Source organism: Leucopleurus acutus, assembly GCF_964270905.1.
Source record: "Leucopleurus acutus genome assembly, chromosome: 13".
Taxonomy (NCBI): Eukaryota; Metazoa; Chordata; class Mammalia; order Artiodactyla; family Delphinidae; genus Leucopleurus; species Leucopleurus acutus.
The window spans coordinates 65,478,560-65,762,516 of NC_139155.1; the positions used below are offsets into that span (position 1 = coordinate 65,478,560).

Genomic DNA, 283,957 nt, shown 5'->3' on the forward strand with positions numbered 1-283,957 from the left:
GCCACGGGCCAAGTGTGAACTGGAAGAGATTCCAGTTGACTTGAGGAGGGGGACGGAAAGAAGTCGGTGTGCGGACTGAGCCCTTGGTGACCTGGCTGAACTGGCCAGAGGCCCTGAGAAGGCCTGTCTTGGGACGTGTGGCCTGTGAGGTCCAGCCGGGCACTTGGTGCATCTCATCTGGGGACACGCAGAGGAGCAGCCTCGGTCCCCCAGAATGTCCTCATCCATGAGGTTCACCGGTGTGGCCTGGACAAGGAGGGTGATAGCCCCCTGCCCTCGGTGTGATCAGTCAACAACCCTGGGGCCCTTTAAGAGGGTTGTTAACCCGGAGCAGCATGGGGAGGACTCGAGTTCCACGCTTGGGTCCACATCCAGGGGTCAGAATAGCCCAAGGCCACTGTATTAGTGGACTCAGGCCGCCATAACAATAAATCACAGACCAGGGGCTTAAACAGACATTAATTTTTCTCAAGGTCAATGTGCCATCACATTGGTTGGTTCCTCCTGAGGCCTCTACTGCAGCTGAGCCCCTTCTCTCCGTGTCCTCATACGGCCTTTCCTCTGTGAGAAGTGGAGCGAGATCACTGGTGCTCTTCCTTTTTTTTTTTTTTTTCAGCCAGCCGTGCTGCGTGGCTTGTGGGATCTTAGTTCCCCGACCCAGGGCCCTCGGCAGTGAAAGCACAGAGTCCTAACCACTGGACCACCAGGGAAGTCCCTCTCTTCCCCTTCTTATAAGGCCACCAGTCATATCAGATTAGGGCTCCACCCTTATGACCTCATTTAACCTTAATTACCTTCCTAAAAGGTAATCTCTGAACACGGTCACACTGGGTGTTAGGGCTTCAACATGTGAATTTTAGGGACACAATTCAGTTCATAACTACCATGGAGCAGTGGAGTCTAGAAAACTCTGGGGGCCAGAAAGGAGCACAAGGAGGGTGTGGACAATGCCAGCTGGTGGAGGAGGAATTTACTACCCTCTAGTACCCCAGCATGGCAACACCTGGAGGCAGGGTTAGCATGAGATGGCTTGGGTGGGCCGAGACGCAGGGGCTAGAGGCCAGCCTGCTGGGGTGGACAGGCTCCTGCAGATGCTGCCCACTGAGCAGGAGTCCCAGGAGTCTCTTCCTGGCCGTCGCCAGATGAAAGGGCCCTGCTTGGGAAATGCAGATCAGGAGTGCTTATCTAATGAAGAACACAGACAAAAGTCACAGATGCCGTAGCCTGTTCCAACTAACTTCCGATCGCCACCCCAACACTGGAAACGTTATTTTCAGAAAATAGAAGAAACAGCAGCCATTGCCCTCTCCCCATTGCTTCTCCCTCCTTCTGGCCCAGTGGCAGTGGGGAGGCTGGGCTTATGGGGGCTGGGGAGCCCCAGAGGGAACCAGGGCAGTGCCACCCAGCAAGGCAGTTTTTAAGTGGTGGTTTTATTTAAACAAGCAGCTGCAGCATCTGTTCCCCTCTGCATGAGTCCCGGTTTCCCACGCTGGCCCTGGGGCCGGGCCTCGGGCTTGGGAGGCCCACCCCCAGGGGTCATTCAAGCCCTCGAGCCCCGGGGAAGCCCCACGTCTGTGGCAGCCACCATCCTAGTGCCCCCTCTTCCCGGGGCTGCTCAGCTGGCAGTGGCTCAGGACCTGAGCCCACGTAGACCGTGCTCCTCAGGGCCCTTTCTCGGCCAGAATCCCATTCGAACCTCCCCGTCCCCAGCTGCTGGGCTCATTTCCACCAAGTGACTGAAAACCCCAAGGGAGAGTTTCTGGTCAGGTCTGCCAGGTTCCACCTACAGGAGGGGAAGGGAAAGGAGCCGGTGTGTGGACTGAGCCCTTGGTGAGTTGGCGGAACTGGCCAGAGAGGCCCTGAGAAGGCCTGTCTTGGGACACGTGGCCTATGAGGTCCGGCCAGGCACTTGGTGCATCTCATCTGGTGACATGCAGAGGAGCGGCCTCAGTCCCCCAAGCAGCTGGTTTCCTTCCCAACCCAGACACACCTGAGAGACGCAGCAGGGCTCCATCTTCCAGGAAACCGTTTACGTGGCTACCTGTCTGTCATGCTGTCTGGCTTCCCACCCTGGGAGAGCTGGGGTGACGCGGGGCTCTCTCCCCTGGTCTGACAGCTCTCTCACCCAGAGGTGACTCTCAGGACCGATCCTGCCCATTGACCCACGGCAGCTGCTCTGGGAGGCCATTTGGGCCTCTTCAGGAGCTGGTGTGTCTGTCGCCCCCTCGCTTTTTCTGTTTATTTTTCCGGAGCTGTTTCTGACAGCTCATCATTAGCTTCATCATAGAAATGCTCCCGTTTAAGGCAACTGGGGCATCCTTTTTTGTGGGGGCAGGTATACAAGCTCCTCTGGGATTTCTACACAAAATCCTGCCCTCCTTCATCTGCCCAGGGTATGTGTGTGACGCTGGGCCTCGGCGCAGGGCCTGCTCAGCTGGCCATGTCCAGTCCAGCAGAAAGGGAGCCAGCCTATAGGGATCAAGACACCAAGATCCCAGCCTCTGTTCTTCAACCAACTCTGGGACACCGGGTGTGTGGGGAGGCCTTTGCGCACCTGTTTACCCACCTACCAAGTAAAGGGATTGGGTTAAGAGGCCTCTGAGGGTCTTTGAGGTGTAAGACCTCAAATTCCACAGCAGTGAACGGTCTTGCTCCCTGGGCCATGCCACTGGCCTGGGCTTGGCTGGACACAGCCCCTGCTCTCAGGAACATGGGGACAGTCAGCTTGCCCCCCAAATCAACTCCTAGTAAGAGATGCAATGGGGCTTTTGCTTTTTTTGGAACAGATTTTCCAACAGGAAGGTAGGGATAGAGAGAGCTAAGTAGCCTTTTAGGGGCCAAATACTTGGAGGAGGGCCAGTGGCAGCCCTTTCCTTATCAGCAGGTGTCAGGTGGGCAGATGGCATGGTGTACATGAAGACCCTGGGGGAGCCTCGGGGTGATGGCCGACAGGCACCGAGCATGGCAATTGGGGTCCGAGTGGGTGTGGCCCTAGCTCGTCCCAAGCTGCATCAGCAGAGCCCACCTTGCACACCCCTCTCCACCCGGGCGTGGCTTCCCTGTAAGCTGGGTGGCTTTTTCTGTGGGCAAGGCTGGTGACGGCTAAGAGTGACCCATGTCCCGTCTGCTGGCAACAGAAAGGCCGCACCTGGCAGCACCACCGGAAACCACAGAGGCTGAGGGGCTCGTGCAGGGCTAGGCTCTGTGGGGCTGGAGCCCTCCCTGCCCCCGGGCTTGGCACGGCTGGTGTCCCCTCTGCCGTTCGTCCCAAACCAGACGGCCCCATGCTCAGCGGGGCGACTGCCTGTGGGCAAGTGGGCGGCCTGGGCTGTCCCCAGCAGTGCCCACTACCCTCAGGGAGGCCTCCTGGACACCCACCTCTCCACACCACCTGCTGCTTCTTCCAGCTCCAATGCCCACCCTCAGTCCCAACCCAGTGGCTCCGGGGATGCTCCCAGAGGCTCTGATCACGGTGTTTCTTTCTACTGCAGCCATCACCACTGACACAAGTCGTCTCGGGGAACTTTAATGAAAGTGGCAGCTGTCCTTTCCCCTGTGGTGGTACAGACATGGCCGAGCTCAAACTCAGACATGTGGCTGCGGAGAGACTGCCTGCCACCTGCAGCCCGAGGCTGGGCTGCCCTCTGCTCAGGCTCCAGACCCAGACCTAGGGCCCAGACGGCAAGGCATCACTTCTCGTTGCCAAGTCCAGCGGCTGAGCCTTGTGGAAGGTCACGTCTGGCCTCCAGGTAATCACCTGCCCACCGGCTTTGCCGACCCTCAGGCCTGAGTGTCAGACGGACGACAGGGGCGCCCAGCGACCCAAAGCGACCACCACCACTGAGGCTCGGCAAAGGAGTGCTTTGACAGCTGAACAAGAAAGAGTGGTCGTTCCATCACTAAACACCACGTATCCTACATAAATAAAAAGCAAACAGACGAAGGAGATGGGGGGAGGGAACGAAAATTGGCACAGACACCGAGAGATTGCTTTCCAGTTTCAATGCGACAGACGCAAATCATGAGACTCCAGGGAAAAAGAAACCGGGGCCAGGTCTAGCTTTTCTAAGTAAAGTGTGTTCCCCCTGCAGGGCCAGACGGGGATGGGAAGCCAGGCCAGAAGAGGCCAGGGACTGGAGGCCCGGGAAACCCATGGATCCCAGAGACGTGCAAAGCACAGAGGACCCTGCTCCCCGCCCTCATCCCCCAGGAGAGCAGCACTGCTTTAAAACTGTGGGTCTGCTCTCCTCACAAGAAAAAAGTACAACTAAATAAATACAGTATGCAGACTTAAGACCTTCGAGTGACTTCTTTTTCTGTCCCTGCCTCCGCAGGTCCGTGAGCAGAGGGTAGAGTTGGGGGGGCACGTGGCCCCCTGTGTGCCGTGACCTCGGGCAGGAGCAGCCCGCTGACACACCAGCTGAGCCTTCCCACCCCGCCAGGGACATGGGAAGGGTCTTGGACAGTGCTACCTGTTACTGGTCTAATCGCGTGACAAGCAAACGCCTTTTCCTGAGTGATGCCACCGCTTCCCTCCTCCGGTTCAGCTACATCCTCTCTTCCTGCAAGTCCAGCATGGAAGTTTCTTCTCTCCTCGCCCTCATCCCTTTTTTGAAAAAAGTGATGCAATTCTTCACAGACTTGTTTCTTCAAAATACTTAGTGGTTTCCCCAGTTCTCTTTCCTCTAAGTCAGATGGTCAGGAGGGTTACCAGGCGCATGCTGGCTTCCGCACAGGTGTGTGGAGCGTGGGGGGCTCTGTCCTTCCACCTGCTTCGGGATGGGAGCCCCTACCCTCGGCCCAGCCTGTTCCTAATTCCCCCCCCAACCCCAATTCCAGATGCTCAGGAGACTTCAGAAGTGGCTCCTGATGGAAACAGAGCTGGCGCTTAGAGGAAGACGAGATGCCGCTGGGACATAGATTGTCCACAGAGTACATTCTAATATCTTATTAGGAATCTGAATCTGTTAGGAAAAAAATTAGAAACTATGTATAAAACTTAAAAATATTCAAGTATCAAAAGGCTATTCAGATCAAAGTTTAAAACAAGCTGTCGGTAAGCTGCCGCCGCCCAGAGGAAAACTTTACAAAAGTTTGCTGAGTGTGTGTAGCAAAGAGTGAGGAATGAAGCGATCTGGGGGGGGGGGGGGGGGGGCGGGACACGATTAGGGGAAGGGAGATTTGGGGGTAGATGGGCCACAGGCCGGAGGAGGCCAGAGATCAAGGCCTTTCTGAGCTGATGAGGAGAGTGCGTGCCCGGTGGGGTAGTCGGGATGGTGAACAGGATCACTCTCCCTAGACAACCAGCCATAAAGTGCGCAGCCTGGGCCTCCCTCCCCTGGTGTCCGGTCCTGGACGTTACGCAGCTCCGCAGGGAGCTGCCTTCCGAGGGGCACGTGATCAGCAAAAACAAAGCAACAGGATAGAACAGGAAGAAGACCCATTTCTGCACAAATCCTTCTAGAAAGAAAGAAGAAAGGAGGTGAAAGGGGTCAAGCGCTACACAGTGTAGATTTAGCTTTTCAAACCTGTTACAAACAGGAGTCGAATTTCTAAGTCTGGGAAATCGAAACGCCCCCACCCACGCTGGACAGGGCCTGGCCCCTGGGCACGAAGCAGCAGCAGTATTTATTCAAGACACGATACCAAGGGAATCTGCTCCTGTTCCCTTCTCCCTGGAGAGGGTGCATCTCGACAGGTGATCCAGTAGAAATCTTTAAACTCTCATAAGTTAAATGCGTAAATACCACTCCCTTTGCCTGGTCCCGCCCAGGCCCGTGACCGGAGACACGAGGGCTGGCTTGGGGCGCCCTCTGGTGGCGGCGTAGAAAACCACAGTCTGAGGCCAGCCCAGAGTTCCCAGGCCCCACCGAAGGTGGGCCTGGAACTGCCCAGGCCACTTGGCCTTTTGCCTTGGGTAGTTGTCTCTTGGCAGCAACCTGGCCCTGGGGGGTGGCCTAATGACTCCTCTAGAAGGTTGGGTTCCTGCTCTGTGGATAGCCCGTTTCCCTAGGAGGTTCCCAGGCCGTTCTGCCGCCATTTTGGAGGTGGAGTTGGGCCTTTAGACTTCGGTGGAGAAGAGGATGCTCTGTCTCTTGCTGTCTGGGGCAGGAATGGCCTCCAGCTGCAGGAAGTACAGCAGCACCTGGACCTGCCGGGCAGAGCAGGAGGGGACAGCGGCTCAGAGAAGAGGCCTTTCCAGCAGAGCCCCGAGGGCCCTGCTGGTGACACAAGCCTCTCACAGCAAGAGATCTGGTTGCCCCTGGAGGACGGCCAGGTGGGGCGGGCCCTGAGAAACCCCACGAAGGTACAGAGGAGAAAGCGGTGGCCTGGGTCCTCCCCACTCCTCCCTGCCTCGCGGCCCTGGACAAGTCCCTCTCTAAACCTTGGACACCCACCCTGCACAACTCGGTGGGAACCACCGGCAGGACGCAGGGAGGGGCAGACAGAGGCCACCTGCGTAAGGCCGGGTGGCAAGGGCCATCGTACCTGGGACATGACCTCCAGGGACCAGCTGTCGGTCATGGAGAGGGGTTGGCTGGGGTTGGGGGGAAGCTTGCTCTCCTTGTCCGAGGGCCGGAGCAGCGTGGGGCCGAACACCGTGGCGAGGTTGTGCAGGGACATCTTGTTCACTGTCTCCTTTTCTGCCACCCTGCGGAGGGCCGAGGCAGAAGAGCGGGTGCTGCTGTGACACCACCTTGAGGATGGACGTGGGCAGGGACCCAGGCCACCCTGGGAGGAAGGGCTCAGCCCCAGCTGTGCAGAAAGCAGACCCCACCCTGGCTCTTCTGGGTCAGAGGGGCCCGGGACGAAGAGTGCTCAAGGCCACCAGGTAGAGGGGCCGGTTCTGGGATGGACGGGGGGCGGTGGTGGTGGTGATCTGAGCACACCACTCGCCGTGGCAGAGCGGGATGGGGGTGGCAGTGGCTCTGGTACCCAGAGGGGACAACCACAGACCGGGGCAGGTGTAGAGAGAAGGCCCTGGGTGCCGGGGAGTCTGACACCGGGGAGACAGTGGAGCACGGAGGACCCCCCCCATTGCTGCCTTTGGGGGTCCCGGAGCCCTGAGCCTCCACATAGGAGCTGGGGTTACCTTTTCAGGTGGTCCAGAAGGAAGAGGAATGTCAGGAGGTTGGCCTCCGGGAGTGACAGCAGCAGGTTAAGCATGCAGCTCTCCTTTGCCACGGGGTCTGAGAGAGCTGCGGGGGGCGCGGAGCGGTTACTTCTCAGGGTCACAGGCATGGGCTGGAGGCCTCTCCCAGGGCCCGTGTTGGAGGACACAGGACAGCCCAGGGCCGTCACCGTCCTGCCTCACAGCACTGGCCCCCACTGAGGATGCTGTAGTGGGAGCTGGGGTGGGGAGCTAGCCACCCTGGACGCCTTTTCTGAATCTCAAAGGGGTCAACAGCACCAAAGGGACCAGCGGCAGGAGGCGCCGGGCACAGCTGCTCTCCTGGCACACTCGGCCGTTCCCGCCTCCTGTTCGGAAGAGCCCAAGGCAGGGGAAGCCGGGCTTGGAATAAAGCAGGAAGAGTGACAAGCAGGAGGGCCGCGAGGCCCCCAGGCCCCCTCATCACATCACCCTGTGCACCCAGGGGGCCAGGTCCTCTGTTGAACGGCCCTGGAGGGGGCCCATGCACCAGCGCCCCCCACCCTCCAGGTGGACTGGGGGTCAGGTCGGGCTTGAAGCCCTGCTTGACGGGGCCAGGACCTGGGGTAGATGAGAAGAGTGGCCTCCAGGACCCCGCACCCAGGCGTGTCCACAGCAGTGCCAGCTGCTGCAGCCTCTCGGGCGACTTGGAGGGACCGGGACAGCGGGCAGTCCACTGAGGATGGGCAGAGGCCTCTCGGGACCGGCTTGGTTCTTGGTCCCCCGCCACACGCAGGGTTTGGGCTGAAACTCGGGCTCCCTCACCCCGCCCCTGACCCCCCCCCCCCTCACTCACCGATGCCCTCGGCGAAGTTGGGGTAGAACTCGTCGGTAAAGAGGGGCTCGGGCAGCTCTCGGAAGTAGAGCTTCAGCGTCCCGGCAATGGCGTTCACGTCCATCTCGCTCATCATCACCGACACGTCCTTGTTGTCTGCAGAGAGCACAGACTTAGAACAAGGCCCACAGTGGACCCCGAGTCGCTTCTACCCTCTGAGCCACAGGCCGGGCCCATGCTGGCCACCCAAAGGGAGCTGTAACTGTGGCTGGGCCCACACGTCCAGGGCTCCAGGCCAGGCCGAAGTCCCGGCTCTGCCCCCTTCCACTTCCAGGACCCTCTGGGGTCTCGTGTCCTTATCTGGCAATTGGGGCAGTCCCACCGGCTTCTCTGCAGCCAGATGCACTGACCCCTGGGCTTCGGTTGGCACCTCTTTTCCACTCCCGGCCGGGGGCAAGCAGGCGGAGCCCTGGTGCAAGATGGGGCCGCCCCCACGGAAGCCCCTGGTCCAGCTCCACAAGAGCCATGCCCGTGTGGTCAGGACGGGTTAAGAACTGGCTTGTGCAGAACCTCCTCCCACAGTGCCATTTCCTTCTCGTTGTAACATAAACGGGCACGCCGGGATCTCGGCTTGGGCACTGTGCCCACACCCCCATCCCGCACTGCCCTGCCCGACACTTACTGACGTCAAAAGCCGCCTTCAGTGCCTGGATGTCGGTGGCCACTCCGGACACGCGGTAGATGCCCACTTCCTCCATGCCCCGGCGTTCGATCTCCTCCACGCACTGGCGCACGATGTAGGGCACCTTGGAACGCTCCCTCCTGCAGGGGAGGGGATGCCCTCAGTGCCTGGCAGCCCTGGCTCGGGCTGCAGTGGGGCTGATCCCCGCACCTCTCTGCACACCTGCGGCACCCAGGTTTGGGCACACCCAGAGCCTTCTGTGTGTGCTCTCTCTGTTCTGAGATCTCACGATTATCACTGCTTATATCTTATCGGGGCCTTTCCAACAGCCCCAGATGGCTGGACACCCTACAAGTCACACACGACCTTTGAGGGACAGTCAGGAGGCTTTTCTAACTGAGGTCAGCCACTGGAAGTCAGTTAAAAGATCCCAGGCCCTGGGTTAACAGGTGACTGCAAGGGTCCTGGAAAGCGGTCTGGTCTCCGAGTCGGGTCAGGGGACCCGGTCTCAGCCCTGCCCCCTACCTGCTGTGCGAGAGGAAAATCCTGACCCCTTCAGGCCTGGGGCAGAGGTGAGCCCTAAGCCCAGCAGGCAGCCGGGCCAGAGGACCAGCTCCATGGGGCTGCCTCACGCCAGTGCTCAGACTCCTGTGATTCTAACACTTTTCTCTTCCACGTCTTAACAGCGGACAATTCCAGTAGCTCCAGGCAGGACACCGGGGTAAGAGCACTTCAAACACAGGAGACTTGCCGTCTGGAGGGTCAGCTTCAGTCTAGTTTAGTGACTGCATATGCGGAAGCCCGGCAAAGCTCTGTCCCTAGACACTCTGACAAGCAGTGCTTCTCTGGGGCACCTGCTGACAGTGCTCTCTGCTCCCGCCCTGAGCCACCCGGAGGTGCTGGGGGGGACGACTGGGGTGCAGCCGGGAGCAGGGAGCAGTGTTTGGACACAAAAGGTGTCCAGGGAGCGTCTGACGCAGGTCCCTGCCTGACGACCAGCGAGGTCAGGGCCCGGCCAGATTCCAAATCGGGGAAGCGAATGGCTTCTGGCAGGAGGCGGCCTGTGTCCCTGAGAACTGCCCTCAAACCTACACACAAGCTTCTCCTGGCAACGGACCCGTGACAAAGGGGCAGCGTTTCCATCACTGAGCAGGAGGCCTGATCGTGACAAATTCTGAGGGAGGGAAGAAAACCCTGCCGAGCGCAGCTCCGCGGGCAGCACAGGAAGGGGGTGGGGCGCCCCTGAGCTTGCGGGGACACCTTTCGTGGTAAACATGGGAGGCAGCTGAGCACAGTGCTCCGAGGGCCTGGGAGGCGGCCCCGTGCAGCGACTGTGCACAGAGTGGAGACCCACACCTGCTCTTTCCTCCAGAAACACCTGGGGAGGGGGTGCCCTTGGTCCTTAGGGACCAGAGACGCATGAGCCCCAACCCCTCACCACTCACTTGGTGACCACGGCGATCTTGACTCCGAAGACGCCCGTCTGTTTTCGGGAAGGCATCCTTTTCAAGCTGAACTCTCTGCTGGTGAACTTGACTGACAGCTTCACTTCAATCTGCAGGTGGAGGGGGCATGACCCTCTCACCCTCCTGGTCCTCACAGCCTGTGTTTCCAGGGGCCCCGGGATCTCAGCAATTCTATCCACCCCCGCCCCCGGGGTGAGCAGGGTAAGGTCCAGGTGTGGGGTGGCCCCTAGTCCAACTCAGCAAGAGCCAGGAATGGTCAGGGTGATCTAAGGACCAGCTTCTGCAGAACCTCCCCCAACGACCCCATTGCTTCTCTTTCTTATATAATTCTAACAACAATAACAAAACACTAGAGAAAAAGTATAGAGAGTAATATAACAAAAAGATGAATTATCTATCAAATGGTAACATTTTGTCCTACATGCCCAGACTTTTTTTGGTGTGTGGTAGTAGTTTTTCTTTTTAAGGTCTAAATCCTTCTGGGGCAGAGTGGCGTGGACATATATACACTACCAAACGTAAAACAGATAGCTAGTGGGAAGCAGCCGCATAGCACAGGGAGATCAGCTCGGTGCTTTGTGACCACCTAGAGGGGTGGGACAGGGAGGGTGGGAGGGAGGGAGACGCAAGAGGGAAGAGATATGGGGACATATGTATATGTATAACTGATTCACTTTGTTATAAAGCAGAAACTAACACACCATTGTAAAGCAATTATACTCCAATAAAGATGTTAAAAAAAAAATCCTTCTGGGGAACTGAAGGCTAATCAGGGGTCTTAGTTTCTACGGGCAGACCCCAGGGTCAAGGCCCTGTCTGTCCCCATGATGCCACTGGATTGCCATTTGAGGAGGGATGCTCAGTGCCTGGCGGGTGACTGCACTCCAGCCACCAGGCGGACTCCTGCCTGCACACAGCGATTCTGCCCCACAGTGCCTCTGCCTCCTCCAGCCACATTCCCCCTGAGACACCGGCTCAGGCTCAGCCTCCTTCTGACTGTTTTGGAAGAGACCGGGACCACCCCAGCCTTCGGCAAGAAGCGGGTGCCAACGCAGCCCCATGGGTACATACCCCATTCATGGCGATGATGGTCCGCTGCCAGTCTCTGTCCTGCAGGGCCTGGGGGTCCAGCTGAAAGCAAGGGGCCATGATTATCAGATGCCCTGGGGTCTGTGCAGAGGCCTGGCCGGGCAGCGGCCCAAGCCTGCTACTTCTCCATGTCTAAGTCGAATCGGAGCCAGACCTTGGCCAGCACCGCTATCCAGAGACCAAGAGGGGTCCTGAGAGAGGAGAGGACCTGCTAGAAGCCCCCGGCACCTCAGAGCCCTCTTGCCCCCAGACCTTTGCTGCCTGTAGCCCAGGCTTGCCCCCGGGATGAGTCAGCAACAGCTCGGGGACTGTACCCTGCTCCTCCGGTGCCTTCCCAATGGGAGCTACCATCAGTGCTGGCAGCCCTGCCGTCCTGCTCCCTGCCCCCACCTCCGGCATCAGAGGTGCTTCCTGCGGCTCGGAAGAGGCTGAACAGTTGATTTAGACACACTTTGGGAAGCCCGATTTCAAAAGCATCTTCCTGGGGGTGTGTCATCCAAGAGCTGGGGACACTGCCCCGAGCTCTGGCTGTGGGAGCCTGTGCAGGCGGGGTCTCCAGTCCAGGCCGGGCCCATGGCTCAGAGTCAGGCCCAGAAGGACCCGGAGCCCAGCTCCAAATCATGCCACTGGCGAGGGGGCTGGACAAAGGCTCCCTGCAGCCCCTCTCGCTTCTATCCCATAGAGCGCTGTCTGAGCGCCGGTCCTCGGCACCCTGCTGTTTAGTGTCACCTGACTGTGCTGCTGTAAGATGCCCTGACCTTCCTGGTCAGGCTGCGTGTCCCCTGTCCACAAGGGCTCCATTTCCCCTGTTCTGGGGAGCGCATGTTCTATACCAGCGGGTTGGGCTGGACGAATAAGCACCTGGGAGCTCTTGTTAAAGAAATACCTCCCCAGTCTCCGCAGAACTGACAGCAGCACAACCAAAACCTGCCCAGGTGATTCTGGTATGAAGCGAGGTCAGGGAGCCACCACATAACCTGGCACTCCTTGCACGGTGCCCCGGGATTTCATCGCTTGCTTTGGGTGATGGTTCATTTCTGCTACTAGAAAGTTGCTTAAGAGCAGGACCACACTTCATGAGTGCTGCACACGCGTGCACCCCACCCCAACACATGGCGGTACTGCGCACAGCGTGCCCAGGACAGCCATCGCCTGTTTATCCACTACAAGGGACCCGAGAGGAGACAGCCACCTGGGCCGTGTGCAGGAGACGCAGCTGGAAAGCGAGGCCCCGAAGCCCTACCTCTCAGGTGTGTGCACCCAGGCCCTCCCCCTGCCCCCGCTCGGCACAGAGGTCATCACAGGTACTCCTGGGGGTGAGCCTTCCTCACCTCCCCTCTAGATCCTACTGGGTACCATTCGCAAGGATCTGAAATGCATGGACAGACTGACACAGACAAACAGAGGGAGGCAGAGCATCTCCCTCCTGGGCCGTGTGGTGACAGGTTCTCCTCCTCTTCCAGGAGGGTCTCGGGGGCCACACTCCTGGGCTGTGGGGACCCCACCCTGAGGGGCAGGTCTGTGAGCAGAGAGCAGTCACAGAACACTCCCACATGGTGCTTCCCGACACCCAGCTGGGGTCACACCTCCTCTGGGGGAGGGTGCGTGCAGGGGGGTGACACCAGGGCCCTCACAGCTCTGGGGCCAGTGGAGCTCCCAGCTCTCAACCAGACCAGGTGTGGCGGGAGGGAAGGACGCGCACTGCTGGTCCCTCACCCCCAGCTCCCATGTCCTGGCCACCCAGGAAGGAAGGGGGCAGGCATGGTTCTTCCTACTCCCAAGGAAAGGGACGGTTTCCCTCCACATCTGGCAGTTGTAAATAGGGAGACACGGCAGCAGAAAGATACCTTTCCTTTCCCTCCAAAGAACGGTAATCACTAAGCCCCTCTCCCCTCTCCTCTTCCCAGGACAGAGACCGGCACACACAGCCCAGCCCCAGCCGACCAGGAGAGGGACAGGGAGGGGAACAGAGCCCGACACCGGGCGGCAGGGACCCTGCCTGGCACCACCCACCCCGGAATCCCCGGCCCACCCGCAGGCCCACCTTGCTCTTGCACACGAGGCTTCGGATGTGTGTCCACAGGGCGGTGCCGCAAGCACATAGGTGCTTTTCGACAGAGGCCACCCGTCTCCGGCCTGCCCGGCTGGGGTGGAGGTACCGCAGGAAGCCCTGCAGGGCGGCTGCACATGGTGTCTCTCGCATCCTCAGCTCTGCTGCTCGAGGGGCTGGCAGCAGGGCGGGGGTGTGATGGACAGAAGCGCAATGGACAGGAGCGTGGCAGGGCAGGAGCGCGATGGGCAGCAGTGTGGCGAGCTCCCGGCCTCCTCTGCCTTTTGACCAGGCTTCTCGGGAAGCCCCGCCCCTGCAGTCTAGCCAAGGTAAAAGTTTCCCATCACCCCTGAGTTCTACTTTTTGTTTGTATGGGAAAAACACCCCCTCCAGCAGCCTATTGGTTTTGGGAATTCCGATGCGTCACTATTTTCTCCAAAGCCCAGAAAAGCCAAGCTTCCTTCTCAAGTGGCTGGTTTCCTGTCGGTGACTTTGGAGGCGCTGAGTAACCCGTGTCTGCCCGGCTAGTCTGCCTCAGGGCAGATGTGCTCAGGGGACACCCCCCCCACCTCCCCGCAGCCAGTGACCCCATCACGGCAGGCACTGCCGGGGCTGGACTCAGGTGGGAGAACATCCCACAGCCCCCAGAGCACAGCCGGTTGGCCCAGTGACAAGGGGGTTTGGTGCCACCATCCACCCCCAGCACCGACGTCCAGCCCTACCTCCACCAGGCCCCAGAGGCCGGGGCGCGCACTAGCCCCCAGAGTGCAGACCTGGGCCACGGCGCTGCCCGGGCGGCTCCAGTGGGAAGACGGTCCCGAGGCTGGCTCGGCTCCAACAAACACAGTGTGCTGAGCAAAGTGGAAGCAGCATGAGAATAACACAACGGTGAGGCCGTGCCTCGGTTCCGTCCAGCCCCAAACAACACTCAAGGCTGGCGCGCTCTGTCCTGGGCTACTGAAAGCACAGGAAAGTAAACAAGTGGGGACCAAGGAGGGGAGAGGGCCGGAAAACGGCAGTCGAGGGAAAACCCAGGGCCGCTGTCGGGATCTCAGCACGGAATGCGCCAACTGCTCAGAGACAGGGCCTGGGTGGGCACAGGGCCTGCTCACGCCTGTCTTCCCAGGAGGAAGGTCCAGGTCCCTGTTTCTCTCTCCTAGGGCTGGGCAAGGGGGGCCTCCGAGAAACAAATGTGGGCGGTAAGCCTGGTGGACGGTTGTCCCAAGGTCTGCCTGGAAGACGGTCCTGTGCGACCAGCCAGGGAGGCGGTGAGGATGGGGCAGGTGCTGAGGACCAGGCACTGCCCTGCCTGCTCTGCAGCAGACACGGCCAAACGGGTCACCGACGGACAACCCCGGGGCATCTTCTCACCCACCCCAGCTTGGGCGGTGGCAGGACCGAACTGTCCAAACTGGAAATGCTGCTCCCTCCTCACCAGCCTCATTGGAGACTGTAGTTTCCTCCGGGAAACTGTCAACACCCAGGACGGTCCAGCGGGGCCTCCCCAGCCCTCCCGACTGAGCCCCACGTGTCTGCACTGTAACCCACTCCCTGGAGTGGTCCCTAAGAGGGGACCAGAGACTCCCCCCAGGAGGGGAATCTGCTCTCCTGCTTCTCCTCTCACTCGTCTGTTCTTGGGAGCTCTATCCTCTCCATCTTTAACTCCTTCCTGCCCTTCCCTAACCCCAACCAGGCCACAGCATCACCCAAAAAGACAAAGGACAGCGCCAATCAAAAAGACAGATGGTAACAAGGGTCAGGGAGGATGTGGAGAAACAGGAGACCTCGGACACCACCACGGGGACGTGAGCTGCTGTGGCCTTTCTGGAAAAGCAGGGCAGCTCCTCACAAAGTTAACCTTGGCTGCCTGACCTGGCAATTCCCCTCATGGGTCTCCACACAGGAAGGAGGAAAACATCTGTTAACACACAGACCGCGCACACATTCGTGGAGCATTAACCGTCGCAATCCCAAGCTGGAGACGACCCAAGTATCCAGCAACTGGCGACCTGATGGATAAACAAAACGTGGTGAGCGGATACACGGATGAGATGCGGTCCAGCCAAAAAAGGAATAAAGTAAACGCTCTATGACGCGGGTGACCCTCAAAAACATTTTGCTAAGTGGAGGAAGCCAGTCAGGAAGACCACGTCATGGAGTATGGTTCTGTTTATAGGAAACACGCAGAATGAGCAAATCTATAGACAAAAAGCGGGTCAGCCCGGGCATGGGGGTGGGAACAGGGCAAGGGTTTTGGGTGGATGGAAACATTCTCGAACAGGATTGTTGGTGACGGTTGTACAATGCTGTAAGTTACTGAAGATCATTGACTTACCTACTTTAAAGGGATGCATTGCATGGTATGTCAGTTAACGAAGAAAAGATACTGGGCCCCAAACTGGACCACAAGAGAGCCAAGGAGGGACTGGGTCCCAGCACCACTCTCCCCACGGTGGCAGAGATATGCTTCTCCAGGACAAATCCCAGGGAACCCGTACAAGGACGTGCTCTTGTGGCTTTACATGTTCACAACTTTTACAGTTGAACATCTAAAATCCTCCTCAAATGTTCGTAAAAAACAATCACCACCCATTTTACAACACAGTCTCACCCCATTCATCTCCGACCCCCCACCGCACCTCCATCCCCATGTGCACAAGTGGCCCTGGCACGGTGAACGGCCATGTGGACGGAACGTGGAAGGTCCTGAGATGATCCTGATGGCAGGTGCGACTCGGGGACTTTGTGACAGGATCAGCTGCCCCCTCCCCATCTCCCTCCTGCCCGACGGGTCTCCAGGGCTCTTATCCACACTTTGGCTGGTGTGTATCTCTCCTGCTAGAATGCAAGCGCCCTGAGGACAGGGCCTTCTGTTTCATTCACTGTGGTATCTCTGTGCCCCCACATACATGCATATGATACGTAATGTAAACGTGTACATATACAGTGTTGTGCAACCATCCCCAATGTCCATCTCCAGAACCTGCTCATCTTCCCAAACAGAAACGGCCTCATTAAGCAATAACTCTGCCCACCTCACCCCCACCCCCACAGTGGCCTCTATTCTACTTTCTGCCTCCATGAATGTGACTACCCTGGGTACCTCACTCAAGTGGAATAAGACAGTATTTGTCCTTCTGTGACTGGCTTATTTCCCTGAGCAGAAGGTCCTCAAGGTTCATCCACGTTGTAGTGTGTCAGAACATCCTTCCCTTTGTATGGCTGCATACCATTCCACAGTATGGTCGCGCCACAGTTTGTTTATCTACTCACCAGCAGCTGGTAGATGCTTGGCTTCTTTCCAGTTTGAGGCTGTCATGGGCTGTGCTGCTGAGAGCATGTGTGTACAAGTCTTGGTGGTACCTCCACATCTGGTGATGTTGCCAGGCACTCCCCTGGGCTCCCGGGGCACAATGGCCCAGAACTGGTGGTCGAATGGGGAGACTGACTGAGAGTGGGTATACCTCACAGCTTGGTGATGGCTGGAGTGTGGGTGCCAGGATGCCCCAAAAGGGGCACAGTTGGACCCCCTGGCCCATACCCAGTCCGGGTACAAGCTTCCCGGCTGAAGGAGAAGTCTGGGAAACCGTGTCCCACCCTGAGCCGGCCCAGAGCTGTAGTCTCAAATAAAGTGAGGGTCAAACCAGACACCCGAGGCCCCAGTCTCACCCGTGAGGCTCACATGAGACATAAAACATTAAAAAAAAAAATCACTTCTGATGCTCCCATCAGAAGCTGAGCTGTGAGCTGAGCAAGACACACACACAAGAGCAATGCAAATGGGAGCAGACAAAATTCCAGGATGTGACAGAAAGTTACCCTCTGCGCAGAAGAGACAGGACATCGCACAGGGGAGTGAGGGAAGGGAGACTGAAGGGAGACATTCACGGTAGCGTGAGGCTCCACTTCCCCTGGGCTTTGCTGACCCTGGCGATGCCCCCCGCTCCCTACCCAGGACATGCTGGGGCACACAGAGCGACTGCTCAGACCACGGCGCCCCGCACATCCCCCAGAATCTGGCTGCTCTTGGAGCTTAGGATGTGCTCATCTCCACCCAGGGAACCAGCCCCTGAAGCCCCAGACGCAATGACCCTCAGTGAAGGCGTCTGTCCTGACTCCTCCCTCCTCTGACATAACTGCACCATCGAGGCCACTGGCTGCCCCAGGCAGGGCCTGCTCCGCCTCGAGGCCCATCTGCAGCATCCTCCTTTCTGAGCTCTGGACCGTGAAGCCTGGGGGCAGCTGTCTTCTTGTCCTCGGGCTCCCCGGGGCCTGGCGCACGGAGGCCATCGATCACTAGGGTGGCACAGCGGGCTCCTGGGGTCTGAGGACGGACAGCTCGCTGAGCCTCCGATCTGGCTTGAAGAGGGAGCTCACAGGACCCTCTACACCTGCCCGCAACGACCCCGGGGCCACGTCCCCACTGGACAGCCTGTCCCTCTTCCTTCCTGGTCCCTGGCTGGTGCTCTGAGCTAACCAGCTCACCCACCCTGGGTTCTGGAGGGAGAGTCCCCCACCCTCCTCTCGCGGGGGCTCCATCTCTCGGGGAGGGAAGCGGGACCTGGCAACTCACCCAGGACAGTCACCTGAAGAGCAGGAGCCGAAACCTGAGAGTCCAGCCAGTGGTTCCTGAACCCACCACTCACCGACACCAACAGGGGGGTAAAAACACATGGATCCGGAACCCTAACCTGGGGGACTGGGACCTAGCTCCCCAGATGATACTGACACCTCTGGCCCAGGCAGGTGGGCCCGCTGGGGCCCGCTGACCCCCGGCTGGCTTCCACTTCTACATGGCGCCCCTCGGACACTCTGGGGTGCTGCACCTTCCCCCCCCATGGGAAGGGCTCTCCACTCAGCTTCCGAGTTAAGGTGTGTACCTGGGGCAGGGAGCACCTGGGGGATGTAGGCATGCGTCGCTCCCCCAACCCCGCAGCAGGACACGCAGGGCCACACACCCCTCGCACATGGCCCGGCTCGGAAGGCACCTGGATTTACTGGGAAAAGCCCCAACGCAGGAAGACTGGGCCCCGGGAGTCATGGACGCCCTCCCCGAGGTGGACCCTCCACAGAAAAAAGGCATCCGTGGGGGAGGGGGAGGGAGAAAGAGGCCTGGCTGGGGTGCCAGGGTATCTGTTGCTGACATGACCACCCTCCCCTGACTTCCTTCCTTCTTCCTCCTGAGGATCCCGATTCATAAACAAGGTCCCCCCCGGCCGCCTACAGCCTGAGTCACCAACGTCCCTCCTGCCCCTCTGCGATCCCCCCCCCCGGGGTGATGATGGCTCAAGAGTGGGGTTTCCCACCGTGTCTCCCAGGGAAGCAGAGATGAGGGGGCGGAGCCAAAGCCAGCCTCGTCTACTAACAACAGTGACGACAAATAGTAATAGTAATAGCAGCAGCTGACACTGAAGGCCCCCACGCACAGCTCCATGCCCCCCACCCATTTACAGGTGAGGAAACGAGTTTGGGCGGACACAGCTATGACTCACCCCAGGTCCCAGGAGGTGCAGTGGGGGTGGGGGACTTGACAGTCTCTCCTTGACTCAAATCTACAGGCTTCTCAGAGCTGCCTTCCAACTGCAAGCATCCCTCATTTTTCTGTGCTCTGCAGATACTGTGTTTTTACAAACTGAAGGTTTGTGGCAACCCTGCATTGTTAGATGCTGCTTGGCATATTTCAGCAATAAAGTATTTTTTAATTAAGGTACGTACGTTGTTTTTTCAGACATAATGCTATTGCACACTTAGACTTCAGTACAGTGTAAACATAACCTTTATACACACTGGGAGACCAGAAAATTCCCATGACTCGCTTTACTGCAGTATGTCTGAGGTATGCCTGTAGGTCTTATCCCTGGGGCATGTCCTCAAGAGGCCAATTTTAGCAAGAATCCTGCGAAGTCAGCTTAGCAAGAATCCCCCATCCTCGCTCGATATCTAAGCAACCTCGACATCTGACCAAGCTACTCATTCCCCACTGTCCCCTGGTGATGTCTGATCACCTGGGCCTGTCTTTAGCAAGAATCCCATTAGGTCAGCTTAGCCAGAAACCCCCTTGGCCCTGGTGTTACCTTACTACCACCATTATTGATGTTCTCAGTCATTTTCCATCTGCTCCCTGTCCCCCGGGCGGTAAATTCCCACCTTTCCGTGTTTTCAGAGCTGAGCCCCATCTCTCTCCTATTTCGACAGCCCCCGGGAATGAAGTCCGCATTGCTGCTTTAACAAGGCCATGAACGTATTTTTTAACAGAGTCCACCCCTCCCCCGCTCCCATCTCACGTCTGGGTCCGACTGGAAGGAGGACTGTCTGAGGAGCTCAAAGCACCATGGATGGGGAAGCGCAGGCTGGGATCAGACATTGGGAGCAGCAGGGACTCGGGGAGACGCCCCTCACCAGTCCCCTAACCTCACCGCTCACGTCTTCCCCAGATGGGGCAGGCACTCACCTGGTACCCCCGGCTGTCGGAGAACACAAGTGTGAGCATAAGGAAATGTTCTGTTTACATCAAGATGTATCAAGGCAGAGGGTTTCCAAAGACGGCTTGACTCAGTAAAGGAGGAAAATGAGTATCAGTTCTTTCCTCTTTTCCTTCCTGAGACCCTCGGTTACCCAGCGGCAGAGCTTAGAGGCCACAGTTCAAAGTCCACCACCCCTGGGACCCCAGCCGTGGAGGGTGCAGGTGACTGGCGTCCAAGGTTGGAGGAACCGGAGCCAAGAAAAGGAGCCGGGCACCAGCCTGTCAGCTCATCGTAGGCTCTGCAAGGTGCGTGTGGGTGAGGGACGCCGGGGCTGGGGACGGGTGCAGACACGGAGGGGAGCGGGAGGGAGCAAAGTGAGCCAGCCATCCTCGAGCAGCAGAGGTGACGACTAAGGACCAGAGCGACGACCGGCATGAGGCAGGTGCCTAAACACGGCGGCACTCAAAGGCATCCAGCTCAGGACACTCACGGAACAGCACCGTTTGGGGACTGCCCTCACATCCATCGAGAACAAAACGGCCCAGCAGTGAGGTTGGAATCCATGGGATTCCACGTAAAGCCAGGAGGGTGGACAAGATCTACGTGGAGACACAAGGCTGGGTCTCAAGATCACTGCGGGGAGTCAATGCACATGAGCCGCAAGGCAGTAACTATCGGGCAGCACCCACAGGAGCCACCCACGCAGCACCCTGTCTGCCAAGCTCACGCAGGGTGGCCCTGGCGGAGGGAGGGACCTGGCTGGCCACGGGTCCCTGGTTGGGACGCCAGAGGTGGGACGACGGATGAATCCTGGCCTGCCTTTCTGCTTTTCCCCCCAGAAGCTCAGCTCTAAACCAAGACCCTAAGACTGGCCCAACTGAACCCTGGGCTGACGGGGAGCAAGGAGGGACCATCCCCTTCTCACCCAGGATCGAAGCCACAGGCAGGTCTCAGGTCCAGGACAGCCGCCAAGTGACCCTGGACCAGGAGCCGGCCTTCGTGGACCATCGCCGCCCAAGAGGGGCCACGAGTCCTGCCGCCCTGCTCCCCAACACACACCCCAACCTCAGTGGGCTCACTAGAGTGTCGTCCCGGACTGGTGTCCCCTCACACCCTGGGCCGTCTCCACCTTAGGAGAGCCCAGCCCCAGCTGTCATTGGCTTCCTCTCCCTGTGTCTTTGTCTTGCCGCTGTGGCGCCAGCTGGTGGGTGGGTGAGGGGAGCAGAACAGGGTGATCAGGGGGGCGTTTTTGCTTTCAGACCTGCTCTCAACGTACAGGGGTCCCTGGAGACGCCGAGACATCAAATTCCCTAACAAGCTTCCAAGGTGGGGAAGCCAGCCAGCTGGAGTGGTGACTCCCAGACTTGCCAACAGAGATGACGAACTACCCAGGGATGAGTCACCCTTTCTCCTGTCATTCCTGCCGTGAGGATCTTCACTTCCTGCCCCAGGGAAGGGAGGCGGGGCTTCCTGTCCTCTGACGGGCACCTGGAATGTCCAACCACTCCCCCGCCAGGAGGCCTCATCCAGGGGTCCCGGGGCACCAGGGGGAGTGGGGAACAGTCAGGGTCCACCTCCAGGGCAGAGCAGGGAGGAACCCGCTTAGCTGGGTCCAGTAAGATGCCCCGTAAAGAAAGAGCGTACCAGGGCTTTCTCCACGGGGGGCAGGAGCGTGCAGTGAGGCTGCAAGAAGCGCCAGGCAGGTGATGCAGCTCCTGTCTGCCAAGCGGTGCGAGAGCTGGGGGTGGGGGGTGCTTCCGGGGCCCGGGTAAACTGGGACTGCGGGCCCGAGTGGCTTGGACCTGGGACCCCTCTCCGGTCCTGTACAGACACTCCTGGCCCACCAGGGGCTCCTATGACAACTCCAGCGGGGGACCTGTGCCCCAGGAGGGATGCAGCTGCACCCCCTGGAATCTGAGTCTAGAAGCCAGAGAGGGGATGTCAGGCAGGTAGACTCAGACTCATGCTTTTCCAAGAAGAGGAAGCTCCTAATTGCCAATTGCAACCCAGGGCACCAACTCAGCGGCCTGCCTGGGGGTCTTCTGGAGGCCATAGAGGCACGGCAGCCCCACTGGAAAAACAGGTGGATCTGAAATTCCTTTGGGGACAAGACGGGGCATGACAGACGGACAGACAGAGGGGCAGAAACGGACCCGCGAAGGTGCCAGCCCAGGTCCCCCACGGCGGATGACTCAGAGCCAGGCCTGCCTCACCCCCATCTCAGTGTCCCTGAGTGTCAAGTGGGGAAGAACACAGAGCTTCTGGAGCTGGGGTGAGTGCGTCCGGGGCCGGGGGACGACTACATGGCGGTGGGGGGGGGGGGCAGACAGGACCCTGCAGGGAGCAGAGGGCAGCAGCCTCACCTGCACCTGGCCCTTCCCCATGATCCTGTCTGCACTCTCGCCGTCCTCCTTGGTGATCTTGCTTTTGTTGTAACACTTCTCGTAGCACAGTATCCTCAAGGTCTGTGAGCCTTCCAGCTCGATCTCAAACTCCTGTGGCCCCGAGAGAGAAGGAAAGCCCTGAGTTAGTTGGGGGGGCCCGGCGAGTGGGGGTCAGTGCTGCCAGCGGAAGGGGCCTCTGAACCGTGGCTCCTGCACAGATAGCTCCCGAGCTGCCCCGGGAGGCCCCGCGTCGAGACTCTCCTCACTTCCGTCCCACGATGCAGACCCTCGGAAGCCACCCCTGTGAGCATCACACCGTGGCCCCGTCTGGATGCTTGTGGAAGCTCTGAGCGCCCCTCAAACGTAAGCCAAGCTCCTTAAGCCAGCATCTCACAGCGCGGTTCCCGCACCACCTACACCAGGAGCTCTGGGGTGCTGGTTACAAACGCAGACACTCTGTGGGCTTTGGGGCATGCGTCCTCGGAGGTTCACCAATTACAAGTGCCCCACTCTGCTGTGTCAATAGTGGGGGCGGGGGGGACAGGGACAGGGGAACATGGAAAATCTCTGTCCTTTCTGCTCACTTTTGCTGTGGACCTAAAACTGCTCTACAAATAAAGCCTATTTGAAAGGGGGAAAAAAAAAATCGACCCAGGGAGGCGACCTCGGCGAGAGAGGGACCTGGGAGGAAAGAATTCTCCCGCAGACCCTCCAAGGTGCCTACTTTCTCCTCCGCCACGCCTGTGAAACCTTCAGTAACTGCTGCATTTCACACCAGGGCTTTTGCAGGCATGGGTTCTCGCTGGCGGAGCAGCGGGGAGGGGAGAGCAAATACTTCTGAGCCTGAACGGGGGTAGGGAGGGTGTGTATGCCCAGAATCTGTGCGGCCCTGGATAATCCATGCACACACAGCCAGGGTGGCCGCCGGGTGGCCTGATGCTCTGAAGCTCCCCCGACCCTATGCTCGGTCCCTCGAGCCCCCAGGGCTGCCTCACACCAGAACCCTCTGCATAGTATCCAGAGCCCTGCCCTCGTCACCTCTGCTGGGTCACGGCCCTCTTGCTCTCCTCAAAGCCTTCTTCGATGGATCCACCTGGCTGTGATCCCCCCTTGTCACAGCAGGCGCCAGCCCTTTCCGTACGGGCACCCAGAGCTATAGAGCTACAAGGACCAGGTAGTCCGTTGGCTCCCTGTGCCCCAGTCCTATGGAGGAGGCACAGCTAATAATCACAGGAGTGATGCTGAGAAAAGAGACTGGGGTTCCCTCCAGCCCAGCGAGGCCCCACACACAAGCAGAGCCCCAGCTTCCGGACACTGAGAGGGTCACAGAGCCGAACGCTCATCCCAATTTCTGAGGAAAAATGCCATGGAAACCTCCCAGGGAAACGCTGATCAATTACCAAAGGCCTTAGCAACCAGAAGCCCTTCTAAGTTCTTTTCCAGATGCTTTGTCAGCAAAAAAAGTTTCTTTGTAACTGGGGGGACGGGACTGGAGAATTCTCAGGAACATGGAGATAAAATCTCTGAGGGAGTGGAGAATTCTCAGGAACATGGAGATAAAATCTCTGAGGGAGTGGAGAATTCTCAGGAACATGGAGATAAAATCTCTGAGGGAGTGGAGAATTCTCAGGAACATGGAGATAAAATCTCTGACGGGACTGGAGAATTCTCAGGAACATGGAGATAAAATCTCTGACGGGACTGGAGAATTCTCAGGAACATGGAGATAAAATCTCTGAGGGAGTGGAGAATTCTCAGGAACATGGAGATAAAATCTCCATCTCTTGGCATGCCCGGTCCTCCAGGAGATTCCGGGAATGCTGGCACTGTTGCCTGCGGGGAAGCCCCTGGGGTCACACTCTCTCCCTGGAAGATGTTCCTCCCGATCACCCAGAAGTCGGGCCTCACCTCATTCCAGTTGGGCTCAGCCGTGTCCCTGTAGACACGTGTCTTGGCTTTATTTACAAAGTAGCCAAAGGAATCCACCTCCAGGGTGCAGTACAGACCTGCAGGAGAGCGACACAGAGAGGATGACCGTGCTTTCCCTTATTACCAATGTTTTTTATAAAAGCAGGTGTTATTTTCTAAATCATAAAAAACAGTCTTGGTTTTATTTTTGTCTTGTTTTTTTTTGGCCGCACAGCGTGGCATGCGGGATCTTAGTTCCCCGACCAGGGATCGAACCTGTGCCCCCTGCAGTGGAAGTGCGGACTCTCACCCACTGGACTGCCAGGGAAGTCCTTGGTTTTTTGGTTTTCTTTTTAAAACAAGACACCAAATCGGTGGCCGGCAAGGTTAGCAGCACCTCACAACAGTGCGCAGAGAACCGGCACCTTTTAGAACATTCGCTCCCCTGCTCACTGACAGCAGCTCGGTGCTGGGAGAAAAGTGGGTGCAGGGCGTGGCGTCCATCAGTGTACTAATAAAGTCAGTACAGGGTAAAATGGAAAAGTATTTGTATTCAGACTTATTCACCTCTAGTTAGTGAGACAATTTATTCAATAGATATTGCGTTCCATTCTTTTTTATTAAAAAATGTCTTTACTGAGGTATGAATTGTACACCTTAAAGTTTATCCACTTTAAGTGACCGATTCAATGCTTTTGGTACGTTTACAGAGTGGTGCCATCACTACCACTATCCAATTGTAGCACGTTTCCATCACCCCTGAAAGATCTCTAATGCCCATTTCTCCCATTCAGCCACAAATCTGTAAATGTGTTTATGTCTATCTGAAGTCTTGCTCATTTTTTAAAAACTGGGTTGTCTCAAGCATTGCGTTGTAAGAGTTCTCTATATGTTCTGGATACAAGGCCCTGATCATATATACACATTTTGTAAATATCTTCTATCCTGTGGCTCGTCAGGGATTTCTTGTTTGGTTTTGTAGCAACAGTGGGAAGGTCAGCAGAACGGTGCCTGCCCTGTGTCCTCCTCTGAGGGACCCTGAGAACTTGGTGCCAGGCTGACAGGTGAGCGTCTGCTGTACCTGGGCTGAAATGCGACCAGCCCTCACCACTCTGACAGCTCAAGTGGCTGGGAGAGGTGCCCCCAGGGGGAAGTATTAAAAGGGTATCCCTCTGGCTCATCAGAACGGCAGAATCTCCTCTGCTGACCAGGGTCAGGGTGCCGGCCCTCAGCCTCCTGGCTTCCTGGCAACCTAGGCAGCGTTTTCGGTCTATAGCAAACTGCAGCCCCTGCAATTGCAGGACTCGCCTGCAGGGGGCAGCTCCCCAGCTCGCAGGGTCTGAGCCAGGCGCTGGCAACAGCAGGGTCCACCCCAGGGAAAGCAACTCCACACCCAGTGGGCGTCAGCCAGCACCGCACCTCCCGGCGGTCAGCTGCTTCTCTGGTCCCCGCACCCTTCGGCTCAGTGTCCGGCCGCCTTCCTCCCCAACCCAGCCGCTTACTAGAACTCTGCTTAAAGCCAGTGGCGGAGTGGACGATGACATTCAGGAACCCGTAGAGCCCGGGAGATTCATCATCTGTGCGAGAGACCAGAGAGGTGAGCGTCCGTCCTCCTGGGAGAAGCAGGCAGGTGACAGGTTCTGCTTCAAGGTGACCCTCATGAGGGCCCCACGTGACTGTCACTTGCTTAGCAGGGGACAAGGCAATGTCAGGAGCAGAAACACACCCATCGTGGCCTCTGTCTCGGGGACCTTAGGATCTAGTTGGGTTCACAACATGGGCAAACCAGGGACCGAGAAGAGACGCGACAGGTTCTCGGGACAGGACAGGGTCGGGGAGCATGCCGCGTGGATGGGGTGTGTGTGCCTGAGTGTGCAAAGCATACCCCTGTGTGTGGCTGCATGTGCACGAGTGTAACAGTGAACGCAAGATGCAGCACAACCACAGGTGGGGGTGGGCGGCACCAGGCTGAGGGGCGGGCGGGGGATGGGGAGCGGGGCCCAGAGCACAGAGGGTCTGAGGAGTGGCTCGGGACTTGGGGCCAAGTCATCGGTCTTCTCAACCACCCGGTGGCCGCCGCCTGGGAGCTACCACCCCTAACCCGTCCCGTCCACATCCCGGAGAGGCCGACAGGCCCTCAGCAGCACACCCAGCCTTGACATGGACGTCTCTGGTCCCAGGATGGCACTAACAGCAGAAAGGGACGGCGGCCTGGGGGGCACAGCCCACCTTCTTTGTTGATGGTCAGTGGGATGCTGTGGACGGTCTGAAGCTTGACGCACGAGTTGGTCAGCATCTGCAGCTCCACGGACGTGAGGGAGAAACTCTTGAAACCTAAAATGGGGGCACAGGCGCACCAACTGGTGAGTCTGCCCAGCTCTCGGACTCCCCAGGACCCCCATGGGGTGTTCTCAGACGTACCCCCATTGGGTCCTCAGCACACCCTGGTTAGGAGGACCGCAGGGGCCACCTGTTCCCAGGGAGGAGCCGGTAAGGGGCAGGTGAGGCATGGCCCCGGGGGGCCCAGGCTGGGCTCAGAGGGCTGCAGGAATCTTTGCGCAACGCTCACAAACAGGGCCGCCCACCACCTTGGCACGGCCTCAAGGCAGCCGGTTGCAAGGGGGTGGTCTGGGGCACCTTCCTGTGGGGCTCTGTCCCCTGCTCCCCCTTCTCTCCACCAGGTGGGCAAAGGGGATTATTTCTGAGCAGACAACACATGCTGGTTGTTGGGTCTGGGCCCCTGGTTACAACAGGACACCTGGGTCAGGAACTCTGGCAGGGCCCCAGGCACTGGCCGTCAGAGTCACCAGGAGCGCCCGCCTGCCCCCGGAGACAGTGGCACTGGGCTCTCAGCACAGGCACGAATGACAACCCTGGGGGAACAGGCGCTCAGGACAGGGCAGAGGCGTGCGGAGCCCCCAACCTACCTTGGGGGGCACACAGGGCACACGCAGAAACCTTTTAGCAAGGATGGCTCGGGAATCCCAAACCGTATGGCTGGGGGCAGAGGAGGGAACCAGGCAGCTGCAGCCCCAGGACCTGGGGCAGGGTCTGCCGTCCCACCCTGAAGGCTGCCAGGCAGGACGGGGCAGCTCTGAGCTGAGCAGAAGGAAAGAACTGCTAACGGAGGGAAGCGTCCAAAGAAGGGGCCATCCAGAGGGGAGTGGGCGCCCTGTCCTGACAGCGGTCAAGCACAGGGGAGCAGGGCCAGCACAGCGTGGCTGCCCAGGTGGGCCCAGGGCATCAGCACCTGCTGGGGTGTGTGGCAGGCCTGGGGGGAGGCAAGGCGGGTGGGCCACGTGCATGGCAGCCTCGGAAAGGCAGCAGGGGTGCAGGCGGGCCCCCGGGGGCAGGCAGGGAAATCAGAGAAGGTCAGAGGAGGGGAAGGGGGTTCATGGAGGAGGTCAGAGGGCAGGCGGGGGGGCACAGAGGGCAGGGGGCCCTATCAGGACAGCCCCTCCCCCATTATCTCCCATATTAGGGCTCCACGGCACACTTCACTTGGGTAAGAGTTCCACTGTCCCTTGGGGAAAACAAGGTTTGAGACCATGGGAGGCGACCATCCAGCCCTGACGCTCCCGAGCCCACTCACACTTCTTCTGCTGCTCCCGGATGTTCTCCCTCCACTCGGCCCGCTCATAGTCGGATGAGATCAGGAACGTGTAACTCTGGGGGTGGGGGAGAGCACACCCGTTATCTCCACCCCGGCTGAGCGGGCACCCAGTGGATCCAGGGCTCCGTCCTGGTCACCGCGTGGAGCCTGCAGCACGCCCACAGGAGGCACGAGCATCTCCGCGCTGCAGGCCGGCGGAGCTGGGGCGGCTGTGCTCACAGCACTGCTCGTCCCTCCCTGCACCCTCCGCCCCTCCTGCTGCGCCTGGGTCAGGGCGTGACGAATCAGAGCGTAGGGCCACCGGGGTCACCAGGTGGGACCTGCAGAGGGGAGGGCTGATGCCCACAGGCCGGGCCCATGACGCAGAGGCAAGGCTCCCGCAAAGCCCACCGGCTGCCCCCCACCGGCTGCCCCCTGACAAGTGCATGATGCCCGTGGAGGGAAAGGCCCCGGCTACAGAGGCAGCAGAAGCCACTCAGGAGAGAAGCTGTCTCTCTGGCCCAAGAGGTCCCGGACAGCATTTCTGCACCGAGGGCTGGGTCTGCACAGCCCTGCAAGCCCCCTGCCCTATTGAGACGCCCTGGAGACCCCACCACCTCCCAGCCACGGGGGCTCCAGCCCAAAGCCCCAGAGAGCGGCCTGTGTGCCACGCTGGGCACTCACCTTGCCGTTGCGGCTGTGCACGCGGAAGGCCATGCTGGGGGACATGAGCAAGAGCAGCGACTCCTGCTCCGAGAGCTTCTTCCGCAGCCTCTCGATGGCCTTGCTGCCCTTGTTCGCTCTCTGTGGGCAGAGGGCACGGTCACGTTTCCAGCCCTGGCCCAGCGCGGCCCGCTCCCACTCTGCCTGCCCCACCACCCCTGATGCTCGGTCCGTGGAGGACGGGAGACCGTCTGGCGGCCCAGCGTGGACAGGGTCTCGGCCACAGCGTCCAGGCCCGGCATAGACTGCCGGATGTGCTCAGCCCATCCTTCTTAAGGGATTAAGTTCTTCCTCTCACAAACCTCCCTTTTTTCACTTGCCCCGGACTTGGACAATGTGAAGGGGCCTGTCGTGACCCCAAAGGCCCCTCCCTGCTCCCGGATCTGCCACATTTCAGCATCAGGTCCCCCGGGAGTGACTGCGAGGGTCCTGATGGAGGGTGACATGCACCCCCAGGACCTGGCTACGAAAACTCTCCCTGCCGCGTGTCATGTTCCTCCCTCCTGAAGCCCTCTGTGCCCGGGGGAGGCTGTGCTGCCTGCCACTAGGCAGAGGGTATGGCTCGGATGGGTGAGTGGTGGCAGAGAGCTTGACAGCCCCGCGGATGCAGCCCTGGCTCCCCTCTGCCTCGGGACACTCTGCCATGGGGGCCACGGGTCCGTCGGGACGAATAAACAACCCAGAGTTCATGCCGGTCCTGGGGCTCCTGTGCTTTCCCCATCCTGTGCGGTTTGCGGTACAGAAGGTTGGGTAGGGTGAGGGCTGAGAAGGACCCCTGTCCTGCTGCACCCACCTCAGCAGGGTGTCCCTGGACATCAACCTTCTGGGGACCCACCTTGTCTTTGGCCACTGTGAGGCACCAGCTCTGGCCTGGGCTGACCCTACAGGCGAGGGGTTCATCCTCACTGTTCCTCCAGAACACTGTTCCTCTCCAGAAACAACCAGGGGCCTGCTGGGTGCAGACCAGACCCCGTGGAGGGGCCGTGTTTCCGCCCAGCCTGGGATTTGCTCCGGATCAGGGCAGTTATAAGAGGGACAGAGGGGCACCTCCCCCCACCCCATCCTGGATGGCTCCATGCCTGACGGGAGGCCTGGCACTGCGAGGGCTCACAGGGGTCCCAGCAGGTCCCAGAGACCAGAAGTGGGGTCAGATGCCCTGCAGAACTCGCCCGCCTGCCAGCGTGAGGGGCTGCTGCCCACTCGAGCTGCAGAGCCCGGCCTGGCACCACCCCCCAGCCCCACCTTCTCTCTCTGGATGTCGCTCTTGATCTGGGAGATCTTGATCTTCATGGCATCCAGCTCCTCATCCAGCACCAGGGGGATGTTGGGTGTGGCCTCTGAGTCATCTACTGTCTGGAAGCTGAGATCCGTGAGCGGGATGTACCATTTGCAGTCATATTGCTGGGTTTTGCTGGGTGGGGGGAGGGGCAGGTTAACAGGCTGACCACCTTCCTTTGCTTAAGTCACTGCTTTCGACTCTGGGGAACCCTAAGCTCATGGCCACGAAGTTTACCTGACCTTCAAACTCTGCTCATGGTCCCTGAGACAGGCTGGGATAAGGCCACAGGCAGACACTGGCGATCCAGCCTCGGTGACCCCTGGGGAGGGTCATCGTGCGCGTGTGACCCAGGCCCCACGGGTCTGACAAGCCCTCATCCACCGTACTCTGTGCTGACGGTGGTGGCTCACAGGCTCCCTGACGCGGGAGACCACCTAGGCCGCCAATGACAGTCAGGAGAGGACTGCAGACACGTCCAGAGCTGTAGAGTTTGAGGGGCTGCAAATCTACCCAGTGTAATCCCTCCCTCGACAGATGGGGAAACCAAGGCTCTCTTCTGATTAAACCCACTCAGCGTGGCGATGGCAGGATGGGGTGAAGAGCCCAGTTCTGGTTCTTCCCAGACCTTCTTTCCTCCATTCCAGCCACTGCTTCCCACCCCCCGGCCCCCCACTGCTGCAACCTGTGTGGTTTGATCCCTGGGGGTTTGGGTGGGGTCTGCAGGCCAATCCTGAGAATCACTTAGAAGCCACCATGATCTCGGGAAGACAAAATGTAGGGATCACCTAGTGATGCCCTCCAAGGACAGGAGAGGGGCAGCCAGTGTCCATCCCCCACCTGCACCAGACCCTGCAGCCCCCCGACCTGTCTGGGTCACGACATGACAGCCCCTCAATTGCACCTGAAGTCACAGTCAACAGCCTGGTCACCCACCCAGACCCTGAATGTCCCCAGATTCCTAATGATGAACTTTGACCTTGAGCCTGGCATCACGTCCAGTTGGAAACAGAATGTAGCTTAACAAGAGCAGCCTGGCAACAGGTTACGACCTCTCAAGGCTCACTGGAAAGAACACCAGGTCTCCTCCTGTAGAAACCACCCCATACCCCGGGGACCCCCCTCTCGGCCGGGGCCGCACCGCCACTCACCCTCCGCTCTGCTTCTTGAGCTTGGTGCACAGGAGCAGGTCAGTGAAGAGGAAGACGTGCCGCAGCTTGCGGGCCCCCTCCACCAGCTCCACCATGAAGCTGTCCTTCAGCAGCTGCCGGTGCTGCAGGGGGCGGGGGGCTGGTCAGGGCAGGGGCGGCCAGGGCCTCCACTCCCCCCACCTCCAACCCTCACACCCACTTCCCAGCGCTCCTTCCACCTCATCCGCCCGCAAGCACACACGCCAAACGCCTTGCTCTTTGTTCATCAAAGTTCCCAAGCCCCAGACAGAGTCACAACCACTGGCCTGGAGGCCGGAGGAGACATTGCAGCCAAGGCGACGGGAGAGCCCTTCTGAGCAGGGAGGCCCACGCATCCCCAGGACAGGCCTGGAGACCCAGGCAAGAGGCCGGCCACGTGGAGCGGGGACGCTCTCGTACGGGGACCGTCAAGGCTCAGGTAACAAGGGCTTGGGGCTCGGCCTAGAGGGGACTGCCTGGTAAGGGGGGAGGAGACGGGCCGGGAGAACTCCGAGAGGGGGCAGTCACGCTAAGGGCTGGGCCTGGATCTGAGGGAATCAGGAGGCTGGGCAGGGGTCCCCCAGCTGGGACCCCACATTCTAGTCCTTCTGAGGTCAGTGCCCACTGATGGTAGGGGCCCACATAGGGGCTTTACACCTCTGATGCCCACCCCTGACCCTGAGGCATCCTCGAAGGAGCAGGGAGACTAGAGGCGCCAGTTCCCAGCAAGCCCTGTGCCTCTCTGCCCCTGGGGGCTTCATCTGAAAGACAAGGGATGGTCCCATGGCTCACAAGTTTCCAGGGCACATGGAGATAAGTCGGTAATTCAGTGGACAAACAGTGCCTGCCACCTCATCCGGGCTGGCGCTGTGCCGTGCCGAGGACACAGAGACAGGATGAGAGGCTGCCCCGCGCGCGCCCCGGGTGTGCTGTGCCAGCACGTGGCCTGTCATTGGATGTGACCCTCCTGCTGCGGGTGAGTCCTCGTGCCCACTTCGAAGATGAGAAGCCTGAGCCTCAGGGAGCTCCACCGTCCACCCCAGGCAGCACAGGGAGCGAGCGGGGACACGCGGGGGTCTGTGCTCAGGAGGAAGGAGACCAGGTGCTCAATGGGGACCCTGCCCGCCTGGCCTCAGAGAAGGCCCCCCAGAAAGGGCAACTTCCCACCCCTCTCTGTGATGGCCTGGGAAGGGTCTGGAGGGTCAGGCACACACACCACAGGGGGCAAAGACTCACAGCATCTGCCTACCCCTGTCACCCCCCCAACAACCCCACCCCACCCCCGCCAGCAGGTCTGGGCACCTGGCTCCACTGCCACCTGCCGCCTGAGGTTCTTCTCAGGGAACCTGTGCCTCCCTGAACTCCCCCCACACTCTCAGCAGGAGCCCCCGAGAAGCAAATGCAGCCTGGGCCAGGCCCCCCAACACCCCCACGTCACCGTCATGCGCAGCTCGGCTCACAGCAGCCGGCCAGGCCCTGGCACGGAGACCGGATGATTTACATGGGAGCCGCCAGTGCCAACCAGACCATAAGTGGGAGGGCAGGAGGGCTGCCCAGGCGCCCAGGCCGTGACCCATCGTCACTGCCCTCCCCCGCCTGCTGTGGGCATAGGCAAGCCCCGCGTCCGCACCCATGGGAAGCACAGAAGCATGTGCACCTGGGGACACGGCCATGCAGCACTGGAGACCTGGGCAGCCTGACTGCGGGGTCTGTGCCGGGGGGCAGGTCCTGGGACACTGAGGTCCTCGAGGAATGCCCCCTCGGCAGGGACACGCAGATGGTCTTCCAGCCCAGGAGGCAGGACCAAGGGACATTCTGTGAGGAGGGGGGGACTGCAGTCCTTTCTCCACACAAAGGAGCTGAGCTGCTGGCCACTGCCAGCAGAGGGCCCCCGACGTCCAGCTCAGAGGTGGATTCGCCCCCTCTGTCAGCAGGTCAGAATCGTCCAGGGTCCCAGCCCTGATGGAGCCCCCTGCAGGCCCTTCCCCTCCTCCCCGCCGGGTCCTGCCACTCACAGGTTCATCCAAAGTCCCACCCCAGCCACCAACTTCATCCTCCAGAGGCCACCGGCATCACCCTGGCACTTGTGGCAGCCCCGTACATCCACCCATCCGTGGTAGTAGACACGGGCTCAGATGGCAGCCCTGCGGGGCTCTGATGGGTGGACTCAGTTGCCAGGCCCCTCCCCATGCACCCCTGCCTGTGCAAATCCTCATCTTTCCAGGAGAAGCCCCCCACCCCATGACGTCCTGGCCTGAGCCTTGCTCTGTGCTGCACCCCGTCTCCGAGGGCCACACGAGGTGCACAGTGAGGGGAGTGGACGGTGTGGCTGTCCTCTGAGTGCAGTAGGATTTTCTCACCACGAGCTTCCCCATCGTGGCAGATGTCCTCCCTCCCAAGGAGGCCCCAGGCCTCACTTCTGAACCCCAGCCCACCCTGGGGTCCTGCAGTGGCTCAAACAGAAAATGCGCAGATGGCCAGGAAGGGTCTGCCAGCGCCAGGAAAGCAGGGCCCCCACCCACGATACTGGCAAATCCACGAAGGGAGCCTGGCCCCTGGCCCAGTGGTCAGGCCTCATTCTGTCTCTATCTGTGGACCCCAGACCCCAGCTCTCGAGGTCGTCCCAGGCAGTGGTGTAGGTGTGGATCTGCCTGAATCCTGGTCTAGCCGCCACCTATCTCCCTTACTGTGCTCCTGACGGACAACCCTGAATGAAGGCGCGTGCGACTCAGACTCCTGACCTTTCAGTGTCACCGGCCTTTCTCCCCGATTCGTGGCTGAGGCACCCAAGCGATTCCCCTCAAGGAGCAGACACCACAGGTCAACAGGACCAGATGCTGGTGGGGATGGGGTGGGCGCAGGTAGAAGCCCTGCCCCCATGAAGCACCGGCCCCTACACACTTCCCACTCAGGCGCCCCGGGACCCCGACCATGGGTCCACGGGGAAGGGGGCCTGGGATACAGATGCGGGCTCAAGGGCCTGGCTGACAACTGCCAGGCGACATCTGATTTTCCTCAATTCCTGAAGGCAGCTGCTTCCAATGACCCGAAGAGCAAGGAGGCGCTTCTCCCCGGGGAACCTAAGTGCAGCAAGAGACACAGGCGCAGACCCAGCACCCACAGGACTTGCACAGCTGCTTCCCAGGAGGGCGGTGCCCTTATAAAGGAACTGCCTGCGAGACAGCATGGTGTCCCAGGAGGGGAGACCAGGCAGCACGAACCCGACAGGGACAGGAGTCTTGGCGGAAGCAAATCCCGAGTCTGGTGAGGCCGTGTGAACTGCAGACAAGGGAGGCCGAGCACTCAGGTACCACTTCCCACACAGGTGTGGGAGCACAGGACTGAGAGCAGCCTGCCCGCCAGCCCCAAGTCCTGGAGGGTCAGCCTCGGCGCCGCCGAGCACCTGGCACGCTAACGGGAAGAGGAGTGGTTCCGAGCGGCAGTTACAGTAAGGTTTGCTGCCAGCCCACGTGTTGCTGGGCCATACGGCTCCTGTCCGTGCACGAGACCCCAGAGGCCGCGGGTCCGCCCCCCCGCCCCGCGCCGCGGTGCCGTTTCCAACGAAAGATGCTCACACTAGACGCCGCCCCTGACTGGCACACCTCTGCCATCTCGCTGCGAGCTGCCTGGCACCGGGCTGGGCCCCTCCCGGGAAGGAGCGGAGGTGGCAGGGGTGGCGTCTGAGCCCCTCTGTTCCATACCCTGTCATCTACGATGTGCAGAGAGATGGAGACTGGGATGGGCTGTCAGAGAGGGAGGGAGGAGGGGAAGGAGAGCCCTCCTGGCCGAAGAAGTCAACCACGTTCGTTCTCCAGCCGTTCTCTGGCCGCAAACACAAACCACACGCCCCTCCCCTTCATCCGCTTTCAAGTCCTTAAACCCACTGTTAACTGTATGTTAATGAAAGAACACTCAAGAGGAACCGAGCGGTCCCCCAGGCACACAAATGCCATCCTCCTTCTCACCGCTCTCCTTAGCTGGGGACCCTGATCCGGCAGGGTGTGCGGTGCCCGGGACATAACCCCCCAAGTGAGGCCTGCACCCCTGAAACCACACCCCGATGCCCTGCACAATGGCCTGGGTTCACCCTGCCAGGGTCAAGGGCCCCCAAGTCCAGGCGTTTCTGTGTTGGGCTGAGCTGTGTGGATACAGTGGGCCCCACGCCCGCCTCTGCTCGGCCGCCATGCTCACCTCTCCCTTCTTCACGGTCATGGACTGCCGGCGGGGCGTGATCTCCTCGTTAATGCTGGACAGGAAGTTCTGCGAGATGCGGAGGGCGTCTTGCAGCAGCAGGTGGTCGGGGTGGCCAGGGGGGGTGTGTTTCAGCAAGTCCTGCATTGGACGAAGGACGGAGTCAGAGCAGCCCCGGCATCTCTGCTGTGAGAGCCGCAGACGCGCTGGGTGTGACCTGGGGCCGCCTCTCACCATGGCTTGGGCCGCGCGGCAGCACTTGTGCGAGCACTGTGCCGGGAGCAGGCCCCTAACGGCGCCCCACAAGCCTATGCTGTTTGCACGTTGCAGAGAGGGGCTCCACGCTACAGGTCTGGGGCAGGTTTCTCTACCCGGGCCCTGGTGACATGCAGGGCTGGTTTTGGTGGGGGCTGTCCGGGCACTGGAGGATGCTGGCACCGTCCCTGGCCTCTGCCCATTCGATGGCAGTGGCGCCCCCTCACGTGTGGTTGTGACAAGCAAAAATTTCCCTGGACATTGTCACAGGTCCCCTGGGGCAGAACCCATCCTGGTCCGCCGGTCCATGTGAGGTCAGGAGAAAGCCCCTGACCTTCCCAGCTCCTCCTCTTTTATTTATTTTATTATTTTTTTGTGGTACGCGGGCCTCTCACTGTTGTGGCTTCTCCCGTTGCGGAGCACAGGCTCCGGACGTGCAGGCTCAGCGGCCATGGCTCACGGGCCCAGCCGCTCTGCGGCATGTGGGATCTTCCCGGACTGGGGCATGAACCCGTGTCCCCTGCATTGACAGGCGGACTCTCAACCACTGCGCCACCAGGGAAGCCCCCGGCTCCTCCTCTTTTAGATCAGAGCCTGAGAATCCTTCTCTACTGCAAATGAACATAATTTGTGCTCAAAGTCTACGGCTTCCTGGTTCAGAGAAACAAAACCCTCTTAGCTCCCAAATCCTAGAGCAAAGAGAACCTGGGGAGATGAAGTAAGCTCAGGGGAGGCTCTGGTGTTGGGGATCCCAGTCCCCCCTCACCGCTCCTGGTGGTTCTGGCTTCCCCCTGCCAGGCCTGGGCTCATCGTGGTGAGGGAACCAAATAAAGGATCTCCAGGACTCTGATGGGCCACCGGCCAGAGCCTCCCAAACCGCAAATCTCAGCTTATCTCCCTCCATCCAGGAACTCTTAGTCAGAGGATGGTAAGAAGTTCTGAAACGTGCACTGGATGGAAAACCACGCAGCTTAAAAATGAACAAGGCAGAGCTGTTTGGGCCAAAGTGGGACAACTGCCACAATATAACATTAAGGGGTAAAAAGCCACATGTGGAATGGTATGCACAGCACAACACCACCTGAGTGATTTAGAAAGATGCCACGTGTGTCGGCATAAAGATCCTTGTGGTGGTGGCTCCTTTGTGCGGAGGAAGCAAGACAGGAAACGGACACTTCAAACACTTCTGTGACTTGGTTGTACATTTTTTAAAAAATGTGCATGTCGGGCTTCCCTGGTGGCGCAGTGGTTAAGAATCCGCCTGCCAGTGCAGGGGACCCAGGTTCGAGCTCTAGTCTGGGAAGATCCCACATGTCACAGAGCAACTAAGCCCGTGTGCCACAACTACTGAGCCTGTGCTCTAGAGTCCGCAAGCCACAACTACTGAACCCACATGCCACAACTACTGAAGCCCACGTGCCTAGAGCCCGTGCTCCGCAACAAGAGAAGCCACAATAAGTCCGTGCACCGCAACGAAGAGTAGCCCCTGCTCGCCGCAACTAGAGAAAGCCCACGCAACAACGAAGACCCAACACAGCCAAAATAAATAAATAAATTTATTTAAAAAAAAAATGTCCATGTAAGACTTACTCTAAATACAGACAAATAGGATCACCTGGCAGGATCGGGGGCCTTTTTTTCCCTGCTTTTGTTTCTCAGTATTAAGACGACCACTTAATAATGTGCAAGTGACTCCCCACTGCCTTTAGGAGCAGCCCCGCCAGGTGGGCCTCCCTGCACACCCTCTCCGCACACGTTCTCCTGGCTGGAGAACGTGGTCTGACCACAGCCGCGGGATGCACCTGCCATTGGTGCTCCAACCTGTGCTATGTGTCCCCGCCCTCTCCCCCGGGGAAGCTTCTCCACCCACAAGCCTCTGTCCATGTGGGACGGGATGCTCCCTACCTGTACCCGCTCTGATGAGGCATCTGGAACACCTGGCGAGCCTGCTGCGTTCCCCCCTCCCACCCCCAGGAGCCCAGGGATGGCAGAGGTGCCTCGCTTCTGCATCCTCAGTACAGGTGTGTGGCAGAAAAGGGGGCAGGTGGGCAAAATTGACAGATATCAGTGTCAGCCCCAGGACAGAAGCCAAGAACCCCAGGGCAAGGAGGCCCCGGGCCCGAGGGACTCACATGCAGGACCAGTGTGCTCCTCGTGACCCGGTCCACAGGCTTGTAGAGCAGGGCTGCGGAGAGACGAAGGGTGAGAGAAGGCTGACCGCCCGCCTGCCCACCCACCCTCACTGCAAGGGTGGAGGTGGGGGCAGCCTCAGCCTCCACATTCCCTGGGAACCCCACCTCCCCTCCGCTCAGTGACAAGGTTGAACCCGACGCATTGGAAGGTCGGGAACATGGCTGTGAGCCTTCAGTCTGTGACACCAGTGCCAGGTCCAGGGCTGAGCAGAACCCGACCTGCGTGGCTGACTGAGCAGCAAGCATTCAAAGGCCTCCGTGTTGACGGCCCCCCGGCCTGGGTCAGGGAGCTGGCCAGCACTCTGCGGAGGAAGCGCCGGCGCAGATCCCAGGCCGGGGGGTGCGGACCAGCACGCTACTCCGTGCGTATCCAAGCCTGAGGCTGAGATGCGGCTCTTGGTTTTATAAGCGTTTTTGGACCCCTGGACACCGGCAGCATGGAGCCCCAACCGGCCAGGGCCATCCCCGCTTTTCCATGGTGGGCACAGCCCATCACGGGCACAGTTCTCACATGTAGGGTGGAGCTCCGCCCATAACCCCCACAACTAGTGCAGGGCATGCACTGTTATCCCCATTTTACAGAAATGGGGGAAACCGGCTCAGAGGGCGGTGTAGCTGTGGCACCGGCCCACGTCTGCTGTTCTCTGTGAGCGTTAACTCCTCCCAAGACCCTAACAGCCAGAAACGAGAAGTACCTTGTTGCTCCTGAGCTCACTCTGCCCAGAGGGATGAGGGCAAACACAGGCCCGGGAGCCCGACTACTTGGCCCTGACCCCTGCCCAGCCACTCTGAATCTGCGTTCTACACGGTCCTTTCCACCCTAAACCTGTTTTATCATCTGAAACAAGGGAAGACAAGAGCCTCCTGCAGGGCCGTTGGGACAACAAGATGACACTGTAAATGCCCGGCAGTGCCTGCTTTGTGGGCTTCCGATAACTCCCACCTCTTCCTGGTTCCCTGCCCCACCCCCACCCCCCATTGGTGGCAACAGGTCCTGACCCTGTCCCTCCGCACCCACCATGGCCAGTGCTGCTCCCTCCCCATCCCTCCACCCCCCACTACTGGAAATCTGGAGCAGTAGAGGGGCCGGAGTGTGACCCAGCTGGGCACCCTGGCCGCTCCTGTCTGCTGGCAGCGGCCGCCACCACAGGGGCATGCAGGGGCTTCGGCACGGAGAACTCACTTTCCAGAGAGTTCTTGGTCGTTTGGTCCTTGGCATCCTTGTTGCTTCTGGCTCTCAGGTTCTGCAAAGAGAAAAGCACGTTTTCCACAGGGCAGATGAAGCAGCTCTGATGTGTCAGCGAGTTCACGGTCAGGAACCTTCAGCAGAACTCTCACCCTCCTCTCACCGCTGAGAAGCCCAGATGTGGCAAACCTCAGGGCTGTGTCTGGGCCACAGCCTGCAGAACGGGGCCAACTGAGCACACGCTCGCCCTGGATGACGCTGCTGACATCAGGATCAGAAATTCTCTATTCTAAGGGGCTGTTCTATGCACCCTGGGATGTTGAATAGCATCCTATGGGTGCAGCAGCACCCTCTCCTCCTGCTGTGACAATCTAAAACGTCCCCCGGCATTGCTAAGTGTCTCCAGGGGACAAAATCAGCGCTGGTTGAGAACCTCTGACGCAGAGGATCCTGCAAACCAAGGCAACTGGCAATGCCCCTCCTGGGTGCACAGATCAGCTTTCCTGGAGCAGTTAAACAACGCGCAAGGGGCTGGTGGGTCAGAAAGAAGAGCACTCAGCTTCGGGGAGGCCAGGGCAGGCCGCTGGCATGCACTCTGCCTCCACCCCAGCCTCCCCTCCCCTGACTTTGCAAACGTCCTTGCCCAGGAAGTAAGCAGAGCTTTTTAGTGGGTGGGTCATTTTTCAACACAACCGTGTCAAAGGCACTGCTGATTTGGTCCAAGGTACCAAGAGAAATGTGAATAAAAGGTCCCTGTGTGCCTGAAATAGTCTCTGGAAAGAAGCTGTGGCTAATCCCAGTACGAGACTTCTGAGTGAACAGAAGACACAGCACAGGAATGGGAAGGGGCCTGGAGATGACCGTCCCAACCTCTCAGGCTGTGGGAAACCTCTTGGGACTAGAAAACATAGTGTATTTTAAGCTCACGGGGGCCAAACTCACAATGCACCTTGGTGCCTCTCCTGAGAATTTAGCTCCCCTCAATAACTCCTCCATCCATCTGCCTCAGCAGCTCCCAGAGGGTGGGCGGGGGGATGAGGGGGCGTGAGAGCTCAAAACTGCAAAAATTAGGTGCCGCTCACATGAGCCAGGGCAGCAGCCCACGCGCCAAGGGCCCCTGGAAGGTGCGATGAGCGTGGGCACCTTGAGCATCTCGGGGCTCTGGGAGGCCTGCCTTGAGAAAACTTACAAGTTCGGTTTAACCCCACATTTCCCAAACTGACTAGACTCCGGAAGCCCTTTTCACATGATTCCTGTTACCTACTTTTTATCTGGGGAGCTCGAGCTTGCAGAACCCATCTCAGGTAACTCCAGTCTGACTGGACACTGCAGCACACCCATTTCTCAGGCCAGTCCTGGGAGACGTGAAGGACCACTGCTCCACCCTGCCTGTCCTTGGAGATGGACATCCAGTCCCCATGGCCGAGCTCTGACCCCCCAGAATGCAACTCCCCACACCTCTAAATGGCCTGCTTCTTCTGCGTCCTTTTGGTTCATTTCACTGTCTGTGTGGCTCTAATTCCTCTGGGTCTTTTTTGAAACATGGATGGAAAACCAAAGTGGATACCACCTGATGGTAAAAGTTTCACAGAAGCGGCATTTGGCCGCCCCGAACCCCGTCCTGCTGCCTGTGCCTGTGCCTGGTTGGTGGGACCACGTGACTCCCGCTTGGTATCCCACCGTCGCTTCCTCCCTCCTCTGTAGACACCTGTCCTGGTGGACGTGAACTTGGCTCCATTTAACCATAGCCTGCTCTTAAAAGATTATGACTCTAATTTGTCAAAGTCGCCTGGGACTTGGCGCCAGCATTCCAGCTGTTAGGAGTACGCGGGCTGCTAGTTTAATGAACTAAAGAGAGGAACAGACCCAATGCTGCAGGCAAACGAGGGCAGCTTCAGAGGGAAGTGTGGAGCCAGCCTGCAGCCCTGGGTGCATGTAGCCCGTTACCAGAGGCACCAGGTGGGGAGCAGGGCACCCACGGGCTCTGGGGAACGGTGTGGCACGTTATCACCATGGGAGACGCCGGTGCTGGGACCCACAGGGCCCAGCCCCCGTGATAAATTATAAAACAGCACAAATCCCCTGGAACAAAGCCCAGGCGTGACAGTCGGGGTACGATCGTATCCCAGCAAGAGACCCTCCCCTGCCTATTTCTAGTTTCCGTTTCTCTTCCTAAAGCTGGGGTTTCACTTGGAGGTCTTCCCACCCAGAATCCTTGTTTGGCGGGGAAGGCAGGTCAGGGCTCTGAGGACTACAGGCCTGGGAAGAAGAAAGTATCATTCAACTGCCACGGGCAGAAGCAGGATGGAGCGGGGCAGGGAGGACCTGGCATGGCCACCAGCCCCCGATGGCCACCCGTCTTCTGCATCCAGGGGGCTCTTCCGAGGCCCCTTGTGCTAACACTCCAGGGCTTGAGGTTTCAGAGCCCCCGGGCCGGTGCAGTGCCCAGCCTGCAGCTTCCTCCCACGCGGGTCGACAGAACGCACACCAGCCCCATCCCCCGGGCCGGATGCAGACCCCAGAGGAGCAGAGCATGACACCTCCCCACCTGCTCTCCATCCGCAAGGTGCAAAGTCGGCCTCAGGACTCAAGTGTCGAGACCTCTGTTAATGGGGCAGAACTATGGACACCCCGAACTACACACAGACAGTGCAAGTCTGTCTGGGGTACCCCAGAGCTGGGCCCTGGCCGCTGGGGAGGCAGGGTGCTCCTCGGGCTGCTCTGTCTGTCTGCTCAGGACAACCCACAGGCATCCAGAAACAGAGCTGAGGTTCACAACCAGACCTTAGTTTGCTGTGCCTTCTTCTCCCGGGTCACGGTGTGCCAACGACCAGCCCACAGCCCACCCTCAGGAGGTGGAGGGGCGCACCTGTCTGAACAGCGTCACGCGTACCTCAGAGATTTCTGCAAACTGAGCGTTGGCCTGACAGCACTTCTCAGCCGTTTCCATGGCAACTCCGTAGTTGTCCACAAAGGCCCGGTACACACCCAGCTGGCTGGCCTGCAGGGAGGAAGGAAGAGAGTGTGGGACAGGTGTAGGGCAGGTGTGGGACAGGTGCGGGACAGGAGGTCTCCATCCCTCTGGGTAACGGGCTTCTGTGCACAGCTCTGGAGGAAGCCCAGGTGCAGCAGACAGTGCAGGGCTGTGGGAACTCAGCTCCTCCACGCTGTCACTGCCTCCCACCTGCTTCCCCTCCCCACGCGCTAAGCATGCTTCCTTCTTCCAAAGCGACACATTGAGAAGTGACTCACAGCCCCGGGCGGGTAGCAGTTCTCTTCATCCTCCCACCCCACTCATTTAAATGAGGCCACCAGCAGCAGCTGAAGTTCCAGGATATCAGTGAATGTGGATGAGCGTCTCCAGCAGGTGGGGTGGAGCGCCCCCTTCGCATCCTGGCAGCGGGAGACCTCAGTGGACCCATCCCTGGCCTGAGGGGCCACTGCTCTGCTCCTATCTGATCTCTTCAGACACGCAAGAAACACTCAGTTGAGCTGCCCTTGGAGAAGAGGGGCTCACGCTGCCCAGACATGAGCCCAGCCCAGACCTGGCAACGGGGCCCAGGTGTCATGCTACACTCCTGGCAGGTGGGAGACCTCTGCTGCCGGGTGCAAGGCGAGAGGTGTTTGTTTGTCCTGTTCTCAACCAAAGGCATTAATAGAGTGTCTCCTCACTCGGCCTCCTGCTCCAACACTCAGTTGAGTAAAGACTTCCATGGTTGGGGGGAGGTGTCCTGTGTGCAGCCACCACCATTGCTGGGCCCCAGGTCACCTCCAGAGGCAGCAGGGAAACCCCGGCCTGGGGTGTAAGGGCAGATGCCATGACCTGCTGGCCGGGCCTCCCACTGCAGCTGACCCGGAGCGGGAGGACCAAGGCTTTTGCTGATCCTGGTGTTTGGTCTGCATCGAACCTAAATTTTATTTCTACATGCATTTGCATTTATACTGAATTTTGTGTTTCTTCAGATGGCAATCCCAGATGCCCTTGGCGCTGTCTGGTCTTCTGGACTCGCTCCTTGAGGGGGCTGCGTGTGGGCCTGGGGGCGCGAGAGAAAAAGCAGCAGCTGGAGGAGGCCCTGCCTGGCCCCACTGAGTACCTGGACGAGTCGCTGCATTCCAGATGCCAGGTTCCCTGCTATCCGGTCGGACCCAGAGCCCTGCCTTCTCCCCCTCTCCCTCACTCACTGAGCGTCCCCCACAAAAACAAAGGCCCTGCTTGAGGCACTGTCACCTCGAATCATTCAGACACAGCGCAGCCGGCTAGCAGGAGACACACGATGAATAAGTAAAGCAACAAGTAACATGGCAGATGGCTGAAGGCAGAGCAGGTGAGGAGAACAGCGGGGCTGCTTGACATGCTGTGGTCAGGGCGGTCTCTCTAAAGAGGCAACGTCTCAGCCGAGTCCTGAGGGGATATCACTGTTGAACTGTGTCCCCTCAAAATGCATATGCTGAAGCCCTAGCCCTGAGCACCTCAGAATGTGACTGTATTTGGAGATGGACCTAAAGAGCTGATTGGGCAAAAATGAAGCCATTCAAGTGGGCCCTGATCCAATCTGACTAGGGGCTTTATGAGAAGCAAAGATTAGGACACAGACACAGAGGGACGACCACGTGAGGACACAGAGATGACGGCCTCTACGCGCCGAGGAGAGAGGTCTCGGGAGAAACCAGCCCTGCTCACACCTGGATCTCAGACTTCCAGCCTCCAGAAATGGAAGGAGATAGATCTCTGTTGTTTGAGCCACCTGGTCTGTAGCAGCCTTAGTAAACTAACACAGGGTCTTTGGGAGGAGAACCCCTTTCATTACCTCTCCTGCCCCCTCTTCCAGGAGCTCACATCTTCCACGTGATTTTTGAGAGGTTCCAAGCAATTCATGCACTAATCAGAACCCGAGCTGCACCGATAAACCAATGGAGATCACGTGCCCCCCGATGTGAGGCACCGACAGGACACAGCATCACTGCAGTGTTTTGTTGTGTTTTTTTCCCTGCCAGAAGCGCAGAAGCTGAATCTTTTCCTGAAGAAACATCAGACCCACACTAGAATGCACCCTTCAGAAAAATGTCAAGGTTGTGGAAGACCAGCAGAGGCTGAGAAACTGGTACAGATGGAAAGAAACTAAGGAGACCTGACAACCACGTACATCTCGTGACCTGGACTGCATCCCGACTCAGAAGGAAAATGGCTACAAAGAACACGATGGCTAACTTGGGAGAGATCTGTAGGAGCATTGCATATTAAATAATAGTATCACTCAACTGTGAACCGTCCTCCGATGGAGGACCGTCCTGTGGGTTGTGGAAGAGCACGTCCTTAGCAAATACACGATGAAGTATTTAGGGGTAAAAGGGCAGAGGGATCTGCATTTTATACTCAAACTATTCAGCATGTGTGCGTGTGTGGGGGTGGGGGCGGGGTGGGGGGTGGGGGGTGTGTATACAAAGGAGAGAGAAAGAGATAAAGATTAAAGATTAAGCAAATGTGGCAAAGTGTTACAATCAGTGCAAAATGTTACAATTGGTATATCCGGCGCACACCCAGTTCTTTGTGCTATTCTTGCAACAATTCAGGAAGTCTGAAATGATTAGAAACAAAAAACCCGAGCTAATAAAAATTCAGCCAGAAACAAAGCCCCCGGATGGGTAGCAATAACCCACAGCCCCACAGGAAGGGGAGTTAAGGCGCCGTCAGGACAGGGCTTCCTAGCTACCAGGTGTGGCTCATGAGTTCCCGGGTAGCAGAGGTACCAGGGCTGGGGCATCACAGGCTCCTCGGGTCCTAAGACTCTCCTAGCTGGGGAGCCTGACCCCGCTGTGCTGATCTGAAAGGGACGGGGACAGTGTCTGTCTGTCCTTGGGGAGACCCAGCACCCCGCCCTGGCGGCACACACGTGAACATGCAGCACGTGGTTCCTGGGGCTCCACTTCCCACCGCGGCCCCACCTCTCTCCCCACGTCTTTGCGCTGCAACATCTGATACGTGAAGGTAGTTCAAGGACACCAGGGAAACCAGAGGAAACTTTCCAAATTCTGGTGTTCATCAGACTATTAAATTTTTTTTTTTCAGTTTCCGAGTGACTTCAGAGTGTTATTTGGGGAAGAGCGTGGTTGCAGTTTCTGCCCACAACACAATTCTTCAAAGATGTGGGCTTCAACGATGGGGAGCACCTGCGTCAAAACACAGCCTTCCGCTCTCTGGCCACGGGAAAGGGGTCCCGGGCGGGAGAGTCTGCAGCCCAGGGCGGTGGCCAACAGGAAAGCCACACCCGGGCGGAATGCCGGAGCCCAGCATGAGCCAAGACGGGCCGGCGGTGGGCCAGCTGGGCGTCTGGGCAGCCCAGGAGGGCTGGGGGCTGGCGTGGCGGTGGGCCAGCTGGGCGTCTGGGTGGCCCAGGAGGGCTGGGGGCTGGCGTGGCGGTGGGCCAGCTGGGCGTCTGGGCGGCCCAGGAGGGCTGGGGGCTGGCGTTCTTTCACCGCGTGCTCTGGGCACTTAGAGAGGGCCCGGTGACCTTGGCCACCCCACCCCCAGAGGACCGGCTTCCCTCGGGAGGGAGAACACTCCAGGGAAAGAGCACAGGAGGCCTGGACTACCCTTTAATCAGGATTAGGGGTCCTCAGAGGTGGAATCCCGGTCACCCAGGCCTACCCAGCACCCGCCTTCGAGGGCATCCCAGGATGGGGGCTCGCGGTGCTGGGAGGTGGCCTCTTTGCTGCCCCTTATATAGAGACATGCCCCACCAGCCTCCACCTAAAGAGACTGGCTCCCCCTTTAGACCCAGAGGTGGGGGCCTCCTCACACATGAACCTCACGCTTTGGAAGACAAACATCGCTCCGGCAGCTCCATCTGAGAGTTTTCTCCATCATCCTCATTACCCACGTCTCAGTTCAGTGTTCACCCAAGCCTGGTCCCTTCCGGGGGTGGCTGGGCTAGTGCCAAGGGGTCCACCAACCCGCTTCATCTGATTACTAGATTTTCCCAATCCTGTTGACTTTTTAAAAGCCGAATCCTTCGCTCCTCGTGGGCCCCAAGGTCAGCAAATGGCCAGAGAAGGTCCCTGACCTGCCCCCACGGCCGCCTCTCCCTCCCTGTAACCAGGGATCCAGAGCTACGTCTGCCAAATGGACTCCCAGCCAGTTTGGGCCCACTGAGCCCTTGCAGAAACCCTTGTTCTGTCATCCAGCACCACCCACCCTCCAGTATTATGCCCCTGAAGGCAGGGGCAAAGCACTCTTCCTGGAGGCACACAGACCAGGGGTACCGTCTGGGCAGGTGACCTCCTGCCCCTCGGCCTCCTCACTTGCACGGGGTGGAGATGGGACCTGCCTGGTGGGGCTGCCTCAGCTCAGCTGAGACAGGGCACCCGCAGGCCCCCTTGAGCCCCCTGATGAGAGCTGAACCCACTACCTGGGGACCAGAGGGCCTCACGGTCCCTCGGTTCACAGCCCGGCATGGCCATCCCCAGGTACAAACCAGCCCTCCTGCCTTCCTCCAGCCTGTCCACAGGGCACGTCCTGATTCCTGCAAGGATCCAGGGAGCTGCTGTCACAGTCGCTAGCATTAAACGTGCCTCCAGGTCCCCAAAATGGCTGCGGCGGGAGCTGGGGCCACACGGAAGGCCTGTTCTCACCACTTCCTCAGCTAGGGACCCCCTGGGGACCCAAGGGCTCCTCTCGTATGACCCTTTCATTGAACAGCCTTCCCTCCCCAAACTACTTTTTTTTTTTTTTAATTCTTGATTAATTCAAGAGCCTTTAATTCATAGAACTGCAAAAATGATATTAAGTACAACAAACCCCCGCTGTCCCCACCTGTGCTTGCCCCTCCAGGCTCTGCCTGCCCCAGCACCCCTGCCCAGAGTCTGAGTCCTGTTCCCAGGGCAGCGGCTTCTTTGTGGTCCGAGGGGACCAGTCTGGAGACTGGGAACCTTGAGTAAAACTGAGCAGACCCAGAAAGGACCAGAGATGTCATTGGGGCCGGCAGAGGGAGGGAAGCCTCGCTTTCACGCGGTCCAGCAGTGGTGCTGTGGCGGCACCCCCTCCCCACAGCCCCCCTTCGGCATCCCAGGCAGTAAGATGTGTCCAGGACTCTCCCTCCCCATCGTGCCCTCAGCAGCCTCGCCCGCAGGTGGCACCAGGCTCAGGGAGAGGCCTGGCCCCCGCCCGTCACCCCGTCACCCCCAGGAGGCTGCCGGGTCTCTGCTCCGGGTCACTCACCAGCTTCTGGAAGAGGTCGCCAACGCGCTGCTGGCGGCTCCACTGCTGCAGGCGGGGGAGGAGCCCATCGTAGAACTCCTTGTGGATCTCATAGAGCTCAGGCACTTTGAAGAAGATGGTCTCGATCTGCTGGCTCGTCAGCACCGGCTGAGAGGTGGTGGCAGCAGCCTTCAAAGGTTTCATGGGCTGGAAGAGGGCACAGGTGACTGGCGGGGCAGCACAGGTGTCAGGGCTCGCCACTTGTCAAGTACATTGTGGTCACGTGACACACATGCTTTTACTTTTTAAATTCCATTAACAATAAAAATTTAAAGCCAGCTTGGTTTGGTACCCGAGTCTTTCACTGGCAGCCACTGCCCCTTGGGGAGGCCCAACCTCCACAGAGGTGGCATGTCCTGCCTGCCCACAGGTGTGTCGAGGATCCTGGGAGGGTGGGCTGCTCCCAGGCTGACCTGGGACCTGGGACGCGTGAGCAGAGCTCTCCAGGGCCCATCCTGCCCGCTCAGCCCCTGCACCCTCCTCACCAGCAGCAGCGCCTCCAGGTGGCTCAGGTAAGTCTCCTCGCTAGCCAGGATTCCAGACAGGACCCATTTCCTCATCTCTGAGCCCTTTTCCAAGTCCAGCTCACTCTGCAGGAGAAACGGACAAAAGTCAGACCTGGGGGAGGGTGCTCGAGGCGGCCCCTCTCAGAGAGGAAGCCAGCTTGTCGACCTGAGGACAAGCTTCCCGAGAAGGTTCCAGGTGGGATTAAATTAGGAAGGCATGGGGGTCCCGGCACGTCAGCTCGACTGTGGTCGCTGCAAATTCTGGATGGTCATCCAGCTAAGCCAAAGGCCACCCGTGGTCTTGACACCAGGAAACGGGCAGTTTGGAGCTGAGCAGGGCGGGCAAGGCCTCTCTCCACACCTTCTACCCGTGACCGAGGACTGGCTGTCCTGGAAGAGGCTGAGCCCAGGGGGCGTCGGGCTCCCCACACGGCCACCCCGACTCCTTCCGCAGTTCCCCTCTCCTCTCCCGGTACCTGCCTCGCCGGCCTCTGTGCCACTGCCACCAGACCCTTGGACCGATCAGGCCCGGGCAGCACCGACTCCCTCCCAGCCACAGTGGTGGGGCTGGGGGCTGTGGCCACCTGCCCAAGGGAAACCCCATCCCCTGGGTTCAGGGCCTTTGTCCCTTGAACCTGCTCTTCTGAGCCTGCTTTCTAGACTCTGGACCCGCATACATGTGGGCTACGGCAAGGTCCCCCCTTCCCTACTACTAAACGCCCCTACTATATGTGGGGTGATGCTCTGCTGCCTTTGCCTCAGAAGCACAGGCTGACGTGTCCTTGGATGCAGGGGGGAGGGTCCAAGATGGCTGGAAGACCACGTTCCATCCCTACTTGTGATGGTGTTACGGGGCAATGTGTCCCTGGTGCCCGAGAATGTGACTGTGTTCAGAGAAAGGGTCTTTAGAGAAGTAATCAAGTTAAAATGAGGTCATCAGGGTGGGCCCTAGTCCAAAATGACTGGTATCCTTCTAAGAAGAGACTAGGCGATCAAAAGGTACAAACTTCCAGTTAGAAAATAAATAAGCCCTGGGGATGTAATGAACAGCACGGTGACTACAGTTAACGATACTGTATCGTATACGTGAAAGTTGCTGAAAGAATAGATCTTAAGAGTTCTCATCACAAGAAAGAAAATTTGTAATCGTGTGGTGATGGACGTTGCCTTACGGTTAGCGATCATTTTACTATATATATATCTATCAAGTCGCTACGTTGTACACCTACAACGGATGTGTTATATGCCAATGCCTGGATATAAACAAGAACAAGAGAAGGAGATTAGGACACAGACACACAGAGTGGGAGGACACAGCGAGAAGATGGGCATCTCTAGGCCAAGGAGAGAGGCCCTGGGAAAAACCAACCCTGCTGCCTTCCAGCCCCAGAACTGGGATAAACCAACCTCTGTTGTTGAAGCCACACGGTCTGTGGCACTTTATTACAGATGCCCAGGAAACTCATACAGATGATGATTCCAAAGGCAATGAAACTGCTGTTTTCATCGACTTCCTGGCCACACCCCTCACTTGCTCCTGGACCACCAACAAGGCAATCTGGTGTCAGGCTGGCCGTGCCCATGGCCTGTGCTCCACCAGGCTGAGGCTGCCCTCCCTCTGCCCGGCCTGTGCTGACTGGCCTCACTGTAGTCTGAGGGAGGCGCCGGACGTCTGGGGCCCTGTGTCCAGAGGAGGGGACGTAACAGCCCTGTGCTTTCCGCCACTGGTTTCCCAGCCTGTGGGTGAACGGGAGGCAGCTGTGTGTGCACACGTGGGGGGCAGCCAGCAGAGTTTTGGCTAAGCGCCACTCCGGGGAAAGGACACCCACGTCCCACACCAGACCCCACGTCCAGACCACGCTGGGCAGCGGCTCCAAGGGTGGGAGCCTCTGGGGCACAGTGCCCGGAACACACAGGTGCTCCACGGAGACTCACAGAATAAACCAACCAATGAGAGGATCCAGAACCGCTGGCTGGGCCCTGGCTTGGCCGCATCTTTACAAAGCTCCAAGGGCCCCTCCAGGGAACCCCTGTCCGTGAGACAAGCGGGTCCTGGGGTCTAGGACCATCCATGCAGGCTGCTCTGGGCCCCCAGTGCCACCACTATCAGCACAGATGTGCAGGGTGAAGGGATCCCATCATCTCCTCTCACCTCAGATCACAGAGGCCACGTCGCGAGCGGAGGCGCCTCGGGGAAGCAAGCTCCCAGCGGACACTGCACGGACCCTGCACGTGCCTCCCAGCAGGTCCAGGGTGAAGGCTCGTGCGCCCGGGAACAACCCCACTACTGTGAGCACAGCCAGTGGGGCTGCTCCCACCGCCGCGGCCTGGAGAGCCGGGCGGAAAAGGCACGTAGGCAGGGCAGCGCCCCGTCCAGCTCTCCGTTCCAGAGGGCGCAGCCAGCTCAAGGGAACGTCTGGGCGGGGGCGAGGGCACCTCTCCTCAGACTACAACCTTCTCCTGAGCCTCAAACGGGCCAGTGGCAGCAGACAGGGACGGCTCGGCTCGGCCTGGACACTGGCCCACCCCACCCGGAGGAGAGAGGGTGGAGGGGAAGTGCAGAAGAGAGAGCAAAGGCCAGGGCGGGGACCAGCGATGTTTACAACCCCACCTCAGCACGTGCCAGCGCGGGGAAGGGCGCGTGAATGCACCCAGTCCAGACGGGAGAGCGCGGGAGGAGGCTGGAGGAAAAGGGCGAGTGGAAGAAGGAAGGAAGGAGGCCTCCTCTCACTGCTGCCCGGGAGGGGAGAGGGCAAGGCAACACAACCCTGAGGCTAAAAGAACAAATAAAAAATGAACTGGGCGTGGCAAAACAAGGTAGGGAAGCTGAGGGAGGGACCCAGGGGCAGAACTGCCACCCACCAGCCAGAGCTGCCAGGCCCACCTCCACCCGGGGCCTGGGGTGACTGGGGCGCAGAACCTGGGCTGTGAGGGCTGGCTGCTCCCGGCTGGGACGTGGTGGTCAGCACAGCTGCAGAACAAAGGACACCACCTCCCCACAGGACAGCAGCCGGGGGTGATGCCCAGACCCTCATCTTTGTCCTGACACTCGCTGGCTGGCACTGCATAGTCATGGGTTCAGGGGAAACACAGGCAACACTGGCAGGCAGGCACCTCTGAGAACGACCAGGGATGGAGAATGTCACTGACGCTCAGCGCTGGGACAGCCTCGGTCACCAGGATCCACCCTACATGGCCACCAGCATCCTTTCCACAGTGCCCCAGGCGAGGGGGGGGCCTGGCCTCTGCTGACCCCCTACCCACCCCTGGGGACGGGTATGCACGGAGCTGACCTGCACCCCAGGAGGCCACCGAGGCCCCAAGTTGCCATGGAGTCCCCAGGAAGGTCCTCCTGACAGCTCACCACTCAAAGGGCCCAAGCTCGGCAGCCGGGGATGAGCCCCGCCCGGGAAGGTAGGGACGGAGAGGGATGAGCGGGGACCCCTCCCCTGGCTGAGGGGATGAGGCAGCTTTGACCTCAAGACCACCATGCTTTCTGTGGGTGCTAGAAAGTGACAGCTGCATCGTCTTCAAACCCATAATCAAAGATGAAAGAAGGAAGTCTCACTGCAGAGCTGACGGGGGACCCGGAAAGTCAGGGCTGTGCCTGTCTCCCGGGGAGGGAAGGGTGCCCACCCTGGGGCTCCAAGCACCTAAGCACGGGGCTTCTGGAACAAAACAGTGCAGCCCTCCTCTGATCGAGTCCCCATCTCACTCAGGTGCTTCCTGACACCTCTCTGAGCCAGGTGGCCTGCTGGGGACTGGAGCCCCCAGGCCTGGCAAGCAGGTGCAGTCTCTAGCCTCGTGTGTAATGTGAGAGATGCCTGTGGGCTCTGCGAGGCAGGAGGGGGTGAGCAACTGGATCTGGACAGGCTCCACAGCAGATAAGCCCCTCAACTGGGGGCTAAAAGGTGGGGGCAGAACCCCAAGTCAGTGTGGCAGGGGTCTGAGGGCAGGAGCCCAGGGAGAGGTAGGTGGGCATCCAGCCGCACAGGGCCTGGGGCACAGGGAGGGCAGAGCAGCCTCCTCAAGGGGCCTGAAGTAGAGCGAGGTGGTGCGGGGGGAAGACAACCCTCAGGGACCACAGACGGACAGGGAAGACTGTCCAAGTTCAGGGCTCAGCCGTAAGGAGGCTTGTCTGTACCAACTGACACCCACAACGCAGGAAGAAAGGGGATGCATCAAAAAAAGGCAAGGCAGGGCTTCCCTGGTGGCGCAGTGGTTGAGAGTCCGCCTGCCGATGCAGGGGACGCGGGTTCGTGCCCCAGTCCGGGAAGATCCCACATGCTGCGGAGCAGCTGGGCCTGTGAGCCATGGCCGCTGAGCCTGTGCGTCCGGAGCCTGTGCTCCGCAACGGGGGAGGCCACAACAGTGAGAGGCCCGCGTACCGCAAAAAAAAAAAAAAAAAGGCAAGGCAGTTGAGGGAAAGACTGTCAGCTGAGGGGTTGGAAAGGCTTCAGATCTGGTAGCTGTATGGTCTCAAGCAAGTCACTTTGCCTCTCTGAACCTCAGTCCCCTCGTCTGTAAAATGGTGAAACTGGCTGTTTGGTAAGAAGCTGCACGAGGGAGGTACGCATTACACATGGGCTCCCCTCCCACTCCCGTTTCAGGACGAGAAGCCTGCCCAGCACGGTGGTCTTCAGAAATCACAAAAGCTAAAGAAAGAAGTAGTTTTGCAGCTAAGGCGCCAGCCCAGCGGAGAGGCCACTGCAGTGAAAAGATATGCTTCCAGCCACATGGAAAAGCAGAGTCCTCTCACTCTCTCTCTTTTTTTTTTTGCTGCGCTATGTGGCATGCAGGATCTTAGTTTCCCGACTGGGGATCAAACCCGTGCCCCCTGCAGTGGAAGCACAGAGTCTTAACCACTGGACCACCAGGGAAGTCCCTCTCTCAGTTTTAAACTCAGAGTGGAGATTACCCAGAAACAAGCTAAGCAGAAGGGGGAAGGTGTGTGTCCTCAGGGACAGTGGGACCAGAAAGACAGAGGTGCCCCAAGGACAGCACCCTCTCAGACCAAAAGGAAAGACCCCGACAGGTCAAAGGGGTGCCCGGCTGGGCCCTAATGCACCTCAGAAGTGCCCGCTTGAGCTGTGGGACCGCTGGGAGCGTGAGGACACTGAGCCAGGCTGGGCTGGCTCACCAGCTCCGCCACCACCCCAGCCGTGTGCCCACGAGACAGGCACCTGCAGGATGCGCCGGCCTGCACTCGCCATGGACCTCGGGGCCTCAGTTCTCCATCTGTAGAGTGGAGGTGACGGCGGGATCATTAATGACAATGAGACCCAGGAGAAAGACCCTGGAAAGTGGGTGAGTCACGTCAGCATCTCCTCTGGCAAAAAGGGGCCAGTGCTCTGGGTGTGGACACCACCCTGCTCGGCACCCTGCTGGGGCCACCACCCCAGTTTCCGCTGCTTTAGACGGCAGCCGAGTTCTGGGCCTCAGCACGGTTGCCTGCCTCGTCCATGCCCCACCGACAGAGCCCCATGACCCCCCAGCTCATGCTCCCGGCAGGCGGTCCCCACGCACCAGATGGGGGAATAAGGGCTTTAGTGACTGACTTCCGACTGTTGGCTGTCCCATCACCCACTTGCTACTGCTGGCACCCGCCCTCCCACCCCGGGACTCACCACTTTGGTGGACTCCGGTGCATCCCGGCTGCCCCTGCCCTTGCTGCCGAGGTGGGGCGAGGAGGAGGGTGAGTCATCCATGTAGGGCAGCCCGTCCTGGTGCCGGCGCTGCTCCTCGGCCCGGTCCGTGGCACAGCCGTACCCCGGCGGCGTCCCGAATGGTGCATCTATGTTGCAGAGAAGCAGCCTGTGTTAGAGCCAGGAGAGGGGCTCCACGCCCCACCAGTCACCTACAGGCGTGGAACAGGGGCCTCAGGTAGGCTGACCTCACCTTCACAACTGACGGCACCCAAAGACGGCAGCGCGAGGAGGGGACGAAGCAGCAGCCCCCTGGTCAGGCGACACGAGGCTGGGCTTTCGACAGCTGTGGGGCAGCGGGAGGGGGCCCTGAAAGGTGGACCCCAAACGCTAGTGTCTTGCCGTCAGGGACATTCTTTTCCCTTTGTGGGATCTGACCTGATCCTGCTGACCTAGGTGCAGGGCCAGGAAACAGGATGCAGGCCTCTCCCAGCCGAGTGTCCCTGTGAGCACAGAGAGTGGCTTACGCTACAGCAGGCTCCCTATTCGGGGGTACCTAGTTATAGAGCTAACACCTTCCTACAGGCACCTGACGGCAGTCAGCCCCATCCCAGGCCAAACCACAAAGCCCACACGTGCTTCCAAGCCCTTGGCCCTTTGGTAGCTCTGTTCCCAGAACTGTTCTAATTCAGGGGAGCCCCTCACTGGGACATCAACTCACAATGGCCCAGCCTGTTCCAAATCTCACATGAGGGCCACTTCTCGACCCCTTCCAAAGAGCACCCGGGATTTCCAAGAGGTCATCCCAACTGGGTTAAGTCACGTCACCATGACTCACCTGCAAGCAGATCAAGGCTACAGCACAGGTGGCCTCCGGGGCGGTCAGTCACCAGTTTACAACAACTGACACCACCAAACACTGCCCAGGCCAGGTGGGCACAGGGCCCAGCACAGGGCCACTCTCGGGCTTCCAGAGCCTGAAACGGGACTGTTCTCACTTCCTTCCGTGTGGGCAGCCTGGAGGAGCTCATGGCAGGCTAAGACCGGCCACCGAGCTGCGGGCGCCCACACGGCCAAAGTCCCAGCTCCCTCCCACGCCTCTGCCTCACCCCATTCCTCCACCTCCAGTCCCAGCTGGTCACATGCCTTCTAACAGGTGTCCTTAGCCCTGGCTACAGGGCAGCGTCACCTGGGGAGCTTTGAAAACAGACCGAGTCAGATGCCCGGGGTGGCCTGGGCCCTGGTGGCTGTAAAGGATTCCCATCAGACCCCAGCAGACAGCCAGGGCAGAGATCCTGCACTACCCCCACCCGGCCTGGCACTGTGCTGGTTGCCATGCCGATTCGCCCGTGTCCCTGGTGTCTGCACTCAGGTGCCAGCCGCAGAGGCCAGGCTGGGTTCTGCCTGTGTGTGTGTCCACAGGAGGGTCCCAGCAGAGGCTAGTTCTGGGGTGAGTGTAGCAGGAGGACCCCAAGAGCCGCACGGAGGCACCCTGGTACCTCTTAATCCCATGGACCCTTAATCCACGGACCATCATAGGGGCTTTAGTTACCAAGATCGTTGTGTTATCACCCACAGACCCCCTGGACTTTGGGTTTTGTATTGTCCTTGCAGGATAGTCCGAGGCCATGGTCAAGTTCTGCCTCCTCCTCCTGAGAATTTGCAAAGGTACTTAACTAGCTTTCACTCAGGATCCCCAAGGACAGCTGGGGAGGGGTCAACTGTATTAAAAACCAGAAAACCCTGTTAATGCAGAATCCTAATTCCATACCCCACCCTCCAAAACAGGTCTGACTCCAGCTTCCACTTCCTTCTGGGAATCACAGGTTTGTTTGCTTGTTTAAATAAAATAAACACGAGGCCTTCTTTTCCTAAATTACAGCAACCCCTACTCGAAACGTGCCAACCACGGGAGCTGCTTCCGACAGCAGCTGGGCACGGGCGGAAGGCTTCAGTTGCCAAGGCCTCACTCCCCGCGAACCTGAATGGTCCCCCTGGGCCACGGGGCTCTCTGCTCTGGCCCTGCAACCTGGGACTCACCCTCCAGGTGGGGCAGGTGGGCAGCTCTAAGCCCTGGTAGGAATGTCTCAGAAGCGAGAGGCTCTGGTCTTGTCCAGGGGGCTGCACACCTGAGATGGTGCGGTTCACTTAAGCAGTCCATGTCTCAGTTTTGCTGACTTAAAATTGGGCCCGTGAACTCGACAATGGATAGAGGCCCCCTCAGCTCTAAAACATCACTGTCACTCTTTAGGGCGGCCAGCCATGCCCTTCCCACCTCCTTCAACAGGTCCCATCCTCTGCCCCCAACTCCTCCTCTGGGCCCGGCTTTTCCATTAGCTCAGAATTACCAGCGTCCACATATCCTAAGAACCTTTGAACAGTTTTTTAAAAAATAACAATCTTGGGCTTCCCTGATGGCACAGTGGTTGAGAGTCCGCCTGCCGATGCAGGGGACACGGGATCGTGCCCCGATCCGAGAAGATCCCACATGCCGCGAAGCGGCTGGGCCTGTGAGCCATGGCTGCTGAGCCTGTGCTCCGCAATGGGAGAGGCCACAACAGTGAGAGGCCCGTGTACCGCAAAAAAACAAATAAATAAAATAAAATAAAAAAAAACAATCTTAAAAAGTCAACATATTCTTTATCGCCTGGTAGAACACTGAGCACGCCACCTGATTTCCAGGCCCGTGACTGCGCTGAGCTCATGACCAAGGTCAAATCAACACTGAGTCTCCAGTAAGAACTTCAGGGTCAGGCTCAGGGCCCCAAGGCTCACCCCAAGAACTGCAAGAATTCATGTTTGTGAAATCACGTGCTGGTTCCACGATACCCCGGCTACAACCTGGTGCAAAACCAAGTCATCCCCCCACCCCGTGAGGGTCTGCTGGCCCGTGTCCAGGGGGACCATAGGCTCTGACGTGGATGCTTCACCCCCACCAGGTGAGACTGAGGGGCCAGATTTGCAGCCAGATGCCATGGCGTAGTGAGGAGGCTCCCTGGCAACTAAAAACCCAGCCATCTTCCCTCTGCACACACCTCCCCAAACCGACGTCTGAGGAACTGATGCTTTTAAGCCTGAGTTCTGGATGGCTGGCCACCCCTCCTGCATCCCACCTGAGGGCTCAGTCTACTGTCCAGCTCATCTGGACTCAGCACCCCTCATTTCACTGACCCCCCAAGACTGCTCCGATGCAAGTGCGATGGGCGGGAAGAAAGCCCTCAGTTGCCTCTTCCCGCTTCTAACCAGCACACAGGGACCTGCCTTCCTCTCACCTTGTGGGAGGGTTTTCATACCTGAGGTCCCCACACCACAGGGGTCCCCCTCCTCTTGAGCACAAGGTGCATTCTTTGGGGATTTGGAAAGCCACTGTCTCCCCAGAACCAGAGCAAAGTGAGAGAGAGGCCTTGCTCTCCCCTCCTCTGCCAGCAACACCCAGCGGGAAAACCTCTCTGGGCCTGGCCACCTGGTGACACGGTGGCCGCTGAGGCCAGGCACTTCCTGCAAAGCTCTACCCAAGGCTGAAGCCAAACACAGGAAAGAAGCGGGCATGGGCCTGGGATCCCATGGGTTCTAGAGGCTCAACCCAACTCAGAGCCAGAGGGGAAGGGGGAAAGGGAGGGAGGGGGGAGGGGAGGGGAGGGAGGGGAGGGAGGGGGAGGGAGGGGGAGGGGAGGGGAGGGCGGGGAGGGAGGGGAGGGAGGGGAGGGAGGGGGGAGGGGAGGGAGGGGGGAGGGGAGGGGGGAGGGGAGGGAGGGGAGGGGAGGGGGAGGGGAGGGAGGGAGGGGAAGGGGAGGGAGGGAGGGAGGAGGGGGAGGGAGGGGAGGGAGGGGGAGGGGAGGGAGGGGAGGGAGGGGGAGGGGAGGGAGGGAGGGGGAGGGGAGGGAGGGAGGGAGGGAGAGGGAGGGGAGGGAGGGGGAGGGGAGGGAGGGGAGGGGAGGGAGGGGAGGGAGGGGAGGGAGGGGAGGGAGGGGAGGGAGGGGAGGGGCAGCGAGGCTGAGTCACAGCTCCCGGCTTAGTGTGGAAAAAGGTTTGCACAGTGAAATCTGAAACCTCCTCTCCAGGCAAGTTGGCTCAGCAGCCTCCAGCCAAGCACTCTGCAAATCTAAAATCCGTCCTCCAATGCAAGGAAAAAAGGCAGCCCCCACCCCCCCTCCAAAAAAGCAGAAGGAAAAGGTCAGTTTGGCCGGGGCGGGGGGGTCCCAGTCGGTGCCCAGGTCCCATCCCCTTCTTACACCTCAAGGACGACACTGGTTTAAAAAAATCCTTCAAAAAATTAAACATAGAATTCCTATACGATCTAGCAATCCCACTTCTGGGTATGTACTCAAAGGAATTGAAAGCAGGGACACGAACAGATATTTGCACACCCCAGTTCACAGCAGCACTATTCACAAGAGCCATCGATGGGTGACAGATAAACAAAATGTGGTCGATCCATATATCCATACAATGGAATAGCACTCGTCCTTAGAAAGGAAGGACATTCCAATACCTGCTTGCAACGTGGATGAACCCTGAGGATGCCATGTTAAGTGAAATGGGCCGGTCACAGAAAGACAAATTTACTCTATGACTGCACTTATATGAGGTCCCTAAACAGTCAAATTCATAGACACAGAACGTGGAATGGTGGTTACCAGGGGCTGGGGGTAGAAGAGAATGGAGTTACTTTTTAATGGGGACAGAGTTTGGTTCAGGAAGATGAAAAGAGTCCTGGAGACGGATGGTGGGGATGGCTGCACAACAACGTGAGTGTACTTAATGCCACTGAACGGCACACTTATAATGATTAAAGTGGTCCACTTTATGTTACGTACATGACACGTTCCTAAGCCCTTCCCGCCAGTGGCAATGGTGAGGTGGCAGTACCGGGGGAGCAAACGAGGGCAGCTTCCCTTAATCTCTAGCAGCCCCTCGGCAATCACACCTAAAATAAGCACAAAATAAGCATAGAACTGAAACTTCCAAGGGTGTGCTCCCTGAGAGAGGTCTGGGTGATGGCCATAGGCTCCAGGACACCCTCCCCACCTGTGTACGGTTGAGCAATAAAGACGATAGGGAAGCCTGGGCTTTCTCTGTAAATGCAGCCTCAAGGGCAGCCCCTGCCATCACGCTGCCCACCCGTCAACCTGGCAGCGCCGCACGCCACGCCGGGTCCGAGCCACCCTTCTCCTCTGAGTTCACACACCCCTTCCCAGGCCTCTTCCCTGTCCACCTGCATTCTCCCCAGCCAGGATGGATGAGATCCCTGCCAGCCGGGCTCCTGAGGTCAGAGGAGGACCTGGCCCATCGCAGATCCGTGCCTGCAGCCCCCCGACGCTGTCCTCCCTGCCCTGGCAGAGCCACGCCACACCAGCCCGGAAAGCGCCACCTGCCCCCGGACCAGCCTCAGTCCCTCAGCCCCTCACAGGGCCCCCAGGAGCCTCGACACGCCCCTCCTCATTTCTGCTTTTGCACCTCAGGGAGCAAGGCCCCCTCCGAGGCCTCTGCCGGGCCCTGCGGGACCCCCGCTGCAGGACTCCCATGAAACGTGTGCCCGGACCTCTGGCTGCTCACCTCCTGGGGGCAGCCGAGCAGGGGGGCCCTCCCGGACCGGAGGTGCCTGGAGGGTCCCCAGTTCCCACCTCGGCTACCTTGCTGCTGCGAGATCCCAGCCCCGTCCCACCCCTCAGGTCAACGTGCCCTCCCCACCCCATGAGTCTGGAGCAGGTCCTCAGGAGGAGCAAAGGTTACAGCTCTCAGCCCTCCCTGCCCAAAACAGACAAGGGACGAAGGAGAGAGGCCTGGGGAGCAGGGAGTGGCTCGCTGATAAATACACACGGGGTCAAGAGGACACAACAGGCGACTTCCCTGTCGGTCCAGCGCTTAAGACTCCGTGCTTCCACTGCAGGGGGCACGGGTTCGATCTGGGAACTAAGATCCTACAAGCTGCGTGGCGCGGCCAAAGAAAAAAATAGAAGACAGAACAGGAAAAGGGGCACCGGGAACTCGGGCGGGGCGACAGGAAGACCCTGGCAGCGGGTGGTCTCCATCCCCGTTGACACTGCCAGCAGAGGGCTGGGCTGTATTTATTTACAGAGTTAAAAGCAGATCAAATACTGGCTTCCTTCCTGTGTCTCGGTCAGCTGCAGCGTGAGGCAGCCCTGGAGCCCTCACCACATCGCATGGTGTCTGCAGAAGCCCCCTTCCCAGCTCCTGCCCTCCTCTCCCGGTCCCACACCCCTTCCTGGTCCCAGGGCAGCAGCACAGTGGTGCTGGTGGTGCAGTGCTGGGTACCTTCATAGATAGCAGCTCACATCCTTGCGGGGGGTCCTGCCAGGTAGGCATCGCCCCTCTGGGAGAGGCTCAGAAAACTGGGCGGGGAGGGAGATCCAGGTCTCACCAAAGGGCCCACAGGCTCCACGAGACACAGCTGACTCTGGACCCCACACTCATCCTGAGCTTTGAGCCCTCCTCCTCCTGCTGCCCTGTGTGCTGAGAGCAGATTCCATCTGACGGGCCACTGGTCCTGGGGCTCCGTGTCCAAGGCTGGCTCATTGATTTGTAGCAGAACTTGGGTACAGTCAGAGGATGTCTGTGGTGCTACAGGGAAGTAAGTTCCCCAAACAGTGAAAACCCCTCAAATCTTTGATGTAGCAAGTGGGTATTTTTGCCAAATACCTGCTGACCTTTGCCCGGCACAGCCTCTGGGCCAGGCACAGGGCTGGCCACCCACCCACATCATCTTGAATCCCCCCCCCATCCCCTTAGGGGGCAGGAACTTCCAGATGCCCATTTTTCAGACAGGAAAACTGAGTCTCCGAGAGAAAAACTACACCCAGGTCCGCCGTGTGACCTGCCCAGTTCGGTCACCTTCCAAACACATTTCAAAGCGAAGACATTTTTAAAAAGCCGAACTGATAACCGTATGACTCAGCAATTACCCTCCTGAGGTATGTAACTCAAAGAGATGAAAACAGGTATTCAAACCAAAACTTGTACCAGAATGTTCAAAGAGCACTCTCTTTTGCAATATTTCAAAACAGTCAAAAGGTAAAACAATGCAACTATCCCTCAACTGACGAATGGATCGGGAGGGATAAATCAGAAGCCTAAGGGTGAACACACACACCACTATATATAAGACAGATAACCGACAAGGACCTACTGTATAACACAGGGAACTCTACTCAATAGTCTGTGATAATCTATATGAGAAAATAATTTAAAAAAGAATATACGTACATGTATAACTGAATCATTTTGCTATACACCTGAAGCTAACACAACATTGTAAGTCAACTATACTCCAATAAAATAAAACAAAAAAAACTGATGAATGGATAAGCACATCGATATACCAAAGTGGTCTATCCATACAAGGGAATATTATTCAGCCTCAGAAAGGAAGGAAGTATTTACACAGGCTACAGCATGGATGAATCTCCCAAACATTATGCCAAGAAGGCAGCCCCCAGAGACCCCCACTTACTGCCTGATCCCATTGATATGAAATGGCCAGAAGACGCACATCCAGAGAGACAGAAGGCAGGTACCTAATGAGTATGGGGCTTCCTTCTGGGATGGTGAAAAGGTCTGGGGGGACTTCCCTGCTGGTCCAGTGGGTAAGGCTCTGCACTCCCAATGCAGGGGGCCCAGGTTTGATCCCTGGTTGGGGAACTAGATCCTGCATGCCGCAACTAAGAGTCCGCATGCCGAAACTAAGACCTGGCGCAGCCAAAAAATAAATAAATAAATATTAAAAAAAAAAAAGAGAAAATGTTTGCGAACTAGATAGAGGCGGTGGTCGCACAACATTGTGAATAAACTAAGTGCCAGTGAGTGGTTCACTTGAAAATGTTTAGTTTTCTGTTGTATAATTTCATCTCAACAATATAAAACAGAACAAAATGGACCTGATTTTCTCTCTTAAACAGGGACCTCAGAACATAATCCAGCCATTTCCTGAAGACCCGGAGCATCGTTCCCGACAGAGGTCAGTACGGCCTGGCACCGTAACCCCAGGCCACCCACGGGCAGTGAGAGGCTGCCGCGCTTTCTGAGATATCTGGGTGGTTCTTCTGTTTTCTCCTCCACCGTCAGGCTGGCAGCTGTCCCTTCCTGCAACTACACCACGTGGGTCAAAATCCTTTCCATCGAGACATCCCCCATCCAGTCAGCCGCTGCATCCTGGCGAGAGCCGGCCGTCAGAGCCCGTGGTTCTGTGGGAGAAGGAGGGGCAGAGAGGGCACCCCAGGAACCAGGACCTCTCAGCCTTCATGCTGCCACCCCAACAATGACATCACCAGGCCAGTGTGGCAAGTCCCAGCTGCCCGGGCAGGGGGAGCTCACAATTCAGACTAGCGTGTGCCACACAGAAGGCCCTGAGGCTGGTTAAGTCCCCACAACAGGCCGGAAAATGCAGTCGGGAGGGGCCTGAGCTCCTCTCCAGGCAGCCCCAGGTGCCCAGGCTGAGCTCTTGGGGTGATGGGCCGACAGCTCCCACGGCCCCTCCCACCCAGGGTTTGGGTTCCAGCTGGGTGGAGCTTGAATTGCCTGAAGGTCAACTCTGCCCAGGACTTTCAGCACTAAAGCCCGAGTGCCCCCAGTGTGGGCAGACGAGGACCCTCCCCAGTCAGCATCTAGAACATTATCAAAGGACTCTCTTCTGTCTCCAAGGACCCACCTGAGCCTTTTGCTCCCAGATCCTCGGGAAGGGAAAGATCACTTATGCTCTGGGCCTGGGCTGGAGCCAGCTGGTGCTGGGAGGGGCGGGCGGAGGCTGCAGCACCAGCTGCGGGGAGCTGCAGCCCTCAGGCCAAGATGATGTGACTGTTACTCTGCACAGCCTGACTCTGTGACCACGGCGGCAGTCTGGCCTCAGACAATCAAACTAATGTATGTACTGAGCACCCAATACTCAACCAAGACGTAGGGCACCCCTGACTCATGCTGGGCACGGTGCCAGGCATGCAGTGGCGGGCACCACAGACCCAGCCCCTGCCCCCGGGGGCTGCAGAACCCCAGGAGTCACGTGACACATGCATCATGGCAAGGCCACCGATGAGGGGCAGCTGGACCCTCAGGCGGGCAGCAGAGACCTTCTCCCCGAGGAAGTGACCATGGAGTGAGGGGGCAGACGCTAGTTCCCCCAGAACGCGAGGCAGGAAGGACAGAAGAGGAGGCCGTGTGAGGATGGGGGCAGAGGCTGGAATGATGCGGCCACAAGCCAAGGAGTCCGCGGGGCCACCAGAGCTGCACACGGCCCGGCCCCAGCTTCACTTAGTAAAGTGAAGCTTACTTCACCAAGTAAGTTGGACTTACTTCTGCCTCCAGAACCAGAGAGCACACACATTTGTTGTTTAAGCCACAGTGTGTGATAATTTGTTATGGCAGCCACAGGACACTGACACAGACATAGCCCATGGCCTGGAAGAGACGGCCGACCCGAGGGATCCAGAAGGGCTTTACGGAGGTGAGGTCCGTATGAGACAGAAGGACTGGGCCTTCAGCCAGCAGAGACGCTGGAGGGGGTCGGGGCCTCCAGGGTCCCGCATGCGGGAGGCTGGGAAGGTGATGTGCGGGAACTAGGGGAGAGGCGGCAGCAGTCCTCCTGGGGAAGCTGTGAGCTGCGGGCCGAGGACTCGGGCTTCATTTAGGAGGAATCAGGGGCCTCGAAGGTCTGCAGCAAGAGTGGGGCCCAGGGGCCGGCGACACTGGCAGGATGTCTGGGTGTGGCGCTGGAGGAGGGACCGGCCGCAGGCTTCTGTGACGGTCACTCCAGGTGAACCGGTAGAGGGCCCAGCTTCAGTGGGATCAGACAGCAAGACATGGACACACAACAGACAGGGCCAGACCGAGGGGCTTGGACGGAGGGGAGGAACAGACCTCAGGGAAGGAGGTGGGAGGAGCGCACTGGTGAAGGCAGCAGGATGGCACCTGCAAGAGGGCAGCGCCAGGCACAGGACCGTGGTCTAGGAGTGGAGGGGAAGCCATCAGCATGGTCCCTCCTTGCTGGCCCAGGTGCCCGGCCAGGAGCCAGGTCACAGTCACTGCATGGCTATGCCCTCCTCCCCCAGCCCATTCCCACTCCAAAGAGGAAACACGGAGGGTAGGAAAGAAAAGATGGCAGGAGGGAAGGGCTCCCTACCTGGTGGACACCACACGGAGCCCAGCCCAGGGCCCAGCCACCGGCAGGAGGACCCACCTTCCCCACTTCCACCTCAGCACTGCCCCTCCTGCAGGAAGCCTGGGGAGGGTCCAGAAAGGAGGTACGTGTACACCGTGTTCACAGCAGCATCATTCGCAACGGCTGAAAGGTGGGGTCAACCCACGTGTCCACTGGCAGAGGAATGGATGAGCCAAATGCGGTCCAGCGACAAAATGGAACATCACTCAGCCTTAAAAAGGAAGGAAGTTCTGCTCTACGTGATGGGCACGGATGAGCCTTGAGGACACTATGTAAGTGAAATAAGCCAGTCACAAAGGACAGATGCTATAGGGTCCACTGGTCTGGAGACATTGGTTTGCTCAGGCTGCCATAACAAGATCCCACAGACTGAGTGGCTGAAACAACAAAAACTTATTTTCTCCCAGTTCTGGGAGCTGAAGTGTGAGATGGGGCGCCAGCTGGGTTGGTTCTAGGGCGAGCTCTCTTCCTGGTGTGCAGATGGATGGGCTCTGGCTGAGTCCTTATCCGGCCCTGTCTGGTTGCATGTTCGTGGACACAGTGAATGTAGCTACCATTGGGGGTTAGGGCTTCAACAGATGAACTTTAGGGGGACATCAGTCCATGACAATCAGTCCACGACCTGTGAGGTACCCAGGTCAGGTAAATTCACAGAGCCACAAAGTAGAATGGTGGTGCCGGGGGGCTGGGGGAAGGGGGAGTGGGGAGTGACTATTTAATAAGGACAGAATTTCTGTTTGGGAAGGTGAAAAAGTTCTGGAGATGGATGGTGGTGACGGTTGTACAACAATGTGAATGTACTTAACCCACTGAACTATACACTAAAGGATGGTTAAGGTGGTAAATTTTACGTCGTGTATATTTTAACACACACACACAGACACACACACACACACACAAATGATCTGCCAGGTTTGGAGATTTAAGAAACAAACAAACAAAAGAACGGCAGTGTTACGGGTTGCACTGTGTCCCTCAGATTCATATGCTTAAGTCCTAACCCCATTACATCACAGTGTGACCTTCTCCGGAGACAGGGCCTTTACCAAGTTGAAACGAGGTCATTAAGGTTGGGCACAATCACAACATAATCGTGTCCTTGCAAAAAGGGGAAATTTGGAGACAGACTGGCACACAGAGAGAACGCCCCGTGAACAGGAGGGCAGCTGCCTACAAACCAAGCAGGGCTCGGCACACCTCCACCCTCCCAGCGCACAGGGGGCTGCGGCCCTGGCCTTGAGATTCCGCATTTTGTTTCTAGGCCCTGACTCTGCACCTGTTCCACCCACCTCCCCAGACAGAGAGGACCGGGCACTCTGGCCCTCTCCTCCTGCAGCACGAGCCCTGGGCTCACCCCCTCTTCCTCCCCTGTCCGCCAAGCGAGGCCTGGCCCTGCCTTTCCCACAGGCAGAGGCCCTGGCGCCCAGCCCCACGAGCAGCTCAGGGGGAGTGACCAGACTGCCCTTATCTCGGCCACCGGCCCGGAGGGCCCGTTTATCTCTCCTTTCCACGCGGTTCAAAGGAAGCTGGTGCTGAAGTGGTGCATGCAGGCACCGACTCCACAACAGGAAGATGGCGTGGGCGCGGGTCCCTCGGCACCAGCCGCCCCACGTGGTCACTCTTGCTGCCCAGGGACACACCTCTGGCCCCAGGGCGCTCCTGTCCGGAGGGCTGCCTCAGAGGTGGCATTTGTGCTGTTGACTTGATTAACTGTTCTTAGAGCTCTCAGTAGACTGGATAAGGAGACATTCAGGGTGACCTGCCTGCAGCACCAGGGTCCAGGTGGGGCCGGCTGCTGGCAGCGCCCGGGGTAGACACCGTTTCTTACAGAGCTCAGCTTCCACCTCTGCCTCCGGGAGGGTCAGAGGTCCCGAACTCTGAGACACCTGTGAGCAGGGGAAGGCAGAGGCCGAGAGGGGAGCCCACTCCCCACCTGCCGCCTGCTGTGGTGCCGTGTCTGCCCGGAGCCCCTTCGCTCATCAGGGCAGGAGGGACTCCCTCCCGGACCTGGGCAGAGCAGCCCCCAATGAGCCCAGAGCGGGAGTGTGGGGGGAGGTGGGGAGGAGCCTGGAGCCAAGTGCTCTCTGGTCCTCTTGGCACCACGATGCGGGAACAGTCTCGGAGACCTCACTGCAGAGCCAGCACTGGGGCAGCTGGCCCAGCTGCTGCGGGGAGGATGTGCCCGAGTGTGTCTGGAGTGCAACTGAGGTCAGCTCCCCCGAGACGTGTGTGAAGCGGTGAAAGAAGCAGTTTGGGGTTGTGCCTTGGCTGCCCCCTTCCACGTACATACAGGGGACTACGGCCATGGGGGACCTGGACCAAAGGCATTACCGGAGCCCAGAGCAGCTCAGGTGGTGATTATTGGGGAGCTTCCTCTCTGTGCAGCTCCAGGACCACTCACTCGGTGGACCCCACCCTGCTTCTCTGACCCCACCGACGGCAGGCTGGCCAGGTGCAGGGCGTGGGCTCTGCCAAAGCAAAGACGGCCGGCCGGAGACTAGAATGCGGGGCCCCTGCTTGGGGTTCTCACACCCGGGGACTCGGAGGGTGTGGGCTGAGTGCCCTCCTGCCCAGTCTGTGCTGGAGGCTGATCAGGGCTTTGATTTGGGGGAAATCCCTGTGGGTCTGGAGGAGGCCAGGGTGACCCAGGGCTTGGCCCTCATTTTCAACCTCTGGCATCACCTGCTCCAGCAGATAAGGGGGTGGGGGAGAACCGTAGGCCTAAGGAGTCCACAGTGAGTGACTGCTGGCCCCCAGTCTTCCTGAGCTCCAGCTCCCCTCTCTGAGGGCAGCCATTACCCAAGGCTCATCTACCTTTCTGGCCTCTGCCATCAGGAAGCTTGGGGGCCAGTTGGCACAGTTCATGCACCCCAGGGACCTCAAACACTCTTTGGACCTTCACTTTTGTTTTCTTCCCATGGTCTTATTTCACAGTTTAATTTCTGAGAGCTGCCTCAGTCCTTCTGAAAACAGGCAAAAAAAACCTACAAAAACACACGCTCCACCCAGCCTGGCAAGCTCCCTGGCCCACATCCTGCTCTCCTTCCTTGGGACCTGGAGGCCCTGGTGCAGTGGGAGCCCCTCCTCTGGGAGGGGCAGGGTGGGGCGTCTCCCGAGAAACCCTGCAAACCTCCTCCTTAGGCTCCATAAGTGATTCATTTCCTACAAGTGTCCCGCGCTGTTTTCCAGCACAATCTCTGTTCTATATGAATCAAGATTCTGGCTCACACTTTCTGCCATGACTGATGTGAGTTTTCCCTTTAGAAATATTCTTCCCACAGGGCCCAAAGTCATTCTTCTATAAGAGTGAGTGTGAGTGGTGTGCGTGTGTGTGTTTCACCTCTGCTGTATGTGAAGGGAGCTAATACATTCTTTTTGTCTTACGGTGTGTCACCTGTGCTGATGGGTTCTTGCCAGAGCTGAAGGAAGAGTCTCCCAAGCTGCATAACAAATTTCTAGGTCTATGGTGATGGCAAGAAACAGCCAGGTCATGAAACTGAGGAGAGGAAGGTGGTGGGGACTTCTCCCGGTCACTAGGGCCGGGGTCAGCAAACTATGGCTCAATCCAGCCCACGGCTCGCTTTCGTAAATAAAGTTTTACTGGAACACAGCACGCTCATTGGTCTCTGCAAGACATACAGCTGCGTTCACGCTGTGATGACGAGGTTGAGTAGCTGTGACAGATACCACATGGCTTGCAAAGCTGAAAATGTTTACTAGCTGGCTCTTTGCAGAAACAAGGTAGCTGACCCCTGGTTTAGGATAAAAAGCAGAGGTGGAGAGGCCCCAGAATAATGGCTCTATGTAAAGACAGTCTCTTCTCAGAAGTTTTATCTTTTAAAATAGGTTTAATATGGAAATGCCAGCCCCCTCATTTCCACCTGAAAGGGGCCAGAAAAACTGGGTCATGAGATCTAGGTCTGGGTGGAACTGATGTTAAACTTGTCTTGGGGACCAGGCCCAGGATCGGCCGCCGGTGGTAATCTGGAGGCGGCTGTGTATATGCTTCCGTGACAGGGAGCTGCCTGCTGTGAACACGGCTTCACCTTGAGCTTGAAAAAGTCCCCTCAAAGCCAAAACCACGCAAACCCTGAGCTGCCCGAACACACTGAGTAGTTGCAAGAGTATAAAGCAGAGCCTTGAAGAAAGCAGGTGAAGATGTGGCTTTGGACGGCCTGCAGCCTTGGACTAAACGTGCCGCTTGCTGTCGGCATTCTCCACTCTGCACCGTGTGCCCGGTGGCAGGAGGCGCTGTCACTGTGCTCAGCCTCAGCAAGGCCCAGCCGTGTAGCTCCCCTGACCACAGAGGTGAGGAGGGAGCCGCCGGGGCGTGTTGCCCTGTGGTCCAGCCTCACGGAGAGAAAGGGGAATAGCCGGCGTTTGAGCTGCTGGGGGACAGAAGGAAGAGCATCTTGACTGCAAGCATGGTTAAACACGGAAAAGCTGTCAGGGGACTGTGAGAAATTCCCATCTGGGGAGGGCTCTGGGGAGGATGAACCATATGCCTGGTGACCGGCATTGGCCTCATTGGCCCCCGGAAGAAAACCTTTCCCCCTCTCTGATTCAGCAGCTCTCTCCCCCGAGAACCCCCTGCCACAAATCGTTGGCTGATCAGATCCCAGCAGCACAGAGCCCCTGAGAACGTCCAAGGCCCTGAGTTACTAGAGGTTTCTTTTCTGGGATGGTTCTTGAACTGAAGAAATCTCCGGGGAGGCAGGACCATCTCACGAGGTCCTGGTGGCTGCTGTGCTGAGCCTCTGTCAGGCCAGCCCCAGGGTGGCCTTGTCAGCCCTGGAGTGGTTATGGGCATGGGTGTGGGGGTGGGGGTCCCAGCAGGTTCCACTGAGAGGAACCCAGACTCTGGTCATCAATGGTAACAAATGTCCCACTCTGGTGGGGGGAGGGGGTGTTGATATGGTGGCGGCTGTGCCTGAGTGGGGGCAGGGGGCCTATGGGAAATCTCTGGACCTTCCTTTCAAAGTGCAGTGAACCTAAAACTGCTCTAAAAGAAATAAAGTTTTGGGCTTCCCTGGTGGCGCAGTGGTTGAGAATCTGCCTGCCAATGCAGGGGACACGGGTTCGAGCCCTGGTCTGGGAGGATCCCACATGCCGCGGAGCAACTAGGCCCGTGAGCCACAACTACTGAGCCTGCGCGTCTGGAGCCTGTGCTCCGCAACTAGAGAGGCCGCGATAGTGAGAGGCCCGCGCACCGCGATGAAGAGGGGCCCCCACTTGCTGCAACTAGAGAAAGCCCTCGCATAGAAACGAAGACCCAACACAGCCATAAATAAATAAATACAATTTAAAAAAAGAAAAAAAAGAAAGTTTTTAAAAAAGCAAACAACAACTACAAAGAAGTCACTGCAGGACGTCCCTCAAGTCCTGAGATTCCTACCCCGTCCTCCTGCCCCCACCTGCCTTTCAGGGCCCCGGACAGCTATTTCATGTGACTCGTCCACACATTTTAGCTGGGGCGAGCGGGAAGGCTGGTGCGCTTTCTCCACCTGCCCTGGAACTGGGAGTTCACACTTCTGCCTTTGACTCTCCTCCTTTGCGTGTGGAGGTACTCCCTGGATGGAGCTCCCGGGAGCTCTCCTGCAGCCCCTCCTGAAACCCCTGAGCCTGGCCCAGCTGACACTTGCACTGCAGATTCAGGCCGGCCCTTGGGGGAGCCCCGTGTCCCTAACAACCAGGATGGTGTCCAGCTTGTGATGCTGGGAGCCCCTCTCTGCCTCCCTGGTTTCCTCGGCCGCATGCCCTGGTTGGGCCCGTCCCTGCCCTGCCGCAGGACCCTCTGTGGATTTCCGAGGCCTGACTCAGAGGTCCTCACAGGGTGGCCACAGCTGCACGTTAAAGTTCCTGCCCACATTTCCAGGGGGAGAAAGGCTTCAGGCCACCTGTGCATGGAGACCTTTGCCAGTATGGGGATTCCTGGGGCCAAGGGATGCCAGAAGTTGTCCTACGAGCCAGCCCTGCCTTCCCAGCAGCCCCACGGCCAGCTGTCACCCACCCCTGCAGTTGTCCCGGACGCATAGCGGTCCTCTGTGGCATGTGACCCCCGTGGTATGGGGTTCCTGCTTCTCTGTGGTGGGGGCCATGGGTGGAGCAGGGAGCACAGTGTCCGGGACCATCTGGAGGGGCAGAGGGTGTCAGGTGGTGATCGTTCCTCTCTGTATCTGTTTTCCCATCGTCAGATGGGAGTGATTTGAGGAATCTGTAGGGCTATGCCGGGATTTGCAGTAAGGTCTGTAACAGCCTGGCACGTGGTAGGTGCCTTGGGAAGGAGGGGCTTTGCATCCGACACGATTTCCCTAGAGGGCCAGGCAGTGCACTTGGAGGGAGGCTGAGGTGGCTGTGCTCTCCCCGCCACCGCCCGCTGCCGTAAAGAGCAGGCCTGGAATCCAGTAGGAACGCGCCATGCGTTCTTCCCCGGATACTCTAGCCACCTGCCCCATCTGGCCGGGCCCGTGCAGCACGTGGGCCCTTGAGCTATGCCCCCACCCATGCCCATTCCCACATTTTTGCCCCGTTTTCAGAAGGAGGATGGGACACCAGGCTAGAACGGCAGGTGGGGGAGGGAAGTCCCAGAAGAGTAAGTCTTTGGGGTCTGCCACCCTCTCCCTCAGCCCTTTCCGGTTCCCCCTGTGGCCCTGCCTTGCCCGCCTGCTCCCTGGGGCGCCCTCAGCCGGTCCGAAGGCCGTTCATCCCCTGCACGCCACCTTGTCCATCTTCTCCAGCCTCCCCTCCCAGGGACTTGCTCTCCACCTATTAACTCAGACCTCAGTGCGAGCCCCTAAATTTTATGTTGCTCTCCAGCACTTGGAAGCCTTGAGACCCAGTGCTCGGGCAAGGACACTCTGCTGATCTTGAGTCCTGGCCCGGCTGGGCTGAGCACCCAGGCCCCAAAAGCCCCTGGGCAGGCACCTTCCAGGATGCTGCCTTGCCAAGAGCACTGCCCAGCACCTCTCCCTCAGGACGGGAGGCCGGCGGACCAGCTGAATCCTCTTTTTATTGATGAGAAGCCAGGGGCCCAGAGAGACACAGTAAATTGCCAAGGTCACCCAGCTGGGCAGTAGTGGGGCTGGGCCGGAGCCAAGCTCTGCTCTCCTCTGCACGTTGAGTTCTGCCCGGAGCCAACCAGCATGGAGGTGGCCACCCTGCCACCTGGAAAGGTTGGTGCCTTGGGGCAAACAGGGCCTGACCAGGTTGGAGGTCGCTCATCAGTTGTGTCCCTGTGGCCAGTCAGCGAGCCCACATGATGTGCCTGTGGGCACATGTGGCCCCTCAGCCTTGAGGTGAGATGGCCAAGGAGGGGGACACAATTGCTACTATGCTGTAAGGATGTGGGGAGGCTTCCTTAACGAGGTCCCACGTCGGGGGCCAGACCAAGGGGCTTCTGTCCTGCGTCAGTTTGGTGACCACAGTGGGAGCTGCCGGTCTGAGAAGCTGGGTTAGGCTCCCTTTGGTGGGAGCACGTGCCTCACACATGTGCACACATATGAACGCACACAGATGCACATGCACACACTCAGGCACACAGACACTTCTTTGCAAGGAAGGAGAGAACGTGGAGGGACAGAGATCCGCTCAGAGGGTTTCAGCCTGGACTTGGTCCAGAGCCTCAGAGAGAAGAATCTTTCCGGACTCTCAGGATCTGGTGGGAAATCTCCCGTGGGGCTCCTCTGCACCTGTCGTGGTCTCCCAGGCTCCTGACGTCCTCGAGCAGTGTCTGCGTTGGAGGATCCCGAGGGCCCGCGTGCACCCCAGCTCCCGCTTGGATGCTTGATTCTTGAAATGCACACGGAGCAGCCCGTGCAGGTGTTTCCACGCCGCCCCCACTGGCCCCCTCCTGGCACTGGCAGTTCCTGCCCGGTGCTGACAGGCTGTTCTTGTTTGGAAACAGAGAAGACACCATCGCTGCTTTTCTTCCCCTTTCCCAACACATGAGGCTGCATTGGGTGCTGCGTGTCAGGTGCTGGCTCTGCGTGTGCAAGTGGTGGGCGGTACACCCCCTCCCCGTCAGCGCTTCCCCTCTGGGTCCCCAGGAAGCACGGTGACCTCGCCTGCTGTGCAAGGTGTGCCAGCCTGGACCATGGACACGTGGGGTCCCCGGGCAGATGCTGGAGGCTCTCCCTTTGTCACTAACCCAAAAAATCACTTCCAGTTTTTGTGATTCAGAAGTGAGCCCAGCCCCTCACCCCTCAGATGTCCTGAAACCCAGCCGGGTCCTCTGGTGGCCATCAACTGGGGAGGGGTGGTGGTGGGGGGATCTGTGCGAGCACGTCTGCGGAGACTAGCACATAGCCAGGCTCTTGCACAAGGTGGATGGCAGTTGTACCCCGTTGTCTTATCAGCCTGTTGCCTTGTGGGTCCAGCACCCCCGTGGGCTGGTGGTTACGTGTGGGTGTGGTTTGTTTCTTTTGATCTGGCCCTGGGCTGGTGAGTGAGTGGGGTGGGGGATAGCGCCTCCACAAATAGCCCCTGTGTCCCGATGGTCAGTGGTCTGAGGAGGGACAGGAGTCGGATGAGTGTGTAAGGAGGGTTCTAGTATCTGGACACAGGTTGTGAAGCAGGTAGAGTGTCGAAGGGGCTCATGCACGGTGGGTGGGAGAAAGAACCTGGGGGAGTGACCCTTGGTGGGTGAGGGGGTCAGAGTTTTCAGGAGGGCATCTCAGAGTGCCTTCCCCCCTGAAGGCCAAGGGGCTGCACCCGTGGGGGCTGACTCCCCAGGGCTGAAGGGCATAGTGGCTAGAGGCTGGCTTGTCACCCCCGCTCTCAGGCCTCTCATGTGACACTTCGCTGGGCACTGGCCAGCCCAGGTGCCTGCCAGGTTTTAATGCCCCCAGAGAAAGACTGGTCCCACCACACAGGTTCCTTGAGCTCCGCCATTCGGTTCCATATGGCTTGGGGCGCGGCTGTCTCCTCCCCAGGATGCACCGTGGCTGAGTAGCTAGCAGGCCAGGGAGGCTTGTCTGCACTGCCGCTGCAGTGCTAATGCAAGCGGCCTCTCTGGAAGGGGTGGGAGGGAGCTGCTGGCTCGAGTCCAGCCGTCCAGATAGACCAGCTCCACCATCTGATTGCCCTGGGTGACATTCCCCAGCCCCCAGCCAAGAGCAGAGCGTCTCAGGCTGGAGTAAGGCGAGACCTGGAGACATACACCTGCAATGGCTGGGACTAATTCTGAGTCTCAGAAACGCTTTAGAAAGCGTGTTATGTGGGGAGGGTCCTTGTGGGCAGAGCCCTGGGAATAAGCAGTCAGGCTCCTTCATGGTGACTGACCCCTGTCGGGTGCCTGCTGTGTGCCATGCGCTGCATGGGCGTGTGACCTGATTGGTCTCCGCTGTGTTCCTGTGCAGGGGGATGGCGGTGCCCGGTCTGGAAGGACAGAGACATCAGGTCAGTGACCTGAGGCAGTGGACTGGGGCCCAGGGGTCGGGCTTGTTTTCTTCAGGCCTGCTCGGGAAGCCCGAGCTCAGATTCTGCGCCCTTAACGGTACCCGCAGGAATTGCTGGCCTGCGGTGTGCGTGCCGGGCGGGGTGATCTGGCTGAGCCGAGCTGGCGTTCTACCACATGGGTATTTCTGGGAGAAGCGCCAGGCTCAGAGCTGGTGTCAGGTAGCCCTGGGAGCCCTTCCGGATGCCTCGTCCTCCCTGGATCACACAATTCTTGAGGGAAGGGCCTCTTCCTAGTGGATCTATACCTGACGGGCCCAGGGCCTCCAGCTGCGTGGTGGTCCCTGCTGCCCTGTCTGCGGATTGAGTCTCTCTGGAGGACTCGTCTTCCCCAGGAGGTGTTCAGAACCAATACCCCAGGCCCCACGGGAACCTGCTCTCCTGGTGGCCTGTGGATGGCCAGTTGGAGCCCTAAGTGGGTGTCTGGCAGCTGTGCCCACTGGGGGCAGCATGACCAGTCCCATTTCCTGCCACGGGCCAGGGCAGCAGGACAGGAGCCTGGCTGACTGCGGACTGAGCCATGGGGCTTGAGCAGGCTGTCACACCACAATGACAACTGGGATTATCACTGGAGGTGGTAATTCCCACATAACAGTTTCAAGTTTCAGGTCAAGAGCTGAGGCTAGTCCTCCATCTCCTCTCACATCTGCACAGAGATCCTCGCCAGCTGACTCCCCTCCTGGTTCCTCAGCTGTTTTTGAGACCCTGAGCCCCAAGGGGTGGGGAAGCACCTCGCGTCCAGGACACTGGGGGGCCGCACCTTCCTGGTGGGTGGCTCTGAGATGGTGGCTTTCAGAGTGGACCAGAGGGACAGGATCACCGTGCCAGGGTCACCCCGACCCACGGTGGCCTGACAGGTGCCACGGGCCCTGCTGACACATGACTCCCAGCCCCGGGAAGAACCTTCCCAGCAGCCCCATGAGAGTGGGCCCCGTCCCATTTCCCAGAGTGGAGCCCTCAGCCTGGCGTGGACGTAGAGGGCAGCACTGAGGGTGCAGTCGGGCAGGAGAACGTGGTGTAGTTTTCTGGGACATAGTGCCAGCAGCCGTCGCGGGCTGGACCACGTGAACAGCCGAGGCTTCCAATAATTACGATGTTTGTGCTTCTCGACGCGTCCCCCTCTGGCAGGGGCCTGCTTGTCACCGCAGGGGTGCGTGGGTGGGCTGTCATTATCTCCACTTCACTGGTGGGAACGTGAAGAGATGAAACAAGTCCTCTGGCCTGCAGTGAGCCCGGCTTGTCTGTTGTCTCTCTTTTCCGAAGGGATGATTAGAGGTCAGGTTGGGGGAGGCTGGGAACAGCTGGCGTTATGTTCCCTTTTCCAGATGTGTGAGTCCAGGATGCGCGAGTTCCTGGCACTCCCAGGACTCCTGGGCAGAGAAGGTTTACCAGAGGGAAAATGAGACTTTGAGACCCTGCACCTCCGGGTCTGGTCCTTAGCCTCTGACATCTGCTCACATCCGATACATCTCAAATTCTGGTGTAAAATACCAGATTAGCACTGCCTTGTCCCAGCCCGCTCTGGGTTCAGTCTCAGGGTGTCTGAAACTGGGGATCCAGCTCAGGGTGTGGCTGGACCCATGAGGCTCGAGGAGGTAGCCTTGGCCGGGGAGACCTGCCTGCGTGGACCCCGCTTTGCAACTCAACTTGCCAGGTCTGGGGCTCAGGACCCGTGGCTTCCACTTGTAAACCTTCAGCTTTTCTCTGAAAACAAGGTGCCAATGGCTCTCTTGCGAAGATGCTAGGATGCTCACTGGTTTGAGGCAGTGCACCTGGCCAGCACCCGTTGCCACTGCTGGGTGTTGCCTTCCACGGGTCTCAGCCCTTGCGGATGCACCGCCACGTGCAGGATTACGCACATGCTCTCAGAGACATGTGAGGGAGTGGGCGTCCTCATCTACGACATGAGGCTCAGAGACGCCTGTGTGGACGGGCCAGAGCCCAGCCCCGAGCCACTGCTCCTCTCCCCCATGGGCTGCATGGGCACAGATACATGTACGCACACACACGCTTACGCACGCACATGCGCTCACAGATGTGTGCACACCCACACCCTCGTGCACACATTCAGACTCCCTTGGTTGATCCCTCGTCCCACTGCTAGATGATGCCCCTTCCCCTGCTCTATTCAGAAATGCGGTCCAGAGACTCAGAGGGACTAAGGTGAGGGCAGGAGTTCCGCCCAGGTACCCACCCCACCTCTGCCCGAGTGGGAGGCTCAGGCTCTTGAACCCAGCATCCCAGGCCCTGATGACCCGGCTTCGGCCTCTCTGTTCTGCCGGAGAGGAAGGCTCAGGCTCTTGAAACCAGTGCCCCAGGCACCGATGACCCGGCTTCGGCCTCTCAGTTCTGCTCGGGGCCTGTAGCTGCCCCCTTCCACCCAGGCACGTCTTCCTGAGCCCTTTGCCCTTTGCCAAATCCCACCCACCCTTACCCTGCTCCACGAGATCTCCACCCTTCAGCCCATGCTGGAACAATCCCCCTGCCCTGAACTTTCACAGCACTTAGCATCTGTGCAATTTACTGACGGTCACAGAACCTTTCCGACCATCTGCTGTGAACTATCACTTTACTTCTCATTTTAATTCTCAAATATTTGTGTTCCACCTCCCACTTAGGCTGGAAACTGCCCATGTCAGACTTGTCTGTGCCTCACTGTGCCTTGGAGGGGGCCCAAGACGAGACAGGCAGGTCTCCCTTCCCTCTGCAAACATTAACTGAGCCCCTAGTACGTGCTCCGCGTTGCCCCGGGCCATGGGGATGCGGGAGTGAACACAGCAGGCTGTGACCGCAGGCCTCGGGAAGCTTGCTCTGGAGGGAGACCAACAGGAGGGACAGGTGTGGGAACCCTGGACAAGTGTCAGTTTTCATAATAAAGATGACTCCCCCATCCCCAAAGCTGCCTGTCGAAGGCAGAGAAACCAGTGAACCCAACCGGGAAAACAAAAGCTACATTCGCCAATAGTGGGGGATCTGTCCTGAGTCTTAAGAAATAAAGTTTCCTTCACCCTGGAAGTGAGATCCCTAAAGAGCTGAGGGAGCTGGGACCTTCCTTAAGAGGCACTGAGCAACGTGGGTGCCCTTATCTGGCCTCTGCCTTTGGCAGGCACGTGGGTAAAAGGGGGCTACCTGTTCCCCTCCCACCAGGTCCTACAGGATCCCCCAGCCCCTTGCTCTGAACCCATCATCTGGGATCCCTTCTGTGAAGACATCTCCCATCCACCCTGGGGTGAGGTGTGTGTGCAGAAGCAGGAGACCCACCATGTACATCACTGCCAGAAGGAACTGGGGTGAAGATGAGAAGGTGGGAAGCAGAGTGAGGACCGGGCAGGGGGAGCTGGAAATGGCCCACCCAGGGCTCCTCTGTGAAGCAAAGGTAACTCCGCTCTCCCTGGGGAGGGTGAGCCTTAGGGAAGAGCATCAGAAACCTGCCATCTCCACCTGGGGTGTGAGCAGGTCATTTTACATCCATGTCTTGATTCTCCAATTTTTAAGAAAGGGAGTAAATTATGGATATGAAATCCTCGTACCCTGGGAAGAATGAAATATTGCAGCCAAAGCAATTCTGGTTCACTGTCAAGGCAGCTGGTACCAGGAGACAATAAGGTGACGTGAGCCCATTAGAGTGAGATGCTCAACCCAAGGAGGCCTGGTCTGTGCAGACCCTGCCCCACCGCCAACGGATAGGCCCCACCGTCAATGGGCAGTGACGGTGGTAACAGGAGGCCTCCACGCTCCAGGTGGCAAGGCGGTGCACATATGAGCACTGGAGAGCCTGGACAGGCATGAGAAGGCATGAGTGAGGGGCCGGGACAGGGCAGAGGAGGGAGTGCGGTCCAGGGGCAGAGAGGGACGTGGGGTGGGATAAAGGCTTGTGAAGAAAGTAGCATCAGAGCTGGGCCCTGGAGGACAGATGGATATGGGCAGGTGGAGACATGGCGGAGCATGGAATTCCAGGCCAAGAGATGGGGTTTGGGAGGCATGCAAGGGAGTAGGATCTCAGCGCTGGTGGGGAGGAGGGAGTTCTGCTCTGAAGGCAGCTCCCACGAGGCTGGGGAAGCGGAGTGCAGGTGTCCTGCAGGCCTGCCTGCCTGGGAAGCGCAGAGGCTGAGGCTCTGGGAAGACAATCTGGCGTGTACACAGGCTGGAAGGACAGGTCACAGGCACGGTGGGGGTCAGGCCTGCCCGCTGGGCTCTGTGTGGGGCTGGTCTGGAGCACAGTGGGGAGCAGCCGGGTAGGAGCCTTGCTGCTAAGATAGCATCTAATGTCAGGGACAGACCTGGAAGACGCCCTCCGCCCACTGAGCATCTTCGACTTTTTGCTGACGCGCTGGATCTCCAGCCTTGAGAAAACCCTGGCCGCTGGAAGATGCTCCCCTCCGCCCCGCCTGCTGCTGGTTTACACTCTCTGCTCCTCCACTTTCTCCCCTCCCCCCAGATTATTTTTAAAAGATTAGATTTCCTGTTTTCACTGTGGAGCTGGCCTGGCCCTCTGTCCATCCATGGCCGTCACTACCGGCGGGGCAGGGGCAGGGCAGGAGCAGGCATGCGGCAGGCCCTTCCCAAGAGCCAGCTCCTCGCCCTGCACCCGCTGGGCCCTGTAAACACCATGTCCTCCCAAGCAGGGCCGGCGGCGATCTCTCCCACGGGCCAGGGGCCTCTTAATGGAACAAGTAAATAGGTGATTCATCCTAGCTGCTGACGGCCACTCACCCTCGGAGCTGGCTCACTCCAGCGTGGATAAAACAGCCCTCTCCACCTCTTCTCCCTTCCCCTCCCCTCCCCCAGCGCTGGGGCCTGGGCCACCACCTGGATGTCCTGGGCTGAAAGCAAAGGATCCCCCCTATGAGAACCAGGGTCCACCACGCCTGTCCAGTCCCTTGTGGCTTGAATTGCCGTCAGGCTGGTCCTCAGCCACCGCTGCCCCAGACAAGTTTCAGGGCTCACAACCAGGTCCACTGTGCTGCAGAGAGGACCAGACCCCTGCTTGTGGTCACCCCTGAGACCAGGAGGGCCTGAGGCAGTGCCTTCCCAGCTGTCCGGACCCTATGGCGGCCCCCAAGGTGGGAGCCAAGCTGGGACGATGTAGGGGAGGGGGGAGTGTCAACCGGGTTCATCTGCCTTATATCCTGGGGGTCTCACAAGTTCTGGCTAAGGATTCTGCAGCTGTTAAAGAAAAAGTTGAAAAACACTGGGTCAGGGAAAAGAACTCAGTTTCTGGGTGATTCCTCCCAGCTGGGCACCAGGCAGCGTTCTGGGTCACCTCCCGGAATCCTTACAGGGTTCCTGGGGGACGGGGTGGGGGTGGGGAGGAGACAAGCTCCAAGGCTGGCCACCTGCAGCAGCAGGAGCAGACCTGAATGCTCACCCAGCTCTGAGGGCTCCCCCCTGCCCCCGACCCGCCGGGGGAGCCAGGGCACCGGCAGGGCCTGCAGATCAGGCCAGAGGGGGTGGCCAATGGGGTCCTGAGGGCCTGGGTGCCCAGGAGGAAGAGAACAGTGAGCACAGGAATGCCAAGAAGGGGGCAGGTCCCCATGCAGCAGGGGAGAATTTCTCTGATCGGAGGAGGGTTAGTCAACAGCCTGAGTTTCCCCTGGAGCGAAGCCCATGAGCTCCGGGCAGGTCCAGACTGCTTCCCTGCTCCCGGGGCACAGTTGTGCAAGATCCAACTGTTCTCCATGAGGCGGAGAGGCAGGAACCTGGGCCACGGCTCTCTCTCCAGCAGGATCTCCCACCCACTGACCGGCCACGGCCCAGAGCCCAGGCTGCGTGGGAACGCCCTTCCTCCCTCCAGTCCTCAGGACCGTCCCACGTGTAGGCCGAGTGCGGTTTCCCGTGTATTTATTTGATTAACTTATTATTTTGAAACACTTTCAAACTCACACAAAACTTGAAAGCAAAGTACAAAGAACCATTTGTTTAGGACAGCAATGACCTAAAAAGGGAAGCCGGGACGATAGACAAATACACCTCCTGCCCGCACCGTCCTCAGACAACAGGGGCCCCACGATGCCCCCTCATCCTATGAGGATGCTCAGCTGGTGCTGGCTGGGGCCACGCCTGCCTCTCGGAGGTGGTCAACCCACACCTCCAATGGCCTGGGTCCCTTCATGCCGCCCAAGGCCCATCCGCCCTCTGTCCAGGTGACAAGGCACAATGGAGCTGGAAGGCGCCCACTTACTATCTTCTTCCCAGAGTTCAGGCCCCAGTGTCCTGCACCAGCCAAGACTGCACATCTAGGGGACCTAACAGCTGGGCCCCCCACGCCATCATTCTCAAGCTAGGCACCCAATGGCTGGCGTGCAGAGAATTTTATTTCAAGCCTGTTACATAAACATGGCAGAAGGCAGCATAACCAGGGCACCAGGAATCACACCCGTGTCCACGCACTGTGGCCATGGGATGCTGCTACCCCTCCTGTCAAGAGGCAGAGTCAAGTCCTAGTTCTCCACCACCCTGGACCAGGGCTGGCCCTGGGACCTGCTTTGACCAATATGACAGAGGTGATGGGGTTTGAGTTCCACAGCCCAGACCTCAAGAGGCCTTGCAGCTTCTGCCTTTGTCTTTGGAACCCAGGCTCCATGTGAAGGCGCTCAGGCTGGAATGAGGGCTGATCATAGGGAGAGAGAGGTCCCAGCCTTCCACTGTCCCCACCAGGTGACCACCCACCAATATACACACAGAGTCACAAGAGATTAAATCATGCTCTTTTAAGCCACTCAGTGTGGGGATGGTTTGTTACACAGCAAGAGATGACAGATACAAATCCTAACACATACAGCTCTGTGTGTCACTCTTTCTACTTAGGAGCTTGAACCATGTGGCTACATAATTTTCACTGTTACCATGTGCCGATTACATCATAGTCCACCCAGCTAATGTAACCCCTTTCCTATCGCGGGACTAGTTTTAGTTTATTTCCAGCTTTCCACTGTTATGAATACAATGAATCAGCTCGTATAATAATACCAAAAGGAAAAGGGAAAAAAAGTCCTATTTCCTTAGGAAAATCTAGGGTGGGATTCCTGGGTCTCTGCTTATAAACATGTGACCACAATGACTCCTAAACAATGTAGACACTGAGAATTCAGAGAAAGGGGCTGGGAATAAACTTGGCTTTGCAGAAACCAGGCATCTGTATTCTGAAGCTAGGCCAGCTCAGCCAGATTTCCTGAACCTGGCTAAATTCAAGGGAATCTGGTTATTCTAGAAAATGACCCAGGTTTCCAGGAAAGGGCCAATGCCTGGAATCTCAGTCACTGCCCGATTCCTTGACTCCTTGGCCCCGTAGCTTCCTTACACATCCCCATCTCCTGAAGGCAGGCTCCCCGCCTCCAATTCCTGAACTGCTGACTGCAGGGCAGGACCACAGTCCACCTCAGGGCTGAGCCCACACTGTTGGTGCTGCTGGGAGGAAGGCACCTGCCCACCCCATTCCACTCAGGAAGCAAAGTGTCAAAACCAAACAGGGACAGGTGTCCCTGTCCCACCACTACACTGGCTTTGTCACTGACTGGCTTGGGGGAGCCGGATCACCCAGAAAACCACTCCACCATCTCCCTGGAACCTGATCGGAGGTTTGCCACATCCCAGGAGCGGCTGGCTCAAGTTTCCTTGGCAGAGAAAGTGGCTGGAAACGGCGGCGGGACTCGCCACCAGAAACACCCCTTTCCAAGAACTCCTGCCCTGTCCATCAGCCACCTGCTACATCCCAGAGGGCTGTGCTCAGGAAAACGGTGCCCTCTCCCATCCCCCATCAACAGCAGCTGAGTGGTGCCCTGGGTGCTCCTGCAGGCGGGTCCTGGTTGCAAGGAATCAAGAGTGAAAGCATTACAGCCACGTTCACAGCAGCCAAAGGAAGACACAACCCAAGGGTCCACCGATGGATGAATAGATAAGCATAACGTGGTCCCTCCACACAAAGGAACGTTATTCAGCCTTAAAAAGGAAGGACATTCTGACACCTGCTACAATGTGGACGAACGTTGAAGACCTCATGCTGAGTGAAATAAGCCAGACACAAAAGGACAAGTACTGTAGGATTCTACTTCTGTGAGGTGCATGGAGCAGTCAAATCCATAGAGACAGAAAGTAGAAGGGGGGTGCCAGGGGTGGGAGGGGAGGAGGGAGTTAGTGTTTAATGGGGACAGAGTTTCAGGAGGAAGGTGAAAAGTTCTGGAGTTGGACAGTGGTGATGGTTGCATGACAATGCAAACGTACTTCATGCCACTAAGGGGTCACTTAAATTTTTTATTTTTTTTTCTTTGCGGTACATGGGCCTCTCACTGTTGTGGCCTCTCCCGTTGCGGAGCACAGGCTCCGGACACGCAGGCTCAGTGGCCATGGCTCACGGGCCCAGCCGCTCCGCGGCACGTGGGATCGTCCCGGACCAAGGCACGAACCCGTGTCCCCTGCATCGGCAGGTGGACTCTCAACCACTGCGCCACCAGGGAAGCCCCATCGCTTAAATTTTTTATCACAATTTTAAATGAAGAAGAACAAAAGCAAAGTTCTGTGACAGACAGAAGTCTTGTCTTTAACCCCCTCCAAATGCAGGTTTGGACAACACAGGCTCACACCCAGGCTCTGAGCCAGAGTGCCCCCTCACCTCAGCCCGCATCTGCTGACGAAACAAGCTGGTCATTCCGGGGACCGAGTCTGTGTCTCTGCTCCAAGAAGGAAGTTGTGCCAGGCTCCCTGCCTTGCCAACTCCACCTTGGAGAAGACACAGGACACCGACCTCCAGGAAGAACCTGCCCCCAGACCCTCGGCCGCCACCCCCGGGACAGCACACACTTGGGTCCTCAGAGCCACGTGGAGACCGCCAGGCCAGGAGGGGTGGGAGGCCGAGCGGGGCTGGGCTCAGCTAGCGGGGACCCTTTTCATCTGTTTCATGTACTGAGGTGTCATCTAAAATGTCATTTGAAAAGAAGGGCTGTGCTCCTAGAACGAAACTGAAGCATTTGAAAAATCACTGCTTGGAAATGGACTCTGGGCGTTTCCAACTCTGATGGAAAAAGGCAGCTTCTCATCTTCCACGGCGGTCTCTTAAAGAAAAAAAAAACCCACACGTCCAGCCAGCTGATGAAGCAGCCAACATCCTCCCCACTCTCTGTCATAACAACAATAACACGAGAATAACTAATGTTATACAGCACCGAGGCGCGCCGGCAGCCGGGCTAAGTGCTTTTCTCGCGTGCACCATCTCGCTGGACCTTCACACAAGCCCCCGCGCGCATGACTGCTCTGACTTCTAGTTTACAGATGAGGAAACGTAACCATCCTTCTTGGATTCTCAGATACGGATTTTCCGAAAATAAATATTTTTTTTGGCCACACCACGCAGCCAGGGATCAAACCCGTGCCCCCTGTAGTGGAAGCGTGAAGCCCTAACCACTGGACCGCCAGGGAAGTCCCCCGAAGATTTCAACGTGACAAAGCGGGATCTCTTGCCCCTCCCTGCCTCTCAGGATGCTAACTGGCAGCGTGGTCTTCCTTCTCAGCGGCCACCGAATGCAATGACCAGTGATGTCCCCAGCTCTGTGTCCCTTGAGGGAGGGGCTCTCCACACCCCTCAGCCCAGCCCCTGCCTCACCCAGACCCCAGGGCTTGGGAGCTGGGTCAGCAGTGCTGCCACCTACGGCCTGGCCAGTGCCCACCTGGGCCTGGGACCTTCCCACTGAGCCCAGGGCCGTGAGGGTCCTGAGGGCTGCAGGGGTCAGTGCATCTCCTCCAGGATGGCTGCCCTGCTACAGCCAGGCCCCACCCAGACTAGCAAGGGGACCGCGGGCAGATGAGCCCACACGTGGGAGGCTCTCGCAGGGCCTCCCCAGGATGCCGCTCCGGGGGTGGGGGAGCCTGGAAGTCTCCAGAGAGAGCACTGTCCTTTCTCGTGCCTTCTGTAGCCCCCACCCTCCCAGCGATGGAGAGAAAGCCCGCCGGCCCTCACATCTCTGGGTCCTCTGTAGACGCGACACTGATTTATGAGCAAATAATTCATCCCTCGGTCTGAGTAAGACTCGGCGCTAGGCGTGCGGCTTGCAGCTGCCACTGCTCTTGGCCCGAGAGCAGATGCATCCAGCTTGCTCTTCAAACAAGGGGATAAACCAAAGCACAGTCATAGACGCCTGTGTCGGTCAGAATCAGAGCCCGTGGAGGTCGTGGGGTGGGGGTGGGGGGATGCTCACGGGAGGGCCCGGTCCACGGACACATGTCTACGCCGCCGCCCGGTGCCAGAAGCCGCTGCGTTCCCAGACGCTGGGCTCCTGTGGGAGAGCCCAGCCCCCAGGGGCTTATTCTAGGCTGGTGCACCTGCGGCAACAGCTCTGAGAAGTTTCCAGAAGCCCGCGTGCTCCCTGCTGAGGCCCGGGGCCCTGGACAATGGGCGTCCCTGTAGGTACCAAATACCACAGCGGTTCCCAGGGACACGTGTCAGCAGTCACAGGCAAGGACAATGGGCAGCAAAGGGATCCAACTGTGATCACAGCCCACCCTGCAGGTCTTTCTCCTGCAGAGCTGGCGTGTCTGCCAAACTCAGCAGCGGTCCTCCAGCCACTGGCCGGCAGCTTTCCTCCTGCCTCAGCCCCCTCCCAGGGGCCGGGACAATCCGGCAGCAAAAACAACAAAGGGGACTCAGCAGCTGGATTCACGGGGAAGAGAGAGGCACCCAGGAAGCTGCAGGCCCCTCTCAGAGGCTGAAGGGTCAGACCTCCCATCCACCTGCACATTCTGGGATCCAAACCCTTGCGGGAGGCCAAGGACGGGAGAGCAGGGACCCCAGTTATGGGGAAGGGGAGCCAGGAGAAGAAGGGGATTGTTCCCTGGTACCCTGCGGGGAGCAGCCCCAAACCCAGAGAGAAAGGCCTGTGCTTGGGGAGGAGCTGGGGACATATTCTGAGGAGCAGCTCCTCACCCTCCATCTGCCCTCCCAGGATGCGGGGTGACCTGGAAGACAGGTCTTCCAAAAGAAACCATAAAAAAGGGCGGTGCCCACCAAAAGCCACATATCGTAGAACGCTTTTGTATGAAATGTCCAGAAAAGGAAAATCCACACAGAGAGAAAGCAGTGTCAGGGCTAAGGGGAGGAGTGGGGAGAGACCACTGATGGCTGTGGGGTTCCTTTGGGGGTGATGACAAGGTTCTGGGACTCGAGAGTGATGGTGGCTGCGTCACTCAATCTGTGGATCTATAAAGGCCACTGGACGGTACACGTGCAGCAGGGGAACTAGACGGGATGTAAGTTACATCTCAGTAAAGCTGTTAGAACAGAACAGAAAGGAAAAGGAACAGTCCACACATCAGCTGATGAAAAACCATCTCAGTAACAAGAGGAAACAAGGTATCACACACAACCACCTGGATGAGTCACAAGTGCCCTCCCGAAGTGAAAGGAGCTGGATCCAAAAGGCTCCGCACTGTAGGATTCCATTGATTCCACGTTCAAGAAACGGCAAAACCAGAGGGAGAGAAAGTACATCAGTGGTTGCCAGGGGCTGCAGGTGGGGTGGGAGAGCTGTGTATACAAGAGACACGGTGATGGGGCTTTTGGGGGTGATAGCAATTTCTGCGGTGACGGACCTCTTATGTACCTTGATTGTGGTTACACCACTCTGCCATCACTCACAGAACAGTACACCTAAAAGAGTGACTTCTACTGTCTGTGAATTACATTTCAAGGCACATATACCTCTACCGACATCATAGTATCTTTTGAATCTTTGGCATTTTTTAAAAAGAACAGTAACTTATATGTATTTTTTTTTTTTTAACCCTCAGCTCAAGATTTCGTTTTCCTAACATGGACAAAATTTTCTGTAATTGGAAATCTGTCAAAAGAGAAAAGGGAATTGATTGAAAAACAAATAGGTGAAAAGAAAAATTTGTAACTATGTGTGGTGACAGGTGTTAACTAAACTTACTGCGATAATCATTTTGCAACATATACGTATGTTCAAGTCGTTACACTGTACAGCTAAAACAAATACAATGTGAAATGCCAAATATATCTCAATAAAAATGAATAAACAAACCAAACAGCTGAAGGGGGAGGCAAACAAATGTAAAATTCTGATGCTAAAAAAAAAAAAAAAAAAAAAAGACTACTGAATTTGGAGACTCGTGTTCACGGCAGCATGATTTCACAACAGCCAAAAAGTGGAGGCAACCCAAGTATCCATCCACAGATAAATGGATAAACAAAATGTGCTCCATCCATACAATGGAATATATAAAATTCAGCCTTCAAAAGGAAGGAAATTCTGACACATGCAACAACATAGATGAGCCTCAAGGACATTATGCTCAGGACAAAATGACAAACACTGTAGGATTCCACTCACAGGAGGTCTCTCGAGGAGTCAGATGCCTGGAAACTGAAAGGGGCCGGGGGAGGGAGTTTGGGGGGCAGGAGGCATTAGTGTTAATGGGAACAGAGCTTCAGTTCGGGAAGATGAAAAGTTCTGGAGGCGGATGGTGGAGACGGTTGCACGCATTAAGCATGAATATACTTAATGCCACTGAGCTGTGCACTTAGAAATGGTTAACACGGTCAGTTTTATGTTATGTGTATTTTACCACAATTAAACCAACAAACAAACCCCAACGACTGTTTCCCACCGTCCTAAGTGACCGCGAGGTCCTGGCATCGCAGCCCCAGCCATGGCCTTCATGCAGCCACAGACCCGCCACGCCACGCAGACACACGCCAGGTGGGGAGGGGGGGCCCTGGAGCAGAAAGGGCTGCTTGTCTCTGCCCTTCCAGCCGCAGGTGTGCAGTGCAGACAGCCGCCCCACCCCGGCCCGGAGGAGCCAAGTAAAGCGCAAAGGTCCACCAACACTGAGGCTCCAGCGCGTCTGCTCTGCAGGCAGACACAAAACTCCACAATGTCTGGACCGCTGCTCCCCAACAGGAGTCCGTGAGCCAAGAAGTCAAAGCAAAGGTGAGTGCGGGTAAGCCACACCTGCTCAGCCCAAGTGAGGCTGGCAGCCGCCCAGCTGACGAGGAGTTCTGTCCAGAAGGGGCCCCGGAACCCACAGTGGCCCGGGCGGGGCACCGAGCAAGGCCCGTGGCTGCAGGGTGGCTCTCCCACCCCATACTCACCCCATCTTTCATGCAGGCGTCACTGGGGGGTTTCTCTGGCCCAGGGTGGGAGGCACACCAGATCTCCCCACCTCATCGCCAGCCAGTCCCTCATCCCAAAGCCATGCTCCAGCTGTCCCAAGCCTTGCAGAACCCTGCTGTCCCACTCCTCCAGGCCTCTGTGCACAGGCTGCCTCCGTCTGAAATGCCCCCTCTCCCCATCCCCCACAATGGCCTAACACTCTCCTTTTCAGTGGGGTCCATTCAAGATCCAAACAATTGGCCGCTCCCTCCGTGACGCCCTCTGTGAGCTAACCCAGCAGAGACACCCCTTCTTGGTGCCCACCTGGTACTGACCTCCATTGCAGCCCCCATTTATCAATGTCTATGAGCTCCCTGGGGTCATGGACTGTGTCGAGGCCTAAGCATGGAGTCTGGACCCCAGCAGGTGCTACACAAACTTCAGATGAACAAATAGGTGGATGGTTGGACGACAGATGGATGGAGGATGAGTAAATGGATGGATGGATATTTGAATGGTAGAAGGATGATGGATGACGGATGGAGCTATGGAATAAATGTTTGTGTCCCCCTAAAATCTGTATGTCAGAACCTAATCCCCCGTGCGATGGTGTTAGGAGAGGGTGCCTTTGGAGGTGATTCAGTCATGAGGGTGGAACCTTCATGAATGGGATTAGTGTCCTTATAAAAGAGACCCCAGAGAAATCCACCACTTTTTCTGCCATGTGAGGACACAGTGAGAAGACAGCCATCTATGAACTGGGAAGTAGTGGACCTTCACCAGACGTTGAATCTCCTGGCACCCTCGTCTTGGACTTTCAGCCTCCAAGAAATACATTTCTGTTGTTTATAAACCACCCAGTCTATGGTACTCTGGTATAGCAGCCCGAATGGACTAAGGCAGATGGTTGGATGGATGGAGAGATGGATGACGGATGGAGGGTCGGATGGTGGATGGAGGGATGGATGATGGATGGAGGGATGGATGATGGATGGAGGGATGGATGATGGATGGAGGGATGGATGATGGATGGAGGGATGGATGGATGGAGGGATGGATGATAGATGGAGTGGCTCAAGTACAGCCTGGCTTTCCCGGAACATCTGCTACTAGGGAGCAGATGAGTTAGATTCGACTCACACATATTTGGAGCTTGAGAAAGATTCAGGATTCCAACACCCTGTTCTCTCAAGGTGGAGGGTTCTCTTTTGTAACTTTGATCAATAAATGACTATTTTCTTAACTTTTTATTACAGGAAATTTCCAGCACATACAAAATCGAGAGCACAGTATCACGAATACCATCCCATCACCCAGCTTCAACCCTCATGAACCCACGGGCAGCCTGGTTTTGGGGGATAAACATTCGGAAGCAGCAGGATGCAGGGGAGAGACAGGGAGCTGTTGGTGACCGCTCCCCACCCCTGCTTCCCACCCCCGCAACTTCCTGCAGGAAGGAGGCTTCACAGGGACAGGAGGACGGACCCTACCTGCCTCACAAGGGCTCCCGAGCACAGAGGAGAGACACCCACACGCGGCTCCCTCATCTCATTTCACAATCACCAGGAATCAGGAGACAGCGCACTGCAGGACAGCGGTCAGCAAGCTACGGGCCAAAGCCAGCCTGTCACTACCCGTTTGTGTGACCCAGGATCTGAGAACGGATCTTATAACGATTTTTAAGCAATTACATTTTAAGTGGTTATATAAGTACCGTCCTAATAGTCTCAATTTCACCTCTCAGCCACAAAGCCTATATTAGCTATTATCTGGCCCTTTAAGGAAAGGTTGGCCACCCCAATACCGCAGTGAAGAGCAGAGGCTCACGTAACCACGCTTGGTTCGAATCCAGGCTCTGCCATGGAACCTTCTGACCGGTCTAAGCTTCTGCCAATGGCGGGTACCACCCAGCTCTGTGCAGGGTGGAGTGGGGCTCAGATCCCGGAAGGCACACGGGATTCTATTACAAAGCGTAAAGCCAAACCCAAGTGCAAAGTTCCAGTAAAAGGAGGGGTCCTCTCTCCTGCAAGACCGCCAGAGAGGGAATGCCAGCCGCTCTGGGGGTCCCTGGGAGTCCCAGTCGAGCTCACCAAACAAGAAGTCCTGAAGGAAAGCACGGACTTCTGCTGAGGCATCTGAGCCCCACGGCAGTGCAGACGGTCAGCGCAGTCTCCTTCTCCTCCTCGTGTCCTCCAGACTGACCAACCCATCCCCGGGGCTGGCCAGCCCGGGCACAAGACAGTCCTTGCTCTGGCAGACACTGAGGATGCTCAGAAAGTAACAGGGACTAGACAGAGAGCTTCCCCTCAGACTCGGATCCCGGGTGGGGCCCGGGAGGCAGCAGGCTGCTTGAGCACTGGCCATCTGTGATGCATGAAAACAATGGCCCCAAGGTACCAAAAGTCCCCCAACCCCACGGCACAGAGATGCTGCAGGTAGAGCCTTGCACGCAAGCCCCGCTGCCTCAGGGCTGGCCTCAGCACAAACGTTCCTGACCACGCAGGGCTGTGCTCTGGCTGGCAAGACACCAGTTGGCACCTCCAGGCTTCCCGCTGCCAACCACCTGCCTGGATACTACCACCTCTGCCCCGGCAGACGCCCTCCACGCTGCCCGCACCCTCTCTCACGTTGAGGCTGGGGCCCCCCCAGCTGTCCACGCTATGCCTTTCAGCACGCTACGCAGGTGACACCTGCACAGCCTGAGCATCTGTGCCCGCCCTGGGGGCCGACCCTAGGACTGGCCAGTGGGCAGTAAGGGAGATAAATCAACCAGCAAAGAAGCATCCTGGTTCCCATTAAATGTACATACACACAGAGCCAAATCCACCCCCTGGCCCACCACGGGCTCCCTGGACGCATCACCGCAGGCAGCCAGGCCCACCGCGGGCTCCCTGGACCCATCACCGCAGGCAGCCAGGCCCACCGCGGGCTCCCTGGACCCATCACCACAGGCAGCCAGGCCCACCGCGGGCTCCCTGGACCCATCACCGCAGGCAGCCAGGCCCAACTGGGGTCTTACGGGAAGACTGCTTCGGGACACCTGCCAGTAAGGTTTTCCAAGCGACTTGTTGGCAACTCAGAGCAACATGACTTCATTTTATTTGGAATCACAAAACTAAAGAGATCTTAAAGATGCTACCGCGCAGCTTCCTCATTTATGGGGTGGGGGGAAGTCAGGGGCCCACAGGGTTTAAGTGATTTACTCAGAATCAGAACAGCAGCTGACGGCACAGCCAAGACAGGCAACAGAGAGAAGAGGGAGCAAGTGAGAGCCCCAGCTCTGCAGCTCACAAGCTGTGATGGTTAAGACTCCAGAAGTGCTGGCCCCCAGCTGCAGTGAGCACTTGAATATAAGACAGATCATCTGCGGTGTAAGACAACTCACCAGCATGGAAGAGTCCATCCCTCCCCTTTCCTCCCCAAGGCCATCATACCACATTGCCCACCCTCCATATATGACCTTCCTGTATGTACCTGCCCCGCCTACAGCCTACACAACCACACAGCCTACACAACCACACAACCACACAGCCTACACAACCACACAGCCTACACAACCACACAACCCTCCATATATGACCTTCCTGTATGTACCTGCCCCGCCTACAGCCTACACAACCACACAACCTACACAACCACACAACCCTCCATATATGACCTTCCTGTATGTACCTGCCCCGCCTACAGCCTACACAACCACACAGCCTACACAACCACACAGCCTACACAACCACACAGCCCACACAACCACACAGCCTACACAACTACACAGCCTACAGGCTCCAAGTCCTCAGGCACAGGGAGGTGTTTGACCTGACAAGCCCAACAGCGTCCTGCTGCCCTGGCCCAGCTTCTGCCAGCTTCTGCAGCCTGAGTGCAACCACGTACTACCTTCTGTAAAATCCCTTTTCATCACAGTATTTGGCTTCTTTGGAGTTTCCCTTAAGGCAGGTAGGAACTCCAGGGGCCAGAACTAACTGGACAATGCTGTCTAGCTGACTCAATCCACGGCCAGGACACATGCAAAGGAGGCTGAAGTGCTTTTCGGTTTCGATTACAAGCAGCCCAGAGCAGCAATAAGATAGCAGCTTCTATGCTAAACAAGGAGACAGTGAGTTCCTTCCCTGCCAAGGACTACTGAGCTGACAAAGGACTGTCACATAGCTGGTAGCCTCAGGGATCTTCCCAAATGAGAGACGGACTGGTGTGGCCCCAGCTCTGAGCCTCTCTTGATCCAGAGTGCTTAGGGAGCACCAAGGTATCAGGAGTTATGGTGAGACCCAGCTTGGCAAGAAAGAAGTCAGAGGACAGCAGAGGATGCATTGCAAAACCACAGGTAAACTGGAACAGCGTTTCTGGAAGGTAATTTGGTGGCAGATATCAAGTGTCTTAAAACCACCCACACCCCGACTAAATCCACTGACAGATGCTCACCCTCAAGGAGGGAGCGGAAATGCAAATGGAAGCACATGTAAAAAGACGAGATGCTCACTGACTAATGAATGTCACTGAATTGTACTTAAAACAAAACGTGGTTTAAGTACAAAACAACGGGATAAGTATTTAGCCTTAAAAAAGGAGGAAACTCTGACACATGCTACAACGTGGATGAACCCCGAAGACATTATGCTCGATGAAATGAGACGTTTATAGTAATACTGTATGAGTCCACTTCTGTGAGGTCCCTGTAGCAGTCAAATTCAGAGACAGAAAGTGGATGGTGGTGCCAGGGGCCGGGGGAGGGAGGGGGCGTTATTGCTTAAAGGACACAGATTTCAGTTTTGCAAGATGAAAAGAATTCTGGAGATGATGGTGGTGATGGCTGCCCAACAAGGTAATGTGCTTACTATCACTGACCTATGGACTAAAAAATGCTTAAAATGGTAAGTTTTATTCTTATATATACATACATACACAAAAATATAATTTTAAAAAGTTAATAATGCAATATACCAAAACCCATCAAATTGTACATTCTAAATGGGCAAATTGTATGGTATGTGAATTGTATCTCAATAAAGCTTCATTTTAAAAAAAAAGATGCTCGCTGAAACATTATAATAACGAGCTACATTTAATAAACGTTAAGTGTCCAACAAAATTCATTAGAATTAGATCAGTTAAGCTATAACTCTATTACAAAGTAATAATGTAGACTTTAAAAATAATGTTTACAAAATATTGAGTAAAACAAGAAAATGCTCACGCTAATTGACAAAAGCAGGACCCCCAGTGCAGCTAGATCTCAGCTACGTAAAATAATCAGAGATATGATTTTATGTAAAGTTGGGAAGAAAAGAAAACCTCCCTTAACACTGAGCAGAAATGTGTTTCCCTGAAGCTTCTAACCATTAGTAACAGACCAGCCTCCCAGGTATGACCCTAAAGAAATCTACTCCCTCTTCCACATGACAACTGTTCAAGACACATAGCTAGTGCTCATGGACTCTGGAGGTAGACAAATTCTCAAGCCTGGCTGCAGAGGAGATCACCCAGGGAGATCCAGAAATCCAGGTTGGCTCGGAAGAGGAAATCAGATATCCGTGTAGAAAGTGCTTATGAAGAGTGGAGGCCTCTGGGAGCTGGGAGCCACCAACAGGCAGCAAGAAAACAGGGACCTCAGTCCTACAACCACCAGGAACTGATTCTGCCAACAACCTGGGCTGGTGAGGGGATGTGGAGCTCCAGATGGGAATGCGGCCCCTGCCGACACTGCAGACTTTGGAGACCCTGAGCAGAAGACCCAGCTAAGCCATGCTGGACTGTTGACCCAGGGAAACTGATATTGATAAACAAAAACAAGAAGAACCTCACAAATGAGACTTGCCAGGAGTGACCAGCTGTGGGGATGTGTGTGATTTTTCTAACCACAGCAGAGGTGGTCCATGTGGGCAACCAGGACAGAGACACTGCCTTCAATCTCCACCAGCTCAAATGCCCCCCCAGTTCCTGCTGAGTCTTTGGGCTCAGTGGCACCGAGCAGAGTAAAGCTACAGCCCGGACACGTCCAAGGACACCGGGAAGGACCTGGGCCCCTAGATGTCACATGCTGTCCCGCTGACCCATAGGAGGCCCCAGTCAAATGAACCCCCCAGACCCTTCCCAAGTGAACCACAGCCCAGCCCAGCCTTTAAAAAGCCCCCTGAAAATAGCTGTGAAAGGGAAAAGCCAAGGGACAGCACAAGGGTCCTGACCTGCTGCTCCTGCCTGGTCTGCACGTCCCCGAGCCCTGTGGGGCCGGCATGGATGTCCCCGATGACAGAGGGAGCTCCCCCAAGAAAGCCTCGCCTTGCCCTTTGATGTCCAAGGTCTTATTTACTGTCATGCCCCATCATGCCTGCCTTGGAATTCAATAAACATAAAGTGACTCTCCTCCCTTAGGAACGGCTCTGATCCACTCACATACTTGAGGGGGCCCAGTGCTTTGGGGCCAGAGAGAAAGTGGGGAGAGAGAGCGAGAGAAGGAGGGAGAGACAGAGAGAGACAGACACGTTCTGTTCTCCTCCCAGATGTCCCCCCTACTCTTGGAGTGCCCAGCAGGGCACTCATGCCCCTGCCTGCCGCACCGCATGAGCCGACTGGGATGGTTTCCCACCTGCCACCTACGGAATCAGTGTCCCAGCCCAGCGGTTAGAATAAAGGGCCTCTCCCAGGCAGCCAGCAGCTGGGTCTCAGCCCTCTAACTTTCCCTGCTACCCTGCTGGGGTTTCTGCACCCCAAGACTGCAGACATAGCAGGGATTAACAGCACAGGGCCCACGGGGCAGGGGAAGCTGGGAGGTGACAAGCAGTGTGGGGACCGGGTCTCCAATACTTCCCTACCCCGCCTTCTGGAGTCTCGCTGACCCCTCCGCACAGTCTGCTCTAGAGCGACTTGCACCATCTGGGTGCTGACAAAATACCGCAGGAGGGGTACCCAGACTGATGTTCATCATCACACCCTGGAGTTTTAGAGCCGAATTCTGACAGCGGCTGCCCAGGTGCCTGGTGGGGGGGGCAAGGGGGCCCATTCCACTGCCCCCAGCAAGATGCTATCCCACAGGGCCTCCCAGCGGGCGCCCACAGGCATGGCGGTCTCGGATCCAGACCATCCCCATCACCCCACGGGGCCCCAAAGCAGACACTTCCACCCGTGTTCCTAGGGGAGAAAGTGGAAAGCTTTCAGAAGTCAACAGTCATAAGTGAGTTACATTTTTTGGTCTAAGATTTGAGCAGATACGAATCCTGCTTTTGCACGTGCCGGCTTGCACACACACCCAGAGGCTGAGCCGCCAGGCCGAGCATCACCTAAGAGTTCACAGGTCACATCGCAGGGCCTTCCAGTCAATTGGACAACGGCTCTGAGCCCAGCACGGGGACCCCTGCGCCCCGGAGAGGACAGGAGAGGGGGGCACCGGCGTGGCTGGCCCAGTCTGCACGTCCCCGCTCACAGCACAGCCACTCCACGAGATTGGGCAGGGCCAGGGATGAAGACTGCCCCATCTATTCAACCACGAGCCTGCAGGTTCCCCCAGCTCCTCACCTAAAGCCTCAGACAGCTCAGCTATGGGGATCCCTGCTGCTCCTCCTCAGGGGCCCCTGTGAGGGACGGTGCTATGCAAGACGCAGCCCGCTCCGCAGGCACCACGTGCCTCCCCACTGAGCAGAGGCCTCGGTCAGCTCAGCCTGGTCGTGGTCCTGCTGTCCAACCACCACCGAGGTCTGAGGGAGAAACGGTGAAGACATCACGCTGAGTGAGACAAGCCAGACGCAAGAGGACAAGGGCCATGTGAGTCCGCTTCCGAGAGGCCCCACAGCAGATCCACAGACGGCGGGTCACTGGGGGTGCCAGGGGCTAGGGAGGGGGAGGGGCGAGTTACTGCTTGATGGGGACAGAGTCTCGTTTTGGGAAAAGGTTCTGGAGATGGTGGTGGTGATGGTGGCACGACAATGTGAATGTATTGGGTTGGCCAAAAAGTTCGTTTGGGTTTCTCCTTACGATGGTATGGAAAACCCAAATGAACTTTCTGGCCAACCCAATACTTGATGCAGCTGAGCTGGACACTGAAAATGGTTCAGATGCCACATGGGGCCCAGCTGTCCTGTGTCCCCTCCACACGACCCAGGGCAGCACCCTCTGCTTGGCGGAGCCCTGGGCAGCCCGCACAGCAGCCTGAGTGCACCGAGCATGAGCCACTCTCGTGGCTTCCTGTCTTCCTCCTCTGTTGCTCACTGAAGTAAGAAAGTCTGTGGTTCTTACTTTCTCTCTTTCGGCCTCACAATCACTAAAAACGAGAACCAAGTGGTTCTAAGCTTTCCCTCTACAAACTTGGGGGTGGGGGGGCCCTATGAGAAAAATCGAGCCGTCTCGCTCTCCCTGCAGCTCCTAGCTTCCCAGGCCCCCAGGAACACTGCAAGAGACGCCATTCCACCCTCAGGGGCGCGCGGCCCCAGGGACCCCGGGACGACAGAACAGCCCACTAGGTGAAGCAGCTGGCTCTCCTTTGGGGCCACGATGCAGAAAAATACACACATACTGTACCTTTAAGACCACTCAGCCCAGGAGGACACATTAGGAGAGGGAACAGAGGGGGATGAAGGGCCCGGCAGACCCCGGGGTCCTCCTGGAGCTGAGCCCAGTGGGTGAAAAGGCCTGCACCTACTGAATTATGCATTTCTCCTTTAAAATCGCTTGCTAAGTGGTGTTCAATCAACTGACATTAGATGCCTGAGGGGGTGACTCTGCGAGACCAGAGAGGGGGCCAGATCCCAGGGGCCACCATCCTGGGCACTCAGGCTCCCACCAAGCCCCCAAGGAGGGGGCGTCCTCTCCAGCTGACAGAACCAAGTCCCTGCACAAAAGCCACATGCTGGATCTCAGGCATGTCCAGGTCTCGTACCTTCAAGGTCTGCATTCTTTCCCCAGACTATGCGGACATCTGTTCCAGAAGGCTACCCTTGGTATGTGTACATGTGTTACCCGCAGACAATCTCTTCCTGCTCCCCTGGCAGACCAACTAACCCTGGCAGCATTCTGTGTGTGTGTGTGTGTGTGTGTGTGTGTGAGTTGGGTCTCTATTGCTGCACGTGGGCTTTCTCTAGTTGCAGCGAGTGGGGGCTGCTCTTCGTTGCGGTGCGCGGGCTTCTCATTGCGGTGGCTTCTCTTGTTGCGGAGCACGGGCTCTAGGCATGCGGGCTTCAGTAGTTGTGGCACGCAGGCTCTAGAGCACAGGCTCAGTAGTTGTGGCACACGGGCTTAGCTGCTCCGCGGCATGTGGGATCTTCCCGGACCAGGGATCACACCCGTGTCCCCTGCATTGGCAGGTGGATTCTTAACCACTGCACCACCAGGGAAGCCCCCCGGCAGCATTTTTTAAAGGGAGCAGGTCAGGCCTGTAAAAGGAAGCAAATCTTCAAAGCCCTTCTTATGCCGACAGAGGCACCTGGGAGGATGCCCTGGGACTGCTCGCCCCCGGCTCTGCCGGCCCGGCTCCGCCGGCCCGGCTCCCCAGGCAGCTGGGGCAGCAGGGCCCTCCTGCTCTCTCCAGTGTCTCCACACGGTCTCCCAGCCACTGACAGCTCCTTCCTAGTGCTCCCTGGGCCATGCGCTGACCCCTCTGTGCACACGGCCGGCCACCTCTGTCACCTTTTCCCAGACAGCCCCTGCCCCTCTGCACCTCCCAGGACTGCCCACAGCAGAGCCTGTCAGCACCATGACCCTGCCCCAGTGCCCTGACTGCTGAAGGGAAAAGGCAGATGGACAGGCAGCATCCTTCCAACACGGCTGTCCTCTTGGGCGCTTTGCCACCTGACCTGCCGCAGGAATCTGAGCCAGGTGCCCCAGGTGGATGTACAGGGTTAAAACACTTTCCGGGAGGTTTTTTTTGTTTGCCAAACAACTGATCAGGTCCCCTCCACCTCTGGGGAGGTCACTCGGTGCCCACTCTCATGCGACAGGCATCACCCCCCAGCCTAGGAGAGAGGACAGCACCAGCCCCTCCACCAACGGCCTGACCTCGGGCGGGTGTGTGTGTCTCACACCCCCTCAGACACAACCTGACGATAGCGTATAATCTCACTCCAGCCACTTCACAAGAATGTTCCGAGGGCACGAGAAACAGCCTCCACCCAAGTCGTGTTTACTTCCCAGGTCAGGCATCGGCAGTCCCCGCCCGCCCCACCCCCTGCCCCACCTTGGCAGGCGCGTCTCCCCGGGGCACTGCCACCGCCAAGTCCCCATTTTGCAAGGTGGCAGTGGCCAGGGGGCACCAGAATCCAAGACAGATGATTAGCAGGCCCCAGGCCAGGGATTCAGGAAGCTCTTGGGATTGACTGAGAGGAGTCCAAACCTCAGCAAAGAAGGAAAAATAACCTCCAGGACATCTCCACAGCTAACAAGCTTCCTTTCTGGGGCGCCTGTGTCGTCAGGCCCCCCAAAATCAATACCGATTATTAGATGGGGGAAAGCGGAGTGGGGCTCGAACAAGGAGGGGCCGGACCAAACAGAAACCTCAGAGATGGGGGTCTCATTCCATCCGTGACCCACAAACACCACAGCACCCAAGACACAGACACCAAGGTAGGTCTCTGTCTTGAGGATCAAACCACCCTGAAGAAGGAAGCCGGACAGACACAGAATTCACAGGAAATAGCTGCAGACACACAGCTAAAGAAAGATACACACTCAGGGAAGACGCAAGGACATTACGAAGGTTTTGTTTGTCTGCGCTGGTTTTTTAAAGGCAAGGCGCATGGAAAGAAGCCTTTCCACAAACCCGTGAATAAAGGCAAGAGAGAATTTCCAGGAGACAGTGCCTGGCACTTAGTAGATGCTCAATAAATACGTCTGAGTGCCTGAACGGGGGACAGGTGGTTACCTTAGTAAAGGAAACATAGGTACAAACCAGAGTAAAGAAGAAAGACGTGGAAAAATTGTGTTAATAAATTTTAAAGAAAAAAAGTTAAAGGGACTTCCTTGGCGGTCCAGTGGTTAGGACTCAGCACTTTCACTACCGTGGCCCCAGGTTCAATCCCTGGTCCAGGAATTAAGGTTCCACAAGCCGCGAGGCCAAAAAAAAAAAAAAAGAAAGAAAGAAAAGAAAAGAAAAAATAAAGAATGGAAGGAAAGGATCTTAGCAACAACAGGGTCCAACCCCTGACGTTTTAGATGAGGAGAGAGGTGTGGCCACGTGAAGTGTTGGGACGCAGCTCTCCTGACACCCGGCCGGGTGGTCTTGGCCCACCAGGCTGCCCAGTGCCGCATGATGCTCCACCTGAACTCCTCCCAAAACCCGGCTGGTGAGCACAACACACACACCATCTCCTGCTGCCCAATCAGGGACTCATTGAGTCCCGGGGGCCAAACTGGTGTCCCCCCGAAATTCACCCGTCGAGGTCATAGCCTCCAGCACCTCAGAACGTGACTGTATTTGAAGATGAGTTTCTCAAGAGGTGATTAAGTTACAATGGGGTCATCAGGGTGGGGTCTACCCAATCTGAATCGTGTCCTTATAAGAAGAGGAGATTTTAGACACACACAGAGCCACCAGGGGTCCACGGGCACAGAGGGAACACCATGTGAAGGGGAGGACCGTCTACAAGCCAAGGAGAGGCCTCCGAGGAAACCAATCCTGCCAGCAGCTTGACCTTGGACTCCCAGCCTCCAGAATTGCAGGGAAAATCGATTTCTGTTGTTGAAGCCCCCAGTCTGTGGCATTTTGCCCCAGATCACTAACATACTGGGCTGCTTCAAACACCTGGGTGTGAAAGCCAAGGAAACATCGCCATGGCTAACAGGTGTTCTCCTGAAGAGAAGACACCTATGAAGGACCAGAGATGGGGCGTCAAGGATGAATGCTACCCGGCAACTTCAAAACCCTAACTTAGTGAAACAGGCCAGACGCAGAAGGACAAATATTACATGATTCCACTCACATGAGGTACGTGAAACAAGTAAATTCACAGAAAACAGACCGAAAGTACAGCAGTGGTTGCCAGGGGCTGGGGGTGGAGGAAAGGTGAGTTATTGCGTAACGGATACAGTTTCTGGTAGGAATGATGGAGAGTTCTAGAGACAGTTATGGTTACACAACAGCATGAATATACAGAATGCCACTGAACACGGAAAAAAGGTGAAAATGCCACGTTTTGCTACATTTATTTTACCACAATAAAGAAAAACCTATCACATGTTACATAAATAAGTTATTTTAATTAAAGTTATTACATTTTTTCAAAAATAAGGAAAAAAATCCTACATGAGCCACAGGGATTATAATTCCAGTCGGGGTCAAGACCCCTGTGGGGTTCAGAGTTAATTAAATCCACCACCACCTTCTCCTGAGCCTTGATCTGAAACGCAGCCTCAGTCAAAATTCAGGCCTGTTGTCTGGCAACCAGAGAAGATGCCCATCCGTTCACCGTGAATGTGGAACCACAGGGCAGGCTGGACCACGGGATTCCCAGCCAGGGAGGGGAGGCGGCTATTGAAGCCAGAAGCAACAGGGAGGAATGGGGGGGTCACCTACCCCTGGACCCACATGAATCTACACTCCCAGCTCCTCCTTCAGTGAAAGGTCCAGAATGCTTCCTTCTGTTCCCGAAACACGAAGGTCATCCTTCCCGAGCTGGAGAATCCTTGTAAAATTGGATGTACATTCCGTTGCCGCCCTGGTGATGATTTAAATGGTCTCGGACTCTGCCTCTGTCCCCCGGGAGGAGCCTGCACTCAACTTGGAGGTGGAGGCAGGCTCTGGGCTAAAGATGCCGGTGGAGCCCAGGCCAGGCCTGGGTGACCTTTTCCTGCCCCACAGTTACTCACGCTCGTCGCCGGCCGGTCCATTCAACCACCCAAGGGAAAAACAAAGCTGCGATCATTCTGATAACATGTCACCAGAATCCAAAGAGCAAATTAAGCTGCTTAACAGAAATGTGAAACAACAGGGCAGCCACTTGCAGGAGCGCCCAGGAAGAAACACAAGATCTAGGGTCCCATCTCACAAGGGACACTCAGGGCTGGGGGTGCCTCAGACCTAAAAGAGGAAAGGCCCTTGGTTGTGTGGCCTCTCTCAGGAAAGGGTGGCCAAAGTCCTCGAAAGGAGTTTAAGGGACAGGGGTGGACACAGCTAAGACGCTTCCCAATGACCAGCCACCTTCCCACCTTCCCGACCTGGCCCCCCGGCTGTGGAAAGGAGGACAGGATCTTGGGGATGTGCTGTGTGTATGGCTCTGAACTGGGCTCCACGGGAGGCCCAGGAATGAACCAGGGATCCCTGCCTTCAAGACGCACACGTGGATGTGACACCACATGGATGACACTTGGGGACATGATGCACAGTGAAATTAGCCAGACACGGAGGGACACGTAATGTGTGTGAGTCCACTCCTGTGACGAGGTGCCAAGAGTCATGGAATCATAGAGACGGAAAGTAGAGGAGAGGGTCCCAGGGGCTGGGGGAGGGGGCACTGCTGCTTGATGGGGACAGAGTCGCAGCTCGGGAAGATGAAAAGTCCCGGAGACGGACAGTGGCGATGGTCGCACAACTACGTGAACGTATTTGATACCACTGATCTGTACACTTAAAAACGGCTAATGTGGGTGAAGGTAGTAAATTTTATGTCATATAATACCACGAAATAAATAAATAAAGGACAAAGCACAGTCCAGAGTCACAGAAGCCTCTGCTCCACTGCTCCTCAGGGGCAGACGGCAGCCCCTACCCTCTGCCCTAGACAAGGCCCCTCTCCAATGCGGCTATTTCCGGAAGCTTCCCTGATGGCTCGCCCTCTGAACACATAAGTGATGTGTGTGTTCCTGTCTCCCATTAACTTTTAAGCTCCCGGAGGGCAAGGACCACACTCTCTCCTTCTCTGCAGCCCGTACTGTAGGAGGGACAGGCTTGCACACAGCAGAGCTCGCAGCCAGTGGGCCCTGGGTGTGCAGAGCTCGAAGGACCCCTGGACTCCCCCACTCGCATTTTTCAGGCATGTGTGGGGCAGTGGGAAGAACACGGGCTCTGCCTTCCCATGGGGCCTGGAGGCCCAGCTCTGCCACTTCCTGGTTGCATCCTTACCTGCAGATGTGGAGCAGGTGGGGTGATGGAGAGCTCACAGGGGGCCCTGCCTGAAGCATGCTGTCACCATGCCCGGCGCACAGCGGCTGGTGGTCATTTCAGCTCCTTCCCTCAACTCGGAAATACCAGAGTAAAGAGGCTCCGAAGCTACTAGGGCCGGGCCCCATGTAGGTGGCTGCTGTTGCGTCAGAGAATTAGGTGACTTCCACTCCCTCCCCACAGCGATTTTCCTCATTGTCACATTTCAGAGGCGCAGCCCTGGCCAGCAGGCATCTAAGGAACATGGGTAAACAATCAGGACAGAGACAGATGGCCGCGCCCATGGGTCTCTCCTTCCCCTCCAGCCACGACGCTCAGAGGAGCGTGCTGGGTACTGAGTTTACAGGCTCCCGGAGCTAAAACCACCAAGAGTTTCAAAACCTAACAGGAGAGAGAACCTTGGGACCTTGAGGACTTTCGGAGAAGGACCCAGAGAGTGCTAAGAGTGGGGTCCAAGCTGTCAGATTAACTCCTTGGCTGGAACCTACCCAGCGTCACCCACGGAGCCGGGTTCTCCTGCGTGCAGGGGCTGAGAGGCAGGCGAGGAGCTGTGAGCTCGGGGAGACGGCCCACAGGGAGGGTCCCGAAACACACCCCCTCCAACAGGGCCCTGGTCCCTGGAGACTCTGAATTCCCCCAGCAAGACATCATGGTTTCAGGTTGTAGGTCTCCACAAAAACGTCTCATTTTCTGCTTCATTAACGACGTTCTCCCACACCCTGGCGGGCGCCGAGGACCAGTTCAAGCTGGCTCGCTCGGCCGACAGCTGGCCAGACGGGGTTGGTGCCCAGCGACCACAGGGCAATCCTCCAGACCCCGGAGGAGCTGACGTGCCTGCAAAGCAGGCTTCTAAATACTACGGCCTCCCACCAACCCGTCCCACGAGGGACTCAGGGGATGCGGCTGGGCCAGGCCGCAGATCCCGGCGACACACCACAGCCCACCCCAGCAGCAGATGAAGTCAGCAACTAGATGTGCCTAAAACAAACAGGACGGGGCACCGATCGCAAAGAGGCCACTCCACAGAGCCAAAAATAGCCTCACTTGTTTCAAGAGGATGCTGACCAACGAAGCACATACAACTCCATCAGCAGGGAAAGAAAAATCAATGGAGCAGAAAACCGGATCAGCCCGACAGGGACCAGGGCTCTGAGAGACTGCCGACTGCCTCACCCGCCACCCCCCCAAATCCCTCTCCTTACTCCAATCACGAACTGTGCCTGGATCTCAAAACCCAGTCCCGTCACCCCTGCGCCTCACGGTATTTGTACTCAGATGTGCACACGTATTATATACACAAATCCCATAGGTTTAATCTCAGGGCCAGGAGTCAGACGGTGGACTAGGAGCCCAAAATGAGCACCGGTGGGCAGGGAAGACGAGGAGGCGAGAGCACACTGATGGATCAGAAAATGGAGCTAGGGTAAGACGCACAGAGGTGAGTAATGCGGGTTGATGTCTCTCATCAAAACTGGGCAGATCAGAACAGGCGTGGCCCTGCTTCAGCCCTGGCTAAAATCTTCACCCTGGGGATCTTCAGTGGCCCACTGAGTCAGAACTGTCGGTCACCTCACTTCCTCTTCATTCGTATTTTCACCTGCTCTGACTAGCAAGCGAACCTGACACTCCCATGGCCTGGGAGCAGCTGGCATCTCTTGGGTTCCCCAAACGTGTCATATAACTCTTGAGGACAGGTGGCGGGGATTGCCCAAGACACGGATCAATCCCGGCTAAAAGCCTCCATCCAAGCAGCAGAGATGACCCACTCTTTATACCATCCCTACTGCTCGGGTGCGGGGGATCAGAAGGCAAGGAGATGACTGCCCAGGGCATCCTGGTCCCAACTCACAGAGAGTACTCTCGCGAGAAGCACAGGGCTCTAGACCCAAAGGAAGGAGCCACCGACCATCCCACACACCACCCCTCCCACCCCAATCCCATTCCAAACACTGGGAATCTGCCTTCGGGAGGAAGGTGGGATGCAGTTTGTTCAGGCTCAGAATCAGTAAGAATCCTTCCAGTCCACAACAGTATTTGAAAATCACTCCAAAAACTATCTACCTTTTCCTCCCCGCATTCCCTACTGCTCAGTGGTTTCCAGCCAGGGGCAGGTGTGCCCACCAGGGTGGTAGAGGTACCCACCTGCGTCTCCATGGAAGGCGCCGTCTTGAAGCAGCCTGCTGGACAAGCTGTCCCCATCGCTGGGCCAAATCTGCCCCGTCTTGCGGACGCCCACGATGGTGGCCTCGGACACGACCACCGGGCCCTGCCGGTGCCGCTTCTGACACTGGGGCGTGGGGGGGCTGCTGCTGTCGAAGGATTGCTGGGAGTTCTGCGAGGGTGAGCGGCTCTTGTCCCGGAACGTGCGGTAGGTAGTGGGGCTCGGGGACACGCGGCTGGACTGGCCCGAGGAGAAGTCCTCTTCGCTGGACGTGAGGTTCTCATTGGAGCTGCAGTCTGGGGTGTAGCCGCCTCCGCTGTCCTCAAAGCTCCGAGGGGAGTAGGACCTCCGGGGCCAGGTAAGGCGCTTCTCCTGCTCCGAGGTGCTCTGGCTGCGCTGGAGCGAACCCTTGCCCTCCCCTTCCACCATCATGCCCCCGACATAGATGCTCTGGTAGGGCTGGTACTCCAGGGGCGGCCAGGGGGGCCTGCTGCCGCCATTGGCGTTGATCAGGTTGTCCTTCAGGAAGCGCGGGTTCAGCTCCGCGTCCTCAAAGTCGCCGTCGAGGCCGCAGCTGCTCTCGGAGAGGCGCCCTCGGTAGGAGGGCCTGGGCGGGTCCCCAGGGCCGGGTCCCGCGCCCTGCTGGGACTTCTTGCGCTCCATCTGCATGGCCTGGCTGCCCAGGGAGCTTATGCGGTCCGACACGTCTTTGTCGTTGACCTTCACCAGGCCGCGCTCGTGGTGGAACTCGACGTTCACGTAGAAGGGCTTCTCAGCGTCCGTTGCCGCCGGCTGGACAGGCCCCTTGCGGATCCTCTCGAAATTGGAACGCAGGGCCGCCACGCTGGTGGGGGGCCCGCGGTCGTCGTGGTCCGCGGGAGCGGCGGCCCCGGGCCTGCGAGTGGCCGCGGGTCTGGCCTTGCCCGGGGAGCCCTCCCCGTCGAGCCGGGCCTCGGGCTCGTCGGCGGGCGGCGGGTCGGCACAGTCGGCTGGCGCGGGCTGGGGGCGCGGCGCGCGGGGCTCGGCGGCGCCGTCGGGGGGCTGCGCCGCGCGCCGGAAGCCCCAGCGCTGTCGGTCGTAGCTCTTCTTCTCCTTGGCCAGCAGTGTCTGCAGGTAGATCATGCGGAAGCGCTCCTGGTTCACCTCCTGTTCCAGGCGCCGGATGGAGGCCTTGCAGCGCTCCAGCTCCTGCTCGATATCGCCCACCGAGCGCAGCTCCATCCGCGGCGGCTCCGAGTCCGGGAACTGCGCCTTCCACGCCTCGGCGAAGCCCACCGGGTCCACCATGGCGCGGCCGGCCTCACCTGCGCCGCCCGGCTGCCGCGGGGCCCGGCTCAGCGGCGGCGCGGCGGCCTCGCCAGGCCCGGCCCGGGGCGCCGGGCGGCCCCCATGCCCCCGGCGGGGCAGCGGTGACGGCAGCTGGCGAACAATACCCGCCCCCTCCCGGGCTGCAGGTGAGGCTGCAGCCAGGCTCCCCGCGCGCGGGGCGGGGCGGGGCGAGGGGCGGGCGCGCGCGCGGGAAGGGCGCGGGGCTGCGCGCGCCGCTATTGTGTGCGGGGCTCCCGGCGCGCGCGGGGCGGGCGCTATCTCCGCTAGGCTGGGCCCGCTAGCCCATGGCCGCCGCCGGCGCGCTGCTCTCCTCGGGCTCCAGCGCCCGCGCCCAGCCGCCGCCGACTCCCCGCGCTGCGCTTGGCCAGCCCGCTCCCGCCGCACTCGCGCCCGGCCCGCACTCGGCGCCGCAGGAAGGGGAGGGCCGGGGGGCGGTGGCCGCGGCGCGGCGGACCGAGCGTGAGGGCCTCTTAAAGGGGCCGCTCCCCCGCCCAGCCGTGGCCCTGCCAGCGTCCCCGCGCCTGGGAAAACCGAGGCCCGGACGGCGAGTTCTGCACTCCTGGGACAGGAACCCCTGGGTCCGCATTGCCCCCCAGCCCGGCAGCCCCTCACCGGCGTCACGGCTGAGCGCGCCCCTAGCGGGCAGGTCACCCAGCGGTGCCAACGGGCCTGCTGCGCTGGGGTCCCGGGGTGGGTGATGAAGCAACATCTGCCACACGGGACTTTCACAGAGATAATCAATAGGAATTTCTCCCCAGGTCACTCAGCACCCACGTCTCCCTTCCTGCGGTCCTGGGCCAGGTGTTTGCCTGACTCAAAACTTATCTCTGTAATCTGCCTCTGAAGGGGTCGCCAGCCTCCACTGGGACGCGCAGGGCTGGGCGGAAGACAGCATAGCCCAGGCGGGCAGGGAAACAAAATCTGTTCTCGTCCCCCGGGGAAGCCCAGAGATCTTAGACACACAGCACCCTGGAGGGAGTCAAAGGGGCGCCAAGTGAAAATACCCCCACCAGCCTGCTGGGTGAGGGGATACGGAAACAGGATTTGTCGACCAGAGAACCCGGCTTGAGTCCTGACCGCCTCTGCCCCTCTGTGCCTGCTTCCTGGGCGTTGAAATGAGAACGAGAATACCTCCCCACCCCCCGCCCCCGCCCCCGCGGCTGTTGTCCCCGCACGGATGTGAGGGGTTGTCTTGCCTTCCCCGCAGTTCCAGTGCCACCCAGAGCGGATGCCCTGACATCTAATCTAGAGGAACAGAGCCCAGGGCCGGCCTGGCTGGGATTCAGGTCTCTCCCACTCTGGGCTTTGTGACCTTGGCAATTCCCTTCCCCTCTCTGAGCCCAAGTTTTGTCCTCTTATGTCAGATGTTGTGAGCACCATGTGTAAGGCAACCAGATGGGGCAAATATAAAGCATGTGCTGTTCCTTCCATGATTACCTTTAATGTTGGTTCCCTGGGAGACTGGCAGGAAAACCCTGGGGAGCAGGACTGGCAGACACTTCCAGGCACAGCTCACTGCCGCCCCCTGCAGGCTCTCCACCCTCCTGCTGTCACCCCTCCCAGGCCCCATGTCCCCTCCCACTCCTCTGCAAGGCCAACAGGGCCCTTGTAAAGCCTGTTTTGCAGGTGAGGAAACAGAGGTTGATGCCCTGACTTTGTGGCCAGCAATGCGAGGCGGGAATCCCAGCAGTGCTCACATCCTGATGACCTCTTCTTCAAAACGGGTATAATAAATCCTGACCTCCCAGGGCATGGCACACAGCAGCTCAGCATCGGTATCAGTTGCCTTCCTTGGATGACCTGCTCCCGTCACCCAGCGAGTGGGTCCGACAGGACTAGAACCCAGGCCTCCAGAACCCCATTCCCTGGCTGTCAGCAAGGAGACTCCCAAAAGCACAAACATTTTTTTCCCCTTGCTGACAGGGTCTCTGAGTTTCCAGGGGGAATTGTGGGCTCATCAGGGACATTATCATTAAACACCTGGGAAAGAAAAGGATACTTTGTGGGGGGGTGGCTTCATCCATCAGTGAGGTGTCCCTTTCCCTGGTGTGCAGGCCCCAACTCAGCCCCACCTTAAATATTGTACACATAAGCAAGCTCATATCAGAACTCTGATGCTGTTTGGTTTGGGTTTGCAAGCTCTGCTCTCTTGGTAGAGCAAGTGGCTCGCTGGGCACAAGGACACTGCAAGATAGTGGCTATCTTCCCATGGGACAGCTTGTTCTGGCCCCAAGGACACTCCTCCCATCCTCTGAGCCTTCCCTGAAAGCACTCCCACCCTGGGTCTCTGGTCCTTCCCCGAAGAGCTTTCTTATCATTCCTCCCTCCTGAGGAAGGGAAGAATGAGGAGGAAAGGGGGGTCCATATATATGACACTCTGTAGTCCCCCATTTGGTGTCTGTCCCCAGCTAGATCTAAACTTCCAAGAACAGAGATCTGTCTGTCTTGTTCCCCAGTGAACCCCCAATGCTTACGACATAGTAAGTGCTCAGCCAGTGCTGACCCGGGTGGGAGCGCAGAGCCCAGGGAGGAAAGGGTGAGGCGGGCAGAGCCAGGCCACAGCAGAGGTGTGTGGGCCTTGAGGGCGGGCATTCAGGAGGAGGCAGAGGTCAGGGGAAGGCTGGCCAGCGAGCTGGTCCTAAAGATGGGGACAGACAGGCAAAGATGGGGAGAGTTCAGAGTTCTGGGTGTGTCTGAGGAACAGCTGGGTTATGGGGTGAGGCTGGTGTGGGCTGCAGGAGGTCACATCAGGTGTTTCACACCTGTGAAAACCATCACTACAATCACCACCACTCCCAATAGATGTTTTTTTTTTCATCTAAAAACTAAAATGGAACAGGAAAGTGGGATTGTTGGTGATGCCCCCTCCTCAACTTCCTTCATTTTCTGGGATATGGTTTTGTGGCTCTATAATTCATTTCACAATCTCTCTCTCTCTCTCTCTCCCTCCCCCTCTCGCCCCCCCCCCCCCACCATCCGGTCCCTTCACTGGAAGGAGAGGCTGGGACTCAACGGCCCCCTCTGCTGGACAGAACGCAGAACTTCCGATGCCTCAGAACCCTGGGGATGGAAACAACCCCAACGTCTGTCATGGGAATATCACAGTGGAATATTATATGACCATGAAAGAAAATGTAGTACCAATACATGCTAAACATCGATGAACCTTGAAAACATTTATGCCAAGTGAAAGAAAACAGTCATAAAGGGCCACATATTGTATGACTCCATTTACATGAAATGTCCAGAATAGACAGTCTATAGAAACAGAAAGTAGGTTGGCAGTCACCTGGGGATCGGGGATGGGAGGAATGGGGAGTGACTGCTAATGGTCTCACACAACAATAAGTGGGGACCATATTTTGCTCCTTCCCTGCCTTGTCTGTACCCTCCTCTTCGCCCGCTTTGGGGGCAGAGGCTAGAGGAGGGCTCCCTCCAAACGGGATGTGGCCACATGACCCCCATCTGTCATCCGTCAGCCTCAGGGAGCTTCGGGCAAGATCAGAAAATGGGGGTGATCGATACAGCTGTTCTCTGGCCCTGCTCGTTGCTCTGTGCTGGATGGTGCCTGGTGGGGTGCCTCTTCCAGGTTACCAACCCCGGCCCAGCGTGGGTAGCCGGGGTCTCTGAGGGACTTCCCTGGCCAAGGGCTCTGAACAAGTGAGCTGTGGGCCTTTCCTCCCAGGCCCCCTTGTCTGTAACTCCACCACCTCTGCAGAATCAGTTCTGCCGGCCGAGTGTCCAGGCTGCCATTTCCAGCTTCACAGAGAAGAAGGGGCTGGGACAAGATGAGTTGGTTCCTGAAGCCACGGCCAGTGACATGGTGCAGGCTGTGGCTTCCAGTGGCCAGAGGCCCAGAGCATCCTCAGGCCAGGGGTGCCATCCACCTGTTGGGGATCAGGGAGCAGAAGGAAGGGTCTGCAAACAGCAGCCTGGGGACAGGCCGCACTACCCTGCTCCCTCCTAGGGCACAGGCTCAGACAGGTGGCTGGTGGCCCTGAATTCTGGGAGGCGTCTGGATGAGGGGGTGGAGCCTGGAAGGAGGCCGTGGGACAGCCACGCTCCCTGTCTGCCCGACATATGGGAGGTGACAGGGGAGGCCACAGCAGATGGCAGAGGAGTCCGGGGTCTGCTGGGAGGGTGTCTCGTCTCAGGGCCTCCTTGGGTGACGTGCGCCCAGGGCCCCCTGCCCCTGTCTCTGGGAGCCCCGAAGGCTCAGAAGATGAGGGCCCTCTCTGAGCTGTTGCTGCTTCTGAAAGCTCCTCCACCCCACACCCCACCTCTCATCCCCACCCTGGGCCTCCTGGGTCCCTGAGTCCCCTCTATAGTCCCCAGGCCAGGAACGCCTGTCACCCTGGCCTCTCCCAGGCTCTTATCTGTGTGAGGGTGTGAGTGGAGCAGGTCCCCTGCCCGTCAGCATGCTCCATTACCTACATCTCAGGCGACCTCAGGTATCCAGCTTAGGCTGCCTGGGTCCCTCAGGAGAGCGCAGTCCCTCTGGGAGTGGCTCCCATCCCATCATCAGGCCGAAGTGGGCATTGGGTGGATCCGAGGCCCCCCGTTCCCTCCAGAGGCCACAGCAGGGGCGGGGAAGGGGGAGGCTCCTGCTTGCCAGGAGGCCGAGACCCCCACCGTGCTCTGGGTCACTGCGGAGACTGGTCCCGTGGTTGTGGGGCTGGGGAAGGACCGACTAAAATCACGGGGCTCAGGAAGCAGGGCGTGATGGGGAGCGACTGATTAGCTCATTAGCTCTGCTGTGGACCCTGAGGAGGAGCAGGTGTGGGACCTGGAGTGGGATTCCCGCTGGGATCAGACTGCAAGCTGGCGTGGGAGGCGGAGAGAGAGGAGGGACAAGGAATGCGGAGGAGAAGCGCTCAGCTGCATCCTGTCACCTGGGCTCTGTGCTCAGGCTCCTCTCCAGTTAGGTGGGGACAGGAGGTCCTGATACCCAGCCCCCAGGGTTGCTGGGATGAAAGGGACTTCTTCCCCCTCCACTGAGTGCTCAGTAAATGGGGGTTCTGGTTACTCCCCCAAGAGGCTGGATGGCCCCATTCCTGGGTGGCCCCTGCTTTGGGCCAGAATTCCCACCTCCAACGGGCTGGAGGCAGTGGTGGTGCCTGCATGCGACTCCCTCCCCAGGCCTGCACAGCTTTCCCTGGAATCTTCTGTCTGCCTCTCACCAAGCTCCTCCCAGGAACAGACCTTACGCTTGAGCCCCTGCAGCCCTCACTGGCTGCTGCCTGACTTCAGGAGCCTCTGAGCGAGCAGCGGGCACATCCGCCTCCGGCCACTGAGGAGGGCCAAGCACAGGACTGTCCCCAGGAGGTTCACGAAGAGGCATCTTGGTGAGAGTGAATGTGTCTGCCGGAGACTCAGCGGGATTCCTGTCTCCCTGCTACATCTAGGTGAGCACCTGCCGGGGGCCTTTTGTCTAGGAGATGCTGGGGAGATGAGGTCACAGGGTCGCTGCCCTGGCTCTTAGGGTCCCACAAGGCGGTGGGGGGGGGGACGGGGGAGAAGCCCAAACATGGACACCACACCCAGAAGTAACAAGTGCTGTGGGAGCCGTGGGGGCTCCAGGAAGTCCTCCCAGAGAAGGAGCGCCCGAGCCGCCGGGCACAGAAGAGGCCTGGCACCTGCAAAGACTAGTGACCACGGGTGAAGGCTGGAGCACAGGGACCTGCAGGGTGGGCTGGGGCAGCCACTGAGGGGCCTTGAGTGACAGGGTGAGAAAAGCGAAGGAGGGGAAGGGCCCCGGGATGGCTCTGAAGCTCTCGCATGCGGCCCTGGGTCTCCACCCCAGAAATTTAAGTGCGTGTAGAGGATGTCTTTGTGGACTCATGGTATCAGTGGAACCACAGCAAAGTGGTTCTGCCACTTCAGAAGAAACATTGAACAGTTGGGCACACACGGGGCAACAGGAGGAGAGTTTCACAAAGGGCCATTTGGAGGGGTGGGCGCACATGAGACAGTGGTCCTGGCTCGGGGGCTAGTGACAGCAGGGAGCATTACCGCCCCCCAGTCCTGGGGCCTAGAGGGGTGGGGGACGGAGCCGGGAAGGTGCCAGCCCACCTGACCAGGGTCTGCCATCCTGACGCTGTCTGTGGTGTGCCCCAAACCCGGTCGTGGTGCACCCTGAGATAGCCTGCCCCTCAAAACTGGGTCTGGTGGGCCAGCCCACTGAAGGTCCAGCAAGGCCTCTGTGGGGAAACCCGAGTGTGCAGAGCTATAACTATGAGGATGGTCACTTCAGTTAAAAAAAAGCTAAAAGCTGGACACAAGCCAACTGTCCCACGGCCGGGCAGGGTGGATGGACTCTGGCCCATCTGCATGAAGGGACACGCAGGCGCGCTCTGGCGGCTCCTCGGAATGCGGCCTGCCCTGTGGGCGTGGGGAGAAGTCACTCTGGTTTAACGGCAAACAAGGCGCCCAGGTCGTGGCCGTGCTGTGTAGGAACAGGAGTCCTACCCGCTGCAGATGAGGCTTACGTCCGGGACCGCAGGGACTGTCACTCTGCATGCAGAGCTCTGTGCTGTCTCGTTTCACAATAAGCACATATGCCATTCCTTTAGGAGTGATTTATATAACGAAGTATCTCCTATCTATAAAAAAGGAGAGCTAAAAATGTGGTGAAGGGGGAATGAACAGAAGCCGCCTAGTCTCCCGGCGGCTAACCACCTGGCTGCCCGAAATGCTCACCATCTACGAGAAACAGGCGGGAGCCAGACGTGCCACCTGCCTATGGCCACGGAGGGCAGGACTGGGGGCCACACACCCAGGGTTGGGGAGAGTGGGGTGGGCGGGGGCTCAGTAGCCCCTGAGGAGGAGCAACACGAGGGCATGGAGAGGGTTGGGCGCTCTGGGCGGGAGCTGGGGAGGGGAGACCTGGGTGCTCTTGCCCGATCCGGGTTGCAGCAGACAGGGAGCCTTGACTTCAGCAAGTGCCGCTCGTCTGGGCCACCGAGATGAGGAGGATTCCGAGGCCGACCCAGGGAAGTGGGGAAGAGGCCCGAGGGGATGCTGACTGCGCCCAGGGCGAGCGCCGTGGGCCTGGGGGCACGTGTCCGTGCCTGTGGTCCTGAGCCTCCCGGGGCCGGGGGGCTGTCGAGTGACTGTAAGTGCAACTGGCCTTCCAGATGACAGCCTCAGTGCCCCCACCAGCTGGGCAGCATGGGGCCCTGGGCAGCCACTGGGGGCCGTCCCTGGCTCCCGACCCGCTAAAGAGAAGAGGCGGAGCCCTGGGGCTCAGCACGGTGGGTGTTCCATGTCACCCTCCAGGTCACGGGAGGCACTGCCCACACGCATGCAGGCAGTGGAGGCCTCTGACGCAGGCTCAGCTAACAGCAACCTGGGCTGGAGGGCCTCTTGGTGTCCTGGGTCTCGGGTGGATGTCCCTCCATCCCTGTAATGAGGGGAGAAGTCACCTGGCATCAACCAGGCACCTGCAGCTGATGGGGGTGGGCGTCTGAGCTGGCAGGTGGGCAGGGAGGCTGCAGGCTGGAGGTCAGAGGGACGGGGGAAGGGGCAGCCAGGAGCCAAGAGCAGAGGGCGACGAGCCAAGGGAATGGTTGAGTCTTGGGCCGGAGGGTGGTGGACGCGGATTTCAGGCCGCAAGCCTCTCCCCAGCCCGGCCCATCACCTGCACGTACGGATGATGTCCCCGTCGCCGACCTGTGGCCGGGCACTGCTCCTCCGCTCCAGGTCCTGCAGCACTGAGCGCTCGAAGGCCAGGGCAGCCACACGGCTGAAAAACGCCTTCACGTTCTCCCCTGTGGGCACAGGACAGCCATGACCCCGGCCACCTCTGCCCCTGCCCATGGATGCACTGGGGGGTGGAGGAGCCAGCAGTGCGGGAGCCAGGACAGCCCCCCCGCTGTGCAGGGGATGGGCTCCCCACCCTGGCCACCTGCCCTGGCCGCTCCTGAAAATCTCTGAGCCTTGGTTTCCCGGCATCTACTCTTCCAATCAATTGCTACTGAGCACCCGTGGGCCAGGCACCGAGCAGTGTGGGCCTGCTTTCCTGTAACCTTTGAGCACCTCTCCAGTGGGCAGCCATGATGATTAGAACCACCGGCCCCCATGTCCTCCGCCAGGAGGACAAGACCACCCATCTGGGCACAGGGCCGGGCCCAGCCCCCGACACACATGCTGCCCTTGTGCAGTTAACAACCTATACCACTGCACAGGGCAGTCCTTCTTGGCCCATAGGGAGCTCTCAGGGAACATGCTGTTACACCAATAAGAAGGCAGGTTCTCACAGCCTCAGGGACACCGTCAGGAAGGAGAAGAGGGAACTGGACATGGGGGCTGCCAATTTTTGTGTTGGGCTGGAGGTGGTACTTCCACTCGCACTCCTGCTGCCTCACCCAACCCCTGGGCAGGTGTCCACGGTGGCCCCTCGCCTGGGGTAAGGGCTCCCAGGTGTCATTCCCGAGTCCCCACGGCCTTGGGGCCTCCTGTACCCCCGGCAGTTATTTCATTTCATCCCCTCAACAACCTGTTTTCAAAATCTGTTCCTTGCTTCTCTGCATTTTCTCATTTTTCCTCAGTGAATCATATGGTTTTTATCATTTGAAACACATTTTTCCGTTAAAAATAAAACGAGATTGACAGCAACACCCCACTTCCCAGATGAGGATGCTGAGGCTCAGAGGCGTCGGGGGCCGGGGTAAGCAGTGCCCGTGGGCGAGGGGGCCGGGGACCCAGTGAGGCTGGGGCAGACTGGGTGGGGTGTGGGGGAGGGCTGGAGGGCCGTGAGGGATGTTTGAGTGCCTTCTATGATGACAGCTGGGAAAGGGAGGGACAGCCGGTCACGGGCCCCTCCCACCTGTACCAGGTCAGGGGCAGGAGGATGGTGTGGTTACAGGTGAGGCTGCATTCCAACCCCAGCCCCACCACTGCCTCCCTGAGACTCTGGTCGTGACCTCACAGGGACGGGATGGATGTGCCCCACAGGGGCCGTGGGGGTCTCACTAGAGAACACAGGTGTGCCACTCCTCCCATCCAGGGCAGGGCCCCCACCCCCGATCACCACGGCGGCAGCCCTGCACCCACTCACCGGTCTTGGCCGACACCGACCAGTACTCGGCCTGCATCTCGTTGGCTAGGCGCACGGCCTCTGCCTCCGCCTGCTCGCACGCGGCCCCTGACTGGGAGAAGCGGCCCTGCTGACCCAGCTCCCCGGGCCTTGGCACCTGCCCACAGGTGAGCCCGGCGGTCCCAGGCGAGTCTGAGCGCCAGCGTCCCTCCCTGATGGGACAAGCCCCGAGCACCAGGAACCCAGTGGCCCTGCTTTCAGACCCCCGCCTGCAAGTTCCCACGTAGGCACATACGAGTCACCCTCTGCTCCGCAAGCCCAGGCTGAAGGGGCCACGTTTCCCGAGGCCGCCCCTGGCCCTGACCCGCTCCGCTCACCAAAAGGTCCTTCTTGGTCCCCACAAGGAACAGGAAGCAGGCGCCTGGTTCATTCTCCCTCAGCGCGTCCTCCAGCCACTGCCTGGAACATGGGGGACAGGCAGAGACGGCACCCACCCCCCAGGGGCTGAGGAAGCTGGGATGGGGTACAGCCCGGGTCCTCCCAGGGCCGAGGGTTGCAAGGAGGGTAGCTTGACCCGAGCTGGCCTCGGGGGCCTCGGGTGGGTGGGGACGCAGGGGCGCTGTAGGGGGAGCTGAAGGCCCCGTCCCGGCCACGGCTCTACCCTCGCCCTGGGTGAGACCTGCACTGTCACCAACTGGAGTGACCAGCCTGGCCTCCCTCACAGGGCTGGAGATGCGGCTGTGGACACCCCAAACAAAAGCAAGGTGAAGGGGCTCTGGTCTATCAGCTGATGAACCCTGGCTCTTTTTTTTTTTAATTAAAAAAAGTTTTTGGGTTTTTTTTGGCCGTGCTGTGCGGCTTTCGGGATCTTAGTTCCCTGACCAGGGATTGAACCTGCACTATGGCAGTGAAAGCATGGAGTCCTAACCATTAGGCTACCAGGGAATTCCCAACCCCCGGCTCTTGCCCAGATCTCTGCCTGAGACAGCAAGTGCCCAGTTGTGTCCCCAGAGACAGGGCCCAGGCGAGGTGAATATGCCAGGCCCCTCGCCACAAATTAGTCAGGCTTTCAAGATGACAACAGCAGAGCACTGAAGCCAGCGTGCGCCATTCTGCGCTGGCCACAGGCCCAGCTGGCCCTGCCTTCTGCTGTAGCTGCAGATCTTGAAGGATAAAAAGGTAGCCAACAGTCATCGGCCCGTGGGTGGCGGGTGCTGACCAGCAAGCTTGGTCACCTGTACCCACTGTCAGGGGCCCAGCTCATGGCCCAGGTTTGGGGAGCCCTCCAGGCAGTTTTCTGGGCCCAAGGGTCCCACGGGGGCTGCAGAGCCCCAGACTTGCCTGGTGTGCTCCAGGGTCTGCATGTCAGTGAGGTCAAAGGCCGTGATGATCACTGCATGGGGTGGAGGGGGGAGCCAGGAGCCGGTCAGTGACGGGGGAGGCAAACACGGCGTGACAAGGGGGCTCCCGCGGAACTGATGGGGGCAACGGACGCTGGGAGGGAGACACCCATGGCCGCCCTGGGGACCCAGCCCCCCGCTCTGATCCACACCCAGCGGCCCAGCCACAGGGAGCTCCAGGGAGGCAAGGTGAGCCCCTGCGTTCAAATCTCCCCTCTGTCTCTTACGGCTGAGGGAGTGCAGGTGAGGCCTTGACGCTGAGAGCCTCAGCCTTCGTCTGTGACATGGTGAGGACCACAGCTACCTCTAGCTCTCAGGGTAGCTCTGAGGACTAAGTTGGAGCAGCTGTTTTAAAGCTCTTGGCCTAGGGCCTGACGTGGGGCAGACTTTCCCCCACTGGCAGCTATGGTCGTGCGGGCGATTAGCAACAACCAGCTTCAGGGGAACAATTTCTGAGGAGCAGGGTGGGCAGGAACTTGGGAGATGCAGCCCCCTACCCCCAGCTCCTCTCATCACTGCCCTGTCTGGTCCCCTGTGCCCTGGGTGGCTCCATGTGGAGAGCATTCCTGGCCTGCTCTCTTCTGGCCCCAGGGGTGTGATCAGGGCTGGACGTGGGTCTCCCTCTGCACCTCGGCTGAAGGCTGCAGGAGGCCCACCCATGTGCCCCGCCCTGGCAGAGGGGCTGAGAAGTGGAGGAAGCTGATGGTGGTGGTGACCGTGGCCGGGCTGCTGTCTGCAGGGCTGTGCCAGGCGCCACGCCTTATTCCCAGGGGGTGTCATCCCCCTGAGAAGAGAGGCCACAGCAGATGTGGCAGAGCTGTTATTCCAATCCACAGCCGAGGTGCTCGTGGTTTCCTGTTTTTGCTTTTTTCAAACCTTAGTGAAAATGTGACTTTTAACACCAGTACTGAGTGGACCTAACTGTACCTCATCATCTGAGTCCGGTTTGGATGCCTCGGACCGCTTGCTCTTACCTCTCACTGAAACCCTTTCTCTTCTTCCTGGTCAGAGGAGGGGGCTTATGCTGCTACTGCCTGCTGACCGGGAGGCCTGCCCAGGGCTGGGGCGCCCTCAACAAGGATGTGGTGGGCGAGGAGCCCCGCTGGCCCCCACCTGGGGGCCCACCTCCACCCCTCCCCTCCAGCCAAGCCCCGCCCCCCTGCTCCTGAGTTGACTCTGCTCTTCTTTCTGGGGTCTCTGCACAAGTACACCCCACTCTGAGCACCCTTCTGAGCTGAAACTGGGGCTGAGACTTTCAGGTAGCACCCACCACCATGGGTCCCTAAAGCGCGTGGCTGCCGAGGCTGGCCTGGGCCCGGCTGGAAGACGAGGACCGGCCCCGTGTTTCCTCAGCGGCTCTCAGAGGACAGATTTGGTGCCTGCACGGAATACCTGGGCATCTTGCTGTGCGCCCAGCAGGGAATTCACAGGGAGCCCCTGCTGCACATGGTTGAGGCCCCACTGTTGCCGTCACCCGGCTACTCACCCTGGGCACCCCGGTAGTAGGCAGACGCGATGCACTTGAACTTCTCCTGTCCTGCTGTGTCCCAGCTGCGCCGTGACCGAGAGGGAGGGGGAGAGAGAGAGGGAGAGAGAGAGAAAAGGGGAAACGGAGGGGTGGCAGGTTAAGCCATTGATCACAGTGTCCACAGCCAGCAGGCTTGTGGGGCCCTGGGCTGGAGACCCACGTGCCCGCACCAGCTGCATGGGTGCCACAAAGTGGCTGCTGCCAGCCAGCCAGCCCCACCCCCAGCTCCTTACGATTCCTTCCTTGGGCGCCCATGGGGAACCCCCTCTCTGGATGCACTGTGCTCATCGGGGAGGGGCGCGGCCTTAGCACTTCCACTGCCCAGATGGATGGAGCTGTAGCTCAGTCCCTTCCAACTGCGCCATAAAAAAGAGAACGTGCTCCCTGATGTGGCTGCTCTCAAGATGTGAAAGTCCACCTGTAGAGGCGACCCGGGAATGGGACTGGGGCTTTGCCACTTGCTCATGTGTGACTGGGGTGTGGCTCCACCTTCCCCATGGCAGTGGAGGGGACGCTCAGCTCTCTGGGTGGGGTGCGTTGCCTGACAAGGACATGGTTTGCTTCTCTGATCAGTTAGCTCTGGCTCTCTGGAGGAGCTGAGCCCTGGCTCCATGGGAAAAAAATGCAACAATTGATTAATGATGTCTGCCATGGGCACAGTAAAGATAGAGGAAGTTACCTGCTGAGATCTACTTGCCCTGGTTTAGAACAAGGCTGTAGGTCAAAATGCAGGGCTGAGTCTGAAAATCCACCCTTTTTAAAAATCAACACATCAAAATTTAAGTTTTCTCAGTAAACTAACGAGTAGACAAGCCATGAACAAGACACCAATAATCTGAAATTTTTCCAAGTGATCCAGCATGATGCAGAACTGTTTGGCTCTTTCATTAATTCATTCACATTTCCACTTCTGAAGAATACTCTGGGTGGGAGCTGGGAGGGTGGCCTGGCAGTGGGGCCACTTGATTGGCTGGCAATGGCCTCCGTGTAGGACAAGGAGAGGCGGAGCCCGGAGAGCCCCCTGCTTCCTCCTGGGCCCTCTAATTAGACACAGCTGCTCTCCGCAGCTCCAGCTAGGCTGCCCCCAGCAGCTCGTGCTGCTTCACTCTCCTGCCTCCTCATCCCCCCGGTCCTGCAGGCCTGTGTCTTCACAGCCTCTTCTGCTCTGGTCTGACCCTGTACACCCCCTTGGGCGAGGTTTGGTGGTACCATCTGCTCCAGGACTGCACTGGGACTGGTCTCAGAGGAGCGGGCACTGTCTCGACACATTAGGAGCTGAATGAAGTCCACAAGGGGGTGAGCTCCACCGTGATCACCGCGATCCCAGGCCCAGCCCGGGGCATGGAGGCCCGAGGAGTGAATCCAGGGAGCAGGGGTGAGCACCAGGGAGAGCGCAGGAGGAGGGGACCAGACAGAGGCCCAGGGAATGCCAGCAGGGTCGGCTACGCAGGAGAGGGCCAGGCTGGAGACCAGCAGGTGCCGGAGGAGAGGGGCTCTGGTGGGAAAGCATGAGGCTGGGGGGAGACCCTGGGCTATTCTGAGGGAAACTAGAGGAGAGGGGCCGAAGCCAGGGGTGTGTGTGTGTGTGTGTCCCTGAGAGGCCAAGGCGTGAGGTCTGGCAGGGAGGAGACAGACACACAGACAGAGGGAGAGAGACGGGGCAGCATCAGGCCCCAGCAAGGTCTGTGGACCATGTGGCCTCTGCTAGAGCCCAGAACGCAGGAAACGGTTTTGGCCCCGTTTTCCAAGTGGGAACAGAGGCTGGAGGGCTGAAGTGACTTGCCGGAGGCCGCGCTGCTGGCCTGGCAAATGGGATCACAGAGGGCCCACGGGGAGCACCAGGGGAGGCTGGGGGCGGGGGCGGGCACATCAGGCTGCAGGGACTGGGGCAGCAGAGAGCCCAGCTTCACAAAACCGCCCGGGGCTTCCTGCCCGCTCGCCGAGGCCTTCCCCGGGGTCTCCCCCGGCATCTCCGCGAAGCCCTCCACAACCATATGATGGGAAACAAGCGAGGCACGGTGACTTACATCTGGAGGCTGAAGGGGATCCCGGCGACCTCAAAGCGCTCCATCTCAAAGTCCACCCCGATGGTGGCCTTGTAGTCGCGGTCGAAAACATTCTTGCAGAACCTGTGGGGGCCGAGGAAGCCATCAGAGCCCGCCCTCAGGGAAGACCAGGCGGTGACGGCCATGGAGACGGGCCGCAGAGACAGGCCACGGGCGACGGAGCTGCCAGCGGGAACTCCGTGTGGAGAGAGGCTGCGGCAGCAGGAGACCAACAAGTGGGTCAAGGCAGTGAAAAGTACCGCGTCTGCCGGCAGGGAGGGCAGGGAGGGGAGCCTGTGGCCCCGGGGATGGTGTGACCAATGCCAGGCTCCCAGGACGCCGCACTCCCCGCAGACCCACCATCTCCCAGATTTCTTGCACCCCCTCCCAGCAGCCACATGGTCTCCACTGCGACATGTGATGGAGCCTCCCGGGCCGGTGGCGCACCTGTGGATGAGGCTGGTCTTGCCCACGTAGAGGTCGCCGACCACAACCACCTTGGAGAGCTTGAGCCTGTGAGGAGTACGGCGCGGTGCTCTCAGGCGCGATCACGGGAGCATCTTCGCACACACGGGCCCCTCCTTCCCTGCATTCCCCACTCGTGATGCGGACAGGTCACCTGTGACACACTCTGGGAGGTCCGTCCCCCTCACTGGCCCTCAGAGGGGAGGGCAGGAGGACCTGCATTTGTTCTGGGGACTCTGTACCCCTGATCCCACTGGGTCCATGTCCCTCCGTGAGAATCACAAATGGGCACCATGGGAGGCTGAGTCTTGGGCTGAGGGAGCAGCGGGAAGAGCCCCAGGTGGGGCTGTGTCCAAACTGGGTCATCTGCTCCAGAACTAGCTGCTGCCTGGGAGCAGAGTAGACACGGCCCCTCCCTCGAAGACGTGGCCAGGTGAGCTGCACCAAGTCACCAGGTGACACAGAGATGCCCTGTTGCTGTCTGCAGGTGGAGGAGACTGGTGGTTTGAGCGTGACCCACAGTCCCAGGAATGCTGCTGTGCGAGTGCAGGACACACACAGAGGGAGGGGTAGCTGCTCTAGGTGAGCAGGGTCCCCCCTCCCCAGGGAGCCTGAGAACCTTAGAGCCATGGCCCAGGCATGCAGACCTGAGTCCACAACATGCCCCCAGCCTGCCTGGCCCTGGAATGCCCTCCAGGGTGATGGTGGTGTCCTGGCAGGCACACAGCCCCAGGCCCTGTACCTCTGCCTGCGTCCCTTACCTCGGCGCTGCATCTGCACTGCTAGTTCTATGTGTGCGTGTGTGTGTGTGTATGTGTGTGTGTGCGTATGTGTGTGCGCTGCATCTGCACTGCTAGTTCTATGTGTGTGTGTGTGTGTGTGTGTGTGTGCGCTGCATCTGCACTGCTAGTTCTATGTGTGTGTGTGTGTGTGTGTGTGCGCCGCATCTGCACTGCTAGTTCTATGTGCGTGTGTGTGTGTGCGCGTCTGCACTGCTAGTTCTGTGTGTGTGTGTGTGCGTGTGCGTGCGCGTCTGCACTGCTAGTTCTATGTGTGTGTGTGTGTGCGTGCGTGTGTGTGTGTGTGTGTGCGCGCGCGGGTGCGCACGCGTCTGGTGTTTTGTTTTGTTTTTGGCTGCACCATGAGGCTTGCGGGATCTTAGTTCCCTGACCAGGGATCGAACCCAGGCCCCGGCAGTGAAAGCACCGAGTCCTAACCACTGGACCGCCAGGGAATTCCCTGCGCTGCTAGTTCTGGAGCAGGTGGCCCTGACTCTGCTTCTCAGGAGGAGCAAAGGTGCTGCCGCAGGGCCACTGGGTTCCCCTGTGCCCCAGTTTCCTGGCCTTCCAGCACTGAGTGTGGGGAAGGGTTGGGAGCTCCTTGGTGGGAAGCCCCTGGTGTGGAACCAGCACTCCCCCAGCAGCCGCCGCCATGCTCAGCCTGTGACCATGGCCACCTCGGCCATCCTGGCCTCACTGTCCCCATGTGACTTGTGAGCTCAGCCTTCTCCCTGAACAGACCATGAGCCCCTCAGGATGCATGGCGGAAGCAGGACCCCGCACCTGTTTGTTAAGAAGATGTGACCATGGCAGGACACCTGTGCCGCAGTGCCAGGCGCCCTGAGGCAGTGACGGGGCGCACACGTGCCTCTCCTTCCTGCGTGTGGCCTGGCGAGGAACCCAGCATGGAGTTCAGGAGCATGGTGCAGGGGGCACCCGCTCCGTCTGGGCGAGGGGGCAGGTGTGGTGGGGACTCAGAGGAGACCGCAGGGACCCAACACTAAGTCTGAGGCCTGAAGGGCAGGAAATGCTTCTGGAGGGAACAGCCGTGCTCAGACCTCGCTGCTGGCCTCACTGAGGGGGGGAGCTGTTCCTACAGCAGGTGCGGCAGGTAAAGCCAGATAAACGGCTGATGCTCCTCAGACCTGTATGGGGTGGCGGCGCCCGCATCCACACACTCACACGTGCGCTCGACCCTCCCCACCCTCCCCTGGCCAAGCCAGCACTCACCCGACGGTCCCCGTATTCCTGTGTTGGCAGGCGGCGCTGACCTGCCCGTGAAAGTGCTCCCGGAGCTGCAGGCAGGCGGCGGGCGTGTACCACTGGAAACAAGACAGACAGACAGACAAGTGGGCACATCACCCTGCAAAGCTCGCCAAGCGGGCAGCAGGCTCCTTCCTGAGCCTCTGTCACCTCCGTCCTCTACCTTGTCAGCGACTCCCAAGGCTCCAGGGTCTTGTGAGCCCCGAGGAGGAGCAGTGGGACCAGGACACACCAGGGAGCCCAGGCGGGGATCCAGAGAGCTGTGTCCCGCTGGGGGCAGCTGTGCCCTTGCTGCGGGCGTATCAACCCTCTGTCCCCTCTGGGCCTCTTCCAATGAGAGGAGGGGTGGGCTGTAAGGGCCCTTTTAGTGCCAAGATCCTCCTACCCCTTCTATGGATCTCTGATGCCATTTTTGTTTTAAAAATATGCATATCTGTGCATGGAAAATGTCCTGGAAGGCACTTTCATCTTCCATATTGTTCAGAAGGCAGAACTGGGTAGTGGTCTAAGAGCAGGGCCCCTGTGTCCACCCTCAGCTGCTGTGTGACCCTGGGTAGTTGCCTCATGTCTCCGAACTTCAATTTCTGCATCTGGAAAATCTCAGGGACTTGGGGGCATAAAACGAGGTTACATTTGTGAAGCCACCAGCGCAGAGCTGGTCTGGCACATACATACTAAGTGATCAGCTAAGACGCCATGCCACATCGAATGCAGGTTTGTTCTATAATTAGAAAAAATGATGTTAAACAAATGAAAGGTGACCATTACGTTTTGCAGTCAGATTGGCCAAGGCTAAGTGTGGGGCATGGCCAGGATGTGGGAGGAGGCCGAGCTGGAGACGGCTGCTGTGCTCTGCTGTGGTCCCTGGGCCACCCCTCTGTCCTTCAGGGCCCCTGCGGCTCTGCCCTGGTCCACCTGCCCTCTCGGCTCTGTGTGACCGAGGCAGCAGGGACGGTGAAGGAGCTCGGCCAAGGGTGAGGGCGGGACCTCACAGCGCCCATGTCGTCATCTGTAAGGTGGGGACACCCCTCACGGCACCTCTTGGTCTGCTCACTGGAGGAGCAAGTGGGCAGTGCAGACGAGCGCTCAGCCCAGGGCCCCCGGCCATGCGAAGGTGTGTGGCCACCTCTCGGGAAAGCTGGCTGCTTTTCCGTCCACTTCCGTGTCAGTGTCAAGCTGGGGGCTGGCCAAGACACGGCGGTCAGTAGAGGGCTTCCAGGACTTGGGACAGATAGGAGAAGTGTGCTAGGGAAGGCTGGCAGGAAGTGCACAGAGGAAAACGGAGGCACATGGGGTGAAGGAAGGACTGGCCCCATCTGACCACGAATTGCTTGGGTCTGAAGTGCTGTGGACCTGGAGTGTGGGATGAACTTGGCCACAGGCAGTTGGCAGAGAATCTTACCTTCTGTGGAAGCAGGGATACCCTAGCCTGCCTCCCAAGGTGGGGAAACGTCAGAGCTCTGGAGTCAGCCACGGTTGGGTCAAGTCTGGGCTCCCCCACGCCCAGCTGTGTGACCTCAGGCAGTCCTCCCTACCTCTCTGAGCCTCATCCCACTTTGTAATTGGGGTCCTTCATCCCATGAGACCTGGACTGTTTTGTGCCGATCACGCTTCCCTTCCTTTGGCTTTTTAACCCCAGTCCCCGTCATCCCCAGTCACCACTGTCAAGTTCAGTAGAGAAGCAGCTGCCTGGGCCTCTGATGAGATGGAAAGTCCTGGGGGCACTGTCCACGGGTCTAAGGCACCGAGGCTTTATCTGTGCATGTTGGAGACAGAACTCGGGGTTGGGGGGAAGGCAGGAGAGGGGGAGGAGGAATGACTGCGGACCCCAAATACCCAGAGCCTACCCTCCTTCCCCCACCGGCCTGGGCACAGATTTCAAGACTCAAAAGAGAGGATTTCTCCCCACACACACAGCACCAACCACTGATGGCAGGATCTTAAGCATCCTTCCAGATACCCTGCACGTAGAAGCAAACACATGCATTTCTGCTCCTTTTCTCACACGTGGTGCTCAACAACTTACTTTGGCTCTCATTGTGCATCAGCCCCTGAGAGGCGCTCATGCCTCCCCGAGTCTGTGTCAAGAAGCAGCATTTTGCTGTCTACGTGGCCCCCTCTCGAGGACATTATGTTGTGTCTGACCTTCTACTTTACAGATTGCTGCAGTGCCTGGCCCTGAGCATCTGCAGTGCTGGGAGACATTATCCCGCTGCTCCCTTGGGAGGCTGTGCAGATTTGCATCCCCTGCTGTGATTAATAATGGATTTTAATATAGATGGAAGAGAGCTGTGAGTTTCCAGCAAGGACAGAAGGCAGAATGGTAAGGGGTGAGAACTTTGGATTTGGTGTCAGGAAACTGGAGTGCTGTTTGATAATGTCATAATTAAAATGAGAAAAACAGTGACCACACTTGGGCAAGGGAGCTCCCTTTTACCATGAGCCAGACACCCAATATGAGAGGAATTATCCTTCTGTACCAGTGGCTCTGAGAGGTTGAGTAACTTGCCCGCGGTCACACAGCTTAATGACATGCAGGACTCACACCCAGGACAGTCTGACTGCAAAGTCTGTGCCCTTAACATCCATGCCACACTGCCTCCTGGTGTCACCTTTCACTTGCTGGCCCACCTTGGGCAAGTCAACGCCAAGCTTCTCAAGAAGTCTGCTGAGTCCCTGGGGTCTGTCAGTGAGGCACTGACCTCCCCGATTCACCTGCTTTGTTTCCAGTGGTGAGTGAGGAGGGGAAAGCTGGGTGAGGGCATGGTGTCCGGAGAGCAGTGCACATATCAAGGGCTGGCCTAACGCCTCCTTACCTTAGGGAAGCTGGTGATGACGCGGTCCCGGCTCACCGTGGGCCCCAAAGGCATCAAAGAGGACCTCATTCTTCCTGGGAGTCCTGTGGCCCCAAAAGGGGGAAGAGAGTTAGGGAACTGTGCAAATCCCTGGGGACTCCCCCAAAGTTGATACCTAACGTTGCAGTAGCTTTGAAAACAGGTCCAAGCCTCCTTCTCTGTCAGGAATGTCAGGATGCCAGGGGTCATCTCTCCAATCTGCAGGCAGTGTGTGTTGGGGCACGGGGGCGGGTACCAGGCCTGCCACCAGGCCTTGGAGTCGAGGAGACCTGAGTCTCCTGACCGATGTCCACCAGGAGTGGCGCCTCCCTGAGCTCAGCTCTGCGCTGAGTGAAGGAGCACAGTCGCCAGGCTGTGCACACAGCCCGGGCGGAGGAAGTAGAGTGGGGAGGGGTCCCCCGCTCCTGTCCCTTAAGGGATGAAGGCTCTGGGTATGCAGGGCCCTCAGGGTTCAGCCCACAGGCCTTTCCCAAAACCACCACAGCCGGCACCGGGCCCCTCAGCCTATTCCACAGCCCCGGCTCCTTCTCCCTCCCGCCCCCTCCGCACTGGGTGGCCTTGACCGAGAGAGAGGCCTGTGGTCCTCCGCATCGGACCATCTCTCCCCAGACCAGCACTGGGGGCCCGGGGTGTGCGGTCAGGAAACTAGGAGGCCCCGGGCCCAGGCCGCTTTCAGGTTATGCAGTGGGAGGTGGGCGGGGGATCACGCGGGCGGGAGAGGGTGTGTCCGAAGGGGCGGCTGACTCACCTGCGGGGGCTGCAGAGGCTCCTGACGCTGCCTAGTCCGGAGGGTCCAGTGGCCGCGATCACCATGGCAACGAGCACCACACGGGACAGGCGGGAGTCTGACGAATCCGGGACGTCGGGGATGGGGCTCACAGCCAAAAGTGTTCCGTCAGCGTCTCGCGCCGCGATCACCATAGCAACCAGAGCCTCGCGGGAGACTCCGGGACGCGGCCAGAGCGCCGGTGATCACCATGGCAACAAGGGCGGGGCCTGGTGGGCGGGCCAGGTCGGCCATGGGTGGGGCCTGGGCTCCAGGGGCGGGCCTGGGCGGGGCTGACTGTGGAGAGACTTGCGCACCTGGCCTCCCTGATGTCACCATGGCTGGGGAGGGTTGGTGGTTCAAACGTGGAGGGAATTATGTGCAGTGTTTAAGTACTTATTTTCATAATATAGCAAATGTGATCTTTTTCTTGTTATGTAAATATTTCGTGTTTTTCTTGTTATCTGGTAGGGAGGGATCTCCAAGATCCCTTGACTTCTTTCCATCACATCCAGTGTCTGATCTATCAGTAAATCCTGTAGGTTCTACCCTGAAAATTTGTCCAGTATCTTCTCTCTCCCTCCTACTTCCTCTGATCTCACCATGGTCCCAACCATCATCATCTTCTCTCCCCTTAACTGGTCTCCCTGCTTCCACCCTTGCTTCTATCCTATTCCCAGTTCAGCAGCCCCCAGGGATCCCTTGTTAAAACACAGATCAGATCATGTCAGTCCTCAGCTCCAAACCCTCCAATGCCTCCTCATCGCTCTTAGATGAATAAAATCTTTACAATAGCCCAAGAGGCCCCATGTGATTTGCCCCATTTATTCTCTTAGCTCATCTCCTACTGCTTCCCCCTCCCCCCCATCCCACACATGCTCCACTGGCCTCCTTGCTGTTCCTCCACACGCCAGGCACGGGGGTGCTTGCATCAGCTGTCTCCTAGGCCTGGAAGGCTCTGTCCCCAGAGGGCCACATTGCTCAGATGTCACCACTAGATGAGGCATCCTATTTACAACTGCCGCATCCTTCCAACCCCTTATTCTGCTCTATTTCTCCCAGGCACTTAGCATTTTCTAACACATTATATAACTTGCTGTTTATGTTGATTGTCTGTCTCCCTCCACTGAGCGCAATGAGAGCAGGGGTTCTTGTGTATAGTCCACCTGACTTATTGCATCAGCCAAACAGTGCCTGCACATAAGCAGGCATGGAGTGAAGGTTAAATGAGTGAACAAATATTGCATTTACAAAAGCAAGGTGAACACTGTTTGAAGTATACTGCCATTACATTAAAAGGTAAATGAATTGTATTTACTCGTATAAATTTAGTGTATCAATGGAAAGATTCCAGTGGTTGCCATAGGTAAGGACGATCTGTTGGCTGGGGACCAAGGAGGGAGGGAGACATTATACTTTCATACTTTTTGGATTTTCTTCTATGTACATATATCACCTATTTGGTAAATAATTCAAATGAAAATAAACATTTTGGAACAGCGGGAATACAATAATATCGCCCGTCTCGGCCCTTCTGGGGGCCCTGATGCATTTCGGTGTGCTTCGTACCTTTCCCACAGACACCTCCTCCTCTCTGCAATCATGGCATAAGAAGAGGCTCTTGCTGTAGCACTGGCATTTGATCGCCCTGCAGTGACAAGGAATGGACACGCCTTCCATTTCCTGACCTTCATCTGCATAGTTCTGAACCTAATGATGCCTGAATATCATATGCCTTGGCTTCTAGAGCTCACGCTGCAACATTAATTTCCATAATTAATGGCTGTTTAAAGGCTGACCTGAGTCACTGAGCTTCTGTGAGCTAGTTTCTGTTTGCAGAGAGAGGGATGTGGGGCTAGATGGCTTCCAGAGGCATTTATGAGATGGTAACCACAGAAATGAGATGGTAGCTTTGGAGAGGAGGACCGTGTATGGGACAAGGGAAGGGGATGCAGACACTGATAATGTTCTAATGGTGAATTCACAGGTGCTTATTATATTTTTATGTCTCACAAATTAACATATATGCTACATAGAATGTTATGTGTGTGTTTGCAAAAATAATAAAAAGGAGATTGAAAAACAGAAAATTGAAGGACGATTTTACAAAAAGACTCTCTGTAACCAAATCCTGAGAGATCTGGAATTCCCAGCTTTGAGAATCTACTTGATTCAGCTCCCTGATTTCACAAGCAAGGAAATGAAGGCTCACACTTTCCAAAGGATTTGCTTCATGAGTTAGAACTAGATTTGGAACCCAGCTTTCCTAAATCCCAGCCCAATGCTCTCCACACCACCTTTGTAAAAAAGCTAGGATGCTCTAGGTTAGACAGACCCTTCACGACCTGGTCCTTTGAGGGACAGCGGTAGGGGCAGACATCCACATCACAAAGTGGGGTCCATGGCACACAGAGCGAAGTCAGTTGCCTTCGTTTCAGAGTTAAATGTGCTGGAGGCCGACGCTGGGTGTCTTTGTTAGTGAGTTTCACTGCTAAGGGCTCAGGCCTCAGGGTGAGCTTCCCTGAGTTGCTCAACTTCCTCCTCCGTTTACTCTGGTATAAAATGGACCTGACTATGTACTTCAAGGGTTTGTTGTGAGGATCACACAAGATGGTGAAAGTGCTTTGATTATGAAGCTTGACTCAAATCCATTAACCATTCACTTCTTCTACACTTACCGAAAGGCCTCCTGGTATATTCCTGGCACTGGGGAGGCAAGGAACCAGGACCGAAGTGGCCTCCACCCTCAGGGAAGTCTGTTGGGGGAAACAGACAAGCAAGTAGAAAATAAGAAGAGGGAAGTGTGCCAGTGGGGTAATTAAGCTATAGGATCACTCGCTAATTTGGAGTTGGGCAGAAGGTCGGCTTCCTGGTGGACGAGTACACCAAGCTGTGTCCTGAAGAACAAAGAAGTGGATAGTGTTACAAGCAGCCCAGCTGCAGGAAAGAGTTAGCCATTTGGGGGATTAAGAAAGAATCCAGCATGTGTGGAGGAAGCCTTCACCCAGGGCCTCGAGCGGTAGGCTAGGAGTCTGGACTCTGTCCTGAGACCAGTGGGGAGCCCTGGGAGGGTTTGGTGTATGTGGTGGCTGGCTCTGGCTTGCTTTCAAGAACAACTGCTCTGGCCAGCAGTGCTTTGAGTCCACTGCAGGGGCCAACCTGTGTTGTCACCAGCCAGTCAGCCTGCCGAGGAAGGAGCCTGGACCAGGGCTAAGCAGTCCTGGAATCAGGCCTCAGTGATTCAGCAGAAGCTACTGAACCTCTTTGAGGTTCCTGTCCGTAAAATGGAGAAAGTTATCACCTCACAGGTTTACTCTGAGGATTAACAGTGTGCCAAGTGCCCAGTACAGAGAACGGCGCACACAGACACTTCCCTTCTGCACTATGAACAAAGCTGAGCCGCCTTTGTTCCCCACAGTAACCCTGTAAAATATCACCACCCCCACTTTACTGTCGGCCCTGGCCTGGGATGTTCGCGCCTGCGCGGTGGGCGCCGAGTGTGCAAGAGCTGCTTGGCTGACGCTGCTCAGGGTCGCCTGGCAACCGGGTCGCCTGGCAACGGGCAAGCGCTACAGACCCTTGCGCGCTGAAGCAGGTGAGTCTGCGGCGGCCGACAGGGGCCAGGGGCCAGGGGTCCCCAGACCCACCCGGTCCTGATCAACAGGCCCCACGCCCTCCCACCCCAAGGCAGCCCATACCCCTTAGATGAGGGTAGGCCCCTGTCCCTGGCGCCCACCGTTTTCTGAGAGGGGAGCCCCGATCCCAAATGGCTGGGCCCCCTCTTCTCTTCCAGCCCGGCCCCTTCTCCTCCTTCCCTAGTCACCAGTTGCCCGGAATCAGAGTCCGGCTCACCTCTCTTAGTGGAGTCGGTTCCCACAGGCAGGGGTTTGTCACTGCCACTAAACGCGGTCACAACCCCCATCAGCTTAATAATAACTCAGCCCAAAGTATCTGGAGCCCTGGTGAGCCAGGCTCAAGAGTCTCAGCGAATATGGCAGCTTGGCGGGGGTCGGGGGTTGGGGTGGGGGTGGGTGCTATTATCATCTCCCTTGTGCCACAAGACACAGAGGAAATAACTTGTTAAGGGCCACGCACTGGCTTGGGTCTGGAGCCCATTCTTAACTACTAAGCCACACTGCCTACAGTTGCTCAAAGTGTGTGTGTAATAAAAATAAATCGCACTTTAACCTTATTTCCTTCTCTATGGATGTGCCGGGAGCATCCGACTGTGGGTCCCTGATGGGTGAATGTGCTAGACCCAGATTTGAACATTGGTTCCTAGTTCGTGACCTCCACGGCTCGTTGCCCCTAAACCTCAGTTTCCTCCTTCACCCCTCCCGCTGGGGTAGCCGAGTTGGATATCAGGTATTGCTGGCACAAGATAAGCACTGAATGGAGCTGATACAGTGTTTGCTCATTTGGCTTAGTTTGTGTTTTCAATGCCTTTGTCCCAAGGCCCAGCCTATAAAGTATCGGGAGAACTCTGAAGTTTGCAGGTTGGGTCGCCACTTCACTGTGAAGTTTGGGCTTCACTGTGACCTTGAACAAATCCCTTTATTGCTCTCACTCTCAGTTTGCTCATCTGTAAAATGGAAGTAAAAATACCAAATCACAGCAGCAATGTTGACAACTTTTGGGTTCTTTTAATCAGTGGTTTCTACAGAGCTTCACTTTGAAAGCGACAGAGCCGCCCTGTGCAGGAGCGGGAGGCGTGGGAAGATGGCCCACACCCAGATCTCCAAGTACCTGCCCCCTGACATCAACCCCACCCAGGCTGCCATCGCCTACGGCTGCCGGGCGCTGCCCAAGCTGAACGAGGAGCTGCAGTCGGAGGACCTGTTGACAAGGCAGAAAGCCCTCATGGCTCTGTATGACCTCATGCACGACCCCGAGCACGTCTACACAGCCATCCGCATAGGTGAGCGTGGCACAGCCCAAGTGACCACGACTGTGGTCTGGATGGACAGACACAGAGCAGCTTGAGGTGGCCCCTTCACAGCATCCCTCCCAGCTGGTCAGCCCATCCTCAACTGGACACCACCAGTGGTCAGCCCCCTCTGCTATGACTCAACCCGGTGGCCACACATCCACCCAATAGGCCTTTATCTGTCTCACCCGCAAGGCTGTCACAGAAGATAGGCACTGGCCCTACTGAAACCACACATACACGGGGACCTGTGTCCACTGTGTCCCACTCTCTTAATTACCCACATAAGAGTTGAACTGATTTTAGTGGCACGGTCACACCTGTCCCAGATCAGGCCCACGATGAGTGAACTGCCGCCTCCCCCACCAGCCTTATCTGAAGGGCTAGTTTAATCCCAGAGATGGTGGCAGCGGTCCCTACGCCGGGTGGAGCTTCAATAAAAAATGTTGCTATTTAACGAGCCCGACTCTGGGCCAGCGCTGCCATACGTGCAGTGCCCGTGTTACCTTAGTCCTCGTAGCACTGGCCCTGGGAGGGAAGGAACCGCCTCAACCCACAGAAGAAAATGGAGGCTCAGAGAGAAGCAGTGTGAGGCTAGGGCTGCCCCATAAGTAAATAAGGCAAGATTTTTAGGTGCTCAGTCTGGCTTCCCGAGGTGTAACCCTTTCAAGGGTACACGACCAGTGGTTGACAAGGCTGGAATTTGACTTCCGGTCTCTCCAAACGCAAAGGGCATTTTCTGAACCCTGTGGAGGACTGGGAGGAGGTGTGCAGAGATTCACGAGGGGGTTTGGATGACAGGGTCCTGGGGGATGAGCCTTTCTAGCACCCAGAGTCCCTGCCAGTGACTCTGAAACACTCCATCACCCACACGATGCCCTCACACCCCCAAACAGTAGAGCCCTGGTGCTCTCGTTCTGGACATCAGCTCACTTGTCGACTTCTAGGTTAGCTGGTTTCTGAGCGTGGTGAATGTTCAGAGGTTTTTCTGCCCGTAGGCTGCCTGGAGAGCCTGAAAGATTTGCTGATGGACACCAACGACCTGGTGCGCATCAAGACCACTGAGGTGCTCTATATCATGGCCACCCACAACGTGGGCAGGTGAGCAGCTGCCTCTGGGTATCAATGTCACGCTTTGGAGCCGCACCCCTCCCCTGGGTGGCACATGCTTGAACGACCTTGAATGAGCTGCTCGCGGGGCAGGGAGTTAAATGAGTTCATGCACGTGAAGTGTCAGCCCCGTGGTGGCTTGGTTGGCCGCGGGCGCTCTCTCTCTGGTTCCCCCTTCCCACAGATGGGTGGTCTTTGGGAACTCACACACCCGCTTGCTCAGGGCCACCTCCAGATGGCCGCCTCAGCCCCTTGGTCCCCTCGACCCCTCAGCTCCCCGTCTCTTCTCTGGGTTCTGATGTCAGGTCCCTGGGAGGGGGGTGGCCAGCCCAATCCCTGCGCAGCCCTGGCCCAACAGGTCGCTATGAACTGGGTGCGTGTGGGGAGGTGGTGACACAGTGAGCGCCCCAGTTCACAGGTGTTGCACCAAACAGGGCAGACGGGTGCCGGGGAGAACGGGGGAGTGGGCTCGAACCTGGCATCTGCAGCGCCGCCCTTTCCTGCTCTGACCTGGCAAGGCTCTTGGTCGAGTCTCACTGTTCTCATCTGAGACAGATCCAGAAAAGTGCTTTCTCTCATTCTTCCTGCTCCTTTTTCCTCTTTCCGGACCCGATTTGGACATTAGCAGTAACCCCAGGGAGGGTGACAGAGGCTGAGAGGAGGGATGCTTGAAGTTTGGGGATTACAGGAAACTATGAGCCCAGTGACAGTGACCATAGGTCTGTTTATCCTCATAGGAGGTGTGGGGAGTGGTTCCCGGCTGTAACCACTTTAGCAGGGCGACTCGGTGCAGAAACTGTCACCGACTGAGGACCCGATGTGACTGGCACACTGTTCTCCAGTGTCCCTCGCAGCACCACCGCAAGGGGCGGGGAGGAGCCCGGAGCAGGCAGCTGGTGTGCCCAGGGTCCAGGATTCCAAGACCCAGCTCACTCTAGCACACCACGCTGGACAAAGGGCAGAAGTGACCGGGGCCGACTTCTGAAGTCCGCCGGGCTCAATGGTCATCTCACCCCTCAAACCCTGAGTAACTGCCCATGTTGAAACCTCCTGCCTTCCTGGATCCACACGAGGAGTGACGGGGAGCGGATGAGTGTGGAAGCCAGGGGCCTGGCCTCTTGTCACCTTGGGGAGTTACAGCTTACAGAGCTGACTTACCAGCAGGGTGACTCGGCGTGGGCACCTGGGCGCAGGGTGAAGAGGCCCGGACACCTCACACCGGGGGTCAGGGAAGGCCCCTGCAACTTGGGGGTCCCACTGTGATTTCCTTCTCCCAGAACGACTCATACAGACCTCACGGCAGAGCACAGTCAGGCACTTCCTGTGTGCTGGGCACTGGACCAGGCCCCGCTCTGAGTTCTCATTTAGTTCTGACCTCAGCCTCGAGAGATGCAGCCTTGAAACCCTCACCAGACGTAACTGGGCCCAGCAGTTAGTTGGTTAATCAGAAGGAATGGTTAAAAAGCTAGGATTGGAAGAAATTGTATCTTCCCTTCAAACAGTTCACCTTAACCCCAAACCCCTAAACGATCAGGCAGTCAGCAATCCCTGCGTGCCTCTTCTTGGCTATGGGCCCACTGCATGGAGCTTCCCATCATCTTTTTTGCTTAAACCAGCACCTGTACCATCATGGAGCTTTGATTCTTTAAAGTAGAGCAAGCACTCAGACATTAATGAAGTAATCTGCATGCAAAACCCTTCTAGAATCTTCACAATCACCTCACTATTTTTAAAATAAATTTATTGATTTATTTCTGGCTGCACTGGGTCCTTGTTGCTGCGTGTGGGCTTTCTCTGGTTGTGGCGAGCGGGGGCTACTCTTCGTTACAGTGCGCGGGCTTCTCATCGTGGTGGCTTCTCTTGTTGCGGAGCACGGTCTCTAGGTGTGCAGGCTTCAGTAGTTGTGGCACGTGGGCTTCGGTAGTTGTGGCTCACGGGCTCTAGAGCGCAGGCTCAGTAGTTGTGGCGCACAGGCTTAGTTGTTCCACGGCATGTTGGATCTTCCCAGACCAGGGCTTGAACCCGCGTGCTCTGCATTGGCAGGTGGATTCTTAACCACTGCGCCACCAGGGAAGCCCTATTTATTTATCTTTTTAGACACTGACCTTGGAGTTTCCCAAAACATTCACCTTTGTTTTCATAAGGAAATCAAAACAAAAACAAAAACCACCAACTCTTCTCCCATCGAACTGGCTTACCTGATATTCAGTGAATCTATATCATTATAACAAGAAGCATAACAGGCCTGCGTGGGTTTGGAGGCACGTGGCTGCCCTGGACAGTCCGCAGGTGTGTGCCCGGCAGGTGGAGGGAAGCGGTCAGCTCAGCCCGGCTGCTCAGGGGAGGTTGGTCATGCACTTCTGTTGCCTGGAGTCGTCCTCCACCACGCAGGCCGCACTGCTCTCACCTGACGTGAGGGCCACCCCCAGCCTGTGCCTTCTCTCCGGAGGCCGCAGGAATGCGGTCCCGTCCAGCCGGCACGGGCTTAGGCTCCAGGGGCCAGGAGGGCAGGCAACCGCCTCTAGGTTCTTATTGGATCCTCTCGTGGCACGTTCGTTGTGTCTAAATCCCACTTCTCTTCCCCAGAGATGGCTTTTTAGAGCATGACGTCATCTACGCCCTGTCTTTCCTGCTGAGCGACCCCCAATCAGCCTGCCGGGAGAACCTGCACCTGGCCTTCAAGCACCTGGCGCAGCTGCCTGCAGGTAGGCTCACCGTGGGCGCTTGGGTGGCCCTCGGTCTCCTCTCCTAGTCAGGCGCCTGCCGTGCCGATCACAGTTTAGAGCATATTTTTTAAAAAGCTATGCTTTTATTAAGGTACCATATACATGTTAAAAAGGCACACGTCATACGTGAACGCTTGACTAACTTGTACTAAGTGAACCTGCCACTTCCGGGCACCGCTACCCAGATGAAGAAGTGTGCGGAGTATGGCCGGCACCTGCCCCTACCAGTCACCACCCCTCACCCAAACGTAAACCGGCTGATTTGTCTTCAGGTTATAAGACCACGGGTTAGTCTGTGCCTCTTTAAACTTGACATAAGTGGAAACATACAGTCTGTAGTATTTTGTTTCTAGCTTCTTCGTCTCTGTTGTGCGTTGTGTATTTGCCCATTTGCTCTGCAGTGTGGTATGCACACTATATGAGGGCGCTACGGTCTGTTTATCCCCTCTGTTGCTGATGGCCATTTGAACTGTTTCTAGTGTGTGGCAGCCGAGAATACAGTGGTCGCTAACATTCTTACAAATGTCTTTCGATGGACATGTGTATGCATTTCTTTTGAGATACGCCTTGGAGACAATTGCTGGGCACAGGGCAACTTTATGTCCAGCTTTAGAAGGTACTACAAATGGCTTCCTAAAGGAGTTTTGCCAATTTACGCTCCCACCACTAGCGTATGAGGGTCCCAGGCGTTCTGTATCCGCACCCACGCTTGATTCTTTGGCTCTGATGGTGGGTGTGTGCTTGCGTCTCGCTTTGGTTTTCATTTGTATTTCCCTGGTGACAAAAGCCCTGTAAATGTCCTCTTGTGAGAAGCACCAGGGCACGTTTTTAAGGATGAAAGACCCCACCCCGGGCTCACCGTCCCCTTCGGCTGACTGCTCCTGCTAATCTGATGCTGAGTCCAGGGTAACCGCCACCCGCTGACCGACCGCAGCTGGAGGGTTGAGATTCGTGTCAGGTTGATACCCATCCTGTCACAAGACACAATGAGCAATTTTAAATGAGGGGCTCCTTCCAAGAGGCAGGATATCAGGCCTTAAAGGGGGTGCCTTAAGGCCGACATGGGCCTTAAGATGTCCCGGGCCAGCAGTTGGACAGACCAGGTCCCTCTGCCATCCCCTCGTTCCCCGTGTGCCCCTAGACAGGCTGCTTCCCCATCTGGGACGTTGAGGCTGATGGGACCCTCTGCTCCAGAGGCCTGAAGTGAGGACCAGGCGGGAACACTCCCCGAATCAGGGCCCAGAGAGAAGTGACTAAGGGAACAGGTGCAGAGAGGCAGGCTGAGCAGAGCCCTGGGAGCTGGGGTTGCTGCCCGCCCAGCCGGCACCATACCCTCCTCTAGCTTGCCTGGGCTGGGTGTGCCAGGCCGGACAGCAGCACCCCGGGTGGTCTTTTTAAAAGACCACCCCATCCCTGGCCCTATCCCACGTCACCTGGTGGGCCCTGCCCACATCTTCCTTGAACGCACCTTGGCTGGTTCTCCTGGGCGACCACGGTTGAGGGCCCCTGGGAATATCGGGGCGTCTCCATAAAGGACCAGTTCTGGGGCTGAGCTCCATGGACGCCTCTGCTCACCACTCAGGAACATTCCTTCCCAGGGTGTGGAGAGAGGGGACTTGCCGTTCTCACTCAAGGCTTTTAAAATCATTGTGACCTGTGTAAGCGTCCAGGGGAAGAGAGATGATGGTAACGAACATCAGGAACCATCACCAGATTTGCTAAATCTTAACATTCAACCATATTTCATAGTTGCTTGAGATTTTTGCTTAAAAAAATATAGCCCCCTGGGCTTCCCTGGTGGCGCAGTGGTTGAGAGTCCGCCTGCTGATGCAGGGGACATGGGTTCGTGCCCCGGTCCGGGAAGATCCCACATGCCGCGGAGCGGCCGGGCCCGTGAGCCATGGCCACTGAGCCTGCGCGTCCGGAGCCTGCGCTCCGCAACAGGAGAGGCCGCAACAGTGAGAGGCCCGCGTACTGCAAACGAAACAAAATACAGCCCGCTGTGAACCTCCCCCACCCAGCACCCTTTCTCCTGCCCTCCCTGGAGCCACCAATAGTGGGTGACTTCATCCCCAACATATGTCTTTGTATTATTCCCTGGCGGTCCAGTGGTTAGGATTCTGCGCTTCCACGGAAGGCGGCATAGGTGTAATTGTATATAGATCTTGCCTTCCATGTTTTAAAACTCTCTAAATGGATTTTGCTGTACGTATCCCTTTGGTACTTGAAAAACCTAATGCTATCATTGGGAATGTACCCATGTGTGTCACGGGCTCCATTTCCTGATTATAACCGCAGCCTGCCCATCCCTCGTTTGAACGTGTGTACTTACATTCAGTGAACTTACTCCAGTCCGGCGGACCTGCATGAGCTGGTTTTCCCCAGGGCTTCCCCAGAGAAGGGCGTCATGGGGCCAGAGAGCACAATTGCTTCCCAGCTGGAGAGCCCGTCGTGCTCCCTCCCAGCAGCCCGGCCGAGTGCTAAGCCGTGTAGCTGTCGCTGTCCTATGGCTCTGCCATCCCCCAAGGCTGGGAAGGGGCGTCTTCTCTCTGCCTAGCACCGCCTCCATCTCCTCTCCTGCCCGGGGCCTCCCAGGAGCCTGAGCCCATTCTGCTGAGTTGTTTTTTCCATTTCTCATTGATTTGAGGGAGTGCTTCGTTTATCCGAGATTCTAACACTTTGCTGGTCACACATATTGCAAATATCACTTCCCAGGCTATCTGCGTGGCTTTTCTCTGTTTGTTTATTCATTGGTCCAGCAGTTTTTCATTTGAATAGTAGTGAGTTTCATCAATCTTTTCCTTTGTGACTTTTTTCTTTTCTTTGGTGTTGTTTAAGAGAATTTGGTGCTAATAGCTCATGGAGATATCCTGCCATATTTTCTTCTGAAAGTGAAAGAATTTTGCTTTTCACACTCAGTCCAAGAACGTACCTGGGCCAGCCCAACACTGTCTTAATTACAAAAGCTCTAGGTATTCTGGGTTCTGGTGGACAGGCCGGAATCCGCAAGCACTAGGCTCACCATGGGGAGCAGGGGGTGTAGTTTGCACTTTATCGTAGGATTTATCACAGGATTTATCACAGGAGTCCGTGCCCAGAGGGAGGCCTGGGACACTCTGGGGAGGGGTGGGTAGCTAGAGGGAGGGAGGGGGACATGCAGTGTGGTAGGCGACCCAGGAGGACCATCTGAGTGGCCCCTGAGCACAGCAGCTCCTGGGTTGGCCCGTGTAGCCGTGTCCTGGGGGTGTCCTCGCTGGGCCTGTGGGTGGGGGTCTGGGTGGGTGAGGGCATCTACTTCTGGGGCTGTGCTCTTACCAGCGTGGGGCCTCGGGCGCTAGCGAAGCCCATTGGGAGCAACAGGTCACAGGGGTCCAGCGGCTCTTCCGGGACGGTCTGCATGCAGGGCGCAGCGGCTCTCGTGCTGGTGGTCATGGGTCTGGGTTCTCTGTCCACGGCCACGACCAGAAGGACCCTCTGCACCTGGCGGAGTGCTGGGCACGTGTCTGGCACTCAACAAATACTGGTGGTTTAGCAGTTTCTATGCAGGATTTTAAAGGACTATTTGTCGGCTGTTTTCCTGCTGCACTTCACGCCCATGTGTTGGGGTATCTGTGGGGACGAGGCCTTTTCTGGGCCCTGGCGCCCGGCCAGGTCCAGCTGGCTGCGTGGTTTCCCAGAGTGGCCAGCAGGGGGCACCGCAGGACCGGTCGCCGCCCAGCAGGGCTGCTCTGGCTCTCAGGCCTGGACCTGCTTGTCAGGAGAGGAGAAACCGGGATCATGGGGCAAATGCCAGGCGCCCCGTCTTCCAGGCCCTGAGTGACCGGCCGCCAGGGATGCTGGAGGAACCCGTCTCCTCCTTGTGTGGACACAGCATCCTGTAGGAGAGGGCTCCAGGCTGACACCCAGGATTCCTCTGTAACTGGATTTGGGGGCCCCCTGGAAGTGTCCCCAACCCCTCGGGCCCTCTGATGGTGGTCTCAGGCCCTGCCTGGCACACATAGTGCTGGGCGCTGAGAGCCGCCGGCCCACCTTTAGGGCAGCTCCACTGTCCCGCTGTCCCGACCCATTCATGTGCAGCTGGGCTGTGGGCAGAGGCAGGTGCCCTCCCTGCCCAGAGGAGAGAGCCAGGGCTGGGTGGGGAGACGGTGGGGGCATCCCTGGCATCCCGCCATCACCACTGGGGGCTGGAGAGAGATGGGGGTACTGCGTCCATGGGAGCACAGGGTGAGGGGTGGACATCCTCAGCCTGACAGCCCTTGGCAGACAGTAGAACCCCCTCCCCACCCAGACTTAGCAAAGCACGAGGGCCCCCCAGTGGTGACCCTGCCCCTCTGGCAAGGGGACCCTCTCCCCTCAGGGCCATCCTCCACCAACTCTGGCCCCCTCTCCCCGCCCCCTCTGCTGAGCCTGGGCTTGCCGCTAACACCGCGTCTGTGGACCTCTCTGGATGCAGCTTAGCACGTGCCTCCCCCGTGCCAGGCACTCAGGCAGCAGCAGGGGAAGGAGGCGGGTCAGACGGTGCAACACCCCTTCCCGCCTCGACCTGGCCTGGGCGCTCTTTCATGGCCTGGGGTGCTGGGCCCTGAGGGGATGATGGGTCTTGGGCCGTGAGGATGGGGACGGTCCTGTCAGCAGAGGGATCAGCTGGTGAGAGGAAGAACTGGAGCAGATAAAGACTGTGGGGGATGCGGCGAGGGGACCACTGTCCCAGGGAAGCCTCCTCCCCTCCTTGAACACATCTGGGCAGGAGGCAGAATCCTTCCATTTCCCTCTCACTGTGTATTTTTAGTTAAAGACGCTCACGCTGAGATTACTGCTCTTTTCACAGTTGGCATTAAAGTGCAAAATAAGTCTCAAAGATCTTAAGTCACAGGTTATTTCTTATACAAAAGCCCCCTTGGGTTTTCGCCGTTTGGTGATGTGGGAAGGCGTGAAGGGGACCCCCACGTGGGCTCAGGGGTGGGGGGAACAAGAGCCAGGTCCGTGTGCCTGAGTGCTGTGTACCTGCACACGTGTGTGTCTATCTGTATCCCTCCCTTGGGGCTTCATGTCCGGTCCTGGGTTTGAGGAGGCGACATGGGGTAGCTCTGTGCCCCCGTGGGCTCCTGCCCCGGCCGTCCAGGTGCAGAGCTGGGCGAGGACCCAGGTCTTGGACCCAGGTGTTGGGAGGCACCGGCCCCCTCTGCTCCTCCCGGGGAGGATGGCTCCGCTGCTCCCTGACCTTGACCTTGGGCATCTTGCCTCATCTGTAAAATGGGTCACCGCTGACACCCCGCCGCAGGGATGAGTGTGGAATAAGATAGTCTGCAAGGAGCCCGGTGCAGTGTGAACAAACTTCCTTGACTAGTGTTTTCCATCCCTTGGCCCCCTAACCACACTGGCAAGTCAGCCAACAGTGGGCCGGCGGGGCCCCTCCTCCAAACACCCTGCAGGCTCGCCGTTCATGCCGGGGGCTGTCAGCACCCTCCAGGCCCACTGGGCATCTCCTCCGCTCTGTGGGGATGATTCTGACCCTAGTGGAGGTGTCTTTAGGGTGGGGGGGAGCCCAGGTGATGGTGCAGCCTGGGCTGGTACCATCATTACCCCCAAACCTCAGCCCCTTGGGACACACAGGCCTGGCAGGTCTCCCTCTTTTGCAGCGTCTTTCTACTCTTGGGGTTGTTTGTTCTTGACATTCATTTCAAAATGGTTTTTCCTAAACATGTGGAGGGAGCGGGGAGAGAAAAAGGAACCTCAGCACGGACGGTGTCCCCGCCACCCTCCTGCATGCCGTCCACGCACACAGCACTCGGGACGAGGCTCGGCTCATTCAGGATATTTTATTTTCGTAAAGTAGACAATCTCGGACTTTCGTGCGATCACCAGCTCCTCTTTCCCTCTCGACATCCCTTAAAGTCCTTGGCTGTAACTCCTCACACCAACCTCGGGCTCAGGGTACCAAAGGCCGAGAGGAGGTTTGGCAAGGGCTCTGGCAGCGCCTTCGTGTTTGCACACGGCCCTCAGCCAAGGTAATCCACGTGGCGGTGGCGGTGGCAGTGCCCCGGGCCCTGGGCAGGAAGGGCCTCCCTCAGGCTGCGAGGCGGCCGAGCCTTCACAGGAGTCGAGGCTGCCCGCTGGCCTCCCTTTCCTCCACTTGCAGAAAAGCCACAGGTAATTTACTCTTTAAATACCAAGACATTTAGCTATTGTTCGTTCGCTCCTGGGTGAAGGACCTTCTTTAAATACATCACATTTATTTTCTGAAAGAAAAACGAAGCGGAAACCGCACCAGTAACAAGAGGACGCTGCACGGGCTTATGTACAACTCGGCGCCGAGGCTGCTGCCAGGCGCAGAGGGACAGACTTGTCCAGGTAACAATTTTACACTCAGCGAAGCCAGACACAAAAAGGACCACCCGAAAAAAAAAATAGGTTTTGAAAATCTGCATTTAAAAAAGAATACTCAACTGCATTGGAAATTTTCTGTATTTCTGCGAAACACCACGAGATTTGGCCAAAAAAAAAAAAAAAAAGAAAAAGGATGTCAGAGGAGAAAAACCAGGTTTCGGTTTATAAAACGTCCGACTCGTAGAAGAAAAGCTGGCGCCCAGCTCGCCTGGTCTGAGACAAGTTGCGCCACGCATGTCACCATGTGGAGTTTTGCTGCATATTCTGAAGCGGTTTAAAAAGAGCTGTGAGTGGCCGGAGGGCTGGTCAGTGCTGTCGCAGGCCTGGTGCCCGGTCCCAGCGCGCACGTGGGGCGGCGTGGCCCCTGCTCTGGGTCTCCTCCCAGGGAGCCGGCCGCCCCTCCCTGTGGTCCCTCAGACCCCCATGCAGAGTGGGGCCACGTCGGGAAGGCAGGGTTATGTGGCAGGAGGGGCTCGGGGTGGACTTGGTGACAGCTCCTCAAGTCTTCACAGGACCTCAGCTACGCGGGGAGCCTGCTGTCTGCAGAGCGTGCGCGTGTGTGTGTGCGTGTGTGTGCGCAAGTGTGTCTACTTACCTAGCGATCTATCCGTACATATTCATGTTTGCGGAAACGTGGGGGCCGAGGAGGCGGGGCGGGGGACACGCTCCGGGCCCCCGTTTTCTGCCCCCGTGTTGGTCACCAGCGCGGGTCGGGGTGTGATGCCCCAGTCTCGCCACAGCCGACGCTGGCTCCTCAGCAGAGGCCGATGTACTTGAGGTTGTTCTGGATGATGACGTCGGTCACGGCGTCAAACACGAACTGGATGTTACTGGTGTCGGTGGCACAGGTGAAGTGGGAGTAGATCTCCTTGGTTTCCTTGTTGCGGTTCAGGTCCTCGAACTGCCGCTGGATGTAGACGGCGGCCTCCTCGTAGGTGTTCTGGCCGCTGTACTCGGGGAAGCACACGGTGAGTGGGATGCGCCGGATCTTCTGCGCCAGCAGGTCCTTCTTGTTGAGGAAGAGGATGAGGGAGGTGCTGACGAACCAGTTGTTGTTGCAGATGGAGTCAAAGAGGCGCAGGCTCTCCGCCATCCGGCTCTGGGGGGGGGAGGGGGGGCGGTCAGCACGGCCTGGCCCTGCGAGGCCCAAGAGCACCCTCCCCGCCAGGCCCCAGCTGGCCCTGGGCTCTCCGACTCCGTTGGCCCCCTCTGGCCCCCGTGGTCGCTGACAGCACCTGGCTTCGGGGCTGCCGGCTGGGGCCCCGCGCCTGCACGGGCAAGCCCCGCCTCCCACGGGGGCACTGTCGCTGCATCCCCCGCAGGCAGCACGTGGGCAGCCTCCCCGGCAGTCAGCTCCGCCTGCTGGGGTTTGGCTGGCCCCGTGCCTCCATCCTGCCAGGCAGGGCATCAGTCCTCACTGGAGTCCGCGAGGGGGAGGCCTGTGTTCACGAAAGCAAGGGTGCAGGGCAGAGCTGGGCAGGCCTGGCCCCTGCCGGCGGTGTGCTCACTCAAGGCCACGTGGAGGATCCCGTGGCCGCCCCGCCCCCACCAGCACAGAGGACGCGAGGACGGCGGCCAGGAGGCACCGTGACCACAGAGCGTGGCCCTGGCCCTCTCTACCTCCCCTTGAGGACCGTGACCCTGCCGTGGAGCCTCTGGGTTTTCAAGGAACCCAGGGCCCTCGTCTGACTCCCACGCACAACTGACCGTCCTACTTCTAAAGGGACTCCTGCTGCTGGTGAAAGCTGCCCAGTGTTTGAAAGTAAAATGAATGAGATGAGCGTCCCAAGTGTGGGGCCGGTGTAGATCGGAGGTATCGGATTTAAGGACTTTTCTGACGATGTGGTAACAACAGGGAAGCTGCAGCTGGTGCTGATGGGTGGACACAGGCACCGGCCTGCTCCACCCTCACACCGTCCTATCCCCATTCTGCAGATAAAGAAACTGAGGCCTGGAGAGGCAGGAAATGCGCTCTAAGTCCCACGGCCAGGAGCTCTAGGCTTGCTGCTCCTCCAAGGTGGACGGGCAGTGCTGCTGGCCCCAGGGTGGCAGTGCCCGGGGGAGGCCCCACGAAGCCCTGCTCTCCCACAGAACCTGCCTTCTCTCAGATACATGGTCTGACAGCATCAGTGCTGAGAAGGAACCACCGCCCCCACCACAACGTAGACATTGCCTCAAGGTCCTGCACTCCACCGGGGAGGGCCCGTTTCCAAAACCCACCCTGTGCCTTCTTTAGAACAAGCTCAGGAATAACAGACGCCCTGAAAGTGAGCAGCCTCAGGTCTTGGGTGTGTGTGGGGTGGGGTAAGCCTTCTGCAGAGAGAAACAGGATGCAGGACCCCCAGGTGTGCCTGGAGGAGCGGACGACGTTCCACACGCAGTTAAGTGGTGGTCCAGGAATGTTACATTCTACTGGGTAGTAATTAGCGCTAACGGATTCCCGGAAGCTGCGTGGTAGGGACCAGCAGAGCTGTCATATCTCATGGGAATGACGTCATAATCAGACGCTGTGCTTCTGACCCCAGATTTCACATCAGATAAATAATAGATGTGGCCATTAGCATGTATTCATTAATCCACTGAGCAGACACTTGCTGAGCAGGCTCTGAGGGCCGCCAGCAGGTCCCAGATCTCGTGCCGGTGACGGGGCCCCAGAGACGAGAGGCCAGTGGCCAGGCCAGGCCAAGCCGTGGGTGTGGAGTGGCGTTCAAGGATGGGTGGGCAAGCGTGGAGTGGGGCCAGGCAGGGGTGTTGGGATGAGCATCTGCACAGGGCCTGGGCCTGCCTCCATGTACCCTGCTAGGTCACTGGGGGTGAGAGCCAGGTGCCTCCCGCATCCAGGCCAGCTGCTCCTGCTGAAACAGTGCACGTGTGCCGAGAGGGGTCGGTCCTCCAGGGCATGTGTGCGTGGGAAGAGCTCAGCTGCCATGTCCTGCGTGGAGCAGGCCCCAGGGCCCCGACAGGCTGCGTCTGCCCTTCCTGCTCAGCACACCCCAGGCTGACTTCAGACCCCAGGGGCCGGCCCCTCTACCCCACAGATGTCCCTCCGAGCCTCGCCAGGCAACAGAGGGCAGACGAGGCCGGCAGGACGGGCATTGCTGTGCGGCCTGAGCAGGACAGACAGACGCCCCTCGAGTCCGGCCCTTGCCCACACCTGGGGCTCCTCTTGCTCTCCAGGCAGGTGGGGCTCAGGTTTCCCTGTTCCCTCCCTCTCCCTTGGGACAAACCGTGGGGACCCACACGGGCCATCCTTTAGGCAGGCAGCGCTCAGGGAGCCCGTGGGAGGCACTGACTGGCCAGGCTGGACAAACACAGGAGCCTGGGAGCTCCACCTGCTCTCCCCCAAAGCCGCTGCGTGAGCACGGTGGAGGGGGCACTGTGTCCCGGGACCCACCACACAGAGGTCCCTCAGCCAGGAGAGGAGCCGTCCCAGAAGGCACTAGGCGGGCATGGGGAGCTGGAGCCCCTTGGTGCTACCACCACTGCTGTGCAGGCTCCTGGAGCCAGAGCAGGAGCCCGAGCATGGGCGCGCGGGCCGAGCAGCACGCTGACACCTGAGTCACAGATCACTGAGAAAGGAACGTGCTGTTTTGAGCCGTAACTCTGGAAACCGTGAGAAGCACGCACAAGAGTGTGCGTACGGGAGGAAGGCGCAACGGGCAGGGCCTCCCCCAGGGCCGCCTCCCCCACGACTCCTCTTCCCAGCCCCGCACCCCGGCGCCCCCTCCTGCCGCACACGGCTGGGGTGCTCTGGCACCAGGATGGAACCCCAGTCCCTCGGTCTGCGTTCAGGGCCTCCCTGGTCCTGAGGGTGTGCTCAGCCTGGGGGCCAGCTGTGGCCCCGTTCTCCCCGACGCCTCCCTGGCACCCGGTTCTGACTCTACCCACTTGGTGCTGTGGGTCACAGGGTTGGGCCCCGTCCTCGTGTGGTCCACTGGGCCCTGGGGTGAAGGAAGCTGGGGCAGCTTTGGAGTCACCGGACTCTACCCCTCATGCCTTGTCTTGCCATGACTTCCACCAGCCTGATGCAGACATCCTCTCGCTGCAAGCCGGGGAGGCCACCCACCTCACACAGGGGATGGGGCCCTGGACAGGCGACTCCCAGGGCTGGGTGAGGACCCCGTGTCTGCACCAACCCCAGCGCTCCCCCAGCAGGAGGCCCTCCACGCCCGCAGCTCTGCAGCTGCTCCTCCCAGGAGAAAATACCCCACGACTGCTTGCCTGCGATGCCACCCAGGGCTCTGGTGCCCACCCAGCTCTCTCCAGGAGCTGCTCACAGTGAGAAACATCGTGTACAGAGATGACACAGAGCAGACGATTCCCACCAGAGGCCTGGGCAGTGGTGGCGATCCCATGCTCGGGAAGGGGCAGGAACCAGTGATTTGTAACAGCACACGTCAGACCCTGGGAGGCAGCTGGACAGTCCCCAGGGTGGCGCACAAGTCATTTCTCAGCCATTTGCAGAGAAAGCTCCTGCTTGGACACGTCCGAATACACTCAACCTCACCGAACAGACTGGACTTTACCCAGGGGCTGCAGCTGGTGACCCCCCTCTGAGGGGCTTCCAGCTTGCTGCTCGGAGACTGGAATCTTTGCTAAGTGTCGAGCTCAGTGGCGGAGGCCTTTACCCTGAGCACAACCGCCACGTGACAGCACCCGTGGTGGCCTGGACCAGACCGGCTCCTGGAACATCCTGAGGAGGCCGGGGCTGGGGCGCGAAGGGGCGCCTCGGCCCTGGTCCCCCATGAAGGCTCCCCTGAGTCACGAAAGGGCAGGTGTCCCTGTTATGGGTACAGATTTGCGGCCTGGGGTTCGCTCTCACCACCAGGGCTCGCTGAACCTTGGACAAGTCCTTTCTCCTCTCCCGGCCTCAGTGTCCTCATCTGTAAAATGGGGATGATCACGGCACCCAGCACCAGGACTGCTGCAGGAGCAACACAGTGTTGGTTTGAGAGGAACCAGGTTTGCTGGGCCTCGGCCTGTGGCTGCCTTCCCAGCAGACAGTCTGCATGCCACTCACTGCCGGCGCCCTGGCACTGGGGTGACCTCATCTCCTCTTGTCCAAGACCTGCCCCCCTCCCCACCGGCACAGAGCCTCTGTGGGAGGTGGGATGGAGAGGGAGGGGGCTGGACTCTGCAGACCCGGCTCAGCTGCCATCCTGAGCCCCAGGGCCACCAGCACCTCCCTCCAGGCTGCTGGCTCCCAGCTCTGCCTGGTTCCTCTGCTCTGGGGGCTCCATAACTGCTCAGCCTGGAGACCCTCTGCCTCTGCTCTGGGGGCTCCATAACTGCTCAGCCTGGAGACCCAACGGCTGCCCAGAACCTGTGACACCCACTCAGCCCCTCGCTCACTGCTGCAGGGGCACAGGACAGCACCGATTGCCAGGCGAGCACCCATTTCCTTGATTTAATAGGCCAAGAGGGCTGCCTTTGGCTTCCTCGCGGGCTGGCTGGCGGGCACTGGCCCCAAATGTGGACGCCCAAGTCCAGCCCTGCGCTCTACAAAAGGGGAGCACGGGATCCCCCACAGGCAAGGGAGCCACCCGAACGCTGACTGCTCGGCTCGCCCTGGGCACAGCAGAGGCTCCAGTCCCAGACCTCATAAAGTGCTGGTGATGTCAAGGTTTCAGCCCTTCCCAGAACCGGCCCAAACCCCAGGGCCCGGGAGACCCGGAAACCCCAGCCCGCCGGCACGCCAACAACCTTCACCGCTAGGCCCGCATCCCCCGCCCCTCCTCAGCCTCCGTGGGCAGAGGCGCTCCAGGCGCCCTGCTGGGTGTGAGGAGGACGGAGGAGAGGTGAGCTTGTGGAGTGGCCAACGAGGGCCAGAACCCCTGCTCTGCCAGCCGCCAGCTCCTGTTTGTCTGAGCCTCAGTTTCCTCACCCGTACAGCACGGTCTGTTAGGGATCCTGCTCACGAGGCTGGGGGCTAAAACGTGACGCTTCTGGAAAGTTGAGTCTCCACACCGGGCACCCGTGATCAGAGCGGCCGTCACGGCATGACTCAGAGATGAAAGGGGAGGTGGCCTGGAGCAGGGGCCCTGTGAGGCTAGGACGAGGCAACGGGAAGCCAGCCACGGCCAAGGCCTGGGGCCGCAGCGGGCAGCCGGCGGGGGAAGAGGATGCAGCGGGGCTGGGCCTTGGCGCTGGCTCCGCTGCTTGGGGCTCAGAGCCCAGGGAGGCTCTGTCCCGCCCTGGGACTCAGGTTGCTCGTCCCTAACACGAGTTCTCAGTTCCGTTTCGGCCTGGGAAGCCCAGGTCCACCTGTTGTAGGAGCGCCTGGAGTGTTTGTTCTTGAGAACTGCGAATTTACCTTTAAACGCTGGAAGCAGAGCTGGGAGGCCGGGCTGAGGACATGAATGAGCTCCATTCACCACGATGGTGCCAGCCCTGAGGCTCAGCCTCCAGGCCCCACCCGGGCAACGGTGCCAGGCTCCACGGGCGCCGAGGGCGGGACCGGGCAGCGAGGCCTCCTGGCAGCACCCTGGCTGCATGGGCCAAGGGGGAGGGTCCAGCCGGGGCTGGGTATCGAGCTGGCACCTTCACAAGGTAACAGCCAAGCCTCTGCTCCCTCTGTGGTGGTGTGGCTCGAGGGGTGCGGAGGCGCGGCTGACCCAGCGAGCGGCACGTCCCAGAGGGAAGTCTGGGGTCGTCCTCTGTGCGGTGCTGACTGCCCTCCCCACCTCCACTGCCCGGGAGGCAGGTGAGGCCCGGAGCCCTGTGCTCTGGGCCTGGTGGGTGGGAGGAGCCTCCGAGACCTCCCTGGCCCACCCTGAGCCCTGCCGGGGGAGCCGGGCTTGGACATCCCCAGCCTTCTCCAGCGGGGAGAGGGCGAGTGGGCCCTACCGTCACAGCCAGGTCCCGAGGTCCGGGCAGGTGCACAGGGGTGGGGGGGGTGGGGCCTGTGTTAGATGCACCTGCAACTGTGGAAAGGCGTGAAGACAGGATTGCACCTCCAGAGTAAAACCCCTCCGAGGACGGCACTGGTTGCTCAGGGAAATAGCTTATTCTTTGTCACCAAAGAAGTGGGGGGCTGGTCGTTGTGGGTGAGAGAGGGTTGTCTTTATCTTCATGCAAAGCTGCAGAGAAGTCTAGTGTGGCCTGGGGGTGCCTTGGGCTCCGCGGGGAAGAGGCCGGGCCCAGCCCTCAGGCTGCCCAGTGGCTCGAAGCCCTGAGCTCCCCCACTCGTCCACCGAGGGTCCTTATCCTTCCGGAGCCTATTTCCCTTTTGGGGCTCCAGCTTGTCTCGGGTCGTGGGGGTGGCTCAGGGGAGCAAGGCCCTGGCTTGCGTCTGCCCTTAGGCTGCGGGGTGCAGGCAGGAGGGCTCCCTGGGAACAGGGTGGGGTGGCAAGAAGCAGAGCAACAGCCCCAGACTGGCCTGGAGGCCTCGGGCAGCGAGGCAGCATGGCCGCGCTGTCCTGGCAGAAGCCCAGTGCAGAGCCGGTGCAGGAGATGACTCAGACCTCCACTCACGCCCGCAGGGATGGGAATGGGACGCTCGGGCCTCCCCAGGCAGCCCTGGCTCCCCACTGTCACCAGAATCTGTGTTTCTCCACACACACACACCCGCACCCCCAGTATCGCGTCCCTCATTGGAAGTGTTTGCGGGAGGGCAGGGCCTGTGTGCTTGACTCACCCAGGCCTGGATGGAGTCACTACAGCCCTGTGCAGACAAGAGAGCAGATGTGGTGGTGGTCCAGCGCCCACAGGGAGATGCAGGCGAGAAGGCTTAGAGCTGCCCTCTGTGCTGGCCAGCCAGGAGTGGGGCAGCCCCTTGGGCCCTTCCTAACACTGAGAGTCTGTGACAGCAGCTGCTCCCCTCCCTTGGTTGAGCTTATACTCAGACACTCAGCATGCAGTTTCCATGGCAACTGGGGAGGAAGCCTCCACCCTCGGGCCTCGTACAGCAGCACAGCAACACAGACCGAAGGCAGGAGACGCTCCATCTTTGAGCTGGGCCAGGTGTCCCTCTCCACAGGGCCACACAGGCCCAGCCCTGGCTGGCTGGCCAGACCACACTGTCCATCACTGTCTACTTCTTGGGAGTGGGGGAGGGCCTCCGGGTGTTGAGGGTATCTCACTCTCCCTGGCGGGCAGGGCAGTGGGCAGGGAAGAGGGGAGGTCCTTCTGGTACCGGCTCCTGCCTGCAGTGCCCTGGGTGGGTGGCACTCCCAGTGGGAGGGGCGGGGGTGGGATTGTTACCGAAGGATGGTGCCTCACCCTCGACAGCTGCCCCTGGAGGCTCTGGGCCTTGCTCCTCCTCTGCGCGGAGGCTGCTGTGATGTGCAGAGGTCCAGCTCTCTGCTCCTCTCAGAACAGTGGCTGTGAGGGCTTCTCCCCACATCCCCGTTTATGGATGTGGAAATGGGGGCTGTGAGGGCCAGCCTGGCCTGCCCAGGCCCCTCTGCCCCAAGGAGAGCTTCCGATGGCCACAGCCACCCCTTGGTCCTTGCCATCCCCATCCGGCTCCTGGCCTCAGGCAACGGGGAGGTGCCTGGGGACAGAGCTGGATGACCGGGGTCAAGTCCAGACCAACCTGGTTAGCGCTCCTCACTTCTTCCTCCCACAAGCCTAAGTGCTGGCCGCGCCAGAATGGAGAACTGGATTAATGAGGCTAATGGATCGATGAGCCCCTGACTGTCCCCGGGGCTCATCTGCACGGGCGGCACAGAGTGGGTGGTGCCGCAGCCTGTGCGGGGGCAACAGGGCGAGCTGGGGGTGCTGCCGCCCACCCCCGCTCTCTCTGGGGTGGGCAGCGTTCCCCCTCAGCTGCCCAGGGTCAGTGGGGCCCTCGGGACACCCAGGCCAAGATCGACTGGCACGGCCCTGCTGCACAGGCAGCTCACTCCCCGTGCCCCTCCCGCCGCCGCCTTCCCCTCCACCAGGCACAGCCACGGCGCTTCTCGGCACCCCGTCCCCCTTCCAGTCCCTCAGCATGTTCCTACCCCACCCTCTCGTGTCCCTGGGACCTCAGAGGCCTCCCAGTGGAGGCCCTGATCCCCTACTCTGACCCCTGGCACCAGACGCCCACTCAACCAGCCCCACCCCCCATCTTCTGTCTGACCCCCTTTCTCCCTGGCTCACTTCAGCTTTAGGGCTCCCTGGGTGATGTGAGCGGGTCAGGCTGAAAGGAGTGGGGGCCTGAGCGAGGAGCCCTGAGGCAGCCCCACCCCAAGCCCCCATGGCTGCCTCGGCTGGCCTTGGACTTGACCTCACCCAAGAGTCTCAGGTCCTGCCGACCAGGAGACGGCAGTTATTCTGGGCTGTCGGGAAGTGAGTCACGGTAGAAACGTGGTCGACAGGCAGTGACAGGAAGCTGGAGGCCCAGCATCCCTACCGCCGACACCGGCGTCCAAGATCCAAGCCCGGCCTCGCCCGGCACCTTTCCCTGGACGTCAAGCAGTCACCCTCGGAAACACAGAGAGAAGCAAGGGGCAATCCTGGCTTAAGAGAACTGAGGCCCTAGGAGCGGACACACGTGCACTGACCACCCAGTGCCAAGCCAGCAAGCTGGGGCAGGTGGCATGGAGGGAGGGCACTGTCTGGCTGCCTCTGCCAGGGGAGGCAGTACCCACGAGTGGACACAACCCCCCGACAGAGGCCAGGGTCCCGGAGTCGGGCCATGGGCTCTACCTGCAACTGTCCAGTTGACGGCACCTCCAGCCACACATGGAATCTCCTTCCCACCTCTCCCTGCCTCTGCTCCGTGTCTCTGCAACCTGGGGTCACTTCGCTGCCCTGTGCATAGCCCTCCAGCAGCTCCCATCCCAGCGGGGTGACCCGGCACCTTCTGCCTGGCCCCAACTCATTCCCGCGTGGGGCCTTCACCAGGCTGTACTCCCCTGGGTCCCGGCGGACGGGTGGGCTCTCAAGGGCATCCCTGAGCCTCCCTGAAGTAGCCAGTCGCCAGCTGGAACCCTTCTGTTGATTTGCTGTGGCTTTGAGCACCGCCACCCGGTCTGCGGGGGCTGCCCTCTCCAGCGCCCAGCAGGGTGAGTGGTCTGGTGGCCGCGGGGCCACGGCAGGCAGGGCTGGATGGTGCGGGATGTAGGTGGTCGGTAAGGCGGCCGTGTGCAGGGGTTACAGTGAGAGGACGCCGGGCGCCGCGTGTCCTGCCTGTCCAGGTGGTCGGACCCGGCCACTGGGGAGGGGCCCGCCTGCGCCCCCAGCCTCCCCTCCTCCCAACCAGGACCCTGACACTTGGCAGCGCCGGGCCTCCCCCGCTCCCCGCAGCAGGCTCCGTGCCGTCCTGGCCCTTCGCCGGCAGTGGCCTGTGTCCCTTCTTGCCTCAGCGCCATCGTGGAGCAAAACGAGGGTAAAAAGGGTTTACAGGCAGGTGCCCTTCTGGCTTTAAAACCATCAGGAACCCCCTGACCCGCCGGGGATGAAGGCTCAGGGTTCATCTTCCTCCCCCAAACTCCGGGGTTTGTGCGGCGACCCCAGAACCGACTCCACTGTGTGTCCCCGTCGGTGCCCCAGCTCCTGCTGCCCTGACCCCTGGCCTCCGCGCCACCTGCAGACGAGCAGCCCGAGGGGCCGCGGAAGTCGCGGCCAGAGTGTGGGGATTAGCGAGCAGCACAGAGGAATTAGTGCTTGGGGCGGTGAACCTCGCGCCCCACAGTCCTGGTGCTCACAGCCCTTGGCCCCCCTCCCCAGGCACGAGAAGGGGGCTCAGCAAAGGACCACCGCCTCTCACCTCCCAGGGGCCGGCTTGCCGCAGCCCAGGTGGGGGCAGGAGGAGGCTCAGCCCTGCAGGCCTTGGGCCAGTGACAGATGGGGCGTCACTGGGGTGCGAGTGTGTTCTGACGGGTCCAGAGGTCAGAGGCACCGTTTGTCTGTCCGCTGCCCCCCATCGAGAGTGACAGCTGTGACGCTCGTAGTAAGAGCACCGGCCAGGCCTGCCACTTCAAACAGTAGGGCTGTTTAAACAAGATAAAGGCTGCGGGGAAGCTGTGCTCAGGCCCTAATGGCCTGAAACCCATCCTGAACCTGCCAGAAACAGCGGAAGCTCAGCCTCGGGCCACCTCGCCTGACGCCACCTGTCCCCGCCCCATGCTCAGCACCCACCTTCTCCAGGCAGCCTGTTTGTTGGTCCCCAGTCTCCCAAAGTATACGGCTCAGAGGGGGCTAGGGTGACCCAGAGTAGTAGCAAGTGTGGCAGCCCGCCTGGGGCGCTTAGAGGTTTGTGTGCAGGGTCCGTGACAGCACCTGAGGCCCAGCCTCTTTCCCCTGCCCTCGTCCTCCCACCCGGACATCTGCCTCCGCAGAGGAAGGACCGCGCCCTGGGCCCCACCGTTTCCCCACGGTGCCCGGCACGGGGCTGGGACCGGGGTGCCTCGGGACGAGTGTGCTCCACCGAGCGCCCCCCTCCCACTGACACAGCCATGCTGTCCTCGGCGTGCTGCGAGTTCTCAGGAGCCAGACAGCCCAGATGGACCACAGGTGGACACATGATGACCCTGGGGCCACACAGGCAGGTCACTGCCCCACCCCAGCACCAAAACACGCTCATGCCCTGGCTGGGGACTTTGCCTGCCTGACCGAGCTGTCCCCTGGGAGTCTGTGTGGCCAGCCAGCCCCTGCACCCCAAACACACATCATTCTTCTGCTCTCTGTTCTCACTGAGCCTCAGAATCAATGACCGACAGGATCTCAGAGCCAGAAAGGACCATTCCTGATCCCACAGGCGTCCCGTAGAGCCCCGGGCAGGTGGGACGAGGGCAGTGGGCATCTCTCGTAACTTTGGATGGGGGGGGGGACTGAGTTAGAATTGACTCCCAGATTCCCAAGGCCACACTTGGAGCACTTGCTCTGCAAGGGCTGGAGCTCCTGTGTCCTGCTCCCAGCTCCCCATGTCATGCCCAGGCCCAGGGAGGAAGGCTGGCAGCCTAGGATGAGGTCCGGGCTCTGGGTCCCACCTGCTCTCACCTCATCCGCCCACCTCCCCCCACCTCCAACCGCTCCCGCTCCCAGGGAGGATGCGTCTTCTAAAGCCCCAGTCCTTCCAGTCCTTTTCAGCTTCAGCTGAAATGAGAACTGTTTTCTATTTGTTTTTGTGTTAAATCTTGCTGGCTTGATCCAAGCCCCCCTGCTGTCAGTCACTGACGGGGAAATTAGCAAACAGCATGATGCAAGTGAGCGCAGGCCTGGCCTGGCTTGCAGACCATCACTGCCACCATGGGAGGCAACGGCAGTGCAAACAGCCCTCCTGGGACCAGACTGAGGACCCCCTGGGCCCCAACACCCTTGCCTAACACTGTTCAGCAAGATGGAGCTTCTGCACCCCTGGGCACAGCCCTGGGCCACCCCTCCTGGAGGAAAGGCTGGAGAGCCATGGGCAGCAGGTGGCCAGTTCCTGCAGGGACACGAGAAGCTGGGGACAGGGCGGGGGGGTGGGTAGACATCTCAGTGGGGAACCTTTGCTTGTGGCCAATCAAGATAGATTTCAGAAATGCTCATCCTTAGGAAGTAATATTTGGGCCACTGCTGCCCGTTATAACCCTGGCTGCTCCATCAGCAGGGGGTCGGGGCTGGGCAAGGGCAGTCTTCCGGGGTCTCAGCTCCATTGAGAAACTGATCAAAGTGACAGAGCCTCTCTCAGGAAGGATGTCTACACGTGCTGGTGCAGCCGTACAATCGGGACGCGGTTTAGGGAATTCCGCAGGACCCTGGGAACACTGCTCCTACCTGTGGGGGCACCTGGCGCTTTATCCTGCCCCAGATGCTGTCAGTGTGGCTGACATACCCCACACCCTGCTAGGTACTCGGTGGCTGACAGCGTTCTCCCGGTGCTCGCCCCGGCCAGCACAGTCCAAGCCTCTCAGCCCCCTTTGCAGGTGAAGTGGGGGGATGAAGAAGCTGGGTGGGGCCCTGCTTCTGGTTCCCAAGCCCTTGTCTTCGCGTCACTGCCTCTTGAGTGGGTCCTCGAAACCTCCCCCCCCCCCCCAGCTGTGACCACCCGTATCACTCCCAGGGCTGGGCCAGCCCATCCCCCCAGACTGGCAGTACGGCAGGAGATACCGGGCCACGGGCTGGGCCAGCCCATTCCCCCAGACTGGCAGTACGGCAGGAGATACCGGGCCACGGGGTCACAGCAGCTGTGCCTGGGGACAGAGCACTGGGCAGGAGCAGGAACAAGGTTCGGGGGAAGGGCGTGCCAGAGGCCGGCTGGTCAGCAGCTCATGGCTGTGGTCTCACTGAATCCAGGCTGGAGTCACACGCAGTGTCTCCATCCATGTCCTCCACAACCATTGGGGACAGTAGGTTTCCCACCCCCATGGGCTCCTTGCTGTCCAGAAGAGACCTCCTGCCCTCCCTGGGCCCCACACCACTGCAGCAGGGGCTGGGATGCCCCGGGAGGAACATGTGCTGTGTTAGGGCTGGTGGTGCCCAATGCCAGGTCCCCTGGTCAGCTGTGCTACAAAAGGCCAGCCTGCTAGGTCTGGGAATCAGAGGAGAGCGTGGTGACAGTTCTGCCCAGCGCCTCTGTCCTGGTTCAGTGTGGTCTCTGGCCTTGGTGATGCCACATCCTGATGCCCCAGGCTGTGCTGGGGGTGGGACTTGGCACCGGGACCTCGCCCAGGTGGCCCAGCTCTCCATGGCCCCCCAAAACCCCTTGGTACTGAGAGGCACTTGCAGCCTGGCCCTGGGAAGCCTGAGCAGGAATGGGGAGTGGGGGGCTGGGTGGTTGTCTCTTGTGAGAAGAACAGGAAATGGCAGGAGGGCACTGTGTTCCCCGCAGGCCTGTGTGATTCCCACAGCCTTCCCAGCCACCAAACCAGGCAGGGTGGCCCAGGCCACAGGGGAGGCCACGGGCTGACCAGGGTCTAAGCTCCACTGCTGGGCATCCCCCTCCATCGGAGCGCCAGCCCCAGAGTCCCAGGCCCTGCAGGCACCAAGCACAGGCACCTGGCAGATGTCAGAACTGCATCCTGTCCTTGAGCCATGGATCTGTCGTCTGGCTTTGCAGACAAGGGAGCCACAACTGGACCAGCTTGTCCAGCTGAGGACGCACAGGACTGGGGCTGCCTGTGGCTGGCCCCCTCTCACCTCCTGAGGTCCTGTCTTTGGGCAGATGAGGCTGAAAGAGGAGCCGAGGGGGCGTCCCTGGAGCCGGCAGGCAGTAAACAAAGGACCGGGGTGGGAAGCCGCCCAAGAACTACAGGTTGCCCCAGTCAGCTGTTCCAGACTGTTCTTTCCCCAGCGGCTGGTAGTTGGCTACAGAGCTGGTTTCCTGGAGCCTGAGACACAGGCCCAGAGGCTATGGCTTCTGGGGAACACGGAGCTGTGCCATGTGGCTTGGAGGCTCTGGGCCTCCTCAGCCAGGATGCCGTCAGCCTTCCCAGGGTCACCGAAGGCCTGAAAAGGTGTGTGAGGCTGTGGCCTGGGGCTGGCCTCAGCAGAAACCTCAGGACATGAGGCCCAGGGCCTCTGGGTGACTGTGGTTTTATTCATGAAATTAGAGCAAACACATGAGCTGAGGAGACACCAACTAGGGGTGATGAAGACAGGGTCAGGGTGAGCTGTGGCCCAGGTTCCCGGGCCAGCCTGAGTTGGGTCTCTGGATCTGAGGACATGTGTCCAGTGGGGAGCCACGTGCAGGGAACAGGGCCACCTTCTGCTCTATCCGGGGGCCCCCCTCAGATGACCATGCTCCCTTCCCCTGGCGGACTGTATTCAGATCTACCAAAACACGAGACTGTCAGAGCCAGAAGGGCCTGCGGGGGGGCGGGGGCAGTCCCCGAGTTCCGTTAGCACAGAAGCCTTTCTCGATGTTGTTCAGGCCAGTTGTCTGTGCTGGTTACCGAGGGTCCCCGTGGTCTCAGCCAGCTCCCTGGAGCCTCTTCTTGCTCAGTGGAGAAGTTGTGTTTTAGTTCTCAGATTATAGAAATCCCTTAAAACAATAATCATCTGCGTCTTAAAAACCCCTCTGGGTTCTGACGTGTGCGTAAGGAGTGGGGCTAATGCGCTCAGGAAATTAACTAACCCGCCGGCCTGGGCGCTGAGTGGGATGCGGGCTGGGGAGGTCCCTCTGCCCTGAAGCTCCTGGTAAGTGCAGGATACAGATGTTCCGCGGGGTGCAGGGACATTGAGAAGAGCAGATCACCTGGCAGAGAGCATGTGCGCAGACATGGGAGCTGCAGAGGCCCCGAGGAGCCCTGGCAGCAACGTCTACCCCAGGCGGTGCTGGGAGTGGGGCTTGGCACCCGGGACCTCGCCCAGCTGGCCCAGCTCTCCATGGCCCCCCCAAACCCCTCGGTCCTGCCTCTGTGGGCCGCCCCCACAGGCCCCACGATGCAGGCTGGACGCGCAAGGTCGAGCCCAGATTACCATCCCCACCTTCACCCCAATCTGTCCAGGCCCTGCTCCCTTCTCCCCTGCAAGGCGGTCTCTAGGGCAGGAGGCCCCCTGGGGTTCTCTGGACCCAGAGAGCTGCTGCACTGGGGTGCCTCGGGGCCAGCCACAGCCAGCATGGGGCCAGCGGATGTGGGCACTGGGGGAGCCACTCTAGCCTCCAGGGGTTGCTCAATGCGGTCCCCATGTGACCTCAGGGGAGGAAGGGCCACAGTCGCCTCTGTCCCTCACTGCTTCCTGAACAAGCCCCATGCGGCCTGTCCTCAGGCGGGGACCCGGGAGGCCCGGCTGGAGCAGATTCGCACGTGAGTCCAACATGCTGACAGAGACATGGCAGAACCAGCCGGCTCCAGGCTGCTCCCCTGTGCAGAGGCTTGATTCTCGTGAATCTGCCCGGGGAGAGCACGAAGCCATCTGGCAAATGACCATTCGCAAGCAGGGCGAACGTGAACAGAAAAGACAGGTGTGGTCACAGGGCCAGAGCAGGGAGGCGCTGAGGGGTCACAGAGGAGGCTGACAGCTCTTTAAAAGGATGCAGCCAGTGAACACTGTCATTCACCGATGAATGAGCCTGATGGGCAGGCCCTTCCAGCCCGGGCTCGGGGGTCACCGGCTGCAGGAGGCTGGTGAATGTTAACATCTGGCTGGGGTGGGGGCCGGCTGTAGAGGCTGCCAACTTCCATGGTGTCATTACTCTCACCTGGCTGATTTTAAGCTACCAACATTAGGTCAAACAGCTCACAAACTTCTTAAAAACGGAAAAATTGGCACTTGTGAGCTGGTGCTGGCCAGCCACTGTCCTCCAGTGGATGGGTGTGCTGTGCAGGTGGGGGCCAGCGCTGCCCACAGAGCGCCAATGGCGCCCCCCTCCTCCCTCCCAGGGCTGGTCCGCGACCTGGCAAGAGGCTGACCCCAACCCGCCTATGGGGGAAGGATCGCAGCCTCAGATCTGAGGGACACGTGGACACCCCTATGCAGATTCCACCAGGGCATGTGGCAAAGGCTGTCGTGTGGGAGAGGTGGAGCGTGGACGGGGTGGGGGGGCACGTCCCACCTGCTCCACTGTGTCCAGTGACAGCCTGTGCCTGGGGTGGGGGGACGCTCTAGTGACGTGGCAGGAGGTGGCCGCCATGGAGGGGCGGGCACACAAGGATCCCAGGGTGAGGAGCGGGGCTGGAGGGCGGCCACACTGAGTGGCAGGTGGCCTGCCTGTCCTTCTGTCCTTCCGTCTGGCTGACCTCTGATGGAGGACCTATTCTGGGCACGAGCTGAGCACAAAGGGAGCAGGAAGCAGGAGCCCTTGGGAATGCCCAGTGTGACAGGGCAGGGAGAACGGAGGAAGTTGCCATAGAGAGGGGCCTCGTGCTCGGCTGCCCTGGGAGCAGGGGAGGGCCAGCTGCGGCTGCTGCCTCTCCACCCACCCTCCCCCTCGCCCACGCGAGGCTCAGGGCCCACAGAGGGGAGGACCACATGGCCTCAGCCCCCTTAGGGCTAAGACAAGGGCCAGGCAGTGGAGCGAGGAACCCGGCTAGTGCCAGGGCCGGAGAAGCCCGCACAGAGGTGGGTACAGTTCACAAGCGCCGCAGCGGCTCCAGGCCACCAACGATCTGGCTGTGAGCGCACACCTGGCCCCCTCGAGCCGCCACACGTCTCCAACACTTGGGAGGGGTAACAGGCCACAGAGAAAAAGGGCTGGGCTGAGCCTGGAGGGGGACGCCAGCGGGAGGAGCGCTCGGGGCCAGCTGAGCCCTGTGCTCGCTGCACCCGGTGTGAGAGGCACCGTGGTGGCCCTGCCGGGGGCCTGGCCCTCTAGCTGCCTTTGCCTCCTGGCTCTGGTCCAGGAGGCCTCTGCTGTCCCAGGGGCAGCGTGGTTTGCAGAGGTCAAAGGTGCATGTGGCCCTGGCACATCACGAGACCAGAAGGAGCTGCTGGGGAGACCAGTGCCTGGTGGGGGAGGCTGGTGGCCTCTGGCGCGTCAATGGCACGCTTCTCTGGCTCTGTCCCAAGTCCCCACGGCACGGTTCCTGGAACTATGTCCTCCACCGGGTCGGGAGCAGGAGGCAGAGCGGGGACCTGCTCTGCTGGAGCTCCCTGTGGTCCCGCCACTGAAGGGGTGGGGGCTGCTGGGCCAGTGCCAACCCTGATGGCCACTCAAGTCCCCCGAATCCTGCTCACTGCCCCCACCCTGGGACCCATGATGAGTGATATCTGGGCCTCAGTGTCCTCATCTGCAAAGCTGGCTGGTTAAGGGCACTAAAGGGTACGTCAGGTCCCTTCCTAATCTAAGCCGGGTATCATCCACCTCTCGCATCTCCCACTTGTAACCACGTCCTTTGCACAAATGCCACCCCCTCTGTCACCAGCAGGTGACGGTCAGTTTTGCCGCAGACCCAGGCAGCACCATTTCGTGACACAGTGCCGTTCATCGTTATCGCTGAAACATGCTCCCTTTTTGGGCTGAATGACAAAGCACACTACCTGTAGGACAGCCTGGAGCAGCCCCCCTCCTCGGGCACACTGCACACACACGTTAAGGCCTGCGGCTGCACACCCAGCAGGCACACGGCAGGTATACAACAGGCGCACGGCAGGTATACAACAGGCGCACGGCAGGCCTGCTGACAGCTTCACCAGGAAAGGGCAGCGAGCGAGCCGCTGAGGGTGCTCCCGTGAGAACACTGACACCTCACAGCTGCCTCGTCCTCCCCTTCTGAAGGACCCCCCCCACCATGCAGAGGCCATGGGTCCATCAGCAGGTGCACTGGGCTGAGGCTGGGTGGCAGGTTGACAGCAGGGTGCTGGGGTCCCGCCTGCCAGGTACTAAAGGGGGGGGGGCTTCAGGGGCTGCCATGTGGGGTGGGTGCCCAGGCGGGCCATGGCTGAGTTCCTCATCTTTCTTTACCCTGGGAAGAGGCCACGAGCCAGGCGGAGAAGGAAGTGGCTCCCCAAAGGGCGGGTGGGGCAGGGCAGCCTGCCTTGGCCCCAGGCAGCAGGTGTGGCTCGGGGAGGGCCCATGGCTGCGTGAGTTCGGGCTGTGACCTCTCCTCCCACCTGTGATGGGGACCCTGGGCATGGCTGCCGCCCCACAGGACCCACCAGGTGACGCGTGACTGGGCTGTGCTCTGGCCTCCTGTGCTGCCTGGACAGCCCCGCATGGGGACAGTGAAGGCCCCCTGGTGTCTGCAGGACTGCAAGGGGGGACGGGCCCTAGGCAGGCCAAGGACCCATTAAATCCTCCTGGGACGAGGGCCCGGAATCGTCACCAAGGCTGAGCACAGTTCCTGGGATCTGCTGGTTGCCATGGTCCACAGACGCCTGGAATCTGCCCCCTGCCCAGGGGCTGCCCTGCACGTGCCGCAGCCCTCCATGCCCTCTGCGCCCAGGGGTCTTGACGTCACCCTTGGGAATGCGTGACGCGTCACCCTTGGGAACGCGCTTGACCAGCAGGCAAGTGGGGGTGGGGCAGGGACTCCTCTACCAGGTGCAGGGAGTGGCGGGGGTGGGGTGGGAGGACGCCGCAGGCGCTGAGTGGGGAGGAGCTCCGAGGAGCTGTGTCCGGAGCCTGGCACCAGGCCCCGGGAGCCTCTGGTTTCTCCTGGCCGCCTGGCCTCTGCCAGGGCCCTTGGAAAGGAGAAGACAGGGTGGCAGCCCAGTCCCAGCCCCTCCGCAGTGCTCGCCTCCCCCAAGCACGGAGAGGCGGGCTGGGCTCTCCCCAGGTGGCAGTCAGACCACCTCGTGCGCCGGCGGCGGTAGGACTCATGGCTGCTATTGTCTCTGCTCAGCAGAGTTTGTTCTTCATCGAGACACTGCTGGTAGAGCATGAAAGGTCAGAACCACTTGGAATCCAGTGAATTTCCAGCCTTGCTTGAGTTTCTCATCAAGAATCTCCTTTTCTGGTGAACAACCACCTCCCCAGGCCTGCCGAGTCCAGGTGGTGGGCAGGCAGGGGGCGCGGGCCTGGCCGCTGGCCTCTCCCCTCAGGAAATACTGTGATGGCCCCAGAGCCTAGCTGCTTTCAGGAGGAGGACGTACGGGCCTCACAGAGAAACCTCCGCGGGGGCCGCCCGTCCACCCAGTCATCGACGTGGCCCAGCCAGGCGGCTACCTGCTCGCACACAACGGGGCCACCGTAATGAGCAACAGTGATGGAGGGGTGTGCGGGCACTGGGCGGGGTGGCGCCTGACATAAGACCTGGAGGACAGGGCAAGCGGGCAAGGGACGAGGGGCAGGGGACAGGGTGGCCACGTGCTAAAGGCTGGAGAGCTCGGAGCACGTGGGAGTGAGCCAAGCCTGCGAGGCCAGAGCAGAGAGGGGAAGGGCTGTGGGCCGCGGCGACAGTGGGCGCAGCTGGGAGGGCCTCAGGCAGAAGCCCTGGCCTGCGGCCCATCTTTGAGGACACTTGGGCCACTTGGGCCGCCAACCCGTCACAGGCTCTGAGCAGGAAGGGCAGCCACATGCCTCCATGAAACACGGGACCCATGCGGGGACCAGGCTCCTTGCCCCCATGACCTGGCACACCTGTGGGCGCAGACACGGCGGGCAGGACGTGCCAGCAGACAGTCTGGGAGCCTGCCCAGCACCGAGGGAATTCACCACGCCCGTCCTGGAGATGACAGATGTGGCCCCCAGAGGCCTCCGAGCACAGGCCACCACCAGCCTCAGGACACAGCCGAAAACAGGCAGGCACCCGGAGAGCGAGACGGCTGGAGCCCAGGTGGCTGCAGACCTGCCCAGGCACCCCGCTTCGCCTCAGGGCCTGGTCAGCCCCAAGCCCTCTGCCCACGGTGATGCCTCATCGAGCAGCCTGACCTCGCTCCTCCGCTGCCCAGACCACACGTGGCCCTCAAGTGGGGGCGGGCGGAAGAGGGACAAGACTCTGGGGGACAGTGTTGGGAGCAAGACGGGCTGGCCCACAGGGAGCTGCAGACTGTCCAGGCCCATGCTACTGGCACACGGCTCTGCCTCCTGTCTCCGTGGCCTCCTACAGCTGCTCCCCCTTCTCCACCAGGCTGGGCCTCCGTGCAAACCTGAAGAGTGTTGCGTACCCTTCTCTATTCGGAAAGCCAGTCAGGTGCCCAGCACAGTGGCCACTACCTGCAGCTGCCCGCAGAGTTCCTGGGGCTGCAGCCCAAAATTAGGACTCCCTGCTGAACCCAACGAATAAAGCTGTCACCTGCCTAAAAAGACCGGGTGTCCCTTCCTTGCATCGCCCCGTCGCCTGGTCCCCTCATTTCCCAGCATGAAGGATGCCCCTCAAGAACATCATTACCCCTTCCCCTAGGTTCCTGCCAGCTTGCCACCTCCCCGAGCCCCTGGCACCCAGCCCAACACCACTCACAGCTCCTTTGCAGGCTCCCTGTTTGCCCCCATGCCCCCCCACCCTCAGGATCAAAGACCTCTTAAGGGCAGATGCCAGGTCTTTGCTCGGTGCCTGCCTGGCACAGACCCTCTGCTGTGGGGCGGCCCCAGCCACACCCATCCCTATCCGTCTGGGCGGCCTCCACCACCACCGCTCCTGGGTGCCCTGGGAGACTGCAGCACCCGTGCCTGGGCCTCCTGCCTCGGTTGGGCCTGCAGTGCACTGCCCACCCTCTTCTTGCCAGGGGCCTGGCTCCCACCTGCCAGCAGCTCCCCGCAAGCCTCCACTGGCTCAGCACCGGGTCCAGGTTGTCCCTCAGCACCTCTTGCACTGCACCCACCTCTGGGGTCTCCCTGCCACGTGACTCTGAGCTCCCAGCCCACAAGGTGGTTCTCAGCCTGGGAAGAGGGCCTGAAGGAATTACCACCCCTACCTGACCCCTGGGGATTAAACCTCAGAAAAGGTTCTTCACCCTGTGGCTGACGGACTCTCAGGACCCAGACAGGGCTGCGGCGCCGAGGTTCCTGGGACGGAGCACGGTGCCCAGCTGGTGGGAGCCGCTGCATTTACTGAACTGCCACACGGACCAACAACCGGATGCCCGGCCTGTGCCGTGTCCTGTAGGGCAGCCAGACTCTCTCTTGCCTCCAGGGTCACTCCCTGTGCACCTGGCCACACTCAACCTCACCTGCGGCGAAGCCCCTCGTGGTGCCAGCTTCCCCTCCCCCCACCCCCAGGTGGCCAACATGCTCTGGGAGCCGAGGAGCAGGCCCTGCTCAGCAGAGAACTGGCCCTCTGCACCCCGAGAGCATCAGGCATGGGGTGTGCGGTCTGCTCGCAGTACCTAGGTGAGGCCACCTGGGCCTGTGAGCACCACGAGGGCAGTGCTGTCTGCAGCCAGTGAGGGTGGCATAGCACAGAGGGTATCCCTGCGTGGTGGAACCCAGGGTGGGGTTAGAGTGGAGTTGGCGGCCCCCCAGCTGGGGCGGCCACCGAGAGCTGCCCTCCAGGCAGACGTCCTGACAGCAGGCGCTACCCTGAGGTCCTTGCTGGAGCCGCCCTGGCCCCCCTTGGACAGCAGCCACTCCCCTCCCGCCCTGGACACAGCCAGGACCCCGCCGGCTCCCACGTGGCAGCAACGAGCAGAAGAAGAGCCCAGTCACTCACTCACCGTCTGGTTGTCCTCGTAGAGCTTCAGGTCGTAGCCACTAAGCTCCACGCAGAAGATGATGGCAGTGACGCCCTCGAAGCAGTGGATCCACTTTTTGCGCTCTGACCTCTGCCCGCCCACGTCCACCATCTTGAAGGTGAGCTCCTTGAAGGTGAACTTGTTCTCCACGATGCCCGTGGTCATGTCCCGGGAGCGCAGGATGTCCTCCACGGTGGGCACGTAGTCGGGCGCGGCGATGCGCTCCAGGTCGTTCAGGTAGTAGGCCGCGTTGTCCTCCAGGTGGTACTCGCTGGAGCGGCCGAAGCAGGCCTGCGCCCCGGGGTCGGCCCACAGCCGCCGCATGACACCCAGCAGCTCAGGTGTGATCTCACCCTTGCTCTCGGCGGGGCCCGTCAGCGCGAACAGCTGCACGGCGTCGTAGGCGCGGTCGGGGTTGTGGAAGTCGATCTTGAGCGCAGCCAGGGCACGGATGATGCGGGTCAGCGAGTCGATGGCGTTGTAGATGATGAGCGGCTTGTACTCCTTGCAGGCCTCCAGGTTGAAGCCGCCGCTGTGGATGATCTTCATCTGCTTCACGATGGTGCTCTTGCCCGAGTTGCTGGTGCCCAGAAGGAGCAGCTTGATCTCGCGGCGCTGCCGCTGGCTCTCCGAACGCAGGTGGCGGTCAATTCGCCGGGACCGCCGTGCTGCCTCTTTCTCCTCTGAGCTTTGCCGACATCCCATGGTCCGGCAGCGGCGGGCCCAGACGTGGAGCACGGGATGGGGCGCCTCTCCCGGTGGCCACCGAGTGGGGGAGCTGAGACTCAAGGCAGGTGCGCCCAGTGGATGGGAGCCGGTGCCCTGGAGCGCTCAGCGTGGGTGGGGGGGCGAGGCCATGCCCCACTGCAGCCCTTGCCCTGGCGCTTCCTCTCCAGCTGGCATGGCTCTTGCGCTGTGGGAGGCGGCTGAGCCCTCCCTCAGGGACACTCCACCTCCCAGGGCCACCGCGGGGCCAGATGCGCCGCAGTCATTCCCTGTCCTCCTGACGGTGGGAAGCCGTCTGGTTGCTGGTTGCTGGGGTGATGCTGCCGAGTGTGGCTGGAGGGCTGGCAGCCAGTAAGGATGTCACGGGCTCTCCCTGTGGTCCCCCTGCCTTGGGCATCCGCCTTCACCTGCCAACAAGGGAACAGCATGAGCCTCCTCCCACCGCAGGCTGGGTGGGCAGGGAAGCCCTGGATGGCGGGAAGCAGCCTGGGGAATGATGAATCAGAGCCCCCCCCCCGCCCCCCCAGTGGAGCTCAAACCCCAGCAAAACATGCCTGACCGCCACCCTGCACCCCTCCCGCCGGCCAGCTGGCCTGAAGCTGGCGCTCAAGGAAAGAGTGCCCACAGCTAGGCCAGAACCAGGCCTGAGGGTCTTCAGAGGGGAGAGAGCACAGCGCCCCGCCACTCTGCCCTGCCCACCCGGACCCGCCGACCTCACCCTCGCCGAGCCTCAGACCTCCGTCTGGTGGTGGTTAGGACTCCATGTGGTGGTTCCGCACCCTCTCCTGCAGCTGCTGGCGCTGCACCCCCATGTTTACCATGGGGTCCCAGACCAGGCTAACTGGGTGCTACCGACTCTTACCACCTCCCGGGAGTGGGGTCACTCCTCCTCTCTCCAGGGCAGGGGCTCTCAAATGGGCAGGGCGGTGGCCAGGTGTGGGCGGCAGGACAGGTCAGAGAGTAATGCAAGGCCATCGGGAAACAGCAAGTCCAGGGCAAGGCAGGGGCAGCCCAGAGGCTACCTGGTCCCAGGCCAAGCCTTTCAGGTCCCCTGCCCCTGCTGGTCAATAAGGAGCAGCTGTGCTCACACCTGGTGCAGGGCCTCAGCACCAGCTCTCTGCCAGCCCCCTGTTGACCCGGGAAGTCTGGTCTGCATGCTCCTCCCAGGGCTCCCCCGACCACCTGCAGCAGCTGGGCTGGGTCCTTCCCACCAGGGCATCCCCAAAGCTCAGCCTCTGCCCCTTCCTGGGAGCCCAGGACGGCACCCCTCTCACCCCATCCACACAGCCTCTGTCCCTGCCTGGCTGCCTGCCCCCTGCAGCACCCCCATCTTGCCATGGTCAGCATCCACCCCCTAATGCCCCCGTTCTCCCCACAGCAGGCCCTGGGTGGGAAGGACCCCGAGTCTTGTCCATGTCCCCCTACCTGCCCGTCACTCTCCCAGCCGCCTCCATGCCTGCCAGTCCCCGCCATCCTGCCCTGGAGCTGACCCCGAGCCCGTTCTCTCCCTGGGCTCCCCCTGCCGCTCGAGGGGACCCTGATGCACCCCACTGCTCTCAGGGTGGTGAGTGTCAGCCCAGCTGTGTGGCCGGGCCCATGACCCCCGTCTCAGAGCCTGTCCCTCACTGATCACAGCATACCCAGAGCTGGTCCCCAAGAGGTAAAGTGGCCGGCACAGAGCCTGGTACCCAGCCAGCGCTCCCCCCACCCCCATCCCCATCACCTGTGAGCGCCCCCCATTCTGCCGCCTGGGCCTCCACCCCGTCCTGCCCCGCCCTCCGCGGCAGCACTTGGGCCCGGCACACAGCAGGTGCCCGGTCGGCAAGGGGGGAGGGGTTCAGCCTTGGGGCGCTGAGTGTCTCCTGCTTCGCCGCAGCCCCACAGCCCACGGTGGGGGATGTACCAGGAGACGTCTCTGCTGAGAGCAGCGACTAAACAGCTGGTCATTCAGCACAGCCCCAGCAAGGATGGCGATCACGCTTAGAACAGAAGCCCCGAGATGACCCCCCTCCGGGAACGGGGTGGGTGCTCTCGAGCGAGTGTCTCGTAGGACGATGCATATAGGACACAGGCAGCACACGCAACCACAGGCACGTGCCCCCCAACACACACCTGCGTGCACGTACTGTGTGAGCAGAGGTCTGCGAAGTTATTTTCCAAGCAGCAATGAGCTCTATGTTGTGAAATTACAGGGGATTTGTGCATTTTACCATGCTTCCTATACTTCCCTCATGAACTGTGTCACAAGAAAGGTTTACAGACAAGAGTCCCGCCAGGGACTTGCCCTGGACCATAAGTATGTGCGACAGGGACCCAGTGGTTGCTCCCTGGTCCCTGCTGATGACCCGGCCCTGCCCTTGGCCGGCAGCCCCGGACATCTGGCTCCAGCTCAGTGTCTGCCCAGGGCCCCCAGTGCCCAGCCTCCTGAAGGCGATGCTGGCTACACTGGGGGAACCGCATGTTGACATTTCCGTTTTTCTCAATTTTGTGTCTTAAAGTCTCAGGTACAGGCAGGCCCCAAGTGGCCAATTCTCCCTCAGCAGATCAGCGACAGGGACAAAGGTCACCCAGGAGAGCAGGTCCCTCCCGTTGTCTGGGGCCCCCAGAGACAAGCAGGCCCCCAGGCGCTGGGTCTCCCTGTGGTGACCCATCTCTCGGAACATAGTTTAACCCGGGTAGGTGACACGGCATGGGGTCCAGCAGGCCTGTCCCCTGCCTCCGTGCAGGGCTGCACCTGAACAGACTGCACTGTCGGCCGCGTCCTCGCAAGCGCCGCACACGGCCCCCCGCACCCAACCCCATGCAGCCTGGGGAGCCCACCCTCCACCTGGCTCTGGCATGGGACCCCTGCCTGCTCCTCACGGGGCAGCTCAGGCCCTCGTGGCCACCAGCGGGCACCCCACCTCTCCCTACCATGCCCGTCCCTTCTCTGGTCTCTCCCACCAGACTGAGGCCCTTACCAAACACCACATACAAAAATTAACTTAAAATGGATCAAAGACCTAATATTGTAAGACTCTTAGGAAAAAGTGTAGGGCAAAAGCTGCCTGACACTGGGCTTGGCACTGATTTCTTGGATAAGACACCAAAGGTACAGGCAACAAAAGAAAAAACAAACTGGATTTCATGAAAATTTTAAACTTTTGTGCACCAAAAGACAGTATCAGCAGGTAAAGAGGCAATCCGCGGAATAGAAGAAGACATCTGCAAATTGTATACTTAATAAGGGATTAATATCTAGAATATAGAGACAACTCCTAAAATTCAACAAAAAACCCAACCTGATTCAAAACTGGGCAAAGGACTTGAATGGACATGCACAAGGAAGATACATGAATGGCCAATAAGAACATGAAAAGATGTTCATCACTAATTACTAGAGAAATGCAAACCAAAACCACACTAAGATACCACCTCACACCTATAAGGATGGCTACTATTGAAAAAATCCCAGAAAACAGTGAATACTGACGAGACATGAAGAAATTGGAACCCTTGCGCACTGTTGGTGGGAAGGTAAAATGCTGCAGCTACTACAGAAAACAGTATGGAGGCTTCTCACAAAAATAAAAACAGAACCACACGATCCAGTAATTCCACCTCTGGGTACCTACCCAGAAGAATTGAAAGCAGGGTCTCAAAGAAATTTTTGTACACCCATGTTCATAACAGCATTATCCACAACAGCTAAGAAGCAGAAGTAACTCATGTCCACTGACAGACAAATGGACAAACAAAATGTGATAAAAATATATACGGGGATGTTATTCAGCCTTAAAAAGGAAGGAAATTCTGACACCTGCCACAACATGGATGAGCCTTGGGGACATTATGCTCAGTGAAACAGGCCCGGCACAAAAGGACAAATACCGTAGGATTCTAATTACGTAAGGTCCTTAGAGCAGTCAGGTTCGTAGGGACAGAAAGTAGATGGTGCCAGGGGCTGGGGAGCTGTTGCTTAATAGGGTCAGAGTCTCAGTTTGGGAAGATGAAAAGGTTCTGGAGGTGATGGTGGTCACGGTTGCACAACGACGTGAATGTACTTAACGCCACTAAACTGTACCATTTAAAAGTGGTTAAAATGGTAAATTTTGTTATTTGTATTTTAACACACCCATGAGAAAAGTGGGGCTGGCCACGTGGTCCTTGACCAGTGCAGCCACAGGGCAACGGAGGAGTATATGGGAATCGTGGCTGGGGGCAACTGCGTGTCGGGCCAAGTCTGGGAGCCAACTGCCACCTATGGGGTGGTGGAGCCTGGGGCTGTGCGCGGACACAGGGACGGGGGGTCTGTGAGCAGGGGGACCTTGGGACAGCCCCACCCCCTGGGAGGCTCCTGCCAGTTCGATCTCTTTGGGTCTGACTGGGCTTTCCTGGACCCCTGAGGACGTCCCCAGTCAGCCCTGAGGCACAGGGCCAAGGGCAGGACAACCACATCATTCCCTGGCCAGTAACTGTTCATGAGTCCCCAGGTCCTGACACCCAGGATGCCCCACCACAGCGCTGTTGGGTCTGGCTGGAAATCACTGAGGAGTGGGGGAGGGAGGGGCACTCGGTGGGGGGCGGGCAGGGGTGCCATGGCGTGACCGGGGAACCGAAGGAAGGCAGGGTGGCTGGACCGAGACAGACGAGAGAGGCACAGGGAGAGAGGAGGGGGCGGGCCGGCCGGGAGGAGCCCCCAGCGCGGGTGCACATCCGTGTTGTGGTCGCATGCCTGTAGATCCGTGCCTGTGTCCGTGTGCAGGACGGCACACGTATGCACACACTGGTGTACGTAGTGCCTGCGTGCAGGTCCACGTACGTGTGTGTAGGGAGGTGCACATGCACATCTGTGCCACTGCACATGGCATGTGGGGAACAGGCATGCACGTGGAGGAGTCAGGGCTCTGTCAGTTACTTACTGGGCCAGCTGGCGGTGATGGAGGGGGGCCACTGCTGAAGACCCTTGACGGAGAAGGGTGGGCATCAGACCAAATGTAGCAAGTGAGCAGTGGTGAGGGAGGGGCCCAGTTCCAGAGAGTGGGGTGGGGGTGGGGGAGGGGGGCGATGCAGGCTGCACAGGTTGTGGGGCCGGCGTCTGGGAAGGAGGTGGTGAGGAAAGTGGGACTGCGGGTGCAAAGGCCCTGAGATGGGGACGTGCCTGGCATCAGAGGGACAGCAGGGATGCTGGGGGCTGGCGCCGAGAGTGAGGGGCCGGCCTCTTCCCTGAGTCAGGCGTGAACAGCAACCCTGGACCGGGAAGGCTCTGCACGCAGCAGTCCAGGGGACGGGGCTGTGCTTGGGTTCAGGGCGCCCCAGGGTCTGGCCCCAGGGCGGGAGGGGGGCTGTTCTTCGAGAGGGGACGCTGGGGAGAAGCGGCAGGTGCACCCCTGGCAGGCTCGGTGTACACATGTGCACCCACGGGGGCCCCCCAGCAGCTGTGGGGAGAAACTGGGTCCTTTGAGGGTCTTGACAAGCTCCATCACAGCCCCTCATAGGCTTCCCAGACTCACTGACCTGCCTACCTGTGGACCCCAAGGCTGCAAGGGCAGGACCCCAAACCCAGAGCCCACTCAGCAGCCCTGTGGCTGAAACCTGCTCTCCTTCCTGTGGTCTCAGGCAGATACTTCCCTTCAAAACCTCCCTGCCCTGCCCTCGACCCCCAACCCCGGACCCTGGCTCACCACCTGGCAGGCCCACTTGCCCTCCTGTTACACTGCCCTTCCCCAGACACAGCCCTCTCAAGTCTCATGTCACGGAATCTGGTGACGGGCTGGAGCCAGGGGTGGGGACACGCTGCTGCCACCTCTCTGGGGCCTTTGCATATCTGGCGCCCTGTACCCTGGACGCCCCCCCATGGCCTGGCCCAGAGCTCCAACCACATGACACCCGGGTCCCGTCACCCTCTTCGCAGCTGTGTCAGGAGCTGGGGCGGAGCAAGGCTGTGGAACACCAGCCCCTGACCTGGCTCCCAGCAGCTCCTCCTGCCCCCACCCCCGACGCAGGAAGGGAGCCCAGGGTCAAGGTCACCTAAGGTGTTGCACCCAAGCCAGGCTAAGCCAGAGGGTCTCCAAGGACAGATTGCTTATCGGCTTACTGGCCTGAGAAGGCCTGGACCCGGCGGGTGGGGCACCCTCCTCACAGGTCCTCGCTTCCTCTGAGAGAGACGGGCCCAGCCCCTCCCTCTCCAGACCCCCTCTCTGCCCCAAGGAAAGCCTGCTCCACGCTGAGCCCTGGGCCACTAGATCAGGGTGTGCTTGAGAGGGGGCGTTTGAGGCCCAAGCAGAGGTCACTCAGGTGGCCAGCCGTGCGGGGCACGGGGGGAGGACCCCAGGGCAGAGGGCAGTCCAGGTCACAGGGCCAGCAAGGCCGAGTGAGACCACCCACCTGACACCCCGGCCAGCGAGTCCCCAGCGCCAGAGCGGGGACCAGGGCTGTCTGAGGTCCTGGGCCTTTTCACCCCCAGAGCCTGCCCCTTGCCCCCGTGGAGCTAGGTGGGGCTGTGACTCAGCACCGCTGTCCCCCTCCACCTGCAGCTGCTCCTGGGCCCCTGCAGCCTTCTGTAGAGGCCTGGGGGGGGGGCCTGCCTGAGTCCCAACGTCCATGTCCTGTCCACACGCCTCTGTCACTGGCCTCCTGGGCCTGAACCACCCAAGTCGTTTCCATCTTCTGAAGAGTGGGTCCCTCTCCGTGCCCTCCAGAACTGCCATCCCCGCGTCAGCTCCCTCCCTGTGGCCGTCACCGCTGACCCATGTGCTCCCCGCTTAAGAAGGACCCGTTTCCCACTGTCGGTGTGCACCCGGTGAGCTGGAGCCCAGAGTTCCGCTTTGGGTGGACATTTGAGCCCGAGTGACGGGTCCCTGTGCGCCTCTCGTTGGGTCTTCTCGAGCCTGGCCTAGACCCGCCCGTGGCACCCAACAGGCCCGTGTCCTTTGCTTGCGCGCTTCTGACCACTCCCCGCCCCTCTGCTCCCCGCCTCCACCCGCCTGAACTCAAGCTGCGGCCCCACGACAGGCCTTTTACCTCTGGGCGCAACAGCCCCTGCCCGGCCAGCCCGGGCCCGCAGACCCCATGGGGCCGTTTGCATGTGCTCTCGGACTCAGGGCAGCTGAGGGCTGGGCCTCAGGGAGGGGCCTCCTCGGAAGAGCTGGGCACCGGGGGGCCAGGGAGAGGGCCTGGCTGCACCCTTGGCCACTGGGGCCCCCCCGGGGGGGCATCCTGCACCTCTGTCCCGAGAGTACAGCTCCCTGCCTCAGCTTTGCGGGGTGTCCAGAGCTGGGCACGGCACCCCAGTTGTGGAAACTGAGGTTTGGGGAGGGGGGCGACTTCCTCGGGGCTGCCTTTGGGGGCCTGCAGGGCTCGGGCCCGTGGGTCCTCCAACACCCAGGACCCCCCGGCACCCACAGCACCACTGGTCACCTGCTCTGTTATTTACCCCGTGGTTTTCTTTAAACTGACTTGCATTTTCACTTAGGCATCTGTGCTTTAAAACTGGCCTCGTGTTCCTGCTTTGAACGGAAAGCCCAAGTCACAGCTCAGACAGTAGGAACCCAGAACAGAAGTGGGGTCGCAGCTGCCAGCCAGGGTGTTGCCAGGGAGGCTGTGGCCCCGCTCCTCCTGAACACGGGATCAAGGTGGGTGGGGGGAGGGTCCAAACTGGTATCTTCCCCTTGAAGGAAAAGGACAGAAAGAATAAAGGCTGCCTTCTGGGGGAGGGTGGTGGGGCTGCTGCTCACAGCTGTGGCCTCAGGCCATCTCCATGGTTTGGTGGCCGCCCGGCCCCTGGGATGCAGAAGAGTATACCTGGGCCTGCCCCCTCCCCACTGGGACCCCTGGGTGGTGGCATCAGTGCTGCACCCCACGGCCTCACTCAGGACAGACACTGTCTCTCGTCTCAGAAAAGTGCTCCACCCCTGATCCACTAGTTCCATCCCATCAGGGACCCCCGGCCCTCCCAGTAGGCCATCAGTCGACCCTGGGCCCTGTCTGATCATCACGGTACCCTCGGGGGACCGAGCCTGTGTGTCAGGCTCTGCTCTGCGCTCGGGGACGTGGGGTGAGTCTGGGCACCGAGGGGCTTGTGTTCTGGTGGGGGGACTGGTGAAGAGCAGTGCCGTGGAGAAGGGGAGAAGGTGTGTGTGGCGGGCGGCCAACTAGCGGGATTGGGGGAGGTCCGAGGAGGTGACGCTGGAGGAGACAGACAACAAGAAGCCACCAGTCATGCGGGGGAGAGGAGGGGGCTAGGGTGGGGACAGCTGGGGTGACACTGACCAAGGGCTCGGCTGGGCAGTGGGGGAGCCTGCCTGGCCTGGGCCCAGCTCAGGGCAGGTCCATCCCAGGAGCGTCCCTCTCACAGTTCCCTAGGGAGCGGCTCAGAGATGGCTGCCCTGGCAGGGACCCCCCACCCCTCCAGGGGCCAGAGGGCAGAAACTGTCCCCCCGGAGACCCCTGTTCTCCCAGGGAGCTGCCACTGGTGGCAGGAGGCAGGCACGGGTTGCATCACCAGCCTGGATCCAGGCATCAGGGAGGATACTGGCAAGAGGCTTCTCTGGAAAGGTCTGCAAAGCAAGCGCAGGCCACGCCTCCCTCATACCCTATAGCTCGTGGGCCTGGCAGACATCACACACGGCAGAATCCAAACGCTCTGATGGTTTCTGATACAACAACAGGTACTTTTGGACTAAAAAGCCACACCTTTCCCTCCGAGGAGATGACCCCTGCTTACCTTGATGCCAGTAACACTGGAAGGGGACAGGGACAGGCCGCCCTCCTGGATGCTGCCCTCTGGGCAAAGCCGGCCTCCCTGGTTGCGTCTCCTACCCCCACACCCACAGCGCCCTGCCCACCCCGCCACCCAGCTGAGAACGTCCCCCCGGAGGCCAGCGAGACCCTCCCTCCTGAGCGACCCCGGCCACTGCAGCACCGGCTGGACTTATCACCCGCCCAGAGTGACCTTGAGCCCAGTGTCTGGCGCCCCTGCTGGGCAGTGGAACCGGACCTCACCCAGGACGGCCCTTCCTCAGGCGCTGGCTCCTCCTGCCCGGCCACACCCGACCCCCGTGCCCCCTCCCCAGGGCCCCAGCTCCACCTCCCTCTGAGCAGGTGCTCGGGAAGATACACAGAACAGACACTGCTGACTTGGGGACCCCTGACAGCCACCCCCCAGCCCACTGGACCAGGCCCCGGGTGAGCTTATCCACACACACCAGCCTGCCTGCCAGGCCCACAGCGGGTCTCCCCTTGAAAGCAGCCCCCTTCCTTCGCCTCCTCCTTGCTCCCTGCTTATTTTGGAGCCAGAGTCCGAGCAGATGGGAGGAGGACAGGGGCTGGCGGGCAGCGCCGCCAGCAGCAGACAGGCTCCGACAACTGGCTCTGCCCTGGCCAGGCAGCCCCTTGGCCTCAGGACCACTACAGGGGACGGGAGAGGCCCTTCCCTTGGCCCCGCACTGGCCCGTGGCTCTGGACGCCCCAGCCGTGTGTGCAGCCTTCCAGCCCACAGCCGCCATGGCCGACCAGACGAGCTGTGATAGCATCGCCTGAGGAACACTGACTCAGGAGGAAACCAGGCCAGAGATTTCTCCAGGCCGGGGGTAAATAAATAAACAACACCGGAAGGTTCCACACTCAAGGGGAAGGAGGTGCACTCACCAAGAGCCTGGCTCTAGGTTTCCGCAGCAAGGGAACTGCTGACCGTCACTCAGGCCCCTGGGCTGGGTGGGGACTGATTTTCCTGTGCCCTGCCTCTGTGCGTGGCCCCCCATGATCCCAGCCCCCGCCCTGGTCACCCCCAGGTGGGACCCTCTCTGGCGAGGGCTCTATAGACCTCCTTCCCTCACAGCTCCTTTCCTGTTTTTTCTCACCTGGAAGGTGAGCACTGCCTCCGTCCAGCCCCTTTTCCTTCCAAGCCCTTCTCACCGCCTCCTACCCCAGCCTCCTAATCACACGTAGACCTGCAGGCTTCGGGATCTCAGTCTCCAGGCCAGCGTGGCTCAAAAAAGTCAGATGCCTAGCCCAGTCCCAGGTCCGAGGAAGGGCCCAGAGCATGCACACCGTCCAGCCCCGTGGGTCCTCTCGAGGCTGGCGGCTGGCCCCGGTCCTCCCCTCTGAGACAGGCCACCCCCGGGAGTGTCCAAGCCCACAGTGGCCTTGACTCTGTCTGGATGGGGTTCTCGAGAAGCAGAGGCTGAGACAGGGATTCTCAGGCACGTGACTGGTCGAGGACGAGAGCTGAGGGGGTCGGGTCGCAGGACGGGCCCCGTCGGGAACCGGGCAAAGGTGTGGATTCTGCCACTGCTTCGCCTCGCCTCAGCCTGACTGACAGGGAGCTCTGGAGCGTGAAGGAAATCCGTGCTGCCCCACTCGGAGGGAAGGGCAGCTCTTGTAAGCAGGCAGTGGGAAGGGGAGCTGGGGGCACTGGCCAGCGTGTGCCCAGCACACCTCCCTCTGTTCCCCCACCCCTTCCTAACAGGGCCAAGGCCTCAGCTCAGGGCTGGGCCTGACCTCAGGGGGCCTCTGGCTGGAGCCCGACCCTCAGCCCCTCCTCTGGACTGCCCCAGCGACCCATCCCACCCCCCCACTCTGCTCCTCCCGACGGGGCGGACCGGGGATCCCTGTAAAAACACAAGGCAGAGTCTCTCCTATGCTCAAAACCTTCCTGCAGCACGTCAGACATCTATCTCAGTTCGGAGCTGGAGTCCAAGTCCTTCTGTGGCCCCAAGGCTCTGCGACCAGCCCTGACCCCGTGACCTGCCCTCATGCTCCCTCCACTCCCCACTCCTGACCCCCAGCCTTCCTGCTGTGCTGTCCCGACAGCTCAGGGCCTCTGCACTGGCTCTTCCCTCCACTGGGAACATCCTCTGTCCAGAGAGCCACTGCATCCACTCCAGCGGCTCGAGGGTCCCCTCCTCAGAGACCCCCCCGCCCATCCTATTTATGACGCCCCAAACACACACAGCATTGTTGCTTTCTAACCTGCTGTGTGACTCGTTTATCACGTTTCCCACCCCATCATGCTTACAGACGCTGGCTCCATGGGGCAGGGGCTTTACGGGGCAGGGGCTCTGGTCTGTTTGTCACTAATGCGTCCCACGGCCCAGAAGTAACTGGCAGGAAGCAGGTGCTGATAAATCCACCCCAGCCCTTTGTACTGAGTGAGGGAGGGGCCAACTCAGGGCAGGGAGGGGCCCGCGGGGACTTCTGGGAAGTCTTCTAGCAAGGCCTTTTGGCCTTCCCCCAATAGACACGGACACGGTGGTGCGTGGCCCGGACCGACTCTGACTCTGCCCTGCTTCTGAGCCCCCCACCCAGGGTGTCCCCCCATCTGGTGAGCCTATGAGCGCTGCGTTTCTGCGGCTGCCACTGAAAGCACGCCCCATCCGCACCCTGAGGCCCCGTCACAGGCCCTGCCCCCCATCCCTGGCCTCCTGGCCCAGCCCCAGCTGTCCTGCGCCAGTGAGGGGTACGCGTCCCAAAGTCCTGGTCCCTCCAGAGCTGGGGATGCAGCTCACCCTTCTGCCCGGTCCCCAGCAGCCACACCCTCCACCACTCGGCACCGGCCCTCCATCCCTCCATCTCCTGCTCCAGGAGAGCCCAGAACCACCAGCAACAAGACTAATGCACCTGGAGACCGAGGTCGCGTGGGGCTGAGCCCAGCCAGGGAGCTGGAGCTGTGATAGTGGGTGCATCGAGGTCGTGGAGCTTCCTGGAGGCAGAGGGTGGTGCTGGGGGCTCAGGGCGGCCCCGTCTGTGCCTCCCTCTTCCCCGCCGCGGGGTAGGGGCAGGGGCAGGGCCGGGGATGTGCATGCGTGCGTGGTGTTAACACAGAGGAAATCGATGCCTGGCACTGGCCCACTGTTTAAGGGAAATGAACAGATTTTGGCCGAGGACAAAGAGAGTTTGATTAATCAGAAATTGGATAATGGAGGCAACACTCTAATTATTTTTCTTCCCAGCATTTTATCGAGAAATATGTTTGCACAGCATATCAGAGGTAACAGAGCGGGTGAGGGGGGCGACCACGCTGGAGGAAAGCCCAACTCAGGGACAGAGCCACTGCACCCAGAAGCACTGAAGAGGGCCAGATAGTAGGCTGGCTGGCGGTGGTGGTCTCTCTGTGGGGCCACAGGAAGCAAGAGGGGACAGGTGGGCAGGCCAGAGGCCACACACAGTGGGACAGCTGGGGTCACAGAGGATGTACCATGCAGGGGCAGGGAGGAGGTGCGAGGGCCAGGCCCTCGGTCAGCACAGAGGTAGACGACCTGAGAAAGGTCCTCAGGTGGGGCCTGCTCCTTCCCTGGTCTGGCCCCTTCCACACCACCCTGCCCTGCCCCGCCCACAGCCTCGCTGGCACAGTGGCGGGGCAGGGATGGGGCGGGGCCGGGGTGGGGGGCGTGCGCAACACTAGCTGGGGTCACGGGGGCCTGCTGGAGCCAGGGTGACAGCTGCAGGTGGCAAATCCTTGACAGGGTCTTCAGGGGCCCCTCCTGGCAGCCTGGAGCCTTTTCTCATCTTCATCCCTGGTGAAGCCTGGTGACCCATCCTTGGGAGCCTGGGACTCACACCACGGCCCTGCCCGTCACCCACCCCCTCCTCCTGCACTGTCCCCACTCCTACAACACCTGGAGCTGGAACCACACCGGTTAGCACGACCAGGGGTTACCTGGTCTCCCGGCTCCAGGCAGCCTTCTTGGCGCTCTACGCCAAGCAGAGCTGAGCACGAGGCTCAGTCACCTGCTCATTCACTCGATAGGGTACGGAGAGGCTGCCACAGGCAGGAGGATGAGCTGGAGCTGCTGGGCAGGAGGGAGGGCGTGGCGGGTGGGCTCGAGCAGCCCCTGGCAAGAACAGCTAAATCCTGCTTCCTGTACCACCGCAGACACCACTAATCAACCACGACCACTTTCCTCTGAGCCACCACACAGCCTCAGAATCCTTCTCAACACTGCTTTGGGCAGCCCCTCAGGGCTGGAGGAAGAAATGAAGACTACCTGCACCCTCAACCCAGCCTAATGTGAAGGTGAGGATACAGAGGCCCAGAGTGAAGAGGATTCACCGTGTCTACACTGTAGGCGGAGCTGGGACTAGGCCCAGGTCTCCCAGCTTCCCATTCAGTGTTCTTTGCCCTTCACCAAGCTCCCTGCTGAGCTCATCCTGGAGCACAAGGGCTGTCTGGAAAGCCCACTTGGTCATCATGTGGTCACTGTGGGCGCCATGGTCCTTTCCCACCACCAGGATCTCCCCTCGCCTTCCGAGGACACTTTCCCATGGACGCGACTCTAAATGTCATGACCGCAAATCTCCCAGACTGACTAGGCCTCACCGAGTCACACGGCGTCACTGAGGGACCAGTGTCAGCCGGAGGCGTCTGACCCCCAGTGGGGGGACCCGGGCAGCATGAGAAGCTGGGCAGCCTGCCTGCCTCTGGCTCGTGAGTGAACCGGTCGGGCCCGATGGGCACCCGGCCAGTGGTTGTCCACCTGCGCGTGGTTTGTGTTTGTCCACCGGCAGGCACATCTCGCGGGGCAGAGGACTGGGCTGGAGCCACAGTTCTCCAACGTGAAGGCTGCAGCCACCAGAAGGCCTGCTCACCTGCCACGTTCGTGGCCCCCTTTGACAGCCGTTTCCTGGCTCCCTGCTGAGTGCTAGGCTGGGCTCTGGGGGCCAGATTCTCAGTGATGAACAGCAGATGAAGGTCTTGACCTCGCAGAGCTTATGTTCAGGTCCAGGAGAGAGACGGAGAATAAGCACAGACAAAGAAAACAGGCAGTGGTTACACTGGGGTACGTGCAGGAAGGGGCACAGGATCTGTGCGGGTGTGGACACAGGTGCTGTTCTGGACAGAGGCCCCCAACGGGAAAACAGAATTAGGAGGCCTGAGAGCCTCCTCCTGGACACCCCAAGTTGTGTGTGGACCCTGCCTGAGAGCCGCTGGTGAGAAGAAAGAGCAGCTGTGATGATCCAGTCCTCCCAGTGGAAAGGACCAGGCCACGGCCAGAACCTTAGCACTGGCCCCAGCGCCACACCGGCCTCCAGCACAGAAGCCCCACCAGTCAGCCCTCCTGGACCCCTGGGGACCCTGGGGTGGACGGAGGCAGGCTGCCTGCAGGAAGTGGGGGCCGCTCGGGCTGCTGAGAAGCCCTCAGGGTCCCTGGACACCCACCCGGGGCCCGGGCGGCCGGTGCCCACGCAGAAGCCACCCCACCTCCCCGGGTCCGAGCCTCCTCCACCGAGAGGAGAAAACCGAAGTAAAAATAGGCCCCTTCTTGGCGGAACTGGCTGTGAGAGGAGAAAGTGAGCGTCGCTGCCCTCCCCAAGCGCCTGCCCGGGGGCTCTGGGGGACACGACACATGCGGCCGCTCCCCTCCACCCAACGCCACGACCTGACTGCCACTACTCCCAGGGCAGGGGGCTCGGCGAGGCAGGGGCTCCTTCTGCAGCTGGGCTCTGACTGCTGCCGCATGGCCAGTAGAGGCGGGGGCGGGGGGAGCCTGGGGAGGGTGCGTGCTGGTCAGTAGCTGCTGGAGGGTGCGCTGGTCTCGAGAGTCTGCAACCACTTCCCCCTACCCCACCCCCAGCACGGCACCGCAGATTTTAACAGCCTCACTCCTTAGCACTTTCTGATGGATTCTCCGGGGACATCTCTAAAAGAGAGTTATACCTTAATTTAGAAGCAAATAACTAAAACTCTGTGATGTAGCAGGTTCCTTCGGAAAAGAGACGAACTCAAGGAAGCCATTGTGTGTGAGGCCACCCGCCACATGCACCCGCTCCTGCCAACAGGCTGCCCAGTCCTCTACCAGCTGGCTGTGTCTCCTGCCCGAGGGATGGAGGCCAGGGGTCCACGGACAGAGGGGGAGAAGCGCCGCTCACAGAGGCCAGGGTGCAGCCCCCGTGGCCCCAAGTGCCTGACACAGCCCACCTGCCCATGGGAGGCAGGTGAAGGGCAAAGTGGACGCCATCCCGGGGCACCGTCCTGGCAGCCACCACGACCACCACAACTGGCCTTCCCGGGCGTGCACATGCGCGCCATGCCCAGCCTGACACTCTGCTGTCACTGTCCTGAAATGCTTAATCATTTTTAACAAGGGACCCCCAAACTGTGTAGCCAGTCCTGCCCATGTTGCTTAGCCCCCATGCACCCCAGGCCTACTGCAGGGGACCCACCCTCCCAGGAACACCCTCCTGTGCGGCCCCTGGAATCTCAGCTCAGCTCTGAGCCGTGGGGCCCGAGGCCTGGCTCTGCCCCTTCTGGCCCCACCTGCCCTCGATCCCTGAGTGACCTTGCTGGCCCCTGCCCCCCAACTCTTGGTGGGGGGACTCCAGGTCTCCAGCTCCACCCTGATTCTCCCCTCTGACTGCCATGTATGCCCATGTCCACCTGGGTCTAACCCAACTCCCAATTCCCCACCTCTCGCGATGCGTCTGAGTCTTCCTCTTCGCCAAGGCCAACTCTGTCCTTCCAGAGCGGTCCTTTCCTCTTCTCCATCAGCAGGTCCTTGTTAAGCTAAATCCTGCATCCAACCACTTCTCAGTACCACTCCTGCTCCCACCCCAGTGGGCCAGCAGCCCCTCATCCTGAATGCTGTAGCGGCCCCCATGCCATCTGCCAGATGGGTCTTTTAAAAGCATAATCCTACCTGACCTGCTCCACAACCCCGCCCCCCCCCCATTCCGGGCTCCAGCCACCTGACCTTGGGGGGCAGGGTGACCTCCAGCTGCAGAGGTGCATTGGCCTCAGGGCCTTTGCACCTGCCATCCGCCCTCCTGGTGCTCTTCCGTTGGTCTCACAACTCACCCATGGCCTCTCCACGGTGCCGCGCCAACGGTCCCTCCACACAGGACCCCCACCCCCTTCTGCTTTAGGCTCTTCACGGCCTTTGTCCTGCCTGGCATTCAGCTACTCGGGTGTTTGTCAGCCTTCCGGGTCTCACGGAGCGCCACAGGAGTGGGTGCTGTGTGCCCTGCCCCCTGTCGTGTCCCTGCGCCGGGCACGGCCCTAGCCCTTGCAGGTGCTGGTAAAGACCAGCCGAAGGAACGAACGGCTGAGCCGAGCGAACGGGTGAGGTTCCGTTCCCTTGGCTCCCCCGCGAGCCCAGGGATCCAGATGGTCCCTGTGAGTTAGTCCCTGTCAGTTCGCTCCTGGGAGGCGCCTCCCCTGCCAGCGTGGATGTGGGGAGGACCGTGCGGGGATGGGCAGGGCACTCTTGGCTCTGTTTGTGGTGAGGATGAGGAGGCTCATAGAGGATGGGGCTGGGCGGGGGGCCGGGGGGGAAGCAGGGCCAGGCCTGACCCAGGTCTTCCGCCGCCTCCACTGGGACTCCCCGCCTCCACCGCCCCCGAGTCTGCACAGCTGTCAGGCCACCGCTCTGGGCTCCTACCTGGGCTGACTCTCAGCGTCTGCCCTGATGCTTCTGTCCACTTCCCTGTGCCCTCTGCCCTGCCAGCCCACAGGACTGCCCCTGGGGCTCAGTTAGCCCGGGTTTCCTTCCTGAGGGTGCAGTGTGCTAATCTGCCTCCTCCAGGGTTCCTGCAAGCCCAGCCATGGTCGGCAGTAGGGAGAATACCCTACAGCCGCACAGAATTTTGGGTCTTCAGAGGGCCAGCACAGGGCAGTTAGGGCTGCCGTGTCCTCACGACCAGCGGGGAAAGTGCGGCACTTGGTCATCGCATGTGCACACGAGACAGCCACGCGGCTGGGCTGAGGCCACTGGGGCCACACCCTGAGTCTGAGGCCAGCCTTCCCTGCCGTTTGCCCCTGCATCCACCGGCCTCCCTGCAGGGGCCCTGGGCAGCCTTGTCAAGTTCTCCTGCTTACCCAGAAGTTCCTGGAATTGCCCTAGAAGCTCCTGAGAGCCAGTCAGGGTGCTTCTCCTCCTGGGACTCCAGGAAACAGAAGAGCTGAGGAGCTGGGGACAGAACGGGGAATTCATTCCCCGTGTCCCAAATCTGGAGTCTTATGGCAGGCCCCCAGAAAGGGGCCGGGCGACAGCATGGAGCAAGGCAGCTCCATCGTGCTGAGCACGCACCCTCACGAGGGCAGGCAGGGGCCCTGCTCTCCTTGCAGCAAGCTGGGCCTCGGCCAGAAGCCAGTGTGTGGCTGGGGGTGGGTCAGGGAGGGGGCACGCTACACAGATGAGTGACAAACAGCCCCTTCAGAGGGAAAAACCTCCCCGGCAGTGGGCAAGCGAGCAGATCTACAGCAGAAGGTAACACCAGCCTTCCGAGGGGGAGGGACTGTTTTATTCACCTCCCATCTCAGAAAATCAGCGTCTGGTACAACACACAAGAGCTTTAAGCCAAATGCCAGCGTCTTGTCCATCGACCCTGAAGCACGGGGAATGCTGAAGGCGCACCACTGCATCCGGGCATGGCTAGGCCCTCCCTCGCCATCAGCCGCTGCACGGAGACTCCCACGTCTCCACGGTTACTGCTCACGAACGTCCACGCCCCAAAGGGACAGAGCCACCAGCTCAACATCATCCTCCATGCTGGCCAGGAAGGAGGCCAGGGGTTGGTTACCCAGGACCCTGGCCCTGCCTGGAAGGGTGGTCCTATGCTGCGAGCAGCCCTCGGGGTCTTCCTAGCTCTTCTCCAGGCCCACTCGGTTCTGGGTCATGGAGCTGCTCTTTGCACAGGTGAGGAGACTGCGGCCACCACTGAAGCAGGCGCCAGGGTCATCCATTTCCCCCAGTGGCCCCAGCCCTGGGCAGCCTCCGCCCTTTCCCGCCTGACCTCCTGTGCTCCTGCCAGACTGGACTGCCTGAGCGCCCTCTCTGTGTCTCCGTCCCCGTTCTCCCCTCTGCCCGCAATGCCCACCCCAACTGTGACCGTGTCCTTCAAGCTCCAGTTCAAATGTCACTTTGCCCACAGGCCCGTCTGACCCCGGCCCCACTTGGGGCCCCAACACCCACCTTCAGGGCTGGGTTCTCTGAGCAGAGATGCTTCTCCCCCTGGGGGCGGTGAGTCAGTCCCAGGAGGGCAGGGCCAGTTCACTCCCACCCCAGCACCAGGCCCCGGGGGGAGCAACTGCTCAGTAAACATTTGCTTAATTGAATTTGGCCAAGGAGCCTTCTCCAGACTGAGCAGAAGGCAGAGGGACTCGATCCCCAGGGCAGGGAGATCACTTGGGCAGAAAGGGGCGGTCAGGGGACAGCTGCCTCCCCAGACCAGCAGATTTCCCCCCAGGCGGGTCCCTCCATCCCCAGACACGGACTCCCCGGCCTGGGCGCCGCCTTCCCATCCTCTTCTCTGGTCACAGAGAACCCCAATTCTCGACCTCAGCAGAATCCTGCCACCAACGCCCAGAGAGACTCAGCGCCGCCCTGAAGCCAGAGCCCCTCGGGTCCCCGGCAGGACGCTGAGCCCCGGCCCGAGGCCCTCACCCCCCCAACCCCAAGCCCCCACCGCCTTTTAAGGGAAAAAATATCGAGCCGGGAACCTATCACAATCGCAGCGGGTCGATACTCGCCTCTCGCTCTAAATGCCTCCGACGAACCTGCTCGCTGCAAGAGCGGTGACCGAAAACGGCGAGCCGTGCGTCCCCGGGCCCAGGCCTCCGGGGCCCTCACCTCCGTTTCAGCCCAGGCCACGCGCCGGCGCTCCCGCCGTCCCCCGGGAGACCCCGCCGGGCGCCTCTCCCGCAGGTCGCCGGCCTGGCTCCGCACCAGCAGCTGCCCTGGGCCCCTGTCAGCCCTCCTGGGCCCGGGCGCCCCTCCCAGCACCTGCCTGCCCGCGGCGCCCCTGCCCATCGCGCGGGCACACCCGCCGCGCCGCCCCCACCTGGCCCGCATCCCGCCCGTCGCGCCCGGCGCCCGTCGCGCCCGGCGCCCCCCGCCCGGGCGGGCCCCGGCACAAAGGCCCGGGCGGGGTTCGGTGCGGGCGGGTGGGCTCCCGGCCGCGCCCCCCGTCCCCAGGTCCGCCGCGCGCCCCGGCCGCGGGGCCGCTCACTCACCTCCGGGCCGCGGCGCGGTGCGTGGCCGAATTGCTCCGGCGGCGCGGGCGGGGCGGCAAGCGCGGGCCGGGGCGCCCTCGTTCCGCACGACGCGGGCGGCGGCGCCCGCGCGGGGACGTGACCAGGCCGCGGGCGGCGCACACGCTCCGCCGGCCTGGCTCCCTCCGCCCGCTCTCCCGCGCCGCCCGCGCCGCCGCCCGCGGGTCCGCCCGCCCCGCGCCGCGCCGCCGGCAGGGGGCGGAGCCGCGAGCGCAGCGCGTTGCCGGGCCAACCGCGGGCGGGGAGCCGCGCGTCCGCCGGGGTCCACGCTCAGGGCGCCACAGCCCCGCCAAGAGCGCCGGCCCGCCGCCCATTGGGTGCGAGAGGCTGACGGACGCGCCCGCGGACCAATGACGATGGGAAGGGGCGGGGCCGCGGCTCCGCGCGTGCCGCGGTCCGGCAGCAGCTGCCACCGCCGCCGGCCACGGGGTCCCTGCGATCCCGCTGAGCCGAGGCCGGGCGCCCACCCCGCGGGACGCCGAGCCGGAGAGCAGTGAATGGCCCCGGCCCCGCCCGTCTTCCCGGCCCAAATTCGAACCCTGTCTGCCCTTTCTGAGCTCCGCGACCTTGGACAACGGACTGACCTCTAATGAGCCTGTTTGCAAAGTGGGGCTAGTGGCACCTGCTTCCCTGAGTTGTCGCGACAGTAGGCTAGGACGTGTGAAAGGGCTGTACAAATCCTAAAGGTTTACGCCGGTGACGTTTTGCAGCGATGGGAGGGGGCATTAGTCATCTTTGCTGCTCGTGCCTGCACAGCGGGTAAGGGCTCTTCAGGGTCCCTGGCAATCCTGGCCCCGGAAGGTTGCCTTAGAAGGGAGGACAGGAGGGGGGCCCAGGAGCGGTCCCCCAGACCAGAGAGGCGGGAGGGAGCCAGCTCAGTTGAGGCTAGGGTCCCATGGGCGCCTTTGGGAAGCTCACAGAAGGCATTGGTACTCAGCAAAATGCACCAAAGGGCGCCTGCCAACTTCTTTCAATTTCAGGGGGAGCCAATCTGTGGGCCTCAGAACCAGGAGCCCCTCACTCCTGTGTGTTAAAGACTCAGGCCAGAACCAAGACATTAGTGCCACTCTGTCCTTTCCATCACTGTAACCTGAAGCTCTGTGCACCCCAGAGCATCCAGGTAAATGCAGATGCTCCCCGCTAACACTTCCCTATCACCCTACACCTCCATGGTCCTGTTACTAGATCACCCCACTGGTGGGCAGAAGCACTGGAACGGACCGTTGGCAGAGGGAGATAGGGCCAGGCCTGTGGTCAGAAGGCAGGGACCACCTCTGCCAGCTGGACACTATGGCATCTCAATGTCATCCGCTAACCTCTCTGAGAGTGTTTCCTCTGCTGTGAAATGGAGACCATTGCACTACATCCCCCAGCAAGGTTGCCCACCTGTGAAGGTGTTGCCTAAATGGTCAGAGACAGGACAGATGTTGGTGATGGGCATCTTGAGGCAGACCTAGACTAGGCCTGGCACATGCTGGCTCGGGGTGGCCCCTGAGGCCCAGTGGAAAGTGGCCGACTATTGGGGGCTGCTTTGTGTGCGTGTCCTCCACACCGCCAGGCTGGGTCAGGCTGGGCCTCTGCCCAGAGGTCCACTCAGAGGCCAATGGCAGTGGTAGCAGGAAGGAAACAGGCACAGGCCCTGCCCTGGGGGTGAGTTATTTCACCTGGATGAGCCTCAGTTCCCTCTTCTATCAAAAGGAGACAAATATAACAATAGATGGTCCCTAGAGGGTGATTCTGACAGGAGATACATGTTGACACATGTTCAGAGATGGTGAGGGCAACTGGGGGACCAGGGGTCAGAAGTGAGCTGTTTGCAGGGGCAAACCTAGCTGCAAGCATGGGAAGATCCCGCACAGCAGTCCGGGTGTGAGATGAGGGGCTAGCCCACGGAGGGGCCCAACAGGGCTGGCTGCTGCCCCCTCCCCTGACCCTGGAAGTGAGAGCTCCCCCAGGGTCAAGCAGGGATTGTAAGCCTTCAACCAGCAAGCATTTACTGACGACCTCCTCTGCGCTTGGCACAGTCCTAGCATTTAGACAGACCCAAGCCTGCCTGCTAGAACCTCTGCACGATAGTACCCCCGTGATGGTTGTGCGAAGCCTGGAGGGGGAGACCCATCAGGGCTCTGTGGCAGGAGGAGCAGGATGGAGGTGGCCCATGACCTGGGGCGGGAGGAACCACGTTCCACGGTGGGGAAGACGCTGCGCAAGAAGGAGTGTGAGGCCTGGATGAACCCAGAGGACCAGTGCGGCCAGAGCCGTGAGGATGCCACAAGGCCAGGCTGGGGTGAGGCAGGGAACAGTCGCTGCGGGCTGGTGGCCCTTGTGTAGGATTGGGGCGTCGGCCTAAGAACTACTGGAGAGTTTGAAGATTAGCTTTTTAAATTCGAGAAGGAGGATGGCAAGTTTTTGTTTCATGTTTATTTACGGTAGGCCTGGTCCTACAGGGTGCGTCGTTCTAAATGCAGAATCAAGTAAAAATGTCAGCTAGACAGCCCAGAGAAAATAAGAAAGCGAAGTCAGTCCATGAGGCTGAGTTCAGCCTAGGCCGGGGGCTGGCCGGGCAACCTGGCGTCAGTGGATGGCCGTGTGGTGTCTGCAGCCTGAGAGGAGCTGCCCCTGGTGGAGGGGAAAGGGGGGATGGTGGGGGCCGAGGACCACGTTGTGCGGGATGCTGGAGGGGGGGGTGCTTGCTAAGCACATGGAGGAGCAGCCGGAGAGGTGGAAGCGGGGAGCTGAGGTCCCAGGGCCACGGGGGGAGTATCTCGGGAGGAAAACATGGTCAGCATGTCACGTGCTACTGAGGGGCCGAGTAAGCTGAGGACAGCAAGGGTTCCCCACGAGCAAAGGCAGGCACGGGGGTGGGTGGGGTCAGTGGGGGACACACGAGGCTAAAGCTGGGCGGGCGGGTTGAGATAAGGCACGGTGGGGCCCGGGCGCCAGGCGCGGATGTGTGCTCCCGGGGCTGAGTCCTCACTTGCCAGGAGAATGGGACCGGGAGAGCACAGCTCGGCTCCGAGGAAGAAAGGGGAAGGGGGCTCTGGTGATTGAGCTCACCCAGCACCTCACCAACCAGCAGGGAGAGCTGGCCGACAAGGGGCCCTTTGAGGTGGCCCCCAGGAAGTGGCCAAACCTCAACCCCAGGGGTTCCACTCCAGGGGCATAGTGATCCTCAATCCCAGCTGAGCTGTGTGGCCCATCAACCAGCCCATCCTGGCCCAGTAGCCATGCCAGTCTGGGCCCTCCCCGAGCACACTCGAGCCTCCTACCGTTGCCCCTCTGCCCCACAAGGCCCGGCTCCCCCAGGCCTCCCTTCCTGCACACCCAGAGCCCCTAGGACCTGGAATTCCTCATCTACATGTGTCAACCCAGGCAGTAATGACCGGTCCCCGGAGACTCTCCCACTGGTCTCCCCACTGCCTGAGGGTGCCCCCTCCTGGCCGGCTCTTCTCCATGCCCCACCTGTCCTGCTCACCCCAACCCTGCCAGCCGGGTCTTAGGCTGTTGGGGGCCTGGTGGGTTTCTCTGATTTGTTTCTTTTTGGGGGTCTGTGCACCACCCCACCCCAACTAGAACAAGACTTTGCAGATCTGGGTTAATTATAAATAGCCAGGCCTGCGACTCTCCTTTTAGCTGAAAAGAAGCAAAGTGAACGAGCAGAGAGGCACACCCGGCACGCGTTTTATTTTTAATCTCCCTCTGTCTCAAAATGAACTGGGTCCCGGTGCTCAGCATTTCTAGGAGCAGAGGCCCAGGACGAATGCCTGGGAAAGAAAAACCCGGGCGGCTGAAGGCCTGGCCTCTCCCCATCTGCTGTGTGACCTTGGGCACTAGAGTTGCCCCTCTGGGCTTTGGTTTCCTCACCAATCGGGGGAGCAGTGGAGGTGATCACCTCCAGCTTCTGGCCTTGACTCCCTCCCTCTGCCCTCCCCCCAGCCTGTGCCCATCCTGTCGCTCCCACAGCAGCACCTTTCCCTGGGCTTTCCCGGGAAGCCCAGACCCGGGTGCAAGTGAGGCCACCATCGAGCCCTGATTGACAATGCACAAATCCCTCACCCCCTGCCTTTGCTCAGGTGGCCCTCTGTCAGGAACATTATCCCTCCATCGGTCAGCACAGTCCTTCTTGGAAGGTCAAATTGTCACCTCTGCCCTGTGAGCTGGACAGTGGCCGTCCAGGTCGTGGCCGAGCGAGACTGTGGCCGGGGCAGGCAGGTAGCCTGGGGGCCGGTGCCTGAGCCAGAACTGGAGCCAGAGCAGGAGGCCCAGATGTGCTGTCTGGTGGTGGCCCGGCCGGAGGGCAGGGCTGAAGGGGAGAGAGGCCTCAGGCCACCAGGAGAGGTGGCTTCGGGACCACTGACAGGTGTTCCTGCAGGGCAGGGACTGTGCAGCTTTTATCTCTGTATCCTGCTCCTCAGCCCTCACCCCCAACCACAGGCTTGCCTGCAGCTGGAACTCAATGTTGGTGGCATTTGGGAGACTCTCGCTGTGCCAGGCTTGGGTGTCTGGGCACATGGTGACAGTCCCTTACACAGAGCACTTTCCCACCCCCTACTCCACTGGTACTGCACAACCCCCTTCCAGGTGGGCTTGTATTAATAATGAGGAAACCAGGTTCAGAGAGGGTAAGTAACTTGTCTAAGGTCACATAGCTGGATGCATTTAGGAGTCCAACTAGCCTTTTTTTTTTTTTTTTAATCTGTGTATATTAAATCTTAAAAAGCCCAGTACTCTTGAAGCAGCAGGAAACTGCTTTTCCTGTGTTGTGAGCACCTGAGAACAAATGGACAGAGCTAGCAGCTCCACCCGACACCCCAGTGAGAAGCTGGCCAGGGACACTGGAGCCTCTGGACATGCTGCCCTGCCTCTCCACCCCCTAGCCCCAGGCACCTGCCATTTCATGTCCTCGGGGAGTGAGGGTGGAAGGCTGGGTGGTGTCTTCAAAGAGGAAATCCCTGGGGCTTCCCTGGTGGCGCAGTGGTTGAGAGTCCGCCTGCCGATGCAGGGGATGTGGGTTCGTGCCCTGGTCCGGGAGGATCCCACATGCTGCAGAGCGGCTGGGCCCGTGAGCCATGGCCTCTGAGCCTGTGCGTCCGGAGCCTGTGCTCTGCAACGGGAGAGGCCACGACAGTGAGAGGCCCGCGTACCACAAAAAAAAAAAAAAAGAAAGAAATCCCTGGTGCTAATTGGCACTCAGAGACCTTTAGGCTAATGAACCTGTTTACTTGTCTCTCTAGAGTAAATTAGACAGTTGAGCTGGGAAGGCGGAAGACAGAGGCGTCCACTGGTGGCACCTCCATGGGGGCTGTGGACGGCTTCACAGTGGGCAGCCTGGGCTGCTGGGGAGGCCGGGGAGAGGGTGGGCTGTCGGGCAGTAGTGACACCTAGAGCGGCAGGGAAGGGCCACCCTCCCCGGTGCCCACTCTCTTTCTGTGGCGGCCGCTCTGCCAGCAGTTCTGGGCACTTGTGAGCACCCTTGGGCTGCCGCCTGGGCCATCTCTGGGGTCTCCTCTGGGCAGCCAGCCATGTACTGACTCCCCACGTGGGAGTAGAGGCTGGAAGGAGTGAGGCAGAACCGTTGACAGTGGAAGGGGGGTGGCTCGCTGCATTTTCTCCCAGCTGTGCCATGTGGAGCCCCCTCCCTGAGCGCCACCGGGCGCCTTTAGACCCCTTGGCCGGACTCTGTGGATTGCCCACTAACTGTGGTTGGGGGTACAGCTCTTTTTACATAAGATGCCGGCCTGTTCACTCTAAATCTTCTACCTCAGACTCCACTGCAAGCTTTCTTCCTGTCCCCACGGCTGGCCAGGCTGATCTGCGGCTCCAGCATCACAGAGATGTTTCAGATGGGAAGGAGGGGATTGACGGGTACCCCATCCTTCTCTCTGCTGCACCATGGTTGGTGGGGGAGGGAGGCTCCCCGTGTGCCTGGGCCCTGCAGAGGTGGCTTCTGCTTCTCAGGCCGCTGTTTCAGGCTGGTGCCCCCAGTAACAGGCGACCAAAGGCTGGACCTTGGGGGTCCTCGTGGTTCTCACCCCAGCTTGTCACCCACGGCCACATGCTGGCTGCTTGGGCCCCCTGCCTGGCAGCCCGAGGGGGGGATTTGCAATTTATCTTGTCAAACACCACCCCCTCGCCAGCCCTCCAGCTCCCAGCACAGGTGACAGGTGGGGGGTGGCCCACTGGCCCACCCTCAGCGCCCGTTCCTGTCCTGCAGGGGCCAAGGGCATTGTCAACAGCAGCCTGATCCCCTCGCTGGTGGGGAAGCTGCAGACGGAGGAGGAACGGATCCAGGAGCTCCTCCTGGACACGCTGGCCGCCTGCCTGATGGAGGACGCCACCGAGGCACTGGCCAGCCGGGTGGTGCCCTTCCTGAAGGAGAAGCTCCTGAGCGCCAACAGCAACATCCGGAGCAAAGCAGCCCAAGCACTAATCGCAGTCAGGTGAGGCCTGGGCGGGGACAAGGGACGGAGCGGGGAGCGCAGGAGTGGCGCCCCAGGCCCCTGCTTCCCCTCACCTGCTTGTGCCCTGGGGGAAGAGGAGCCCGCCACTGGGGCACCTGCATGCCCAGGCCTGGGTTTAGCCCTGACAGTCCTGTGTCCCAGGAAGCCCCCACTCCCGGCAAAAATGAGAGGGCTGTCCCCCTCGCATGAGGAAGGCAAGCACAGGAGGTACCATCTGCACACTTAGACTTCCTCCGAGGAAGGTCAGGACGTGGAGCTGCGGGCGTCTAGTCACTAGTGACCCAGTGTCACTGTGATCACAGTCTAAATCCCGGCCTGGAGCCTGAGGGTCACAGAGCCTCAGAGCTGCTTTAGCTGTGGCCACCTCCCTTCATTTCACCACCGCTGGCTCCTGGGTCTGGCCTTCTGTGGCCCCAGGCTGTGCTCCCAGGTCATCTGAGTGTCGGAGTGGGACCCACACCTCACACCAGTGCTCCTCTGCACCCTGGCGTGGCCACCAGGGATGGTCTCAACACAAGTCCTTTCCCCTGGTGTCCCCCTGGGGTGGTCCTATCCCCCTCTTCCTCCAAGTGCAGCCACCCAGCTGCCCCTTCTCTGGCCCAGCATCCCCCTGGAGGGCAAGAACCAGGTGTGGCAGCACGACATCATCCCCATCCTGGTGCACCTGCTGAAGGACAAGGAAGAGGAGGTGCAGGCCAGCGCAGCTGGGGCCCTCATGTACGTCACAGTGACCACCAAAGGTGAGGCTGCCTGCTGGCTGGGTGTCGGCGCCTTTGGGGTGGGGGGTCACCGCAGCCCCCTAGCAAGCTGAGTACTGCCCCTCCCTGGTCCCAGGCTCCGCCCTCTCCTTCCAGGCCACAGAGGGCCCACCACCTGGGGCCCCTCCCTGTTATTCCCTCTGTTCCCTGGTTTTAGAATTCTTGCATCTGACCCAGGCCTCTTGTGAGCCGAAATTCTGGGATTGATTCGTTTGCCACCCATGAGTCCGTTATGCTGAGGTCTAAGCAAAAACTGGAGCCCTTGCTTCTGCTGTGTTTCTTGATCAATGTTACTTTTCTCAGTGTGGAGGGGGCGCATAGGAGCGTAAGGCTACCTCCCCCATGCGGACTCCCAGCAGCCAGGCTTCCATGCTCAGTCACCTGACCTGGGCAGTAGGAAGGGCCTGGGCTGGTTTCCCCACCTGGAGGCTAGGGTCCCCGCAGGACCTCTGAAAGCTGTCTGACCTTCCCTTGCCTGTGCCAGCCCCACGCCCTGAGCTTCCTTGCTGATCCACGGAGAACTAACTACCTGGGCCTCTGATTCTCAATCAGCAGTCTGCAGATCCCCCCAGAGCTGGGACTCCTTGCCACTCCCCAGTTCGTCCTGATGGTGAAATCTGAGATGCACCAGGGGGGGAGGTTGGGGCCTTCTCAGAGTCCACAGCCCCCTTCTGACTGATCGTGCAGTCAGGGTGCCGACCCCCAGTGTGGGGCTCCCCATGAGCGTGGATCTCCTGGGCGTCCTCAGTGCAGTCAGTGTCTTACCTGGGCTTCCTGTAGGAATGCTTGGAGGGCTGGGGGGCTCTCACGGGGCCCGGACAACATGGGAATTTGGGGGAGATGTGGTCACTTCCCTGAGCTAGCACTCCAGCCGAGGAGCCCTGAGCCCCTGCCACAGGCCAGGCTCTGTGCTGGGCGATGGGGACCCAGACGTCTCAGCCTCTGCTATCTGAGGTTGGCAGGGGCGGCAGAGTGAAGAGTAACCTGGGGGAGACGGTGGGCACAGTACGGGGGCAGAGCATCCTCTGAGAGGGGAGCTAGCAGGGCAAAAGGGGCTGGACGGTCTGGCAGCAAAGAGCAGAGTGCTCGGTGTAGGAGGGTTGGGGGCAGGGGGCAGGGGGCGGCAGCGTGGCATTTCAGCGGGTGAGGGGGTGGGCAGCAAGTAAGGATTAAGGAGGGGCGTCTCCCCTTCTCATTCGATTGGATTTTAATTTTCAAAAGACGCCTCATGCTGCCTTGAGAGGACTGGGTTGCGGGACAGGTACCTGGTGCTTGGGGAGAAGCCGGCTGGGGAGCTTGCAGGGCCCAGGCTGGGGGCAGGGAGGGTGTGGAGCCTGCGTTGGGAGGGCTGGGGGGCGAGGGAGGTGGGCAGGGAACCCTAGGAACGCCTGGCGTTGGTGCCCTGTAGGGAAGTACGCGGCCCTGGACACGCAGGCCATCGGTCCGCTGCTGGAGCTACTGCACTCATCCTTGAGCAAGGCGCGCCTCAATGCCATCAAGGTCCTCACCATGCTGGCCGAGGCCCCCGAGGGCCGCAAGATCCTGCAGTCCCACGTGCCCACCTTCCGGGCCCTCAAGGAGGACACCAGCGCGGCTGTGCAGCGGGCAGCCCAGATCGCCGTCAAAGTCATTGAGTGGAAACCCTGAGCCTCTTACCGGCCCCACCTGCTGACTCCATGCCTGAATAAATGCGCTGAATCTCTTCATCTTGGTCTGAATGGCACCTGATGTTTCTGGGGCAGGTCACGGCTCTCCTCTCTCCTGCCAAAGGGGAAATGCCTGGCCCAGAAGGACAGGGTCACAGGCTGAACCCAGGGTCCAGGGCCGGGTGCGAGGCATCCCTGCTGTCTGCTGTGGTTGAGTCCCCTGGGAAAGCACAGAGCAGGGCCAAGCGTCTAGGGACAAGGTGGGGGCAGGGAGCTGGGTGGGGGAAGGAACAGCTGGTCCAGGCAGCACTGCCTGAGCCGGACACTCAGTGAATAGGCCCATGGGGTGTGGCTGGGTGTGGCCCTGCTCACCAGGTCTGCCTCTTCCCCACGTGGGGCGACAGGAAGGAAGCTCACAGGTGCAACCCCAAGTGGGCTCTTGCTGGAGGAGGGTGAGTTGTAAGAGGCCCCCACCCCCACCCCAGGGATGAGAGCTCAGAACAGGGCAGCTCCTTAAGGTCTTCCCCCCAAACAGCTGTGTTCTCCAAAGCCAAGTCACCTTTGTAAGCTCGGGCTGGCCTGAGGCTGGCCTCCCCCGCAGCCCTCCCCCTGTTGTCTGCCAGGCCTCCCTCCAGAGAGCTCCCACCTGTGCCTCCACCTGCCTTGCTTCTCCCGCAGTGAAACTGGCTAAGGAGGCTGGAAAGCCCTGGGGGGGCGGGGGTGTGGGGGGTTGGAGGGGTGGAGAAGCCAGGCTGCAGGGGGAGGAGGCATGGGGACTCCTTGATCTCCCCGACCCAACCTGTCCGGTGGTCTGGCAGGGTTCTGTTGGAGAAGCTGTAGGAGCAGCTCAGCTTCAGGGCTGGCCTCGTTTGGGCTGAGCCGAAGCTTTAATCTCCCCCATGAGCTTTCCGAGGCTCCCTGCCTCACACCAGGTTTCCCTTGTTACATCACCAAGCAGCAGCCACACTTCCTGAGGGACAGAACCTCCCACAATAGATGCTACCTGCAGAGCTAGAATCCCCAGCTGAGTGCCTTCTTGTAGTCCTTCCAGTGCCTGGGGCCTTCACTTTCCTAGCAGAAACACAGAGACGCTTGCATCCTGGGATTCCAGGATTAGCCCAAGCAGCCCCTCTTGTACTGGGAGGGACCTGCTGCCGGGCCCAGCTGGGGTTTCAGGTTAAATCTCATTCTCAAAAAAGGCCCTGTAAGAGGAAACCTTTCCTCCTTCAGGAAAACAGGGGCTTGAGGGTCTCCACTTCCTCATCCTGCCTCAACCATAGCACGCTGGCTCCACCCTTACCACCTCCTTGAAGGGCTCTGGACTTCTTGCTGCCAAGTTCCTGTGCTCTTTGTGCTTGGCCCGAGCAGTAACCCAGGTGCCAGTGCTCCCTTCCTGTGGCGGCTGTCTTGGTGCTCCTCCCAGGGCCCTGGTTGTGCCCTCTTAGTCTCCTCTGCAGAAAGAACCCTCTTTCTTAACCTGACATCTCTGTTTGCTCTCCTGCACAATCTCATCTGCCTGACTTGGGCTTCCTCTACTAGGTTCACTTCTTAGCTAGGCTGGTCCACTGTCTTCTCTCCCCTCAGTCTGAGTCTCTAGCGCCAGCCTCTCTGCTGTGTTCTGGACCTTCCATCCAACTTAATACTTACCCTTAAATGTCTCCAGGCAAAAATTAATACCAGTCCTTCACAAACTAATTTAAAAAAATAGAAGAGGGGACAATTCCCAATTCATTCCATGAAGACAGTATTACCCTGATACCCAAACCAGACAAAGACCTCATAAAGAAAGAAAACTATTGACCTCTATGAATATAGACACAGGAACTCAACCAAATATTAGCAAACCAAATCCAACCACATGAGAAAATCATTATACACCATGACCAACTGTAATTTATCCCAGGAATGCAAGGTTGGTTTAACACGTGAAAATGAATCAATGTAACGTGTAAGGAAAGAACAGAAACCACATGATCATCTTAATAGATGCAAAAAAAGCACTTGACAAAATCCAACACCCATTCATAAAAAAAAAACCAAACTAAAACAGAATCAAAAACTCTCAGCAAAATAGGAAAGAGCGGCATTTCCTCAACATGATAACATCTGCAAAAACTCACCGCTAACATCATACTCAACGATGAGGAGACTGGATGCTTTCCCTCTAAGATCAGGAATAAGACAAGGATGTCTGCGCTCACTACTTCTACTTGACATTGTACTGGAGGTTCTAGCCAGGGCAGTTTAGGCAAGATAATGAAATAAAAGGCATCCAGGTTGGAAAGAAAGAAGTACACTATTTCTACTTGCACACTACATGATTTTATATATGAAAAATCCCAAGGAAGACACTTAAAAAATATTAGAACTAATAAATGAGTTCAGCAAAGTTGCAGGATTTTCTGTACATAAGCAATGAACAATCTGAAAATGCGATTAAGGAAAGGGATAGGGGGCTAAGAGGTAGAAACTCTTATGTATAAAATAAATAAGCTACAAGGATATATTGTACAACAGGAAATATAATCAATATTTTAAAATAACTATAAATGGAGTATGACCTTTAAAAATTGTGAATCACTATGTTGTACACCTGTAACTTATATAATAGTGTACATCAACTATAACTCAATTAGAAAAAAAACCCACCTCATTTACAGTAGCATCAAAAAGAATAAAATACCCAGGAATCAATTTAACAAAAGAAGTGCAAAACTTGAGTGCTGAAAACAAAACACTGTTGAAAGAAATTAGAAGACCTAAATAAATGGAAGGACATCCCATGTTCATGAAGCAGAGGACTTAACATTGTCAAGACGGCAGTAAGTATCTTCATGCAACTCAAACTCCACATGTCCCAAATGGTGCTCCACTTTTCTCCTGCACCTGCTCTCTTCCAGTGTGGCCTGTCTTTGGAATTGGTACACCCTCTGCCCACATGTTCAAGCCAGAGAGTCACCCCTGGGCCCTCCCTCCAGAAGTCTAGTACTCGAGTCCTGTTACTTCTAATTGCTGGCTTCTCTTGATGCTGTTCCCTTGTCTTTTCTTTTTTGCTGCTAACTTGCCTGGATTCCTCTAATAGCCTCCTGGTGGGTGTTCCTGCCGCCCTTTCATCTTCCAGCAGCGGCCAGCAAATCTGATCCCATCCCTTCCTGGCTGAAGTTCCCAGGGACTCAGGATCCCAAAGCACCTGAGGCCTGCAGGTCCAGCCCCTGCCCACCCTGCCCTCCCCGCCTCCCCACCTCCCACAGTTCTGCACTCTGGCCTCCTCACACCCTTGCCTCACTCTGTCTTCCCACATGTTGTCCCTCTGTTATCCAGCTAGCTGACCTCCCACTTCAGTCACGGGCAGCCTCCTCCCTGTGGGTGCTCCTGCCACGTGCACATGCACAGAGGGCCCATTTACTCGGTCCCCTGGCTGAGCTCAGTCTCCTCCTCTGTGAAATGTGGTTGATTCTGGTCCTTCCACATGGGGTGGCTCCATGGCTTGAACGTGATGGTAACCTGGGCAGGGAAATAGCGGGCCACACAAGGTGCTGGCCATCACCGCTCATGTTTCATTGTCTACTTCCCTAGACGATGAGCTCTGTCCATGACTGCTTCCCAGCAGTGCTGGCACATAGCAGGCACTCAAAAATGTCAGCTGACAGACTAAACGAGGGATGGGGGGCTGTCCCGACTGCACCTTCAGAGTGTGACTTTTGCAATGTTGGGTGGGCCTCCCCAAATCACTTCAAGGCATCTGAAACTTTTTCTAAAGACCCAAATCATTTATTTTGGTCTAAGAAGAAGGAAGAGGTGGCTTAGGGAGCCTCTCCCAGAGACACAGCCCAGGAGTGGTTTATACTTGACAGCTAAAGGGGATCCAGCCCCTGGGCCCAACTCCCAGTAGCAGGCAGACTGGGAGGAACTGGGAGGAGCTCAACAAGGAGGGAAGTTTTCTCTCCACCTGCCCTTTAGGGGTGCAGCCAGAGCTGAGCCACAGGGAGGCCTGGTCCTCAGGCAGAGACCGCCTCAGCCCCACCATGGGTCCAGGCAGGAGCCAACGTTTCCATCCGCGGCAGCCTTGGCGCCAGCTGGCCTGTGTGGTCATCGGCAGTAGGCACAGCCCCTTGTGGGTGGGACCCTTGGCGCGAGGAGGAGCATCTTTGCCAGCAGCCATACCTTTACAAAGGAGGAGAGAACACAGCAAACAGAGGTGGGTATAGGAAGGAAATGGTGACAGTAAACACAAGCAAAACCCCCAAATATATCTAGAGATAAAAAGCCAAAATTAAATTTAAAGTGAAAGCCAGTGTTTGTGCAGTGGAGCCATCTGGAGAGAATGACTCATCGCACAGAGGACAGACGTGCTCATCTTCGGTCTCTGCCCTCACCAGTGGGCTTCGCCGCCCGTCAGCCTGCAGCGTTGACGCTGTGGGCGCGTTTTCATCAGTGTGATCCTTGGTCCACGTCCGTGGGCCTCCCCGTAGGAAATGTTTCCTCCCCTCGACGATGAGGGCATTTGCAAGAGGCGGTGGTTCGCCCGTTCCCCAGACGTCCCCGCAGGCTGCCTAGGAGAAGTAGAAGTGGCAGAGCACTGTGAGCGATACCAAGAGGAACCCGCAGACGTTGGGCACTTTTCTCCAGTGGGATATCTCTGGCATGTCTCGGAGCTTTGTTCCTTCCAGCATGTCACGCTTCTCTGTCCCTTCAGAAGTGGCACTGTGCTGTGTCCCTTCCGTGTCACTACACTCCATCTTCTGCATGACTGCCTCTTCCGGGGCGAGTCTGGGGCCTGGCAGTGGCTCCAGTCCGCAGAACACATCCCAGGCCTTCCAGAGGCAGCTCCTGACCTCCTCAAATATGTCTGGAACAGAGGGAACGGGCACAGGCCAGGAGGCTAAGAGGCCACACACAGGAGGGGGGTCTTTCTAGGGCTCACCTCTCAGTGGTGAGGCCGGCAGGAAGCCCAACAGACTGGCTCTAATGTGGAGAACAGTCCTCAGCCGCTGCTGCAGAACACCTCCCGCCGCCCTCAGAGACACGGAGCGGGGACGTGGGGTGTGGCCTGGGCCATGCTTGCTTGCACTGGCAGAGCCTTCAGCCGGCCCAGAACCCCGGCCGGCACGGGGCAGGCCCTCCCCGCTGGGCGCTGGAGGGCCCACCCCTCCCGTCTCTGGCACACGCCCAGCACAGCTCTGTAGGTCTAGGGCAAGTGGCTGCTCCTCTGAGGATGGAAAAAGCCCCAATTGCTCTGCTCTCCTCAGCAACCTTGGGGCGTGTCTTCTCCAGGTAGGTACCAGTCTCACAACCTGGCCCAAAGTAAGGCCCTCTGGGCCCTTGAAAGGGGAATCACTGGTGTTTTCTCCAGGAACGGGGGAAGTCTAGGAATTATGGGCAAGCTTCTATTCACAGCTCTGGACCAAATCAGTGAAATGTCTCACTCCGGGGCTTAAATATCCCTCTGGTGTCTGGTAGTGCAGTCCACGCTGGCCGCTCCCAGGCCTGCTCAGGCGCGGGTCAGCACCACGGCCAGCTCCGCACACACGTGAGCCCAGCCAGTCTGGGAACGGATCCCTCTTTGATGATAAGACAAGCACACCTCAGTCCGAGAAGTGTGCGCTGTGACCTGTTCCATGTCTCATCCCCTTGGGCAGCCACCACGCCAGCTGTGTGTCCTGAGGCTGGGGCAGCACCAGGGATGGCAGAACCCGTCAGCCAGTGACGGAGGGGCCTGTGTTACAGGGGAGGTGCTGCCGCCAGAGAACCCCAGAGACGCAGATAACTGCTGCGGTGCTGAAAGGTCCTAAGCGGCACATGCTGGTCCTGTCTCTCGGTCTCTCAGATGTCTGGGTCAGCACACCATCATGCAGCTGCCAGGCCCAAAAAGGTTGCTGTGTATCAGTGGCGACTGATCATGTAAACACAGCCCAAGAGCTGTATGACGGGAGATGGGACAGTGGCCAAGAGCACACGCTTTGGAGTCAGACTGCCTGTGTTCAAATCCCAGCTCCACCACTGCCTGGTTATCTTTGGAGTCCAGGGCCGACTACTTAAATGTTTGGTGCCTCAGTCCCCCCCATCTCTGAAATGGGGATGATAATTGTACCTGTCACACATAGGCATACTTTCCACAGTGCTTGGCACATCCCAAATGGGCAAAAAGTGTGAGCCACTGTCATCATGGCATCCACCCACGATTGTGGACGAGGGAGAAGAGGAGCTGGGAGGTGCCCCCAGAACAAGCCCCCGGCACACGTGGCCCCCAACGGGCAGTTCCTCTGTCCCTGAGGGAGAGCAATCCTGGGAGCCCTGTACCCTCCAGGGGCGCGGGGCAGCCTGGCTCAGGAGAGGCCACTCCCCTGCCCTACAGGTGTCAGGAGAGGGTCCCAGGCCCCTCTAGGCTCTGAACGTTCCTGGCAGGAGTGGAGAGGGGGCCCCAGAACACTGCCTCTCCCCAGGCAGGCCTTCCCTCCCTCCCTCCTCCAAACTCACAGTCCCCCCAGACTCTCTACCCCAGACTCAGCGCTAATCTCGTTAGGCCTTTATCCCTGTTTGCGTCAGGGCCTCAGGAGGTGCAGGTCACCCTCCCTGGGGCCCCCGCACTCCGCCTCTGACCCCATCTGCTGAGAGCTTTCCTCTGGGCCTTCTGGGGCCCCCAGGCCCGAGCCTCTCCCGGAACTCTCTCTTCTTGCCCCAGTGAAATCGGCTGTCCTTGGCGGTGTCCCCCGGCGCCCTCTTGGGTGGGGCTGCTCCCTCCTCCTTGCAGAGGCTCCCGCCCACTTCCCAGAATCCCTCTGGGTTTGAATCCCTGTGAGACTCTGTGACCTGCTGTCCCTCCCCTGTCCCCAGTGCCTCCTCCCCTCCTGCTGAGGCACAATGTGATCTGTGTGGCTCGGTGGATCCCTCCCACCCCAGCTTAAACGCTCCTAGATCACCAGACACTTGTGTTTCTCTGCCTCTCACGGGCCCTTCCCTCCTCCCCCGGCACCTGCTGATGCCTCCCATCTGGATCTCTCTGGCCCGGACGGCCACACGGATGGCCGAGAGGCATCTCACCCTCGACAAACACCCACAAGGCATCTTTGGGAAAATGAAAGACGGAGCCTCTGCCTGGAAGTACTTCTGGGAGTGGAGACAGCGGGGGTGGGGGCAAGGAGCAGCATAGGCCTCTCCGCTGGCTTTGGGTCTCCCTTCTCACCTGGCCGTGCCTGCGGTGCGGGGCTCTTCCCTTGTGTGTCTTTGTCCAGATCGACCCTTTCCTCTTGGCTGTTCCATAAACTCCAACAGAGGCGGCGTAGCTGGGGGGAGAGCAGGCGCACGTCACCACCCAGGGCCATGTCACGCAGGCCTTATGGTGCCACAGCTCACAGCTGGGCACCAGGGTCTCGAGGGACTGAAAAGGGTCGTTAGACTCCAACAAGGGACAGAAGGAACATGGGGTGGGGAAAGCAAGGCGCCTGGGAACCCTGGATTTCAGTGCTGGCTCTGGTCCTGTGTGGTTGTGCGGCTGCCCAAAGGTGACCTCAGTGTCTTGGGCTGGATGGTAGGGTAGGAGGCAACACGCTCAGGGCTTCTTCCAGTAACTGAGGGTCTAGGAAGCTGTGCCCTTCAGGGTGGGAGAAGCTGCTCATCACTCCGGTCTGCTGCTTCTGGTGGATGGGCCCGCAGGGTAGACCTGGGAACTCTGCTTTCCTTCCAGGAGCCCCTCCTGGCTGTTAGAGATGAGCACTCACACAGCCCAGAGGAGGCCTGACCTGATTCACCTGGGGTGCCCGGCTGACCTGGTCCCTAGCCAGGCTTAGTCGCTCAAGCTCAGCAAGGCACTTGCAGATGCAGAAGGGGAGCATCCCTTCCCTTCTAGTCTGTTATTTTGTTCTCTTCCTGAAAACACATATGGAGACTTTGGGAAGTAAAACCCAGACAATTGCTGTTGCTTTTTTTTGCTTTTTTTGAGGGTTGGGGTCAGCAGAAGCACAAGTAAGCGAACATTTCCACCAAGTCTCTCCCGGAGCAGGTTTTAATCTATTATACCAGCTTCGGTATATTTGAATCTCAGCACCACCACCTCTCCCACTCCCCCAGACATAGCAGGGATGTGACTGAGCAGCCCCTCCAAGCCCCGCCTCTCGGACTAAGACATCAGTAATGAACCTGCTGCCGTGTCAGTGACAGAGACTGGGTTTAGCCTTGAGTTGCTTCCTGGTGATGCTGTACGTCTGCATTTGCCTTCCCAATTACACAACGAGCCCTGTGGACCAGGCCGCTGGGCAGGAAGAACATGGGATTGAGTGTGGTCCCGCTTCCCCTGGTAGCGCCCAGTGTGCAGCACAGACACTGACCCGAAAGCACGGTTCCCCCTTTGCCTCCCTCCCCTCCTCTCCAGAGCACCTGTGCTGCTGGGCAGGAAAAGCACTCAAGCACGTGGCTGCCTGAGAAGCGGGCAAGACCAAAAAGTTGAGAATACAAGAGCAGCAGAAAAGAAGTCAGACAAGTCGACCACGAAGACCCTGAGAGACAGGAGCTTGGGTCCAGCACCCACGGCTTCTCCACGTGCCGGGAGCAGGGCAGGGACGTGTGGTGGGCGAGCTGTCCTGGGCACTCCTGGCCGTCCTCCCCACTTGCTCCATCCCAATCCCACGGGGCTGTGTGCGAGAGAGGAATGGGTCAAAAGGAACTACTGAGCAGAAAGGTGGCCACAGGGGAGGCGGCCTTCCAAGTTCTCAGCTCTCACCCAGACCCCAGGGCACACGGGTCTCACAGACCCGCCTCCCTTCTGAGCTCCTCCTGCCCTCACCTCTGACACCTAGGACCCTCCCTACTGCTCTTCGGCTCAGCCAAGCCCCTGTCCTGCTAAGCCTCCTGGCCATGCCCACGTGGGTGACGCGATGGAGTCTGGTCAGGCCCAGTCCTGCTGCTGGCTAGTTTTGGTGTCATGGACAAGTGACTTGACTTTTCTGAGCCCAGGCTTTTTATATTCCAACTGGGGTGACTGATACCTGCCTCCTGGGAGGTGGGAAGTGGCCGGAAAAGGAGAATGAGGCGTGCCCAGCCACCAGCCACAGCACTGCCAGCATTACTGTCCCCCCTCCTGCTGGCTTAATCCGTTCTGGGTGGGTGGCAGCTGGGACTGCCCTGATTACATTAATTCACGCTGAGGTTAGCAACCTTAGCACTTCAAGGAAATTTTGTATTTTAAAAACCAAACTTCTCATTCTCAGTGAATACATAATTAGAGGCCTGTTGGAAAGCTTTTTAGTTTAGTTTTTAAGGCAAGGAGGTTATTTGCCTATTTCTGACCCAACCGTCACCCCCCAACCCCCAGCCCCCGCCCCCCCACCCCGCTTTCAAAAAGAATGCAGGAATTCAGCCACTTTTCTCCAAAGCTGGCAGAGCCAACTTGTGGTTCACAGGGACACTGGAACTGCGGTGGACCCCTGAGCATCCTCATGGCAGCACTCACATGTTTATCTGGAATCGGGTCTGTCAACAAGGAGATCCCCAGGACGGTGAAAAGACTGATGGTGAAGAGGATGACGGCAAAGTAGAGGTAGTGCACGCCGCAGATGATCCGAGAGCACCTGCTGTTTGTCGAGCAGCTCCAGGCCCCGTAAGCAAACTTGGACACCATGCGGCAGAAGCCAATCAGAAGTCCACCAGTCAGCCTCCAGAAGGCACCCTGCCAAAGAAGGAGCCCCGAGAGTCGCCTGGGAGGAAGATGGGGAATGAGACAAGCCATCCTCAGCCTCACCTCCTGACCAGTCTAAACTGGTCAGCTAAACTCAGCATAACAAGGGCTTCACATGCCTTGCAGAAGCAGAGTCTTAGCACTGCGAGGAGATGACACCTTCTTGGGCTGAACACAGACCGAAGACACATGGACACTCTCTTAGGTCAATCAGAGAACTTAGGAAATACTGGAGACAGTTTTAAGTTAGACGGTGAAGACACATCTCAAACCTAATGTGTCCAAAGAGACCTCAGTCTTGCCTGTTGTTGTAGGGGCACCTCCATCGCCCTGGCAGCTCAGGCAGAAACCGCAAGAGACATCCCTGGCCCCTTTCCTTCCATTCTGCCCTACCACCAATCCATCAGCAAATCGTCCCATCGTCTCCACAGTGACCACCTCAATCCCGATCTACCACCTTCTCTCACACAGGTGGAATCCAGACCTGGTCTCCTGCTCACCCGCTGTCCAAGAAGCCAGAGTGATCTCTTCAAAGCATGGATTAGGGAGTGCCCTGACTCTGCTGAAGACCACCGTGGCTTCTCATGGCTGCCCTCAGAAGCAAGTCTCATCTGCTTGAGCTGACCTCACCTGGCTCTGCCCTCTTCCCTGGTCAGTCTACTCTAGCCACTAAGCATGACCTCTTCCTGCATGTCAGGGCTGCCCACTGTGCTCTCGGCCAGGCCTTTGTACTTGCCCCTCTTTCTGCTTGGTTCTCTATCTAGATCTTGGTGTTTCTGGCTCATCCTCCAGGATTCAGGTTCGAGGTCACTTTCTTAGGAGAAATCTTCTCCCACTACCTTGGCTAATGTCCTTGTGCTCCCCCTGCCCCCAGCACCTACCCTGCTAACCTCCATGATCCTTTTTGACTTTTAAACAGCACTACACCACTCTCAGAAATCTTATCTGCTCATTGGGTATCATCCATCTCCTCCAACTGGACAGTCCACTCTTTAAGAGTGAGGACTTCATCTTGGTCCTAGAGCTGCATCTGGAGCCTGTCTCAGGTGTGGCTGAATGTTGGAGGAGGTAGAGGATACAGTATGTGGGAAGCATCTTGGAGAAAGAGCTGAAACCAAAGGCCAGGTGTGGTCCACAGGACCCATTTATTGAAGGAGGCGTGCAGAAAAGGGAAGATCTAGAAACAGATGGGCAGCAGAAGCCAGATGAGGGTGGGAGAGAAGGCCTGGAGAAGTTCTCTAGGTCAAGGAAGGTAGCCACAATACGCTGTAACCTTGGACCAGGGGTAGCTGGAGAGCCACTGACAAGATCCCCAGTTTCCCTTGGTGATAGGCCCCAGTACTGCAAGGGTGGTGACCATCACCGGTAGGAGGCAGGTTCTCCTGACTGCCTGCTCCTCCGCCCCTGCCCTTCCCAAGAGAGCACAGAGAAGAGCATCTCCAGAGCCCAGCAGCCCCCCACCCCATTCTCGGTGCCCAGTTGAGTCCTGGTGAGCTGGGCAGAGCAAGAAGCACTAGCAGATTTGTCTGGAGGATTGAACACCTGACATGGGCCTGCAGGAAGCACCAGCCAGATGGAGGTGGACAAAGATATTCATGGCAAAGCAAAGAGTCCACAGGAATGAAGAGGGGCCAGAAAAGGCATGAGACAGGCAATCAGCACTGCAAGTGGTTAACAGTAGCTGGGGCCTAGGGACTGTGTATGGAGAGGGCCAGGGCTGAGAGGCAGGCAGGAGCCAGGTCACAGAGGCACCATGCTCGGGAACTCATGCAAGGCCCAGCTGCTCAGTGCTGTTAGGAGAAACAGGTCAAGAAGTGACTCAAATAATGAATGAAAATATTCTGGCAAACTGTGCTTTCAGTCTTACTGATGAAATGATCAAACCATTAATTGGGATCTTTATTTAGTTTTAAGTGTGGCTGGAGGAGATGGTCTTCATGCAGGGAAGGCGGTAGGAGCTCATGACTGAACATCCCCCTGTGCGTTTGAAACCTCTGAGCAGGAAACATCCATGCACAGAGGCAACAGAAGAATATCTTCCTGTGGCTAGATGAGCATGCAGGAGGATCCCACACACGTTGCACCATCTATGGCACAGTCGAAAGTGGATTACATTGCAAAGGGAAGAAAACAAATCAGAGCTTGCCTTTCCCCTGCAAGCATGAGGGAGCCCGGACCAAAGCTGCCCAGGAGTAAATCATCTCTCAGAAAGCAAATGATGCAACGGTGTCAACTCCTGAAGCACAAGAGACCCTCTCAGGGCAACTTTTGCAAAGATAGGTATGATGTGAAGGCAAGCCCTCACACTGTGCCATGCCGTGGCCATGCCAACTCCCACCTACCTGCTCAGTGATTCTCTTGCAAAATATGGCAAGCAGGAAGATGGCAGCAATGGGCGGCATCAGGTAACTTAAAACTGCTTGCATGTATTCAAATAGTTGTTCCCTGTGTGCCATTTGTATAGCAGGGACCCATGCAATGGAGACAGCAAGTAAGATTATAACAAAAAACCTGTAAGTTAAACCAAAAGTCAACGGCAGTTTTATGAGTTTTTTACCTGCCAATAAAATATCTACAAACTGTAAACTATTAGCTAGTTTTAATTATTCCTTAGGTTAAATTCAAGTGCCCATTCATAAGTGTGGCAGAGGAGATAGCCATACCCCTAAACATTAATAGGACCATAGGGCTGCAGGCAAAAACCCTTCAACTTCTGGACAAATAAAACTGAGGGTCCATTTGCCTGTTACTGGATCATGGGTAGATTTTCATCACATTTGGAGACTGTGTTGGGATGGTCGTGCTTAAAATATATAATACCTGGGGCTTCCCTGGTGGCGCAGTGGTTATGAATCCACCTGCCAATGCGGGGGACACGGGTTCGTGCCCCGGTCTGGGAAGATCCCACATGCCACAGAGTGGCTAGGCCCGTGAGCCACAACTACTGAGCCTGCGCGTCTGGAGCCTATGCTCCACAACGGGAGAGGCCGTGACAGTGAGAGGCCCGCACGCCACGATAAAAAAAAAAAAGAAAAAAAATAATACCTGGAAAATATTAATTTCTTCAGGGGTAACACATTTCTAAAGATTTCAGATGGATTAGTATGGCACCTGATTTTAAAGATTTGTGTAAACTCCCTTTAAACCCTTGGTTGTGCATGTGGGGAAGAACTGCCAGATAGTCCACCAACAAGCAACTGCTGGAAGGCAGACAAAGCTGAGCAGAGATTTCATTGCCTGCTTATAGCAGGGGAGACAGAAATTGGAGTTTGAATCTCATCAAGTTAGAGGGGCCAGGTAACCACCTCAGGCTTTTCACTGAAAACCCCTGAATGTCCATGCCTTAGAAGCAGAGACTATCTCCCAGGACTAAGAACTTGCTATAAGACTAGAGCAAAACTGAAACAGAGTCACCCTAACAAAGTATAAAAACCAGGCCTCCACAACTTTAAGGGGATCAACTAGTAATTTACCTGCATGCTTGAACAAAAACCAATATTCTTCAGAGGAACATGATCCAGAATTTCTATAATGTGTTATCTACAATGTTCAATATATAATAAAATTTTCTAGGCATGTGGAGAAGTAAGAAAATGTAACCCATAGTCAAGAAGAAAGCAATCAATGGAAACTGACACCAAGATGGCTCAGGTATTAACATTAGCAGACAAGGACTTCAAAGCAACTACTGTAGTTATGTTAAAGGACTTAAAGGAAATTATAGTTATAAGTGAACAGATGCAAAATCATGACAGAAAACTGGATACTAGAAAAAATTTAAAAAGGAACCAAATAGAAATTCCAGAACTGAAATTCTGGTTCAAAATATGAAACAAAAAATTCACAGGTTGGCTTTAACAGTAGATTGGAAATGGCAGGAGAAAGGGGCAATAAACCTAAAGGGAGATTGATAGAACTCTAAACTGAAGAACACAGAGAAAAATTTTTTTAAATAAAGAGAGCCTCAATGATCTGTGGAACAATATCAAAAGAGCAAATATGTGTGTAAGTAGAGTCACAAAAAAGAGATGAAGGATGCAGAAGACAAATATGCAGAGAAATATGGTCAACAATTTCCCGTATTTGGTGAAAACCATTCATTTACAGATTCAGAAGTGCAGAAAAGCACAATCAGCACACCATAACAAAACTGCTGAAAACCAAAAATGAAGAGAAAATCTTGAAAGCCCAGGAAAAAAGACACATTACATACAGAGAGCAGTACTATGAATTATAGATGACTTCTCATCAGAAACAAGAGGACAGAAGAGAATGGAAGAGCATACTTTAAAGTGGTAAAAGAAAAATACTGTCAACTCAGAATTCTACATCCAGCAAAAGTATCCTTCAACAATAAAGATGAGGGCTTCCCTGGTGGCGCAGTGGTTAAGAATTTGCTGCCAACGCAGGTGACATGGGTTCGAGCCCTGGTCTGGGAAGATCTCACATGCCGCGGAGCAACTAAACCCATGTGCCACAACTACTGAGCCTGCGTTCTAGAGCCTGCGAGCCACAATTACTGAGCTCGCATGCCACAACTACTGAAGCCTGCGCACCTAGAGCCCATGCTCCACAACAAGAGAAGCCACCGCAGTGAGAAGACTGTGTACCTCGCCGCAACTAGAGAAAGCCTGCGTGCAGCAACGAAGACCCAACACACCCCAAACTAAATAAATAAATAAAAATTTTAAAAATAAATAAAGATGAAAGAAAAACATTTTCCAATAAACAAAAACTGAGAGAGTCTGTTACTAACAGACCTGCATTACAAGACATACTGAAATTCTTCAGGGTGAAGGGAAATAACACAGATGGAAACTTGCACCTAAAAGAAGGAATGATGAGCACCAAAAGAGTAAAATATAAGATGCTACATATATATTTTTTCTTATTTTATTTTCTTTAAAAGGCAGTTGAGTGCTTAAGGCAAAAAATTATATCACTATCACTGTATTCTGGGGTTAATAATGGATGTAGATGTAAAATATATGACAACTATAACATGAATGATGAAAGGGGAAAATGACATATAGTGTTGCAAGGTACTTACATTTTACATAAAATGATACAATATTAATTTTAAGTACACTAAGGTAGGTTAATAATGCCTATTATAATGCCTAGAACAACAAAAAGAAATTAAAATATAAAAACTATTTCCAGCCATATTAATGATTACACTAAATGCAAGTGAACTCAAATTATAAAGACAGAGGTTGTCAGATTAGATTAAAAGAATCAAGATACAACTATATGTGCTCTACAAGGGACTCATTTTAAATATATTTACAGGTTGAAAGTAAAAGATGTTATAAACCCTAAGCATAAGAAAGCCGGTGTGATCTATAACAGTAATGAAGTAAATCTCAAGACAAGGAGTATTAGCAGAGATAAAAAGGGACATTTCATAATGATGAAAAAGTTAATTCCTCAGGAAACCATAACAAGCATAAGGGAACCTGATCCCAGAACTTGAATATATAAGAGGTAAAAAAAAAAAAACCTGAAAGAACTATAAAACAGAAACAGACAACTACATAATCACAAATGAAGCTTTTAATACCTCCTCTGTGTATCTAATATACACAGTATATATAATATATATAACAGAGGAACTAGACAAAAATTAAGAATACAAAAGTATCAATAAATTTCAAAAGATTAAAATCTCATAGAGTATGTTTTTGGATCACAGTGGAAGTAAATTAGAAATCAATAACAATAAAATAGTTAGGAAAGTACTAAATACTTGAAAATCCAACAGCACACTTCTAAATAATCTATGAACACAGAAAAAAATCACAAGGAAATTAGGAAATATTTTGAACTGATATAAAATGAAGACACAACATATCAAAATTTGTGGGATGCAGCTAAGGCAGAGCTTAAAGGGAAATTTATAGTTTTAAGTGGTAATTGTAAAAAATAAGAAAGGTTTTAAACCAGTGATATGAATTTCCAATTTAAGAAGCTAAAAAAAAAAAGAAAAGAAAAGAAATGAAGAGTAAATCCAAAGTAAATAGAAAAAAGGAAAAAAAAAGGAAACAAATAGAATTCAATGGGGGAAAAAAACCAGAGGAATCAGCAAGCCCCAAAGTTAGTTCTTTGGAAAAATTATTAAAATTGATAAACGCCTGGGCAAGTTCACTCAAGAGAAAAAGACCCCCCCCCCATGCCCACATATTACCATTACTAGAGATCCTACAGATACTGAAAGGATAAGGTAAAATTTGGGGGGGTGCTTGGAGCCATGGCAGTGAGGACGCTCCTGAATATTCTGCTCACCGTTACACCAGGAATTGGTGCTCACCGGTACACCACACTAGGTGGAATACTTTAATTGGGTGATTTAGCTCGAGGAGTCTGATCAGTTATCATGGAGCCTGGCAATATGGCTTCTCCTAAGAGCATGCCAAAAGATGCACAGATGATGGCACAAATCCTGACAGATATGGGGATTACAGAATATGAGCCAAAAGTTATAAATCAGACGTTGGTATTTGCATTCTGATACGTAAACACAATTCTACACGATGCAAAAATTTATTAATGACATGCCAAGAAAGCTACTGTTGATGCACATGATATGTGATTGGCAATCTGGTGTCATGCTGACCACTTTTAAAAAATAAAAGCTTTACTGTTTCACCTTTTACATTCAGATACACAGTCCATCTGAAATGGATTTTTGTGTAAAGGGAGTTAGTCAATATTCTTTTTATCAGGAATAGCCAAATTACCCAGTACCATTCCTTCTCCCCTTACCACTTTCCCACTGCACTGTACTGTAATCTTTGTCATGAATTAGACGACTGTATACCTGTGCGCTGTTTTTGATATTCTGTTCCATTAATTTGTCTACCCCTGCAATAAAACCACACTGTCTAATTAGTATCACTTCACAATAGATATTGGTATCTGTTAGCATAAATCCTCCAGCTTTGTTCATCTTCAAGAATAGCCTTGGATATTCTCTGCTCTTCGCATTTCTATATACTTTTAGAACTCGTTTGTCAATTTTTACATGCATACAAAAAAGTTACTGCATTTTGATTGGGATTACTCTGGGTATGTAGAATAATATGGGGAGAACAAACATATCATTATTGAATCTTCTAATTCACAGATATGGTATATTCCTGCTATACTTAGGTCTCATTAATTTCTCTCGACAACGCTTTGTAATTTTCAGCAATTTTCTCATATCTTTTGTGAGGTTTATTCCTAGGTATCTGATATGGTTTAATGACACTACAAATGTTAATATGTGTAATGTGTAATGTGTAAAATATGATTAATTCTTGTATTTGATCTTTATCAGTCTTGTTAAATTCACTTTAAAATTTTAAGTTTGTCTATGAAGTCTTTCATGACAATTTCATTTCTTCCCTTTCTATCCTTATGACATTTGTTTCCTTTTTCACCTTTTTGCAGAGTAGCACCTCCAGTACAATGCTGAAGAAAAGTGGCTATAGTGGATGCATGTGTCTAGTTCCCAACCTCAGGGGAAAAGATTTTCAAATATAAACATTAAGTATGATAAACGCTATAGGTTTTAAAGAACATGTATGTTTAAAAGTCTGAATAAAGAAGATCTTTTAAATTCTCTAATTTGCTAAGATTAAAAAATAGGTATTAAAATTTTGAATGATTTTTATCTATTAATATGACTATATAATTTTCTCCTGTTTTCAGTTAATGTGGTCAAGTACACTGATTGATTTTTGAATAAAAAACTATGCTTGCATTCCTGGAATAAACTCCAGATGGTCATGGTGTATTATTCTATGTTGCTGGACCTGATTTGCTAATATTTTGTTAAAATTTTCTGCATCTATGTTCATATTTGCATGGTATGTATTTTCTCATGTTTTCTTTAAGCCTTCCTCAATCTTAAAGAAGATGTCTCTCTTCAATAAAGTTTCAGGATACAAAACTAACATACAAAAATCAGTAGTGTTTCTTTACACTAACAATGAATTATCTGAAAAAAATAAAGAAAACAATCCCATTTATGATAGCATCAAAAACAATAAAATACTTAGGATAAATTTAACCAAGGAGATAAAAGGTCTCTACATTGAAAACTATAAGACATTGATAAAATAAATTGAAGAAAACACAAATAAATAGAAAGATATCTTGTGTTTATGGATCAGATGAATTAATATTGTTAAAATGTCCACACTACCCAAAGCCATCTATAGATTCAATGCAACCCTTATCAAATTTCCAAAGGAATTTTTTACAGAATTCAAAAAAAAATCCTAAAATTCATCTGGAACCACAAAAGATCCTGAATAGCCAAAGCAACCCTGAGAAAGAAGAACAAATCTGGAAGCATCACACACACTGATTTTGAACTACATTACAAAGCTATAGTAATCAAAACAGTATGGTACTGGCATAAAAACAGACACATAAACCAATGGAACAGAATCTAGAGCCCAGAAATAAAGCCGTACAGATATGGTCAACTAATATTTGACAAGGGAGCCAAGAAAACTCAATGAAGAAAAGACAGTCTTTTCAATAAATAGTGCTGGGAAAATAGAACGTTCATATGCAAAAGGATGAAACCAGACCCCTATCTTAACGCCACTCAAAATGAATTAAAGATTTAAATATAAGACCTGAAACCATAAAACTCCTAGAATAAAATATAGGGGATAAGCTCCTTGACATTGGTCTTGGTAATGATTTATTTTTGGATATGACACCAAAATCCCAAGCAACAGAAGCAAAAATAAGCAAGTGAGGGTTTCCCTGGTGGCTCAGTGGTTAAGAATCCGCCTGCCAATGCAGGAGACGTGGGTTTGAGCCCTGGTCTGGGAAGATCCCACATGCTGTGGAGCAACTAAACCCGTGCACCACAACTACTGAGCCTGCGCTCTAGAGCCCATGAGCCCCAACTACTGAAGCCCGTGTGCCACAACTACTGAAGCCCGCACGCCTAGAGCCTGTGCTCTGCAACAAGAGAAGCCACCACAGCGAGAAGCCTGCACACCGCAACAAAGAGTAGCCCCCACTCTCAGCAACTAGAGAAAACCTGCATGCAAGTGAAGACAAAATGCAGCCAAAAAAAAAGTTAAATAAAATTAATAAATAAATAAATTTATAAAAAAATAAACAAGTGAGACTACATCAAACTGGAAAGCTTCTACACAAAGAAACAATCAACAAAATGAAAAGGCAACCTACAGAATGGGAGAAAATATTTGCAAACCACACATCTGATAAAGGGTTGATAGTTCCTTAGTTGTCTAAGGAACTCAGACAACTTTAATAACAACAACAACAACAACAACATAATAACAGAATTTTAAAAATGGACACAGGACCTGATAGACATTTTTCCAAAGAAGATATTCAAATGGCCAATAGGTACATGAAAAGGTGCTCAACATCACTGATCAGGGAAATGCAAATCAAAATCACAATGAGATACCATTTCATACCTGTTAGAATGGCTATTATCAAAAAGACAAAAGATAACAAGTGCTGGTGAGGATGTGGAGAAAAGGGAACCCTTGTGCACTGTTGGTGGGAGTGTAAACTGGTGTGGCCACTGTGGAAAACAGTATGAAGGTTCCTCAAGAAACTGAAAACAGAACTACCACATGATCCAGCAATTCCACTTCTGGGTACATATCCAGAGGAAACAAGGATCACTATCTTGAAGAGACCTCTACACCCTTTACACTATTTATAATAGCCAAGACATAGAAACAACCAAAGTGTTCATTAACAGATGAATGGATAAAGAAGATGTGGTACATATATACACAATGGAATATCATCTGGCCACAAAAAAGAAAGAAATCCTCCCTTTTGTGACAACGTTTAGGGCATTATACTAAGTGAAATAAGTCTGACAGAGAAAGACAAGTATTGTATGGTCTCACTTATACGTAGAATCTAAAAAAAACCCTGAATTCATAGAAACAGAGAGCAGACTGGGGATGGGTGTGGGGGGAATGGGTGAAGGTGGTCAAAAGGTACAAACTTCCAGTCATAAGATAAATAGGTTCTGGGGACATAAGGTACAGCATGGTGACTGTAGTTAACAACACAGGATTGTGTATTTGTATATTGTATATTTGAGAGTTGCTTAGAGAGTAAATCTTTTTTTTTTAAGAGAGTAAATCTTAAAAGTTCTTTTCACAAGAAAGTAAAGCTAATTATGTGAGGTGATAGATGTCAACTAAACTTGTGGTGATCATTTCACAATATATACATATATTGAACCATTATTGTACACCTGAAACTTATACAGTGTTATATGTCAATGTTATCCCAACAAAACTGGAAAAGAAAGAAGGTGCCTCTTCTACGTAGATTACAGTTGGTTAAAAAAAAAAGCTCTGATAATCTCCCCCTTTGAACTCAGCTGCTTAGTCCACCTGTCTCTGTTTCATGAAATTACTGATATATTTAGGAGCTGTCCTATTGTTTTCCAGTTAACCTACCTTTCACGTTCTTTTTATTCTTTTGACTTATTAGTTATCCCATATTTTACATTTATTAACTTGTTAAACGTTCTTGAACTGTTCTTATATTGTTTAGTCTAGAGACTACATGCATCCTTGACATATCACAGTCTGGTACAAGTTTTGACTTTTACCACATCCCGAATAGCCAGAGAACGTGAGAATACTTAAGCTCCATTTAGCCCCTTCTTTCTCTCTGGGATTTTACTGGCATGTTTTGCCTCCATATGTTGTTAATCTCATAGACATTTTTCCTTATTTATGTCAACACTCACTCACTTCTATTTCCCACATACTTACCCTTTCTGGTGCTCTTCATCCTTCTCTGAAGGTCAATTCTTCCATCTGGATAATTTTCCTGCAGCCTAAAGAACATGCTTTAGTATTTCTTATCGTGAAATTCTTTTGTAATAAATTCTCTCAACCTGCATTTATCTGAAAACCTGTTTGTTTCACCTTCACTCTGGAGGCTATTTCGATGGGTATTGAATTCCAGGTAGGCAGTTTTTCTAGCACTTGAAGATGTCACTCCACTGCCTCCTGGCTTTTACAGTTTCTGTTGAAACTTCTACTATCAGTCTCTCTGCTGCTCTTTTGAAGGTGATGTGATTTACTTTCTTCTGGCTGCTCTAAAGATCTTCTCTATCTCCAGTCTCCAGCAGTTTCACTATCATGTGGCCTGGGTATGGTCTCTTTTGTACTTATCCTGCCTGTGATTTGTGGAATTTCTTGAATCTCTGGATAGTTGTCCAGATATTTGGAACATTCCTGGCCATTATCTTCTCCAAATTGCTTCTACAGTTACATATATATATATATAATTTCCAATTACATATATATTATTCTTCTGTGTTCCACGTGTATCTTCCTTTTCTCCTGTGTGCTTTAGTTTGGATATTGTAGACTAATCCATTTCCAAGCCACTAACAGTGTCTTCTGCTACAGCCAATCAGCTGCTAACAAATCCATTGAGTTCTTAATTTCAGATATTTATTTTTCAATTCTAGACCTTCTTATTTTTATAAATTCTAATTCTCTGGAAAAATTCCCAATTCTTTTCATCTATTTTATAAACCTTTCCCTCTATTTTCTTGTACCTATTAATCAAGGTTATTTCAAAGTCCTTGTCTGCTAACTTCACCTGTGGGTCTACTTTTTTTTTTTTTTAACATCTTTATTGGAGTATAATTGCTTTGCAATGTTGTGTTAGTTTCTGCTGTATAACAAAGTGAATCAGCTATATGTATACATATGTCCCCATATCCCCTCCCTCTTGTAAGCACCTCCCTCCTACCCTCCCTATCCCACCCCTCTAGGTGGTCACAAAAAACCAGGCTGATCTCCCTGTGCTATGCGGCTGCTTCCCACTAGCTATCTATTTCACATTTGGTAGTGTATATATGTCAGTGCTACTCTCTCACTTTGTCCCAGCTCACCCTTCTCTCACCCCGTGTCCTCAAGTTCATTCTCTACGTCTGCGTCTTTATTCCTGTCCTGCCGCTAGGTTAATCAGAACCATATTTTTTTAAAGATTCCATATATATGTGTTAGCATATGGTATTTGTTTTTTTCTTTCTGTCTGACTTACTTCATTCACTCTGTATGACAGACTCTAGGTCCATCCACCTCACTACAAATAACTCAGTTTCGTTTCTTTTTATGGCTGAATAATATTCCATTGTATATATATGTGCCACATCTTCATCCATTCATCTGTTCATGGACACTTAGGTTGCTTCCATACCCTGGCTATTTAAATAGTGCTGCAATGAACATTGTGGTACACATCCCTTTTTGAATTATAGTTTTCTCAGGGTATATGCCCAGCAGTGGGATTGCTGGGTCATATGGTAGTTCTATTTTTAGTTTTTTAAGGAACCTCCATACTGTTCTCCATAGTGGCTGTATCAATTTACATTCCCACCAACAGTGCAAGAGGGTTCCCTTTTCTCCACACCCTCTCCATCATTTATTGTTTGTAGATTTTTTGATGATGGCCATTCTAACTGGTGTGAGGTAATACCTCATTGTAGTTTTGATTTGCATTTCTCTAATGATTAGTGATGTTGAGCATCCTTCCATGTGTTTGTTGGCAATCTGTATATCTTCTTTGGAGAAATATCTATTTAGGTCTACTTATATATACATTTTATTTTACACATATATTAGTATAAATATAGCGGTAAGGGGGGACATTCTTGCCTTGTTCCTTTCTAGTTCCATTAGGCATGACTTGGCTTTTAGGGTGATACAGATATGTTTTGTCATGTTGAAAGGTACCCATTTTACCAAATACCTTTTCATCGTCTGAATAGATATATATGATTTTTCTCTTTGATCTATTAATATCGTGAGTAATGTTACTACATTTCCTAATATTGAACCATCCTTGTATTTCTGGAAAACAATCACAGTTGGTAATGAGATGTCATTCTTTTAACATTTTTTTAGTATATTGTTGGATTTGTGTCTAATATTTTATTTACAAGTTTTGCATTGGTATTTAAAAGTGAGATGAGTCTTTAGTTTTAATTTTTTCCTGTGCTGTATTTGTTCAGTTTTGGCATCAATATCTTGAGCTTTATGAAATGAATTTAAGTCTTTCTCTTTTTCCCCTATGTTCTATAAAAATTTAAATAAAACAGGTACCTGTTTCTTAAAGTTTCTCAGAAAAGTGCTTTTTAAACAATGGAATGCTAATCAAAATGTAACAGCAAACTCAATTTGCAGGGGTTAGACAGATAAGACAGTGAGCAGTATGTACCTTGCTACGGGATGAAGGAGGCATCTGAGGCGTAACGTAGGCCAAGTTCAAAGTGTGTGGGCTGGAAGTGGTCCACAGACAGCCAGTGTGAAACCCTACAGAATGAGGATGAGGCCCACGTGTTTACACATTCATACCCCCTGCCTTATGCCTAGCTTGTGAGGCCTCCTGGTTAATGGCATGGCCCTGAGATGGATGAGATCCGCTTTCCATGTGACTCAGGTAGACCAACTACCTTCTCTGAGCCACTCCCCCCATTTGTACAGTGAGAATAAGAACTAAAACTTACCTTTAAAGGTTGTCATGAGGACTGAAAGAGAAAATGAGATAACGTAGATACACTTCCTCACAAGGACTAGTTTGGGGGGTACATTAATATGTACCCATTATCATTGTGATTATTACTTAATTTTTCCCAAATGGAAACAATTTTCTTTGTGATTATAAAAGCAATACAGGACTTCCCTGGTGGCGCAGTGGCTAAGAATCTGCCTGCCAGTGAAGGGGACATGGGTTCAAACCCTGGTCCAGGAAGATCCCACATGCCGTGGAGCAACTAAGCCCACGTGCCACAACTACTGAGCCTGTGCTCTAGAACCTGTGAGCCACAACTACTGAGCCCGCGTGACTAGAGTCTGTGCTCCACAACAAGAGAAGCCACCACAATGAGAAGCCTGCGCACCGCAATGAAGAGTAGCCCCTGCTCGCCACAACTAGAGAAAGCCCATGCGCAGCAACAAAGACCCAACGCAGCCAAAAATAAATAAATTTATAAAAAAAATAAATAAAATAAAAGCAATACATCTTCACTGCAAAACTGCAACAAACAAAACACCGCCATGCTGTATATAAACAAGATAACTCTATATGCAGCATTAGAGCCTACATTTTTCACATAATGACATTTGTGGGCATCGATTCATTGATGGCAGTAACTCATGTGATTAGAGGAATCCTTCACCTTCCTGTTAGCATGAGTTCATTTTCAGTGGTCATCAGCTGTATCTGGGTGTAGATGTCCATTGTGAACACGGCACTGGCACCGCTGAAAAGAGAAGTCAGGGAGGACATGAGAGAGGCCCAGAGTGCGGACACCATCAAGCCTCGAACACCTGGAAGAAAAGGAACACTTCCTGGGCCTCCAGCTCTCTGGCCGTGCCAGGAGACGCCTTAGGCCTCCTGAGGAACATTCCCACATAGTAAATTTTGTTCGGAGTGGGAGTCCATCTAAGATAGATCAAGTGCATTATAGCTGCCCTTGCTCTGTGACGAGCCTTGCTAGCTGGCCGCTGTGTCTTCATATAATATGCGAGTGCTTACTCTGGGCTGGAGCACCTCTTCAGGCATCAGCCTGATGATCTCCCTACAGCCCTGTGAGAAGGACACCAGTGCTGACCCCTTTTACAGATGATGTGGCTCCTTGTGCCTCAGTGTCCCCATCTGTAAGGTGGGTATTAAAGTACCTACTGCACAGACTGTTGTTAAGATTAAGATACAGTAAGAAGATGGGTTAACACAATGTCCAACACAGAGCAAGCTCTCAACAAGTGTTACCTATAAACTAACAGTCTAGGCTTCTGACCTGCAAGGCCACTGGACGGCAGCGGCTTTGCTGAGAGATTCCCATGCATAGTTGGGAGAGCCCGAGGGTAACAGGGCTTGCACAGGAGGCCCCTCTGTATTCAGCAGGTACTCAGGCCAGGCCAAGACTAGAGTTCTTGGATTGGCCTGGCTTCAAGTGCCCATGGCCCTGGGCTGCAGCCCCAGGTGCTGGGCGACCCCCTTCCTGAACTGTGGGATGGTTGGTGCTTCCCTCAGCTGGGGTCTATCTACATTGTATTTTATGGGAATGTCTCAACATTGCTAGCCTATTTATCCTCAGAGCTAATACGGAATTTAAAAAGACTGTACTGTTTGTTTGCCCGTTTCCCTGGGATGTGGCGAAGTGGGTGAGACGAAAGCCATGCCCCTGCCTGTCCCACTGGACTGAACTCCTTGAGAGCAGGATGCGGTCTTGCTCCCCTCTTTGTCCCCACAGACTAGAACAACGCCGAGCGCCCATCTGCGGCAGTGAGGAGCAGAGGCGTGGGTTCTGCAGGGAGGGGACCATGCAAAAGGCGAGCAGAGGCTGGGCCTGAGCGCGTGCCCGAGAGAGAAAGAGAAAGAAAGAGACAGAGAGAGAAAAAGAGAGAGAGAGAGAGAGAGAGAGAGAGAAAGGAAGAGGAGGCCACAAGGCTCCCGGGATGCCAAGGGCCCCTCCCACAGCCTACGCTTCCACCGGGGCCCTCACTCCTGACCGTCCACTCACAGCCCTGGAGGCGGCTCCACTTCTTACCACTGGGCAGCAGCTCCACCACCAGCACGGGGTAGGCGAGAGGGCTGCAGCCAGTTCTGGCGCCACAGTACTTTTCACACTCTGAAGGCACAACACACGCCACTTAATCTGCAAAGAGAGACAAGGGTCACACCAGCATGTGGCCCCTGAGCACTAAAATCTGAGCTCAGGGAACGGGAAGCAAATTAGGAACGGTGTGTGGATGGCAGATTCTTCGTCTCCAATTCGTGACCCCACACGTGCGTCAGGAGCTGGGGGTCAGGCCCCAGGAGTCAGCGGGTCGGTGCTTCTGCCAGTTCACTGCTTGGCCCACAGCAAGCCCTGTGACCTCGACAAGCCTTTCAATGATCCCAGCCAGGTGTCAGGAAAGCAAACGATGATTCATCCATACACTGATGGGTGGGCCACTCATGACCTTACTCCCTTAGCCCCGTAGGGATGTTATTTCAGAGTACTTGGGGAGAAATTTGGAGAAAGGGAAGTAAAGGAGGGAATGTGATAGGCCTTCAAGAGCTTAAATAACAGATTAAAATTTACCATCTGAGAAAAAAACCAAAACAACGAATCAACGTAGACTAGGAAGAGGCAGGAAGGGCCTGGGTTTACATGGAGAGCAAGGGGTTTCACTGGGGCGTCAGGAAAACTAAGGGGGTCAGCTTTTCCTCTGCCTGCTCTCCCTCCCCCTGCCCTGCGAGCAGGCCCTCAGTCTCCTTCGGCATGATTTGGGAGGAGCCCAGGGGCCACCTGGCCATTCTGGAAACACCTTCCCCTTGGCCACAATGACTGGTCCCTGTCACCCAAGTGAGCTCACGGGACTCCCCTGGGATTTCTGCTGGGAGGGCGAAAAGGAAACACTCTTTCTGGGGGTCGTTGGGCTGGAGGGTGGAAGGCTGGTGCTGCTGGTGGTCATCTGCCATCAGACAGACTGAGAGGACACCAGCTCGGAGGAAAGAGGAGCTAAAAGTGCACGTCATTTTCACTCAAGAGCCTCAACTAATACAGTGGCCCCCAAGGAAAACCTGACTGGCAGAATCACACCGTGTGGGTGTCTGGCCCCCGGTTCTGGCCATGGGAGAGACCCAGAATCTAGGACCAGGAACGTTTGGGTTACTGGAAAAGTATGTTCTCCCAGGAATGTGGGCAGGTGCGGAGCTTTTGTGCCAAACCGCTCTCTATGAGTGTGTGTAAACAGTCTGTGAGTCTGGCCATTTCTGAGGATGGGGGACAAGTGGTCCTGGGCCCCTCCCCACCCTGACGGCTCTCCCAAGGGCAGCCCACCAACTCTATTCACCTGGTGGTCAGAAGCTGGGGGCGTGTGGCTTCCTGAGGCCCGCTCTTCTCGCTCCTCCCTCAGCCACTTCTAGAGGCCAAGAGACATGTGGTTTCGCCCAGTGGGTGGGGTGGGCTGTGAGGTGAAGTGGGGCTGGGGAGGCAGAACCGCCAAGCACAGGCGACTCTGGGGTCCTAGCAAGCACAGAGGCCTATTTCTAACCTACGAGGAGGCACCACCTAAGAGACCCCAGAAAGGGCTGCCTGACAGCCAAAGACCAAACCTGGGATGTTGGAACGGAGCGCTCCTCTCTGTTGAAACTGGAAAGGGATCAGGATTAAAAAAGAGGCAGACTGAGGATGGATTAGGGTTAGAGACGTCTACTGCACATGTGGCTTCACAATAAAAAGTGCTTCACTCTCTGCTTGGCCTTGTCAAGCACTGAGGCAGAAGACTGTGGAAGCCGCCTGCTTTGTCCATGTGGCTGCACCATCTGAGTATGTGCTCCATAAAGGTTTAATGAATAAACAAATCTGGTACCGAGAGGCAGTACACCTAAAGGCAGTAAAACGAGGCTGCAACGGGGATGAGGGACATCCACGAAATTATGACAGCTCAATTAAGTGCAGCAGGGACGTTCTCATAGCACTTAACAGAAAGAACGTGGACGTCAGGGCTAGACCCACTTTGGGGGTTCCATCGACGTGCCACACCTGGGGCTGTGAGAGCAGTGACGGCATTGGTCACATCCGAGCACAATGCCTGGCACCCAGGAGTGCCTGCAGTACGGTGTCTGCAGTGCAGGGGGAACAGCTGACCTCCCCATGGACCACGCCTCAACGCCACGCAGAGACCGGCCACTGCAGGGAGCATCGGCTGGCTCATCTCCGCCTGAACTCGTCTCTCTGCAATTCCTCTCTTGCCACCTACATCCACGGTCCCTGCCAGACTTCTGCTCAGCCACATCCCTAATCTAAATCCATGAGCTCCCAAGAAAGCAATCTGGGGCACCTCAACCCCAGCAGTCTCCCCAGCAGGAGACCTGATAACCCCATGCTCCCTAGATGTAGATGCCTGAGAGAGGAGAAGAAGATCAGTGTGAACACAGCAGAGCAAGAATTACCTGTGTACAGGACGCGGCTGATCATCCCTGGCATCCCTATGCTGATGGGCAGCAGCTTCAGGTACCCACACAAGACACAGCCGCCTTTCACATGAGACACGTTCTTCCCTGCCCGGCAGCCCTGGACAAAAATCTGTCGAGGAAACACAGGTTGGGGGGGGCGGGGGGGGGCTTTCTCAGAGGGTATCAAGCCCGGGCTGCCTCGGCACAGATAGGACAACTGTGACCTGCAGTAGCAGTAGGGTGTGCCCTCGGAGGGGGTGCCCACTGCTCACCCCAATCACCCAGGTGTCTCCGGGCATGCAGGGCCAGAGGAGGCACGTGTGACCGATGCACACGTTTTGCTCAGTGCACAGCTACCAGAGGGGAGGAGGGTGGCCTGACCTTGGCCTCATTGCTAGCAGTGCACACCAATCAGCAGCACAGTGCTTACAAGCTGTCCCCTGGCAAGGATGAGACTCCCTTCTAGAGGCCACAGACCGTCTCTGCCCTTGTGACAACAATCCAAGCACAGGTTGGTCCCCGGTAACAAATGAGTGTTTAGAACTGGGACCAGCTTCACTTGCCCAAGTGGAAATGAACCAGTGTAGACCTTAACATGCAAAGTCTCCTGGGAGGTGCTTCACGCCCCCTTTCACGGTGTTCCTGCTGTAAGAGGCGGTGTGCACTCAGCCCGAGCAGAATGGTGTAGCGGGCAGATGGAGAAGCACTTAAGAAAGAACATAAAGACATGGTCCAGTGCATCAAGACAATGCAGTACTCTGTATGCATTAAAATTACATTCTCAAAGAATATTTAAATAATGTGAAAAATGCTCATAGCGTGACAGTAACAAAAAGGCACGGGATACAATAGCACACACACCTTGACTCTATACCTAGAAAAAGTCCACAGGAATAAACCAACATGACAATAGAGGTTAATCCTGGGATGGTAGGATTGACAGGTAGGATTTTCATGTTCTTCTTTAATGCTTTCTTTCTTTCCCACATGCATTATTTATTAATAGGAGGAAGAACCCCAAGGTGGTCCTGCCTCATGTAAGCAGGCACTGCTTCTCAGTGGGCCTGTGGGCATCCTGCTGACAGCCTCTAGGTGCCTGGGGGTCTCTGCTGAGCAGGTGGGCAGCCAGGCTGCACTTCCTGGTCTTTGCTTAGCTCTGCACACAGAAGAGATGGTCTCTAAGGGAGGGGATGAAGGAACAGGGCCAGAGCAGAAGCCAACTCTTTTTTTTTTTTTTTTTTTTTTGCGGTACGCGGGCCTCTCACTGTTATGGACTCTCCCGTTGTGGAGCACAGGCTCCGGACGCGCAGGCTCAGCGGCCATGGCTCACGGGCCCAGCCGCTCCGCGGCATGTGGGATCTTCCCGGACCGGGGCACAAACCCGTGTCCCCTGCATCGGCAGGCGGACTCTCAACCACTGTGCCACCAGGGAAGCCCCAGAAGCCAACTCTTATTCTGAGGACAGGATAGTCGTAGGGGCATGAAATCATTCCACGCAGAAAGCCCTAAGCACTTTCATAGGTTGTCATATATTACAAAGCGGGGCAAGGGACGAATTCTTGTTTAAAGATGGTAGTGGGCCAAAGGAAAACAATTTTCCTTTGGTCAGTTTGTCTCTTTTTCAATTAAAATTCTTTCTTAAATCATTTTCTTTACTAGTTAGGAAGCTAGAGATTCTACTTCTATGCTTTTAATAATTACCCTTAAAATTTTAACATGGATACAACTTCAGGTCTAAAGTAAATCAGTATCTGTGCCCTTCTGAACAATTTAAGGTCCACAAACAGATTTAACTCTAACTATGGTCCGATATTTTAGCTCTGTCCTGTGTTACTTCCTGTGTGCAGAATTATGGTGATTTTCAGCCAATGCTTCAGATCTGCGCACGTCCCGGCCGGCTTCTCTAACTGTCCCTCCTGCTCACCAGGACCTCCTTTTTCTTTATGCACGTCATTCAGTCTCTAGGGAAGGTTATGCCTTTATTTTGCCCTTGCTACCGAGTAATACTTAGCTGGGCACGTAATTGAAAGTGGACATTTTCCTCAGTACCTTGAAAAGTTTACTCCTCTCCCTTGGGTTCCACTGCTGCTGCTGAGCAGACTGTTGGGGGTGTACCTGTCTTCTTCTACAAGGGATCTTTTCTCTCAGGTGGCTTTCAGTCTCCTCTTCGTCTTTCATGTTCTGAAACTTCATCAGGAGGTGACTTTGTGTAGATTTGCTTGGGATTCACTGTGATTCCTGAATCTGATGAGTCCTGTTCTTTCAACAGCTGTAAAAATTCTCAGCCACTTTCTCTTCAAATATTGCTTCTCCCCTTTTCTCCTGGAACTCCAATAGGATGTATTTTAATCCTGTCTTCCATGTCACTTTGTCTCTCTTTCACACTTTCCATTTTTCTGCTTTCTGGGCAAGTTCTTCAGTTCTCTCTTCTAGGTTACCACTTTTTTCCTTCAGCTATGTTTAATCTGTTATTCTAACAGTTACTCAGTTTTACATTTCAGTAAGAATATTTTTCATTTCCAGAAGTTTGAGTTTGAAATCTAACTGATCATTTCTGATGGAAGGGTTTCTTGGTTGTGGTGGTTTGATTCCACCCTGTTTTCTAATTTTTACAGAAAGACTTTTCTTGTCATTGACATAAAGCAGTATAATTAGACACATAATAAGCAGAGGGGAAGAATACAAATAACAACACTGTGGCTGCATTACAGATCACGCCCGTGTGCTGGGCTCTGGGCCTCATCTTGTTTCCTGGTCCTCCGCTCAGCACATGGTAAAGCTCCATCAGTGCCACTCCTTGTATGGTGGCTCCACGGCTTCTCACGGAGGCACAGCAGCCCTCAGTGGTATCCCCCACTCCCACCCCACCCCCATCTCATCCACCCACTTCAGTACCTAGCACAATCAACACTGTGATCAAGGCCTCACATATGGTCCCTTATGAACTTGGATGAGGAGTTTTGGGTAGTTTCTGAGGAACATCACCAATTGGTCACAGAGTACAACATATTTGACTTTATTCAGCATTGCCAGATCACCCTCCAGAAAACATGCCCCGTTTGCACTCTCACCAGAAATGCAAGAGGATTCCTGAACGTCCGTGTCCTCCTCAACAGTTGACATCATCAAGCTTTCTAATTTTTGCCAGTCTCATTGTGGTTTTAAATTGCACTTCCCTGATAATGCTGGGTTATATGCTTGTTAGCATTTACGTTTGTTTGCATTTCCTTTTCTACAAATTGTCTCTCATTATCTTTTGCCTGCATGGCTATTGGAGCTCCTTTTTCTTGTGGATTTGCTATTAGTCTCCTGTTCATTATAAACATTCTGATATTCTTCTCTAGCCCGTCATCCATCAACTTTGTCTAGAGCATCTTTGTTAAAAAGGCCTATGTGTAATGTGATCAAACCGATATGATTTACACTCCCCCCAACTCAAAAGTATTCACTAGCATTACCTCGCCTTATTGTAGTACAGGTTTACTTTCCACGTTTAAGTCTTTAATTCATCTGAAGTCCACTTCTGTGTAAGTGTCAGGTGGGGATGAAGCTTTGTTATTCCAAATAGTAAGCTGGGTTTTTTTTTTTTTTTTTTTTTTTAACAACATGGAAGAGTATGTATCTCTGCTGTTGCTTTGTGGAGCCTCCTTGAACACATTAAATTCCTATAAGTACATGAGTCTGTCTCTGAGCTCTTTATTCTGTTCTGTTAGTCTATATGTCTATTCCTGGGAATTTCAAACTGCTTGTATTACTGCGACTTTGTCAAAGTTTAAATATCTGGTCGGGCAAGTTCTCCCCCTTTGTTCTTCATTTTCAAACTTGGGTTAGCTATTTGTGGCATCTTCTCCTTCCACAAAAGGTTTAAAACCTTTTTATTGTGCTATAACACACGAACATGGTGTAGCACATTACAGAGCGCACCATGGAAACACCAAGTCAAGAGGTGCAACACTCAAAGGCTGGCATACAGAATGCAACAAAGAATCTAATTGATTTAGAAATGTATGAAAAAACTCACTGATGGTGGTGGAACAAAATAAAAAAAAAAAAGAAAAGAGGAGCAACATTGAGGTACCCCAGAAGCCTCTCTCTATGGCTCTTTTAAACAATTGAGGTGAAATTCACATAACATGTAATTAACCATTTTAAAGTGAACAATTCTGTAGCATTTAGTACATCCCCAGTGTTGCATCACAGCCACCTCTCTCCAGCATCACAGCTTCTTCATCACCCAGAAGAACACCCAGGCCCATGAAGCAGCCACTCTCCATCCCTCCTCCCCTGGGGAAGCACTAATCGGATTTCTGTCTCCATGGATTTGCCTGTTCTGGATATTTCATATAAAAGGAATCATACAATAGGTGACCTTGTGTGTCTGGCTTCTTTCACTTAGCATGATGTTTTCGAGGTTAATCCAAGGTGTAGCATGTATCTGTACTCATTCCTTTCTATGGCTGAATAATATTCCAACACATGGATACACATTTTGTTTATTCATTCATTCGTTGGTGGATATTTGGGTTGTTTCCACTTTTTAACGATTGTGAACAACACCGTTATATGTGCCTCTTTTTAACCTCAACCCTCTCCCTTGCTTCAGAAATGATCGCTTTAATGACTATTTTATTTCCTCCTTGCTTTTTCTTTACAATTTTTTGCTACGTAATTGTGTATACCTAAACAACATAACTTAGCATTGCCTGTGTTACGCTTTATATAAATGTAATCACACAGCACCTAGTCTTCTGTGTTTAGATTCTTTTATTTGGTATAATGCTTTAAAGATTCATCCATGCTATGGTGTGTAGCTGTACTTCCTTTTTATTTCTATATTGGCCTTCCACTGTATGAATATTTCACAGTTTATTTCATTAACAACCATTGATAGAGAGCCATATAACTTTTAGAATAAGCTTGAGTCCTTAAAAAATCCAACTGAAATACTGATTAGTGGTATTTAATTTCTAGACTCAATTTGGGAGAACTGACATATTTTTCATGTGCAAACATTGTGCTTTGTAGATAATGAGAGGGAGGAAAAAATGAAAACAAGTGCTCTGTTATAGACAGGACTGGAGGGGGAACCTCTTTTATTTTTTTAAAGATTTTTTTGATGTGCACCATTTTTAAAGTCTTTATTGAACTTGTTACAATATTGCTTCTGTTCTGTATTTTGGTTTTTTGGTCGTGAGGCATGTGGGATCTTAGCACCCTGACCAGGGATCGAACCCGCACCCACTGCATTGGAAGGTGAAGTCTTAATCACTGGACCACCAGGGAAGTCCCGAGAGACCCCTTTCAGACAGAACGTGGTCCTGCACTACATTTGGGTATTACACAAGGCTGGGAGGGAAGCCTGCCTGTGGCTGCAGAGACTGCAGAGACCCCCAACCCCCAGGCCCCAGTGCAGGCCCGTCAGCGCAGCGCATTTGATTACCTGGTCAGTGCACCAGTAGTACAAGGAGAGGGTGGAGATGCCAAAGATGACTCCAGGCCAGGGGATGTCTCCAGTGGTGGGATCTCGGAAGATATGGAAAGAATCCAGACGAGGAATGAAGCATTCTGGCTGGGCGGTCCAGTTTCCTTCACAGATGAGGGTGGGCTTAGCATCCATGTACTTATGCTGCAGTTCCTGGTATCCTCCCACCTCCTTAAAGGCTTGAAAACACCATACAGTTGGTCAGTACCTTAAACTGCACAATAACACACGTCTGAAGAGCCAAGATTGCAAAGTGAGACACAATGGACTGGCAAATAGCCAAGACTGTATGTACCTAAGAAAAGACACCATCTCCTCCAAAGAAAAAGAAGAGTGCAGTGGACACTGGTGGTCGTATGCCTGGCACCCCATCCTCCTGCTTCTGGGGACAGAACCCCTCTTCCAGCTGCATCCCGCCCTATATGAGTTACGTGGGCCTCGTCAAACTACCTACCACTCATTCCGATCTGGCACGTGACCCAGGCCTGGCCAATATTCCCCATCACCTGGGCAGCTGATGTAACAGGAATGGACTTGGGACCCAAGCCCGGCTAATCAGAGCTTGTCCCAGGAGTCTTCTGCTTAAGGCACCAAAAAAGCCTGCTTCTTTGCTTTGGGGTTCTAAGCTAGGATGGCAGTTTAAAGCTCTTTTGTCTACCTGGCTCATGCAGAAGGCTGGATCGAGCCATGCTCAAAAGTAAGACGGCCCTGGAATTTTCACTTAGGTGAGCCAAGGAAGTACTTATTTGCTTATACTAGTTTGGAACTAAAGTTCTATTTCAAGTTATTTGAAGAATCTCGACTAAATCAAAAATTAATATTCATTTTCCTGCAATTCCAGCAGAACATTTATGAAACTTCATATCTGGAATTCTCTTCAGAGCCTATAGCATTTCTCCCTCAATATCCTAAGTGGTGTAAAATCTCAACATTAAAGAAAATTTTATTTATTTTTGGCTGAGTTGGGTCTTTGGTGCTGCACGCGGGCTTCTCATTGCGGTGGCTTCTCTTATTGCAGAGCACGGGCTCTAGGTGCGCGGGCTTCAGTAGTTGTGGCTCACGGGCTCTAGAGAGCAGGCTAAGTAGTTCTGGTGCATGTGCTTAGCTGCTCCGCGGCATGTGGGATCTTCCCAGCCCAGGGCTCGAACCCATGTCCCCTGCATTGGCAGGCGGATTCTTAACCACTGCGCCACCAGGGAAGCCCGAGAAATATTTTTAAAAGGCACTAAAACACATAATTCCACCTACTTAACTAAAAATCTTTTATTTGGGCATATTAAACCATGTTCCTTTGATATAGACTTGATTTTTGAAATGGGTTCAGAATCATATGGAGTCAAGACTAGTCAATGAAAATATACCAAATGACTATGAAATGAATAAGACACCTCATGGCACTTCTAAAAACGAATTCCATGTGGATTTTAAAAAGGTGAACTACAAAGCCACAAAGTTATTAGAAGAAAACAGGAGAGTATCTTTATGAACTTGGGTTAGGGAGTAGTACATTCTTCAACAAGACACAAAGGAAAAGGAAGGCTGACAAATTTGACTTCAAAATTTTAAATTTATATGACTGAAATCAAGTTAAAAATTTGTTAGAATAAAAGAAGAGATTTGCATCACGTATGAAGGACTCACACATCAATAGCCAAGGGAAACTATTGGAAAGAAATGTGGTAGAGAATATGAACATGTAATCCACAAAGGAGGAAATACAAATGTCCACTAAGTATATGAAAAGATGCTCAACCTCACCAGTGTCTGGAAACTTCTAATTAAAACAAAAATGAGATACTTGTTTTTCCCGTTTCACCTACTGGGCATATTTTTTTAAAGTCTTAAAACATCAAGTGTTGGGCTTCCCTGGTGGCGCAGTGGTTAAGAATCCGCCTGCCAATGCAGGGGAGACGGGTTCAAGCCCTGGTCTGGGAAGATCCCACATGCCACGGAGCAACTAAGCCCGTGAGCCACAACTACTGAGCCTGTTCTCTAGAGCCTGCGAGTCACAACTACTGAGCCCATGTGCCATAACTACTGAAACCTGCACACCTAGAGCCTGTGCTCTGCAACAAGAGAAGCCACTGCAATGAGAAGCCCACGTGCCACAATGAAGAGTAGCCCCCGCTCACTGCCAACTAGAGAGAAAGCCCGTACACAGCAACGAAGACCCAATGCAGCCAAAAATAAATAAATAAAACTTTTTTAAAAATTAAAAAAAACCACAAAAACATCAAGTGTTGGCTGGGAGGTTAAGAAACACATATTCTCATACATTTCTGAGAATATAAGTTAAAATTGCCACTTTGGAGAGGAAATTGAGGTATCTCTTGACAAATCCAGGAATGCAAGGTTAACACTCAAAACCAAGTCAATGTAATTAACTGTGTTAAAAGAAAAAGGAGAAAAATAATATAATCACCTCAGTAATGTGGAAAAACATTTGATACAATTCAAAACCTGCTCATGATAAACAATCTTAGTAAACTAGGAATAGAAGGGAACTTTGTTAGTATGACAAAAAATATCTACAAAAAATTGACAGCAAACATTTTATTTAATGGTGAAATATTCAAAGCTTTCCCTCTAAATTGGGAATGAGACAAGGAGGACTTCTTGTCTTCAATACTGTACTAAAGGTCCTGGCCAGTGTAATAAGGCAAGAAAAAGAAACGAAAGTATAAAGTTTGGAAAAGGAAACAAAAAGACAACTTCTTGACCTGGGTTCACTTTGTGATACTTCATCTAGCTATCCACTTTGATTTGTGCACTTTTCAATAAAAAGTTTATTAAAAATACAAAAGCAGAAAAGATGCAGTAGATCTCTATTTGCTGATATAGAAATTTGCCTAAGATACAGTTTCAGTGGTGGAAAAACAGGCTTTAAAATGTTCTGATTCTATTAAGATATATATCTCACAGAGAAAAAAAAATATTTGTACAGGCATATCTCATTTTATTGTGTTTTGCTTTACTGCACTTTGCAGATACCATGTGGTTTTTTTGGTTGTTTTTTTTTTTTACAAATTGAAGGTCTGTGGCAACCCTGAAACAATCAAGTCTATAAGTGCCATTTTTCCAACAGCATTATTTTAAAATTAAGGTATGTGCCTTGTTTTTAGACATAATGCTATTGTACACTTAACAGACTACGGTATAGTGTAAACATAAGTTTATATGCACTGGGAAACCAAAAAATTCATGTGACTTGCTTTATTGTGGTATTTGCTTCATTGCTGTAGTCTGGAACCAAACCCACAATATCTCCAAGGTTTGCTTGTACATATGAAGACTGTCTCTGGAAGGATGTACACAAAATTTATGATACTGGTTGGCTCTGGGGAGTCAAATTATGAAACTGAGGGTGGTAAATATTTCACTGTGTACCCTTTTGTTTTGTTTACCTTACCTAAAATTTACCTAAAAATTAGAAATAAAAAAATAAAATTGTATGTGCACAGGTTCCCACGGTGACTTGTTTGAAGGCAACATTCACTTGGATGTGCAAGTTCTTGTATATTTTTAAAGGAAAACAACGCCTCTCCCAAATAGTTTACTTATCAAAAGAACTAGCATGAATACTCTGGTAAAAAGAAAATCCCATTAAATTTCTCAGAAAATGTCTTAGTCTGTTCGGGCTGCTATAACAAAATACCATATAGTGAATGGCTTACTTCCCACAGTTCTGGAGGCTGGGAAGTCCAAGATCAAGGTGCTGGCTGACAGGGTGTTGGCCATCTTCTCACTGTGTCCTCATGTGGCAGAAGGGTCAAGGGAGCTCTCTGGGGTCTCTTTTATAAGGGCACTAATGCCATTCGTGAAGGTTCTTCCCTCATGACCTAACCGCCTCCCAAAGGCCCCAACTCCCAATACCATCATATTGGAGGTTAGGATTTCAACTTATGAATTTTGGGGGGATACAAATATTCAGTCTATAACAGTAAATGATATATAATTATTTAGAGATATAATTGCTAAAATTAAATGGAATATTCCACCTGCCCCTAAAGTTTAATTGGATATCATTCTCAAGTATTGGGATGGTCTTGGCAAGTTTTAATGAAGTTGATATTTACCATTAACATTAAGCAAACACAATGGCTTAGACAGTTTTATAGTTTATAGTTGTGTCACTCAAATCAGTGATTGTTTCCCAGCTCATTACAAAATTCCTTGGAGCATGCCTGACACGTATTTTGTGTCCCAGCAACACAGCATTGAGTATACTTCATGGAGCACTAATGCTTACTGAATGGTAAGACTGAGGTTTGTGATTCTGTGTGAGTCTATCTGTTCTCCTTCCATGAGGCTCAACAACATGCTCTATGGAACCATAACCCTTCAACTGAACTAGCATATCATTTCAATAATTTTTCCATACCTGAGCCAAGAGCTTTTCCTTCTAGGTTTCTGCAAGACCAATCTCTGACTCATGGAACAGTGGGTACCGCCAACCTCACTAAGGCTACTCCTAGCTAGTGGGAGGAAACCTCCACTTGAAGGTGAGTGTAATTGTCACTACAGGTACAGTAATATGCTATTCAAATATCGGGGGCTTCGGTGTTAGAGGGACCCAGCTCTGAGCTCTACTCTTGGTGTGTTTCATGAACAAGTTACTTAACTGAGTAACTCAGCTTCCTCATCAGTAAAATGAGGATAATAAAAGTAGTTATGCCTCATGATGACTGTGATCATTTAATGAGGCAATACAGATAAATGCCTGCATGGTACCTGATTCTCAATTTATATCAGCTATTATTTTCATTCGTCTTACTCACTAAGCACCTACCATGTGCATCAGACTCATTGTGTGAAGGATACAATGGCTCTGGTTCTTAAGAAGGTTTGGACCTGGGGGGTATGACTTATTTATGTGACACAATGAACAATCAAGGTATGTACCATCAAAAAAAAAAAGTCACGTTGTGTGGTAGTGATACAAGTCCAGAGAACAAAGACGTAGAGGTAGAACAATCATGGAATCACACACTCAGGGGTGGATCTTCTGTTGACCCTGAGAGATGGATTTAACTGAGTGGACAAAAGGGAGAGGGGCTTCTGACTGGAGAGGAAGAACATGGACAGAGGCACAGAGTGGGGATGAGTGCGGTGGGCCACTCTTGACTGCTGTTCAAAGTGCTTGAGTTTGTCATCACCCCTCCTACTCCTCAACTCCTCCTTCTCCTGACGCGGGCATGACCTTAGACAACGCTCGTGGGTTCTGAGGGCCTCGGTCTCATCTGTGAGAGGAAGGTGCTGAAATGGCCCCAGACAGCTGTCAGATTCAAAGAGTCCACCCACAGTGCCCACTGCTCTCCAGATTTACTTACCATAGCCCATTAACAAGACTGAGCCCAGAACTACAATGCCAGCATGTAAGATATCAGTATAAACTGCAGCCGCAAAACCACCTGAATAGGCAAGAGAAAGGGAAAGGAGAGCCACGCCTGACTCTGTGGGAAGTTACTCTGCATGCCTGGTCCACACACTCGGGTCTGCTCGTCTCCACACCCACACCTCCGTCCTGAGCTCAGTGGGCCTTACAACTGCTTATGCTTAGACTAGATACACCCTGTTTTCTCTCTTGAACAGCCTTCATGATCTGTTGTTGGATTCTTATCTTGCTCTTTTATATCCCAATTTCCTTTTACTTCCCATTTTGGATAAATGAAAATCTGGTAGTTTTCCTAAGCAAAAAAGTATACAGGTCTTCCTTGACTTATGATGGCGTTACATCCTGATAAGCCCATTGTAAGCTGAAAATATTATTAAGTCGAAAATGCATTTACTACATCTCACCTACTGAACATCATAGCTTAGCCTGGTCTGCCTTAAATGTGCTCAGAACACTTACATTAGCTTACAGTTGGGCAAATTCATTAACACAAAGCCTATTTTATAATACAATGTTGACCATCTCATGTAATTTATTGAATACTGTACTGAAAGAGAAAAACAGAATGGCTGTCTGGGTAGAGAACAGCTGTTCACCTCGTGGATGCGTGGCTGATGGGGAGCTGCCACTACCCAAGGTTATGATGCCACGTATCATGCTACATAGCGTTAGCCCAAGACGGGATCAACATTCCAAATTTGAATTGTCTGCCTAAGTGATCCCATCTGATGGCCTGACCAGGTTAGCAGGTAATCGGGATGCCCTGAAGCAGCTCCTCCTCTCAGTCCCTTTCTGTGCTCCGGCTCCTTCACCCCTTCACCAAGCAGACTTCAGTGTGAGGCCTGCCCCACCCCAAACACTGCCGGCCCTGTCAATCCTCTTGGAAAGCCCCTGCCAGTCTGATACGATTTCCAGGAGCAGGGCACAACTCGGGCACCCCTGCCTCAATTATTTTCAGTGTTTGGCCCTTTCAGGCCTCAGCAATGTGACTTACAGACTCAGGGAAAATGCAAAAGCTGGAGATCCCTGTCTCAATGTCTTTAGGACTTCACTAAGAAGTAGAGCTTTTGTGTCAACACAAATACCTGTGGGGTTAGAGTAACTTCACCTGTGATGGCATAAATGCCAGTAACTGACAGCAAGACTACGGTGGCCAGGTAAACATCCAACCCCAAAACCAGCCTCATGAACATGGCGCCAGCGCAGATCTCCACCTGAAATGGGTACAAACGTAGCAGGCTGCACTTTCATTTCCAGCTCTATCAACAGCTGTCCCATAAAGACGCTGACCTCAGAGGCTATCTGAAGTCAGCACGTCCACTCCATTCCTAGTGGACACTGGGTGAGGTCTACCCAAGTTCTGTTGGGCAACACAGCTGGTGCCCCATGAGTTCAGCCAAGGTCAGGACCTTTAAGCATTGGGCTAAGTTAATGCAACTTAGCCTCTCCCTCCTTGGAGCCTCAGAGTGGGGAGTGTGCCCAGGGAGCGAGCTGTTCCTGCAGTTCCGCCAGTGGGAAAGGCGAGGGGGCTGCTTATCAGGGACTGGCACGCTTTTTCTGTAAAGGGAAGATGGTAAATGCTGTAGGCTTTGTGACACACAGACCATTTCTGTTTTTTTACCACTCTTTAAAACTGTAAAAACCATTCTTAGCTCAAGGACTGTACAAAGCAGATCACTAGTCCGACTGGCCTGCGGGCTGGGTTTGTTAACCCCAGGCTTCGTTGACAATGACTCTGAAGCACCTGCACGTCATTTACTGGCTAACCTCGTGCTTTGGTATTCTGGTCTCCACAGCCAGGGATACAATGGGCAGAGGTTCTCCCAACACCCAACATTTACACACCGAATGTTTACTGAGCACCAGCCATGTGGTAGATACTCGGCAGGGTTCAGGAGATCCAAGGGTTACCAAAACTCAGTCACTGTCTTCAAGTACCTTATGTTTAATGAAGGAGATAGGTCACCAAATAGGCAATTTCCATGCAGTGTGATAAGTGACACTCATTCAGTCATTCAAAAAAAACACCTGTCAAGTGCCTTATGTGCTAACCATGTTCTCAGCAGAGGGGGATTGCAGGGAGCAAGCCAGGAAAGGGCCCGGGGCTCAAGAAGCTCGCACGAGAGTGGAGAAGACAGATAACAAGCAAGGAAACAGATAAATTCTCTCACATGGTGGCGTGTATTACAAAGGAAACAGAAACAGTAATGGAGTAGAGACTGACTGGGCACATCCGAGGAGGGCCTCTCCCAGGAAGTGACATTTCAAAAATCTGGGGGAAGAACATTCCAGACACAGTACAGAGCAGGTGTCAAGGGCTTCAAGTGGGAATAAGCTTGCTGGATTTGAGAAACGACATGGCGAGTACAGGGGAGGAGACGAGGCCAGAGGAAGGGCCAGGGTAGGAAGGCTTCACAGGTCATAACACGAGGTTCAGTTCTCTTGTAAGGGTGGTGGGGTGCCTCGATTGTTTCCAGCAGGGGAGTGGCATCACCTGATGACATGACGCCCAGCGTTCTCTGGGAACACACAGGAGGGGCCTGTAACCCAGGCTTGGGAGGCAAAGAAGATGCCTCTGCCTTTCATTCTGTGTATCATTAAGCTATTTTTTCTCCACTTTAGCTTAGACAGCAGAGGCTGACAAGTAACTTATGAGGCCCCAGAGTGAACTGCTGCGACAAACCTAGCATAGTCCTGCCTATCGATTTTTTTGTGTTTTTCTTCCTTGGGCTGGCTTTTACACAACTCACCGAGATCTTACTGAAGATATAAAGGAATAAGTACAGAATAGTGAGGAGGAACTGGTTCCAGTAGCCACCAAACCTCTTCCTCAAATATTTGGGCAATGTTACTACCTGTAGGAGCAACAGGAGAAGCCACCGTCAGGCAGAGCGCTCACAAGGTGCTGGCTGTCACGGAGATGCGGCTGATGGCGGGAGCGGCCCAGGAGTACCAGGTGCAGGGTCACCGACTCTCGCTTTGCATTACACGGACCCCTGTTAAGATGGGAGAAATAGGAAAGAAGAGGCAAAACCGCTGTCTTCAAGAAGCTTGGAATTTAGCTTCCTGTTCAATCTTTGGAAAGCAGAAGTAAATGCAGCTAATTGAATATGTCAAACGATGACAAATCACTTTCATGAAATAATCATAGAGCAAAATCAAATGTTTTTATCACATACTACGAATATACCAAGGGCTCAAGGGAGACACAACTTGACTCCACAGCTCTCGCACCTGGTCCTCTGCGCCAATGCCTCTTGTGTGTGAGCTGGTGCCCCAGACCGCCCTGCTCATTTCTACCTCCACCATCTCACGCTGTGTGTGCCCGGTGGCAGGGAGTGCACTCTTCGCTCATCAGATGCCTGGCTCCTAGCACAGTGCCTGGCTCACGGCAGTGAATAAACCAGCGGTAACTGAATACCATCCCACCTCCAGTCCCGACTATGCTCCTGTGCTCTTGTTCCCCCACCTCACACATGCAAATCCCATCTGCTTTCTGCAGCCTTAGCTGGGGGCTTGGCAGGGACCACACGCCCCCTCCTAAACACCCGGAGCTTTTATTCATTTCCTCTTCATTTGGTTCTTAATCATATGCTGCCACACACGGCTGACTTCTCAGTCAGGCTCTAAGCTGTTTCACACTCACTACTCATATTAGTTTGCCAGGGCTGCCGTCAAAAAGTACGACAGAGTGGCTCACACAACAGAAACGCATTGCCCTGTAGCTCTGGGGGCTGGCAGCTCGCGGTGTCCGGGGCTGGTTCTCGCGGGGCCGTGAGGAAGGATGCATGCCAGGCCTGTCTCCTCGGCTGGCTGAGACCATCTCCCCGCTGCGTCTGCTCATCCTTCCCTCTGTACATGTCTGTGTCCAATATACTCATCTCACAAAGTCATGCTGGATTAGGACCCACCCTAATGACCTCATTTTAACTTAATTACTTCTTTAAAGACTTTATCTCAAAATCCGTCACAACCTGAGGTGATTTTCCTGGGATTATGGCTTCACAACTGCAAGCTTTAGACTGCACGGCAGACAAAGCCTTCCACAATTTTAATGCCCTCTCCACAAGTGTATGTTTTTAAGTTTTATGAGCCATGGTTTACATACAGTAAAATTATCCCATTTTAAGTGTAAAGTTTGATGAGTTTGGGAAAATGTATACAGTTGTGTGATCACCACCACGTTCAAAATATAAGGCATTTCTAACACCCTGCTAAGCCCCCAAGGGCGTGCGGCCAAGACCCTCACCACCCCAGTCTTGGAAAACCAGCTGTCAGTCTTGGAAAACCAGCTGTCGCCAGACTCGCCTTCCTTGGAGCTCAAACCCATGGAGTCACACAGCTCCGGGGAAACCAGTGTGAATGGTCACAGAACCACCAGAGTCCCTGCTCACAAATCACTCATGAACTTCCCTTTGGGACCAGCAGACCTTCCTATTTCCTCCACAACCCAACCCTGGCAACCACCATTCTGTTGTGTGTTTCTATGAGTTCGACATTTTTTTTTTAAGATTCCACATATAATTAATATCATGCAATATTTGTTTCTCTGTCTGGTTTATTTTACTGGTTCACAATTTTCTTTTAATGCATATGGCTAGTAAGGAAAGTATCCATAATCAATAAAGAATAAATGCAACCCCCCCAAAAAAAAGAGTGTGTGCACTTCTATGTCCTGCTACTTTCACCTGGTACCACATCCTGCTTCTCACCCGTGCTGTCACTCGACGGCTCCTCAGTGCCACCTAGTACCATGTCACGTGCTGTCTGTCCCAATTCAGATTATTTCTAGGTTCGTCTGTTAGGACTAAAACTTCCTGTATCAGTCTGTGTGTGGACGTGCGTCTTCATTTCTCTGGGGTGGGGTGAAGTGCCGCACCCAGGAACAGAACGGCTAGATCCTAAGGTGTAACTGGGTAAGAAACTGCCAACCTGTTTTCCAACGTTCCCTCCAGAAAGGTACGGGCCCCAGGGGCTCCACAACCTCTCCAGCTCTTGGTAGCATCAGTCCTTTTAATCTCAGCCATTCTAGTGGGTGTGCACGGGATCTGATTTTAAGTAGCATTTTCCTAACGGTCAGTGATAGTGAACATCTTTTCATGTGATTATTTGCCATCTGTATATTTTCTTTGGTGAAATGTCTTCTTGCTGTTAAGCTTTAAGAGTTTTAAAAAATATGTATATTCAGGATATAAGTCTTTTACTGTCAGTATGTTCTACAAATACTCCTTCCCAGTCTCTAGCTTGACTTTTCACATTCTTAAAAATATACTTCTAAGAGTTAAAGTTTAAAATTTTACTTTGAAGTCCAATATATCAATTTCTTCCTTTATGGTTTGTGGTTTTTGTGTCCTAAGAAATTTTTACCTACCCAATAACCTTCAAAAAAAATTTTTTTGCAATAAGTTCTTTTTTTAATTGAAGTATAAGTGACTTATCACCTTACATTGGTTTCAGGTGTACAACATGATGATTCAATATTTATATATATTTCTTTTCTTTTTAAATTTATTTATTTAATTTATTTTTGGCTGCGTTGGGTCTTTGTTACTGTGCGTGGGCTCTCTCTAGTTGCAGCGAGTGGGGGCCACTCTTTGTTGCGGTGCGCAGGCCCCTCATTGTGGCGGCCTTTCCCGTTGTGGAGCACGGGGCTCTAGGCGCACGGGCTTCAGTAGTCGTGGCGCACAGGCTTAGTTGCTCTGCAGCATGTGGGATCTTCCTGGACCAGGACTCGAACCCATGTCCCCTGCATTGGCAGGCAGATTCTTAACCACTGCGCCACCAGGGAAGCCCTATTTATATATATTTCATCTTCATTTTTTTTTTTTTTTTTTGCGCTACGCGGGCCTCTCACTGTTGTGGCCTCTTCTGTTGCAGAGCACAGGCTCCGGACGCGCACGCTCAGCGGCCATGGCTCACGGGCCTAGCCGCTCCGCGGCATGTGGGATCTTCCCGGACCAGGGCACGAACCCATGTCCCCTGCATCAGCAGGCGGACTCTCAAGCACTGCGCCGCCAGGGAAACCCCTCATCTTCATTTTTAAAGAATACTTTTGCTGGGTATAGAATTCTCGGTTGACAGCTTTTTCTTCCATTCAGCATCCAACTATGTCATTCTGATGTTTTCTGGTCTCCACTGTATCTGATGAGAAGTCGTCTATTAACTATATCATTGTTTCCCTGCATGTAATGTGTTGCTTTTCTTTTACCAATTTCAAAATCTTCTCTTTATCTTTGCTTTTAGCAGTTTGACTGTGATGTAAACCTATGTGTAGTTTTCTTTGTGTTTATTCTATTTAGTGTTTGTCAAGCATTTTGAATCTGTAAATTAACATTTTCCCGCAAAGGATATATTTTCAGTTATTATTTCTTCAAAAATTTTTTTCTGCCTCTTTCTCTTCTCTTTCTGGGACTCCAATTACATGTCTGATCGATTGATATTGTATTGCAGGTCTCTGAGGTTTTGTTCCTTTTTCTTCAGTTTTTTCTCCTCTGTTCTTTATCCTGAGTAATTCTTATCTTCAAGTTCACTGATTCTCTCTTTTCCCATCTTAATTGTGCTGTTGAACCCCTCTTGTGAAGTCTTCATTTCAGCTACTATGCTTTTCAACTTGAGAATTTTGACTTGTTTTTTTGGTTTTTACTTTTATTTTTTTTATTTTTTTTATTTTTGGCTGCATTGGGTCTTCATTGCTGTGTGCGGGCTTTCTCTAGTTGCCATGAGCAAGGGGTACTCTTCACTGTGGTGCGCAGGCTTCTCATAGCGGTGGCTTCTCTTGTTGTGGAGCATGGGCTCTAGGCGCACAGGCTTCAGTAGTCGTGGTGCAGGCTCAGTAGTTCTGGCACACAGGCTTAGTTGCTCCACGGTATGTGGGATCTTCCTGGACCAGGGATCGAACCCATGTCCCCTGCACTGGCAGGCATATTCTTAACCACTGCGCTACCAGGGAAGTCCCGACTTGGTTCTTTTCTACAGTTTCAGTTTCTCTGTTGAGAGGCCCTATTTGTTCACTCATTAATATCACATTTTCCTTTACATTTTGGAATACATTTATAATAGCAAGTTGAAGTCTTTGTTTTGTTAAATCTACATCTGGGCCTGCTCAGAGTCAGCACCTACTTATTGCTTTTTTTCTCCCTGAGTGTGGGTCATGTTTATTTTCCCATTTCTTTGCATATCTAATAATTCTTGGTTGAAGACTGGCCATCGTAGATAATATGATGTAGCACTCTAGAATCCGTTTTGTTCTTCCGAGGATTAGTGCTCTTGTTTGAGTAGGGACTGAATGTGTCTGGACTCAGACTACCATATCTTCCATGCCACCCTGACCCCCACCCTGCAGTGCAGAAGCTGAGGTCTCCACTTGGTTTTCCAGCTTCCAGCTGCTGCTGACTTAGCCTGGTCCTCTGAAGGTTTTCCCTGCACTTGAGTAGCCTGGCAGTCAGTCAAGGGTTCGGGCAGAATTTATACTGAGATTTGGGGACTAACCCTCTCTTTGGCTCCCTTGTTTTTGGAGCTCCCCTCCTAAGTTTTGGGTTGCTTTGCCAGCCCTCAATTATGTCCTTGATACCTCCAACCAGCAAGACTTCTGTCTTCCACTGCCTGCCCTGTGTGGGCTGGGGAATGTGCTCAGTCACTGGCACAGCAAACTCACAAATCTCTCCAGGAACAGTCCTGTCTTTGCAAGACAGATCTTTTTTTGGCTGGGCTCCCTGGGGTCTCAGGTATGCCTGTGTACTTTAGTGGTTAGCCAGAGATTTGGGATTTTTGTATATTATTTTAAAATCCTTCCATACCTCAAGGATATAAAGATATTTTTTACTTTCTTATAAAAGTTAGACGAATTTTTGCCTTTCCTATTTAAGCCTTTAATCAATCCAAAATTCTTTTTGTGTAGAATAGGGATCTAATTTTATTTTTTTCGTATGATAACCAATTGATCCTCCTTTCCTCAGTCATCTGCAATGCCGTCTATGTCATAAATCAGGTGTTCATACATATGAGTGTTTCTGGGCTTTTTCACTCTCTCTTGTGTCAATGTGTTTATCCTTGCGCCAATACCAAACTGTCTTAATTACTACAGCTTTATAGTAAGTCATGCTATTTGGTAAGATAAGTTCTTCTTATTTTTCTTTGATAGGAATATCTTTGCTATTCTTATGCTTTTGCTCTTCTACATACACTTTATTTACTTTTTTCCAGATTTATTGAGCTATGACATACATCATAAAAGTTTAAGGTATGTGATGTGATCTGATACATGTATATATTGCAAAATGATTAGCACAGTAAGTTTAAGTTACTATCTCCATCACCCCACATAACTGCCACTTTTTTGTGGTGAGAACATTTAAGATTTACTCTCTTAGCAACTTTTAAGTGTATAATACAGTATTGTTAATGATAGTCACCATGCTAATTCTTTTTTTAAAGATCTTTTTGATGTGGACCATTTTACTGAATTTGTTACAATATTGCTTCTGTTTCATGTTTTGGTTTTCAGGCCATGAGGCATGTGGGATCTTAGCTCCCCGACCAGGGATCGAACCTTCACCCCCTGCATTGGAAGGCAAAGTGTTAACCAGTGGACCACCAGGGAAGTCCCACCATGCTAAGTTTTAATCCATTCATCCACTCTGTGCCTTTTGATTGGAGTATTCAATTCATTTACATGTAAAGTAATTATTGCTAGGTAAGGACTTACTAATGACATCTTGGTAGTTGTTTTCTAACTGTTTTGTAGTTTCCCTGTTACTTTCTTCCCCTCTTACTATCTTCCTTTGTGAATTAATGATTTTCCATAGTAGTAAGCTTTGGTTCTCTCCTTTCTCTTTTGTGTATCTAGCATAGCTTTTTGCTTTGTGGTTACCATGAGGCTTCCATAGATATAAGAGTCTATTTCAAGGTGATAACTTTGAATGCATATGAAAACTCTACCCTTTTACTTCCCGCCTGACATTTAATGTTTTTGATATCACAATTTACCTCTTTTTATATTATGTATCTGTTAACAAATAATTGTAGCTATGGTTTTTAAAAAATATTTTGTCCTTTAACCTTTAGAGTTAAGTGGTTAATATACCACCATCTTACTGTATTTGAGTAGTCTGATTTTGACTATCTACTTACTATGTTTTCATGTTACTAATTAGCATGCTTTCATTTCAGCTTGAAGACTCCTTCCAACATTTCTTATAAGGCAGCTCTAGTGGTGATGAACTTCCCCAGCTTTGGTTTGTCTGAGAAAGTCTTTTTTTCTCTTTCATTTCTGAAGACCAACTCTGCCAGATAAAGTATTCTTGGTTGGCAGTCTTTTTCTTTTACCACTTTGAGTACATCATCTCACTGTCTCCTGTTCTGCAAGCCTTCTGCTGAGAAATCCACTGATAGCCTTATGGGGGTTCCCTTGTATGTGAGGAATTTTTTTTCTTTTCCTGTTTTTAAAATTTCGTCTCTGTCTTTGATTTCAGACAGTTTTATTATAATGTGTCCTGGAGAAGATAGTTTGGGGTTAAAACTTGGGGGGGAACCGATGAGCTTTGTCATCTTGGATATCCAAATCTCTCCTCAGATTTGGGAAGGTCTCCATTTTAAATAAGCTTTCTGCCTGCTTCTCCCTCTCTTCTCCTTCTGGGATGCCAGTAATGTGTAGATTGTTTCTTTTAATAGTGTCCCATAGCTCACACAGGCTTTCTTCACTCTTTTTCCTTTGTTCTCCTCTAACTGCGTAATTTCAAATGACCTATCATTGAGTTCACAGAATCTTTCTTCTGCTTTGCCAAGCCTGCTGTTGATGTCCCAGTTGCATTTTCCATTTTATTCATTGTAATATTCAGCTCCAGAATTTGTATGGTTAGGATTCCTATCTCTCTGTTAAACCTCTCATTTCTTTCACATATTGTTTTCCTTATTTCGCTGAGCTGTCCTTCTGTGTTTTCTTGTAGCTCACTGAGCTTCCTTCAAACAACCGTCTTGAACTTTTTATCAGGCAAATCTTTGGAGTTGGTTACTGGAAAATTATTGTGTTCCTTTGGTGGTGTCATGTTTCCTCGATTTTTCAAGTTCCTTGAAGTCTTGTGTTGCTGTTTCTGCATTTGAGGAAGCAGTCACCGCCTCCAGTTTTTACTGACTGGTTTTTGGAGAGAAATACGTTCCATCAGTCCTGCTAGGGATTCTGAGGCTTTCTCAGACCTTTCCTTGGATACACCTGCTTCACATGTCTTCCTTGATCCTACAAAGCCAGGCTGAGTGCTGACAGCCTCCAGTTTGCTTGCCTTACTGAGGGTGGTGCTGAATGCTCGTCTGTGTGCTTTCCCAATCCCACAGGGTCAGGCTGGCTTCCTACGTGTGCTCACTAGCTTTATGCCAGGAATCAACACTGCCACAATTGGAGGTAAGCTAAGGGAGCTGGCCATAAGGTGCAGGCATATGTGGGTGAGGCATGAAGAATGTTGGGGTGTCTGAGGGCCAGCTGGGGAGATCTGCAAGTGAAGAGCCCCCACCGGCTTACTGGCGGGCTTCCTGAGTTTGCAAGGGGGTTAGTAGGATTTGTGTTCCTTTGATGCCATCTGAGAGCCCTGAGTGCTGCTCTCCCAGCCACTCCCCACCCCCGGTCATACAGCACACCTGAATATTCTAGATGGAGTGAGAAAGAAGTAGGTCTTTTTGGCAGCAGTCTGTGCAGCTGGAGTAGCTGGGCACTTACATGCTGTCGCTCTTCCCCATGGGACAAATCTCAGGCTAAGAAGGTCTCTCTTGGCACTGAGCTGTGCCACCTCAGGGGAGTGGTGACATGGGTAAAGTGAACCTGTCCCTCTCACCCTCTTCAATGCATCCAGTCGTGGGTATTTTTTTTCCAACAGCATGACTCCTGTACTTCCACAAAGGCCCTCTCGCCTGTGGGTGACAGTCTAAACTGGAGTTCTTTGACAGAACACTCTTATTCTGCCATGTTGGTGACATCATGCCACGTACCCCTGTGGATGCTAGGCCTGGACAGTTTCTTCTTTGTTCTCTCTCAGCCAGGCACTGACATCTTTGTCCCCTTATCTCCTACATACATTTTAGAGTCAGCTTGTCAAGTTCCTCAAACATCTTCTTCTGGATTTAGGGAGAACTAATATTTTTAGGCTGTTGTCTTCCAGTCATTAACAGAATTGTTCTCTTAATTTAGGTCTTATTTTTTAACAAAGTTTTAAAATGTTTTCTATAAAAACCTTAAGAAGTGAACTCTTGAGTAAGGTCCAGAGTGAAACAGTAGGCAGTTACTGGCTTCTGTTTACCAGTCAGAATGACGTTATTTGAGACATTTCTTAAGATTTAGGGAAATCAGTACAAGGATCAGAACACTGAGAAGTTTAACCTGTCCTCTAGGATGTTTTTTTTAAAATTTAATTAAATTTAATTAATTAATTTATTTTTGGCTGCGTTGGGTCTTGGTTGTTGTTGCGCGCGGGCTTTCTCTAGCTGTGGCGAGCGGGGGCCATTCTCCGCTGCGGTGCGCAGGCTTCTGATTGTGGCGGCCCCTCCTGTTGCGGAGCACAGGCTCTAGGCACGCGGGCTTCAGCAGCCGCAGCACGCCGGCTCAATAGCACAAGCTCAGCAGTTGTGGCGCATGGGCTCAGTTGCTCTGCGGCATGTGGAATCCTCCAGGACCAGGGCTCGAACCCATGTCCCCTGCATTGGCAGGCGGATTCTTAATCACTGCGCCACTAGGGAAGCCCCCTCTAGGATGTTTTTATGTACATATGCAGTATTTGTAAGAAAAAATATTGTAAAGAAAAGAGTAAGTGCTAATGGATACTCACCCCAGCCTTAATGTAAATGGGAGAAAATACCCAACCAAAAACACAGAGCATAAATGGAGCCTGAAACCAAGAAAAGAAGAGCAATTAAATCAGGGTCCCACCTAGGCTAAGCTCTTAAATGAGATGCAAGCTCAGTTACTGTTTTGAGCCCAATAAATGTCATACTTACTGGGGACCTTGCAAATAACAGCCCAAGCGTAAGCATTCCAGTACAACAAACTTAACTTATAGGCACTTGATCTTTGCCTATAAAGGGGTGCATTCTTAATTTAGGGGGGGTTAACTGAGCCAATTTTCAAGATATTTATTAAAATTTATTGTTTGCCTACTTCCAGATAGAAACGAAGGTGGCTTATAATTAAACAAAAAAGATAGTAAAAAAAAAAAAATCAGAAACCATTCAGAGAAATAGTAGAGAAACTACACCAAAATTTACACAAGCTATTGAAATTAAGTAATGCATTTGTCTCTGGCTTTCTTTACAAAGAAGGGGTAAGTTGAATATATGAAGGAGATGTGAACGAATTCTGAGAACTAAATGGTGGTACAGACCAGGGCGCCTTATCAGGTCTGGAATTAACTTTGTTAGAAGTATTGTTTATTTCTGTAGTCTACCAGAGGAAAAGATGAGACCCAGAAAGTAGGGAGCTTTCTGATTTATCAAAAAAAAAAAAAAAAAAGGGCCAGGTGATTTATATAGAGATAGGTTAATTAACCCAAGACACATTAATTCACTTATATTAATTTAGGTGAACAAATTCTATGTCCTATAATAAATATATTCCACAGATTAGATAAATAATCCATTTTATAAGTTTTATAGTTGAAACCTGGTATTCATAGGCGATCAGTTAGGAGTTTTGTAGTAACCAGCTGAATATCTCAAAGAACCCAGTTGAGCCTATTCTCAGTATACAGTTGACCCGTGAACAATGTGGGGGTTAGGGGTGCCGACCCCCATGTAGTCAAGCTAAATCTGTCTCAAAAACAAAGGAATTGGTAAATGACTCATCCAAGGGCAGGAAGCTGAAACAATCTGGATAGAATCAGGACTCAAACCCTAGTTCTTTTGATTCCACATATTGTGATCTCTAATTGAACACAAACTTTTCCCCACACTTAGTCAATTTAAAGATCTGTGAAATGAAAATAAAAGTACTATATTTATTGAAAAAAAATCTGCGTGTAACCAGACGTGCATGGTTTAAATACATGTTTTTCAAGGGTCAACTGCATACTGCAAATGTGTACATACCGATAAATACACACACATATATACATATATATCTGTATGTCTAGGTACACACACATATATATGTGTATGTATGTATGTATGTATATGTTTATGTACATATATATTTAAGTGTTAATATGATCTTTTCCCTACCTGACTAGTCTCCTAACTGTATTCCTATGGTCCTTGGAATGTAAACATTCTCTATCTCTTCATTACTTTACTAAGAAGAATGAAAACTAGCACAATCTTGTTGAGAAATCAAAGACTTGGTTCCCTTCTTCCATGACTTCTCAAGGAGTCTTTAATATTTACTCAGGGTTGAAAGCAAGTTTTTATGTTTCATTTGGACAATGATAAAGGTGGAGGTTAGCTGCTACAGAAGGCACTACTTACATTCCACTCGAAGGCCCCAACAGCAATCCCTGAAGACACCCCCGTTCCAGCCAGGCCCATAAAGTGCCCAGTGCCAATATTCGAGGCAAAAAGAAAAGCACCTATCTGAAAATCAAAAGACAATTACAGATCAGAACTTTTAGTCCAACTTCAAAAACTAATTCTCACAAATATAAACCCAACCTGAATTTTATCAATACATTTCCTCAAAAGGGATTATACCCTGGGCAGAATTCCCATTCATATTTTTTCTATACAAACCCTAACCATAAATTAGAAGCCAAGTAAAAAGGGATGAAGGGAAAAAAGTATTACTGCATTCTTATGTTGCCACCCTCCACACGCTCCACTGACTTATTTGCAACTGCAGAAATATTAGCAGGAGTGTAATTTCATCACTGTTTGAAGTAATTTAAAAATATTAACAATCTAACTGATTGTAAGAGAATGGTTAAAATACTAAGGTACATGAATATGATGAAATACAATGTAGCATACAGAAAGGATAAAGGAACTCTATTAAATGATAAAAAATAATGTAAACAATATTGATAATATAATCTCATTAAAATTTTGTGTGGGCATATTACACTTATGCACATGTATGTTTATATATAGATGGGAGTGATTCTGGTAGTATATATATAAAAATACTTCTGGGGACTGGAATCATGGTTATAGAAATAGAATGGTAAGAAAATCTCAAGTTCCATACTTGGATTGTAACTTTTTTTTTTTTTTTTTTACAACCAGCATATGTTACTTTCAAAATAAAAAATCCCAGAGGCATTTAAAATGAACAAAATCCCTCCTAAACCAATTTTAATTGAGTAGAGATAGCCACTCCATTCCAAATCCAAATCCAAATCCAAATACTGTGCTATATTTGACACAAGATACACTTAAAACCAAATTATTAAGAGAGACTAAAAATAACAAAGCCTTTTAGATAAAAACAAACAAAAAACAGCATTGACGATATTAACATAAGATAAAGTAGGATTCAATACCAAAAGCATTAAATATGACAGAGGTTTTTTTGTTTTGTTTTTAAACCATGAAACATAAAATGCACTAGTAAGACATAACTGAGAACATACAGGCACCCAAACACTGTAGCACCAACAAATATAAGGCAAAAAAAATCTTGGAAGAGGCACATAATAATTACTCAAGCAGTTATTTTTACTATTAGGAATGTCTGCTACCTTTATCATAATAATGAAAAACTATACACAATCTAAATTGCCCAATAATATGTTACATAAATGGTGGAATGTCCATATGATATAACACTATACAACTGTGTATAAATATAAAATATCTCTATCTACCTACCTATGTTTATATAGACCTAGGAAGACATTAGTACATTAAATGTACCTTCATTAATTCAGTAACTATTAATAAATGTCCACTGCCAACTATGTGTCAGTGTTGTACATACTAGGAATACATCAGTGAGTAAAACAGACAAATCCCTGCCCTCATGAAGCTAACATTCTCTTAGGAAGAAGAGGATGAACAAGATAAATTAGGGGATTATTTTATAGCACAATAGACAGTGATAAATAGTAAAGTCCTACAGAGAAGAAGAAAGCTTAGAAAACAGACAGGCACGGAAGCAACCTAAATCTCCATCAACAGACGAATGGATAAAAAAGATGTGGTACATATATATAATGGAATGTTACTCAGCCATAAAAAGAAACAAAATTGGGCCATTTGTAGAGACGTGGATGGACCTAGAGACTGTCATACAGAGTGAAGTCAGAAAGAGAAAAACAAATATCATATATTAACACATAAATGTGGAATCCGGAAAAATGGTACAGATGAACCGGTTTGCAAGGCAGAAATAGAGACACAGATGTAGAGAACAAATGTACGGGCACCAAGGGGGGAAAGGGATGGTGGGATGAACTGGGAGATTGGGATTGACAAATATACACTAATATGTATAAAATAGATAACTAATGAGAACCTGCTGTATAGCACAGGGAACTCTACTTCACCTCGCTGTACAGTAGATACTAACACAACATTGTAAAACAACTATACCCCAATTGAAAAAAAAAAAGAAAGAAGGCAGGCAGGAAGTGCTGTGCAGTACAGTGGGCAGGGCCAACTTTCTCTGAGGAGGTGTGAGGGGCAAGCCAAGGGTACCTGTGAGAGCAGAGAGCCTCCAGGCAGAGGGAGCAGCAAGGGCAATGGCCCTGAGGCAGAAGCACGGCTAAATTGTTCAAGGTCACCGAGGTAAGGAGGTGCAGATCATCTGTGGCCTAACATAGGCTGGACTTTCATTCTGGGTGACATGAGAGCCCCCAGAGGGTTTTAAGCAGTCAGGTGACGTGGTCTGACCCTTCAGCTGCTTTGTTGAGGTTGGACGTGGAGGAGCACAAGTGGAAGGAGGGCGCCGAGAGAAGAGGCTACTACAATCAATCCAGGTGAGGGTGACGGCAGCATGGGCCTGGAGGCACTGATGCGAAGGGGTCGGATTTCAAATCTGTTTTTTAAATCGAGTCCCAGGACTTCCTGATGGATTGGAAGTTGGGGTGAGAGAGAATAGAGTCTAACACTACTCCACGGGTGTCAACCTGAGCAGCTAGAAGGATGGAGCTGCCGTTCAGGGACAGGGAAGACGGCAGGAGTAGAAGATGTGCAGAATGCATGTTCCATGTGCAAGACCTGACAGACCTTTCTAGTCAGGTGTCAAATGGGCAGCGGGATGCACAAGACTGGAGTTGAGGGAGAGAGCTGGGACTTGCTACCATTCTAGCAAGTTGTCTTTAATGCCATGTCGCCAGGTGTGTGAGTGTAACTGGAAAGGAGACACCAGGGTCTGGCCCTGGGGAGGTCCAGCATTCAGCAGCCAGGGAGATCGGAAAGAACCAGCCAGGGGGACCTCGAACGAGTGGCTGGTGAAGCAGCAGGAATGGAGGAGAGCCAGGTGGCAACGTGGGGTGGGAGGGAGGACTGAATTTCAGTTTCACCACCGCCAAGCTAGGTAAGAGGAGGCCTGAGCACCGACCACATGAATAAGCCACATGGAGGGCCCAGACAAGAGCAATTCATACCCATCGGATATCTGCTGACTGAATAAAAGTATAAAAGAAAGAAAGTTGAAGTGGCAAAATTACTTTTATTTCCATTTTCTTTATCAATACCATAATACAGTTTGTTCACTAAGCAATAATTCTAATAGCGTAAAAAGAAGTCACATCCAGGATTGGTTCAAGATGGAGGAGTAGAAGGACGTGTGCTCACTCCCTCTTGCAAGAGCACTGGAATCACAACTAACTGCTGAACAATCATCGACAGGAAGACACGGGAACTCACCAAAAAAGATACCCCATATCCAAAGACAAAGGAGAAGCTGCAATGAGGCGGTAGGAGGGGTGCAATCATGATAAAATCAAATCCCATAACCGCTGGGTGGGTGACTCACAAACTAGAGAACAATTATACCACAGAAGCCCGCCTACTGGAGTGAAGGTTCTGAGCCCCACGTCAGGCTTCCCAACCTAGGGGTCTGGCAATGGGAAGAGGAATTCCCAGAGAATCAGACTTTGAAGTCTAACAGGATTTGATTGCAGAACTTTGACAGGACTGAGGGAAACAGAGACTCCACTCTTGGAGGACACACACAGAGTAGTGTGCACATCAAGACCCAGGGGGAAGGAGCAGTGACCCCACAGGAGACTGAACCAGACCTACCTGCTAGTGTTGGAGGGTCTCCTGCAGAGGCAGGGGCAGGCTGTGGCTTACCCTGGAGACAAGGACACTGGCAGCATAAGTTCTGGGAAGTACTCCTTGGCATGAGCCCTCTTGGAGTCCACCATTAGCCCCACCAAAGAGCCTGTAGCCTCCAGTGCTGGGTTGCCACAGGCCAAACAACCACCAGGGAGGGAACTCAGCCCCACCCATCAGCAGACAAGCAGATTAAAGTTTTACTGAGCTCTGCCCACCAGAGCAACACCCAGCTCTACCCACCACCAGTCCCTCCCATCAGGAAGCTTGCACAAGCCTCTTAGATAACCTCATCCAACAGAGGGCAGACAGCAGAAGCAAGATGAACTAAAATCCTGTAGCCTGTGGAACAAAAAACACATTCACAGAAAGATAGACAAAATGAAATGGCAGGGGATGATGTACCAGATGAAGGAACAAGATAAAACCCCAGAAAAACAATTAAGTGAAGTGGAGATAGGCAACCTTCCAGAAAAATAATTCAGAATAATGATAGTAAAGATGATCCAGGACCTCGGAAAAATAATGGAGGCAAAGATCGAGAAGATGCAAGAAATGTTTAACAAAGACCTAGAAGATGGCTTCCCTGGTGGTGCAGTGGATAAGAATCTGCCTGCCAATGCAGGGGAAACAGGTTCAGTCCCTGGTCTGGGAAGATCCCACGTGCCACGGAACAACTAACCCTGTGTGCCACAACTACTGAGCCTGTGCTCTAGAGCCCACGAGCCACAACTACTGAAGCCCGCGTGCCTAGAGCGCATGCTCTGCAACAAGAGAAGCCACCATGATGAGAAGCCCGAGCACTGCGATGAAGAGTAGCCTCCATTTGCTGCAACTAGAGAAAGCCCATGTGCAGCAACGAAGACCCAACGTAGCCATAAATAAATAAAAAAAATTTTTTTAATTAAAAAAACAATTCAAAGACCTAGAAGAATTAAAGGACAAACAACTAGAAGAATGAAAGAACAAACAAACAGAGATGAACAATATAATAAATGAAATGAAAAATACACTAGAAGGAATCAATAGCAGAATAACTGAGGCAGAAGAATAGATAAGTGACCTGGAAGACAGAATGGTGGAATTCACTACTGCAAAACATAATAAAGAAAAAAGAATGAAAAGAAATGAAGACAGCTTAAGAGGCCTCTGGGACATTAAATGCAATAACATTTGCATTAGAGGGGTCCCAGAAGGAGAAGAGAGAAAGGACCTAAGAAAATATTTGAAGAGATTATAGTCAAAAACGTCCCTAACATAGGAAAGGAAATAGCCACCCAAGTCCAGGAAGTGCAGAGAGTCCCAGGCAGGATAAACCCAAGGAGAAACACACCAAGACACATAGTAATCAAATTGTCAAGAATTAAAGACAAAGAAAAATTATTAAAAGCAACAAGGGAAAAACAACAAATTACATACAAGGGAACTCCCATAAGGTTAACAGCTGATTTCTCAGCAGAAACTCTACAAGTCAGAAGGGAGTGGCACAATATATTTAAAGTGATGAAAGGGAAGAAACTACAACCAAGATTACTCTACCCGGCAAGGATCTCATTCAGATTTGACGGAGAAATCAAAAGCTTTACAGACAAGCAAAAGCTAAGAGAATTCAGCACCACCAAACCAGCTCTACAACAAATGCTAAAAGAGCTTCTCTAAGTGGGAAACAAAAGAGAAGAAAAGGACCTACAAAAACAAACCCCAAACAATTAAGAAAATGGCAGTAGGAACATATATATTGATAATTACCTTAAATGTGAATGGATTAAATGTTCCAACCAAAAGACACAGGCTTGCTGAATGGATACAAAAACAAGACCCATATATATGCTGTCTACAAGAGATCCACTTCAGACCTAGGGACACATACAGACTGAAAGTGAGGGGATGGAAAAAGATATTCCATGCAAATGGAAATCAAAAGAAAGCTGGAGTAGCAATACTCATATCAGATAAAATAGACTTTAAAATAAAGAATGTTACAAGAGACAAGGAAGGAAATTACATAATGATCAAGGGATCAATCCAAGAAGATGATATAACAATTATATATGCTCCCAACATAGGAGCACCTCAATACATAAGGCAAATGCAAATGCTAACAGCTATCAAAGAGGAAATTGACAGTAACACAATAATAGTGGGGGACTTTAACACCTCACTTACACCAATGGACAGATCATCCAGACAGAAAATTAATAAGGAAACACAAGCTTTAAATGACACAATAGACCAGATAGATTTAATTGATATTTATAGGACATTCCATCTCCAAACAGCAGATTACACTTTCTTCTCAAGTGCACATGGAACATTCTCCAGAATAGATCACATCTTGGGTCACAAATCAAGCCTCAGTAAACTTAAGAAAACTGAAGTCATATCAAGCATCTTTTCTGACCACAACGCTATGAGATTAGAAATCAATTACAGGGAAAAAAACATAAAAAACACAAACACATGGAGGCTTAACAATATGTTACTAAATAAGCAAGAGATCACTGAAGAAATCAAAGAGGAAATCAAAAAATACCTAGAGACAAATGACAACGAAAACACGACAATCCAAAACCTATGGAATGCAGCAAAAGCAGTTCTAAGAGGGAAGTTTATATCAATACAATCCTACCTCAAGAAACAAGGAAAATCTCAAATAAACAATCTAACCTTACACCTGAAGGAACTAGAGAAAGAAGAACAAAACCCAAAGATAGTAGAAGGAAAGAAATCATAAAGGTCAGAGCAGAAATAAATGAAATAGAAACAAAGAAAACAACAGCAAAGATCAATAAAACTACAAGCTGGTTCTTTGAGAAGATAAACAAAATTGATAAACCTTTAGCGGGACTCATCAAGAAAAAGAGGGAGAGGACTCAAATCAATAAAATTAGAAATGAAAAAGGAGAAGTTACAATGGACACTGCAGAAATACAAAGCATCATAAGAGACTACGACAAGCAACTCTATGCCAATAAAATGGACAACTTGGAAGAAATGGACAAATTCTTAGAAAGGTATAACCTTCCAAGACTGAACCAGGATGAAATAGAAAATATGAACAGACAAATCACAAGAAATGAAATTGAAACTGTGATTAAAAATCTTCCAACAAACAAAAGTCCAGGACCAGATGGCTTCACAGGTGAATTCTATCAAACATTTAGAGAAGAGCTAACACCCATCCTTCTCAAACTGTTCCAAAAAATTGCAGAGGAAGGAACACTCCCAAACTCATTCTACAAGGCCACCATCACCCTGATACCAAAACCAGACAGAGATACTACAAAGAAAAAGAAAATTACAGACCAATATCACTGATGAATATAGATGCAAAAATCCTCAACAAAATACTAGCAAACAGAATCCAACAACACATTAAAAGGATCATACACCATGTATGTATCAAGTAGGATTTATCTCGGGGATGCAAGGATTCTTCAATATATGCAAATCAATCAATGTGATACACCATATTAACAAATTGAAGAATAAAAACCATATGATCATTCTCAATAGATGCAGAAAAAGCTTTTGACAAAATTCAACACTGATTTATGATAAAACCTCTCCAAAATGTGGGTACAGAGGGAACCTACCTCAACATAATAAAGGCCATATACGACAAACCCACAGCAAACATCATTCTCAATGGTGAAAAACTGAAAGCATTTCCTCTAAGATCAGGAACAAGACAAGGATGTCCACTCTCAGCACTATTATTCAACATAGTTTTGGAAGTCCTAGCTATGGCAATCAGAGAAGAAAAAGAAATAAAAGGAATCCAAATTGGAAAAGAAGAAATAAAACTGTTACTGTTTGCTGATGACATGATACTATACATAGAAAATCCTAAAGATGCCGCTAGAAAACACTAGAGCTAATCGATGAATCTGGTAAAGTTGCAGGACACAAAATTAATGCACAGAAATCTCTTGCATTCCTATACACAAATGATGAAAGCTCAGAAAGAGAAATTAAGGAAACAATCCCATTCACCATTGCAACAAAAAGAATAAAATACCTAGGAATAAACCTACCTAAGGAGGTGAAAGACCTGTACTCAGAAAACTATAAGTCACTGACGAAAGAAATTAAAGATGACACAAGCAGATGGAGAGATATACCATGTTTGCAGATTGGAAGAATCAATACTGTGAAAATGACTATACTACCCAAAGCAGTCTACAGATTCAATGCAATCCCTATCAAATTACCAACGGCATTTTTTACAAAACTAGAACAAAAAAATCTTAAAATTTGTATGGAGACACGAAAGACCCTGAATAGCCAAAGCAATCTTGAGGGGAAAAAATGGAGCTGGAGGAATCAGACTCTCTGACTTCAGACTATACTACAAAGCTACAGTAATCAAGACAATATGGTACCAGCACAAAAACAGAAATATAGATCAATGGAACAGGATAGAAAGCCCAGAGATAAACCCATGCACCTATGGTCAACTAATCTATGACAAAGGAGGAATGGAGAAAAGAATGGAGAAAAGAAAAGTCTCTTCAATAAGTGGTGCTGGGAAAACTGGACAGCTACATGTAAAAGAATGAAATTAGAACACTAACACCATGCACAAAAATAAACTCAAAATGGATTAAAGACCTAAAAGTGAGACCGGACACTATAAAACAGAGGAAAACATAGGAAGAACACTCTTTGACATAAATCACAGCAAGATCTTTTTTGACCCACCTCCTAGAGTAATGGAAATAAAAACAAAAATAAACTAATGGGACCTAATGAAACTTAAAAGCTTTTGTACAGCAAAGGAAACTATAAACAAGACAAAAAGACAACTCTCAGAATGGGAGAAAATATTTGCAAATGAATCAACAAAAGATTAATCTCCAAAATATATAAACAGCTCATGCAGCTCAATATTAAAACAAAACAACCCAATCAAAAAATGGGCAGAAGACCTAAATAGACATTTCTCCAAAGAAGACATACAGATGGCCAAGAGGCAAATGAAAAGCTGCTTAACATCACTAATATTAGAGAAGTGCAAATCAAAACTACAATGAGATATCACCTCACACTGGTTAGAATGGGCATCATCAGAAAATCTACGAACAACAAATTCTGGAGAGGGTGTGGAGAAAAGGAAATCCTCTTGCATTGTTGGCGGGAATGTAAATTGATACAGCCACTATGGAGAACAGTATGAAGGTTCCTTAAAAAAACTAAAAATAGAATTACCATATGACCCAGCAATCCCACTACTGGGCATATACCCAGAGAAAACCATAATTCAAAAAGACACATGCACCCCAATGTTCATTGCAGCACTATTTACAGTAGCCAGGTCATGGAAGCAACCTAAATGCCCATCGACAGATGACTGGATAAAGATGTGGTACATATATACAATGGAACTCAGCCATAAAAAGGGTCATTTGTAGAGACGTGGATGGACCTAGAGACTGTCATACAGAGTGAAGTAAGTCAGAAAGAGAAAAACAAATATCATATATTAACACATAAATGTGGAATCTAGAAAAATGGTACAGATGAACTGGTTTGCAAGGCAGAAATAGAGACACAGATGTAGAGAACAAACGTATGGACACCAAGGAGGGAGAGCGGGGGAAGGGTGGTGGTGGTGGGATGAATTGGGAGATTGGGATTGACATATTATACACCAACATGTATAAAATAGATAACTAATAAGAACCTGCTGAATAAAAATAAATAAATAAAACCAAAAAACCAAAAAAAGAAGTCACATCTGACTCCCACTCTACACTGTGTGCTTCCAGAGGGCAGGACTCACTATGTTCTATCTGTGTCCCAGAACCTAGAACAATACCTTGTACTACCAGACACCTAGTAATGGTTACTGAACTACACTGAGCTGAATGGAAGAGTTAAGGGAAGTACTAATGAAATGGCTTTCCTGATTTAGCAACTTCAAATTATTTGGGGGTAAAAGACATCCAAATTAAAGTAATAAATGAATCCACATGCAGCCCCCAAACTGGACTGCACATGCAAGGCACACTCACCTGCCACCATGCTAGATTTCAGCCAGCCAGGAAGAAGTCTTCTACTGTCCCACGACTGCTTGACAATACAGCCTTAAAAAAAGGGGTGGTGTTGGGGGGAATCCAAGAAACCAAACTGCTTCAAAGACACAGGTCTCACAAACAGATGACCTTCACTTATGGGTAAATGTCCTTTGCAGAGATCCCATTTCCCCTTCATTCTTTTTAGGAACAGAGGTCTCTACCTGCTGAGTTAGAGGAGGGCCCACGGTCTCTCCCAGCTATGAGATCACATGGGCCTGTCCATTTCTCTACACTAGTGTGTAAATAATATTGCTGTATTTTTTCCCCCAATAGTTAACCAGTGCATGGCTCCCAGCAGAGTCTTGGAGATGAGTGGTTCAGCGAATGTATCAATTGACTGGGAATGGCAAAGCTGAACACCAGCCTAGCTTCTTCCGGGAGAGCAGTCACGTTGCCAAGACTATGATGTCCTCCCAACGCACCCAAGGGCTCTCTCCTCAGGTCCCCAGCTCTGATTCCCAGACTCCAGTACGGTCAAAAGATATTCCTGGGGATTTCCTGGATTGCCTAGGACTAGCAGGACCCACGGATGACCACTGGTTGACAAAAAAGTGTTTCTGTGGGAGAAGTGAACTTATTACCACCATCTGGGGTATCTGCCTTATAATGGAGTCCTTTCACATCATAAAGCTTTAAACCAAAGAACAACTCTAAATCAGACACATTAAGTTAGTCTCATTTCATCCATTCACTAAATATTTATCAAGAGCCCATTATGTTCAGAGCTGACCTTTCTTAAGGAAGGTATCAGCGGTATGTAGGGAGAGGTGCATTAGAACTTTTAAAAGGAATTTACAAAATGTTCTAAGATGAATAAAATCACTCTGTCTTCCCATTAAAGAAAGAACCAGACAGGAAGAGAGGAGGTCCTGGGAAGAGGGTGGTTATGCACACGTCCCTGACTCCTCCTTCCTCCCTGCTCTTTCTGGAATAATCCACCAACCACAGCAGCCAGGCTGCTGGGGCAGAAGGTGCATCCACCACTTTCTCAAAGATCTTGGGGCTGAGACTGATAACAGAGGAAACAAACAAACAAAAGTGTAAGGTTTTTTCCACTTTAACATCCTGCAGGAGCCAAGGCACCAGCAACAAAGAACAAGATTTCCTTGTGGGGGCTCAGCGGTCAGAAGCTGATGAAGGATTTCAGGAGTCCCATCTGTGCAAACGTGGGCAATTCTGTTCAGTGAGAAAAGGGTGGTTTGCTTAAGAACCAAAAGACTCCTTTATCACATTATATGCAAAAGGAAATCCCAGATGTTCTGGACATTTAAATTTCTTTTTAGCTTGCAGGATCTTAGTTCCCTGACCAGGGATTGAACCCGGGCCCTCAGCAGTGAAAGCACGGAGTCCTAACCACTGGACTATGAGGGAATTCCCTAAATATTTTTTAAAACCTATAAAATATTAGAATAAATTTTAGAATAGTATTTGTACAATGTTGGAGTGGGTAAAAACTTTCCTAAGCAAGCCAGGAAATCTAGATGCAAAGGAAAAGAGAGACAGTAGACTTCTTCAAAGTGAAAACAAATCAGATGACAGAGAGACAACAGTAACAGAGTCTAGACCAGTGGTTCTCGACCAGGGGTGATTTTTGCCCCACTCCTCCAAGGGACATGTGGCAATGTCCGGAGACAGTTTTGGCTGTGAAGGGGCAGGGCTTGGGGGTACTTCTAAGCATCCTATAATACACAGGACAGACCTCCCACAACAAGGAATTATCTGGTCCCAAATGTCAGTAGTGCTGAGGTTGAGAACAACTGCTCTAGAAAATGAGAGTTTAGGAAAAACATATTGGCAACTCAAATGACAGACAAGGTGATAAAAGCAAAGTCGAACAACTCAATTCATAAATGGGCACATAAACTGGCTATTCAACAGAAGAGGAAGATCAAAGGACAACAGGCTCACAAGAATATGGTCAATCTCATAGGAGGCTGAGTCTGGAAAGCGCAAATCAAAGCTGCAGTAACATACCACTACTCACTCATCACCCTGGGACCCCCCACAAAAATTAAATTAGTAGTAACAAACCAGGCTGGTGAAGGCCTGGGGAAAGAATGTGCTCATATGCTGCTTGTGAGAAATGTAAATCTCAACAAGCTTTGGGGATTGCCATTTAGTGATATCTGCTAAAATTTCAAGTAAACACACCCTTCCAACCCAGAAATTCCAATTTCGGGAATCCATGCTACACAGCTTAAAAGCACCAACACATTAAAAACAACAGCAGCAACAAAGACCCAATGCAGCCAAAAACAAACAAACAAATAAATAAATATATTTTTTAAAAATCTTATTAAAAAACAACAACCTGGCAGCAATCTAAGTGTCAATCAGTAGGGAAGGGCTGAATCACACACGTGTTTGACTATTGTGTATCTAATAAAAACATGAGCTAGGACTTCCCTGGTGGTGCGTCTGCCAATGCAGGGGACATGGGTTTGAGACCCGGTCCAGGAAGATTCCACATTCTGCGGAGCAACTAAGCCCGTGCACCACAACTACTGACCCTGAGCTCCAGAGCCTGCAAGCCACAACTACTGAGCCCATGTGCCACAACTACTGAAGCCCACATGCCTAGAGCCTGTGTTCTGCAACGAGAAGCCACTGAAATGAGAAGCCCGTGCACTGCAACAAAGAGTAGCCCCTGCTCGCCACAACTAGAGAAAAGCCCGGGTGCAGCAATGAGGACCCAATGCAGCCAAAAATAAACAAATAAATAAATAAATTTATTTAAAACAAAAAACCATGAGCTAGATCTCTATCTATAGACCTGAAGGACTCCACATCATGTAGTAACGGAAAACGCAAACTGCAGGGTAATGTGTATCATACGATCACATTTTTTGTAAAGACAAAAACGCAAAACCTTTACCTATGTGTCTGTGTAAGCACTGAGAAGGGAGGAGGGACACACAGGCCCTGGGTACCTCAGAGGGATGGGAATGGCTGAGGGAGGAACCATAACTCCTCTAGACAGTTATGCATCTCCTCACTTCTTACAGTGAGCATGTGATTTAAAACAATATACGAGTTTTAAAAAGGACCAAAGGAAAAATAACAATACAAAGAAGGAAAAAGATCAAAGCATTCTGGATAACAGCACATGTTTTATGGCTCCTAGAAGAACAGAAGGAACAGTAGGTTTCCTTTGGAAGCGGCCGCATGGCTTACGGGTCCTCAGACCTTGGCCACACCTAGGCCCCAACTAGACCCGGAAGAAGGTTGGGTGGGGGCTTCCTAATTCAGTGAGAGCAGCTGCGGGAAGGATCCCAAAGTGCCCACTACTCAGAGCCCGGCCTGGGCCACCTAGAAGGATGTTTCTCATAACTGAGACCAATTTGAAAAAAATCGTTTGTTTGAATGATCTGGATAAATATCAATACCTCCGACTTCTTTTCAGTTGGGAGAGATATGAAATTCTCTTAAGAGGATGGAGACCATATTTCCATTACTCTATCTGCCCACTCACAGCATGGTAAGCACTCAAAAGACTGTCCAGTGATCTTGCTTTGAAGGACCAGACTCTGCACAGTAAGATCCTGCTTGTGACCTGGTGAAGCGCCCCGAAGTAAAGGTCACATGGGCATGAACGCCTCAGCTGGGTGGGGGCAGCCCGCAATGAACTCTCCCACTAGCTAGCGAATGGTGGCGCTGTCACCAGATACTCTTGCTTACGAAGCAGGCCGAGGAGAGGCTTCTGATGGTTAACAGCTTAGCCGAGGGGCGATACCATGACACAGGCCAAAGCCTTTCTACCTGCCCTCGGGCTTTTCACTGCCTGGCCCTGGGGAGTATAGTTACGAGACACCTTTGTGAGTGCCTACAGGTTAAGTGCTAGCGGGCAGATGGTAGTAAAGGAGACCCAGTCGCCACCCTACTAAGAGAACCTTATACTAGAGTAGAATATATAAGCGCCCAATTCAAATTCGAAGTGAACACTTAGGGCCCTAAATTACATGTGACCTTTGAGGTCTTGTTTGCTGGGTAGTGGTTACGCTCATGCATCAGATCAGGGAGCTCTAGGTTCGAATCTGCACTCCATCATTCCCTTGTGGTTACTTGACCTCTTTGAACCTGTTTCCTCATCTGTAATCCACAGCCTGGTTGTGAAAATGTGACACACTTAAAGCACTCAGCACAGACCAGGCACTTTAGCGCCTAAGGATGGGTAATTGTCACTACTGCCACCACCATCACGACGATCGATCAGAACAACGACCCCATATTACACACGGCTTGGGTTCCAGGCGGTGGGCACCTGGCAGCCTGACCTGTTTATTTGTGGGGTGGGGAGGGAAGATGGGCTTGGACGTGCCCTTACTCTCGGTAGGGAGCAGGTGGCGCAGGGAGGGTGGAGAGGTCCCGGCTGAGGGCTGTGCAGGGGCGGGAACGAGAGGGATGTGAGGTGGGGATCAGGTGACAGGCAGGTGAGGACCGAACCCATCTGGTGTCCAGGTCTACCCCCCCAGCCCCCGGGCCCCACGTACCCACAGCGCGATGCCCAGGACCAACACCGTACAAAACTATCACCAGGAAGTCCAGGGCACTACTGGCGGTGAAGACATGAGCAGTCCAGGCGAAGCCATACCACGGGAAGCCCATGGTGGCGCGCCCGGGCGGGCGAGCGCCGCGCGCTGGCGAGCGCCGCGGTCTTCCGGGAAGCGGCAATGGCCTCCGTGGGACTCCAGGGGCGCGGCCGCGGGGAACCCTGGGAACAGCCCCGGGGCAGCCTGGGAGCTCCGGGCAGGCCTCGCGCGACCCAGTTCCCGCCTTCAGGGCTCCGCTGCACGAAGGCAGCCGCCATCACCGCCAGTCCCGGCACAACGTCGTCCTTTTGGCGGTCGGAATCGCTTTGCCCTGGACGGAGAGCTGGTCGCGGCGTGGGTCTGGGTCGAGGCTACCGGGGCAGCATCAGTACCCGTGTCTTTATGAACGAACCACATGAAACCTGAGGCGGAAGAAACCAGCAATACCCCTCCTGTCTTTATTTGTCATTTCGAAATTTTGTGCATTGTGGGTTTGGGGCATTGATTTGGATTTAGTAAACTATTGCATTCGAATATTATGTATCCCGAGTCCTGAGTTTCCTTGGTGCCCTCTCCCCTTAAATTTTGCGCCAAGGAAAGTGCCTCGCTTGCCTCACCCTAATCATGGCCCTGGTTGGACCAACTGGTTACAGAGGCTCCTCAGTTTTCTGCACTTTGATCTTTCATAGGTGATGTGCGAATTTTCAGTCTGGGCCAAGCCTTACTCTCCTTGGTGTGCTTCTCTAATGAGTTGTTAGAAATCTTGGTCAATAATACTAGTAACAATAATAATAGATAACAGTTATATAGCTCTTGCTAGGTGCCAGACCTACTTCTTTTTTTTTTTTTTTTTTACTTTCCGAACTTGTTTTTTATTGATATAGTTGAACTTTACAACAGTGTCATAAAATACTATAAACAGAGCCTTCAGATAAACAAACAAAAACTAATCTAAATATATTAACCAGGGACTTCTCTGGTGGTCCAGTGGTTAAGAATCCGCCTTCCAATGCAGGGGACGCAGGTTTGATCCCTGGTCAGGGAACTAAGATCCCACATGCCGCAGGGCAACTAAGCCTGCGCGCCTCAACTACTGAGCCTGTGTGCCTCAACTAGAGAGCCTGCGTGCGGCAAACTACAGAGCCCACACACTCTGGAGCCTGCGCACCACAACTAGAGAGAAGCCCACGTGCTGCAATGAAGAGCCCACGTGCCACAACTAAGACCTGACACAGTCAGGCAAAAAAACCTTAAAAAAAAAATTAACCAGATTAAAGAAGGCAAAAAGTCCAGTGATAAACACATTAAATAATAATATGCTAATGGTGTCTAATTTACCCACTATCGGTTCTTTACATTGTCACAAAAACAGTAAACATCAATTTGAAGTTTGGTGAATGGACTTGATTCCTGATTTCTATTAAGATACGATATACCCTTTGCATGTATATGTACTTTGTGTGTATTAACCCATTTGATTCTCCTAATAAGCAGTCAGTCTGACCACAAGGCAGGAGGCTTGCAGCTGGTCAGAAGTCTATGTTCTCAGCCTCCTGAGCAGAATTCCGTGTCCTAGTTTAGTTCAGTGCTGTCCAAGAGAAATATAATGTGAATCACGGGTGTTATTTTTTTTCTACCTTCATTGAGATATGATTGACAAATAAAAGTTGTCTATTTAAGGTGTACAATGTAATGTTTGATACAGGTATACACTGTGAAATAATTACTATAATCAAGCTAATTGAATATCAGTCACCTCAGTTGCCATTTTTTTTGTGTAGTGAGAACGCTTGAGATCCCTCTTAGCAAATTTCAAGTATACAATACATTATTATTGACTATAGTCACCATGCTACACATTAAGTCTCTTGAACTTATAACTGAAATTTGTACCCTTTGATTAGTATCTCCCCTTTTTCTCCACACTTTTGCTCCTGATAACCATCCTTCTACTCTCTGTTACTAGGAGGGTTTTTGTTTGTTCATTTTGTTTTTTTAAGATTTCACATGTAAGTGAGATCATGCAATATTTGTCTTTCTGTGTCTGGTTTATTTCACTAAGCATAATGTCCTCCAAGTTCATCCGCGTTTTTGTAAATGGCAGGATTTCACATTTTTGCATCCATTCATCTGTCCATGGACACTTAGGTTGTTTCCATGTCTTGGCTACTGTACATAATGCTGTAATAAACAAGAGGGTATAGATATCATGTTGAGATAGTGATTTTATTTTCTTTGGATATATCCCCAGAAGTGGGACTATTGGATCATAGGATAGTTCCATTTTTAATGTTTTGAGGAAACTCCGTGCTGTTTTCCATAGTGGCTGCAACAATTTACATTCCAATCAACAGTGTACTGGTATTCCCCTTTCTCCACGTATTTGCTGACACTTGTTATCTTTTGACTTTTTTGTTAATAGCCATCCTAACAGGTGTGTGGTGGTATCTCATTGTGATTTTGATTTACATTTTCTTGGTGATTAGTGATATTGAGCATCTTTTCATATCCCTGTTGACCATTTGTATGTCTTCTTTGGAAAAATGTCTTTTTAGGACCTTTGCCTAATATTTAATTGGGTTGGGTTTTTTTGCTATTGAGTTGTATGAGTTCCTTATACATTTTGGATATTAACCCCTTATCAGATTTATGGTTTGCAAATATTTTCTCCCATTCTGTAGGTTGCTTTTTCATCTTGTTGATTGTTTCATTTGCTGTAAAAATTAAAATTTTCCAGTAGCCACATTAAAAAAGTAAACAGGTGGAATTAATTTAAATAATAAATTTATTAATAGTTAAGCCAATATGTCCAATAAGCCAAAATATTAACATTATAATATACGATCAATGTAAAAACTGTTGGGATATTTTATATTCTTTTTTTCCACATTAAGTCTTTGAAATCTGGTGTACATTTTACAGCACACCTCAATTTACATGCTAACTTTTCATTAGAAATACTTGATTTGTCTTTAGATTTAATAATATTCACAGCTGAAAAAACTAGATTCACCTACTAAGTTGTTCTAAATATACTCGAAAGTTTTCCAGTAGCTGAATATAGTACCAAAATTTACTTTTCCCTTAAGTCAATGATAAAACTAGTTCATCTTTTTAGAAGAATTGATCTGACTTTGAAGCAAAAGACTATCAGTTTTGAAATTATGTCTTTCCAAGTTAAGTAATTCACTAACTCTTGTTGTTGACTCAATATTACTAACATCGAATTCAGAGGCATGGCATAATTTGAAAAGCATTTCTAAATTGATCAATATCGCAAAGCATTCTTCAAATTTTTCTTGGATTTTTTTTTGCCACCAATTATATAACATGGCCAGTTAAAATGAAAATCTTTGACATACTGACTCATGTTAGGAGAGTTGTAAAATTATTATTATTGATTCGTATTATGAAGTTTTGATTTCAACATAAATTCTTATACTTGGGTAGCTAGGTTACAAATAAGCTTTTCCTTTCTTTTGACTATTCAAATTTTGCTCCTTCTTATACGGTGTGTATTAGTGAGAAATATAAGTACAGACTGACATTTTTGGGTCTTTGATTATTGAATATTCAACAAACATTCCTTTTGTTTAAAGAAAATCTTGAATTGCAGCTGACATTACAGTAATTCTTTGTAAAATTTCCCATACTTGGCCAACGGGCATTGGCAAAATCACATCGTTAAATTCATCACCTATTTCTTTCAACAGTTCCATAACATGGTGATGATTTGTATTATTTGCACATATACACTGAGTGATTTAAACAATGGTACCCATCCATGATGTTTTACATAAAGTCTGCTATAAAAACTAAGCACAAAATTTTGTATGTGTCACACAATTGAATAAAGCAAGGGAAACTCCATTAAATCTGGAGTTTTAACCTGAACACAGGTAGAACAGTGTCTGTCATATCAATAAAAAAACTATTTTTTCCCATATTTAGCTGAAATTCTTCTTTGATAAATGTCAAAGGTTTAAAAGATCTGTGCCACAAGTTCAATCTTTTAGGTCACTAATTGGCAACATTTCTTCATAGGTTTGGATGTCCTTTGATACAAAAAGTATTCAAAATATTACCTGGGTAGGGTCTCACATGACTCAAATAAAGCTACAGAGAGGTACCTGTGAATTGTCAAATTTCAAATCCATTCATCTTTGGTATCGTTGGAAAGACTTTGTATTCTATGGGCAATCGTTTTGAGGCTTAATTTAAAAATCTTTCACTTTTTGTAAAATATCTTTTTTATAGCATTTCCCTCATAATTTTCTAACAAATTTCCACGACTGAAATAATTCCTTTTGTCATCTTTCCATCTAAGTTGTTTTTCTTTTTAGTGTAAGAATCCAAGCTGTTTTAAAGCTGGCCAAAGTTACAAACTCAAATTCTGTTAAAAATCATTACAATTGGTTTTGGACATTTATTTCTGATTCCAGGCAACTAATTTTATAATTTTTTCTTAACCACTGAGAGGGAACATTTTTTAATAGCAAATTCACTATGTAGTGGTTAAAAATTTGTCTTAATATTGTTCACTTTATTATCTTTATTTTTTACACACCCAACAAATAGGTCTACCATACCATGATGCATAAACATTTTGTCCTTTAGATGAATTGATTCCTTTGTTGTTATGAAATGACCCCTTTTGTACCTGGCAATATTCTTTGCTCTGAAGTCAATTTTTATTTTATTTATTTAATAAATTTATTTATTTTATTTTTGGCTGTGTTGGGTCCTTGTTGCTGCGTGCAGGCTTTTCTCTGGTTTCAGGGAGCAGGGGCTACTCTTCATTGGGGTGCGCAGGCTTCTCACTGTGGGTGGTGGCTTCTCTTGTTGTGGAGCACAGGCTCTAGGAGCGCTGGCTTCAGTAGTTGCAGCATGCAGGCTCAGTAGTTGTGGCTCGCAGGCTCTAGAGCGCAGGCTCGGTAGTTGTGGCGCACAGGCTTAGTTGCTCCGCAGCATGTGGGATCGTCCCGGACCAGGGCTCGAACCCGTGTCCCCTGCATTGGCAGGAGATTCTTAACTATTGTGCCACCAGGGAAGCCCCAATTTTTATGTTAATATAACTACTTCAGCTTTCTTTTGTTTGGTGTTAGCATGGTATACCTTTTTCTATCATTTTATTTTTAACCTATTTGTACAGTTTAATTTAAAGTATATAGATTTCTTATAGCTAGTATATAGTTGGGTGCTGCTTTTATTTAATCATATAATCTTGACTTTTAATTAGCACATTTAGACTACTTACATTTAATGTGAATATTAGTGTGGTGGTGTTTCAATATATCATCATGCTATTTGTTTTCTATTTTCTTTTTTTGGTCCTTTTTTGTATTAATTGATGTATGTGTGTGTGTGTGTGTGTGTGTGTGTGTGTGTGCCTGCATGCGTGTATGTATGTGATTTCATTTCATCTCCTTCACTGGCCTATTAACTATAATGTCTTGTGTTATTTCGGTGGTTGCTTTAGGGCTTATAGAATACATCTTCAATTTAACCCAGCATACCTTCAAGTGATATTATTCCATATCACATACAATATAAGACCTTTACAATAGTATACTTCCGTCTCTCCCCTCCTAGCCTTTGCAATATTGTTGTCATATATTGTTATAAATTTTACATTTTAATTTATAAATGTATTATTTCTTTTTTAAACAACTTATCATCCTTTAAAGAGACTTAAGTAATTTAAAAAGTCTTTATATTTACCCATGTCGTTACCATTTCTAGCTAATGGTAATGTTCCAGACACAAGTCCCTTGTCGGACATATGATTTGGAAATCCTTTTCCCATTTGGTGAGTTGTCTTTTAATTCTCTTGACGGTGTCTTTGAAGCACACAAGTTTTAAATTTTGATGAAGTCCCATTCATTTATTTTTTTTCTTTTGTTGTTTGTGCTTTTGGTGTCCTATCTAAGAAACCATTGCTGAATCTAAGGTCACAAAGATCTACTTATACGTTTTGGGTATTTTTTTGGTCTGCGCCGCATGGCTTGCGCAATCTCAGTTCCCCAACCAGGGAGTGAACCCCAGGTCATGGCAGTGAAAGCCCTGAATCCTAACCACTAGGCCACCAGGGAACTCCCATATTTTTTTTTTAAGAGTTATAGTTTTAGCCCTTACATCTAGACTCTTGACATATTTTGAATTAATTTTTTATATGGTGTGAGGTAGGGGGTCTGACTTAATTCTTTTGCGTGTGGATATACAGTTTTCCCACCACCGTTTGTTGAAAAGACTATTTTTCCCCATTGTATGGGCTTGGCTCCCTTATAAAAAAATCAACTGACCGTAGAAATACAGGTTTACTTCTGGACTCTTTATTGTGTTCCATGGATTTGTACATCTATCCCTCTGTCAAAACCCCATTGTCTTGATTACGGTTGCTTTGTAGTAAGTTTTAAAACAGGGAACTTTGAGTGCTTCAACTTTGGTTTTTATTTTCCGAGATTGTTTTGGCCACTCTGGGTCCTTGGAGGCTCCATATTGTTTTTAGGATCAGCCTGCTAATTTTGCAGAGAAGCCAGTTGGGATTCCTATAAGGATTGGGTTGAATCTGCAGACCACTTTGGAGAGTATTCTCATTTTATCAGTATTAAGTCTTCCAATCCATGAACAGAAGAGATATCTCCATTTATTTAGATCTTCTTTAATTTCTTTCCATAGTGTTAGCCATTTTCAGAATACAAGTCTTGCACTACATTTGTTAAATTTATTTCTAAGTATTCTACTCCTTTTGATGTTATTGTAAATGGGATTATGTTTTTAGTCTCGTTTTTGGATAGTTCATTGCTGGTATATAGAAATACAATTGAATTTTCCCCCCAGCTTTGTTGAGATATAAGTGACGAATTAAAATTATATATATTTAAGGTACACAATATGGTGTTTTGATATACATATACATTGTGAAATGATTACCACAATCAAGCCAATTAATCTATCCATCTCCTCACATACTTATACATTTTTGTGATAAGAACATTTAAGATCTGTTCTCTTAGCAAATTTCAAGTATACAATGCAGTATTTCTAACTACAGCCATCATTCTATATATTAGATCACCAGAACTCATTCCTCCTGAATAACTGAAACTTTGTACCCATCTGTGCCCTCACAAATGATTTTTGTATATTGATCTTGGATCCTGCAACCTTGCTGAACGTGTTCATTAACTCTAGTCGTGTTTTTGTTTATTCCTTAGGATTTTCTATGTATAAGGTCACGTCATCTTCCCTTTCCATCTGGATGCCTTTTATTTCTTTCTGTGGCCTGATTGCCCTGGCCAGAACCTCTCTTCCTGACCATAGCCATCTGATAAGCTTCATTAATTGCAGCTGATTGCTCTATCATCTCAACAATGTCCTGGGGCATCAGTTGCTTCACAGGCTGGTCCAATTAAATCTGGGCTCTTTTGCAGGGATTGTTTTTGAGGTCAGTGTTTGAGATTTGTTCTAATCCCTTTTTAGTTGTCCCTTTTCCTGATTCTCTCTGGTAAATTAGTGGCCTGTGATTCAGCTTATATCTAAAGACACTACCAGTCTCCTTTTAGTTGTTTTTCACCACAAGCTCAATAGTTTTGAATTTTCTCACAGCCTGTTGCAAATAAAGTTAGCTCATTTATAGAAGGGCTTAGAGTACTTTATTTTGTCCCACCTCTCTCCCTGGAAGAAATCTCTGAGCCACAGCTCTGGGTGTCTTCTCTCTGAATGACAACCCTGTTTGAGGATCTGGCAGTCATCAGGGCACCTTTGATCTTCTTGGCTTACTTCTTCCAGCATGGAATCCCCACTTTACAAATGAGCTGGGCGAGGCTGATAGGTGTCCCAGTGTTTTCAGTGTGCTGCCTCCAAGGCAGAGCTTCTGTGTCACAAACCATACTCACCTGGAATTTAGCCACTGCAACAGGTAGCTGGGGTGTGTGTGTGGGGGGGGTGAAAAGTGCTGAAGACTGCTCCTCTCAGGAAGGTGCCACCTTGACCTGGAGCTGGGTGGGGAGGGTGCCATGTGTTCTTTCTGTATCTACATGGAGTAGAGGTGCCTTCATAGTGGGCTGGCAGGGGGGAGAGGGGAGGAAGGAAACAGGTCATGGGTGAAATGTTACAGACTCTCACTGCTCTTGCCAAGTTTTAATAGACTTCTTGAATAAATATTTCATTTTTTCTATGCCCTTAGACTCATTTCCAGAGACACTGAATTTATAGAGACTTTAAATATATATAAATATTATATTATTTCTTAAAATTTATACATATAAATTTAAAATATGTATAACTAATAGACATAAATAAATGTATGTATATATTATTATAAATATGTAACTATGAACATATAGTTACACATTCTGTAAATATAAACATAAATAAATTTATATATTATAAACATGTAACTATAAACATATAAATATACTTGTATATTATAAATATGTAATTCTAAATATATAAATAAATACATTTAAATATTATAATAAATATACAAATTAAAAAATAACTGTCACCACTTCTGCTGGGGGTGGGTCTATGGAGCTCTTCCTGTTGCTGTTCCAGAAGTGGGACTGTCCCCCTCCCAGACTGGCTTTTGAAACTCTAGAAGTGGACACACAGCAGATGCTTACAGAACTCACTGCAGGAAGACTTGAGGAGAGATGCCCCTAGTGAGTCAAACCTACCTTCTTTTTTAATTAATTTTTTTTTTTGCCTGGTCACACATTAGTTCATAGACTAAAACTCCTGTTACCTTGAATTCTAACTTTCTGAGCCCTTTGGGGTAAAGAGCACTGGTAACCTCAGGCCACCTCCCATCCCCATCTCCCACTTCTCTCTGGAAGGTGTCTTCATCTTGGTTTTCACTTTCAGATCAGTGACAGCAACTGTTTGGAAATGACCTCTGTTTCTCGGCCACCTTTTGATGCTGTATTGTGTCAATCAGGGTCGAGTCAGGACACAAACCCCACCAGTTATTTGAAGCAGAAATGTTTACCATAAAGAGTAGATAACTCGGGACTTCCCTGGTGGCGCAGTGGTTAAGAATCCGCCTGTTAATGCAGGGGACACGGGTTCGAGCCGGGGTCTGGGAAGATCCCACTTGCAGCGGAGCAAGTAAGCCCAAGCACCACAACTACTGAGCCTGAGTTCTAGAGCCCGCAAGCCACAACTACTGAAGACCGTGCACCTACCTAGAGCCTGTGTTCCTCAACAAGAGAAGTCACCGCAATGAGAGGCCCCCGCTCGCCACAACTAGAGAAAGCCTGCGTGCAACAATGAAGACCCAACTCAGCCAAAAGAAAAAAAAAGAGTAGATAACTCATGAAAAGGGAAACAGAGGACTGAGAGGCTCACTCATGTCCTACCTGCCACCTCTAGGCAGAGGGAGGCTGGACAGTGAAGGGACTCACACAGGCTGAGACTCAGACCTTTCCCAAGAGGGTGTGACTTTGCAGTGATGTGCAGCCTGCCAGAGGCAAAGCCACGTGCCACAGGACGTGGCCAGAGGTGGGCCTTGGAAGTGCCACCACTGTGGAGGGCATTGGGGGGGCGGCGCTGCCCAGGTCTGCAGCGTCAGCGGCCCCCCGGGTGGGGAGACTTGGCCTGAGGACACAGCAGGAGCTGGTCTGCAGAAATGGCAGCTGGGGACTAGAAGAATACACTATTGCAGGGATTCAAAGACAAACCTCTGGGGGTCAGAAATCTGTAGGGTATTGCGGTGGATTAGCGTAATGGTTTTGCTATTGTTACGGAACCAGGTTTTTTTTTGCCTTCTGTTTTTTGTTTTCCCAAAGTGCAGCAGGCCAAAACGCTTAAACAACCAGAGGTTTGCAGCAAAGAGAGGGTTTATCCTTAAGGCAGCCAATGAGGAGACCAGAGAACACTCTCAAATCTGTCTCCCTGAAAGCAGGGGCTGGGTGTTTACAGGATGGAGAACCAAGCAGCAGGGCAGTGCGGTCTGAGGCGTGGTGAGGGGAAATGATTGGAAAAAGGACCAGGGACTGTGGTTCTGCGCAGGTGTAACCAACTCCCGGCCTCTGCACGCTCACAGCACGATCTGGGGGCGGACTTTTTATGGAGCGGACCCTCGCGCACGCCCTGTGGGAGGGTCAGGGGTGTCCCATCCAGTCTTAGCCAGCTCAGCTCCAACTAGATGCAGCTGACTCTCAGTTTCTAGAAAACAACCAGGGCAGATATTTTATCTTTTGGGCTCCGTGCTTGGAGGACATACAAGTCTTAAAACGGCCTTGATTAGTGACGGCAGGTGGAATGGATTTGACTAATCATGACCCACAGTTTCACTATCTCAGGGGCTGCCCTCATCCCCCACCTATCCTACCGTGGGTGGGGGCATAGGTGCTGAGATCTGGGACATACTTACGCTAAACAGTCGGTCAGGGTTGCTGAGCAGACCCGGGGCCATCCTCACACCAATCACTGGCTCCTGTGCTCAGTAAAACGGAAGGAAAGCGGGAAAACAGGGCGGCGGTTTCTGGCCGCTGTGGCCTTGCGCGTTCCTCCAGCACCCTCTGCTGGCATAGCCATGCATTGCAACCGCTGGCCAAACCTCGGCGTCCGGATCTCACCCTCTCCCCAAAATGAGGGACACCTGCTCCCAGGAGTCATTGTATCCACGGCCAACTGTGTTAATTCCTCTTGAAACTCAGTCACAGTTCCACTGAATTCTGCGGACCTCCAACAACTCCTACATAAAATAGTACTGAGAAGAAAAGAAAACGTGTTTGATAAATACAAATACCCACACAATAAGGAGCAAAGAAAAAAAGACGCAAAGTCACCGCCGTTCTCCCTTTTTTCATCGGTCATGAATAGGGTTGCTAGGTAAGATACAGGATGCCCGGACAGTGAATAATTTTTTAGTATAAGTGTGTTCCAAATGTTGCGGGGTACATACTGATACTGAAACTATTATTCGTTGTTTTTCTGAAATTCAAACCTAATCTACATTCGTTTTTACAAGTTTTGAGCGGCAGCCCCTGCAGCCTGGATGGGATTGGGCGGTCTCTGGCGCCCTCTAGCGTTGAAAGGTCTCAGCCTGGTGTTTTGGGGAAGCTGGCAGGTCTTTTATTTGTGATGTGTGACCAGGTGAGTATGATTCTCCTTTACAAGGAAGCACGTTTGGAGCTTATTAGCTGAGGGGCAGAGCAATCAGCCTGCATCGTGCCCAGAGGCAACCATTTATCCTGGGGAAAATGTCAGGAAGATATCACCTAGACCTGGAGCTGGGTGGGGAGGGTGCCCTGTGTTCTTTCTGCACCTACTTGGGGTGGAGGTGCCGTCGTGTTGGGCTGGGAGGGGGGAGGAAACAGGTCATAGGTGAAATGTTACAGACTCTCACTGCTCTTGCCAAGTTTTAGTAGACTTTCTTGAATAAATATTACATTTTTTTGTATGCCCTTAGGTCTGTTTCCAGAGAATTTAAATATATAGAGAGAGACTTTAATGATATTTAAAGACTTTAAATATTTATGTGTAAAGACTATGTGTGCTTCCTTGGTGGCGCAGTGGTTAAGAATCTGCCTGTCAATTCAGGGGACACGGGTTCGAGCCCTGGTCCAGGAAGATCCCACATCTTAGCTGACGCAGAGCAGCTAAGCCCATGCGTCACACTACTGAGCCTGTGCTCTAGAGCCTACGAGCCACGACTACTGAAGCCCATGCGCCTAGAGCCTGTGCTCCACAGCAAGAGAAGCCACCGCAATGAGAAGCCCACGCACCGCAACAGAGCAGCCCCCACTCTCAGCAACCAGAGAAAGCCCGCGTGCAGCAGTGAAGACCCAATGCAGCCAAAAATTAAATAAATGAATAAATTTATAAAAAGACTATATTATTTCTTAAAATATATACATAAATTTAAGTATTATTTAAAATACATAAATTTAAATTTATGTATTATTAAAATACATAAATTTAAAATTAATATATAAAACCAATATATGCATATATTATAAATACACAATTATAAACATATAATATATTTATATATTATCATAAATACATAATTATAACAAACATATAATAAATATAAATATATTTATAAATATATATCTAAACATAGATATATTGTATATTATAAATATATAATTATAAACATATAAATAAATACATTTAAATGTTATTATAAATACAGAAATTTAAAAAATAATTTTCACCCCTTTGGCTGGGGTATGGGTCTGTGGAACTCTTCGTGTTGCTGTTCCAGAAGTGGAACTCTCCCCACTCCCGAACTGGCTTTTGAAATAACTGGGAAAGAAATGAAATGTATAAGAATTGGGAAGATAGCAGCAAAACTGTCATTCGTCACAGATGATAAGTTTAAGTATGTAGCAAGTCCCACAGAAGGTAGATAAATTAACAGAATCTATAAAAAATTGTAGCAAATTTAGCAGGTCCAATTTCAAATATAGAAACTTACTGTATCTCTATATAACAGCAAATGAATAGAGAATAGCATTTAAGAAGGATACATTTTACAATTGCATTAAAAATATCAGTTTATAGAGAACAGACTTGTGGTTGCCAAGGGGGAGGGTGAGTGGGGGAGGGAGGAAATGGGAGTTTGGGATTAGCAGAGGCAAACTAGTACACATAGTACAGATAAACAACAAGGTCCTACTGTACAGCACAGAGAACTATATTCAATATCCTGTGACAAACCATAATGGAAAAGAATAAGAAAAAGAATATGTACGTACTGAGTCACTTTGCTGTACAGAAGAAATTAACACAATGTTCTAAATCAACTACATTTCAATAAAATCTCAAAAAACTTTATATAAGTTTACTAGGGATGTATCTAAAGACATGCCCAAGTCATTTGTTTATGGGGAAACTTCTACATACAACTTCATTGAGAATTATTAAAACCTGTTAATGAGAGAGAGAGAGCGAGGATATTTATGGATTGAAAGATTCAATGTGGTAAAGATGCCAGTTTCCCCCAAATTGATTGCTAAATTCCCCCAGAACTGGTTCAAGGTGCAGAATTCCTGTACCTTTTTTAGGGAGCAGAAGCCAAAGAGCCGACTCTAATTAAGAGACGCTCAGATCCTCTTGACAGAGAGGAGCGCTCTCCTTCTTCCTGGTCACCTGGGCAGTTTCAAGGTCATGGCCAGAAGGACTTGGTTCCCTGCGTCGCCCACTCAGATTTCTCCCTCTCTGTCTGAAGAGGCGACCTGGGTGGGGGTCCTCTCATGGGCACACCCGTCCCAGCTTCAGCCCAGAGAGTAGGGACCGGGAGGGGCTCCCTGTGCCCTGCGGGTGTCGCCCCGCCCCGTCTCCTCTAACCTGGGCCCTCCTGCCTCCCCCTCCTCGGCCGCCAGGGGTCGCTGTCCCCTCGTTGGAAGCGCAGGGGGACCCACAGCGACCACCCAGAGGAAGGGGTCCCAGATGGCGGGGCTCAGGTACCTGCGAGTGACTCCCGTGGACCTCGCCCGGGTTCTCACTTAACCCCATGGGGGAGGTGCACCGCTGGGGACAACGTCCAGGGGCCACAATCCAAGCAGTGGCGCAGATGCAGGACCGGGCTTGGCTGTCCCCGGGGCTGTGATTCCGGCTGCCACAGGTCGCAGACGCTGTGTCCCCGCAGCTCCAGGTGGGCGTGTGCCCTCCAGGAGTGCTGACCGCACACCAGGGATGCATAGGGCTCCCTGGGCCGTGTCTGTGAGGGGAGGATCGAACTGCCCAATGTCCATCCGCGCAGAACGGCCGGCATCTGCCGTGTCCACACTGTCCACACTGTCCATCTGGCTCCCCCTGCTTGACTGGTTGGATCCCAGTCCCAGAGATGTATGTGCAGGAAGTTAGAAGGAGCAGGTATGGCGGCATGGTATCGTCCAGGTACCTTTGAAAACGTGGACAAATTTTAAGGTGCTCAGCCTGCTCTGCAAGCACCCGAGGGCCCTGCTCCCTCCCCTGTCCCCTTCCTTGGATCAGGCTACACTGACCTCCTTGCTGTTCCTGCAACAGACATATGACCCCAGGGCCTTTGCACTTGCTGTCCCTTCTGTCAGGACCACTCCTCCCCAGGCATCTCCCGGGGGTGCCCGCCTTCATTCAGGGATGTCTTCTCCTGACCATCCCCCTAAACCAACCGCTGTCACCCCAACCCCTTCCTTTCCTAAAGAGCTTGTCACACCTCATATTATAGTAAATACAATGTGTTTGTCTGGCCTGCCTCACCCACTGGGACTTTGCTCCAGGACTTGGTCTCTCAGGCCCCTGCTGCGTCTGCAGGGCCCAAGGCAGCGCTGGGCTTTGGAGCTGATCAGGGGCTACGGGTGGAGTGGGTGGTGCTTGTTTCTTCTGGGGAATGAGGGACAACGGGCCTGGGGGACAAGGGGACCCGTCACGACCAGTTTCCTTCTCTTGGGAGAAGATCTAAGCTATTGGACCACAGGTTAGCATTTCTTGTTTCTGTGTGGTGCGTGTGGCACGCCTGTGTCAGTGTTCTTGGCATTTTGGGGTTTCTGTGAAGTCCAGCCCCCTCCCCTTCCGACACCCCATCCCATCAGCACCGAGGAGGCCCGTCTTGGGGACTCTGTGGTCTGGAGATTCCTCTCCCCGTGGTGCATCTTCCCTCCTGGGGGTCCATGCACCTGTGCACGTGAGGGAGGTGGGAGTACAAGACCCCCAGCTCCGCTGCCCCAGAGGGTCCAGCCTCTGGGCTCTGGCAGGGCCTTGGGAGCTGGAATGAGCTGGAATCTGGGTCGGGGGCCAGGGCTCCACCGCTTACCTGCTGTGTGACGTTGCCCAGGTAACATCCCCCACCCTGTGAAAGGAGAGAATGATCTTCCCAGACTTGTGCATCTGGGATTTCTAATGAACCATCCTGGGTCTTTGCAGGTGTGATTGCGACCTTTCAGAGAAATGATAACAGTGGCCAATAGAGGGCACTGTCGGCCGGAGCCTCTGTGTGCGCACCTGTGTGAGCGTGTGTGCATGCATGTGCATGTGTGCGTATGTGTGTGCACCTGTGTGAGCGTGTGTGCATGTATGCGCATGTGTGCGTATGTGTGTGCACCTGTGTGGGGGTGTGTGCATGCATGTGCATGTGTGCGTATGTGTGCGCACCTGTGTGAGCGTGTGTGCGTATGTGTGCGCACCTGTGTGAGCGTGTGTGCGTATGTGTGTGCACCTGTGTGGGGGTGTGTGCATGCATGTGCATGTGTGCGTATGTGTGCGCACCTGTGTGGGGGTGTGTGAATGTGTGTGTATGCCTATGTTGGGGTGGCACAGTATGGGGACATGAGTATGTGACCAGGAATGCAGCCCGGACACCTCCATGTGGCCCATGAGCACAGTCAGGTGACGATGGTGACATCCCTGTGTGGGCGACACCCTCCATGCGATGCATGGTGACGGCCCGGCTGGGTTCCCAAACTCGGCCGTCCTGCCCCCAGGTCAGCTCCCCACAGGCCCAGCTCCAGGCCCCAGCCATGGACTGAGGCCCCTGGGCTGGGGGAGAGCCGGGCTGGGGCCTGGCCCGTCAGAAGGGACCCTGGTCTGGGGGCTCAGTCTGCTCCCTGAGGCCCGGAAGGCCTCTCTTCTCTGACACTGCGTACCCACCCATTCATGATAAATAAGCACAGGACACCATGCCTGCGGCCCCCTCATGTGCTGCCTGCTCAGAGTGGGACCGACACTCACCTACGGGGATGTCACACAGGGGCCGCCTCTGAGCCTGGATGGTGGCTGGGGGTGTGGGTGGGACCCCAAAGGCCCAGATGAAGAAGACAGGCACTAGGCCTGCAGGAGTCAAGCCAGGCCGGGGCCCATTGATCAGAGAGGAGCCTGGCTGGGAGGCCTGACCGGAGAGTGCTGGCCCTGTGGCCTTGGGTGCAGAACCTGAGGACTCCTCAGCTCACAATGGCCAATGCTGAGTGTTGGGGTGCAGGTCGTGGGGCTGGAGCCTGGCTGAGCAGAGGGGGCCCCTCAGCGCCAAGGGCGTGTGAACATCATGGGTGTGGTGGGGGAGAGCGCTGGGCCTTGAGTCCAGCAGCTGGGCTCACAGTGTGACCCAGACAAGTCCTTTGCCCCCTGTGGGCCCGGTTTCTCCTGTGAAAACTGAGTGGGTGGGGCCCAATCTCTAAGACCCCTTCCAGGTTCCCCAGTAACCCTCGCCCCCCTCTGGCTCCTGGGGCAGCTGGGCTGGGCAGCCAGGACCCCCAATGGGCCCGACACCCCAGACTCTTGAGATCAGGGCCAGGGAGATGGGGAATCAGGCCCTGCTGTTGAAGGTGCTGGGGCTGGGGACCTCCCCTCCAACGCTCCCCCATCAAGGGCAAACTGGGGGTCTCTGGCCTCAGAGCTGAGGGACCAGACGTTTTCTGGGGCAGAGGGGCCAGACTCCTACCTTTGGCTCTGATTGTGGAGACCACCGACAGGGCCTTCCCACAGCTCCACCTGTGCAGACTCCACAGACCCCAGCCCACAGCCCCCCACTCCCAGCATTCACACACTCCCCCCCGTCAAACCCAAGAGCAGCGGAGGGCTGAGCTCACAGCCCTGCGCCTTCTCTTCTCACCGGGGGCTCCGTGCTGCCAGGGAGACACGCAGGGCAACCGCGGTTGGAGGGGAGGGGTTCGAAGACTCCCTGAGAAGGGGGCTTCTGGCTGGTTCAGGCCAGCTTGTGGTGGGTGCTCTGAAGAGCTGGGAAGAGGCCTCGGGGCCCCTGTCTGCCCCCCGCCTCAGAGCAGAGCAGGGGTCGGGTGGGACAGGTGGGGGGGCAGTGTCCTCGGGCCCCTCTCTGTCTACGCCTGTGCCATCCCTTCCCTAGGATCCAGGGGTCCTCCCGGGCTCCGAGGGGTGGGGGGCAATGTGTGCTGCCTTTCTGGAAGCCGTTCTGGAATGAGCTCTCAAAGCCTTAGATGGGCATGACCTTTGATCCCTGTGGGGAGGGTCAACCCGAAGTCAGTGGTGGGATCCCTGCCCAGGGATGGAGGCCGGGGCGTTGGCTGCATCCTGTGCGGGACAGTAGTGCCCGGAGGGACCCACTGAGTGTCATGAGAGCCGCAGGTTCACAAGCGTGATGCACGCCCAGGTTACCACACATGCGTGGGTGTGCTGTTCAGTGACGAAAGGAAAATATCTACCCATCTATCTCCTCTCCTCTCTCTGTCATCTATGTATCTATCTATCAATCTATCTGTCATCTTTCATCTATGTATCTATGTACCTATCATCTGTCTATCCATCATCTGTCTATCATCTATCGTTGATCTGTTGTCTGGGTGGAATGTGAGGTCCAGTCTGGAAGGACACACACCCGGTACAACCAACGTGATCTTCAGGCTGTGCTGGAAACTTCCCATCTCTATACCTTTTTCCCCATTTTATTTGTAAAGAACCTTTGTATATCTTTTTATAATCAGGAAAAAATTAAGCTGTCTCCATTTTTGAAAACAAAACAAGTGGAAACAATGCATTGGACAATGACAGGCCCTGGAGAACGCCTCCCTCCCACCTCAGTGTTGGTGGTCCTACTCCGGGGGCAGGTCTGCCCACTGGTGGCCAGCCGGGCACACAGCTGGGTGGGGGCCCCTCCATGTCCACAGTGAAAGCAGTGCTGGGCAGTGTGGGTGGTATCAGATGCAGTGTTGAGAGAAAGAAGACTCACACAGTCTAACTTTTAGAGAAAATTTTATTTTATATTGGAGTATAGTTGATTAACAATGTTGTGATAGTTTCAGGTGTACAGAAAAGTGATTCAGTTATACATATACAGGTGTCTATTCTTTTTCAAATTCTTTTCCCATTCAGGTTGTTACAGAATACTGAACAGAGTTCCCTGACACACACTCTAACTTAATCTATGTGAAGTTCAAAAACAGGCTAAGTTGAAAGTGGTTGGTTTAAGGGCAAACACAGAGGACCTAAAACTATAAGGAAAAGTAAAGAGATGATGAAATCAGGGTTCCTGAGGTTGTGGCCACATTCTGAGCCTGTGAAGTTAATTAATGGGAAATTCACATCACAGAGAATCCACCATTTTGAAATGCATATTCACAATGTCCTGCAACTATCACCACTATTGCTTTTACTTTTTAAGCTTTACAGATACATTTTATTTATTTATGTTGTGGTTTTTACAGTTTACAATTAAAATAGGATTAAAATAGAAGGAAATCCATCAAAATATTAGTGGCGGCCCTTCTGGGTGAAATACATGGGGGGCATTTTTTCCTCCTGTTTGTTTTTCTGTAGTTTTCACGTTGTTTACAGTGAGCAGTTATTATTTTAAAACCAAAGACCGAGACCAGTAAACTCTATTTTAAGAGGAACTCAGAAAACAAACAAGATGATTCTCCCTGATGCTGAGCTGACACCTGTGTCCTTGCAGCTCCTCTACATCCTGTTACCTCCAGCTGGGCCTGGAGTTTTGGGGCCCCAGAGGCACCTGCACCTCTCTGCCAGGATGGCCCTGAGAGAGGACACAGATCTGTCCCAGGCTCAGCAGTTCCCTTCCTGGATTATCCGCTGCAGGTCACACTTGTGTTTGATAAACTCTATTTCCCTCTGTTTGGGCCTCTCGCTGGGTTGATTTTCATCAGCACAAGATCATGAACTGTAAGTCCCCTGGGGGAGTGGGTGAGACGTTTTGCCACCAGCCACTACCTCTTTCTCCCTCAACTTTAATTTATTGTTAAAGACCTCTTATAACAAACTTGAGAGACAAATTTAAAAAGAAAGTTGAAATTCCTCACAATCCTACTGCGCAATCCAAATGGTGACCCCTGCGGTCCTCCTGCCATCCCCCATCCTGGGGGCTTCTGCCTGGTACACGCTGCTACCAGGTGGCGGTAATCCTATCTCAGGCCCTGTGTTCCAAGGCAGGCCCCCGCCGCTGGGTAAGGAGGGTATCACGCTGGACTGAATGCCTGTGTACTTGGCCTTCCTCTGACCCACCGAGTGCCCTTGTGGTGGCTTAGAGTCTCTGTTTTTCCTTAATGAGGGCCTTGGATTAGATCAGTGTGGTTAGTCCTCCACGGGCCATGGCCTCTTTTCTGCACAAAGCCCTGGACCTCTCCCCACAATCAGCATTTTTACAGACACACTTCAGGGTTTCTGAACCCCTGAGTTAGATGTCCTGGAACACCTCCGGGCCTCCAGGGAACACTGCTACAGAGAGGGCAGGATTGAGCCTCTTCTTTGTGACCCCAGATGGTAGACCTCAGATCCATCATTGCACCCTTACTGGGTGCTGTGCTGAGTGCTTTCCTGAATGATCCCCCTGAATTCTCTCACAGCCCCGAGGGGTAGCTGCCGCTGTCATCACCTCTGCATCACAGAGGAGGACATGGGAAGGACAGTCACCTGCCCAAGGTCACACACTTGGAAAGTGGTGGAGCCAGGATTGGAACCCAGGTCTGTCTGGGCTCCAAGCTCAGGCTCTTCCCACAGCTGTGCTCCAAAGCCAGGGGTGAGTCAGCTCAATGCCCTGCAAGGTCCTTCCAAGGCTAAGAGTACACCTGAGAAGCCTCTCGGGTTTCTAAAACATCTTCACGCGTATGTGTCCTTTCAGTGTTCTTCCCAGCAGTTTGTGAGATGGGCAGGGCAGGGGTTGACATCATCTTTGCCTGCAAGGGGACAAGGCTTAGAGGCACTAAGGAAATGGCCCAAGGTCACACCAAGTCAGGATCAGAGCTGGCATTGGAACCTGGGTGTCGCGTTCAGTGCCTTTCCACAGAGTTGCCAGGCACTAAGGTTCTGTGTTTCTCATAATTAGGATCTACCCACCCACACAAATATCCATTCATCCATTCACCCATCCAGTTACTAACCTACCCATGAACTCACCAATCCACCCATTCATCTACCCATCCATCAATCAGCCAGCCAGCCAGCCAGCCACTGACCCATCCACCCACACATTCAACAATCATCCAGCTATTTCCCCATCCATCCACCCATCCACCCAACTACCCACCTGCTCATGCACCCACCAACCCACCCACTCATCCATCTATTCACCCGTCCCTATCTTCCTTCCCTCCCTCGTTCAAACTGTTTATTGAGAGCCTTGAAGTTGCCAGGCACTGGGCTGGAGGCGAGATGCAGAGTCTGCAGACCCAGGAAGGGGACTGCACCTCTTCCTTCGTCCATGAGGATTCTGGAGGCAGGAGGCAGGCAGGCTAGAGAGATGGCTGTTGAGTCCCTGCCTTTTGGGGCTCTGGGCCACAGCACCAGACTCACTGAGTGGGGTTAAACACTTGTGTTTTTCTGGGGAGAGTGAGGAGTGAACAACTGAGGTGTCTTCATGTCACTTACAGGACTGCTAGCTGGCAATGACCTTAAGTGGAGAGTTTAAATAGAGAGTTTAGGAGTATAAGAAAAGAAATGACATATCTACAAGCTCCCGTGGCACCTACAAATGTAATGAGGATTAACAAACTCTATGCGACAGAGAGGGAGTTTCCAACAATCATTTCTAACCTGTTTCTTCCATTCACTGAACCCGGTATTCTGTGAAAGGATGGAGGTACATCCCCTCCTGCATTCCTCAAGATGGAAATGCGAGGTGGCCACGAATATTACCAACATCGGCCAGATCAGAACACAGGGAGAGAGATTAGTTGCCAAGATAAGCTGTCGCCTACGTGGCAGAGAAGTTTGTCACCCTAGGTCTTCTCACCTGCATGGACTGTGCTCTGATCTACCACATAATTCTTCCTGTCCAAAGAACTGGGTAAAAATTCTTGAAGTCTATTCAGACAGCATCTCTTTCCTTCATAAGTTCTGCCGATCCTGGACTGTGTCCCATGCCAATTTGCTTTATTGGTGGGAAAGTTTTTATTACTCGTTGCAGAAATTACTTAAACTTTTTGTTTACAATCGCTCACGCTTCTGTTTTTAACTGTATTTAAAAGGGGGGTGCTTTTCTCTGCCCCTCTTTGCTCAATGCCTGCTGCTAGGTATTCAGCATCCCTGGAATACGTTCTCTCTGTTTTTAGGGGCTCAGTAACCTTCCTGCCTGGGTGTGGAGCTGGTGCGGTGAGAGAGTTTCGTGGATTTGGACATGACCTAAGACCTAAAGGTAAGAATCCATCTCAGCATTGTAATGACCTCTTTCCATACACATTTCTCCCATTGGGCCACTGCTCAAGAGGGATGATTCTCTGTCTTTTCATCAGTGTAGTCCCAAACCCTGCACCTAGCCTGTCATGGATGTAGCAGGCAAGCAATAAATATTTGTTGAATGTTAAGTGAGTTGGAATAAATATCCTTACTTAAGTGAAAAAAATCTTGTTTTTCATAATTACCCAATAAATCAGAAAAGTCAAATGTGCCGAATGAAAACCAACACTACCTGTAGGTCCACTGCCACAGGTAGCCCCAGGTAAGAGATATGGACGTGGATGTGGATGTAGATACAGAGACACGCTCACACGTGCCAGGTCTCGTCTTGTGACCTCCTGGGGATAACGTTATTTTCACAATGCCTTTCAAACCTTCTAACACACCATTTTTAGAGTGTCGTTGATCTTGAATCAGTTTACTGTTTCGCTTTCTGATGATAAAAGTAATCCACGTTCTTTGAGAAATGCGAAAGTACAGAGAAGCATAAAGAAGAAAATAAACACCTGATCTTGCTACCAGGGAGGATTCAGTGTGTTGGTGTGTATCCTTCCAGACTTTTCCCTATAACAGTCATGTCCTTTTCACAAAGATGGGCTCAGACAAGACCTCGCTTGTCACCTGTCCTTGTCCCCCGGCCCCCACGATGGAAGCCATCCATGGCACGTCTCCAAGGCTGTTTGGAGCTGTGGAAGTTAGGCTGTCTGAAGGTATCTCTGTTAGAGATGCAGGGCAGGGTACCTCGGCGTCTCTGCGCCCTGGGCCGGTGATGAACTGCTGGGTATGCTGGGTCAAAGGAGAGTGTGTCCCCAGCCCACGGACACGGGGACACCTTCCCTCCTGAAAAGATGGGATGCGTCCGGCTCCCTGAGGCCCCTCAGAATCACGGGGTCTTGGGCAGCCGGAGGCCTGTGCTTACTCCCTTGCCCACCCATCCACACATTCTGCTGCCAGAAGGGCCCGGGGCTGGGACTCTGGGACCAGAGCCCCTCCCTTCCCATGCTGACTCGCTCTGTGCCCTGGGTTATTCCCTTCCCAGGGCCATGCTGACAGTGGGGGCGACCCCTGAGTGGTTCTGAGATCCCCTGGGGTCGGGCCCTCTAGGATTCCAGGACCCAGGATGGAGCTGGGGGAGGTTGTGGGGAGGCAGCTGGGAGGCGGCATCAGGCCCAGGCGGGGCTGGGAGGGGGCTGGGAGGGGGTGGGGGAGGGGGAGGGCTCTTCTACCCCCACCTGCGAGCTGCACAAACATCCGACTATGGCCCTGAAACTACCCTGTCCCGTCGTCCCGGGCCACACCTGGCCCTGTTTGTCACCCGTCCCACGCCCCGCTGACCATGGGCTCAGTTTCTCTTCCCCTTACTTCTCCCTTTTGTCACCCTGAGTTCTGGTTTCGGCCAATGCAGGGTTAACTTTAGCCTGGGGATTCCCAGGGGTGGCCAGCTGCAGGCAGGGCCCCCACTCCACCCTTTCCTTGTCCTGGCCTGGCCCCCACCCTGCTCCCACCTCGGGCCTCACTGCCCCTCCAGGCCCGGGGCCTCCCTGCTCAGCCCCTTCATCCAGGAATCCGACAGTTTTCCTGTAGTTTCTGGCCCACAGGGCCCCTCACCCAGCACTCCCTGAGCAGAGGGGAAAGCTGGGGCCCAGAGAGGGGAATTATCTTGCCCAAGGTCACACAGCATGTCAGATGCAGGCCCCAGGCAAGAGCCCAAGACGTGACAGCAGCGGCTGGGGTGGGTGAGGGTCACCATGGTCCAGGCACCTCACAGACATTGGCTCCTTTAATCCCCAAGCCCACCCTTTGGGCTTATCACCCCCTGTGTAGATGGGATGAGGAAACTGAGCCCACAGAGGGAAGCAAATGGCCTAAGGTCAAGGGCTGAGAAGGGCTGTGGGTGAGGGGGACCCTCCCTGTCCACCCTGGGGTCTGGACACTCCCAGGCCCTTTGCCACCAGCCCTCCCTCCTTCCAGCCATGGGGTGGGGGTGGCCACTGGGTCCACTCTCGGGCCTCCTTTCTGCTCCCCTGACTCGGGTCGGGGCTGGGGGGTGATGGGGGGAGGTTGCCCACAGAAGGCTTCTGGGGCCTTGCAGAGGGCCGCTTTCCATCCGGTTGCCCCTGTGTGGCCTCAGTTTCCTGTCCCTCAGAGGGGAGGCCCCAGGTTGGGAGGGGGAACACCGGGGGCTGGCTCTGTCTCACTCTCTGGGATGTTAATCATTTTGGGCCTCAGTTTTCCTACCTGTGAGATGGGACGGTGATGCTGGCTGAGCCCCATGGAATCCGGAAGCGGCTCAGCTGGGTAACTCGTGTTGTGCGTTTTGTAAATGGTTCGGGACAGTAGGCCCTCAGTAGCCTCAGGGCACAGCTGCCTTTTGGAATCTTAGATCTGGTCAGGACTGAGGCCTTCAGGGCCTCTGCCCCCGCCTCACCTCTTCTGAGCCCCGTCCCTGTCCCTCTGCTGGGCTCCGGGGCTCGGGACACTCTGGCCAACCAGCCGGCCTCACTGTGTGCGGCACAGAGAACCGTCCCCCCTGGAGAACTCCCGGCCCACCACCCCCCGGTCCCTCCCTGGGCCTGCTCCCCGCATCCTCTGCTCGTCCCTTTCTGCCCGGCGTCCAGTCTGTGTCTGATTCCTCTTCCTCCCCAGGGCAGGGCCCCGCCGTGTGACACCGAATGCAAGGGCTTGCTGGGCGGTGAGCAGGGTGGTGGGCCAGGCGGTGCGGGAGACAGGAGTCTGGAGTGTCCGAGGTGGAGGGGTCAGGGTGCTTCACTGGGGACTGTGTGCGCCAGCCGCGGGCTGCTGCGGCCCCCCCCCGCTCTGTGCCTTTGCTCATGCTGACACCCCGGGAGGCCCTTCCTCCCTCTGCCCCTCAGCGCTGGGGGTCCAGCTCCCAGGCCCTGTTCTGAGGTGGCTGAAGCTGCTGCTGCTCCCCTCGGCTGAACCCCCAGGACCCCCGGATCCGCCGTCCTTGTCTCCCCGCTAATGTGTGCTGGTGGGGGAGGATCTCTCGGCGCCATGGGCTCTGGGCTGGGCAGGGGCGAGTTTCCCTGTCTTAGCTTCACCTCCAGGACGCGACTTGGGCCCACAGGGGTGGTGAGGGGCGATGGGAGTGAACACTGGCTGATGAGCTGACTGATCAGTGCTGGGGTGAGGGCCATACTCCCCCAGGCTCTCGGGTGGGGGCATTCGCCCCCCGGGTACTGCACGGCTCATGTGTCAGGTGATGCGATGTTATGGCTGTGGCCTGTGGCCTGGCTCCCGGCGTCCCTGGGCTGGGGGACCTACTGGCAGTGTCCCCTGAGAACGAGCTGGTGGAGTCAACCCTGTGGAAGTGATTTGCTGTCTTTGGGGGTGAACTCAGGAAACTGGCTGGGTGCTTGTCCCCCATCTCCCCTCCCATCAGGACCTTGGAGCCCTGGAATGTCCTGGGAAACTCTCTGATTGGAGAAGGACAGGGGAGGAGAGGAGAGAATGGGAGGGTCACCCTGGAGGGTGGATCGGGGAGGCCTGTAACTGTGGGTGGGGGTGAGGTGGGGAGTCAGGTCACCCACAGGGCAGGAGGCAGCTGGCCTCACCACGCTGGCCCATCTGTCACACCTCTTGCCCTCTCTTTGACCTCAGCATATCAACCAAGCACAGGGCAGACTGGGCAGGGAACAGGGCACCCAGTGTCCAAAGGCCCCTCCTTCCATGGTGAAGCAGGCACGTTCCAGGTCTGACTTTGGCCTTGACTGGGCCAGTCCTGCCTTGCCTGGGACATGAGTAGCTGAGAGCCCCACACAGGCCAGGCCCCCAGGAGGCCCGAGGGAGGCTTTTTGGATGGATGGATTGATGGATGATGGGTAGATGGATGGATGGGTGGATGGATGGGTGGACAGACAGATGGACAGACAGATGGATGAGTGACTGACCGATCTGAGGTCCTGTCCATTGGGGAAGGACCGCATGAGGCCTCTTGGGGGACATCTGTGCTCTGGGCTTCTCATTATTACCCCAGACCCAGGGCTCCCAGTGCAGTGATTGTGAGGGTCCCCATTTCTCCCCCTTCCCCATCCTTGGCCCAGTCCCTCCCCCAGAAGAGTCCCAGGTGTGGGGACAGCAGGGAAGGTGTGACTGCAGTGCCCCATGTCCAGCCCTGGCCAGCCCTGCCCCCCGGGCTCCTCTGAGCCCCGAGTGTCTGGCTGTGTCCCACGTCAGCCGCAGCTGCACGCCCGGCGTTTAGAGAGGTCCCTGGGGACCACGAGGAGGGGGTATGACCTGCACAGACACAGATTCTGGAACAGAAGATGCCCCTTCTGATGGTTGACTGACGTGATCTCTGCCCGGCTCAGGCCTGGGCGCAGGGACTTGGGCAGCCTGGGTGCTGTGACGCAGATCTCTTCTCCAAGGGAGTTGGTGGAAGCTTCCAGAACTGGAGCCACTCCTCCCCCCAGCCTGGGGAGAGGGAGGCACCTGCTTCCCCGGGCTGGGCCGGTCGGCGTTTCCCGGCTATTTCGGGCGTCAGGGCCTCTTGGTTTCACCAGGCCAGCTGCACGGGGGTGAGGGTGGGGCCCATGGGGAGCCCAGGGGTGCTGGCCTGAGGCCGGCTGGGCCCGAACAGGCCGATGCTAATGGCAGCAACAGTCAACCTCAGAGACCAGCAAACATCCATTTTCCATCTGACCATCCCTCCTGGACCCCAGGGAGCGAGTTTCCACTATCACCAGCCCGGCTGCATGGAGGGGACACAGGCCCCAAGCCGCCAACCCAGAGTCAGGGCTGTCCTGCCCCCTGGCCACCTCCAGGCTCGGCGGTGGCCCCTTGTGAGGCCCAGTCGGGCACCCTCAGCCCTCACCCTGGTTGGTTTCTCCAGGGCACGAGCCCGTCCTGCACGACACCACTCCCTCTCTATAGGCTGCTTCCCTGTGCCCACAGGAGGCCCAGCAGAGCTGCGTTGCCACCGCCGAGGTCCCCACACATCGTAGGTGCTCAGGAAAGGGCTGCTGAGAGGTGGCTTTGCCCCGGGCAGTGACCACAGCGGGCCTCATCCACGAAGGGCCTTGGTCCACACCAGCGCTGAGCTGGAGGCCCTGTGTGACCAGAGACCCTGCGGGTGGGCTCACCAGGCTGCTCTGGGGTCCCACCTTCCCTTGGAGAGCCGCTCTCGGCCGGCCCACAGCAGCCTCTCCATCCTCCTTAGGGAGCCTGTTTGGGGTCTCGCTGAGGCTTCCTCCTTCCTCCTGGCACAATCTGGAGGCCCTAGCATGTCCCCAGGAGGCCGGGCCCGGGGCGGGCAGGGATTACCCATCCTGGTGAGGACCAGAGGGGGATCCAGACTCTGGTGCCCAGCACAGCCCCGGGCACAGAGAATGCTCAGTGGACGCCAGCCCTGACGTGAGATGTCCCCAGGCCGGGTGTGAGGAGCAGAAGGGACCTGGGGGGTTGATGTGGCCACAGGAAGAGAGTGTCACCCCGATCTGTGTGGAAACACACACATGGCAGTGCCCTGGTGGGTCGCGCTGACCATTAGCTACTCTGTCCCTGGAGTGGACACAGGGCGTCTGATGACCGAGCCCCTCCCCTGGACCCTGTCCTGGTTGCCCCAGACATTCTCCCTGATTCCTCCCAGTTTCCCTGGGGACAAGGGCTGCCCAGAGGGTCCGTCCCTTGCAGGTTTCCACACATGCGGATCTATCACTGGGTGGGAAATGGTGTCAGGGTCACACTCAGGGCTCTCATAGGCTGGTATGGTGTGAGCTCACACCAGGGCTCCAGTCAAGGTCCACAGGGCTCAGGAGCCCCATGGTGACCCCCTGGGGGTGGCCCTTGGTGAGGCTGCTGCCCCCATCCTGCACCTCGGTCAGGGGACTCGATGGCGCTGCACAGTCAGCTGACCACAAATCCTGGTGCTGCCTTGAGCCCCACATTTTAACTTATTATAAGGAGAGTCATTCAGCCATTCAGCAAACAGTTTCCCTGCACTCAGACGACCAAAATTTATCGTCCGCACTGGGACATTTCTGGGAGTGGAAGGAGCGCTATTAATAATCTTGTAGTGTAGTCTGAAGTCAGGGAGCCTGATTCTTCCAGTTCTGTTTTTCTTTCTTAAGATTGTTTTGGCTATTCGGGGTCTTTTGTGTTTCCATACAAATTGTAAACTTTTTTGTTCTAATTCTGTGAAAAAATGCCGTTGGTAATTTGATAGGGATTGCATTGAATCTGTAGATTACTTTGGGTAGTATAGTCATTTTGACAGTATTGATTCTTCCGATCCAAGAACATGGTATATCTCTCCATCTGTGTCATCTTTGATTTCTTTCATCAGTGTCTTATAGTCTTTGGAGTACAGGTCTTTTGCCTCCTTAGGTAGGTTTATTCCTAGGTATTTTATTCTTTGATGTGATGGTAAATGGGAGTGTTTCCTTAATTTCTCTTTCTGATCTTTTGTTGTTAGTGTATAGGAATGCAAGAGATTTCTGTGTATTAATTTTGTATCCTGCAACTTTGCCAAATTCATTGATTAGCTCTAGTTGTTTTCTGGTAGCATCTTTAGGATTCTCTATGTATAGTATCATGTCATCTGCAAACAGTGACAGTTTTACTTCTTTTCCAATTTGGATTCCTTTTATTTCTTTTCCTTCTCTGCCATGGCTAGGACTTCCAATACATTTTAAATAAAAGTGGAGAGAGTGGACATCCTTGTCTTGTTCCTGATCTTAGAGGAAATGCTTTCAGTTTTTCACCATTGAGAATGATGTCTGCTCTGGGTTTGTCACGTATAGGTAGAATCTAAAAAAATGGTACAAATGAACCTATTTACAGAACAGAAATAGAGTCACAGATGTAGAAAACAAACTTATGGTTACCGGGGGTAAGGGAGGGGGAAGGATAAATTGGGAGATTGGGACTGACATATCCACACTACTATGTATAAAATGGATAACTAATAAGAACCTACTATAAAGCACAGGGAACTCTACTCAATACTCTGTAATGACCTACATGGGAATAGAATCTGAAGAAGAGTAGATATATGGATATGTATAACTGCTGTAGCAGAAGCTTGTTGAGGTACCCCCATTATGTTAGCCCTTATTCAGCCCTTATTCTTTCTGCCTGTTCAACCTGTCTCCTACAGATATGTTTTTCCCCTCTCTTTCTCGCTTAATTGCACTCTGAAAATGATTGCCCTCTAGCTAAAGTTGTACTAAGCACCTGACGTTTACTTCTCCAAGACGACACTCCCTAAGACTCCTCTCCTTTGGGAGCATTCTTTATTCCAGAAAGATGACGGGATGATAACCTCGAGGACCACCAGAACCTGTTCCGGAACCACCCGACGCCAGCCCTAATGATCTCAATGTCTCCAGGAGGGAAGAAGAATGCAAGACTACGTCAGTCCCGATCCTTTTCTACAGCCCTGTTTTCCACCCTGAAACCGGAAGACCCTTTCCTATTTCCCAGGAAGGGGTTCACAGTCTTGAGAGCGTTAGCCCGCTGTGGCCCCCTTTGCCTGGCAAAGTAATAAAGCTGCTCTTTTCTACTCCTCCA

General features: G+C 54.8%; 5 protein-coding genes across 7 annotated transcripts; 1 reads left to right on the forward strand and 4 right to left on the reverse strand.

The window, feature by feature from the left end:
* Positions 1-5,609: 5,609 nt before the first annotated feature.
* On the reverse strand, positions 5,610-103,637 carry BCR (BCR activator of RhoGEF and GTPase). Of its 2 annotated transcripts, none has more exons than XM_082852838.1 (23): positions 101,910-103,637; positions 52,940-53,106; positions 47,292-47,396; positions 46,768-46,953; positions 41,446-41,553; positions 38,550-38,610; positions 37,307-37,359; positions 34,920-35,060; positions 30,711-30,832; positions 29,526-29,694; positions 28,245-28,364; positions 27,561-27,636; positions 26,198-26,302; positions 25,471-25,545; positions 23,969-24,066; positions 22,040-22,171; positions 11,145-11,204; positions 10,053-10,162; positions 8,608-8,747; positions 7,947-8,081; positions 7,094-7,199; positions 6,490-6,652; positions 5,610-6,151 (listed from the first exon to the last, which is right to left on the reverse strand). In XM_082852838.1, exons 1-23 carry the CDS (start codon positions 103,213-103,215, stop codon positions 6,062-6,064), a joined length of 3,828 nt encoding a protein of 1,275 aa, XP_082708964.1. In that variant the 5' UTR covers positions 103,216-103,637; the 3' UTR covers positions 5,610-6,061. The 2 variants fall into 2 exon arrangements, with proteins under 2 accessions (XP_082708964.1, XP_082708963.1); XM_082852837.1 differs by having other exon boundaries at positions 25,471-25,581.
* A 6,957-nt stretch (positions 103,638-110,594) lies between these two features.
* On the reverse strand, positions 110,595-122,659 carry RAB36 (RAB36, member RAS oncogene family; the record flags this gene model as incomplete). Its single annotated transcript, XM_082852473.1, has 10 exons — positions 110,595-110,659; positions 110,907-111,026; positions 112,316-112,406; positions 112,672-112,749; positions 113,632-113,687; positions 115,181-115,245; positions 117,250-117,351; positions 117,715-117,780; positions 119,742-119,833; positions 122,591-122,659. 10 exons carry the CDS (start codon positions 122,657-122,659, stop codon positions 110,595-110,597), a joined length of 804 nt encoding a protein of 267 aa, XP_082708599.1.
* Positions 122,660-128,114: 5,455 nt separating this feature from the next.
* Positions 128,115-189,007, forward strand: RSPH14 (radial spoke head 14 homolog; the record flags this gene model as incomplete). Its single annotated transcript, XM_082852634.1, has 6 exons — positions 128,115-128,313; positions 129,321-129,423; positions 132,019-132,137; positions 186,356-186,581; positions 187,206-187,342; positions 188,769-189,007. The coding sequence occupies 6 exons, from the start codon at positions 128,115-128,117 to the stop codon at positions 189,005-189,007; spliced, it is 1,023 nt and encodes a 340-aa protein (XP_082708760.1).
* Positions 137,972-180,157, reverse strand: GNAZ (G protein subunit alpha z). Of its 2 annotated transcripts, XR_014326680.1 has the most exons (4): positions 180,103-180,157; positions 160,431-161,581; positions 139,141-139,644; positions 137,972-138,397 (listed from the first exon to the last, which is right to left on the reverse strand). XR_014326680.1 is itself a non-coding variant. In XM_082852633.1 (3 exons), the coding sequence occupies exons 2-3, from the start codon at positions 161,151-161,153 to the stop codon at positions 139,300-139,302; spliced, it is 1,068 nt and encodes a 355-aa protein (XP_082708759.1). In that variant the 5' UTR covers positions 161,154-161,581; positions 180,103-180,157; the 3' UTR covers positions 137,972-139,299. The 2 variants fall into 2 exon arrangements, 1 of the variants encoding a protein (XP_082708759.1); XM_082852633.1 differs by having other exon boundaries at positions 137,972-139,644.
* Positions 189,008-193,559: 4,552 nt separating the features above from the next.
* On the reverse strand, positions 193,560-255,612 carry LOC309970978 (sodium/glucose cotransporter 1-like; the record flags this gene model as incomplete). Its single annotated transcript, XM_082853739.1, is given in 15 exon segments — positions 193,560-193,855; positions 196,190-196,289; positions 198,452-198,667; positions 201,019-201,187; positions 212,892-213,042; positions 214,239-214,368; positions 214,372-214,373; positions 216,659-216,791; positions 222,102-222,322; positions 227,474-227,554; positions 228,647-228,752; positions 230,289-230,393; positions 239,346-239,405; positions 240,976-241,080; positions 255,397-255,612. Coding segments are annotated over 15 exon segments (2,091 nt in total).
* Between the last annotated feature and the right edge of the window lie 28,345 nt (positions 255,613-283,957).

Bases quoted from the DNA above. Each gene is read 5' to 3' on its own strand.
- BCR (XM_082852837.1), bottom strand. From the start codon at position 103,215: ATGGTGGACCCGGTGGGCTTCGCCGAGGCGTGGAAGGCGCAGTTCCCG. The intron at 29,695-30,710 runs GTGAGTGGCGGT...CCCCCCACCCAG, and splicing joins CTCAAGAAGCAGAGCGGAGG to CAAAACCCAGCAATATGACT. The intron at 25,582-26,197 runs GTGGGCTGTGCC...TGCTTCTCCCAG, and splicing joins ACTGACCATCAACAAAGAAG to GAGGACGGACGCTCACCTCT.
- GNAZ (XM_082852633.1), bottom strand. From the start codon at position 161,153: ATGGGATGTCGGCAAAGCTCAGAGGAGAAAGAGGCAGCACGGCGGTCC. The intron at 139,645-160,430 runs GTGAGTGAGTGA...TCCCCCCCCCAG, and splicing joins TCTACGAGGACAACCAGACG to AGCCGGATGGCGGAGAGCCT.